The sequence below is a fragment of the Aythya fuligula genome, chromosome 26 (assembly GCF_009819795.1).
Source record: "Aythya fuligula isolate bAytFul2 chromosome 26, bAytFul2.pri, whole genome shotgun sequence".
NCBI classification, from domain to species: Eukaryota; Metazoa; Chordata; class Aves; order Anseriformes; family Anatidae; genus Aythya; species Aythya fuligula.
Genome location: NC_045584.1, coordinates 1,142,439 through 1,367,019, shown reverse-complemented (window position 1 = coordinate 1,367,019; position 224,581 = coordinate 1,142,439). Strand labels below are relative to the sequence as shown.

The 224,581-nt window shown below is 56.5% G+C and overlaps 18 protein-coding genes across 29 annotated transcripts; 10 read left to right on the top strand and 8 right to left on the bottom strand.

The window, feature by feature from the left end:
* Positions 1-4,912: 4,912 nt before the first annotated feature.
* NCAN (neurocan) lies at positions 4,913-18,752 on the top strand. Its single transcript, XM_032203828.1, has 15 exons — positions 4,913-4,970; positions 9,800-9,879; positions 10,791-11,192; positions 11,721-11,895; positions 11,974-12,101; positions 12,210-12,503; positions 12,590-13,489; positions 13,591-14,700; positions 15,257-15,373; positions 15,485-15,598; positions 15,782-15,940; positions 16,320-16,402; positions 16,490-16,634; positions 17,488-17,670; positions 17,786-18,752. Exons 2-15 carry the CDS (start codon positions 9,807-9,809, stop codon positions 18,073-18,075), a joined length of 4,173 nt encoding a protein of 1,390 aa, XP_032059719.1. The 5' UTR covers positions 4,913-4,970; positions 9,800-9,806; the 3' UTR covers positions 18,076-18,752.
* Positions 18,753-19,635: 883 nt separating this feature from the next.
* On the bottom strand, positions 19,636-24,185 carry HAPLN4 (hyaluronan and proteoglycan link protein 4). The gene is made up of 5 exons (XM_032203827.1): positions 24,085-24,185; positions 23,003-23,120; positions 22,338-22,700; positions 21,432-21,734; positions 19,636-20,611 (listed from the first exon to the last, which is right to left on the bottom strand). The coding sequence occupies exons 2-5, from the start codon at positions 23,118-23,120 to the stop codon at positions 20,274-20,276; spliced, it is 1,122 nt and encodes a 373-aa protein (XP_032059718.1). The 5' UTR covers positions 24,085-24,185; the 3' UTR covers positions 19,636-20,273.
* Positions 24,186-25,240: 1,055 nt separating this feature from the next.
* TM6SF2 (transmembrane 6 superfamily member 2) lies at positions 25,241-27,205 on the bottom strand. The gene is made up of 8 exons (XM_032203919.1): positions 27,044-27,205; positions 26,764-26,867; positions 26,546-26,628; positions 26,300-26,424; positions 26,114-26,215; positions 25,915-26,007; positions 25,692-25,811; positions 25,241-25,441 (listed from the first exon to the last, which is right to left on the bottom strand). Exons 1-8 carry the CDS (start codon positions 27,203-27,205, stop codon positions 25,241-25,243), a joined length of 990 nt encoding a protein of 329 aa, XP_032059810.1.
* A 5,135-nt stretch (positions 27,206-32,340) lies between these two features.
* SUGP1 (SURP and G-patch domain containing 1) lies at positions 32,341-50,834 on the bottom strand. The gene is made up of 15 exons (XM_032203800.1): positions 50,796-50,834; positions 50,419-50,590; positions 49,700-49,803; positions 49,044-49,271; positions 47,263-47,386; positions 46,568-46,671; positions 44,774-44,897; positions 42,764-42,983; positions 42,451-42,604; positions 37,519-37,625; positions 36,697-36,874; positions 36,331-36,437; positions 35,355-35,500; positions 33,784-33,913; positions 32,341-33,265 (listed from the first exon to the last, which is right to left on the bottom strand). The coding sequence occupies exons 1-15, from the start codon at positions 50,818-50,820 to the stop codon at positions 33,239-33,241; spliced, it is 1,950 nt and encodes a 649-aa protein (XP_032059691.1). The 5' UTR covers positions 50,821-50,834; the 3' UTR covers positions 32,341-33,238.
* Positions 50,835-50,840: 6 nt separating this feature from the next.
* MAU2 (MAU2 sister chromatid cohesion factor) lies at positions 50,841-65,859 on the top strand. Its single transcript, XM_032203918.1, has 20 exons — positions 50,841-50,895; positions 51,500-51,744; positions 51,827-51,844; positions 52,060-52,125; positions 52,822-52,917; positions 54,582-54,676; positions 55,256-55,283; positions 55,756-55,911; positions 56,317-56,463; positions 56,898-56,988; positions 57,659-57,762; positions 58,782-58,859; positions 59,436-59,501; positions 59,805-59,888; positions 60,893-60,942; positions 61,190-61,267; positions 61,727-61,838; positions 62,455-62,545; positions 64,269-64,396; positions 65,736-65,859. The coding sequence occupies exons 1-20, from the start codon at positions 50,841-50,843 to the stop codon at positions 65,808-65,810; spliced, it is 1,863 nt and encodes a 620-aa protein (XP_032059809.1). The 3' UTR covers positions 65,811-65,859.
* A 6,811-nt stretch (positions 65,860-72,670) lies between these two features.
* On the top strand, positions 72,671-132,373 carry GATAD2A (GATA zinc finger domain containing 2A). 10 transcript variants are annotated; one of them, XM_032203516.1, is made up of 12 exons: positions 72,671-72,729; positions 101,617-101,691; positions 111,230-111,501; positions 122,319-122,448; positions 122,964-123,095; positions 124,561-124,650; positions 126,769-126,900; positions 128,035-128,202; positions 128,742-129,021; positions 129,741-130,030; positions 130,896-131,010; positions 131,991-132,373. In XM_032203516.1, the coding sequence occupies exons 3-12, from the start codon at positions 111,239-111,241 to the stop codon at positions 132,119-132,121; spliced, it is 1,731 nt and encodes a 576-aa protein (XP_032059407.1). In that variant the 5' UTR covers positions 72,671-72,729; positions 101,617-101,691; positions 111,230-111,238; the 3' UTR covers positions 132,122-132,373. The 10 variants fall into 10 exon arrangements, with proteins under 10 accessions (XP_032059407.1, XP_032059399.1, XP_032059408.1 ...); XM_032203508.1 differs by having other exon boundaries at positions 130,896-131,079; XM_032203510.1 differs by lacking the exon at positions 72,671-72,729 and adding an exon at positions 84,886-84,947 and having other exon boundaries at positions 130,896-131,079.
* Positions 132,374-140,621: 8,248 nt separating this feature from the next.
* Positions 140,622-142,194, top strand: NDUFA13 (NADH:ubiquinone oxidoreductase subunit A13). The gene is made up of 5 exons (XM_032203726.1): positions 140,622-140,754; positions 140,825-140,903; positions 141,459-141,530; positions 141,645-141,714; positions 141,956-142,194. Exons 1-5 carry the CDS (start codon positions 140,661-140,663, stop codon positions 142,073-142,075), a joined length of 435 nt encoding a protein of 144 aa, XP_032059617.1. The 5' UTR covers positions 140,622-140,660; the 3' UTR covers positions 142,076-142,194.
* Positions 142,195-145,270: 3,076 nt separating this feature from the next.
* On the top strand, positions 145,271-149,013 carry YJEFN3 (YjeF N-terminal domain containing 3). Its single transcript, XM_032203917.1, has 6 exons — positions 145,271-145,369; positions 145,763-145,891; positions 147,315-147,425; positions 147,507-147,620; positions 148,065-148,215; positions 148,814-149,013. The coding sequence occupies exons 1-6, from the start codon at positions 145,271-145,273 to the stop codon at positions 149,011-149,013; spliced, it is 804 nt and encodes a 267-aa protein (XP_032059808.1).
* A 963-nt stretch (positions 149,014-149,976) lies between these two features.
* CILP2 (cartilage intermediate layer protein 2) lies at positions 149,977-156,585 on the top strand. Its single transcript, XM_032203836.1, has 9 exons — positions 149,977-150,037; positions 151,341-151,439; positions 151,889-152,161; positions 152,350-152,532; positions 153,106-153,264; positions 153,349-153,609; positions 153,730-153,838; positions 153,912-154,069; positions 154,202-156,585. The coding sequence occupies exons 1-9, from the start codon at positions 149,977-149,979 to the stop codon at positions 156,583-156,585; spliced, it is 3,687 nt and encodes a 1,228-aa protein (XP_032059727.1).
* Positions 156,586-164,714: 8,129 nt separating this feature from the next.
* CCDC194 (coiled-coil domain containing 194) lies at positions 164,715-166,280 on the top strand. Its single transcript, XM_032203916.1, has 3 exons — positions 164,715-165,044; positions 165,919-166,015; positions 166,144-166,280. The coding sequence occupies exons 1-3, from the start codon at positions 164,715-164,717 to the stop codon at positions 166,278-166,280; spliced, it is 564 nt and encodes a 187-aa protein (XP_032059807.1).
* Positions 166,281-169,216: 2,936 nt separating this feature from the next.
* On the top strand, positions 169,217-171,849 carry PLVAP (plasmalemma vesicle associated protein). Its single transcript, XM_032203775.1, has 6 exons — positions 169,217-169,594; positions 169,857-169,947; positions 170,165-170,754; positions 171,271-171,403; positions 171,522-171,600; positions 171,686-171,849. Exons 1-6 carry the CDS (start codon positions 169,217-169,219, stop codon positions 171,690-171,692), a joined length of 1,278 nt encoding a protein of 425 aa, XP_032059666.1. The 3' UTR covers positions 171,693-171,849.
* Positions 171,850-173,526: 1,677 nt separating this feature from the next.
* GTPBP3 (GTP binding protein 3, mitochondrial) lies at positions 173,527-177,101 on the bottom strand. Its single transcript, XM_032203914.1, has 9 exons — positions 177,064-177,101; positions 175,935-176,176; positions 175,362-175,448; positions 175,066-175,268; positions 174,863-174,935; positions 174,633-174,776; positions 174,282-174,447; positions 173,896-174,171; positions 173,527-173,783 (listed from the first exon to the last, which is right to left on the bottom strand). Exons 1-9 carry the CDS (start codon positions 177,099-177,101, stop codon positions 173,552-173,554), a joined length of 1,461 nt encoding a protein of 486 aa, XP_032059805.1. The 3' UTR covers positions 173,527-173,551.
* A 2,131-nt stretch (positions 177,102-179,232) lies between these two features.
* On the top strand, positions 179,233-189,037 carry ANO8 (anoctamin 8). Of its 3 annotated transcripts, none has more exons than XM_032203798.1 (18): positions 179,233-179,441; positions 182,252-182,362; positions 182,547-182,679; positions 182,777-182,915; positions 183,264-183,360; positions 183,708-183,824; positions 183,903-184,030; positions 184,311-184,472; positions 184,688-184,840; positions 184,926-185,052; positions 185,151-185,206; positions 185,294-185,368; positions 185,580-185,723; positions 186,004-186,684; positions 186,779-186,970; positions 187,094-187,225; positions 187,363-187,473; positions 187,595-189,037. In XM_032203798.1, the coding sequence occupies exons 1-18, from the start codon at positions 179,336-179,338 to the stop codon at positions 188,267-188,269; spliced, it is 3,339 nt and encodes a 1,112-aa protein (XP_032059689.1). In that variant the 5' UTR covers positions 179,233-179,335; the 3' UTR covers positions 188,270-189,037. The 3 variants fall into 3 exon arrangements, with proteins under 3 accessions (XP_032059689.1, XP_032059688.1, XP_032059690.1); XM_032203797.1 differs by having other exon boundaries at positions 187,592-189,037; XM_032203799.1 differs by lacking the exon at positions 185,580-185,723 and having other exon boundaries at positions 179,234-179,441; positions 187,592-189,037.
* Positions 189,038-197,223: 8,186 nt separating this feature from the next.
* DDA1 (DET1 and DDB1 associated 1) lies at positions 197,224-203,322 on the bottom strand. Its single transcript, XM_032203521.1, has 5 exons — positions 203,284-203,322; positions 199,398-199,478; positions 198,869-198,920; positions 198,493-198,554; positions 197,224-197,510 (listed from the first exon to the last, which is right to left on the bottom strand). The coding sequence occupies exons 1-5, from the start codon at positions 203,284-203,286 to the stop codon at positions 197,400-197,402; spliced, it is 309 nt and encodes a 102-aa protein (XP_032059412.1). The 5' UTR covers positions 203,287-203,322; the 3' UTR covers positions 197,224-197,399.
* A 760-nt stretch (positions 203,323-204,082) lies between these two features.
* MRPL34 (mitochondrial ribosomal protein L34) lies at positions 204,083-204,912 on the bottom strand. Its single transcript, XM_032203714.1, has 2 exons — positions 204,828-204,912; positions 204,083-204,648 (listed from the first exon to the last, which is right to left on the bottom strand). Exons 1-2 carry the CDS (start codon positions 204,872-204,874, stop codon positions 204,375-204,377), a joined length of 321 nt encoding a protein of 106 aa, XP_032059605.1. The 5' UTR covers positions 204,875-204,912; the 3' UTR covers positions 204,083-204,374.
* A 1,500-nt stretch (positions 204,913-206,412) lies between these two features.
* ABHD8 (abhydrolase domain containing 8) lies at positions 206,413-215,936 on the top strand. Its single transcript, XM_032203808.1, has 5 exons — positions 206,413-206,743; positions 212,205-212,979; positions 213,477-213,647; positions 213,816-214,032; positions 214,113-215,936. The coding sequence occupies exons 2-5, from the start codon at positions 212,213-212,215 to the stop codon at positions 214,260-214,262; spliced, it is 1,305 nt and encodes a 434-aa protein (XP_032059699.1). The 5' UTR covers positions 206,413-206,743; positions 212,205-212,212; the 3' UTR covers positions 214,263-215,936.
* A 284-nt stretch (positions 215,937-216,220) lies between these two features.
* ANKLE1 (ankyrin repeat and LEM domain containing 1) lies at positions 216,221-218,418 on the bottom strand. Its single transcript, XM_032203913.1, has 6 exons — positions 218,352-218,418; positions 217,419-217,826; positions 217,166-217,328; positions 216,902-217,070; positions 216,692-216,821; positions 216,221-216,393 (listed from the first exon to the last, which is right to left on the bottom strand). Exons 1-6 carry the CDS (start codon positions 218,416-218,418, stop codon positions 216,221-216,223), a joined length of 1,110 nt encoding a protein of 369 aa, XP_032059804.1.
* A 2,419-nt stretch (positions 218,419-220,837) lies between these two features.
* On the bottom strand, positions 220,838-224,296 carry BABAM1 (BRISC and BRCA1 A complex member 1). Its single transcript, XM_032203667.1, has 9 exons — positions 224,273-224,296; positions 223,181-223,517; positions 223,022-223,080; positions 222,791-222,911; positions 222,461-222,539; positions 222,064-222,088; positions 221,740-221,869; positions 221,200-221,286; positions 220,838-221,082 (listed from the first exon to the last, which is right to left on the bottom strand). The coding sequence occupies exons 2-9, from the start codon at positions 223,475-223,477 to the stop codon at positions 220,882-220,884; spliced, it is 999 nt and encodes a 332-aa protein (XP_032059558.1). The 5' UTR covers positions 223,478-223,517; positions 224,273-224,296; the 3' UTR covers positions 220,838-220,881.
* Between the last annotated feature and the right edge of the window lie 285 nt (positions 224,297-224,581).

The window sequence follows — 224,581 nt, the reverse complement described above, 5'->3', positions numbered from 1 at the left end:
GCCCTCCTCGCTCTCGAGGAACGGCCCGGGCGGGTAGCGCGGATATTTTGCCATAGCCCTGAGCAGCTCAGCTCACCCCAAGGGAGGACTTTGCCTTTTATAAAAGCTCACAGAAAGCTGCTGAGATGAGAAACCAGGCACCGGCACGGAGCCAAGACCCCGCTCCCACCAGGCGAGACCCCCTACCCCCCCCGTGCCGCCCCGTAGGGTGCTGGCCCGGCGCAGGAAGCGGGTGCCGGCGCCTTTTGTGCGGCGGGGTGGCAGCGTGCGAGTTTTTGCTGAGCAACCCCGGCTGGCGCGGGGAGCTGCTTCCGAAGAAGAAGAAGCTGGTTTTGTGCCCTTTGCAGTTAATTACTTGCGGCGATTGATTTCCACTTCCGTGTAAACGCCGGGGATTACCGGTGAATGCGGCACAGGCGCTATTCAGCGCCGCCGCCACCCTGCCCGCCACAGGGCCCTGCCTGTTCTCCCCAAGGGGGATGCGACGCTGCCTTCATCCCCTCTGCCGTGCCCAGGGGGGTGGTGCTGGGGGCCAGGGGGCTGGGAAGGGCAAGATTTGGCACCTCTGACTTCCACCGCATGGCTGCGGGGTCGGTAATTGGTGCTGAGGTGGCATCTGCGCGCCGGGAAGGAGCCGTGCAGGGCAGCGGTGAGAGCACTGCTCCGGGAGGAGGCAGAGGAAGGGATGTAATTAGCGTTATCTCGTTACAACCGGCCACGAACCTCCCGGCGAGCACCCTGCCGGCCGGAGCAAAGGGTGCTGAGCGCCCACGGGAGCCCTCAGCGCCACGGGGCTGCTGCCCGAGAGGTGACATATCAGCCGGGAGCAGGTGTCGGGGACGAGGTGCCACTAACGAGCCCGGTGCCATTAACGAGCCTGGCTCTGCTAATGGGCATGCTGCTCAGCGTAGCCACGTGGGCAGGACCGGGGGGGCAATTACCACCAGGGCTAATAAAGCAGCGCCGCGTCCAGCCCTGCTGCTGGTTGCTGCCGGTGCCAGAAAGGGGCTGAAGAGGGGGGAATGTCCCCTGGACCTGGGGGGGGGACACGTGCCCAGACCTGCTGTCTGCTCCCCCAAATCCCCCCCCTGTGCTGCAGCCGGGGCAGAGGTGCAGGATTTGGCCCCCTCTGTGGATTCTGAGCTGGTGGCGCTGCCACCCCAGGGAGTCCCCAGAGGAGGGGACCAGGCTGGGTCACGGCCCCGATGTCCCTCGAGTCTCCTTTGGGGGCCGGGTGCCGGCCGGGGAAGGCGCAGGAGCGGGTCTGGGCTGCCGGCAGGCCGAAGGGGGAAGGGAAAGAGGCAGTTGCCATGGAAACAGAAAATAAAATCAATTCATCCTGCCGGTGGGTTCGCAGCGAAGTTGTGCCTGGCCAGGGCAGGGTCCCCCATCCCCGGGCACGGCACCCACGGTGGCCCCCAGCCCGCGGTCCCCTCCGTGCCCTTGTCACCCTGCCCGGGTCAGGGCACAGGGCAGTTTGGGCCAAAAGTGGGGACGCTACTGGGAGAAACTGGGGCGAGCCGCAGGGTTTGGGGACAGCATGGAGGTGGCTCCGTGGCACCAGCACTGGGTCTCATCCGGATCAGCCCCTGGATTGAGGCGTCCTGCCCTATTCCAGCCCCAGCACCGACATCACAGCAGCATTTTCACCAAGGCCAGGCACCGGCTGTGGCTCTCCCGGCATCCCAGCCCCACAGAGCCGTCCGTCCATCCGTCCGTCCGTCCGTCCATCCGTCCTGCTGCCTGTCCCCGTGCCAGTGCCCCGAGCGCTGGCCCCAGCTGCGGTGGCAGGGGCCTCATTACGGAGCCGTTCTCCCAGTGAATGTGGCAGCTCTCCTGGAACGGGCTTCATTAGCCGGAGGCGGACCTGAGCGGAATAACAAGCGGCTCGCCGGGGCGCGGGACGGGGTCCCCACGCGCACCCCAAGGGACACGGCCGTGCACTGGCTTGGCCACGTCCCCTCTCCTGTGGTCCTCAGCAGGACGTACACCCGGCTGAGACCTCCCAAACTCGTGCCGTGTGTGGCTCCTGATCCCTTTGCTGTCCTCCGGGGCTGTAGTTGAACGGGAAGCTCTGCCATGGGGTTGCCCCAACGCCGGTGCCGTGCCGGTGTCCCCAGGGGCAGTGCCAGGTCCTGGCCTTTGGTGGCAGGAGCCCCTCGCCCCTGTCACGCACCCGCACGCCCACGGCCACCTCCCCGGCGCCCTCCCCGCATCCCTGTCACAACAAAGGAAAACATCTTTGGATGGAAACTGCGGGAGGGTCGTCACGGCAACACTGCTGCAGGATTTCGCCAGAAACCCATCGTTCCGGCTCAAAAAGGCGCTCCTGGTCCCTGCTCTCTTCGTCGGTGCAAAACCGGACGGGGCTGGGGACGAAGCAGAGCGGGACCGAGGAGCAGAATGACCCAAGTGCCACCATGCTGGGGGGCAACCAGCCTGTCCCTGGTGTGGTTGGGGACATGGGGCGCAGCGGGGACCCCGCTGGGCAGCTGGGAGCAGCTCGGGGCAGAGCTGTCGGTGCCCATCCAGGCTGGATGTGCGGTGTGGGACAGGGCAGAGGATGAGGATGAGTGGGTGCTGCGGCTGGGGAACCCCAAATCCGACCCCAAATCCCTTTCCCCAAAAACGATGGGGAATCGGGGCCATCAAACCGTGCCACGTGGAGCTGCGTCTCAAAACCCATCCTGCCAGGCCGGATGGGAGGAGACGGGCACAAAGCAACATCAGGGCTTGGCCGCAGCCCAGGGGAACCCCACAAATTCACCTCCTGCCCTTGGGGACCGGCTGGAGGGAGCAACCCCGAGCTGGTGGAGCAGCCGGTCCCCGATGCCGTCCCGCCGTGGGCTGCGCTCCCCGGGCACGGAGCAGCTGCCAGCGCGGGGAGGAGCGCGGGGGGAGCGGTGTCTATTAAATCCTCATCCATAAGCCGCGCTGGCTGGTGTCTGTTATGACATTTATCTCCACTTGAGAGGAGAGCTCCGATAACTCACTGCCGGCACCTTCGCTCGGCAAGACAAATGGCCGGCAGCGTTTCGGCCACGGGGCCGGGGCTGCCCACGGGGCTCGGTCCTCGCTGGGCTCCTGCACAGCCATCCTGTGGGGCAGGGGGGGGTTTTGGGGAGAAATCCTCCCCCCCCCCCCAGGGGTGTGCTGCTGCTGTTGGTTCCCAGCTGGGAGAGGGGAAGAAGCGGCGCTGTCCCTGGGGGGGATGTGAAATGTAGAAGGGGGGATGTGGGGCTTGCCATGGGTGCGGGACCGAGGGCATCCTCCCCCCGAACGGTGCTGAGCTGGCGCTGGGTGAGCATTTTGGAGCTGGCCTCGTCCTGCTGAGCGTTGCCAACGGCGTGGCCTTGAGCTTGACCATCTGTGCTCACCCCCATCCCCATGCCGGGCCACCCCGCGTGCCGCCAGCCGCTCTGGGGACACAGAGACGGAGCAAGACGCTGCACCCATGGGTGCCCTTTCCCCCAAGACGATGAATTGGAGACCTGCAGGGTGGCACCACCCGACACCTCGGCAAGCGGGGACAGCACGGTGACAGCACCGGGTCCTTCTCCCCGGTCCCATTTGGCAAACACCACGGGGCCGTTAACCCCTGCCGCCTTCCCCCCTTGCGCCCGGGCACCTTTTGGGGCCGGGGGCCGCCAGCTGCAGAGGCAGAAAGGAGGGGAACAGAAGGGCTCTGTGGCAGGGGCTCACAAAAGGCAGGAAGCGGCACCCGGGGCCTCGAAGTCCCGCACAATGGAGTCGGAAATGAGAACTTTGCTCTCGGGTTTCCGCGGGCCCATCCTATAGATGAGGAAGAGAAAGGGCGCCCATCTCCGCGGCTGCTGCCAAATGGCAGGAGACAGGGCGGCTTTCTCCATTCAGGCCGGCAGGTTTCGGGGGGGAAAAAAAATGGAAAAAAAAAAGGTGCCCCCCCCCCCCCCCCCCATCCAGCTCGGTGACAGTTTTTCCCCTATGTTGGGGGTGACTTCTGGCATCGCAGCTTCCGAGCATCCTTCCCGCTTTATTGGGGTTTTTCCCAGGCTTTGTCCGCCCTCAGCACCTTCCTTCCTGCATCCTCAGCATCCTCCCGCATCCGCAGCATCTCCCACCCGACGCGGGGCCATACAGGGGTGTGTGTGTGTATGGGGGGGGGGGGCTGGATGCAGCCCGCACAGCTTGGCAGGGATTTAGGGGGAAGCAGGGAAAGTGCCCTTCAACTGTACCCCCCCCAAAAAAAATCCCAAGAGACAGTGGGTCCCCGTGCAGGGCTGGGGCGGGGTGCGCAGCACATGGGAGGGGGGGTTCAGGGCCGAGCAGTGATTTTGGGGTGCAGAGGGGCTGGAGGATGCCCCCCCACTTTACCAACACCCTAAAACCCACCGGGTGCCAGCGCAGGGATGCCGGGGGTGCGGTGCCAGCGGGGGGAAAAACCGGAGAAGAGGGGGGGGGGGGCGCAGAGGTCTAGGGGTGCTCCCCACCACCGGGACCCCCCCACACACCAAAAAAAAAAACCCTCTCCATCCTCGGCTGCCGGGGGGCTGCGGCGCGGCGGCGGGGGGGCGTGGGGGCGGCTCCGCTCTCGGGGGAGGGGGCGGCCCCTCCGGGGGGGTGGGGGGGGACGGGGACGGCCCCGGTTTATTGGGGGGGTGGGGGGGGGAGGCGGAGACGCATGCGCGGCCGCCCCTCGCCCTGCGCCCGGCAGCGCGGCGGGGCGCGGAGCGGGCGCGGGGTTCGCCGCCGCTGCGGGCAGGTGCGGGCGGGCGGCACCGGCGGCACCGGCGGGGGGGCCGCGCCTGCCGCCAGCCGCGATTGGCCCGGCCCGGCCCGGCTCGGCCCCCTCCGGGGGACCCCGACCCTCTGCGCCCCCCTCCCTTTCTCCCTCCGCTCCCCGTTTTTAAGCTCCCGGTGCCGGCGGGGAGCTCGGTGCGAGGCTTCTCCGGCGGCGATGAGCCCCTGCGCTCCGTGAGCACGGCCCCCAGGTACGTGCGGCACCGGTACCGGCAGCGGTATCGGTATCGGTATCGGTATCGGTATCGGTATCGGTATCGGTATCGGTATCGGTATCGGTATCCCTACCGGTACCGGCACCGGCACCGCCCGCGCCGCGCCCCCGCTGCGGTGCCCGGTGCCGCGCGGTGGGAGCGCACCGGGATGGGAACGGGGAAAGGGAACGGGAACGGGGACGGGGGCACCGTTTGGGGACGGATCCGAGCAGGGGACACGGTGGGGACAAGGTGGCTGTCACGGCTCCGGGGTGCGGGCACCGGGTTGGGGACAACGGGTTTGGGGCGGGGGACACCGGGGTGGGAAGGGATGAGGGGGGTTGGAGAGGGGGCGCGGTGCGACAGAGGGATGGGGACACTGGGGAGGGGGACACTGGGGATGGGGGGGACACTGGGGATGGGGGGGACACTGGGGATGAGGGGGGCACCGGCCGGGGGGGGCAGCAGGAGTGTGGTTGGGGGACAATAGGGCTGGCACCACTGGGATTGGGGGGACACTGGGGACACCAGGACATGGAGCCCAGGGCTCTGAGGCTGGGGACACCGGTGCTGACAGGGGCTTGGGGACACCAGGGCTGAGGCCAGTAGGACAGGCAGGGCTGGAGCGTGCTGACAGCGAGGTGGTGGCAGGGAGAGGAGACAAGGGACAACGGGGAGGGTGGCAGGTGCTGGGTGTCCCCTCCCTGTGGTGCTGGACCCGGTGGCACCGCGGTCCCATCACCCTGCCCGGTCCCCGTTGGTGCCACCGGGGTTTCCTCATCAGGGAGGGAGCCGGAAAGTTTCCGGACGCGGTGTCCCCAGTGTCCCCCCCCCAGCTGCTGGGGACCAGGCAGGGCTGGTGTCACAGCGGGGGCTCGGCACCGTGGGCAGGATGAGTCTCAGCCTGCATCCCCCCGGCTGCACGGCGAGGCTGGGATGGCCGGCGGGATGCCGGGAAGGATGGATGCGTGTGTGGGGACCAGCGAGGGCTTTGGGGTGCTCGGGGGCTCCCCAGGACCCCGGCACACCCGGTGTTTCGTGGGCAGGAAGGTGCTGGAGGCCCAGCCCTGGGCCAGGCCCGCTGGCCGCATCCTGCACCCTCCAGCCTCCCTGCTTTTGCTTTGGTGCTGGTGCTGCTTTTTGGGGCCGCTTGCTGGCGCGTGGCCGAGCCCGCTATAGGGCTGGGGTTTGCCGTGACTCTGAGTGAGCTTTGGGGCTCCTGCGACGGGCGCTCAGCCTCCCAGGGAGAGACAAAAAGCTTGGGGGGGTGGGGGGGGGAAGGTGGTGGGTGGGAAAAAAATAATAATAAAAATAAGAGCGAAATCTAAAATAAAGGCTGCAGACTGTCTGCCTAATAAAAATCGCACCCAGCAAAGGGCCCATATTGGCCAGGATCACAGTTTGCCGAGGTGCTAATTTATTCTCGCAGGCTTGGGGGGGAGCGGGAGCATCACGTTGCCTGCGAGATGTGACGGCAGCGCGCTTTGCAGAATTCCTTTGTTGTGGGCAGAGAGGAGGGGACGCGGAGCCAGCCCCGCTGCCGGGCTCCTGCCGTGGCCGCGCAGCCCTGCGGGGGCCCTGGGTGCTCGCCCCCTTCCCCGCCAGGAGGGACGTGGGGACATGGGGGGGGGGGTTGCAAGGGGGCAGGATCGGCCCCACGGGGAGGTGACAGCCTGGGTGGCTGGGTGCCGAATGCTCCACGGTGCCCTGATGGTGCTGGGGACCACGGTCACCCGTGGGGACAGCAGAGGTCACAGCGCCAGCACCACGGCTGCAGGTGGCGCGGGGCTGGGGGCACCCCCAAAGCTTGGGGGGTCCCCAAAGCTGGGGGCGCCCCCATCCTGCTGCAGCCCATGGGGGTGGCAGAGCCCCTGAGCACGTGTCCCCCTCAGTGTCCCCTCTGCTCCGCAGGGACCCCGAGGTCCGCAGCCCCCCGGCTGCCCCCTGCCCAGCCCCACGGCTCGGGGCAGGACGAGAAAATGCCCCAAAAAGTGGCAGGGTCAGCCCGGCACCCGGTGGCCTGGGAGGAATTAAGCTAGGTTTCAGCTGAAGCTAATCACCAGCCCCGGCTTTGCATATTCATGAGGCAGATGAATTATTCATGTGGTGACAGCTAGTGACAGATGTGAAAATGTTCGCCCGGCTTGGGGGGGCGGCTTTGCACCGGCGTTATTTTAAATTTCTCTCATCTGCCGTTCCTTTGGCTTTTGCCCGGTTTGCGGCAGGTGCCGGGCCGCGTAGGGCACGGGGACACTTCCCTTGTCCCCGAGAGGGCCCAGCCACGTGGCACCACGGCTATCACCGTGCCACGAGCCCGTGGCATCGCCCCGACTGCGGCCACCCGCAGCGCCTGCACCGCTCAGCCTGCGGGGACGCGGTGGCACGGCCGCCGCCACCTCTCCGTGCCACCCTCTGTGCCTTGGTGTCACCGCCAGCTGTGGCCGAGGACAGCGCGGTGACACCCGGCTGAACCCACGGCCCCCGTGCCAAATCCTCCCCCAGCGGCCGTGCTGGAGCTGACTGGGGGTTAGGGGATCAGGGAGACGGCCCCGTAATTAACGAGGCGCCGAGGATGCGGTCCCCGAGCTGGGGACATCTTAAGAGGGAGAAAATGAATTTGGGGAGGGGGAATGTTGGCTGTGCCCAGGCTCTGCTTTGTCCCCGCTGTCCCTGATGTCCCCTCTCCTGGGGGGTCCCCGCAGGGCGCGTGGTGGGGGCTGCGCACGGAGCTGGCACCGGCAGGGCTGGAGGCTCTGCTGCCGCTTCCCCTGACCTTGGGATCAACTTTTCGGGCCGGTGCTGGCTGAGAGCGGTGTCAGACACAGGGCCTAGGGACACGGGGGGGTCCTCCCTTTGTCTTCCTGCTTGGAGCAGAGTCACAGTGCCAGCGGGACGCAGTCCCCGTGCTCTCAGAGGGTCGGGGTGGCAGCGGCCAGCTGGGGCCGTGCGCCCTCGCCACGGGCTGGGGTCCCCAGGGAGGCAGCGGGTGCTGCCGTCCCCTCCCAGCACCGTGCCGCCACTGCTGCGAAAGCAAAACCTGCAGAAATGCTGATGTCAGGGACTCTGACAGCCAGGCAGCCCCTTCAGCACTGCGTGCACGGGGTCCTGCACCCGTTGCTGCCAGCTTGGGGACGGCCGTGGGACCGCGGTGCCACCCGGCCGCCCGTCCAGGCCCGGCGGGCGGCTGCGCATCCAAAGAGCAACTTCCATGTTTAACATTTAAATAAAATATTGAATGTTTACCCAGCGGCGTGGGCCGCGTTTGCTCAGCGAGGACCCATCTCCAGCACAGCGGCTCTGGGTAAACAGCGCAGAGCTTAGTGGAGTATTTATACGCTGGCACGTGGACGCCGCTCGTCGGGCTCTCCGCCGGGTCCCTTCGGCTCCGGATCCGTGCGGCCACCCCGACGTGGCCTGGAAGTTGCAGGGATGAGTGTTGAGGGAAGAAAAAAGGGAAAACAGGGGTGAAAAGGCCAAAAAAATGGACTGTGGGGTGATGCAAAGCCCAGGGATGTGTGTGAGTGCGGTGCTCAGGTTGGCAGTTCTACCCCAGTGCTGCATCTCCCGGGCACCCCAACCCTGCAGCCAGCACCCAAATCCTGCACCCACTGCTCCATCCCCATCCCGGGGTCCCCCTGTCCTGCACCCGGCACCGAGGGTTTGTGCTGGGAGAGCTGAGGAAGGCAGGATTTGCATTTCAATGGGGAGGAGCTGGAAACCCCAGCGCCTGGGCATGCCAAGTCACTTAGGTATTTATTTTTTTTTTCCTGTAGTGGGAAATCAGGGAAAAGTTGAGCGCTGGTTTCCAGCGGGGCTGGGGAAGCGGCAGCGGGGCTGGGATTTCGCTGGGATTTCCTTCCCAGAGAGCGAACCCCCCCCCCAGGCCTTAAGTCCTGCTGCTCTCCGAGCATCCCAGAGCTGTCCCCGGCTTTGCAGCGAGCCGCAGAGGCCGTCCCCGGCCGCATCCTTCCCTCCTGCAGATACGCTAAGGCACGGTGCGGAGCCACGCTGGGGGCCAGGCGACCCCCTCGGCTTTTATTAGCGGCAGGTTTCGGAGGCAGAAAGCCCCCCTGGAAGGGAAGGGGCAGCTGCCGGGGCTGCAAATGCTTTCTTCTGTAGAACAGGTGAAATAAAACCCAGCTCTGTGCCCCCCCCAAAAGGCCGTTTTCCAGCGCCGAACGCGGGGGGTCTCCTTTTTTTTTTTCTTGCCATTTCGCTCTTGATTTCTATTTTCGTCCCATAAAAGCAGAAGGGACAGGGGGAGGAATCAAGGGCTGGAAAATGGAGCATCGGGGAGCGGGGAAGCCGCGGGCTGAGCTGAAAGCCACAGCTCAAGGGGATTGAGGGGCCGTGTCCCCAAAACCAGGCGGTCCCCATCCCGGCCAGCGATCGGTGTCAGAGCCCGGGGGGGGTGCTGAGCATCCCTCCCAGACCGGGGACCGAATGATTTAGAAAACACCGATCGGTGCTGCAGTGAAGCAGACGGATGGGAGCTTTTTGGGCGAGCGGCGTTGCCGGTTTTATGCTCCACACCGGCTCCGGCAGCCGGAGGCATCCGCTGCATGTTAATGGGGCCGCATCCTGCATGGCCAGGCTGGGGGGGAGCCCGCAGGACCCCCGGGGCTTACCCGTGCCCCCGTAGCGGAGGCGCAGGGATGGCACCGTGATGGCACCGGCAGCGAAACCAAAAACTCTTCCCTGGGTTTGTGCTCTCCTGCTCCTCCCGGGGGGTCGGTGTCACCGTGGCCCTGCGGTGGTTTGGGGCCCGGTGGCGAGCCGCCAGGTAAACGGGGAGAGGTGAGAATCCGACCCTGTTCTCGTTGTAGGTCAAGGATGGTCCAGGTGATGGGGGATGCCGGCTGCTGGATCCTGCTCGGGCTCTCCCTGCTCCCCATCGCCGTGCTGGGTAAGTGGCCCCCAGGGGCCAGATCCTGCCCCCATTCCCCCCTCCCCAGCTGTGAGCAGGGGCAGTGGGCGAAGAGCAAGGAGCCGGCGCCTGCCAGCGGCGCGAAGTAGCTGGGGATAATTAGCCAATAAAAGGAAACAGACACAAATAATGAACTACTAGCGCTAATGAATGGTTAGGGCGAAGAACAACCGGCTCCAGGAGGGGGCTGGGTCTGCAGGCTCCGGCGTGCCCGCGCGATGCCCCGGATTAGTAAGGGAAAAGCCCCCCCCCCAGTAGGCTGTGATCCCCCCCTCGTGCTGGGCGAGACTTTAAACCCTTAATCCTGCTGGCTCGGCACCCCCCTCCACCGAGCTGCCCCCCACGGATCCTTTCTGCCCACCCCGTGTCCTCATCCTACATGGCAGGGGCACGGTGACGTCCAGATCCTGGGGGATTTGGGGACTTCTGGAATCCCGAAGGAGTGAGAGGCTCGGGGTGAAGCTTTGTGGCTGCGACGGGGTGGGAATAGGGTGGGGGATGGCGCCCGGGGGGGTCCTCACTGGGATTAGTGGCAGTCCCCAGCCAGCTTGGCTCTGCGGGGAGCATCCACCACCGTCCCCACAGGGCAGGGAGGGCAGCGCTTGGGGCTTTCTGAGAATTATGGGATTTGTGGGAGAGTGCCCGGGGGGGGCAGGATTACTGCAGGAAAAGGAGGAAGAGGAGGAGGTCTTCATCTCTGCCATGCTTTATCCCAGCTGGGGGGGGGGTGGCTTTCCCCCAGTGGGGTCAGGTGCCACCAAATTGCAGGGCAGGGACGGGACAAGACCCTACAGTGCCCTCCCGTCCCCCCAGCTCCCCCCACGCTATGGACAACCCTTCCAGCAGCCCCAGAGCCCATCCCCGTGGTATCTGGGCCCCTCTCCCCGCAGGCTCCCAGGACGATGGGAAGGTGATCCACATCAACCGGGTGCAGCACCAGGCTGTGCGCGTGGGGCTGGGGGAGCCCGTGGCCCTGCCCTGCCTCTTCCTGCTCCATCCCTCCGCCTCGCTGGGGCCCAACGAGCCCCCCGACCCTCCCCGCGTCAAATGGAGCAAGGTGCGCTCGGCCACCGGCCAGAGGGAGGACGTCCCCATCCTGGTGGCCAAGGACAACGCGGTGAAGGTGGTGAAAGCCTACGAGGGCCGGGTGTCGCTGCCCGGCTACCCCCGCGACCGCTACAACGCCACGCTGCTGCTGCGCGCCGCCCGCGCCAGCGACGCGGGGCTGTACCGCTGCGAGGTGGTGGCCGGCATCGACGATGAGCAGGACCTGCTGCCCCTCGAGGTGACGGGTGAGTCGCGGGGCAGCGCGCTGCGCGCTTGGGGGGGGTGCTCGTGTGAGCCGTGCACACTTTGTGAGCCATGCACGCCACGCGAGCCGTGCGCGCCGTGCGCCCTGGGCGAGCCGTGCACCCTGCGTCCCCTGTGCGAGCCTCGCAAGCCATGCACACCGTGCAAGCTCTGTGCCCCATACACGCCCCATAACCCACAGTTGTACCCTGTATGCTCTGTGCTCCTCGTGTGAGCCATGCGTGCCATGCACCCTATGCAAGCTGTGCGCCCCATGTGCCCTACACAAGCCCTGCTCACCCTACATGCTATGCTCACCCTACAAGCCATGCTCACCTTACAAGCTATGCTCACCCTACAAGCCGTGCACACCCTTCAAGCCGTGCACCCTCTATAAGCCATGCATCCCATCCAAGCCACGCAGCCCACGTGCCCTGCACCCCTTCTGCACGCAGTGCACCTCACGCACCCAGTGCACGCCACGCGCACTGCGCACCCCGTGCGAGCCGTGCCACCCGCTCTCCTTCCAGGCGTCGTCTTCCACTACCGCCCGGCGGGGGAGCGCTACGCGCTGACCTTCGCCGCCGCCCAGCGTGCCTGCCTGGACAACTCGGCCGTCATCGCCTCGCCCCAGCACCTCCAGGCTGCCTTCGAGGACGGCTACGACAACTGCGACGCGGGCTGGCTGGCTGACCAGAGCGTGCGGTAAGCGCACGGTGCGGGCACCCCTTGCCGTGGGCACCCACGGAGCTGAGCACCCCCCTTTGTGCCCCTCTCCCGCAGGTACCCCATCACGCTGTCCCGGCCCGGCTGCTACGGGGACCGCAACAGCCTCCCCGGCGTCCGCAGCTACGGCCAGAGGGAGCCCGGGGAAGTGTACGATGTCTACTGCTACGCACGGGAGCTGCAAGGCAAGCGGCGCCGTGGTGGCGGGCACGTGCCAGGGGACTTCGCTTGGCACGCTCGGTGCCACCCTTGGGGATGGTGACGGCTTTCCAACGAGCTCCACTCTCTTGCAGGGAAGGTGTTTTACGCCACGGCGCCGGGGCGGTTCACCTTGCAGGGGGCCCGGAGGCACTGCCAGGCCCGGGGGGCTTCGTTGGCCACCACCGGGCAGCTCTACCTGGCCTGGCGTGATGGCCTGGACCAGTGCGACCCCGGCTGGCTGGCGGACGGCAGCATCCGCTACCCCATCAGGGTCCCACGCAGGAAATGCGGCGGCGAGGCCTCGGGCGTCAGGACCCTCTACCAGTTCCCCAACCGCACCGGCTTCCCCCAGCCGGCCTCCAAATTTGATGCTTACTGCTACAAAGGTAACGGAGACGGGCTGTGGTGCCACCACCGGGTCCCCGCTTGTGTCCCCAGGCACCCAGCCCACCCCCGGTCCTCCTCCCCACAGCGGACACGCCGGATGCCGGTGATTTCACCGCAGCGCACGCGGGGCAGAAGGAGCAGGAGCTGCCCACTCCCGACCCGCCGGGCAGTGACAACGTGCTGGTGGAGCACGCGGAGGAGCGCGAGGACCCGGCCACCTCTGGGGACACCCCACGCGTCGGCCTCCTGCCGCAACCGGGGGCTGCGGGGCCGGGGGAGGATGAGGATGAGCAGCTGCGGGCGGTGAGCGGCAGCGCGGCAACGTGGCGCGGTGACATCCCCGGGGCCAACGGCACGGCCCTGCCGCCGGCCACCACCTCCTCGCCGGCGTGGCCCCACGAGGACGAAGCCCTCAACGTGGTGGACCAGGCGCCAGAGAGCACCCGGCAGGATCCGGCCGGCAGCAGCCCAGCACCACCACCAGTGCAAGAAGCCCCCGACCCCGAGGAGCCCCCAGTTGCCCTGCTGCCACGGTCCCAAAGCCCAGCCCAGGAGGTCACCAGCTCACCGACGGCATCGCCTGGCTTGGGGACAGTCCCTGGCATGGCAGCAGAGACCCCCAGCACCCCTCTGGGCAGCTCACGTGCCCCCAGACGGAGCAGCTACGCCGGGCTGAACGGGCGCCACTTCCAGCTGCAGCGGCAGAGCCGGGACCCCCCGGTGGCTGAGGACCCCCCAGTGACCGAGGACCCCCCGGTGTCTGGAGATCCCACAGTGTCTGGGGACCCCACAGTGGCTGGGGACCCTACGGGGGCCGGGGACCCAGCGGGGACAGTCACCCACGCCCCCATCCCGGCCCTGGAGGTGAAGGGGGCTGCAGCCAACGCGGTGGAGACGTGGAGCATCGCCCACACCGGTGCTGAGAGCCCCCCTGGGGGGGGTCCCTACCCCCTCTCCAACGAGGTGGAGGATGAGATCGGCCACAGTAAGTGATGCTTGGTGGGAGGGGGTGCAGGGGGAGGGTGGTGGCAGTGGCCTTGGGGTGCTCCAGCCCAGGGGACCCCCACCTTGTGCCATCTCTTGCAGAGCTGCAGGCACCGGCCACTGCCCCGGTGCCCCCGTCACCGAGGGATTCTCCACAGTGGAGCCCCCGCACGGCCCCGCGTGGTCCCGGGGGGGCTGCACGGACGTCCCTGCCACCGTCACCACCCACCCCCGTGGCTCCCCACGGTGCTTCCGACCACCAGGATGTCACCATGGAGGGGTCACCGCCCCACGGCCCCAGTGCCCGCGGTGACTCCCCCTGGCTGCCTGCGGATGCCACCGAGGACTTCTCCGGGGACACCCCTCCCAAGGAGGATGGTGACCCCATCCCACCACGGCCCCCGCTGCCCCCAGCCCCGCTGGTGGCCGATTTCCCCGAAACGTCCCCGCAGCCCGGCGGAGATGGCAGCGGGGCCCTGGGGGACGGCTCACTGGAGAGGCAGAGGAAGGCAGTGACCTTCCTCCACCTGCCCATGGGGCTCCCGGGCACCACGGTGGCGGCTTCTCCCCATCCCCATCCCCATCCCCATCAGGGCGGGCTGAGCCCCACAGCTCCCCAGGGGACACCCGAAATGGGGGCTGAAGCTGGCCACGAGCACCCAGCCGGGTACGGGGATGCGGGGACAGGGACGGCTGAGCCGAGGGACGAAGCAGCCGTCACCCCCGTGGCAGGGGACATCCCCTCGCCTTCACCCACAGCCAGCGAGGTGACCCCGCGGGGTGGCTCCGAGTGGCCGGCGGAGGGCACAGGGGAGGCAGAGGACGGGTCCACGGGTGCCCCCCGACCCTTGAGCCCCACGGCGCCGGAGCTGGAGGGAGCCGAGCATCTCCTGCACCCCCCAGCCCCCCGGCAGCCCCCCAGCCCTAGCGAGGAGGACACCTCGGGGGAGGCAAAGAGGGAAGACCCCCCCACTCTGGAAACCCACCCACCAGCTCCCACCGACACCCCTTGGCCATCATCCCCCACTCCCCACCCATGGGTGCCGGAGGTGCCCGGGTCCCCGAGCGCAGAGCCGCTCTTTGAGCCGTCCACAACTGGGGGGCCCGGGGGGGCCCCGCTGCTGGATGCCGACAGCGGGAGCGGCGAGGAGCCCTTGCTGGAGGAGAGGGAGCTGCTGGCTTGGACGGGCACCGGCAACGCCAGCCGGCACGGTGAGCACGGTGCCACGGGGTGCTGGGGACGCTGGGCACGGTGCGGTGCGGTCCCATGGGGTCGGGTTGAAGGCAGAGGTTTTACCCAAGCCAGAGGGCTCCTCGGGAGACTTCGGTGCTCGTTTTGTGCCTGTGACAGGTTCAGCGCGTAGCCGGGGTTTCTCAAAGCGCGCTGAGCTCTTAACACGAGCCAGGAAAGCGTCCTCCTAAATATTTAATATTTGCAGTCGCTAATAATAATCGCTAGCGAGGCAGCTCCTGGTGAGCATACACAGCCTGGTAGTGTCTGGGAAAAAAATATGTATATATGGAACAAAAATACATGAGATTTAGAGCCACTGAGAGGTGGAAAAGTCGCCGTGGTCCATGCGCCAAGGCTCTGGGGCAGGGCCAGGAATGGGTTTGCGCTGTCCCCATGCTGCCAGCAAGGAGCTGGGGCTGGTGCTGGGGCTGGGTGGGCATCCCGGTGCTTGGTGCAGCACCATGGGGGCAATGGGGTGGAGGGGGGCGAAGCACCGGGGTGCCCCCCGTGACGGCACCCGCTCCTACCCCGCAGCTCCATCCGATCCGTGCCAGAACAACCCGTGCCTGCACGGTGGGACCTGCCGTGCCAACGGCTCCGTCTGCAGCTGCAGCTGTGCCCAGGGCTTCACCGGGGAGAACTGCGAGATCGGTGAGCGTGCCGTGCCCCCTGTGCCGTGCCCGTGCTGCCGGAGGGGTCGGCGTGGGCAGGGGAGGTTGCCGGGGGTCTTGGTGTGCCCAAAGCCCCCCGCTGTCCCATCAGACATCGACGACTGCCTGTCGAGCCCCTGCCAGAACGGCGGCACCTGCATCGACGAGGTCAACTCCTTCGTCTGCCTCTGCCTGCCCAGCTACGGGGGCAGCCGCTGCGAGAAAGGTGGGGAATGAGCGGCACGGGGCAGCCCCCTCGTCCCACCTCCGTGGGCAGCATCGCTGGCCAAATCCAGCCCCTGCCCCTATGGGGACCCAGGAGCCTCTCCCCCTGCGGTGGGGAGCGCCTCCGTGCACCCCGGGGTGCTGGGGGCTGGCCGCAGTCCCCGGTGTCCCCATGTCCCCGCAGACACGGAGGGCTGCGACCACAATTGGCACAAGTTCCAGGGCCACTGCTACCGCTACTTCGCCCGCCGGCGCTCCTGGGAGGACGCGGAGAGGGACTGCCGCCGCCGTGCCGGGCACCTCACCAGCATCCACTCGCAGGAGGAGCACGGCTTCATCAACAGTACGGGGTTTTGGGGGGAGGGCAGGGGACAGGGGGACCCCCCAGGGACGGGGCTGACCCCATCCCAGTGCTCAGCACTCCCTGCGATGCTGGGGTTGCTCCCTGTGTTTCCAGTTTGGGTCATTTTCATGCTACATTGGGGCTGTTGGGGCTCGGGGTCTGGAGGGGGCAGTGGGTGAGGAGAGGGTCCCCTGGGTGCTGGCACAGGTCCCCATGTCCCTCGTGCCCTAGCAGGAGGATCCCATCACTCTCCAGCCACGGACCCTGCAGCCTGGAGAGCTCCTGGAGCTTTCCAGGCACCGGCACCCCTGGGTGCTCCTCACCTCCATGGGTGCGGGTGTGGGTGGTTGGGGACCCCCCCTCACCCCTTTCTCACCAGGTTTTGGGCACGAGAACACCTGGATCGGGCTCAATGACAGAATCGTGGAGCAGGACTTCCAGTGGACGGACAACACCGGCCTGGTGAGACCCATGGAGGTGGCTCCTGCTGGGGCGCAGGGTGTGGGGTGTGGGTGCTCTCATCACCTCCCCCCCCTCGTCTCCCACCAGCAATACGAGAACTGGAGGGAGAACCAACCCGACAATTTCTTCGCGGGCGGCGAGGACTGCGTGGTGCTGGTGTCCCACGAGATCGGCAAGTGGAACGACGTGCCCTGCAACTACAACCTGCCCTACATCTGCAAGAAAGGCACGGGTACGAGACAGGAGGGATAGGGGCGGCCCCAGGGTCCCCATCCTGCAGCCCCAGCCCAATCCCAGCATCCCCATCCTCCATCCTCATCCCATGGCTCCCAGTATCCCCATCCCAGCATCTCCATCCCATGGCCCCCATCATCCCCATCCTTCATCCCCATCCTCCATCCTCATCCTTTATCCTCATCCTCATCCCACATCCCCATCCCATGGCCCCCAACATCCCCATCCCATGACCCCCATCATCCCCATCCTTCATCCCCATCCTCCATCCTCATCCTTTATCCTCATCCCAAATCCCCATCCCATGGCCTCCAACATCCCCATCCCATGGTCCCCACCATCCCCATCCCCATCCCCACCCTTCAGCCTCCAGGCACCTCCTCATCCTCAGGAAACCTCCCAGCCCCTCCCCAAGGAAAACTCGAGCAGCTCCCCTTAATCTCCATTATATATTTTTTTTTCCCCATGGTTAATTCTTCCCTCTCCGCTTTAATTTGCTTAATTTGCCGCCGTTAAAACTATTAAGTCCTCATTCCTTATCTTGAAAGTTATATTAACCTCCAGCTGTTCGCTGTGAGCCGGAGGAGCGCGCCTCCCTCTCCCGCCGGCCCCGCGTAACGATGTGCTCGCCCCGATAAGGCCGTTAATTACCTATGTAAATCCTCGGGAACACCTCGCTGCGAATCTGGCAGAGGAACCCCTCCTCGACGGACGGGCTCTGTCACGAAGCCGTCGCCGCCGCTCGGCCTCGCGGAACCGGCGGCATGTGGGGGGTGTCCCCACGTCCCCCTCCCGGTGGCTGGGATCCGGGTGGTGGCTGACGAGGGGTTTGTGTCCCCCCCTCTCCCCAGTGCTGTGCGGGCCCCCGCCGGAGGTGGAGAACGCCTTCGTCGTGGGGAAGAAGAAGGAGAAGTACAGCATCCACTCGAGCGTGCGCTACCAGTGCGAGGAGGGCTTCACCCAGCGCCACATCCCCACCATCAAGTGCCACAGCAACGGCAAGTGGGACCGGCCCAAAATCCTCTGCACAAAACGTTAGTGGGGGCCTGGGGAGGGGTGGGAGGGGGGTTTGGGAACGGTGCGTGGGTTTGGGGGCTCCCTGACCCCCCCCCTCCCCGGCCCCCTTGCTCTTTGCCCCCCGTTAGCCAGGCGGTCGCACCGGGCGCGGCGGCACCACCGGCACCGCCACAGCCACCCCCACCACCAGCACCACCACCACAAACCCCGCAAGGAGCGGCGAAAACACCGCAAGCACCTCCGGCTGGACTGGATGGAGGAGGGCCACTACTTCTAGAGCCGGGGTTGATGGGGGTTGGGGGGGGGAGCAGCAAGCACAAGGGCCCCCGCGGGCGCCCCGGGACCAGCCGTCTCTGGGATGGGACGTGGTGACGTTTCCCGACCCCCTTCCCTCCCACCCGACCCCCTTCCCTCTTTTATAACCTCCCCCCCCCCCACTTTGCTTTAGCTCCTAGGATGCCCGGCCCCGTAGGGAATAGGATCGGGCGGGGGCGGCAGCGTGTGCGTCCCCAGCCCTCCCCGCATGCCCCACGCTCAGTCCTCGACCCCGCGGGGCCGTGCCCGCACCCCCAAGGTCGAGCCCCCAGCCCCGCACGGGGACCCCCAAATCCCCGTGGAGCCCTGGGGGGGCTGTTCTGCAGCTGGCTGATTGCCCCTGCTGGGGTCTGGTCCCCTCCACCGGGTTTTTTGGGGGGAGGGGGTCATGCAGCAGCCCCCCACCCATCACCCCGACTGCCCTTGGCCATCGCATCCCCTTGGATGGCTCCAGTTTTTTAACAGCCTCCCCGTCTTCCTGCCCGCGGGGCGTCCCCACGCCTGGCAAGGGGTCCCCGTCCCTGTTCCTGCCCCGGCTCGCGGGGCTACCCCGCACCAGGGCCCTCCCGGCTGGTTTTGGGGTTGGATTTTCCCTTTTCCGTTCATTGTCAGTTCCCCGTTGGAGTTGGCGTGTGTGTGTGTACGGCGCTTTCTGATCTCTGCTGTTTGCGACGTGACTGCCGTGTCCCGTTCCCCTTCTCCCCCCCCCTCTCCTCCTCCGTGGCATTTCTGACTCTCTGCGTTTCTGTACTGCTGGACATTTTAATAAATTTTTTTAACAGTTCAGTGGCCCCCACCCTGTGCTTTCCTGGGCTCCTGGAGGAGCGGGGACCCCGGGGACGGTCCCTCCGAAGTGGCTTGACTTGGCCGGGACCCGGCGCGCGGTAACGGCGCTCTCCATCTGCTTCCTTTTGCCACCCCGAAATTAATTTGAAGCAGACACATTCCTTCTCCGCCGGCTCGTTTCGCCAGCCCTGCTCATGAGTCACGCCGGCGGTGAGCCTGATGAATTCATCGGGGCGCTGCCTGCGTTAGCCACGGGTGCAGGGGCTGTGCCACCGCCCCGGCTGCCATCCGTCAGCGGGTGACAGCCATCACCTGGGGCACCGGTGGCCCCCCCATGCCCCGTGCTCCCCTCCTGGGGGTCCCGGTGGCCAGGAGTGTCACCTTCCAGCAGCTATTTATTTTCATCAGTGCTGGGAGGCCGTAAAGGTGATGGATGGGCTGTGCTCAGCTGGGCTTGGCGCAGGGGAAGCCCCACGCGGCTGCTGAGCCCCCTCCGGCATGGGGGACAGCGGGGTCCCCGTCCCCTCTTTGTGCCCTGTTGTCCCCGCGGGGGCTCACGGGTTGCTGCCGGCACCGTGGTGCCTTGGAACTGCTCCCCCTGCTCGCTTGGGGCTGGTCCTGATAAATTTGTAGGGTTGCCACAGCTGGGATGCTCCTGGGGAAGCCTCAAAGCGAGCTCAGCTCCAGCTGGGAGGGGGGAGTGGTGGTGCCGGGGTCAGCGGGGCTTTGAATAAGGGCAGAAATCAGGAGCAGGCAGGTGGGGACGTGGGGTGAGCGCAGTCCCATGGCTCAGAGCACCCCGGGGGTTCCTCCTGCGCCCACGCTGCCCCTCCAGGCCCCTCTCCGGCAGCCACCAGCAGAAGGACACACAGGAGCCTGGCTCAGCTCTCGAAAGCAGCCGAAGCTTTTATTTCACCTAAGTCCAGCTCGCAGCACTGGGGCTGCACGAAACTTGGAGCCGGCGCCCGGCCGGGTCCGGGGCCTGGGCCAGTGCCTGCGGGCATCTGGTGGCCACGGCCGCTTCTGCTCTAAGCCAAGCGCGAAGGCGAGAGGCTGCAGCGCCCAGCCCCGAGCAGGCGCTGCGGGTGCGTGGCTCAGCCTGCACCAGCGACACGATTTTGGGGACATGACCTGTGGCGTCCCCAAGGCTGGGTTTGGCTCTGCGCAGCCCCGGCGGCAGCGCGGAGCTGGCGAACCCGGTCCTGCTTTGCTCCTGCCAGGCTTTTTGCACATGCAATGCACTGATTTCTAAGCGATAACTGCAGGTGGGCTGGGGAGCTGGCACCGGCTCCGAGCGCGGGCCTCCTGCCGGGTGGCTCAGCGCTTTCCCCTCCCGGTGCCTCAGTTTTTTTCCCCCAAGCATCGCTGGGCTTTGGTGACAGCGGAGCAGGCGCTGCCACCGCCCGGGCTCTTCCAGTTCAATGTGCAGAGCCACAACCCCAGGGGGGGAGGGCTCCCAGCAGAGTCCAAGGATGCTCCGCAGCCACGCGGGGCTGGGTGCCCCGTTTGGGGAGCCACATCACACACGGTTAGGGTGCCCCCCGCCCTGCTCCTTCTCGGGGGCAGCCTCTCCAGCTTTCTTGAAGCAGTACACCCCGAAAAGCTTGTACTTTTTGTCCGGGAAGCCCAGGTTACGCACGCCAGGCTCCCGGCCACCGCAGCGAGCCCTCGGGTTGACGATGGGGTAGCGGATGCTGCCGTCCTCCAGCCAGCCGGCCTCGCAGCGGTCCAGCAGCTGGATCTTCCAGGCGGCGTAGAGCTGCCCCACCTTGGCCACGGCCGCCCCGTTGTTCTTGCAGGCTTGCACGGCCTCGGCGTAGCTCAGCTTGCGGTACGTCTTCAGGAAATAAACTTTGCCTACAAGGGGGGGGGGGGGGCGGAATAAAAAAGGGGCTTGTCCGTGGTGGGGACCAGGCTGGGGCGCAGCGTCTGGTACCCGATGGGTGGGAGACGGGGAAGGGAGGCTCAGGGTGGGCTGCTCAGCCCCACGTCCACCTTTATGGGGAGCCAGGACACCCCCTTTATGCCCTCACCCCCCCCCCAGATGAAGGCGATGGAGGAGGAGAGCAGCCGGCCCCTTGGCGGGGGCAGATTTATGGGGGCTGCGTGGCGGCGGCCGGCGCTGGCTCCTGGTGGCGATTACGCCCGCTATTTATCCTGCCTGCCACCATTAAATAAACATCCGCAGAGCCCCCCCTCCGTGCTGCCCTGCCAGCCGGGAGGAATTTACACAGCCCCAGAGCCCTCCTGGCTCCGATCTGTCTTGCATGGCCCCGGCCTCATCCATCACCCGGGCCATTTGCTGCTGCAATTACCTCTGTCCCCTGCTCCTGCCCGGGGAATACAGGAGCCTGCCAGGGACCGGGTACCCCAGCCTGGCCGGTGACAGGGGCACGTGGATGTGTCCTGATCCCTGAGGAGGGTTCCCAGCACTAAAACCTTCTTGATGAGATGGGGAGCCCTGGGCAGGGACGTGCAGCCAGCTCCTGCTCTCAACTGGGGCTGAGATGCTGGGCAGCACCTGGCAGGACCCCAGCACCAGAGTGAAGGGGGAACGGGAGAGGGACATCCCCTTCTCTCCATGGGGAACCACCACCACGGTGCTGGGAAAAGACCCCCCAATCCAGCTAAAAAGCGGAGAAGTGCCTCAGTTTCCCCTGCACCCCCTTGCCTTTACCGTTGAGGTTGGAGGTGAAGCAGAAGGCGTCGTAGTGCTCGCTCTCCTTGTGCCGGTAGCCGTAATTGCGCACCCCCACCGGCGTGTCCTTGCGGCCGCACTCCTCCCGCGGCCGGGAGATGGGGTACTGCACGGAGCCGTCCTCCAGCCAGCCCGCGTTGCACCAGTCCATGCCCTCCAGCCAGGCCTGGTGCAGTTGGTCGTGCGAGGCCAGGATGCCGTCCTGCTGCAGGCACGCCTGCTGCGCCTCGTGGAAGTTCAGAGTGTAGCGGCCCAGGCGCGGGTGGTAGGGGAAGATCACACCTGGGGGGGGGCAGCAAGCAGGGTTGGGGCGTGTGGGAATCACCCTGGGGTCCCCCCCTTGCACCCAACCAAGGGGGCAGCTGCATCAGGGCGGTGCGTTACGGAGCAGCCCGGTGCTGTGGGGCATGGGGCAACGGTGGTGCCCGCATGGGACCGAACCCCGGTGTCCCCGCAGCGAGTGCGCACCAACCCAAGCAGCGTGGCCGTGCCTCCCGAACCCCTAAAAAAAGCTTTAATCCTTTTCTCAGCACCCCCAGAATGTCTCAGCCCATCCCGACAGGCAGCGGGGCCGCCGTTCAGCTCAGAGCCACGTGCGGCACCGACGCTGCCACGCGTCCCGGACCCCCGGTGCTTTACGAGGCCGTGCTGCTATCTGTCTCTGCCATTTACGAGCTGCCAGCGCGTAAACCTGGAGCAACCATAAAAGCCAATAACAGATGCAATAAAACACGGCACACGCTGGGAAAAACAAGCGGCCGTAAAGCTGAGCTCGGGGACAGCACTGGGAACGGTGTCCTGGCCATCCCACGGACGATGCCATGGGGCCACCCGGGGTCCCCCCCTTGTCGCCATGCCCCAAAAGGGCCGGTGCCGTGCAACTACCTTCAAGGTCCAGCTTGACCATGCCGGTGTCGTCCTCGAGCTCGTTGGTGACCTCGCACTCGTAGCGGCCGTAGTCCTGCAGGGTGACGTTGCGGATGATGAGCGAGGCGTCCCCGAAGCCGTCCTCCTGTAGGGCCGTGCGCCCGCGGTAGCTGCCGAACGCCCGCCGCGCCTTCCCCAGGGCCACGAAGACGTCGACGAAGGCCATCGGCTCCGTCACCTTGGTCCACTTGAGGCGGATCTCATCGGGGTCGTGGGCCGAGACGTCGTAGTGGTAGCGGCAGGGCAGGATGATGGTGCCGCCCCGGTGCGTCACCACCTTCCCCGGGGCCGTCTGCACCACCACGGCCCCGCTGTCCCCCTCTGCAAGGGACACCGAGCTCAGCGCCCTCCCCGTCCCCAAACCTGCCCCGGAGGCACAGAGTTTAGCCCTGCACAGTGGGAAGGAGCCACGGGGTGGACAACGGGGTCAGGGGGCACATGGAGATGTGGGGAGCACCTTTTTGGGGTGGAACTCCCCTCTTTTGCGGGGCTTTGCAGACCACGTGGGCAGCTCCGTTGTGCTTTAATGAACGCTAAACCCAACACCCCGAAGGCTGCAGGCTCCCGTGGAGGGGGGGGGGCCACCCTGGCACCCTGCTGCACCCCCCCACGAGGCCACTCACCCATGACGTGGACCACCTTCTTCCGTCCCCGGGGGCTGGGCGGCGTGTCGGAGGCGAGGACGCCCACCAGGAGCAGCAGCACGGCCGGGCCAGCGGCCCAGGACCCTCGGGGGCGCATCTGGGGGGGGGGGGGGGAGAACCCTCAGCACCCCCCAGCACCCCCAGTTTGGGGGGAGAGGCCGGGAGAGCAGCGGATCAGAGCCCCCAGCCCCAACTGGTCCCCACCCCACACCCTGCATAAAACAGCCCCAGGGACCCCCACCCACCCCAAGTGCCCAGACCCTGCGTCGCCCCCACCCCGCCGAGCGTCCCCCACCCCGCGGGGCCCCCCCCAAGGGCTGCGTCGGCGCTGAACTCCGCTTCACCCGCTCAGTTACAGCCGGGATGAATATTTCATGGCACACGCTGCGGGCTGGATCTCTTTAGTTATTTATGGCAGCGCCGGCACATCTGGAAACTGAACTGATGGCGCGGGAGGGGGGCAGCGGCCGCCCGAGCCCCCCCATCCTCCCCACCGCCCACCGAGCCCTGCAGCCCCCCTTTTTTGGGAACAACCCCAAATCCCGCTTGGGGAATGAGGACTTTGTCCCTCCATGGGGTGCCCGGGGGGGGGGGCTGCGATCCCCGCTCCCCGCCGTGCCCCACATTTGCCCCCCACCCGCCTCGCCGAGGGGCTGCGACCCCCGCGCAGGGCGCAGGGGGCTGGGGAGGGTGCGCGGCTGGGGGGCGGTGGCACCGGGCCGTGTGTCCCGGCCCCCCCCAGAGGGTCCCGGGGCCGGGTAGGGGTCGGGCATCCCCTGTCCCCCCCCCCCCCCGTGCCCCCCCCCCCCGGCGGCGGTCCCGGTGCAGTGTTGCAGTGCGGGGCACTGCGGCGACAGCGCCGGGGCTGCGGGACACCGGGAACCGGGGGCGGGCAGCGCAGTGCTGGGGGGGGGGACACCGCTCCGACCCCCCCACACACACCCCCTACACCCCAAATCTCGGTTCCCACCGGCAGAAGGGTCCCGGTACCGGGGGTAGGGGCTTGATAGGGGGGTGGTCCCGGCCCCCCCCCCCCCCCCACCTCCCTCTCCGGCACTCACCGTGGCTCCGCGGCTCCCGTGCCCGGTGCCCGGTGCCGGGGGGGGGCCGGGAGAGCTCCGGTGCTGCCGGTGCTGCCGGTGCGGCTCCGCGCAGGGGGCGGCACCGGGAGCCCGGCCCGGCCCTGCCCCGGCTCCCGGCGCTGCGCAGGGCGCCCGGCTCGCCAAGGTCACCGGTACCGGCACCGGCACCCCGGGACGGCGGCTCCCGGGGCGCTGGGAGGTTTGTGGGGTGACCCCGGCTCTGTCCCCGGTCCCTACAAGGGCAGCACCCGGGGGTGGTATGGGGGGGCGCGGGTGGGGACCCTCGGTTTGGCGAGGGTGTGAGGGGGCACCTCCAAGACACCGCCAGCACCTGCACACGGGTGCATGGACACCCATGTGTGTATGGAGCCCAACCCGTGCACAAAACCCCATAAGTGTGCACAAAACCCCATAAGTCTGTACAAAACCCCATAAGTGTGCACAAAACCCCATAAGTCTGTACAAAACCCCATAAGTCTGTACAAACCCCCCTAAGTGTGCACAGCCCCCCTATGTGTGTGCACGGCCCCCCTGGCATGCACAAAACCCCATGTGTGTGCACAGACCCACACGCGTGTGCACGGACCCCACGTGTGCACAAAACCCCAGAAGTGAGCACAAAAACCCCAGAAGTGAGCACAAAAACCCCATAAGTGTGCACAGACCCCCCCACGCCTCTGCACACACCCGTGCATCCCTTGCACACGCACCGAGCATCCCCGGCCCCATCCCGAGCACCAAGGGCAGGCAAGGGCAGCGCAGGCATTGGGAGCCCCCCCCCTGGCCCCCAGCCCCTGCAGCCAGCACAGGGGGCGCACGGGGGGGGGGGGGACAAAGCCGAGGGCACAGGGTGCAGGCAGCGGGGTTACAAAGCCGGACCCAAACTCCTTTATTTTGTAAACATTTTTTTCCCTGGCGTGGTCCCGTCTTTCCTGGGAGCATCCGGGTGGGCCGGGGGCCTCGCGACACCCCCCAGCCCCCCCCACTTCCCTGCAGGGTGCACCAGGTCCCCCCGCCAGCACCCCACGGGGACATTGGGGTGCGGGGGAACGGGGACCGGAGCATCCCTGGGGATACCTCTGCCAGCTCGGCCCCACTGCAGGTGGTTTTTTTTTTTGGGTGGGCAGCCCCCCCCTCACTGGTACTTCTTGCCCATGCTGGTGGGGGCGCTGGGCAGGAAGAACGCGGGGCGGCGCAGGCAGCGGAGGGCCAGGAGCTGCGGCCCCAAGGCGTAGAGGACGTTGGTGACGAGGAAGCTCCACCAGACGTCTTCGGGAGTCTGGTAGGGGAAGGGCGTGCGGGAGTGCAGCGAGGAGCCCAGGTGGGAGAACTGAGCCTGGGGACACAAGGCAGGGGGTAGCACGGGGTGCCCGGCCCCAAAGCTGCCCCCCCCTGTGCCCCCTATCTCTGCATCCGCCAGCTCGCTCCAGCCTATTTCTGTCGAGTTTACCCACTCCGTTCAGATCCACCGAGGAAAAAGTAATTATCGGGCTCCGGCAGCGGCTCTGGGAGCTGCTCCAGATGTGGGTACGGCCCCAGCCCCCTCCCCTTTTCGCTCCCTCCTGGCTGGGACTGAAGCCCCCCACCTGCGCCACGGCTCCGGCGAACACCAGGCTCCAGTCGGGCATCCAGGAGCAGCCCGGCCGCAGCAGCCCGTAGATGCAGAGGCAGAAGAAGGGGAGGACGTAGAACAAGTAGAGCAGCATCTGGTGGAGCGGGGACACGGAGGGTCACCGAGTCCCCCCACGGCACGGGGGGGTCCCCACGGGATCCACCCCTATCCCCCCACCCCACCCCGGCCACCCTCACCTGCACTTTGGGGTAGGCAACGGGGTCGCGCAGGTAGGGCTCGTGCTGGTAGATGTACTCGAAGCAGGAATCAGCAGGACAGTCCAAAATCACCTGCAGGGGTAAAGGGGGGATGCAAGTGACCGTAGGGTGGATGCGCCCACCCCGTCCTCCCCACGGCACCCATGGAACCCCCCCCCTGCAGGCGCCCAGCGCTCACCATGCCCCTGAAGAAGGTGAAGGCGGCCACCAGGACCAAGAGCAGGACCAGCAGCACGTCCTGGGGCCGCTGGTGGAGCCACTTGCGCTGCTCCTCTGCAACCTGGGGGGGGGTAAAAAAACACCACAGGTTGGGCTCCGCTCCCTGAAGTCTCTGCCCCCCGTTCCCTGCCCCTTTTTGGCTCACCTGCTCCGCCGTGAGACACGGCAAGGCCCGGGGCTGCTGGAAGAGCTTCACCCCAGCCCAGATGGGGATGAGGACGTAGGGCACGTTGAGCAGGAAGGCAGGGCTGATGTCGGAGCTGTATTTGCCTGGGGAGGAGAGCACGGGGTGGCGACGGCGCCCAGCCCCGTGCCAGCACCCACTGCCCCAGGAGCTGGGGGTGCTGGCAGAGCCGAGCGCTGGCAGCAGGCCCCCTCCGTGTCCCCGTACCTATCAGGTTCCCGAGCAGGAAGACCACGATGCTCATCATCAGAGAGCCCAGCCAGAAGAGCCCCAGGCTCCTGTAGCTCTTCCTGCGGAGACAGCGGGGATCAGACCCCTCTGCGAGGCTCAGAGCTGCCCTCCCCCAAAATTCGGCACCCCTCCGGCCCCTCCGAGCCCCGGGAAGGTGCCGCGTGGCAGCGGGACCCCCTCTGCTCCCCGCTCACCGCTGGCTCATGGCCGTGATCATGGCGAGGTAGAGCCCGTAGTGGACGACGCCGTCCCAGTAACAGATCATGATGCCGTGCGCCGTGCGCAGGTACGGCTCGCCCTGCCCGGGGGGAGAGACATCACAAGATTTTGGGGGTTTCCCGCATTTTTCCCGCATTTCCCAGGGGACTTGGCTGCTCTGGGCGCACTCCAGCTCCAAGGATTTGGGGAGCAGGAGCTGCGCCCGTGCGCACGGAGCCGCTCGCCACGAGCCCCCCAGGCAGGACGAGGCGGTACCTCCCTCACGTAGACCTCTGCGAAGCCAGAAACGAAGCCATCCTCCTCCAGGGAGATGATCAGGTCGACGGCAGAGGTGAAGGAGAACGCCACGAACACTGCGGGAGGGCGGCGGGGGGCCGGCTCAGCGCGCAGCCCCCCCCTCCCCACCGCCTGGGCCATGGGTGCCGGGCACCCACCCACCCGAGGGACTCACCGCAGAACAGGGGGTCCTGGAAGTAGCTCCCTGCTCGGAGGAAGTAGATGATGGAGACCAGGCCGGCGAGCACCAGCACAACCGTCAGCACCAGGGGGCTGCTGTGGGACAGGTCGGGGGGTTCAGGCACCCTGCAGGGGGGGTGGCACCCCGTGCACGAGCCTGTGCCCTATTTCTCCTGGTCCCGGTGAACCCCCTTAGCATCTCCTGCTCCTGACAGATCTCCAGGCCCTGAAATAACACTGGGGCAGGTGAAACCCAGGGGAATTTCAGGTCCAGTTCCATGGGAAGGGTTTGCCTGGATGAGGCTGCTGTGGCAGGATGGGCAGGAACCCTACACACACGCACCCCGTTGTGGCCACAAGCTGGGTTTTCACCCAAAATGCGTTTTGAGTTGGAATCACTGAGATTTCCATCTCCCTTCTGAGGAGCAGAGCTGCCAGCCCACTTGAACACCGGTGGCTGCTCGCTGATGGACTGCTGTAAGAGGCCGTGTAAACCGATTATAAAGCAAACCAGCAGTGAGAAGACAAATACTGCAAATTTGTCCTAAGAGTGCAAACAAGTTGTAGGGAAATCTGTCCTGAGCTTGCTGCTTCTCTTCCAAGAAGCAATTGCATTAGCTGGAATAGCTACAGGTCTGGTCCAGCCAATTCTTCGCCTTCTCATGCTATAAAGCTGAAAACATCGTGGCATTTTTCACTCAAGCCTTTAATGCTGTTACCAAAGGGAAGGAAAACGTAAAGCCCTGGCTAACTGTCTGCACAGGCGCTGGTGTCAACAGCTTGCCCTGGAGAAACTCCAATTACCAGCCCCAGCAATCCCAGGCTCGAGTTTGCCTTCTGTGGGCAGAAATGTTCTTCTAGGGGATGGGATGGGATGGGATGTTGGGATGGGATGGGATGGGATGGGATGGGATGGGATGGGATGGGATGGGATGGGATGGGCATCACAAGCAGCTCCGAGTGGGGCTGGGTTGCTCCTCACCCCCCCTGCACGCACTGGGCGCCCAAACCCAACAGCCACTCAACAAAAACAAACACTCCATCAAATAATTGAACCGTCTCCGCCTAAGTGCGTTATTACCAGCGTATAATTAATTACACCATAACTGCTCCCATGGAATGATTAATTCCAAATTCAAACGCGCGCTGTGGCGGAGCAGCACGGCACAGGGCTCTGTTAGATGTCACCCTGCGTGCAATGGGTTTTGGGGCACACCAGGGCCACGTCCCACATCCCGCAGCATTTTGGGGGCTGTGCTTGGGGTGCCCAGGTCCCCCTGCGAGGGCGAGGGGGGCGCTTTGAGGACAGCATCGCTCAGCACCGCAGCCTGATCAAGAAACATAGAGTCATATCCCTGCCCCATCCACGCAATGCGAGGGCAGGAGAATAATATTGTTACGGGCTCCAATTTGGGCAGCACGCTGGAGGTGCTGGTGCTCCTAGCAGTTACTGATGGGTTTCATCTGGTGTCACATTAAGCAGAAGAGCCTGGGAGGCTCAGAGGGATGGATCCGGGTGCCCCAGTGGCAGGGCTGCAAAGCCCCGGTGCTGCGCGGGTGCAAGGGATGAGCTGAGCCCAGGGGGTGGAAGGGAAAGACCAAAAAATGCAAAGGAAAATCTGGAGGTTTTAAAGTGAAGCTTTAGGTTGGGAAATCCTCGGTTCTGCAAGGAGAAGTTTGGCTGAAAGTCCTTGGTGCTCAGCGGGAAAGCCGAAGGAGAAATCAGCTGTGCAAAGGAACGCGTAACAAAAGGGGAGAGGAGGAGGATGGGGTCCTGGTAGGAAGGGGAGGATGGAAAGTACAGAAAATTGAGAAAAAGGATAAGGGGAGAGCCCAGAGCTCCTGAGCGTGGGACTGGAAATAAGAGAGGAGCAAGCAGCCGGGGGTGGCTTTACAAAGGGAAAGAAAACGAGCGAGGGGGGTGGTGGCAGAGCTCCGGGGAGCCACGCAGAGAGCTGACAGCAGCTGGTGGCACAGCCACTCGGTACCAAAACCCCCCAGGGCTGCTAAAAATGCCCAAGGAGAGGGTGATGGAGAGCCGGGGGAGCGCTGACCAGCCAGAACACGGCTCTGTTGGGTTTCCCAGTCCCCGGGGGTTTGGGAAGCGGCGACCCCGGCCACGCTGCGCGTTGTGCAATGAGGCTGAGCAGCCCGGCTGTATGTCTGCTCGCTGATAACAGGATTTATGTCATAAACGCAGCCGTGAACCACGTCGGCACAGTCCCAGCCCGCAGCGGCCTTTCTATGGGTTCGGCTGGGGCAGGAGCACCCCGGACCCGGTGCTGTGCCTTGGGCTCCAGCAGGACCCCAGCTCCATGCCCCAAACGCTGCTCCCCCCTCTCCAGGTCCGGATGGGACCCAAGGGGCTGTCCCAGCTGGGTCTGCTCCCACCGACAGCTCCCTGACCCCACAGCCTTATCCTGGGACAACCCGAGCCCCCCTCACACCCCTCAGCCTGGAGCCAGCGTCCCGCACCAGTTCAGGACCGGACCTCGCCCCAGTTGCCCCCCAGTTGGGATCGCTGCCACCAGCACCCGGCCAGACCCAGCACCCTGCCCCAGAAGCTTTATCCCAGGCTGGTCCCAGACCCGCACTCACTCTGCCAGTGCCACCAAGCTGCTGACACCAAAAGCCAAGGGGAAGGCGAGCAGGGAAGGGGCGAGCGCGCCCGGCACGGCGGGGAGCTGCATCCCCACCGCCACCGCCGCTGGGAGCCCGGACTTCGGCCCCAAGGCTGGGCAAAGAGGCAGCGCCCTTAAAGAGCCAGAGCCGCCCCCAGCAGGAAGGTGAAACCCCCTGGGGGGTCTGAAAAAGGGTGAGGGGGTCCCAGGAGCCCCCCCGGCCTCACTGCAGGACCACAGGGTTGCAGCACTCGAGGGCTGCCTGGAGGCACGGCACGGCCGGCGGTGGGGGATGAATAAATGCGCTCCAGAAGAGGCTTTGAATGTTTGGGGATTGGGCTTTTTTCTTTTTTTTTCTTTCTTTCTTTTTTTTTTTTTCTTTTTTTCTTTTTCAATTCATTCCGGAACCCTTAAGCACTTAAAAGAGCCAAGAGGACGCACCTCTTGAGATCTGTAAGAGGCAAAGAGAAGCGCTTGAAAGGCAGCACTTCATCCACGCCTTCAGTAAGGAATTGAACGGAGCAGAAAGCAGGAGCTTTGAGGTCTCCGCGTCCGGCTGGGAGCCCGGCATTAACCTGACCTCCTCCTCTCCACCTCTCCTCCAGCACAAACCTTCACCTCCGCACCTGCCCGGGGAGAGACAGGTTTACAAAATCCCACGGCATTTAGAGGACCCCGAAGGCGGCCGCTCAACCTTTCACCTTCCCCACAAAGCCTCCACCACCGTGCCACTGTGTCACTCTTTTGCCCTCTTGCTTCAGAGTCCGGGGACTGAATTAACTGCCCTGCACTTTGCCCTGGGCTCGCTCATCACCACCGGGTGCCGGAGGACTCCGAACACACCCGCGTGCCCCGTCAGCGCCGAGGCAGGGCCACGAGGAGCAGCACGACCCGCGGGGAAGGAAGGGCACGAGCCTAACACCAAGGGGTCAGTCTCCGGGGCTCGGTAATGAGGCTTGATTTGGGGCTGAGAAGCCACCCAGCAGCCCCACTTGTCCAAAAAGCAGCACGACAGCCTGTAAAATAATAAAAAGGGTGAAAGCAGGTAATGAGGGGCAGCTCAAGTGATAACCTTCAGATCTTCCAAGCCACCGAAGGCTCCAGAAGTGTCCCAGCAGGTTTCTTGCTCTTGCAAAGACAAACGAGCCCCAGCTCCTTTGCCTCTCCCCAGCCAGGCGATTGCAGCGGGGTCTCCTGTGCTGTGCTGCCACATAAACATGGTCAGCACGGGCACTCGTGCTCGGCCACGAGCACCAGGAATTCGTTCTTTGATCCAAAAGAGCCCAACTTCGGTGACCTTCCGAGCACGCCACCACAAGCGTGTCTGATTAGGTTTCTGAAGATGAAATCCCTGCTTTGTAGGTAATGATGGCAAGGAGGAGGACTGCGCTAAGTGGCTTGCTGAGTTTCTGCAGAATTGACCCCTGCCTGCTGCTCTCAGGGGCACGGGGAATATTGCATTATTTACAATGACACAAGGAAAACAGAGCGCAGAAAAGCAGGTATTGATGAGCGCGGTCTGCACACGTTATCAAAACAGAAGGGGCTCAGGAAAACCAAGGCCGCTGTGTTGAAATAAAAAGAATAAAACAACTTTTGCCAACGTGACGCCAGGCAAGAACACAGCAATCTCTGTAGTATCAGATTAGCTCTAAAGACTCAATCAGGAACAGCAGAAAGCCCGTCCACGAGCGCTCACCCTGCCTTTAAGACCATGCTGTGACCAGGTCATTGTTGGTACTAAAAGGATGCCGTGCTACGTGTGCTTGGAATAAAAAAGAAATTCAGAGAGTCTCCACTCTCTAACAGCCTCCCTGCACGTCCCTACCCGTACAGAAAACCCAGCAGAGTGAGAAATTTGCCCTGTGGTCCTCCAGTCTCTGGAAACCGAGGAAAATCAGCTCAGCAGCCCCAGCTCTCTCCAGCCAAACCCCAGCAAGGTGAGCCAGGAACCAGGGGCTGAGCAGCACCGCTCCAGGGAGGACCCAGAGGGATTGTTTTCCTAACTTCGCAGGAAAGCACAGCTGTCACAGTGACCTTAACCATTTAAAAATGCTGCCAGCTTTCCTATCATTATTTCCCAATCTTCCATGCTTGGTGCCTATGCTGATTAGCCATACCACGTGCAACCTCCCTGTGCACAAGCCGTAGTGAAAGCACGTGGGGCACGCTTCCCAGCAGCCAACCCAGCTCCAAGGTGCTCACAAACTTCCCTTTTCCCAGAATGAACCCCTACCGAATTCATGGTTTCAAATGTTTTTATTGAAAGCCAAGCCCTTGACTCTATGATGTTAAGAAAAGTTAACAAAGAGAGAATCACATGCCAAGTAGCTGGACTGAGGGAAAACAAATGCCCCCCAGCCCCAAATTTAATTTTTTTCTAGGATGTCTGGAAGGAAAGAAATCTAGAATAGGCCCTGAGCCTCTGAAAACTCAAGGCAAGAGTGCTCTTTCCCGTAATTCAGTGATTAAAACTAAGGAACAAGTGAGTTTTATTTTATTTACAGATTGAATGAAGAAAATTTGTACTTGTAGAGGAGTTTCATAGGACAACAAAATGCAAACGACCTTTGATAAGCTGCATTCGAAGGCTTGGTTCTTCGTCACCCACATCCACACACAGTGTTAGCAAGTCTCTCGTTTTGCTAAGAAGCTGTGGGTGAACTTAGTGTTCAAGAAACCAAGAGGCTGTCGCCTCTGAAGTTGAATGAACATCCCCCTGCACTCCTCAACCCTTGCAGCCAATGCTCCAAGCACTGATCCACGCCTCTTCTTCCACGGGACAGAGGTAAAACAACTAGGCACTGGTTTTGCAATGTCAGTTGGAGGTCAGACTGTACTTCAGGCTTCATGACACCATCAGAACCCAGTTTGTCAGGGAATGAAGACCGAGCATTAGCCTCAAGAGTTGGGTTGGTTGTCAGATTTGCAATAAAAAACAAGAAAAATCAACAAAAAAGAGCAGCACAGGCTGCACATCAGAACAACAGAGGACCTGCCATGAGGCAAAAAAAAAAAAAGCATTCCTTGTAAGTAACATGGCACCGAGCTATATACAAATGGAGTCCCTGAACTATTCCTATTGGTATCTTTGGTGCTACCCTTCCACTCAGCAGGGCACCGTGTAAAAATCTCCATTCTCACCTGCTCCCTTACCCTTCCTGAATCCCATCCAGGCCGTGTTACAACACGGTTGTCATGACACTCGAGTGCGCAGTGAGTGGGCTCGCAGGCCGTTCTTCTGGGTGAAAGATGGTATTGTGACTTCAATAAGTTTTACAATATTAGCAAATAAGAGAATGATAACGTAGTTTCATAACATTTCACAGTAAAATTACAATTGTTTTGAAAATACATTGTCCCAAAAACATTCTCAGTAGTAAGGTCGTCGTGGATTGTTCTGTGGGGAATAACAAGAGAAAATTAATCAAAATTGCTGTCTTCACAGAACAATGAGCATTTGAGCTTAATTATCTGAAAAAGCCACTGAAACGTGACATTTCTGACAGTGCAACCTCAGATTTTCCATCGAAAGTTACAAGCGTAGTTTTCTAGGTGTGCTGGCATGCTGAATGTAACAGGCAAATGCAAACCTAAAAGCCTTCTGCAATCAGGAAAACAATTATTCAAAATACGCCACGGATTCGTGGACGACCCATCTGCTTCCTTTGTGTGCAGCATTTATACTTAGTACCAGAGAAAACTAAAACCAGCAACTTTTGTATTAAAAAAAATGTAAGGAAAACTATGCATCCATGTATGCTTTGCTAACGACAAGTTGATTCAGAATGAGAATGAATCAAAGAAACTTTTAGAGCATTTGCTTGCTTGGTTAAGCACTAGAAACACTCCCACCCTTGTAAGATGTGCCCAAATCTTTAATGGATTTGTCACTTTGTCTGGTGTGGGACACCTTACCAATGGATTTGGTCGGAACCGGTAGGCGAGCATCATCCGTTTACGGAATGCCTCGTACTCATCATCCTCCTTGGTTAGCTCTGCGGGACGATCGATGCCAAAACCAGCTCCATCCACAGCTGTAGTCCCCCTGTTCGGAAAAAGGGAAGAAAGCTTCCGAGGTAAGCAAACGTGATCACATCCCACTCCTGCCTTCCTCCTGCTCCTGAAGCTCTGAGAACAAGCGTCAGGGAGCACTGGGCATCATCGCACAGAGCACCGCATCGAGACCGACAGGTAATACTGAGCAGATTATTGTATTTGCCACGTTTCTGCGTTGCCCTTCCAAATCAATGATGCTTGCTGGTGTTAGATGGAAGTAGCAGTGTCAACATGCATTTGCTTAAACTTTGAGAGCTGGAACAGAAATACTGTCTGCGCGTTGGATGCCTCCCTACAGAATGATGCTCTGACTGGCAGCCTAACCTTTGGCAACCGAAAGTGCTTTTGTACCTCAGTGATTGGAGGTAGAGCTGTCAAATAACGTGCCTGCCTCCCATTTCTTCACTCCAGAACAGTCCAAGAGTGGAAACAGCTCATTTCCATCTCCTTTCGAACCTTCTTATCAGTCCCGAGAACATCAGAGATGGTAGAGCCCAAGCAAATCACCACCCTTGTTCAACCACGGGCAGGAGCTGCCCTCCTTCTGTTGTTTTAAAGCCTTGCTGTTTTGATCACAGCAACCTTTTATCACAGGTCCTCTCTGAACGAATAAGCATGCTGCCAGAGAGATCTTCTTGCAAAAGAGGAACAGAATCACTTTGTAGAGTTACTTTATGTTGTGCAGTAAACAAACAACTGTTATTTATAAAAGGATCTAATGCTAAAAAGTAATTCAGAGAATTTCCTGACGCTGGTTTTGAAGTTCAGCACATGCTACCAACAGATGATCCATCTAAAAAGACATTCTATTTTTGGATGGAACTCTCCCAAAGATTTTTATATAAAATGTGATCAAATCAGTAAACTTCTGTGCAAAAAAAAGTGACATCAAGAGAGCTGCATGATCAGACAGAAAGCTCTCTGCTATGGACTATGCCAGCTTTCAAACGCAGGTCTACCCGCAGCATATATTGGTAAACGCCTTCCACCCAGGGTACACCAGGGACTAGCTAGCAGGCATCAAGAGTGCTCAGATGCAAAAGGCATGTTCTTTAATATTTAAATTTCTGACTTTAAAGACGTGCCCTCTGAGAGGTGAGGTACAGACGGGTGTTATCTTCATTTTATAGATGGGGAAACTGAAGAGAAGGCAACTAAGAAAAACACACTATGCAAATTGAGATTTGAAATAAAACACTGGCTCAGATCAGACCTCCTGCCTGAGACACAGTAACAAACCCAGTCCTTGTGGGGAGGGAACCCCAAATAAATCAGAAACAATTTTTCTCCTTTGCTGTGAGGATTCCATATTCTGTTCAAGTGATGAATTGCAGTCACATTCACTGCAGCTGCTTCCAGTAGGCTAGGGTAGGAGCATCAATTATCAGCCTAAGAGGAAAGGACTAAATCAATAGTAGAAGAACTCTTACTTGCTGACTGGGTTTTTAATCCCCTGTCCATCTGAGCCAAGTCCCTCGCCTTCCTTCCAGCCCATCTTCATTAGCATTTGATAACCTATGTTTTCCACAGTCAGTTTGAACTCTTTGTATTCAGAATAATCTGGTTCACGTCCTTCCTGCAGAGAGACAAAACGCAGAGTTGGCTATTTTGTATATGCACGTATATGCCTATCTTTGTGGGTCAAAAGAGGGGAAAAATCAGCTTCAGCTACTGGTGGTTCTGACAGTTAATAACTAGCACTATTTCTTGGGACTCCATTTCTGTTCCACCACAGAGAAGAAAACAGGTAAATAATAAAGCTCTGCACAGCCATGCATGCCCTACAACATAATCTGCAAGAAGCAGGGAATGCTACTGTGAGATTAAGCTGAGACACGTTCAGCTCCTTGAATTTGAAGTTGCTCACTGGATCAAGTTTCAGATACAGTTCTTATATAAAACCAGGATCTCCAGGGAACGTCAGAACCCATGCCGGTTTCAAGAAAACCTTATCACGGATGCCAGCATCAGGAAGTTCTACAGTTTAGGAAGAATTGGCAGGTATGAAGTACTTTACATAAGCTTTTTGTGTGCTTTATGCTTCTGCTTTAGTACAATTGTCCGGATAAAAACTCAAATTTTCCTTGCTTGGTGTCAGCCACTACTCATCTCAAACAGGAACGGCAGAGAAACGGGGGGCAGTCGGAGAGGTTTGTCTCTGATTTCAGCTAACCCTCAAATGCTGTCCCAATAGTCTGTTCTCTACCACAGCTGTTTCTCTGCAAAGAGCAAACAGCTAACCCCTTGTTTCCTACAGAAGTACCAGGGCTCCCAGTGAAGCATTTCAAAGCTGCAAGGCAGCTAACTGCTCTGACAAAGGGCTAAACGTGCTTGAGGTCTTTCTCTCACTGCTGCAGGGCAAATAGGAAGTACCGGCACTGCCCTGTGAAATCTCTGCTATTTCACCTTCAATGCCTTGAACGTCTCCATGAATTTCTCCAGCTCATCCGGTGGAAGAAAGTCCCCGATGAAATGCTTCCCTCTGCCCATCTGGGTCAGCTGCTCAGCCCACTCTGCCCGAGAAACAAAGAGAAAACAGCAGTAACGCGGCGTTCTTTGACTCGAAATTTCAGAGAGTTTGTGAAGCAGAAAGCCTCACAGGAACAGGCTGTTATTATCTCCACTCAACAGGGAGGGAAGCCACGGCATGGAGCAGTGAAAAGTGCCCCCTGTAACTCCCAGGCTAACAACATGATCTCAGACATCTCCCCCTGGAGGCCTCTGTACAACTGCAGAGCAAGCGAGGTGTTTGCCCGGCAGCTCCCCACACACCTCGTGTCTTGTCCATCTCCATGCGTCGAAGCTGATGCTCCCACGTTCCCAGCTCGCTGTCTACCTCCTCGTCGCTGTCGTAGCCGTGCTGGTGCTGCTGAATCGCCTTCTCCCACATCATCTGCATTTCCTGCATGGCTTGCTTGTGCTTCATGATCATGTCGTACATCTGCTGCATCTAGGGGAAGAGAAACAGAGACAAAGCGGTTTACAGGCAGCAAAGCCTGCCACAGAGGCACGCAATTTGGTGGTAGAGCCCACAGCAGCCTCAGCTGCCATTCAGAACACAGGTTATGACAACTACAGATCCCAACGGGCAGCGCTGCTGCTTGATCTGATCCGTTTGCTTCTCAGATCAAACAGGAGCATTACGTGCTGGTTCCTCCGAGAGGCACCTTGATATTAAAGCTGCCATCGTATCACCCCCCCAGCTTAAACACCCCCCTCATGTTCCAGCAAAAGCCAATTCTGCTCCCACTCCGCCCCAGCCTGCATGTATTCCCTTCACCTTCTCCCCACTGCTAAAGCAATACATAACCAGCTGCAGACATGACACACCAGACCTTATAGATTTTGGGTTTTAGGTTGGTAGCACAGCAATTGGCTGGCTTAATTCGTATTCCCCAAAGTCCTTTAAGATATTTCTGCTGACTGCAGCATCACATGATCCTTAGACATTCAGAACAAATCCTAAAGATTTATTTGTGGGCCACGGAAAACTTCCCTTGCTATCTTCTCCTCCATTTTCCCATCTAACTCCGCCACGCTGCAGCACAATGTGCAGGTACACGAACAATTTTGGAAGTATCTTCAGGGCATTACCTCCTGCTGCTCCTTCAGCTGTTTCTTCTGGGCTTCAGAGAGCTCTGTCACACCCACCAAGCCAACTGGTTTCCCTTTTTCATAACCAAGACCCTTGAGGTCCTGAACTGAAATAAGCACATGTAAAAAAAGACTTTCAACAATCTGAGACAGCTGCTGAGGCCAGCAAAACCATGCCTTGAGACCCCCTCCTGAAGTTCCAGACCCATTTCATGGTTCCTGCATTCAGACACTTAGATGTAGAACAATCACCTGGAGGGACTTAAAAGAGGTAGGAAAGCCTCTGGCTTGCACTGCTCTCACCAGCCAGCTCAGAGCAATCCCTTCCCACAGCCCAGGGCTCACACCAGCAGGCTGGCAACCCACATCTCACATCCTCAGAGGTCACGCTGCACGGCAATCTGCTATGACACGCTTTAAAAATTATTGCTCCTTTCATCTTAATTCTCCTCCTAAGGCTTCCTCAGGAACCCAAGCCACTGCAAAGAGCGATTCTTAATTATCCGGAATTGAGGCACGAGGAGATCTGAGCCTGTCACCATATTGTTCAATCTGCGCACGTAAGTGTCTGCTGATTACTATGTAAACAGCAACTTCATTCAAAATGAAAAGCAAATGACCACATTAGAATAAAGACATGAGCATTATGCTGCTTTGGAAGTTACCAATCCCCAAGGAGATTTTAGTTCCTAATCTACAGGCTCAAGAAGAGCATTGCTAGGGATGTCGCCACTGGTTTCAAAGAGGGGACATTTTAAGTCTCTGCTCGACAACCCCACTGATGTGTCCTCCTTTTCCTGCAGCATCCCATTTGGAAGCTCCTCCTTCGGAGTGACTTTTGCTGTTGTATCAGGTAAACCCTGAAATAAGATATTAAGATTACCTGGGCAGGAAACCCACTGATTTAAAATGACCACACGACACCGAGTTTAAAGCACAAGCTAAAGGAAGGAGAGGGGAGGGGAAAAAAAAGAAGGGAAGCCTATTTGTAGTTGCTGTGCCATGAAAAAGAGTAATATAAACATTGCTGGGGCTGCAAAAAAGAGATTTACAGTGGAGATTGCCTTGCAATTGTGGTTCATATACATCTAGCAGAGCTGGCAGCTCCCCTCTAACGCACCTCAGAATTAAGATTCCAACGGTTAAATATTTAAGGGATTAAAAGAAGAGACACAACCACACTTGAAAGCGCGTTGCATTTTTCAACACCAGGAAAAGAATTTCCTCCTAATGACTGCAAAAACCTCAATTTGAATGTAAGTCCAGACTACAGTTAAATGATGCTTCATTAATTATTCATTATCTATTAATTATGAAGCCCAATAATAATAGGATCATTGTTCATGACACCAAATGTCTACACAGCATGCTAATTAGGCCCCAGGGGTCGTCTTCTCCCTTCCTCTTAGTCTCACCCAGGGCAATTGATCTGAGCACTCTCATCCCCCTCCTTTCCCGCATGCTTTTGGCCGAGCGTGCCACAATTGGGAAGTGGCTTCCTTAACTCCAGCCTCCCAAGGAGAACATGAAACAGCACATCCAGCCTCCCTCGCACAGCCAGAGCCTCTGCACATTCGCACCAGCACCGGCAGTCAACTCTGCAGGAAGAGTTATGTAAAACACTGCAAGAGGTTTTCTGAGAGCAGGGAAGCAATAAGTGGTGTTACACCAGGCTCGGTGCTAGGATAAGCACTTTCAGCTCCCAAGAAATAAGAGCAAATAGAAAAATAGACCTAGCTACTTACTGAAAAAGAGCCTGATTTCTGTCTCAGAGAGCAGTGACATTTAGAGACTGTTTTGATGAACACACGACGCTATTCCACGTAAAACCCACTACAAAGAAGAATCCGGCCCCAAACGTTACGTGAGACTGGGGCACTTCAGCATCAGCCCTAGTCAGGGATTCACCTCCTGTCTCAGGGCATGGGAAAGCTTTCTCTGAATGCACTGAGGAAGACTCTGCCCTTCACAGAGGTCAGCAGCTCTTTGGCTTCGTTCTGAATTGCATAAACACTCAGGCTAAGAGCCAGGCATGGCTCTAGAGGCCCTACCAGCTGGTAGCTCGCCAGCATATATAACCACCCTAAAGGAGAGAGGTGAGACTGTAGCATCTTCTTTTACACCCCAGAAAGCATATGCCACTGCTGCTTCCTGTGCTAAAACTACATCTGGTTCGTCTGACTGCTCTGGTACCTTGCAGACTTTGTGCTGAGATGATGCTGAGAGAGTCACTGCAGAAATTGAGCTCTGGGGGATATTTTTGTAGTCTTGGCCCAGAGCATCACAATACAGGAAAAGTTGATGGAAAAAAAGCAAGGCTGTGCCCTAAGTCTACATTTGAAGATAAAAGCAAAAAAAAAAAACCAAAAAACTGTTTATAAATAAGATCAATCAATGTATTTGCATAAAAATAGATAATAAGATTTATAAGATCCTTGCACCAGGCAACAATATGAAGCAAAAGATATGAAGCTGCTTCTCAGCCTCCTGTTCAGCAGGCTTGGGAGAAGTATTTTCCCTTGAATGACATCAGCTTTGCCTACAGGGTTAATGGTGCAGTCTATCTGCAGCATTGGCAGAAGACTACCTGAAGGTTTATGCCTTTCCCACATGCCCAAAGAGGAGCCTGTTACAACTGAAGTGAAGGTCCTTTAAGAACAGCAGCAGAAATCCCAATAAAGAAGTGCCTGAGTTGTTGTCCCACAGCCTGAAGATCTTAATTAAAACTAAACAGACCCAAAACAATCCAATATTAAGTTTCAGAATATTGTAACGACAGCCTATAGTATCCCATTAGTCCACAGAATCCTCTAATCTCAATATCTGTGCTCTGTTCAGCTTTTCAGATGTTAGAGTCCCTGCAGTACATACGCAGTTAAGTGTTTCGGTATCAATAAAAGAGCCTTGTTTCTGTCCAAAAGGACTACATTTTCTCCTCTCCACGATACTGATCTACTACTAAGAGGAGACAAGAGAGGAATCAGAACAGCCCTCCACTAAATCCAGAACAATTGCTAAGGATAAAGGACTAAGATGTAGATATTTAGGTACCAAAAGCATAACGTGGAACTAACCTTCCAGAGGACTAGGGGTGCAATTTGAAATTCTCTTCATCTGTCAGGTTGAAGATGTTAATTCTAGAAAGGGATTAGTCCGTCTCAACCAATAAAAAAAAAAATTCCTTGCCCCTACAGAGCATTAACAGTGCATTAATGGTTGATTTGTTATGCCTGGCAAATTGTTTGCCATCCTCTTCTTCTACTTGACACAAAGCCCTGTAGAAAGTGAGCATGAGCACAGCAAGCATGTCCCTGTCTAATTAAGAGAAGGCTAAAAGAGCCAGGGGAGATTTCAGCAGGAAGCATGCTGGAACGAGCACACGGATACTCTTGCAGGCCCTCACTGCAGCAGGAGGCATTAAGATGGAATCTGATGCTTGTTTTGATAGCGCCTGACCAGCTTCATCATCTAAGCTTCATTACTGTCTGCAAGAAAAAAGAAATTACTCTAGAGGTACGAAATAAGACTTTCATATCTGATTTCTGGATTACTATAAGCAGCGATTCAAGGTCAAATGAACGAGCTATCCGAGTTGGTATCTTGTCCTGTACATACAAGATGCATAGGTAAGAATTCTGTATAGGGCTATGATCAGAACACCAAATCATGTAGGAACTTCTCTTCATCTACACTTGAAGTGCTGATGAGGAGATTGAGCCCTTCCTTCCTGACCTCTCTGCAGAATCTACAGACTCCATGGCATATGCAGCCAACCCTACACCTTACCAAGCCTAACAATCAAAGCTATTAAAGGTTGAGCAACTGTGCCCTCTATAATCCACCCAAAGCAAAGACTTGCTGGAGGAGTGAATTCTACAGACTGACCATGTGCTGAAAATTGTGCGTAGTCTCACCCTGCAGCTCTGGAAATTACACCTTGTTTTCTATTACTTGCCCCACTTCGTCTGTTCTGCGATTGCTCTTTGAGAAAGGTCCTTATTTAGACAGGTACTTATTACTTCTCCTGCGACTCTAATGCCATACTATTAATTCACTCGGTTTGCCGACACCGACTGCCTTATCTCGCATCTTTTCTTTCTCCTTTTCACATCCTTTCCCCATACCACGCTAATTGGGCAAAGGATTCAAAGACGCCGTTTTAAATGTCTGCACTCACCTGTTGTCCTTGGATGACTCAAGTTTTGTATGCATCTCTAACCGTCTGCCTAATTACCTACCCGCACATGCACAGATGGGCCACAAGAGTTCAACCTCTGAGAGCTCTCTGCAAGCGCCTAGACTGGAAGAATTATCTTCCAGCACTCGAACACGGCTGCACCCCCTGGGTGCACTTGGCACGTGAAGCAACGGGGGCATCAGCCTCACCACTGGAAGAGGACTGTGAACCCTGCCTGTAATCAAATGAACTGAAATGGGTATAAATTGGAACGGGGAGTTCGACTCGTGTCTGCCAGCACTCGGGGAGCAGCTATTCCCATTTAGCCTTCTGATCAGTTAGAGCGAGATGGAAGTGCTGCCCAGGGGTTTTATCCTACCATGGGGAATAAGCACAGTTCAGCTTTGATATTTGTTTTCTGACAGACACTCTTCCTGAAGTGAAATAGCCCTAAATAGTGTAGAGGCTGAGGCTCTAATGAGCTATAGCACAGCAGGGTTTTACAGATAGCTGAAGAACGATAAGATCCAATCCCTGGTGTCAGAGAGATAAAGTGGTTTATCTGGGTTTCCACACAGGGAGGGAGTTAGCTGCTGGACCCAACCAAAAGATAGGGGGCTGGCGACCAAGGAGATTACAACAAGAGATACAGACTTGCTGGATTTTCTGTTTACAAAGCCAGATGGGCTAAGGCAGGACAGGATGCACCCCCCAGGAAAAAACAGTTATTTGACCCAATATGCAGAGCCACTAACCTGAAAGGGGGGAGGGAGAATCCAGCTGCTGGATCAGCTGCGGGAGGGGCAACTCAACCTTGTCCTCCTCTGGCCCCCACCTGCTCTTTCGCTTCTTTTTCGTGGTGCCCGTAGCAGCGGCCGTAGCTGGTGGTGCAGCAGTGGTTGTAGCCGTCTCGTTGGGCAGAGGTGAGGAGGAGGATGGTGAAGGTGAGGGCAACGGTGAAGGCATGGGCAAGGGCACGGGCAGCGGTGGGGGCACCGGCAAGGGCACCGGGGACGGCACCGGCAAGGGCACCGGCAGGGGCAGAGGGGAGGGCAAAGGGGAGGGCACGGGCAAGGGTAAGGGCAGAGGTAAAGGCAAAGGGGAGGGCACGGGCAAAGGCAGGGATGATATGGAAAGGGGTGAGGGCGATGCCTCAGGACTGCTCTTCCTTTTCAGGCTGGACTCCGCAGGCACGGGGGCACTCGCAGCGCTGGTTTTGGCCTTACGGAACTCCTCCAGTTTCTGCCGGTAATACTTGTAGCCTTTGCTGTTTGGCTCATATAAAAACCTACAGGGTGGAGAATAAAAAAGGACATTTCGATGTCACGGTCACATCCAGGGGTTGGATGTAGCACAGTAAGGTCAGGGCTTCTCTTTCCTGCAGTGTTCTCGCACAGCCAGCCTTCCCGCACCCTCCCTTGCTCTCCAGCACCATCCTGTGTGTGCGTGCACGTACTGCAGGGTCCCACATGCTTTACAAGGTAGGCTGCAAGCCTTTGGGATCCAGAAGAGTACTTCCCATTCGTGAGCAAACCACAGCTATTTACGGTGCCAAACAAACACATGGTACTGGAAAGGATCTCGGTACGCTTGTGGAAACGCGAGGTCCTCCCCCAGAACACACTGGCCTTCCAGTACACGTCTGGAAAAACTGCAAGGGCACCACAACATCTTGGATCTCAGTTCACAGAAGAAAACAAACATTCATGTCTTGCCAAGAAGAATGCCAAACCACTGCCTAAAGAAACTGCTCCCAGCCCTCTATTCAGGCTAGAGGTGTAGACATTAACAGCCTGCTTAATTATACCATGACTGCTCCTTCTGTTCCCTCATACACAGGGAAAAAAAACACACTGCTGTAGTTGCTACCCCTTCCAGAAATAGGCATCTCTGACCTTTTGGGTAAAATAAAACTCCTTAGTCTCTGTGGGAAGAACATGAACAATCTTCAGTCAAGCAGCGATGTAGAAAAAAATTCAATGCACTCATGTTTATTACAAATATATCTTTTCAGGCTCCCTTCAAATACTTCACCCAGAAACTTTGTCTGTTCCTAACACCTCTGCAGCCTCCTCTTTTTGGAGTGGACCAGTTTAATACGTGATAAAACCTTTCATCAGGACAATGCCTGCTCCTACATGTAGGAGACAACCAGCCTCTCTTATTTATCACTGCACAACAGCTACAGGCAAACACAAGCAGAACTCTGACATTTGGAAATGCACTAAATTTGATCTTGTGTCCCTCCATTTGAATAACAGCATTAGGGACTGATTCAGGACCGAGCAGAGGGCAAGACATGGCCCTCTGCATGACAAAGCTGATGAGATCTTAACAGAGGAGGTGGTGTTTAACTTGACTGTGCTCAGGTGGGATCGTGGTGGTGTTTTTAAAGTAAATAATGGTGCAGCTCAGATATTAGCACATCTGTGGAATGTAAATCACAACACAAGGGGACTACCCGAGGGGGGCAGAAGGCAGCCAATAAAATGCCAAAATATCAGCAACAAAATAAAGCTTCCTGAGCCCCACTTCCCTCCATGAGAACACACCAAATTGTTTGTAAGAGCAGAAAAATGAAACAAGGATGACACCAAAGGGAGCCATTAAACAGCTGCCAGTAAGCCCTGAAGGGAACGATTCACATCTGATGTGGTAAAAACGATATTCCAAAGGGGAACCTGATGGTGAAGGACTACTGCCTGCGCCTTGGTGAGGATGCTGCGTAAAGAGCAACCCAGGAGATTAATTGGGCAACAGCAGTAGGAGTGGTGGATGGGGGAACACAACAGAACCCACTTCTAGGGAACGGTTTAAAGGTTAGAATTCTACCAGTTCGTTGCAACAGCAAGCAGGTGGGGAGGGGTGCAAGTCGTAAATTAGTTGTGGAGAAAGCAAAATGATTCTTTTCTCTCTGCGCCTTGCTTTAAATTGTGAAACTTCAGACTGCAAAAGTACCAAACTGTGTTGTCCTTGTAACTTCAGACTCTCAAGGTTGTCTCTCGTTTCCCCTTTGGAAAATAATAATTAAAAAAAAAAATCCAAGCATCACGCTCAGCAGCGGGCTTCTTCCCTTACCTGAAAGCATGGTTCTCGCGGTTGTTCTGCAAGGCAATAGCTTCCACCTCGGGACCCCCGTCTGCTATGAACCTGGCCAGTTTCTCAGCACAGTTCTTTGTCTCTTCGTCCTCTGGGGGTGAAACTTTAAGCAGGCTGTCAGTACTGGGCCCAACTCACACAAGCAACAGTCAAAGCCTATCTGTTCTAAGAACCCCAAGAGCAGAATAAGGGCAAAAGGTCGAGTTTAATTTTTAAGAAATATTAAACATAAACAGAGTTTATATCACAAAAACATGAGAGCGCATTACGGTTGTACAATAAATCTGTAACCAGAGGAGTGCTCATTCACTCATCACCGTCCTCTGTGCCAGGAGCTAGATGAGAGCAGATTAACAGACAAACCAGCTTTTGTCTCCCAAGATGGACACTCTTTTCTCTCTACTGCAGAGGAAGTCTGTTTCTTCCTCGTGTCACGTACTTTTTCATGCTATTACACCTCACAATTATTTCTCGTTAAAGGCTTTGCCACTGAAGTCCACGGGAGCAAATGGGAAGAGAAAGTGGCAAACTAATAACAAAAGTAATCCCATTTGTACCGACTGTCACTACACATCTGCTGGCCGTTTTAGGGGAGGGCTGTAGGACAGAGCTTTGGGACTTTTTCTCCACGAAAAAGTCCCAATCCTCACCTGGAAGAGGTGACCACTGCAGCCTTAGTCCAAAGGCACAGAGAAGGCTCAGCTCATTAATATTTCAAGCATATTTGACGTTTATAAGGAGCCAGGCAAATATGTTATTTAGCCTTGACAGCCTTATATGACATTTGCTACCTGCACAGTACCAGTGCCAGTACTCCAGCGTGCTGGCACAGGACCAGGAGGCAGAAGACATGATTATAAGCCACGGATAAGTCATAACTTTTCCTTGCTTCAATATTCCACACCTGTAAAGTATGGATAATACTGCTTAGCTTCTAAACTGTGGTATCAGCCAGTTGATATCGGTAACAAGCTCCTTCAGCCTACAGTCTATTAAGCCAAGATTTGTTTGAGCTGTTAACTCATCAGCATGACAGCTAAATTGCATCAATGCTGCCTTCCACAGGAAGGGAAGCTGACACAGAGAAGCCAAGTGATTTGCCCAGGCCGCATGGCAAGCCTCAAACAGAGGCTGGACTGGAGGCAATAAGTGCTCAGCCCGCAGACCACACTTCACCCACAACAATTTTTGTCTTCTAACAGAGTTAACCTGGTTCCATTGCTCACTGTCTGTGGGCAGATCACCCACATCTGCTGTTTTCCCACCTGGAATCACAGTCCCTCGTTTAAGGGTTTATGTCTCAAGCAAAACATAAAAGCTTCAGATAGGGAAACGGCAGCAGAAATGAGGATTATGTTCAAAGAAACCTTTTCATTGATAACAAGTCAAACAACGTACAAGAATAAGCACTTTTCCCTCGCTGCATTTTTAGGACTGAAGGACTTTCCAGATCGCACATAATGGTGAATCATTTTAGCTCGCTTTAAGGATTTTGGAGAAATGCAATGCAAATCTCTTTCAAGAGCCTTTCACACAGAACGTGGTATAGAATGCTGTGGGCTTGGGGAAAAGAAAAACATCTTGGCAACAGTTTGCTGCCATAGGTCACCATCTCCTTCAAATCTGAAATTTTATTTACAGGCAGCCAGCCAGCCAAAAATCCATTCCCACTGTTTCCAGGGCAGAGCTTACACGCAATTACAGAGAGAGCAAAGAAAACAAACACAACTTCTGTAATTCATAGAGTATTCTCCAGATCACAGTCTTAATTACCTTTCTGAGAAGAGGATGCCTGAGAACTTTGATTCTCTTTTCTTATCTCTGCCACTTTCTTTCTGTAGTAAAGGAATTCTCTGCTGTTCTTATCATGTAAAAACCTAAGGTGGAGATGAAGGAAAAACAGCAAAAAAAACATGCATCAGCAATGACTGTAAAAAAACAACACTGATACCCTAGGGATGCAAACACCTCAGAACTAGAGAGAACAAAACAAATTTCTCAGAACACGCTTAAACTGTGGGTTACAAAGTCTTTAGCACGTATAAATATACATAGCTCTAATCTAAGGACTTCTACCCAAATGTTTTGTGTTACTTTGCAAATAAAAATAAGTAAGTCTCTCCTTTTCATGTAAGAGGAAACCCTCTGTCCTCAGCCACACAGCGTATTGATGGCAGAGGAGACAGGATCAGTCCCAAGAAGCAGACCTCTGTCCCCACACTAGGTGCTGTGCAGGCAGCCAGATCTCCCTGGCTATATCCTAATTATCTGATTGTGTCTGCAGCACGGCTTTCTGCCTCAGTTTCCCCATCTATAAACCAAAAGCAATTACTTGGAACAGCGCTCAGACCCACCTAACGATAATTAAACCCGAAAGACTAATGAGAGCTACGTGCACAAGGCTGATGTTCTTCCTCCTACAAAGCGACAGCGTTCTGCTTTGGCAGGCAGGTTAGCACCACACTTACGAAAAAGCTGGGTTATCCTTGTAGTCTTCCATAGCGACCTTCTCTAACTCTGGTCCCCCTTCAGCCACGAACCTAGCCAGCTTTTCCACCACTTGGCGGGTCTCCGCATCCTCTGGGGGTAAAACTTTAAGCAGGCTGTCAGTACTGGGGTTCAACTCACACACCAAACAGGCAACAGGTACATTACTTCTAAGAACCACGGCGACAGACAAAAGTAGAACGGGAACGGGAAGAAAAAGGATGAAATGGGGGATCCGGTCTTACACAGCTGTACAAATCACAATCTTTAGGTTACAGTCACAGCCTCTCCCTCCCCTGCTAGGAAGCTAATATTCTGGCTAAATCCTTCCTACACGGAAAAGCCTAAAAACTGGCTCACCAGAGGTTAAGGTGCAGCTTCAATTGTGGCGTAATTTGCTTCTGACAATTCTATTCCACACAATACACATGGTGGGAAGGAACGGGATTTTTTAGACACAAAACCCCAACCACATTACTAAAGATTGCAAATTCCAGTTCCCCAAGACATCGCTCTGTACCAAGACAGCAGAGACAGCTTGCGTAGCTGGAGCATGTAGCTCTTCCTACTGGCACATGCCCATGTCTCAACCCTCACTTGGAGGCAATCCCGTCAGAGATGAGAGCTCAGTCTCCAAGAAACTGTATTTTGGCTTCTGCGCCAAGAAAGGAACTCACTAGCACTGACAGTTATTGCAGAGCCGACGTGGGACACATTTGATGGAAACCAAACACAGACACTCGTCTAGACAACAATATTTTGGGTAGGCCACTGAACACAGAGCACGCAGGAGCAGAGGTTTCTGCGCTGCTCTAGATTACTTGGAAGCCAGGGTCCGTGTTCTGCCTTCACCCTCTGCAGCCAGCAGCTATTTGTCGTGTTCCTGCAGTGTGTTTTATGCTTGGGCTCAGACTCGCTAAGATTACAACTCTTATAAATCCCACCAGCAATAGCTAGACATGACACGTAAACATGTAATGAAAGGAATTGTGACACAAAGCTCAGTGTGACTTATTAATCAAGTATAAAATTAGATTGGAGTTGCTAAATAAGTCTGCGTGAAATCCAGATTATTAACCAAATCTTCCCTCTGGCTTCCTAGCCTAGGTTATTCACAGGCATTCAGTTATTTAAGTGCTGCAATGTTCAGCATTGATTTTATATCCTGCTTAAGATTCGAGACTTTTGAGGTGAGATTTTCCAGTGAGGCTTTGGAAAAGAGGCAGGAACTTTGATTTTAATCAACTGAACTATTATGCCTTTCATTTAGTATATGTATGAGTATTTAGTATAGGCAGTTTTATTCATTTATACGTGCATTTTTCCCCTTACACAACCACTCCTAAACTCAGGACTTTTCATCTCAAATCATTTAAAAAACTAAGATTTCATATTAAACACAAACGTTTCACTTATATCTTTTTCAAGGTAACTCAGCACTAGCCATGGATGAATTGAACTGTATAAAAGCAGAATTCTTACAATCAGCGAATTATCAAGCTCCATTAAGAGCAGAATATATTCTCTCACCTGATTTTCAAGGAAGGTTACACACTGTTTGACTTGATATCTCAGAGAAAATGATCTCCCTAAGCACAAACCAGACCCGATCTAACTAGGATGAGTGGCCCAACTCCCACACTGAGCTCGGGTTGGATTAAAAAAAAAAGGAAAAACCCAACCCTCTAACACTCAACTCACATCACTGAGATAAGTGAACCCGCACCCCAAAACGAACAATGTAACAGAGGCTGTTATTTACCTTTAATTTCCAACCACTGCTCGTAATCTTCCTCCTCATCTTCATCTGGCGACTGAAACACACTGAGGCGGTTAACGACTGGGGTCTGTTTGGAATGGGAGTAGTTCTTCGCTTGCTGCAGCATGCTGCTCAGGACCTGCCCGGGGCGCTTCCCAAACAGCATAGGTTTCTTCCCAACATTTGGTGCGGAAGCGTTTGACGAGTTATTAGTAGAACTTGGGGGAGGTTCTTAGAAAAGAATGAGGGGGGAAAATAATTCCTGGGCATTCTGACTGTTTTCATCGCAGCAGGTTACAAACAACAACTCAAGCAGTGATACAGCTGCAACAGGCTGTTATTTTCAGAGTAAATTAAAGACATTAACTGGGAAAAGCCGCATAACTAAGTGAAAGCTACAATAATTTCTACAAAGATTCAAGCTAGAAGAAAGATGCTCATCTTTACAGCACCTATACATCGAGAGAAATACAAACGTCCCTACCACATCCTGAAGAAAGGCTTAAATCCAAATTTAAAGGGGTCATTGTTGCTTTAGAACTTACTCATACTGGTAACAGCTCACAGCAGGGTTTTTAAAGCAAACATACATGGAGGCAGCTCACACAAAGCTGGGATCATCACGAGAAGGGAGGCCTGTTGCTCAGAAGTCGACCTACCAGCGCTCGACTTTTCCTTCTGCAGCTTGAGAAACTGCTGGAGGAAACTGCCATCATTAACAAACTTGTTGGAAACAGAGGCTTCGCCGTCAGCACCGTCATCTCTAAATAGGAAAAGAAAAGCAGGTGATGGTAAACCCCAGCCCCCTCATACACATTTATTTCAGACAGAAAACAAGATAAGTGCCAGCAATCACTAATCTCGCTTATTTTGAAAGCACACCTAGCTTTTTAAAAGCACACGAGGTGCTCAGCTTGCTGCTCACAGCCCCTGCTTCCCACCTGGCTCTCTTGCTACCACGCTGGAACAAGATTTCTGCTTGCAGGGTTCTGCTGTTGGGCTCCCAGGAACTTCAGGGAGGCATTTAACCCTGGATTGTGCTAACTCTTGGGGAGTTACAATTGCAAAAAAAAAGTAGCAATTAAGAAGCAGAGGGAAAACATAATAGCACTAGGTTAAAAATGCTTGTTGTAAGGGCTGGTCTGTTAGTATCAGCACCTGAAAAACCTGAGGGGTTTGGTTAGGCTGAAAGAGCCTGGTGTTTAACCCTTCAATTATCAGCAACCCCATGTTTAACCCTTCGATTACCAGCTTCAGCCTCCTCAGTGCTTGGCTCCCAGCACAAGATCTTTGCAGAACCGCACCCCCCCTCTTTTATCCGACACACATTTTGTGCCGTTTTGTGCCACCCCCGGCCAGCCCCGCTCCCCTCACGCACTCCCCGAAGAGGGGCAGCTGCCGGATGCGCAGGGAGTTCTGCCTCTCCTGCTGCTCCAGGCGGGCCTCGATCTCCCTCTTCTTCTGCGCTATCAGCTCCTCCTGCTGCAGGATGTTCGCCGTCGTCTTGGCCGATTTGGACTGCGAGACGCCGAACCAGCGGCTGGCCTTCCCTGGGCGGGGGGGAGAGTGAAAAAAGAGAAGAAAATGGGGCAATTAGCGCTTGGGGGCGGCATAATTAACTCCCGAGGGGGTCGAGCGGGGCCTTGAGGGCAAACCCCAAGCCTGAGGCGCTCCGGGGCTCGGCTCCCTCAGGGGTAGAGCGGGGAGCGGCCCCCTAAGGCCGGGGGGAGCCCTCAGGAGCGGCGCGGGCCCTACCCGGCGCCTCGCGGGGGTTGTCCATTTTGGAGCTGCCGGCCCACCATGCACCGCGGCCGGCAGCCGAGCGCCTCCGCCGCCGCCGCTAAGCCTGCTGGGAGTTGTAGTCCGGCCGAGGCTCCCTCCTCCCTCCCGCCTCAACGCGATGGCCGCGGGGAGAGCCGAACCGCTCCGTTGAGGCAAAAAAACCCCTCCACCCTCCTTCCCCTACCCCTTCAGCACCCCCCTATGACAACACACCGCCAAACTACAACCCCCATGATGCCCCGCGCCGGCCTCCCTCCCCCTTCTCCCTCCCCTCCTTCCCCTCCCTCCCCGCCTCTCCCCATAGCAACGCGCGGCGGACTCCAAATCCCAGAATGCCCCGCGCGCACCGCCCCTTCCCCCTTCCCCCTTCCTCCCCCCCCCTCCCCTCCGCCCCCCCCCACCCACCCGCAGGCCGTGTTGTCGCGGCGGCCCTGAGATGGCGGCGGTGGCGGCGGGCGCGGCGGCCGGGGCGGCCCCTCAGCAGCAGCCGCCTCCTCCTCAACAACAGCCGCAGCCGACGGCGGGAGGCCCCGGAGGCTCCGGGGAAGCAGCAGGAGGAGGAGGAGGAGGAGGAGGCGGTGGGGGGGGAGCTGGCGGTGGAGGAGGAGGAGGAGGAGGAGGTGGAGGAGGTGGTGGAGGGGGGGGTGCAGGGCCCGGCCCTGGGGCTGGAGCGGGAGGTGGAGGAGCCGGGCCCGGTGGTGGGGCCGGGGGGGAGTCGTGGTACCTGGCGTTGTTGGGCCTGGCCGAGCACTTCCGCACGTCCAGCCCGCCCAAGGTGCGGCTCTGCGTGCACTGCCTGCAGGCCGTGCTGCCCCGCAAGCCCCCGGCCCGCATGGAGGCCCGCACCCACCTGCAGCTCGGTTCCGTCCTCTACCACCACACCCGTAACGGCGACCAGGCCCGGGGGCACCTGGAGAAAGCGGTGAGCCCCTGGGGAAGGGGGTTTCTAGGGTTGGGGTCTTGTCAGTCATGCTCGAGGACTAACCCGCTGTCTTTTCTTGCAGTGGTTGATATCGCAGCAAGTATCCTTTTCCCGGCTGGCAACGAGAGGTGTTGGAAGAGAGCCCCGCGGACAGAGCCTGGCCCTGGGGATGGGGATTTTTAGCTGCTTGTAATCTGCTTCTGGGCTCGCGGGCCGCTTTCTTGCCGCTTCTGGTGTGTTGAGGAGTTTTGGACGCTGTAGCGTTGCTGTTTTGCAGCCGGTGTTTTAATGTTCGCTTAACTCTGGTGCTGCTAGATCCCGCAGTTCGAGGACGTTAAATTCGAGGCAGCCAGCCTGCTGTCAGAGCTCTATTGTCAGGAGGTGAGTGTGCTGGGACAGGGTCACTCCTGGATCGTTCTGGGGCTGCAGGGCTGCGTTTAACTTCAGTGTCTTTGTTCCTGGAATACCACATAACTATTAATAAAGGGTTTTATGATGTTTTTAGAGGCCATTTTCAGTATAAATACAAAGTACAATAGCATAAACCTGAAACATTTTGTCTGTCTGATTGTAAAAGTTGGTGCTGGAATTGCAACGTGGGGCTTCTACAGCAAAAGAAGTTTGCTAGGCCAAATTTTTTTCTTTTTGAGACAAAAACAGGGTGGAGGGGTGGAAATAGAAGGCTTTTTTTTAAGGCTTCTGTTGAATTTATAGGCCCACTTTATTCTTTATCTGTGAAAAGCCTTAACTGTTTTTTACTTTCCATGAAGGAAATGTTTGCCTTTTCTTTCGCGTGCAGGAAAAAAAGAAAAAAGGCACATTGGAATAGCAGCCAAAGGAGTTAAACGGCTAATACTTTTGAACAGATTTTTATTCAATTATTGTCAATTACTGTTGCGTGATTCTGAATGCTGAAAACTTGGTTTTGTTGCTTTTCATGTTTTCAGGTTCCTAACCAGCCCGACTTTAATTAGGGCTCAACACAGAATACGTCTTGTTTTGAAGTTACTGTTCCTGGTGATGGAAATTCCCAGCAGCCTGGTCTCTGGTTGACTCGGGTGTGTGTTTCTGTTTCAGAATTCGGTGGACACAGCAAAACCTCTGTTACGCAAGGCCATCCAGATCTCGCAGCAGACCCCATACTGGCACTGTAGGCTGCTTTTCCAACTTGCAGTAAGTGATTTTATGTTGCTCATCGCGTTACTCTGGCACTGTGGCTGGTAAAACGGCTAGGAAACGTATGTATCGTTCCTTAAAAGGTCTCAGACACCTCTTTATTTTTTCTAACCATGTTAGCGGAGGGACAGAAGTTATGCTATGAAGCAGTGATGTGTTTGGAGAGTACTGACTGCATCAAGGCCCACTTTACCTGTTGATGATGTGACAGATGGGAGAAGAAAACTGGAAGGACCATCCTGTGGGCTATATCTAATAGCACAAAACTTTAGAGAGGGAATGAGATAAAACAACACGGCTTGTAGTGAGGGTAAAGGTTCTCACGAAGCTGTTGGAATTGGAGCTTGCCAGCCTGAAGTGTTGGTTTGATTATTTTCGGCCTAATCTAGTACCTGGAGTAGAATTGGGGTGGGAAAAGCAGGTGGTACAAAGGCCTCCCAGCGATGTTCCTCTTCTGAACTACACTCTAAGCGTGGCACGGTGGCACAGCTCAGACCATTGTTGCTTCTAGGAAAAACTGGCCCATTTTGGAGTTCAAAGCATTTAATGTTTGCAGTGATCTTTATTTTAGCTGTATAACTACCCTTTAAAATGCTGCTTCCCCTGAGCGTTTAGATGTGTTAGGACAGGATGCTTATCCAGAAAGTTTCCCCTTTGGTGGGAGGAGCTGATTATTGCTTGAGATTTTTTTTTTTCCCAGGTTGTGCTTTTTCTCAGCTTCTAACGAGCCTCCGGGTGTTTAACACTAGACTTGAGGGAGCTGATTGCTCTTTTACGGGTACTCTGTAGCAGAGATCTGGTTAGCAAGCAATTTTATCTTTGAAGACGGCCTTAATAGTCACCTGTACTTGTCTTTTACCCCTTCCTGATGAGTTTAAACAAGCAGACCAATTTCTTTGAAAAGGAATTGCGAGCTCCTTTGTGTAGTTTAGGAGCACTGAATTGTGCAGAGCCTTACTTTCCTATCGATTAAAGGACAAACGTTTACTTTGCAACGAGTTAATGCCCAAGTACTCACAAGAAGCTTAAGCATTTTTCTTGGTGCCTATGCTGAATAGGATCCTTCCTCGAAGCTTGACATTCTGTGCTGATTTCTTTTCTGCCTGGTATTTCCTTTCCATCTTTTGCTTGACCACAGGGGGCTGTGCGTCTCATTACCTTGGTGTGTGTTTTTCTACAGTTGTCTGGCTTTGCTACCTGAGCCTGGAAAATGTACAAGAACTGGGAGGCTGGAGGGGAGGGAGAGGTGCTCTGGAGGCTCTGCCATCCTTTTCCCATCACCTGCAACACATCTCGCAGACTTCTTCTGCTCCTCATGCTGCAGAACACGCTCTGTTGTGTAACTGTGCAAGTTATCCTTGAGCTTTTCCTGTCTGATCTGCACAAGCTCTCGATAAATTATAACAGCTTTGTATTGTGTGAAACCCGGCTGAGAAATTTTCTTTGAAATGTTACAGGCTTTTTCTGGAGAATGTGAGGTGTTCCTGGAAAACGAATCTAAAATCAGATGATATATTTAATGTGCCAGTTTAGCAGTTGTCACTTGTAAAGCACAGCAGTGCTTTATTTGCAATTTTATTTGGAAAAAAGAAAAAAAAAAAAAACAGCTCATCGGGCTCTCTAAGAAAATGCTGACCTTTTTTGTCCTTTTTTCGTTTCAGCAACTACATACTCTTGAAAAAGACTTGGTATCTGCGTGTGACCTTCTTGGCGTTGGAGCAGAATATGCTCGGGTGGTAGGATCAGAGTATACCAGGTGAGTTCCATTGATGTTGTTGTGTTTTTGTTTTTTTCCCACCAAAAAAAATGGTTTGATCTGCTTTTATTTAGTGGTGTTGTCTGTGATTGCTACATGGGTTTTGCAGACAGTATTTTTGAGTGTTCTCTTAGATCTGAGAGTTTCTCCAGCTCTTTAACTTTTTGGGAAAACAAACAAAACCAATTAAGTCTATTAAGACTCTGCAGTGTGTTTTTGTTTTTTTTTTTTTTTTTCAAACTGAACTGTGTTTGTCTTGATCAGCAAAAGGTTTCCCAGTAGTCTGTCTTTGGCCTTAGCAGCTATTGTAACTGGAACTGTCCAAGGCTTAGAGAAAAACCTGAAGAGGCTGGGATTTTGATTCCTGGTGCTATTCCATCTAGCTTTCAAATATGCTTTCTGTGGCAGGTTCTTTAATACTGCTTTAACTATCTCCCTTGAGAGGGAGAGTGGCAGACTTTTCCTTTCCCCCCAAGGTTTTTATTTACAGTTGTGGTCTGGGTAACTTGTTTTTAGGTTTGATTTTTTTTAATTTTTATTTATTTTTTTGGATTATGACGTTGTTTTGTTTAATTTCAGAGCACTGTTTCTGCTAAGCAAGGGAATGGTAAGTTGGATGTACTTTCAAAATAAACTACTTGTTCAACTTCTGTAATATAAGTTAGAGTGTAACCTGCCTGAACATAGGCTGTTGGTTTTTAAAGAGCAGATAAACATGCAGAATACCTTATATATTCTGTTTTGTTCAGCGAGCAAGTGCAGAATTAAAATATTCCTGAAAAAAGCTTTAAGTCTGCAGGTTTCTTTTGGAATTCTTATGGTTAGTTTCTCCCGCTGCCCTTTATAAACATGACAAATAGATGGGTTATGGAAGGAAAAAAGAATAAGTACAAATTGTTGGAGGCCTTGTGATTAAGGATGAAAATCTGATCATGAAATGGTTGGTGTTCTTGCAAATAGATGTCTTTGCATTATTATTTTTTTTTAAATAGACTCATCAATGTACCTGGGGCTTAACTGCGGTTCTCTAAAGTGTTTAAACTGTTCAGCACAAAAGTTATTTTTATTTTAAATTACAGCTCCTTCTAATGGAACGGAAGCTGCAGGAGGTGCACCCTCTCCTTACCCTGTGTGGACAGATAGTTGAAAATTGGCAAGGAAACCCCATCCAGAAAGAGTCGTTACGCGTGTTCTTCTTAGTCCTGCAGGTCACGCATTACCTGGATGCTGGGCAGGTGCGTGCAGAGGGGGAGGACTGGGCAGAGATGACCTCAGAAGCAGCGATACTTCTGATTCTGGGGGATTTTTGCTGCTACACCTGAGTGGTGAAACGACATCCTTTCCTTCTTACCTGAGGAAAGGCTTGCTTTGGTATGCTTGTAACCACGGTGGCCACTGTTCCTTCTCTGTGACATTAGTGGGGATAACAGGCTTTGTGTACTGTTTTGAAAGACGTTTTGAGCATCTGATTGTTGTTAATGCTGGAACTCACTGTTTTGTCATGCTAGCGTAGCGATTTATGCAATAGCTCTGCTCACAAATGTGGAGGTTATTTATTGCCTGGCAAGTTTTCTCCACTGAGTAAATGTTCGTGCATCTGGGCTGCAGCAGCTCTGTCTGAAGCGAATCATCTTTTGCAGGTGAAAAGTGTGAAACCATGTCTGAAACAGCTCCAGCAGTGCATTCAGACCATATCCACGCTGCACGATGATGAAATTCTGCCCAGCAACTCTGCTGATCTCTTCCACTGGCTACCCAAGGAACACATGTGTGTGCTTGTCTACTTGGTGAGCAGCTCTTTTTTACTTAATGTATTGCTAATTAATGGGAAATTGGTTTAAAATGGCCTAGAGCCAGCAGTGATAGATTCTGCAGACCATATGCTGCTTTACATAACACTGACAGTTTAATTCTGCCACAGCATCTGTGAGAATATTGCTTTCAGCGATGTCAGGGTTTGAAGAGACTGTGCAAGAAGTCTGGAAGCTGGAATATAACTTTATTAATATCCAAGCCAAACAACTCTACTTCGTACGAGTTGATTGGATTCTTGACTTCACATTCCTGAAACTAATTACCTCACTTCTTGAATTTGAATTTATTCCTAATTGATGTCAAAATTCAGTTTAAAAAGACTGGTAGCAGAGGAGTTGTGTGAATGCCCAGACTTTTCCTCACTGCTAAGAAAACTTTTTGTAATCTTTCCCATGCTCTCCGGCAGGTGACAGTGATGCATTCCATGCAAGCAGGGTACCTGGAGAAGGCTCAGAAGTACACAGACAAAGCACTAATGCAGCTAGAGAAGCTAAAAAGTAAGGATGAGGGTTATAATTTAGCTGATGTCTAAGATTCCTTTATTTGTTACTAATTTAAATTTTAGAAAATAAAGATTTGGGAAGCCTATTTAGCTCACTAGGACAGCCGGCTATCAGTCTGTTTGTACTGCATTTAAGACCTTTGTTGTGTTTTATATCTTTATTTATTCATTTTGATTTTTGAATTACTTTGACTGTTGAATACAAAAATAGAATTTTGGGGAGGTTTATTCTTGTAAATTGAGCTGTAAACGCGTGCATTTTCTTGGTGCATTTCTCAGTGTACCCATCTTTGGTTATCCAATTTTTTTCTTCTCTAAACCAAGCACATTTTCCTGATGGCTTTTTCCTCAGCTGGTGTTCAGACTCCCATTCCTGACAGTTCAGGAATTGATTTTGTTGGTGGTGGTGGTGGTTGGTTTGGTTAAACCTGTGCCATCCTTGTAATGGCACGTGGAAGTCGAGATGGGTGGTACGCTGACTCTTCTGACCCTAGAGGGTCCAGCCAAAGGCATTGCTCTAGATTTGCACAAACGAGTCTTTGTGCTGAGGTCCTGCTGAGCCACCTGTGATTCGAGAGGCTGGCAAGGTGCAGTAGAGGCTGTGTGGTGGGGATGTTCCTATTGTCTTGACTTCACTTACTGAATTACCTCTGTTCCCTCTTCAGTGTTGGACTGCAGTCCTATCTTGTCGTCCTTCCAAGTTATTTTGTTGGAACACATTATCATGTGTAGGCTTGTCACAGGACACAAAGCCACAGCGTTGCAGGAGGTAAAAATGGGGTTTGACCATTTTCCTGGTTGTGGATGTGTGCAGTTACAATTTAAAAATTTTGGTTTTGAGGAAGATTCTTGGGTTTAGATGGGGATTTCAGCAGTGCTGAACTACTAACAGATATGGTCAGGCCTGATGGTGCCATGGAATTAGCCTCCTCTTAAATTATTTGGTTTAAGAACATTTTGGAGTTGCTCGTGGAGTCAACAGGAATTGACGAGTGGCTAAAACGGGCACCTTCTTCCTGACTGTGGTTGGCAATCTGACCCTGGTGTCTTTTCCCTTTCCCTCAGGTTCTTCACTGAGAGTGGCTCTGAACTCTTCCCCTTTTATTTCCTCTTTGTGTTCCTGTCTTGTCCAAGTGTTTCTCTGCTTTTAAGGGTCCCTGACTTTCTGTCCTTTTTTCCTCTTGGAGAGTCTGGGGGAAGGAAGGAGGGGTTTGGTGTTCTCTAATGTGAGAACAAATTGCATGCTTTTTTTCCCATTCTCCCAGGCATTTTTAATTCCTGTTTGTCCACCCCTTATTTATAGGATATATGGCTGCATCATCTCAACCTCTTTTGTCAGTCTTCACATGAATGTACTCTGGGGGGTAATTAGGCAGTTAAAGGAGTAGTCATTGGTTCTGGCTCATAAAGCTCATCACAAGCACATAGCCTTCAGAAGATTTGGATTCTGGTTTTTCTATTTCGTGCCAGCTCAGATTCTGAGTGTTTCAGAACAGATCTGCTACTTCGTTTGCAGGTGGTGCCACCATATGGTAGAGCTGCTGCAAAGCAAATAATTCAAAACCAGTTCTAGTGTGCGTCTGTGTGGGAGGAACGTGCATGGAGCAGTGTGTGTTCGTCAGCTTGAAGCATGTCTAGCCTCTGCTTTTACCTAAGAGTGTGACTAATGATTCTGGAACCAATCTCTGAAGCATATTGAATGACATCTATGATGCAGTCAGATGGATAGAGGGCAGAAATCAAAATGGAGAGAAGAAATCTTAAAGACCTATTATTCTTTTCCAACAGATTTCCCAAGTCTGTCAGCTCTGCCAGCAGTCCCCCAGATTGTTCTCTAATCACGCTGCCCAGCTGCACACTCTATTAGTAAGTGTCTACAATTAGTAGTAAACTCTTTGTAGGGCTGTACCCAAGACTCACTGAACAGTCACCAGTAACTGACGAGGTCACAGTGATGCAGACAGCAAAATTTCCTGCTGAGCAGTAGGGTCTGCTGTATTGATTGCCTGTCCTGCTGTAGGGGCTCACTGCCAGCGTTGCTGTCAAAGTCCTAAATCCCCTTTAGAATAGGTGACCCGTGGCATGATAATTAGTACACAGCATAAACACACACGATTTATACTGTGTGTGTTTGAGACTGTGTGTTGGGGTACTGGGTAAGGGGAAGAATTAAGCATTACTGTTTGAGTATTACAAGAAATTAAGAGTTTGGTTTTTTATACAGCAATGGGGCTTTTTTTATTACAGGATTGTACTGTTTGGAAGCAGTTTGTATAGAAATTTGTTTTTTCTCAGAACCAAACAAAACTAAGATTTATTGGTTAACTTTTTCCTGCTAATATCCTAAGATTTCTGTGGTTTTGTGCATGCCTTCCTTCTTAGCATTCCGGGCTTGTTATAATTGTGTTATATATTATCTTAGAAATGTCATGTCTTCTACAGGGGCTCTACTGCATTTCCGTTAACTGCATGGACAATGCAGAAGCACAGTTTACGACAGCACTGAGGGTAAGGTTTTCTTCTCAAAATATTTACTGTGGTGGTTCAGTGTGGAGTCGGGCTTGTTGCAGTTGTGTGGGTCACTGAGTTGAGGTTGGAAGAGAAATCTGGAGACTGTGTTAGTTGCATGAGTTCAGGTTTTTCTTTGCTGGACACAGCTCAGGTCAGGATTCGTTAATAGCCAAATACCAGACACTAATCTGATTATTTTTTTGTCTCTGTGTGTATATTAAAGGAGAAGATGGGGTGAACTAATTCTGGGTTGGATGCTGGAGGATTTTGACTATACTAATAGTGTATTGTTCATTTCAGCTCACTACACACCAAGAGTTGTGGGCATTTATTGTGACAAACTTAGCCAGCGTGTACATCAGGGAAGGCAACCGGCATCAAGAGGTAAGCTGCTTGCTGGGTTCTGGCTGTAGTTTTAAGTCAGAACATTCTCGGAGAGAGAGAGAGAGAGATGCTACTGTGCTTGGGTTATTCTTTTTCTGGGCATTTTTGCAGAATAGTGCCTTGTCTGGCAGTCAAGCAACTCCATAATCAGGTTAGTGTCAAGTAATAGTAGGGAGCTGGTGGTATCAGCTGGCATAGCTGCAAACCACCAAAGCTGCGCATTCTGGATCGTACATGGAATTCTCTACAGCACTGGGAAGGAAAGCTTCCAGTTCCCAATGCAGAGTGTGTGGTTAACGCTGTCATCTTGACTCATTCAACCTCTTTGCTTTGGTTTCCATCTTAAGGGTTTTATTAGATTACATAAAACCAAGTAAGATTTAACTAAACATTTAGCCAGAAATAGGTATATGCATCGTGTGTGTTCCTTTTTATTCAGCAGTGTGCCAGAAGCAATATTAATACAAAAATACAGCTGCCTGCAGTCTTCCAGGGATGTGTTTGATCCCTCTGTAGTAGTTTTCTGGAGACATGTTTGCAAGTCTCTTGTGAAGAAGCTATAAATGAACTTCTTCATCAAGCACACAGTACTTACTATTATTTTTGCCTCCTAAGCTTTTTAACGAAGCTCTTTCGTTTGTTTTTTCCTTAGTTGATTTCTGGTTTTGATTAAATAACTACTCTGTTACAGTATTTGTACCTTGAGTGGCTCAGTTAAATAACCACTAAAAGTTTTCATTACTATTTTATAGCAACTTCTGTGAAGTTTAAGAAAGTATATTTTGCGTAAAACTATTTTGGGGCCAAAATGAATATGATAACCCGTAGTGTTGGAATGTTTGTGCTATGATTTAACCAATACAAAGTAAACTTCAGTGCAGTTGTAGTGACTTGGACCATTTTGATTTGATATGCACTTCTCATAAAGAACACTTGCTGTCGATACCAGAAGCCTGTGTATGTCAGAAGCACTGATTATCTTTCTTTCCTCTCTCATTTTGTAGCTTTACAGCTTATTGGAAAGGATAAATCCAGACCATAATTTTCCTGTGAGGTGAGAGTTCCAGAAACTATTTGCATGCTGATGTCGCATTGGTGATGGCAATACTGGATTTGTCTCAGGCTTTTTTTACAAAGAAAACAAAACAATCAACTTATTTTCAAGGCAGAAGTTCTGACCAGGCATTAAAAGTAATGTTCTGTGTGGAGATTTGATCATTAGGCAAATTCCTAGAAACCTGTCTGTAATGCATTTAATCACTGTACCATGCCTGGATTTCAACGTGTTGCTTTGTTCGTAGCTCTCACTGTCTTCGAGCAGCAGCTTTCTACATCCGAGGTCTGTTCTCCTTCTTTCAAGGACGATACAATGAGGCAAAGTGAGTATGACTCGGTGCACTCGGGAGGTGGGGAAAAAAGGAGAAACTAAATCAAGCTTTTAAAATAAAAAGGAAAACCCAGAGGCCTTGCTTTCAAACCTCCTGGATCTCCCTGTGGATTTAGTCGACCTCCTGTTTCACTTAGGGCAAATACCACAAAACTGTTTGTTTTAGATCTCTTTGCTTCCGAATAGTAATAATAATATTGGTGCGGTGTTCTGCAGTGGCACATCTGAAAGAAAAGCTTTTCAGAGGAGCATCTGTACTGTAGTCATTTTCGTTAAATGAAAGGTGAGGTTTGGGAATGAAGTGCTTTGTTTAAGGTCACCTGCAGCACACATTTATTCCTGAGCGCTAATATTTGCCAACTGGATTAACTTGGTTCTTGATGATGCTTCTTACGCATTGGAGGGAAAGTCGAATTTTTAAAACACTTTATTTCTTCTTCTGTTTTGGTAGACGATTTTTGCGAGAGACACTGAAAATGTCAAATGCAGAAGATTTGAATCGATTAACAGCGTGTTCTCTAGTACTCCTGGGTCATATATTCTATGTGTTAGGGAATCACAGGGTAAGCAAGCCTTCACTGTGTCTGGTATTACTATGTAAGTGTTTGACTTGTGATTCTTTCTCCTGAAAGAAAATCAGGACTCTTCCTGAAATTAATCTTGTTTCAAGAATGCTTGTGTATTGGTATCCCACGGAAAGCTGGCAGCTTATTGACTTACATAATTCTGCAGCTGCAATTTGCACATTTAATAACACTTTTAAACAAAGTAGTACTGTTTGGAGTCTATTGTAGAAGTGTGTGTTTCTATAATGCCTGAAATCACTCGAAAAAAGGAGCAGAATAAAAGACAAATAACATCATTCAACTGGATTGGTTGGAAGGAATTGTGGGTACAGGCTCTTCTGAATTCTCATCATATGCCAGAACGCATGAAATATTTCTATTATCTTGCACAACATCAAGGCCATAATTCCTAGGACAGAGCAAAATTCCAGACAGATTTAGATGATGTATTTGGGTTATTGTCCCATTAAGTGTTTCAACTAGTTTGCTGGAACATAGCAGCAGTTAAATTAGGTAAATTTTCTGTCACAAATTGCACATCTCCTATGTATTATATATTTGTGAGGGGGGAAAAAAAAATACATGTTTTATGTTGATATCTGCTCTTCACCAGGAAAGTAATAATATGGTAGTGCCAGCCATGCAGCTTGCAAGCAAGATACCAGATATGTCTGTGCAGCTGTGGTCTTCAGCTCTGTTGAGAGGTAAGTTGGGAAAAGGTCTTGTACTTAAAATAAGTGGCAAAGAACCCTTTGCTACTAACTGGCAGTTCAGTATGGGGATGTATGCTAACGCCAGCGCTCACTGAGGACACTAAATGGTGCCTGGATTTGCGAAATACCAATAGAAGTGCAAGAAGCTTTTTGCTTTTTTTTGAGTTATTGATTTTCATCCCCATCAACATCCTGTTTGGTGCAGCACTGATGTACTCTGGTCGCTTTTCCCTGTGGGCTGTAAGGCTCCTGGGGGGAAAGAGAGGCCCTGCAAACCTCCTGCGTGGCTGTGAGTGGTGTGGGGCAGCAGGCAGGTTTCCCTGCTGTGGCTGGATGACAGCTTGCAATATCCAGGGCTGAAGTGGTGACTGGAAAGGGTTCCAGCTCACGCCCGTGCAGGGTCCATTCTGCTGCTGCTGCGCTTTGCTTTGAATGCAGTTCCAGCTGTAGTAAACATTTGATTAGGTTTTGCTCCTGTGTGGGGGCTTTAATAAATACAAGAGGCTATTATATCACTTTATATATAAATATTGTTTAAGCTGACTTACATAGGCCCCAGGATGCTTTGTTCAAATATTGACTAGCTTCTTGGCAGACCGTCAACTTTAATGCTGCAATTGATTTGCTTTCGCTAGAAAATAAAGCAGTAACTCTACCCTTTTTCCAAGAACTTACCCTGCAGCTTCAATTTATATTAAATTGTCATGTTTACTATAAGCACGGTGCCGTGCATTGAGTTCTGCTTTGCTGCTGCCTTTGCTGCAAAACTGCTTCTAGGCAATTGAAATAACTTCTCTCATTCATTTCAATGCGGTAGTTCACATACAAAACATGCCAATAATACCATGAAGAACGTGCTCTAGATGAAACACTATCCCTTGTTCAGCTGTTGTTGCCTCCTCTTGGATCCACTAGCCTACAAAGAGTGAGAGGCCTAATTTCCATTCTGCTTTGATTCTTCTAAAGCTTTCTCTATAGAACCAATTACCTTCTTTTTTGAAGAAAAAGTGCTAAATCAGAAATAACAAAATGCCAACACATGTTCTTCGATAGGAGGTGCATTGTCTCAGCCCCTACCACACTATACTACTTATAATTTTTAGCTGAAATTGTGATACTCAGGAGGTTACCAGTCTTAAATCTGATTGGGCTAATACCTCTGAGTCAACCTTAGAAAACAAAAAAAGACACTAGGATCAGCTTTCAGTATATGCAAAGTGGCAAGTTCTGAATTCCCCCAAAAGAAAGGTTTCAGTTTAAAAAAAAAGTTCCTTGACCTCTGAAACCCATGTGGTCGCATCGCAGATCTGCGGTGAGAAACTCGTGAGTCTCTCTTGTTCCCACTAGATGGTGCTAGAAGCTAAAAGATAATGCAAAGGGCTCAGGGGCTTTCATTGGAGTGAGAAGTTTTGTTTTTTTCCTTTTAGAAGTATTATGGTGTTATTTTTAAGGATTGGAAAGTAAAATAACACCAAATCCCGCAGTGTGCACTGCCAGTACTATTGGAATAAGGAAGGTTTCATGTTCTCTGCATGCCCCTGCTTCTCTTAAAAGGGGTTTTTATTCTGAAATTAGATGAGGTTGGTATATTGGCTGTTTAAATTAATTCATTAAATAAATACAGGGAACAGTCTTCTCAGATAAGAGAGCTGATCAGTTGAAAATAGGTATGAACAGTGCTCTCTGGTGAGCAGACGATGCTCTTGTCTTTCAGACCTGAACAAAGCCTGTGGAAATGCAATGGACGCACATGAGGCAGCGCAGATGCATCAAAACTTCTCACAGCAGCTCCTCCAGGACCACATCGAGGCATGCAGTCTTCCAGAACACAATTTAATCTCGGTAAGGGATCTTCATCTTTCAATTAATGAGTGTTCTTGAGGCAAAACACTGTGCTTTGCTTTCCTTTACTATTCCTGTGAGGTCTTGTGTTTCCTAAAACTATTTTATTGGTACTCCAGAATTGTTTATTTACTTTTTATGGCTTTTGTAGCAGGTAGCCACTTCATTTTGGTGACAACTGTCACTTTTGAAAGAAATTTACTACGTAGTCAGGTTTAATTTTATTGTTCAGATCACCCAATCAACCTTGTTATGGGGAATGCTTTATTGTACACTGCCAGAAGTATAGTTTTTATTGATATTTCAGCTTTTATGAGTGCTCTCCTTATCTATAAATCTAAATTTCCAGTTAATACGATATTTGATGTCTGTATAGCAATTAGATTAAGGTGTAACTTTTTGTGGACTTCAAATATCGATGTTCTTCCTGTCAGGAACTTTCAACATTGTTTAAAAAATGCTGAAGGCTTTTCTACACTGGAATCCAGCAAGGGTCTGAGATAACTTACTGTTTTAGAGTGAAATAATGGCCAAATGTGAAGTCAAGGTGCAAGGAAATTTGACGTCTTTTTCCCAACATTTACTTTTGGGGAGAGGAAAGGGGGAAAAGGAGGCCAAGAGGAAGAAGCAAATTGCTGGCTTTGGTCACAAAGGGATCCTGAGACCCATGGGTTTTTGTGGTGTGGCCCGTTTTGGGAAATGCCCACAGCCAGATGCCTGGGGGCCAGGCACAGAGACTGGAGGCTCCAGCCTCGCCGTCTTTGCTTGCCATTGCTGGTAATGCATAACCCACGCTAGATTAAATATGTGGAGGGGAAAGAAGGTTTAAAAAAGAAACATTAAATTTGCCCATTTCAGAAGATTTTGATAAATCTGAGAGGAAAATATTCTAGTGATGAAATAGGTGAGAACCAGAGGCTTTGCTCACTCTGGAAACACTGCGGCTGCAGTGTAGTCCTGGCTCACACAGGCACATCCAAATTTAGGTGCATCCTTTGTGCAAGTCACGGTTTCCCCTGTTGGGACTGTCAGACTTCACCTGTAAGAGCAGGAAATGCTTTCACTTGATTGCCATTCACCCTGGATTCCTCCTGGCAGTCAGCTAGGTTTGGAATGACGGGCATGTGGAGTGGCTGCAGTTCAAAAGAAATACCAGCCCAGGGAACTCCACGTGTGCGAAACAAAGTCAAACCTGACCCTCAACTTCTTGTCCTGAAATCTTTAATTATCTCAAGGTAGTGAACGTCTGTATGGCGAGCTCCTTCCTCTGGCATCGCTGCCATTCCTCTTCTCCCCCGGTAGAGGCTGTAGGATTTTCATGCTGTTTGTTATCTTTCAGTGGACAGATGGACCACCTCCTGTACAGTTCCAGGCACAGAACGGACCCACCACCAGCCTGGCCAGTCTCCTGTGAAACAGAATAACTATCAGGACAGTGTGTTTAAACAGAAACAAGCAAAAAAGCCAAAAAAAAAAAATAGGAGAAAAATTCATTGCAAAATCTTTTCTTCAAAGAAAAGGCAGCAAATTCCTCTTCTAGTGAGGGCCTTGTAGGAAACGGATTGCATAAAGACAACGTACATTTCATAGACTTGCAAAGTGAGAAGGGCATTTTAAGCTGCTTTTACATAATATGTGTGAATATACAGCTAGTGTGTATATATCTACTGGTTGTAATCTGCTTTCCTCTTACTGAGAATTAAGGTTTAGTCCAAAGGACACTTGTTCCTTAAATTGTTAGATACTTGCTTTTTAAAAAATTGTCACAGCAAACGAAGAGGACTTGCACAGTTTGGAATACCAATTGTATTCTAAATACTTAAACCTTCCCTGAAGTATGATGCATGCCAGTTTTAATGTTTTCTGTGCCCTTCCACTCCTGGGAACAATGGGATTAAATCATGATTGATTGTAGGGTGCCCTAAAGTTCTAAATTTAGCTTCTGAGGTAATATTCTTTCCTCTTCATTGTGTGCAAGTCATTGCCAGCGCTGTTTGTAGCCTTGCAGTGAAGGTAACGCTGAGGTCGGTGAGATCTGAGTTCTGACGGACGGGGTGTTTGCAGCCAGGGGTGAGTTACGCTCCTCGGGGTGGCCTCCAGGCTGAGCAGAGCAGGCTTGCACTGTCACCAGAGGAGCCGATTCCATGTCCTGGATTCATGAGTCTGTGACAGTACGTGCCACCACTTGGTCCTCATGAGGGTCTCTTCCTTCTTTCTCCCTGCACTGTTGATGCCCAGACCCCCAGGGTAAGGCAGAACCACAGCTCTTTCCATCTCTGCTACTTCACAGTGATTTGTACTGTAGGAGGAAATTTCTCCTCCTCCTGTCTAGGCCAAGCAACTGGGAAGCAGCATTTTGAATCTCTACTGCAGCCTCACCAAGGCAAGGCAGCATCTGTGCCTTAATGATTTTCACAAACGATTGAAGTGAGTTAAACGAGGTGGTTGAAAGCCAGATCCGATAGAAGCAAGAGGCTTACGAGAAAAATTAAACTCTAGTCTTGCACTTGGCAAAACCGTACATTTCCAAAGCTTTTTTTGTGCTAGTGTTCCTGGTTTAGCTCAGTTTTTTTGAACTCTTCAGCTGGTTAGGCTCCCTGGATTTGCCTGTGCTTCTGCAGCTGTCCTGAAACAGGAGAGGCACGGCCCAAGTTTGTTCTGTAGGAAGCAGTACAGAAATTGTTAATTCCACGAAGCACCGGCAGCCTTATAGCAAGGATCTGTGCCGGTCCGTTGTAGTGTGATGTAAACCTTGCAAGGCTCGTGGGGTCAAATAAAGGTGTTTTGCTCCCTTAATAGCCCTGCATATTGATCTCCCAATTTTAAAAGGGAAGGGAAAAGGAATCTGCTAGACAAGTTCCTTTTGTAGGGCTTTGTGTGATTGCTTTTTTTTTTTTTTTTTTTTTTGAAAGAGAAGGAGAATGTTTTCAATGAAAGATTTGACCCCTCAAACATTTAGAATTTATGGTAAAAACAGTCCTGTGAAACCTGTATTTAATGGTCATTCTTTTTGGTCTTTTTTTTTTTTTTTGCTCATTCATTTTTTTTCTGTCTAGCAACAGCTCACACAGACACCTGCACTTTATAATCTGAACCCCTCAGTTTTAACCACTGACTGATACAAAAGGGACACGTTCTTGTCCAAGTACCAAAACAAGATGTTTTGCTTCCTCTATCAGACGTGATGGTGGTTTAGCTTCTGTTCTCAGTTACTCTCGCAGAAGCTGTGTGTCCTTTAGGCCTTTAGGAAAAACGCAACCTCAATATTCGTGTAGGGAAAGAATATTATTAGGGTTGCAAGAAGAAAGCTCAACGCCATTTGAAAGTCTCACGTATTCCCTAAAAACTGCCCAAAAAAGGGAAGCTGTGAGCTCTGTTACTGTCCAGGGTAGTTGCAGATAGCAGGTACAGGCAGAATCCATGTGGATGGGAGCTATTTTGTGTTGCTTGCTGCAGTGTTTGTCGAGACAGAGCATCCTGTGTCTGCCAGAAAGTTTGAGTACAGGTCCTGTGCCCTCAAACTCTGCTGGTGTGGTGCAGCTTCCAGGTGAGAGGAGGTCGATTTTGGTTGGGAATGGTCAGGTTAATTCCACCTTGGGAATATTGATACCACATGGACTTTAGGTCTTTATTTTATTTATGTATGGGAAGTAGTATCTCTTCTGGGCTGTTCCCTCTACTGAATGCTCTCAGGAAGTCACTTGGGTTGCAAGAAAGTCCGTGCCTGTTTTAAGCACCTAAATGCCATGGGGGTTTTCTCAGCAGTGCTCCTAGCAGCTGAGGAATGACTACTAACTGAAAAAGGTAGTACCCGAGTACTTTAAAATTTGCCAGTCCCATCCAAATAATACAGATTTATTTTCTTCTGTCACCCAATCTGAGGCTGTTTAGCTGATACATATCGATGGCGACTACACTAAATCACTTCAAATGTTGGCCAAAAAAGCGCTGCTCCTATAAGGCAGTACTTAAAATTTTAAAACGTAATTATAACAACTCTGGAGAGCTGTGGTTTGAGCTGAGTTTAAGTAAAGCATTTGCAGCAAGCAGGATATCCAAGTGCCCGTGCAGGCAGCTGCATCTCCCGAGCTTTCCTTCCAGCTCTGGGAGCTGCGTTGCCCAGGTCTGTGTTACAGGAGAGTGTTTGCAGTGGCAATTTTCTGGCTCCTCGTTGCGCAAACTAGGCTGCTTTGTAGTTCAAATCCCTTGCCGGTCTGTTCTCAGGAGGGAAGGAAGTACTTGAGGGAAAGGCTTGCCTGCTCGCTTCTGATGTAAGTACGCTCAGGTTTTCACCAGGAACCACTAGCCAAGTGTGGTAGCTGAACTTGGAATGTCAGGAAGAAGAACCTGGGCTTTCCCGGTGTGTGAGGAGCCAGCTTCACCTGGGCTTTCCTTACGTGCAGAGTGGCGCCTCGGGCTGAGCCGAGGCATTGACCCACAGCCCTGCGGAGCTCAGAACTCAGCTCCACCTCCAAAGTCCTCTTCCCGTCACAGAACTTCAAAAATCATGTAAATTTGAAAATAACTTGGTGATTTTCTATCTCTGAAATTCAATGTACATTTGTTACAATGTACAGTGCTTTTTAACTACACTTGTATATTAAATTATTTAATAGTTTTTGCTTTTCAGTATCTTTTGTATGTAGCAGAGATTTAAACAAGGACCTCATAACTGAAGTTCTTCCTAATTTTTGAATGCGTATGTAAAGTTGAACAGAAAACTAGAAGTTTACAGTTTACAATGTTCTGTTAAGTGCTTGGTCTGTCTAACTTGATTTGAACAACATATTTCTAATCTTTCTTGTCCGATCATTCTCTATGAAAACAAACATGAAGTCTTTTATGAACTTCTAAAAAAAATTATTCTTCTAAAGATGTAATTTAGCAAACTGTACAGTTTTTTCTCTAGTATTTTTAAATGAGTAGCGAGAACTTAAAACAGAAGCATCTAATCACTGTTTTGTAGATAGTGTAAAAACTTATGTATGTATAGAGAATGCAGTCTGAAGAACAGTGTTTGCCTGTTGTGTTTCATTTCCTACAGCATGACCATCAGAAAGGCCCATGTACATAGGAAATTGGATCAGTTTGGGGGTTGGGGGATTTAAAAACGAAAAGGAAAAAAAAAAAAGACTTCATCTCCTGTCATCCCATACGTGCACTCAGTGACACCGTGAGCAGAACTTGACAAAATATTAGGGCCTTAAGTTGTGACGCTGCCTATAGACACATGGGGGTACAACTTATTCCGTGTTGCTCCACCACTTTGATTTTTCTCAGTTTTCCAATTTGCCAGAAAGTCAAATTATGATTGAAAGGGTACTGTGATGTCCCATTTTACTTTACTGACCTCTCCAAATCATGCCGAATGAACCTGTTTCCTTAGTGTACGGCAGTTCTGGCCACAGGGGTGAGAACTGCTGAGCAAGAGGAAGCCCAGCCGGTAGTTTAGGCTGTGCAGAACACTTGGAGAAATCAGGATGAAATAACACCTGTCTGTGCTCTTCTACTGTCTGTCTTAGCAAGTGTATTTAATTGTTTCCTGCAGTGAACTTTTAAATGTTATGTCGGGTTTGTACAATGTATTGTTAAGTGTTTGTAGTTCTCCATAAGTAGCAGGATGTGTACCTTCTGCCAGTGCTCCTTTCCCAAGCTGTAAATACAGTAACTCGTGTAATGGGATGGAACCAGGGGCATTCGTTTTTGCCTTTGTTTCCTCTCGTTTTCTATATTAGAAGAATTTTTAAATAAAGTTTAATTTTACTTCTTCTAGCAGCTTGTAGAACACTAATTCCTTAAGTTAATCAGCCGGCAGCCCTGCCTACGAAGGATGCGTTTTGTGTGGAGGGCAGGAGGCCGTGTGTGCTCGTCGGTGCACGAGGAGCAGGCTACCTGGGGAGGTGGCGGGCAGGGAGCCACGGGGCCCGCAGCTGGCATGCCTGTGCCGTGGGCGAGGGCTCCTGCCCTGGAAGGAGAACCAGAATTTCCTGACTGGGATCGTCCGCCCGACTCCTCGCCTCAGCAGTGCTGGAGAAGGGGCTGAGGGTGGCGAGGAGCGTGCTTTAGGGACTGCTGCTGGAGCCCTGGCACATGTCTAGGGTAAAACAAGGCTGCTCTGGATTCGTTCAATGCCTGGGATTATTTTTTTTTAATTTAGTTGTAGGACAGAAGTATTTCTCACTGCATTCAGGAAGGATACTGGCTATGCTTGATCTTCACAGATAGGATCTGGTTTACAGGAAGATTGGTTTGTCTCTTTTTTCCAAAATTTAAATGTTTCTGGCAGGTACTTTGACATTTAGAACTTAAATTTAAAAGAAAGAAGATGCTGAACTGATTTGTCTGCAAGTGAAGCTTTGAAGAAACTAAAAATTTTAGAACTTACCGTGTACCATCTCCAAAACATTATCTGAGCTGCTAAACTAGTGCCTTAATTTCATCCTAGATGCAAGAGTAGGTTTTGTTCCAACAAGTTACTCTCTTTGTGAAAATTTTAACCCAAGTGACAGCCTTGGGGAAAAAAAAATATTGACAGGTTTCTGCAAATAACTTCACCCAGCTGCTGGGTGATAGAATCTTGTGCTAGACCTGCCCTAAAACTCTGCTGGTGACACAGGGAGGGAAATGGAGATACACATCTGTGTGGTACTGGTGGATTAAAGCATCCCTTCAGAGGGATCCCAGCCTCAGTGCTTCACCACGAAGTTTTGAATGGCCTGAGGTGAAGCCAGGAGCTGTTGGTGCTTTGTAAGTCATCAGCCAGAGCAAGAACTGGTTGTGAGCTCTGCTGTTAACCCTTTCACCGTGTGTAACGAAAGGGGGTGGTAAAGGGTGGGGGAAGGCACTTTCTAACGAAAATTGTAGTCAGGATTTTAGAAAGGATATTGAACACAAAGTTAACACAAATTGTGGATCTCCAGAGTGGAAAACAGCTCGAAAAAGCTGAGTACGTTGGAATTTTCCTACCATGAATACAGGATATGCTCCAGGAGAAGGTACTGGGCGATGAGATGTGGATTCTCGTTCAGGTTCTGCTCTTTTCTTGTAAAAGCCTTGATTGCTCGCCTTCTGCTTTCACTTCCCCGCTTCAGCAAAGGGAAGCACACTGACCTGTGCTTATTAAACGTACAGATTATGAATGAAAATAAATAAGCGTTATTTCTTTTTTTACCCTTTTGAAACCAGCGCCTAAATAACCTCGTGGAAAGACGCATCCCGCCCTGCCAACTGCCTCAGCTGCTTGTGGAAAACACCCGCTGGAAAAACGGTGCTGGAATTACGAAAAACGTGACGGGAACCGTGCTTTATCCCTCCCCCCCCCGTCCCCCTCCCGCTTCTAACCTTGCTTCACCCGAGACTTTATTCTCCCTTTCTCGAAGCGGCAGCACCGAGTAGCAGGTCCCGAGGGGTTAACGGGTGTGTGTGTGTGGGGGGGGGGGGGGGGGGGGGGGGTAATTAACCTAATTAACGCCCCTCTGAGGAGAGCCGCGGGGGTTCCTCAGCTTTCCGCCGGAGGTGCGGCGGCGACGGGGAAACGCCGGAGCACCCCTGCCCTAGATGAGGGGAAGGAAACGGGGCTGAGTCACCGCCGCCCCTATCCGCGGCCCCAGCCCGGCCTGCGCGGGCGGATAAGGGCGGCCGCGGCCCCTCCCCTCCCCGCGGACCGCCCGGCCCTCAGGCGGCCCCGCTCCCCGGGGGCGGTCAGCCCCGCGCCTCACGGCCCGGCCCCGCCCCCTCCGCTCTCATTGGCTCGCCTCACCCCCCCCGCCTCGCGCCGCGTGAAGCCGGTTGGCCCAGCGGCTTGCCCATCAGCGCGCCGCCCCGCCTCTTTTCCTCACAGCTTAGAGCGGGAAGGGGGGCGGGCCTAAAGAGAGCTCTAACTACCGATTGGCCGGCGGGGGCAGGAGGGCGGCTTTTTATTGGGCGAGGAGTGAAGGGGAAAAAAAAAAAAAAAAAAAACACAACAAACCACCGCCCACTCCACGGAGCCGGGGGCGGGGCCAGCGGAGCTTGGCCCAAATCTGCCTAGCAACCGGCGGGTGGGCGGGAAAAGGCGGCCGCCACAGGAGTCCCGCGCTGCCTGAGGGGGGGAGGCGGTGAGGGAGGAGGAGGAGGAGGAGGAGGAGGAAGAGGAGGAGGGAGGGGGGTGAGGGAGGAGGAGGGAGGGAGCGAGGCGGGGTCTCCCTGCGCGCGCAGCCCCCTCCTCCGTCCCTCCCTCCCTCCCTCCTCCTGTCAGTGGCCACCTGAGGGAGCCGCCTCCCCTCCCCCCACGGCCCCAGTCCGGCCCGGGCCCCGCTGAGGAGGAGGAGGCGGCTCCGAGGGGGCTGAGGAGAGTGAGTGACAGCGGGACCCCCCCCCTGCCCCCCTCCCCACACCCCCCCCCCCTTCAACGGCACGGGGACAGCGAGGAAAAGGGGCCCGGGGGGGGGGCGATAAAAGGCGGGGGGGGGCGCCCCGAGGGGACCCCGGGGGCTGAGGGGGGAGGGGAGGGGAGAGGAGGGGGAGGGGAGGGCCCTGAGGGGGTGTGGGGGGGGGAAAGGGGGGAGGGGAAAGGGGGGGGGGAGGTTGAAGGCCCCCCCCCGGGGGTTGAGGGGGGAGGGGAGGGCCCGGAGGCCTCTGGGGGATTGGCCCCGGGGTGGGGGTGGGGGAGGGGAAATTAAAAAAAAATTAATAATAATTAAAGTGTGGAGAGGGGGAGGGGAGGAGAGCGGCTGGGGAGCTGCCCGGTGGTCAGGGGGGGAGGGCAAAAAGGGGAGGGGGGGGGCAGCTCCTGGAACACCCCCACCCCCCCCCCATAGGGGGCAGGAGCGGGGCCACGGGGGGGGGGAGGAGGGGAAGGGCAGGGCCGGCGGGGAGGGGAAGGGACAGCAGGGGAAGGGAGAAGAGGGCGAGGACCTGGAGGGGGGGTGAGGTGCCCCGGAGCCCCCCCCCTCAGGAGCAAAGTGGCACCCCAGGACGGGACAGGACAGAGCTGGGGGGGGGGGGGGGGAGAAACCCCAAAAGGTTGGGTGCCCCCCTGAGGGGGGGAGCGGGGCGAGGAGGTGGCCCCCGGAGGGGACCTGCCGGGGAGGAACAAAAAACAAAAAAAAAAAAAGAAAAAGGAAAAAAAAATCAAACAACAACAACAAAAAAAAAAAAACAGCATTTGCTTGCTGGAGGGTGCCAGATGGGTTGGATTCGCGACAGGACTTAAGATGGAGGTGGTTGGTGGGGCCGGTGCCAAAGCCGAGGACTTCTGCCCGGCTTTGGGGATGCGCGGAGGTTCCGTGTGCTCCTCGCCGCGGCGTCGCGCTCGCCTCGGGAACTCAATTACTTTCTTTTTCTGGCAGCGTTTCATCTCTGTACGACTTCTTTTTTTTTTTTTTTTGGGGGGGGGGGGGGGGATTTAGTTTGTACGCGAGACGAGCTCGATTCAAAATAAAGTTATATCCTGTCTGTGGTCTACCACCTTCTCCTCACCCCCAGCGATCTGCCATGTTTCACAGAAGCTCTATAGGTGGCTTTTTGAAAAAAAAATCTAATCCGTTATTAATTTTCTATCCCTTTCGCCACTTTTTTTCTGTCTTTGTGATAAGCGTGGTGAAAAGCTAGAGAGAGAAGAAGGAGCGTGCATAGGAGCTGCGTGCGCTGGCAGTTGCTGTAGGTAAAAGAATTGTGAGTTTAAGTGCTGAGAAGTGTCTAACTTCACAAATTCTGACTCTTCAGAGCGTTTTAGCAGCATATCCCAAACAAGAAAAAAAGTTTAAGGCATGAAAAAGCTTTTCTCTCTGCTCTAATTTGAGAAGGACCCTGAAACGTAGTGACTAATCAGCTTAGAAATTGGTGCTATTTGTTTGAACTAGTGCAATGTGAAGCACTAGTAAGTGCAAAGAAAATCATGCAGAGTGCTGCAGCGTTTCTCATGGCTGTCCCAAGCACAAAGTTTTAAGGAAGAAAACACGGTTTTGTAGCAGGCAGGCTTCTTGTGGATGGAGCTTCTCCTCTCAGCCTGAGTGGCACAGATGATTTCTTCTTTTCTGAAGACTTTTTCAAGAGTTTAATGACACGTGTTATACAAACCTGAGCGCACACGCTGTTCAAACAGTGGCTAAATCTCCCAGGGAGTAAAACAGATGATGTTACCACGCGAGCAGAACTGAAATTACGTCTGTGTGCCAGTGGTCCCTATGTCCCGCTGTCCAAGGGGCTGCTCTCTGCAGCAAGCGAAATGCCGCAGGCTATTTCATGGCTCCCAGTTGGCTTCGTTTTAAACATCCTAATTTCCTGTTGCCGTGAGCAATTCCAGAGGGTCTTGCAGGAAGAAACTTGTCTATAAGCAATGAGTTGGGGACTACAAAAAACCCCAACTTTTGTTTGAAAAGAAAAGCACACGAACATAGTAACTTCTGAAAGCTACTTCAAGAATGGGAACGCGCTTTCATCCCAAGTTAATTATCCGGTTTCCCTCATAACAGGCTGAGTGCTTCAAGGATTGTGCACGAGAGGCAGCCCCATAGAATGTTAACCTCCTTATTGCAGCAAAAAGAATACAAAGTCATTACTAGATTAAGCTTTAACTGAATGTCTCTCGTCTCAATAGAGTTCAGCTGTTTGGACCAGAGAGAGAGAGATTGCCTGCTTGTGGCCCTAATATCTTCAGCTTGAATTTAAGGAGCCCGCTGAGCCTGGAGAAACTGGCTCGTGCGTTGTCGCAGTTTCCCAAAGGCAGGTAGGGAATTAAAAACAGTGGTGACTTTACTCAGCGGGTCACAGCCACATCTCTGTGAGCACTCCCGAGGGAACAGGAGACAACCCTCACACGTTTCCCTGTAGGAGCCCAGCACTGTGGGAGGAGGATTCGAATCTTTTGTAATGCTGAGGCCCATACAAGCTGGGTTAAAATCATACAAATTGAATTAAAAATGCCCACGTTTCAAAACTCCCGGCCTGCTCACATCCCCTGGCGTGCACATGTCCCCTTGAGGAACTGAGCAGTGTCCGTGGGCTACCACTGTAGTGTGAAATATCTCTGTGGCTCTCTTGCTAAGAGAAAAAGCACTTTGAGAAGATGTATGAAAAATATTTCCCTGGTCCAGCTTGTCGGTCGTGTCCTCCATTCCTCGCAGAACGCCAGGCTTCAATCTCATCTGCGTTTCTGGGCTGACTCAGAGCACCCAATTTCACAACTTTGGTCTGCAACCAAAAATATCAGTGGACGTTGCAGCCAAAGAACAATGAGGGAAGACACCCTAAAGAATACCCCTTTGCTGACTAACTCCCTTTTCTGCAGAGCAAGGTGGTGTGCGTGTTTTTGGAAACCTGACCAGTGCTGTTTCTTGCCCAGGTTTGAAAACTGAAGGCATTTGTACCGTGTGCGCACAGGTAGGCTGGCTGTTGAGCATCTGAGTCTTCAGATGCCAGGGGTCACAGCATAAAGGATGTTGTATTTTTACCTAAGCAACATAAATCACACCAACCAAGGCTGTTGACCCATCTTAAGCCCAGGAGAGCGTACTCCTCTAGGAGTACTCTTCAGCAGGGTTAGAAGAGAGAGCTCCAAAGCTGGCATTCAGAGAAGGACAAGAGTTCCCATTGCAGGACAGAATCCTCCCTGCCTGTTCACTTGAGTCGTTACTTTTAATCAAATAGGTCTCTAGATTTGCAAAATAAGCAAATCATGCTAGCTGTGAAGGGTTCTCACCTGGAAGATGGCATTTCCCTGGAAGCAGATACTCGGACACACTTGCCACGTGCGAGTTGCCCCCTCTTTGCCAGAGTTTCATCGTCCAGCAGTCTACTCACACTAGATCCTGTTGCTTAGCTCAGACCCAGTCCTTGCTAAAGTGAATAATGAGGGTGTTAGTAACAAGCTGGAATATTGGAATACCTGCTGCATTTGCTCTTGGGTTGCCTCCATTGTAAACCAGTGGCTTTATGCTCATGGAGCTACCAGAGCTATTTTCAGGGTTTATCCATCTTTTTACTCTTCTTTCTGCAGCCCGTAGCAACTTTCTCTTTGCCAGAAAACTCTTTATCTTCTAACCCACCAGCCCTTATTAATAGCCTCGTATTAGTTCTTTAATTTTCTGCCACTGAACCCAGCTGACGAGGGAGTTCCAAGGAGGATGGAGAACGTGAGAGGTTGTGGTCAGTGTTTGGTGACAGACCCCAACCCACCATGCTGGGGACGTTTTCTGACAGACTCAGGGCATGACTGCCGGTAGAAAATCAAGTTGCTGCTTTTTTCTAGCTAGTAGCTTTCCCATTTGTTCCCAATGTACTCGCATGTAATTACTGATACATTATAAACATTGTATTCTGAATTTATAGACAGCATCTCCCTGGCCCGTGGGGAGCCCATGTGTAGTTGCCTTGGTTCCCCTGCGCAGAGCAGTTAAACTCTCCCTCAACAACTGATTTATATAACTGAAATAGCTAGGGAAGTGAGAAATTTCCTTCCTCTTAGGATACAATGCCAAGGATGTCAAATCTCTAGAGAGCCTGATGATAAGAACTGGGCTGTCCTTTTCTGCAGTTATTAAACAAGTAAATGACTCGTCAGAGCACTGAAACCATGGGATGCGGCTCAGTGGCAGTCCCTCTCCTCCTCAATTGCAGGCACCCCTGCAGGTCCCAGGCAAGGCTGGGTGAGGAGGTGGTGGAGGAGAAGCTTCCTCCCCACAGGGGAGCAGAGGGAGCTGCAGGTTTGGGTGAAATAGATGCGATTTTTCCCAAGCCACCTCTTGGCAAAGCACTGGGAATGGCACGTAACCAGTAGGATTTTGTGATGGCTGCGAGGGGTCTCCCCCTCGGTCTCTTCTCAGTACCTGGCTTTGTTGTCCAGGACAAATTTCAGCTCGGAAGACAGCTCACCAAAACCCATTGACACAGCCAAGTGTTCTCTGCTTTCTGAACTCCTCCTGTTCCCACTGAGCAGCCTCTCTGCTCTGACACAAAGCTGGGGGAAACTGGGTGGAATTTGTGGCGCGCTCTTACACCGTGAGAGTCCGTTGGAAGAATCCCCTGGTTTTACCCTTCCAACTCAAGCAGCACGTTAGCTTCTGTGAGGGTGGGCACAGCGAGCAGGGCAAAGGAGCACGCTGACATTCCTGGGTGAGGACTTGGTAAACTCTAAGCAAGCCCTGGGAACAGGAGATGCTTTATGAATCCCTTTGCCTTGAAATCTACCTGAAAAAAAAAAAAAAAAAAAAAAGACCAGCAATGGCTGATCCCATCAATCCTAAATTTAGAAATGAATCTAATTTCTAAGCCTTGCTTTTCAGCAGGAAAGCAGGTTATGGAACTGACCTGGTACAGTTCTGTTGGGGGAAGAGAGGGAATTAGCAGGGAGTTAGGGGAGAAGACTGGCATTTTTTACACGCTGATAATAAACATCTTATTAGCAGAAGGAACAATGTTAATAAATGCTTACAGTAAACATGGTGTAAGACTCGGATAATCCTTCTGAAAATAGAGAGGTTTTCCTACTCTGATAACTATCCAGTCACCTTGATGGAGATCAGCAAAACCTCGCGAGGCTTTCTTAGACTTTGGCTTTACATCAGTGTGCCCGTGATTGCCTGTGACATAACTGGATGGTGAGGCTGTGCTGGCACCTTGCAAATACACATCGAGTCCTTGGCAGCAACAGGTAACAAAGGGCTCAGAGCATTCATCTTAAAAAAATTACCACGAGTTCTAGCAAACCAACAGCAGGTTGAACTGTCAAACCTCTGTTCACCTCTGAAAGGTTACAAGAAAGTTGAGAGGCTCAGCCAACTTGCTTGTTTGGCCTTGACGTGCTACAAATTTTAATCAAGTTAATTATAATCAAGGCAGTGATTTTGTAGCGGGATGGCACAGGTGGCTTTGCATGCAGTGCAGGTCTCGGTGCAATGCTGATCCCGGGCTGGGTCCCCTGAGAAGCCAGGAAAAAACGAGCCCTCCCTTTTGCAGCCCTAAAGCAAATGCCTGCTTTATAGAAGGGGCAGTATTCTGAAGATGTTTTGCTCAAAGTTCCTAATTTTTGCTCTTTATCTACCTTTTGTTGCAATCACTGCATACTTGGAAGAAATCTGGAGTAAGAGGACTTTGTATCCCCTTCCATCAGAACTGTATCACTGGAAAAAAGCCTTGCCTAGGCAGGACTTAGAATTAAGAATGCTTTCTGCCAGCTCTTTATTTCTCAGTTGCCCCAACCGTAAGGATCTTTGGGCAGTACTCGTCTGTTAAACCACAGAGAAGTGTCGGTGTCACGGCACCCATGCAGCCAGATACCTGCTCGTGCTGGTGTTAATCTCCGTGAGGAATCTGGTCTGATGCTGGACTGAGAGAATAACTGCTGGGAATTGCTCAAATCCATCTGTGGAATTTAGGTGGAGTTCCTCATGCTGCAACTACAAACCCACTGGCCTTGGGAGAAGCGTTCCCTGTGTGCTCTGAAACCCTTAATTTGTAGGGTCTGCATTGTAAAATCGAATCCGTCCTGAATCGGGTTTTTCTGTGCCCCGTGTACCGAGTGGCCAGCAATGACTGCGGAGTTTGTTCAAATCTGGTTAACAACGAGTGATGCTTTGTTAACAACGACAACCCCAAACCTGCAGCTTCCAAGATGCTTTAGTGGATAAACACAAATCCTGCTGAAAAATCCTTTTGAACCATTTTTTAAGTTGATACCTTGCAAATTTATAGCTCAGCTGAGCAGCACAGGCTGGCTTTCGAGCTCAGATCAGGAGCATCTTTGGTGCAGTTCCTGAAAACTGTCGCAGCCCTGTGCAGGAACGCCTCGAGTGTGTCAGAGGAAGGGTGAGAGCAAAGTTTTGAGCGTGGCATTTACAGTACTGTACAGCTGTAGATCTGTTCCTTATCTTCTCAAGAAATTAACCACTTCAGCACAAGCACTCCAGTCAGCCCGATTGGTCCCCTCAAGGATAAAAGCTGCTTTTCTAGGAAATGGGATAGCTACAAATAGAGCTTCGAGAACACAGTTCTCTACTAGAACTGGTAAAAGCTATTAGTTATCGAGGTCATAGTTATATTTCCTCAATTACCTCTAATTTGGAGGGTGGTAAAGACCAAAATCCGAGAAGGACCAGACTCTCTCCATGCTGGAGGAAAGGTCTTACATGTTTTAATTCTAAGAGCACTTGCCAGTAACAACATATTAATATCAGCTCTCTTCTGCTTTCCCTGTCCAGGGTTTCAGTGTATACAGATATTGATACCAGTGTGAATTAGTAATTTAAATATTTTTGAATAAGGAGTCAACAAAAAAAGTTGTACACAACTGAAAGTGTTCATTATCATGCTCCGAAAGGAGGCAATTCATACCTAAAATTACTTTATAAGTAGCCCAGCGGTCCCGTTGCACTCAGAGAGTGCCCCGGAGAGTCAGAGGAGGCAAAAGCAACGTGTGCAAGAGGAGAGGAAATCAGCAGATGACGATAAAATCACCTGATTGCAGATGTGGACTGTGGCACAGCCCCTGAGTTTCATTTAGCAGGGAAAGCCGGCGAGCAGCAGTCCCGCTGGTGCAGAGCAGGCTGTGGGGTCCTGCTTCCCGTGGGACCGGGGCAGCCGGGATCTGAGCCATATAGGACCTCGTCAGAGTTCTCTCCAACTAGTTAATTCTTCTCCTAATCAGGGTCAAGTTCTGATGAGCCACGTGACGGCGATCAGTAAACAAGCGAGAGGTGCTTGTTTACAGCCATCCCTCGCCAGAATGGCTCTGTGGCTCTGACTCACTGTTTGCCAGCGAAAACGTTTGTGTCCGGAGCTGCAGGTCACGAGCCTAACCGAAGCGATCTGCGCCGGGCTGCGGAGGACCAGTTTGGGGAGCTGGAAGATGGTCTTTTGGCAGATCTTTCAAAAAAAGCAATGCCGGCTGAACTTTGTGCTCTCCCACTTCTGAGCAAAATCGATAGTCCATGAAGCGCTTGCTGAATTGGAGCAGAGCTCCTAATATATCCCCTTCCAGCCATAAAAGTGCTTATTAGGGACAGGGTCAGATCGTATCACGCTGAAAGCACCATCTCTGGCCCGGCAGTATTTGCATATATCTGCTGCTTTCCCCATTTCCTGAATAACTTACTGATCTTTTTTTTTTTTTTTTTTTTTTTTTTTTCAGTTCAGAAAGCTTAATTTTCATTTCTCTTTGGGGTTATTCACCTCAGCGCTTAGATGGTGCAATTTTGGCCCTTTCCAATCTCGCGTCCTGCTTTGCTGCAGAAAACCTTTAAGAAAACTTTTAAGAAAACCCGCGGGTGGGAGATGGGCCGACAGACCCCACGGTACGGCTCATATAGGGACCGAAGGGCAGATTCTTCTTGTCAAAAAACACCCCTTTACTTCCTATCATATTCCTGAACTACTTTCCAGAAATTCTGGCTTGAGCAGCTGGTGGTGGCTGCAACTTGTGCTTGCAGGAACACAGTTTCAGCAGAAAATAAGTAAAGGAAGGTCTCTTGGTCCCAAATCTATGGAATTCCTTTCATTCTTAGCATAAGCCATCTTAAAATTGTATTCCTGTAATTTCTAGCACCGTCGTAGCACGATTACAGGTCTATTCTTTCTTCCCTTTAAATAATTAAATATATAATCTCTTAATTTCAAACTCCTAGCCTGCAAAAAATACATTCTCTACAAGGTCCTGAGGCTGGCTTTTTTTTTAAAAAAAGAAAGATTGCAGTCTGTCATCCTAGGATCAGACACCAGGGCAACACCCCCCCTATACAGCCCCTGGTGTACGATGGAAACCAGGTGAGCCTAACAGATGGAGCTGCTGATATGAAGCGTTGTTCGGAGCTATCTGTGCTCCTGCCTTCGTGATCCTCTGGACCATCCGGTGATGTTCCCTGCCCTAAGTAAAGCACATATCGGCTGCCGAGCTTCAGGACCTGCTCAGCCTGTTCTGTGTGCCAACATTAGCATGTTCCCGTGCCTCTTGCATCTGCTGCTGGTTGCAGGAAGATGACCAAGTCTTCCAAATCTGGCTCGGGTTTTACTTCCTTTTCTTCTTTGACCTGTAATTCCGATGCGCGGTATCTTGAATTTTCTGAGAAAAGGCCTAATCTCAGCCTTCCTTCTGGGATATTTGTGAATTTGGCACAAATTTTACATCTTGCTTTTTTTCTGGTCACATCCCAGTACCAAATTCTGCTCTTGTTGCAACAAAATTAACTTCCTGGTGTATGTTACGTTGGGTGGTATTTTAATGAGGTGTGGCAGTAGAGTGTACAGGAAGGATGAAGTAGGAAGGATGGAATATTTTATCCCTGATAACACCTATGGACTTTGCATCTGGAGTGAGGGAAATACCTTTGCAAGACCAACTTCACGTTGGACTTCATGGCTCCAGCCAAGTTTTGCTCTCTTGATGAGGTGTTCGGAGTTAACGCAGAGTCTGGGCTACGTAACGTCAGTTTTGGCTACCAGAATCGATAGCAGTGCCAGTCCCTGGGCTCATGCCACGTTCCTAAGTGAAAACCAAGTGCTAGCGAGATGCGGCGGGTCCTGCTGGGTTCTCTCCATGCTGAAATTTGGGCAATAACTGTTAGAAAGGATGGAAGTAACCGAGGTGCCCCTAGCCAGGCCCGCAGGCACCGCTCCCACCGCGGGCTGCAGGCCCTGGGGAGAGGCATGGCCGCGGCGCAGCTGCTGCCTCCGCCGGCAGCGTCACCGTAACGACACGCCCAGGGCACGCCGACCGACTTCCCAGCTCTCCTTCTCCCACCTGACCATACCCTCTCTGCCTGACACTTAATTGCCTGCGTGTAATCAAGGCCCAGGCGAGGAGCGCTGAGGTAACGCCGCTGCGGCGCTGCCGGGACCCTGCAGCATCCGACACGGAGCAGCTCGGCCAAAGCGGAGCTGTTGGTTTGCTTAAACGGCTCCTGAACTATTGGATTTTAATTTGAACGCAGCACTTAATTTAGATTAAAATCCAATAATGTTAATAGTCTGATGTTGCCTATTTCAATGAAAGCGTCCCTCGGCGGTGCGTGGCGCCCAGGTATTTCGCTCAGAGCCCCCAAAAGGAGCATGTTTGGCTTAGAGGAGCGCTGACACTGAGTCGTGAAGGTTTTAGGTGCTATTTTAGGTAGGAGGGGGCTGCTCTAATCGTGTTTCACCAACACTCTCTTACTCTACCTGGCAAAGATGTTGAGGTGATCTGTTTAACCCAGAGGCAAAGCACCTTAACGGCCCTTTCAGGTGTCTGCTTTGGGTTGTTTGGACCCAAGCAGCATCAGCTTTATTTTTTTCTAAACCCAAGATACGCATTTACAGAACTTTTGAACTCCAAACTTTTTAAAGTCAAACAGACACAGGTAGATTAATTATTTTTTTCCTTAATTTAAGGTTTCACAGAACTTGCCTCCCCAAAGCACGTTAGGATTAGTCTCACTTCAGCCGCTTACACAAGCGTGTTGCAGTTACTTCACCTGCATGCATTTCTGTTGCAGAGTTGCTTCACCGTACGCAGGCACTTCTAGGAACGCACAGCTCTGTGGCAGCGGCATTTCTCTCGCTGACAGAGCCAGCAAGTTGCTGCACTCGTTTCTCACTGAAAGAGCAGCAGCTCGCGTCTTTGTTAAGTAATTACAACACTGCTGCACCTTCCAGGTGACTTCGTTACGAGTCCCTCGGGATGCTGCAGCGGTGCCGTCCCCCAGCAACGGGGCCCCCCAGGAGAAGGAGGTCTTTACCGAAATGAAAAAAGATCAACAGCTCCTCTTAATCCACTCCTCAAATATTTCCTAAATAATCGCTTGCTTTGATGTTTTAAGTAAGGGGATGAAAGAAAAGCGTAAGGCGAGGTGCTCTTCGGCCTGTGGTGGCGTTTCTGTGCGTCGTGTTTGAAGGACTCGGTGGTTGGGTTGGTTTCCTAGGGTGAGGGTTACCTGACCTGGAGCAGCTAAGGGGTAAGGCCGTGGGGGCCTCACCACTCCGGCATTTTTTATGTAAAACAAAAAGAAGTTGGCCAAATTTCAGGTGATGTGCTGACCGTGAGACCGTCGCTGTCTGAAATCCTCTGTGCTCGGGTGCAGGGTATAAACAAGTGGTTGTAACCCACTGAGCAGGCTCCCCGTCTTTTCACAGGACCTACAAACTAATTTTCAGCCTCAGAATTAAGTCATCACAATTCTAAAGAACTTTACCAATTATTCTGCTTCCAAATCACTTTCAATCAGCATCACACTTGGAAACGCGTTGGCGGGGAGCATCGCACACAAGGTCTGGCAGAAAAGTGCTTATGGGGCAACCTCCTCCCCAGCTCTCTGCGGCATCCCTCCCGTTTCTAAATTCATGCTTCAGCTAGGTTTCAGAAAACGTGGCAGAAACGTGACTGCAGAGCCAGAAGCTTCATCTTTTTAGAGAAAGGAGGACCCCAGAGCACGGGGTATGGCCCTGCTGAGAACGATCAGCCTGAGATTTGGGGGGCATAGGCAACGCGATGCGCTCAGGCTGGTGACAGGAGCCAACAGACCCTGTCCAGGTGATACCCCGTGTCCTGAAACATGGAAAATGGGAGATATTAAGGCTTGGTGGTGTTAGTCTGGTACAGAAACTGTCCGTGGGGAGCTAGGCGAGCTCTGAAAGTTGGGTGCCTTGCTAAGGCTGCCCTGGCCGTACCGATGGCACCCTGAGGGTGACACCGGGTGAGCAAAAGGCAGGGAGGGAGCAGCATGTGGCGAGGACACGAGGAAATTGGTAGCCAGCTGGAGAGCCGGTGGGCCCAAACTGCGTCTCAGGGGGGTCGCCAGCGTCTCGGTGGGGTCAGTTATATGAACTGTTCCGTTTTTCTCCCGTTCATTTGGCCATCGGTTTACGTGCTAGGCTTGAGATCTGCTGAACACAGCTTCAGGACCCCCCCCTCCAAGAAGTTTCCTATGAGCACGGAGCTGCCGGTAGCTCTGCCCTGACCTGGGCACCCCGGGCTTCGCTCCGCATCTCCTACACGCTCTGTTTTGGGGCTGTTTGCGGAAAAAAAAAACACGAGCTTTTGAGTTTCTAAGTTTCTAGATACCGGAGGGGGGAGCAATGCCTGGGGGGGGGTTAGAGCAAAACCCCGGTGGGGGAGACGAAAACCCCGGTGGGGAGCAATGCCCGGGGGGAGAGCAATGCCCTGCTGGTGCCCTATCCCCGGTGGGACCCCGCTGTCCCCAGTGGGATCGCTGCTTAGCGGGGGTGCCCCCTCCGCCCCCCCCCCCGCCCTTGGGGCTCCTCCGCTCCCTCCACGTGGCCCCGGGGGCTCCTCGGCGCGCCCCGCTGCGGCGCCCCCCGCCCGCTCTTCAGCCAATCCCCGGGCGGCTTCCAAAGCGCCGCGACCCCTCCGGCCAATGGTGCCCCGGGTCACAAACCTTGCTCCACCATTGCCCGGAAGCGGCGCCGGGCCCCCGCGCGGCTGCTGCTGCTGCTGCTCCTGCCACTGCTGCCACTGCTCCTACTGCTCCCACTGCTTCTACTGCTCCCACTGCTGCTCCTGCTCCTGCTCCGGCCCCGGCCCGTCCCCACGGCCCAGGACGGGCCCTGCCCCGCGCATGCTCCGCCGGGTGACGCCGCGACTCCATGTGTGAGCAGCGCAGTAGTGGGCAAAGGGGAAAGCCGCTGCCGGGTCGGGGGGGGGGTGGGGGTGTGTGTGTGTGTGTAAGGGGGGGAGACACCGGTCGAAGGGGAGAAAAAATTAATAATAATAATTAATAATAATAATAATAATAAATTCGGGGGCCGGCGAGCAGAGCACGGGGAGGAGGAGGAGGAGGAGGAGCGGGGGCGGCCGGATGCGAGGCGGCGTGAGAGTGAGTTGCCAGCCCCAAACTTTGGTGGCCGGGGGGGGGTGGTGGGGGTGGATTATTTTTTTGGGGGGGGGAGGGAGCTGTGGGGAGAGGGGGGCGGGCACCGGAGTGATTTGGGAACCCCCCCCCCAACCCTCAAACCTCAGGGTGTGAGGGCAGCGCTCGGGGAGTGCAAAGTCCCGAGGGGGAGGGGGTGGGGGGGGAAGGGGGGAAAGGGGGGGTTGGGGAGGGGGGCCCGGTCTCGGTCCCGGTCGTCCCGGGGCTCGGCGCCGGCTTTTGTTCGGCAGCTGCGAGGTTTTCGGTGCGGAAAGTTGCTCCGGGCTTTCCGCCGTGCCTGCTTCCTCTTCCTCCTCCTCCTCCTCCTCCTCCTCCTCCCCCCGTACCCCCGGGGCGGGGTGCTGGCTGCCAGCCCCCCCCCCCCCGCACCCCCTTTTACCCCCCCTCCCCCTATCCCTACCCCACCGCTTTCCCCCCCCCACCCCCCCCTCCCCTTCCTCCTCCTCCTCCTCCTCCTCCTCCTCCCGGCCCCCGGGGGCCCTGCACCAAGCGGCCGCCCCGGGCAGCCCCCCCCCCCCACCCCACCCCCCCCATGGCACCGGCCGTGTCACAATAAGAGTCCGTCCCCGCCTCAAGGTGCACCACACCCGGCCTCCGCCACCGCTCCCCACCCGTGGGGTCACCGCCCGTGGGGCTGGGGGACACGCCGAGCCCCCAGGGACCCTCCACCACCAGCCCCGGTTCACCCCCCCCTCCACGGGACAGGCTGTGCCCCCGGTTGATGAGGGGGTCCCGGGGGTCCCGGCTTGAGTCCCCCCCATGTGTGGAAGCAGCAGGAGGCTCCGGAGATTCGGCATCACCGGTGCCTCCTGAACGGGAGTTGGGATGCGCCGACTCCTGCTGGGGATTTGATTTCAGCCCCTTCGGGTGCTTGGGGTTTTACTTTCGCTTGGCTCCTCGGGCAGCCCCTCGCTCTCCTGGGTTCATTCAGGACCCTCCTTTCCCCTCCAGCACCGAGCCTCCCGGGTGCGACGCCGACCGGTCGGCGGGCAAATGGCCCGAAATTCTCATCCCCGGCTTCCTTCGCAGGTGCCTCTGGCTTTCATGTTTCTCCCTCATCTGGCTGCGAAGGCAGCTGGAAGTGGAGGCAGGCGAGCTGCTAGCAGAGAGTGTTACACAGGAAGTGAAAAACGGAGAGGGGCCGTTGGGAATCACAGACATGCTGGCAGGCTGCAGGCAGCCGCGCGTCGGCAGGAGGAGGCAGGGATCCCGCTGCTCTCCTGGACCGGCTACTGACCGGGTCTGGAGCCAAGGGAGGCCTGGGCAGGACGCGGCAGGACCCTAAAGGATGCTCGGTTAGCAGAGGTAGAGGACCGGAGGCTGGAAACGGGACGAGAAAGTAAGAAACCGGGCGCTGTTGGTTGCCTCGTCTACCTAAATCACGCGGTGGCCTCCTGGGCCTGCCTCTTGGGCTGGTCCCGTAAAAGCCCAAAAGACAGGTAGGGAGCGGTGGGGTGGCAGTGGAGGTGACATCGCAGTGACACCTGCTGGTGCCGCCGGGCCCCGGTGCCACCTCACAGTGCGAGGGGCTGTGACACGCACGGAACGACGCACCCCCTGCGCCACGCTCCGCTGCTCCTCGCTGCCTGTCTGGATTGTGGAGCCCTGGACGAGAAAGGGGGGTGATATCCTGACAGCAACGAGGCTCTGCGGTGAAGTATCTGAGGCAGGATCACAAAATAAGCTAGTTTCAGGGCTGAGGGAGCTGCTCTTATTTTTTCTTCCCCCTCCCTTGCTGCGTGGTCTCGAAAATCGGGAGGGCTGCGCGGCTTGGCACGCGACTTTCTGGCTGTAAGAGCTGACACCTGTATGCACCGGGCTGATGTTCTTCTAACTTTTCTTGGGAAAAAGACCAAATATTACCAATTAGCATGCTCTGGTTCTGTGGTGGTGTGAAAAGGAGACCAAGTTCTGCATTCAAAGGGAAAACCCACCCCGGTGGGTTACGTTGGGAAGGAGGCGTTGGGGATATGCGATGGCTCGGTGACTCGTGGTGGAGCTGGAGCTAGCCGAAAACATTTCCCTTTCCTCGGAGGTGGAAGCAGCGAGGAGTCGCTGACGCCGTCCCCAGCAGCGTTACACAGTCATGAGGTTACGGCAGCGGGCGATGATGCAACAGAGTTGGCGTATGATGCAGTGTCAGTATGCTAATGCTGTAACTTAATATAGCTGTGTTATGACTTTTGGGGTAATTACAGGCTGGCAGTCGTATGCGGAGCTGCTCAGAATTGGTGGTTTGGATTCAGAGGGGGGCTCACGCATTGTGTGGTAGTTTTGAGGGCACGATGAAGGATGTGGGGTCGCTTTCTCAGCTAGGTGGCCACGAGCGTACACACGTACAACGTTTGTCCCCTTTGGGGACCCCTCTGCGTGGTCTAAGGTTTGCCCTGGAATTATCCCCTCGCGGTCAAAGGAACTCCAGCGGAGGGAGGAACTCCGGGCTTACTGTCTTATGGTCTTACACTGCTATTTCTGGGTGTGCTCCTCGTTAGCCCTGCCCGCCTGCCTGGCCTCAGCCCTCTTGGTTCAGTCCCGCAGCGATTGTGCCCTGCTCCTTTTCGGGAGGGAGAGGAGGAGGAGGAGGAGGAGGAGGAAGGATGCTGGGGGGGGGGTAAAAACTAAAAGGCATTGCCTTCTGATAGCCCGTGGATGGGGCTGGAAGGGATTTAAACGCGAAGCTGAAAGCTCCTTCGGGTGCCGGGGGGGGGCCACGTCTGAGATCATCTCGTGCTTTCGGTTGTGCCTCCTGAAATGGTGGCCGTGTTGTAGAGTCCCTGGCCGGCCGCCAGCCAGCCAGAGGTCCCGGCATCTGGCGCAGGCACTCGGGGAGGGCAGAGCCAGCGAGGTGCCGCGGTGCTCGGCGGAGCACGGGGTCCCTCGCCGGGCAGGGAGCGCTCCCTCTGAGCGGAAAACGTGGCTTTGCTGCCTAAATTTAGGTTGTTTTCATGGAGTGTGTTTCGAACCGCAAACTTGTAGATGCGCTGCGTAGATGCTTGGCTCTGATAGCAGATATTGGGTGTTCTTACACATCTAAAAGCCCAAATCTTTGCGCATCACAGCCTGCTCTTTGATATTTTGCACATATGAGCTCTTCCCCGGGCTGAAGTTACCTTTAATAGTTATGTTTCTTACTGCCATGCTCGGGGGGGGGATACCTGTGTGGTTTTTCTGCTCCTGTTTCACAAAGCACCCTATTTTTGGAAGGTTGTGTCTCTGTACAGTGCCCGTGTGAGGTGACAGGGGCTCTTCCTGGCCTGGGGAGGTGCTGCCCAAATAGTTTACAACCAAAAAGTTGGAAACAAAACGTGTGGTGTGTGTGTTCCCCAATGAATTAAAATCCACACGCTGAGCTCTCGGTACAGCATAAAGAGCGGTGCTGCTGAGGAGCCCCCTTACAGGCACTTGTTGGTTGCAAGTTCATTCTTTTTCAATAACAATCTCAGTAACGTAGAACTGTTTTTATTTATTTTTTTTCCCTCCAAATGTTCCTGGAGACTGTGGCATCTGAAAATACGGCAGACTTATTTTTAGACCTGGGGAAGTAGCGTTTGCTTTTGTGCAATGCTGCCCGTGTCTGAGGTGTCGCAGCACAGGCTGTAGACCAGCATGTGAAGTGCAGCGTAGTTTGGTACTATGTTCATCTATTTTATTGGGGGATAAAAGGGTAAAGAACGTGCTCTTGCGGACTAGAGAGCACCAGGACAGCCTCACAGGGGTGTTTTTTGGAAGTGTCTCCTTGTTTCCTCAGGCTGTCCCCGCTCTCCCTGTGCTGCTTGGGTTAGATTCATGCCCTTAAAACTTACAAGAAGTTTGGCACATCAGATACTCTGCTTATTTATGCATCTATATTATAAATAAAAGACTCACTTGGGGTTCTTTGTGAGTTGTCATTACTTTTTTAAGGCTTTTCCACCCTCCTTTCCCCTCCCCTTGTCTCTGCATTTCTGTGGCATCCCTTTACGTGGGGAGCTGGATGTTTGCTGGGCATGCTGTCCCTCATTCACCTGGCAATTCCTGCTTTATTTCGTGTGCACACCTGGAATTCAAGAGGTTAGTAACTTCTTTGTGATGCCTTCTCCCTGCTTAGCACCTCTCAGCCAGAATGCCCTGCGTACGGCAGCGAACTGAGGTCGGGTGAATTGGGCCCATTTTCAGGTGGGGAACCCGGCAGCGAAACGCCCGCAGCAAGCCCTGCAGGAGAGCGACAGAGCAAAGGTTAAGGTTTATTAATACGCAGTTTCCTACGCTGCCTTTTTGTTGTTCAGCACTTTTTCCTCTTCCTTCCCCCACCCTCCTCCAGACCACGCCGGGCGCTGGCGCTGCTTGGCGGCCCGCCGGCGGTGTTTGGCTTTGTGGTGTGCCAGGGCTCGGGAGGTAAGCAGCTGCTGTTTGCCTTCAGATGCTTCTGTCCGTGCCCGTCCTGGTCCAGCATCACCTCGGGAGACTGCGGCCGAGACGGGGCAGGAAGGAATTCTCCCATAGAGCTTTCCTACGTCTTAATTACAGGCTGCCTCCTCGCCGTGCTGGGGCTTTTGAAGCTGTTGTCCGCTACGCTCCCCACGCACGCTCCTCTTGGTTTCTAGAGCAGGCGTGGTTCTCACTTCATGGGCACAGTTCACCCTTTGAGGGTTTTTTTGGGGTAATATAAGTCTGATTAGGCCATTTGGGTTGTATGGGACATAATCAAAGTTCAGCAAGAAAGTTTTGCACATCCCTAGCTTTCGATGTGTTGACTCTTGAGCAAAAATATTGGAATGTGCTGTTGTTTCAACGTACAGAAATAAGCTAGAAAATGCTTATTACCTTAGCTTCTTGCAGCTATGGCATGTCTCTTTCTTTCCTCCTTGCCTTCGTGGTCAGTAGGGTTTGAACACACCTCAGTGGCACGTCTTGAGCACAGGATGGCACCGGCTGGCTGTTGTTTGGTGTCCTGTGGGTGCTGTTTGGAGGCGTGGTGGGCAGATTGCAGGTGGTTCTCCTGGTAATTGTCTTGAAAAGTGCACTGCTCGGGACCAGCTGATGTGAAGTTACATGTTCTTACTGCTGCCTGCGTTTTCCTGTCCTCTCTGGAGGAGAAGTTTTGTATTGCCTTGGGTAAACCACTTAAAGATCTCTGTGCCTCGGCTGTCCCATCTGCTCAATGGGTATAAACGTGTGTTACGAAGGAAGTGTGCCAAATGTGGCTTATAGCAACAATTCCTTCCAGTCTTATTTTAATCTTCATCTTTGGCTTTTATCTCTGAAACAGTTTAACCCTGTGCCATCTCAGTTTCCAGAGGAGAATTACTGGTAGAACTGAAGATTAGAGCAGAAAAAAAGTCCGTGGGTTTGCCCCGCGATCTGTAAAGGCCAGTTGGTTGTATTAGGAAATGCAAACATTTGGAAGATCTAGGAGAGTAAAATTTAACAACCAGCCACACATGCTGAAGGCCAGACAAATACGGGCTGGGATTATCACGTGTCCAACGAGAAGTTGGGTAAATCCCTCGACCGAGGGGAGCGATGAGTTTGCCTCGGTCTCTCATGCTCCTTAATTTAAGTCTCCGTGTTTTTGCAGGTGATGTGCTTGAGGCAGGTGAATTTCTGAGCTCCGTGATGTTTCTTTCTGTAAATCCCATAGAAATGGGGTGTAACGGCTGGTCTCTCAGCAGCAGGGTCAGGTTTGTGAACCTAAAGGGCCTCTTTGACCATGACTTTCAGAAGCTTGTTGTGGTTGGGTGTGGATATTTGGTGTTTGGAGGCGGCTCCGTTTCGGGAGCCTCTTTCTCCCATCACTGTCCTCGTGGATGGAAGGATCTGGGAGGGGGGTTCCCAGGTCATGGTGCTGGCCCCGTCAGGTACTCCCTGCTCCCAGTTTGCATGCAAAACCAGTCCCATACCGAGCTGGACCTGATGGGCACCATTCTCCGTGTAGAGCTCCTCTGCAGCGTGCTCCCTGTCTGGCTCTGTCGTGAAAATAATTCATCTGGAAGAGCTCCAGGACTTCACATGAGCCAGTCTCATTCTGGGAGCGCTGAGCTGCCCTTCTCAGCCTGTACAGTCGATATTCCTTCATACTGACCACCAGTGCTGCAGCTCATCCCTTTGGGGACGCTTGTGAGCTCGATGTCGCAGACGTCGTGGCTCCCAGCGAGGGCTCTGCTCCTGCCGTGTTTGGAAGAAGAGTCTCTCTCCAATTCCTTTAACAATTAGGGGGTGACTAACAACTTGAATGCAGTTTCCCTGCTATTTTACAGTGCCCTGTAGTGAACTCGGTTGTGGAATGAAAGGGATCAGTGTGCGAGTACGTCGTCTGCTGGTTTTGGTGTCGGGTGCGTCACCTTCTGACTTGGGCTTCCTCCTGTATAAACACGAACCGAGGCAATCAGAGCTGGGCGCAGTCTTGCCAGGCCCGATACCTCGAGGCACGGGGGTTGAGAGCTGTCGGGACCCGTGCTGGGACACGGTCGGTGGCACCTTGCAGTGCCACGGGTCACCAGGGCTTGCAGCGACACGCGTGGGGCCGGGGAAATGGGAGCGAATCTCCTCCGCTTCCAGCGAGGTGGTCGGGTACCTGGAGAGGTTTCCAAAACCTCCGTCTTTCAAGAGAGGCTGTGGAATACTTCTGCTCGTTTGCCTGCTGCTGTAGGTAGGAGCAACTTCCTCGCCATGGGCTGTCAGCTGGGCCCGGTGTGTTCATTTGCTGCAGCAGCCATGTGATCGCGGGCTTTGAAATGCTTGCGAGCATTAGGGGGAAGTAAACTGAAGGCATTCATATTTAATAGGATCTTAGAAAATCCCGTCTCCAGCAGAATTAGGTATTGCAATTGTGCGTGTGTTTCTGTTGTGGCAGTGTGTACAAACACACCGAACCACCTATTCAGGTTCAAACACAATACAAGTCTACAATTTTCTGGTTTTCATTGTACAATAGTAAAATTACTTCGGTGCCTGTTGCAGGCACAGTAGTAGCGTGACGCTCTGTAGGAGGATGCTGTTGTGTTTGGACCTGCAATTTGGTTTTCTGCTAGTTTGTTGTGTTTTTTTTTTAAACCTTATTAGCTGTAGTCCTTGAAAGCAATTGTTTCAGAAGGCAGCCTGTTGTAAGTAGTGGAAGAACTTTGATGTTTTAGGTGCTTGATGTAAAGGTTCTTGAATCGTGGCCTATCCAAGTTGGAAGGGACCCACAAGGATCATCAAGTCCAACTCCTCTTGATCTTATTTGCTATCTCTGGAGGGCGTGCAGTGAAGCTTCTCTCCATCGGGGGCTTGGGTGTGCTCATGAAGAGCTGGGCATGGTCCGTGGGCAGAGTTCCCCATTTCTGGGCCATGCGTGCAGTAGGGAGAAGCGTACCATGAATGCCTCAATTAACTCTGAATCACCCAGCCACGACACGGTCACAGTTGGAGGGGACCTCTGGAGGTCATCCTGTCCCACCCCACTGCTCAAGCAGGGCCAGCAGATGTGCCATGAACGCAACTCTTTGCCTTCTCTTCCCCCAGCCACAAAAGTGAATTTGGATTAAAGGAAGATGTCATTCCTAGCAGCTTTTCCATCCCAATTCCTGAGAACAGGTGATGCTGCAAGAAGGCTTTGGCTCGTGGTGTGGCTTCTTCTGAAAGGGAAGGTACCGGTGAGCCAGAGGACGTTCTGGATAAAACTGGACGTGTAATCCTTGCGTAACTTTGAGGCGCTCAGCTCCGGAATAATCCGGGCTGGCTCTGCGTGCCCGTTGCTGCATGCACTGGAGTCGTGCTCGCAGGCAGTAGGAGCGCTTGCAGTCGTGGCTAACATCAGATGCGTGTCCTGCAGTTCGTGAAAGGTTGCTTGTGCATTGGGCTGTTAATGCTCTAGGGGTTACGGCCACGCATGTGCCTAAAAGGGTTGAACAGGAAGATCACCCAGAGGAACTTTTTGACTTGTTGTGTCAATAGGCCTTAAGATATTTTGCAAATACTCCCTGTGGGAAAGCGTACGATTAATCAGTAACGTAGAAAACGAGGTGGAAGGCACCGTGTCCTTAGGGGTGGTCTGGCGTGTGGCACGTGTGAAATAGTTTGTGGCTGGCAAAGCTCTAAAATTCTCTTAAATTCTCTTAAATGATGGTGAATTTCTCTGCGCTGGGGGAGCGCCCTTCCAGGCTCGTTGCCTGCAATCTTTATTCCCTCAGTTTGTGTTGAAGGTATTTAGGATTATTCTGCTTTTTCGGCTTCCTTTAGCAAAGGTGTCCGGAGAGGGATGTATTAATTCCTCTTTGTTGGACCAAAGCTGGTTTTTAAAGCTGGAGACAATGGCTTAACAAGCAGCCAGGAGTTTAACTGATAGAAGTGGTTTGGGGAACAAAAGCACGCGAGTCCTGGCAGCTGAAGAACCGATCGGTGACTTCTAATCCCTGCGTTGCCATGAGGTGCCTGAGAATTACGCCGATGAAGCCTATAGAAGTAATTAAATAAGACTCATTTTAATATTGCGCATGTTATTGATCCCTCAGGACATTTAGATACGCAAACTCGATAAGACTATTTCCTTTTGCAAAAGGCTGTTCGTCGTAGTTGTAACACCTCTGGTCGCTTTCTACCCAAAAAAACCCTCATGTGCAAGTTAAGTGTCGTTTCGCAAAAAGCCATTGAAGTAGCCGAGCACCCAAATTTTGCCTTGCTCATCTTCTGGGTCTGCTTGCTTTGGGCTTGTTTGGGGTCGAGGGACCCTCGGGGGTTTGTTACTAGTGGCTAGGCTTCCTCGGGATCACCCCCCCTCGATCCCAGGGGTGATAAGGGCAACTCGGGTTTCCTTTTGCCCTCTGGCTGCGGGACCAGGGGCTGAACATCTGCCCCACAACCTTGCTTTTAGAAGAGGAGCGGCTGCGTGCGGTGCTCGGCGTGCAGCGCTCCCTTTTGATCTCAGGTGGGGGCTGCACTTTGCATCCAGATCAAGTTGTGTGCGCCGAGGCTTCTGAATTAATTAATGATGGTGGCTGTGCTCGGCTTCCCCTGTAAATAGGTGTGGCCCTGGGTGGCTGCCAAGCTGCCATTTCGTTCCCTTCTTTGGCTTTCTGAGCGGTGTCATTCTCTGCACACACCCTCGGCGAGGTTTTTAAATATCATCGGGGAAAACGAAGATTGCTGCTGCAAAATTATTAGCTTATGGGTTACCGACGTACTCCTACAACTGAGATTGGGAACGCAGCAGTAGTGGAGGGTGGCATCACGAGCTCCGAAAAATAAAAAGTCTTTCTGCTGTGTTTGCTGCTGAAGCCAGGTAGGCGCAGAAGGGATTATGCAGGAGGAATTGAACGCTCCCGCATTCGGTGCAGGAAGGTGACGAGATGCTGCTGTGTCCTGCTCAGTCCCAGGTGGCCCTATTAAAGTCTCTGGCACTCGGTGAGCGCCTGCAGAGCCCAGCACAGCCTCGTGGGAGCACTGAGCATCGCCCAGCAGCCGAGAGAGAGCCCCCAGGTAGGGCAACCCAGGGCAAACGTGGTGAATGCAGAAGGCACGGCTTACTTGCTGAAAGTAGAGCAGATTTTCCCACCAGAGCTAGAAACAACAATTTGCCACCTGCTCTTTTTTTTTTTTTTTTTATCAAATGTTGCCATTCATTTCAGCCTCTGACCCCTAATGGGAGATCCAGGGCTTTCCCTTCTCCTTCCTTGGAGTTGGGCACTTGGAACGAGGCGATAAATTCACGCACGCATCCCTCTTCTCCATCAAACGCTCTGCAAAGGCATTTCATAACGCTGCCTCTCTACACAGAAAAGAGACACCCCCCTTCTCTGTCCAAAGCATTAAATATATTGAAAATAGCAAGTCCAGTTCCTGAAAAACACACAGGTGCATCTATCCATGTAGACCTGTGCCGTTAGGTGATCAGATTGCCCTTTGATTAAAGCCAACTTGCAGCTCGAGTGCTGCTGTGGATGGATGGATGGACGGATGGATGGACATGGGTGTCCTGCATGCATCCAGCATCTCTCAGTCCTGCATGAGGATCGATGAAATCGGCCAGGAATACAGTAACCAAAAAATAGAGCAAACTGTGCTATATATATTTTATTTTTTTAAAAAAGGGGGCAAAGAACCCCAAACCCAAAGACATTTAATCCATTCTTAGCTCTTTTTTGGAGCTCTCTCCCTCTGCTCAGCAGCAAACGTTGCGGTTCCTCTTCTCAAAACGGGCACTGCTTTGTTCACGTCTGCTGCCTGCCCGTTGTCTGACGTGCCGGGTGTTTTTTGTTGTGACTGCAAGTCAGCCTCTTGCAAAGATTTTTGATTTAATGAGTCGGGTCTGCCCATGTCGTAATGACAAAGATCCACTTGGGTAGATGTGAAGCAGATGCAGATCCCTGCTTGGACCTGGCTCTTCCGAAGGTCTGATGTGATTTCTTCACCGGTGGATGAAGTTTCACGGGATAACTATTAACTGCAAAATTAAGGACAAAAATATTTTCTGCCCGTTTCACGGGGAGGTGTATTCTGTGCTCGACGACTCTCCTAATTCCTTATCGTAGCTCTTTGTTCCTTGGAGTGAGAGCTTGAAATTGCTGAGATGTCTGCACAGGGGAAGGCAGCCCAGAACCAGAGCAGATCACAACTGGTTTATCCAAGTTGTTGCTTGAAGGTTGACTTTATTTAGAAATGTCAGCTTGTTGTTGCTTATTTTATGACACATTGTTCTTAATTTTATGAAGCTTAAGTGTCCCAAGAGCATGTCCCCTGTGGACTTTGGGGGAATAATTGCTTTTTCATAGATTTGCAGGGGAAGCTTCCCCCCCGGTCGAGGACATAAATCGCAATATGAGTGAAAAGCGAGCCGCATGCCTGTCTGCTAGAGCCCGTAGTGGTGCAACCCTAGACAATCGGGGGTGTTTCTATTCATGAGTAGCCAACCACGCCGTGATCTGGGTGTTTTGAGCCTGCCCGATCTTCTGCACCAACCTGCGGAGAAACGCGCTCCATTTTGTGCCGACCCGGGGCTCGTTTCATAAAGGTTTCCCGTGTGGCATCTGCAGGGTTTCCATTGGCATTTTCCACGTGGCATCTTCAAACCCCAAACCCCGTGGTGACTGAGCACCCCCAGGCGCTGCTTACTGAATGCCAGATTTTCAAGGTCTGGAGCAGCTGCCTGGAAGGAGAAATACTCCACTTGGTACCGTTTTTTCTTTCTGACCTGCATCATTGGGGTCTCTTTATCTTTGCATCTCCCAGGCACCCACATTTGACTGAATTTTGGCTAATCTCAGGGAAAACACAGGTAGATCGCTCCAAGTGGGGCTTGTTCAGGGAGGGAGGAAGGAGCCTGGAAATGTGATTACCACTGAGATCTTCCAGGCTAGGAACGAGAGGAGTCAAAAAAACGCGTTTGCACTTTGATCTGAAAACACCAAGTTTTGATTGCGAGAGATCAGATTGCACCCGTGGATTTTTTTCAGAAGGCTCAGCTTGGATTTTCTGGGGAAAACTCGCTCCCTGGTTCCCCGTTTTCCTACATACTACTGCGTGCTCGTGGTGGGGCTCAGGGGGCAGAGTGGAGCTGGACACCAGCAGATGAGCAGCGAGATCTGTGCTGCTGTGAGCGGCCCCCCCATCTCACCCAGACCCCATAGGAAAGCCAGGGATGCCCCTTGAAGCCCCACGTGCGCTCCCACGGGATTTGACACCCTTTGGCTTGGCACCCACTAGGAGAACAAATGCTGCAAAATAAAGCCTCCCCCGAAGGACGGACGTGCCGGGGTGACATGTCTGAAGAGCAGCCGTTGCCTGTAAGTAGTTTTCCCGTTCCTGTCTCTGCTGCTCCTACCTCGAGCAGTTCCCTGGCCGCTGGCACAACGCAGTCCCGCTGCGGACCGGCTTCGCCCCCGGGTCACCGCAGCTCCCGGCGCCCCTGCCCCGACAGCGCAGGCATTGATCTGAAGGGGGTAATTAGGAATGCTATTGACGGCCGGGGAGGGGGGAGCCGCCTGCTTTATCCCCGGCGCAGGAATTCAGGAGGGAGCCGGGGAGACTTTTAATTTGTAACCGGTTTTATTTGCCATCTGACTCGTGCACAATAAACTGGTAGCGGTGGTATTAGCGAGCATCTGAAAGGAGCTTTTCTGCCTCCCTGCGAGGTGGCACCTCGCTGCACAGAGGCTGAACCCGGAGGGTGGGCGGCCAGGGGGGGCTTCGGGAGCTTTCGCCGGGGTCTTGGCGCATGCAGGAGAAGTTAGAGAGCAATTCTTGAATGTTTGGTGAAACGCTAACGTGCTCCAGGTACCGAGTGGATTGGCACATTCATAAAAAGCCAGAGAAGTGCTTTCCCACTCCATGATGATGGCTTTTGTATTAACACAAGTGCCGGGACTATTATTTCCATCCAGTGGCTCTTCCTAGAATTCTGTTGAGACGCCTGCAGGCAGGAGGCTGCATTTTTGGAGCGTACAGAAGTGCTTTCAGCTGAAATTTTGGTGCTTAAAACCCCCGCTTGATACTTCTGTACAGCTTCGGGTTCTCTCTTTAGACCAATGCTTGGAAGGCTTCACTCCCGTATTCAAAAATGTTTATGGAAGTAAAGCCTGAGCGCATGAGACAGAAGCTAGCCCCTCGTGTGTCAATATTTAAATTGAAACGTGACTCCTTTTTCTGCTGACCAGTTCGCTCAGCCTTCCAAAAAGTACAGAAGTTTTCTTATCTCGGTTGTTTGAGGAGGCATGTGCAGCAGCAGTGCTGCACGGGGGTACCTGTGTCATAGTTTCCGTGCCTTAATCTTCTTATAGAATCTGGAGCCCGTCTTATTCTGAAAATATTAGATTTTTAAAGCCTTCTTTTGCATGGTAAATCTCTTGAATGTTAGCGGATCGTAATTTTTCCAGATAGTGTTGCAGGAATGCAGCGGCGTTGCTAGAAATGCAATGCCTAGTTTTACCGATCTACAACTTTCAACATCATTTTGTAGAGGAAAAACCTTCACCAAGCGACAAAGTCAACTCTGAACAAGTAGCTGTGATTTCTGCTCTGCTGGTGAAGTACCTCCAGCCCAGTGCCTGGTGGATTTCCTGAGTGTTTCACTTGGTACAGTTTTAAAAGTTGCTGTATCAGAGTGAGAACCGTGATTCTCTTCAAATGTCGCATCCCACCTTTGTAAGCAATGCTGGAGAATTGGGATATTTTTCAGAATACCAAATGCTGCTGGGCTGTGACCGTCCTGCCATGCTCGGAGTTGGAACAGGAAAGTTTTCGGGGGCTGAAACGTGCGGTTTGCCCTGACTCAGAGGGTTTGGGGGATGTGGGCAGGGGTCAGTGGGGTAACACCGTGTCTGTTGGGTGGCTGGCTTTAAACCCAACGTCTTGGCTCGGCCGCACGCTGCCTCCTCCTGCAGAGAGGTTTTCTGATGGAAGCACTGTCAAAACTTGGAGCTGCTGTTTAGACAGAGTTTCACTTCCGAGCCTTAACCGTTTAATCGCCCGCTTCCTACGAGAAGCCCTAAATAGATGCCTTAAAAATAACTCCTTCAACACGCTTTTACAAACATTTTAACCTTGGTTTTCTCGGCGGCCGTGCAAGCCACCTTCCCGTGCCGGAGAACCAGGAGGAGGCTGCGCCACGCAGCGAGCCCGGCGCTTGGCACCCGGGGCCGGCCGGGGAAACTTCCACGGCGTGGGTCAGCGCCGCCAGCGTTTTGTGGCAGTGAAGCAGTTAAAGTGCTCCTCTGGTGTCCTCGCAAGATGAAAACTATTTTAGTCCCATGACAGGAGCACTCTGGGAGCCGAGCGCTCCGCTTCGTTAAAAATGGAGGCCGGCCGCAGGCTCAGGAAGGCGACTCGGCAGCTCAGACTTCCCATGTGCAGAGCGCGTCGGAAGGGAAGAATCCTGTTTGAATCCTGTTTGAATCCTGTTTGCACCAAGCTCCCCCAAAATCCCGTAAAACCCTGCCACCAGCCCATTTGTGTCGCCCCATTCCTATTTCTCGGGGAGGACTTGGAGACGTGCGGGCTGTCCCTGCGGCGTGGGATCCATCCCTCAGCCTCCCCTGCCACCACGACCTTCACCGGTCCCACCAGCACCATCCCCACTGTACAAATAACTCCTTTTTTCCCCCCTTTTTTTTTTCTCCACCCCCCTTTTTCCCAGCAGCGTCACAACTTGTGGCTTCCTTCTTGCTGCAGTAGTGTTGTAGCTGCTGATTAATGCGGCAGCTCCTGCTGCGACCTGGCATAATGTGGGTTGCATTTTGGAGGTTTTGGCGATGGAGGAGCGTTGGTTCACGTCCTGGCCAGGCACACGAGGAGCAGCATGGAAGTACCGCAGTGCCCATCGCTTGTCAGACCCCTGTGAAGGCCCTGAAGTAGCTCTAGCAATGGTTTTCAGTGGGCTACTAATTAGAAAAGCGTTGGACTAATAGGATGAGCTATAATTAGCAAGACCTGCCCTCTAGATGGCTAATCAGGGCCCGCACGCAGTTGTATATCCATTCATTAACTTTCCATATCTGCAATTCCGTAGCGATGCGTTGAACCTATTGGAACCTTTCGGGGTGCTGAAAATAGTAAAGCAAACGAGTTGAACGGGGCGGGATCTCCCAGCTTTTGGGACAAGATGACCTCTGAGCTTTCTGTAGCTCCTTTGGTGGAGGTGACTGACCGCAGGTGGAGCGTGCCGGGGACAGCGACCCTTCGGCATCTCCTCCCCGTCCGGCAGGGAGGAGGAGGAGGAGAAGTCGGTGAGCTGTTGTCCTGCCCGCTGGACAAAAGAAAATAGCTCTGCACAACTTTCTGAGGAGGGAAATGACTCAGAGTTCTTGGTGGCTTAGCTAGAAATAAGAGGCCGAGCTTCCAAGGAGTCGTCTTGGCAGCCGGCGTGCATCAATTACAGTGCTCCACCTCCAGCCCAACGCTGCTGCCCCGTGCCGACACCGGCTTCGTGTCGGTGTGCGTGGTGCAGGGCTCGCTGCTGGCATCGTGGCTCCTGTCGTGGTGTCTGCTCCGTGCTGGGTGCTGATGGACCTCCTGCTGCAGGCACAGGTAGCTGCTGGCCCTGTTTTGTGGTGAAATGAGCTGGTTTTACTGCGCCGGTGTGCGCAGGCTCTGTTTCTTCCCTCCGTTTCCTAGCGAGGGAAGAACAAGGTGCGAATGTCATGTGCTGTATGTGCAGGGTGATAAAAAGGTTTCTGCAGGGCATAAGCAAGTGTGGGCCAGCAGGGCTTGGTCTGGAGTAAAAAAGCAGATGGCATGTGAGCATCATCTGTGTGAGGATGTTTTTTGTATGCTCGCCTGTAGGAGCAAAACTTGGCTAAGAAGTCCTTTCCTCTCTGCTTCCTTGCTTTATGTTGGACTTCATGGCAGCTTCTGCAGGGACCTGGGATGTGTCCTCAGGTCCAACCAGGAACAGGGGACAGCTGACTTGGTCTGCGTTATGGGGGACCCCATAACCCCACCAAAACCTCCTTAGAAATAAATACAAAGGAGCGTTGTCTTCATGTCATATCTTGGCTATTAACTGCGTGATCTCATTGCACAAACCAAAAACCAGCTTTGCTGTTGGGTGCTGGATGGAAGAGGTGAGAGGAAAGATCTCAAGGACAAGGAGGAGGACGTGGAGCTGCCTCGAGCTGGGAGCTCGAGTACAGAGGCTCCTCAAGAAATTCACTCAAGCTACAAAGCTCTTCTGCCATCAGCAGCATCATGGCATTGAGCCACGGTAGCCTAAACCGCTGGACAAACACTGCCTTGTTTGCCGCATCTCGCTGCGTCGCAGCTATTAAAATGCTGGTCCAGGGGCCTGCTGGCGTGTTGGGCAAATGAAAAGCTGAAAGCAGCTGAAAACCTTTATGAAATGAGACGTTTATTTTTGTCAGTGTTTGTCTGTATAGCAGCGTGCCTTCTGAGGTCATGCCACAGTCGGTTTGGGGAAGAGTAAATAAGTTTCCTTCGGGAGATGCGTCTTCAAGTGGTGCTCCCCTGCCTGCGTGCTTGGCCCTGTGCTGGCCTGGGGCTGCCTGGAGGCTCAGCCCATGGGAATGATGTTGGAGCAGTATTTGGGGACAGGGATGTCCTCCCCTAGCCAGGGAAACAGTCGGTTAGAACTGGGGATGTTGGTTCCAGGGGTGTCTGGGGCAAACCAGGGGTACCAAGAAGCGGTTGGCTTCCCCTGGGAAGAAGCAAAGAGTAAAGAAATACAGAGCAAGAAAAGCAGTCATGGAAATATTTCTCTGTGTGCTTTTTGTTTCTAATCCCAAAGCATTGGAACATGAGCCTGACTTGCAATTCCTTTCCAGTTCAAGTAATAGGATGTAAAAGATGTGGTCTCATCACCTTTCACACAGGCAGTGGAGTTTTAGGACTGCTGTCTCATGAGCGGGTGTGCTTCGGATGAAGGCGGTGGGCATGTCACCAGGGAGACTAAAGGAGTACTAAACTACTTGTCTTTTCCCTCAGGACCCTCTGCGCAGTCAATTTCAGCCACTCGGCCTGGACAGGACCCCAGGTGGAACCCATGAACTTCGCTGACGGGTAGGAGTTGTGGGCGGGTGGTGGAACTGTGCTGCCGGGTGTTTTTTTTTTTTTTCTACCTCTGCTCCTGCCTCGTCCAGGATGGCAGAGCTCAGATGCTAAACTTGGACCTGGATTTGGTCCCTGTGCCTTAACCAAACGTTGCCTTTCACTTAGCGTTTAATCAACGCTCCAAAGTACGTAAATCTCCGCAGCTTGCTAATGGGCAAACAAAGAAGTTTCGCTTCCTTTTAGCTGGGCATTCACAGCAGCTGCACGGTATTTTCAGTCTTGAACAAGAAGAGAAGCAAACACAAGCGTACCAAAATTCTTCCCTTGAGACTCCTGTAGATTTTCATCATTTGTGCAACCCCCAGAAGAAAAATGGTGAATGGAAATGAAGTTTCTGCAGCTAGCTTGTAGCTCTGGCAGTGATCTAATGGCGTACTTGAAGTAACGCAGTAGGCAGCTCTCTGGAGCAACTGTCCTGTGATGGTGCTCACCCATCTCACCGTATTGTCAAAGGAAGCATTTTAGAAATAGTAATTTATAGGATTTGTCCAATGGTTGTCTTTGTTTTGTTTTTTCCTCTCTAAAAGACATATTGTCAAGGCTCTTGTGATCAGCATTAAGCATTTCTGGTCCTTGCTTCTGTTTTTTTTTTTGTTTTTTTTTTTTTTTCCTAGTGTAGGTGTTGATGTTTCTGCTGGTAGATTTACTGATTACTTCATTTTCTATTTGTAAATAGTCAGCTTCAGAACTGAGCCAGAGCCCAAACTTGTGCATAGTAGAGCCACCTTTCATGAGACCCAAATGAAATCATAAAAACATCCTCCTTAATGACATCAGTCAGTGGTGAAGGAGTGGGAGTAGCAGTGAGAGTAGTTGTATCACTCTCACACTTTGACGTATTCACCACAGTTGTGGAAATTTCTTAATCTGCACTCTTGATCAGTGACTTAAAGCACCTGAAATGCAGCTCTGTGAAGTTGTAGCCATGTGTGCATAAATACTATCTTATTTTGCCAGTTCAGCTTGTTACCCAAATACTGCTGCTCTGAACCCTTATCGAAACTCGTGCTAACTGCTGTTCTGCACTGAGGAATCTCGGTGATTTCTCTTTTTTTTTTTTTTTTTTTTTTGGTAATACAAAGCCCAGACATAGTCATTAGCAGACTTCCTGCCCGGTAGTTTCTAGACAAAAATAGATCCATAAAACTTGGGGGAGAATTCAGGTCAAACAAATCCCTCAAGTAGTGGCTGCAAGTAGTACCCTCTAACTAAATGCCTTTACACCCAAAGCAGTGGCCCTTAGAATTAATATAACATCCAAAATCTTTTCAGAAGAATTAAGCTAGTGGTTGGAAAAGAATAAAATTCTTTAAGTCGCTCAGATCTTTCTCTTAGTGCCCAGTCCTTTGTATTCATTTATACTAATTCCCTCTATGGCTGGGCTGCGGCTGTGTTAAATAATTAATATTGGGTTGAATGAATCCGGAGTGAGGCCCTGCTCGGGCAGGGTGATGCTGCAGCCCGTTGGGATGGTCTGTGCACACAGAGCCTCTCCTCCTTTAAGTTTTTTAAGACACAGAGGAGCGAGGAATCGCCCGTGTTACAATACGCACAGCATGCGGTGCTGGAAAAGCTGATTGTTGTTGTGACGGGGTATTTAACGATGCTAATTTTGCTGTTCTTGCATAAAATAAATGAACCAACCTAGATCCCTTCTTTAATAAGAAGCATACGTGAAATGGGGGGGGGACTTGATTGCAATCTACGGTGCTGTTACTTAATATTTAAATGAAATTTAAAATCGAATTGTAGTCCTCTAAGCAGTAGGTTTTATTTCTGAGTCAAAATAAACACGGGATAAACAGTTTTTAATTATTAGCTAGTATCTGCGAGGGGCTGACGTGAATGGAGAATCCACACGGCAAAGGGAGGCAGCATCTTTCCTGCCAAGCTGCACCAGGCCACGTGCTGCTGCCTTTTAAACAAAATGATTTTGATTCCGTCCTTTTTCCTTCAGCCGAATTCCCTGGGGGTGACAATGAACCCCCTCGTTGCTGGAAGCCTTGCAGCTCTGAATCGCGATGGCAGAGCGTGAGGAGAGCTGGTACCACCTCACCGTGCTGCCGGGGCGCCCGCATCCCCGCGGCGGGGCCATGAAATGGGGCTTGGAGGGCTGGGTGCTCTCAGGAGAGAAGAGCACCACCAGTAAAAGAGGCTTAGGAGAAACGCCTGTTCGCTTTATGCAAGATTTTTTTCAAAAATTTAAGCATTTTTTTTCCCTAAGATCACTCTGACAGTGCTTCTGTGAGGTTCTCACAGAATTCTAGCAAATTAGATTGACTTTTACGGGCCGTAGCTATTAGATGTTTAATATAATCTATATGGCACATTGAGCTTTCTGTTAGGAATTGTGACCACTTCTCCGATGCACACGGTGCTTAGGTAATGATTAGAGTGCAGGTTTCCTTCACAAACGGAGCCAAACCTTGCATTAATAGCGATTTTCTTTGTAAGGCGAGTTGACACAAAAGCGATGGAAGGCAGACTGGTGACTCCTCGTGCAGTGCGACTCCAGCTTGCAAAGTCTCCTTTCTGGCCAAAACCAGAGCTTAACATTTGTGGTGCTCGGAGCTTCAGCGTGCTCCTACAGATGTTTGTCTGTTAATTTTGGTAAATATTTAGTCAAACGAGGGCTGAGCTGCTTCCTACTGTGCTGCGGGCACAGCGCTGGGGCTGGCTGGCGCCGCTGCTCCTTGGGGTGACAACAAAGCTGCTCCTGCAGGCCCAGGGTGTCGGAGGGACCCTTGGGACCCCCACACCCCGAGTCCCAGCTGTTCTCCCTCAATAATCTGTCAGGCCAGTGCCCCTGAGATGCTTTTCTTCTGGAGCCTGTGGGCAAGCCGCTGCCGTGCCGCCGGCCCCTCGCCAGCCAGAAGTGCTCCCTGCCACGCTGCACGATGCCTCGCACCCTGGCACGCAGGAAACTTTTGTGGGCTCCTTCTCCTTTTAACCACAAGTACTGAGCAGCCCTCAGCAAGGTCACTTATCTTCCCCCGCACGCTCGCAGCGAGGGGAAACGATAATCATGACAGAAAAGGGAGGAGGGGGGAGGGTGTCAGGGCTGCCGTGCCCGGGAGGTGCCGCCGGGCCCCCTGTGCGTGAGCACACGCGGCTCAGCCGGCACGGGAAGGGTTAAGGGCTGCCATTTTGTTATGTAACACCCTTAATGGACATATCGGTGAATGGCACCAAAATGGCAGGGCTTAACCCTTGGTGGGCTGCCGTGCTCGGCCGGCCCCGGGGCTGCCAGCAGGCCCAGGGCGTGCTGTGGGTGCTCTGAGGGCGCTGGGCGCCCTCCTGCCCCTCGCCCTGTTTTGAGGGGACCTGGGCAGCAGCTGCCCTGTTTGTGGGGGACGTGCTGTGGGGAGCATGGTGGGCACAGCCAGGGGATCCACCTGCATCGCCTCAGCTCCCTCAGCAAAGGGACAGGCTCTGAGGTGCCCAGGGGAGCTCAGGTGTGGGCCTTGTGCTGTTATTGCTATTATTTTTTGACCCCTCTCTTATCATCCTTCCCCTATTGCATTAATTCTTTTCTTTTAAAGTCAGTTCTTAATTTGGATATCCCAAGTGTATTTCTCTAAAAATTCATACAACAAGGTCACGAGTTCCTGTGTGTGCACATGTATGCACATTAATACACGTGCAGACATGAACACCTTCACACAGCGGTACACACACAATCATTTTTAACAGCTGTGTCAAAGAGATCTCACTTCTAGCTTCGTTATCAATGAGTATGTAGGGGAAAAAAAAAACATGCTTATGACATAATTAAGCTCAGTTGAAACAACTTCTTACAGGAACTTTGCTGCATGCTGCTAGGAGAAATTAATTGGTGGGCATGGTGGGGAGGGGGTGTGCGGGTGGTCCGGGCGGCCGCGATTGCCAGAGGCAGTGCTGGGTCCAAGCGACTGCTGAGCCAGAAACTTTGTGAAACTTTGTGATCAGCTGCATTTAGGGAATATCCAAAGCCATCTCTGACTTCTTTTCACTCAGGGGCATTGACTTGGATGCGTCTTAACCTCCCCGTTTCCTCTTCTGTAACCTTGCTTCTTTTTTTTTTTTTTTTTCTCCTTTCCTTTCACTGTAAAAGTTTCCAGATCATGCTGGGAAAGAGGGTTGTTGATCTTTGTTTTTGGCTACCGAAAAGGGTGAATATCGCGTAGCCGGACGGGTCCGTGTGCGGCTGCTGTGGGATTCGAGCCCGTCTGCAACTGGTCTGTGCTGAGCCCATATCTGCTGCTGGTGCTCACCAGCAGTGTTGATTCTAGCAAAGCCTCAGGATGTAATTTTAACTCCAGCCCTTTTTATTTCATGCTACCAAGTTGAGCTAAATAGTAGGGGAAGAAAAAAAGTGAGCATAAGTGCTTTCCTGTGAAGGAATTACTTGAAGTTTGTATGAGGAAGTTATAAATCATGAATGGGAGTGGAGAAAGGAGGCGATACGGATAACTGAGTGTGATGCAGGGAAAAGTGGAAGTGTACATTACAAACAGCAAGCAAAGCGTGCTTTTTCTTTCCTTTTTTTTTTTTTTTCCCTTTTAATTGTGGTTTCGTCTCCATGCACGGTGTCAGCGTTCCCTGTGTGTGCTTGTGCTCCAAACCTGTTCCGGCTGCTCCCCGGTTGCCTGGAGGTGCCCTGATGGGGCAGAGCCGGGTGAGCCAGGCACGGCTTCTGCAGCTGTTTGGGTTTATTCCGGGCTGGATTGCACATCTGGAAAAATCAGTACGGAGTAATTAATTTCCCAAGTCCCAAACTGGAACTTTCTGATGTTTTCCCCGTTCTGTAACTTTTCCGGCAGAGGCAAAAACAAGCGAGCAGGTGACGGTGCAGGAGCTCCTAGCCCCTGGCACCGTGTGCGGTGCTCCCCAGGCTGGCAGACCTGTGAACTCCAAGGAGGTTTGGGTTTTTCCTGTTGGCAGAGTGCTCAAAGGGCAGCGGAACAGCACGGAGGACTTAATTTCTTGATGAGACTTTGGGCTGATCAGGTGTAATCGTGTGGCCTGCAGTCCGAGGAGTTTACAGTGTTTTATGTTGCTCACTAAACTGCCTTTTGAATTGATCATAGTGGTTAATCTGTTACAGCGATGGCACTTAAAGCTGAGCATTTGCTGCTTAGGTCCTGAGTGCTCCGCCCCAAGCTATGCTGTTCCTTGTAATAAAAAGCAGAACCATCCATAAAAACTTAAAATTTACTGCATAGCCCTTACTTACTCTTCCTTCTTTAAAATAAAGGTACAGGCGAGTTGAACCAGAGCTGTTTACTCTTCACGTTGGTCCTGTTGCTGTTAGTGGTGGAGGAGGAAGAATGGGGATTTAGAGCATAGCTTCAAAACTGCTGTGTTATCCTTGAAAGAGCCTGGGTATTTTTGAAACATCCAGCTGATTTATTCCCATCTGGTGGAATCAATTGGTGAGATGTGATCTCAATAAATTCAGTGGACTTGCTGGAACATGGCAGAGAATACAGGCTTTGAGTGCACAGATCCATTCCACCTTCTTTTTTTTTTCCCTCTTGGTTAAAGTTGTGAAATCTAAACACAAACTCTGTTGTGCTTCGGGACTTGCCCTTTTTGTCTGTGGGAGTTAGGAGGGGCTCTGTGTCTTCCCCCACCCCAACAGACAGTTTCCGTCTGGGAGTGGAGAGAGGAATTTGTAGGAGCCAAGGTACTGGGGGTACTGGTGAGGTGCTGCTTCGCAGTGGTGGTAAAGGCTCATCTGATGGCTGGCGTGCCATCAAACCTGCTGGGGATGATGCCAGATCTGCCCTCAGGAGGGAATTATCTCCCCACCTCAGCTGGGGTTTCTCTAACCTCCTTGTGTCGTATAAGGAGCAGCTCACGTCCTTTTGGGATGTCCCTGCTGGTGCCGGTGCCCTCTTCCTCCTCCTCTTCTCCCAGGGCAGGCTTCTGGTTTCAGTCTTCTCCTTCAGGTCCTGAGTTTAGGCTGGTTTGGGAAGCGCTTTGTACTTGGCCACTGTGTGAAATCCATCCTGCAGAAGACTTGCTGAACTGACCTACTTCAGTGGTGCAGGAGATGAGGCCCGGTAACACAGGTGCTTCCCATAAAAGCCTCTGACACTACCAGTTTCCCTCTCTTTCCCTGAAAAAGGAGGGAGAACGACCTTTTTAAGAAATCCTCCTCGTTATTTTTGTCGTTCTTCTCCTCTCCTTCTCCCAATGCTACACTTACTTTCCTGTAGGTCTCTCTGCATGTGCATCCATATCAGCAAACTTTTCTAGTACCATTTCCCAAAAGGGTTAAAGCCACTATTTTAGGGCTCATCTACAATAAATACAACTTAATCAGTATTGCAGGGGTAGGGGAACCGTGGAAACAGATCTTTCTGTGACAGTGTGTATAAACCTTGAGCCTGCACCTGCATTCTTCGGGTTTAGCTGTAAAATCTTGGTGTAATCTAGTCCCAAGGTCTCTCTGGTAACGCAGGTCTGCACAACGTGCTGTTTCCCTTGTGCTACAAATACTCTTCTCCCTAGCAATTGCTGTTCCAGTTGCTGCCTTCCAGCCCACGTTGTTGTGACAAAAATGCTGTGCTGTTAACAAAAACTTGGGCTGAGTTTTGGTTTGCAGAAAAGTTACCGTAGCAGCAGCAGCACCGTTGCTCCAAGGAGAACTGACCCTGTGAGCCTCCTGACAGCCAGTACTGAACACACGAGGAGGATGAAACCTTTTCCAGCTCAAAGTTTGGGTTAACTATCTGGTAAGGGAGCGATGATGCTGTTACAAGAACAAGTGGCTGCTTCTCTTTTGGGAAGGAATTGCAGGGTGCCAGGTAGTGCTGCAAAAAGAAATGGGTTTAATTAACTGCTCGCAGGTGATGCAGAATTTCCAATGTCCGGCCTTGTGCTGGCTCTCCTAGAGCTGGAGATGGGGGAGACCTGAGCCAGTGGAAGCTGCAGGGCTTGGCCATCAGCAAGGCTGTCTGCCACCGGGCTGTGTCACGTCGTGGAGAATCTGTAGTAGGAAAGGGTTTGTTGGGAAGGTGCATCCTGCGTTTTCATCAAGGCTGACCTGTGTGAGGAGTTACACACAGAGGGTTTGCACCTAGAAATGCTGAGTGGGTTGCCCAATGTCTGCCTCTCCGTTGCAATTGTTCATTACCTGGTTTTCTGCTGCTGCTATGATTTTGGCTGTGTAATATTTCTTACATAAATTCACTGCAAATGCAAGATTTAGACTGTTCCCATTGCCTATGATGTTAGTGCAGGTAAGAGAGATGGAGGTAGGAGTGTGCAGAGTTCTGCCTGGCAGCTCTGCCTGTGGTCTGGTGCGAAATATCCAACCGTAGCTCAAAGTACTGCTTCTCCCCAACCCAATCAAAAATGGGGATAACGAAGTAGCAGCAATTACATCTTATTAAATGCCTTTAAAACTTGGGGCCTGAGTCCCTGAAGGACAGAGGCACAGGCTGCTGTAGCCATCGGATCAGCTCAGGCTTTGGGAGTGGTGCTGCTCATCCATGCGAGACTGCAAAATATGAAGGTGCTGAAAATGATCCCAGGTCGGGCATCTTTTTATTTTTTATTTTAGAGGAGATTTCCTACTGACTAAGCAGTCGTGCTCCTGGAAAGTCTCTGCGATCGGTGGCAAATCTCAGTATATGTGAGCTGGCTGCTAGCAGGCTGGGCAGCCCGTTGCTTTAGCTCTGGGGTCTGGTGCGTTCGCAGCGAGTTAATGGGAGCAATTTCTGTGATTCCTGGTCGGGTTGTTGGTTTGCTCGTTCAGAGCGAGGAGCAATTGCCTTGCTGCCTTATTGTCAGCAGAGGCACTTAGAGCAAGGGGCTGGCTGCACTTCCAGCTGTGCTCTCGAGGTGCTGAGCCCCGCGTGGGGTTTGGGAGCCCTGGGTGCTGCTGGCTGCGTCTCGTGTGCTGCATTTACCTCTCAAAAACACCAAAATCAGTTCAGCTTCAGCACAGCACACTTTTCCTTTCCCTGCTGTGAGTTCAGGCACGGTCGGGCTGGCACAGCAGATCAGCTGAGCGGAGCTGCTCCGTGCATTGACTGATTGTCATCTTTTCTTTTTTCCTTTAAAAAAAAAAAAAGAAAACAACACTAAAATTCTTTGTACAACACTGCACGGAGAAACTTGCGGTCACTTGCACAGGGCTTACACCACCAAAACTGCGATTTCACCTAACGCTTTATGACATTGTTGAATAACGGGGGGCTGGAAGGAGGGAGGGGGGGGTGAGCAGAGGTTAATTACGTTGCATAATTATGTTAATCTCCCAGCGCTAAAAACATTTCAAAGACTTTGTCCAACTATTGTGCATCGGCCTTGCTCTTGAAATCTAGTTTAAGGGGAGGGGAAGGGGGTGGGGGGGGTGATCTGGGATGGGAGGAATTCCTAAAATTAATTAATTGGGAACGCAAGGGGGAGGAGGGGGGGGGGTGCTCCCCCTTTTTCCCCCATGCTACCTCCTTGGTGCCTTGAGCGGAGGAGCATGGAGGAGGAGGAGGAGGAGGAGGAGGAGGAGCGGGGATGCTGCGGGCGCCGGCGGGTGCCGGCCGGGCGGCGGGGTTAACCCCGCTGCGGGTTGCCTGCCGCCGGCTCAGACTGGTTTCTGGAAAGTGCTTTGTCTCGCAGGCTGCATCCTGGGAAGGGTCATGTGGAGCCCAGTGATGTCATGGGATCAAAGCCTGACTCAGCTCCGCGTCCGAGGGGTGTCCGCAGGTACCGAAGTGCCGGCTGCCATGGCGCAGCCCGCCCGGAGCCGGGCTCCCCGCGCCGCTGGCAGGCGAGGAGTTAAGCGTGGTCCCCCCCAACCCAGCCTTCCTCTCGCCAGGAGGGGAGAAAGTCTTCAACTTGAGCGGTTTTATTACAATGGCAGTGCCGTAGCGCCTGGTGGCAGGCTGTCAAGAAACATGGAAGCCTCTCTCCACGCAGGGTGTGGTGGTCCCGTCTCCCCGTAACGCCCGCTTCCCGAAACTCGCAGCCGGGCTTGGGTCCTAGGAGAGACGTGGCAGCGGTCCCAGGGAGATCCTAATCTCGAATTTTGTAATTACGGTTATTTGCATGTGAGGCAAATACATTCGTTCTTCCTGCTTTTTGGTAGCGGTCCAAACTTTTTTTAACGTGTGTGTAAGGAGGGGGGGGGTAGGGGTTGTGTGTTCTCCCGTGCTCTGGTGCAGGCTTTTTTTTTTATTATTATTATTATTATTCTTCCTGCTTCTGGTTTATACTCGGAGGGGTCTGTGTGTGTTTTCTTGTTTGGCTTTTTTTGTTTGTTTGTTTTTGCTTAACATGAAAAGCTCAAGTACGGTGATGCTGGGTGCTTAATAGCTTCAGCCTGAGATGTATGTTGAAGATAGGGCAAGTGAGCGCACCAGCAGAACTTTTATTGCTCTTTCTGAACTTCTTTTTGCAGTAACCGATGTACTTTGCCCTGTTTTGAAGTTAAGGTGTTTTGTCCCACTTACTTTTTTCCAATGTACTTAACTCGTTGTGTCTCCTCTCTCCCCAGAGCCTCACAATGACAGAGGAAGCATGCAGGACACGAAGTCAGAAACGAGCCTTAGAACGTGAGGTAACGCATAACGATGTGGACAGTAAAAAACTAAAAATGGAGAAAGGACTATTAGGAACTGATATAACTGCGGAAGGCGACATGAAAATAAAAACAGATCCCGGAGCTGGAAAAGTGCAAGGATTATTAAAAAGCGGAGAGGTGAAAGCAACCATTAAAGTGGAGGTTCAGACGGGAGATGAGCCTGTGGACATGAGTACTTCAAAAAGGTGAGTTGTGACCTGCTGCTGCACTTGTGCAGTAGCACTGGGGATACCTGCACAGGAAAACGTGGTCAGATGGCACTGGGAAGAAGTTCCTCGTGTCTTAAAGGTAGCAGGAATCAAAATCTTCAGTCTAAGTCACAGCTCCGGCTCTTGGTGTGACATTCAACAGCTACTTCAGTGTAACTTCCCTCCTGATTTTTCTTACACGAGCTCTGACGGCAGTGGCAGCTGTGGTGAGCAGCTGAGTAAAGAAATGTAGTCTTGAATAGAAAAATGTACAGGTTAGAAAGAGAACGCACTTTCAGCTGCTGATCGAGATTTAGGTGAGGAAGAGGGTTGTGTTTTTTTAATTGAGCCGTGATATAGGGAAAAATAATAGATGGTAATTGCCCAAACAGAGGAGTTTTAATTGCGACTTGATTCTTCCTGACAGAGTGTGTATGGATAAGTCTGACTTTTTCTTTAGAGTAATTGGTGGATTTTGACACTGGAAATACTGTGAAAAGACATCACCCATCTGCAGCAGTTCTTTGTAGGACGGGTTCTTAGCACTTTTTTGAAGGTCCAGCCTCCTTAAGATGTCTGAATTCCGACATCTGAAAGCATGAATTCAAAGTTGCTGATCACTTTGGAGAATCTTATTACAAAAACGTAAGATGTTTCCTTTGACTTGGATTTGAGATATACAAATGAATCGCGTGGTTCTGACACGCAGATGAAAGGGCATCGCTTTAAAGGCAGATTCCAAGTCTTCCGCCGTATTTCTAACCCAGATTCCATCTGTACCAGGATAAAAACTCTGCCACCCTGAAGACCTTACTTTATTTTTAGTGCAGAAAGATCCAGCATGTTGAAGGGGAAGTCAGAAGCCTCGTTTATTCCCCACTCTGCCACTGGCTGATGTCGGAGTGGTAATACCTAAGAACTGAGGCTTGTCTGTGCGAAATGGGTTAAACAGTTCTCAGGGTGATAAATCTGTATCTGCTTGGATGTGAGCTATTACAGCAGTGCAGATTTGAGGTGAGAAGCTGAAAACATGAGATTCTTATCAACTGCACAGGAGTTATTGGGAGGAGGGGTGCTTATGAGTGCTACTGGGAAAATTGGTATCTTTGATGTTTAATGGCAGTTCAGCTGTGAACTTTTCCCGACTTCTGATGCCTGAGAAGTAGCGCAGATCGCAAGAGCCTGGTAGCTTTATTCAAATATTGCTTCGGTATCTGTAAAACAAGACCTTTCCCATCGGCTTAATTGAGGCAAAGTGAGGGTTTTCAGCTTTCTGCAGAAACCTTCTGCAAAAGGGACGATTTCTGCGAGCTGCTGAAGTTGATGGTTAGGAGGTACTCACGTCTTGCCCAGGAAAAGTTGACAGGGATAGTAGATGACTTCCACGTCAAGCAGTTGTGTTGTGCTGGCTAGGAGTAATCTCTTCAGGTATCTTTTGGCTTAATCACTAACTGCTCATTAGCACAAGTATGCATACTGTGATTTCTGAAGAATATCTAAAAAGATTGCTCATACCAAAAAGCTAATAAATTGGAACCAGGTATCCTTACTCTTTTGTTGTACTACTTGCCCCCACACGCATGTGCTTTTTGTGATTTTATGTTTTTGAAATGCGTGCCAGTGTTTATGCTCTGTTTGTGTGCTGCAAGGCGCACAAACAGGATGATGAACAAGGAGCTGTACACTTAACTTCCCAGAGAGCATCTGGAACAATAACACCTATTGAGATGAGATGAGAGAACATCCTCTTTCCGTACAGCCTTCTCGTTTCAGGTGGTAATAGGATATTGTTGTCTTTAGTTTCAGCAAGAAGGGAGAGGAGGCTTCCCCATACAAAAAATATGCTCACGTAAGGAGGCAGTCTGATCCCAAGTCCGCTGAAGTTAATCATAATAAATATAATTAAGAATTTGGTGAGGTTTCAGGTAAGCCCTTTGGATGCTGTTTGTAAGTTGGAGCACCATTCATAACCTCTATTCATACAGTGCTCTTAATAGAGAGGGGTTAAACCCTGCGTCTTCCCATATGGCAAAGAGTGAGCCTGAACGGTTCTGCGAACTTCTGGAAGCAGCACAGCAGCTCCTGAGCCTTTGGGCTCGGCTCCTGCATCCTGGTGATGCCGTGCTCTGCGCCGGGAGCGCTGCCGACCAGCCTCGGGATGCAAACACCACCCCGGGAATGCAATCCGAGTCTGAAGATGCCTTTGATATAGAGGAAACTTGTCTCTGGATGAATCTGATCCCTTGCATGTATAAGAGTACAGTTGGCAATTGTGGGGAAGGGAAAAAAAAAAAAAATCCCTTATGAAATTAAGTGAGGGACTTACCTTCCAGACCTTTGATCTTCAGAGGAATTCAGCTTGCAGCTTTCATAATACCCGTGTTTTTAAAGCAACTGAGCTGATTTTCTGGGGAGATGAATAAAGGCTGTTGCTTAAAATGACTGAACTACTACAGACTTCTTGGTTGGGTAAATTCATGCTTCGTGATGTATGGTGTTTTGGCTTTTAAACTTCCTTAATGCTTTTAGAACTGAAAACATAATATTTTCCTTGGAAAAGGTGGCCCAGCAATAATCACAGTTTAGCTGACGTAAAGCTGATTGAATGGATTATCTTTCTGAAATCAGTTGATTTTACAAAATTTGAAATATAGCCCTGGCAATATCTGCACGTTAAACTTGAAAAATGCATTTCTCTTAATTTTTTTTCCTAAACCTTGAAGTTAAATTTAAAAATAGGAGCTGGTTTGAGCACATTTTCTGATGCCAGAAGAAACAGAAGAAAGTCTGTAGTGGTGGAAGTCTTTGATGAGAGGTCACCCAAGGCCAAACCAAAATCTTGCTCCTCTGCACGGCGTTTTTGCAGCGCTGGGAGCTAGCTATGCTGGCGTGTAATTAAGCTGGACCCACTGCAAAGGAGGAATGGGAGGAAAGAAAGAGTCATCCCCTTTTGATAAGAACACGTACCCTTTGCAGTGGGATGGTAAAATCGTGTCATGTGTGAATCGCTTTGCTTTTGAAATACGCTGATCTGCGTCACTACGGGTGCTAGAGGGAACGTTTGTGTCCAAGCTGGTTGAGTTGTACCCTCTGACTGCTCCTCCAAGCTCTGCTTTCCCTTTCCTCTCTTCATCACTCCGTTCTTTCCTTCCCCCTAAGCACAGAAGTCTCCTACCAACGCTCACCCTGAGTTCAACATCAGTTGTTTCCAGCTGAGGCTGGCACCTTTTCCTGGAGCCTGCCTTGGATCACCCTGCCTGCTGCATCACGTTGCGTTTGTTGTGCTCCAGGTTCAGTTCCCTTCATCTGTGCTGCTTTGTCTGGCACTTGGCTATGGTGGTGTTTTTGGTGGTGGTTTTTTAGTGGTGTTCCCTGAACCAGACAAAACAAACCAGTTGTGCATGCAGGCCTGGTTAAGCTCACGATTTCTGGTCTACTCATAGAAAGCTTGGGTAGAGACCACGAGTTGTCTTCCCGGGCACGATCTTATCACCTGGCCAGGAGCTGCTGTCCTCAGACGTGTCTACGGGGGCAAAGTCTCCTCTGTGCTGGAGGGGAAGCACCAGGATATCCCAAAACACTGAGGTAACATCTGGCAAAACCTTGCTCATGAGCTGGGATGGGAGCACGGACTGATGAGAACACAACTCGGCCCCATGAGCAGCTCTGTTGAGTTTGGTTGTGCTATCTTAAACCGAATCTTCAAAATGACAGTAAGTCTCCAAATAGGTGACCTCAAAATGGGTTTCATTTCAGAATTGTCGAAGCTGAGACTTCTCAGGGGTACAAGAAGAGGGAGGAGGCAGGACGGTGGTGGCGTTACGGCAGCGATGGTGATATTTTTAATAAAATGTAAATAGAAGAGTTGGCTTCTGGTTTGACCACCGTGAGCTGTACTTCTGCTACGGTGGTTGCAAGGCTGTTTATATCGTTAGCTTCTTTCATGGGAGCACCCAAAAACTGCACGGTGTTGTTAAATAGCTATCCCCAATTCTCACTTTTTGTTGGTAATCTCAGGGTAAACACGTCCTGCGTAAAACAAACTGGAAGACTTCTTAGGCTGTGTTCCTCTATTTATTTGCCAAGTGTTGAATTTGACTATTAACTATCTCATCTGCATTAATTGCAGCTTGATCAAAAACAATTTAAAACTGGTTGATAAAAATATATATATATTTTTTTACAGATTCTGTATCAGACGGGGTCTCAGTTGTTTAAAAAATCGTCCACAAATTACTCTATTCGTTGTGTTGTATTACTCACATCAAGCTCGAGTCTGGATTTTCCTTCCAGCAGAAATAGAAGCCTGGCTAAGCCAAAAAGTCTGCATTTGATACGTTTGGTTTATATTCCCCCCAAATTGCTTGCACCCTTCTGTTGTCTCCTGATGTGTGTTACACACAAGTATGAGATACACCCACAGCTCTAAGCTCTCGCCGCTTGAAATTACATGTGAGCTGGCTTGACTTAAGCCACGGCTTGTTTGCTTAAATGAAAACTGCCAGGAGAGATGAGAATGAAGAGTTTGTAGGCATCCCTACAGTTGGTGCTTTCAAGGCAATCTGTCTGAACTCTTTATTTCCTTTAATTTTAGGTCTTGCTGGTTATGATTTGTGTGCTTGGGGAATGCTGCTCTGGAACCTCAGAATAATCACGTTCTGCCTCCGTTGTATGGTATAATTAAAAATAACATCGAAGAGAAATTGTTTTGAGATTGTATGAAAGTTGGCCTAGTTGCTGTGCCCTGAATTTTCGTGTTAGGGTTTGGATGCTAAACGGTGCTGCTTTGAAGGGTTTTGAGTTTGGGATTTGTTATTTGTTTTGTTTTTAAGCTGGCCAAATCACATTTAAAACTTCCTAAATGGATGGATTTGCCTCTGAAATTTTACTATGTGTTTAAGCACATCAGAATGCAGTCTGGGTTGGCTGATCAAACTCCCCACTTTACTGGAATTAACTGGGATCGGTGCTAGTGCAGCACCAGTAATGGGCTCCTCTCTGCCCATTAATGGGACTGGAAATAAGGCATGGCCCTGTCCTTCACATCTCCTTCTCAGCTTATGTATGTTGCATCCAATACCCCTTGGTATGTGTTCTACCAAGGGATGCTGTAAAAAAAAAAAAAATGATGCCAAAGTTTCTTGGGGAACTTTAATGTTTTATTTTAAATGCAAAGATATTTTGATTAAAATTTAATTTATGTTCAGAGGAAGGGCAGATAAGGAGTGAAGTTTGTTTTGCTTCAGTTTCACACCGCAATTGCTAGATCCATCACAACTTCTTTGATTCCTGTAGATATTATATCTCCAGAAAAAAATTCTCTCTTTTCCCTACTGCATCGCTTGTTCTTTCCTTGTTTGTCTTCCCTCCCTGCCAAGTATTTTTGGATGAGTGTATACAAGAGATTGCTGAATGGACTGAGGCAAAACTGCTGCATATTTGCTAACGTAGATTAAACTTCAGACTAAGTACTAGGTGTGATGCTTCCGTCAGTTACCTACAGACAGACAGAGGATGTTGGCATGCCACAGGATGAGGCTTTGTAGGTCTCTTGCTCTGCAGTGGGGAATTTCGTGATTCAGGTCAGTAGTTCTGTAACTTTAACAACTGAGCATCGCATCGATTTTTTTGTTTATTTATTTATTTGTTTGGAAGAGGGATTGAAAGGGCATTTTAGAGCACGGATGAGCTCTGGTCTGTAAAAGGCAGCTTATTTTGGTGTAATACTGCTGGATCGGTGTGAACAAACGCACAGGCTGCTTTTTCTGATACTGGAGTTCTGTCATTAATGTGGCGAAGCTCGCTTCAGTGGGCATCCTCTGAGGTAAAACTTCTGCTGGAGCCTGTAGGCCATGGGCATCTCTTTTTCTCTTCCTGGCATTAAGTTTATAACTTTATTTTCCTTGGTCATGTATCATTGAGGCTTCCATCTCAAGGAAGGGGAATCAGTCAGAGAAGTCGAGTCCATGTCAAGATACCTTAGCCCTCGGGTGTATTCTCCTCAAACAGCAGTTGAATTCATCTTTTTCTGCCCCAGCTACGTGGAATCAGACCTGCGAGGCTGGATTCAGCCACCTGACCCCCTTTCCTTCAGACCACCATCTAAATACACAGCTTCCCTGTGGGAAAGCGGCTTTTTTGTTTGGTTTGGGTTTTGTTTGTTTGTTTTTTTCCTGGAGTAGTTGTGTGCTGAATTGCTAGAGGATGCAACAGGATCGAAAGGAGAACTCTTGAATAGTGTGGTGCATCTGTCCTTGTGCCCTGCGGTTTGAAAAGAGGGCATTAGAGGAAGCGTGGCCTTTTTCCTAGGGCACTTAGTGACTTAGGAGGTCTTTGTTGAATCCTTTACACCAACTTTCTTCAAGGTCTCTGGTAAATTGTGTTTTATGGCTGTGGATGCTTAAATAGATGTATGTAGCTGGGCAGCAGTGCTGTTTTCATCTTCTCGCGTAAAGCCCAAGTGATTGAGACAGCAACACTTATGAAAGCTGAAGTGAGAATAATAGAACTATGCCTTTATTTAGCTGAAGGATATGCCTGATGGCTTCAGAGGATAAAGGTCACAGTATCAGGGCAGCTATCCCAAATTATTAACTGCTGGTGGCAGTATTTTTCCTGAAAGTGGTGATATTTCCATTGTCTTTCTTATTTTGAAACATCTGTTTTAAATTTTTTGCTTTACACACAGGCTAACAAAAGAGTAGAGCAAACTCCTTTATAAAGGAAGATTGTTTTGCAGAGTTCTGGTCTACGTTTCTGGAGTTCAGTCTTGTGCCAGCTCATCCGCTATAAAATCGGTCATGCTGCTGAGGATATAAATCCAGTGATGGTGAATATGAGTAGTCTTGTTGCTGGGGTCAGCGTGTCTCGCCTTTAAAAGGCAGGCGGTGGCTCCCCTCTGCAGAAAGGACTTTTCCTCTGTGAGGTCTCGCATCAACAGGCTCAACTCACCCATGGGTGTAGGTAGGTGGGAGATGCTCCTAAATGTGGCTCTGATGCTGTAAGGATTTTATGGAGGTGTAATAGGCTCTGTACCATGTTCATCTCTGCCAGCGGATGGGTCGGTAGTACTGGTTTCATAGGCTCAATAGCAGAATTGGAGAGTCAAAGTGAACATCCTCTGTTCTTGGCTTCCTTTGCAGAGGATCTCAAGAGTGATAGTCTTGATTTTGTTATATATACTTTTAAACTCCAAATGTTGTTGTTTCTAATCCAGGTTTTGTTAGACCAGCATCTTAGAATGGAGCTGTCAGGAATATCACGATGTGTCTTGCAAAGAGACTTGCAAAGAGAAATCCTATGGCTTCAGGCAAGCCTTTAGATGAGGTCTCATCTCCTTCTGTTCTGCAGCTGGAGAGTAAAGGATGGGTTTTAATGCAGAGCTGTTATAGCTAAGGCGTTATTTCCTAGTTCCAGATTTCATGTCATGGTCCTACAAGATGCATTTTTTTATTATTACATTTTGGTGTGAAGCAGTGGTATCTTGCCATACAGCACTTTCTTTGAGCATTATTTTCTCCTAAATACAAGTAACGGACGGGCACGCAGCCCCATACAGCTCAGAGGGCTGCTTCTCGAGGCTCTGGTTGCTCCTTACATGGAGGTGCCATTGCCCAGTCCCTCCGAGGGACCTGGGGGACAGCTCACGCGGTGTCAGAGTGTCCCAAGAAGCTGTCTCGGCCAGGCAGGTTGCTCTCCATCCCGGTGCAATCGGCTGCTGGGATGTCTTGGAGCTGCTGGGTGGCCCAAGCTCGCCCTGCTTTCCTCCTGCCCGACCTAGGCACCAGTAATTACTTGATATCTTTACTTTTTTCTCAGGCACAGTATGCTAATTGCTGATGAACTCAAACCTGATGACATTCCACTTGAGGTGTTTCATCACCTATCAGCACATGTTGTTTAACCAGTTTGGGATTAAGCGCTTTTTTTTTTTTTTTCTTTATTTTTTTCTTCTCCCATCCTTGTGGTATCTTGAGAAACTGAGGCACGGGGCCAGTGAGCGTCGTCTTTAACCATCGCCTCCCTCGTTGAAAACAAAACGAGGAGGCATCTGTGAGGCAAGAAAGCGACTCCGCCGGGGCTAATTTTGTGGTTTTCTCTCATTTTTTTTCCCCTCAAACACCACCAGGTGACCCTCGGCGTGGTCACCCGCGGCGAGCGGCGAGCCCCCCTGGACGCGGCGTGGCCCTGCGGGCCGGACCCGCTCCATTTTCTCTGCCAGCACCTGAGGCCCGGCCTCACCTCACAAAATGAAGGCCGGGCAGCACCGGCTGGGACCGGCCGTTGCCATGGTTTTTGCCGTGGCGGGTCACGTGCCCGTCGCCTCACGTGACCCAACGGTGGCCCCGCTCCCCGCAGGACCGGAGCTCGCCCGCGGCGCCCGCTGGGGGTCCCGGGGGTGCCGGGTGCCCCCCGGAGCGGGCTCGGACCCCGTGGCGGGGAGCGCAGCGAGGCCGGGGCCTCCCCATGAGCTGGGCTGAGCGCCAGCCCCACGGAGGCAGGGGGTTGTTTGTAAAAATGGGTCCAGAGTTGGCAAAACCGACACCAGAACGGCCACGTTGGCATCCGTGAGGTGTCACCGAGTGGCCCCGTGTGACACGGTGGCGTGGGGAGACCCCTGGCTCTGTCACTGCTGCTTGACCGAGGGTGCAAGGAGCCTCCAAAAAGCATTGCTGAGTGTCACGTCTGCGGCTGAATAAAGTCCTTCAGTGCTGTGTTTGGGTTGTGATCCTGCAGATTCCCTCCACGTGGGCTGGTCAAAGCGGGGAGCAGGCGGAAAGGTCCCTTGGGGTTTGGAAACGGGCATGGTTTGGGGTGCAGAGCCGTCTATCCGCTCAAATCCCACATGTACGGGGGTCTCAGCTTGCTGCCTGACCCCTGCTTCTTGGGAGGGACTGAGCCTGAAGGCTGGAGGAGTGAAGGCGAGCGTCCCTGCTCCATTTCCATCCCAGCCCCTCGCTCACACTGAGCCCCAGCTGTCGTCTGAGAAGGGCTCAGCAGCGAGAGGCTCCCTGTCCCTGTGCCGTCCCTGTCCCCGTGCCGTCCCCGCTCGCCACCGCCGGGAGAAACTTGCAGCGCTGGCTGCAGCTGGGTCTGGGCCAGTTACGGCCCGGCCGAGAGCCACAGGAGCCAGTTTGGTGCCTGGAGATGCAGGAAAAAGCTGGAAATGTTTCACCTGTGCCACTGCTACTTCTGAAACCGCCTCAGAGTTTAAACGATTGGGGTTTCCTGGCTCGCTGTGCCCTCTAGAGGACACTTCTACCTTCTGCTGTGTTCTTTCACTAAGACAGAAATCACATTTTAAAAGCTGCTTTTTATTTTTTTCAGTGTTCTGAACTGTTTTTTTGTATCCAAAGTACTGTTTGATGTGCCATGAGTGTTTACTGGAGGTGTGTTTTACAGGGCTTATGGGGATGCGCAGCTTCTTGGTGATGTTAATGATGCAAAGGGAATTCACACTAAGTTAATCCTTATTATCCTTATTAATTATTTGGTTCTTAAGATATGTGGGGTATCAGTTAAATCTAGGAACTGTTGTTTGATCTGAGGAGTGATCACCTGATGTTTCAAAGTAGAGTGCTTGTATGCCACATCTCTTATTACTGAGCAGTACAAGCCACACTTAAATATTTGCTTAGTCTTGCTTGATACGAGCTCTTTATGCGTTTCTTCTAAAGCATAACTCGCTGCAAGTTGGAAGGTTCTCAGTGTAAACTTTATTGTTCCTACTTCTGGTTTTGGGTTACAAGAAAAACAAAACAATGCCATGTGTTACGTTCTCCTGCTATTCTTGCTGTCAGACCTTTCGCAAGCACTGTCATTGTTTCCTGGGCGGTGCACAGGGCTGTGCTGTCCTGTTTCCGTACCGCTCCTGCCAAACCTCTCAGCTCTCACGTGCCACACAAGGTTTGTGCTTTATGGTTTGAAATCCCAAAACCTGGTACTGAAGGTGTTCTGCTCCTGCCTTCAACTTCCACTTAAAACTTCCTTGGACAAGGACCCTGCTGCGTGTCCAAAGCCAGTACAGCTCTTCTTGCACGATAATCAAACGTGGTGGGGCTGAGAGGTGATGGATTGTCAGGAGTTTGGCTGTGAGGTCCAGACACTAAAGCACTAAAACCAAATAAAAAGCTAAAAACAACATCCATCTGGACATGTTTCAGGAGTTTTTGATAAAGCTTTGCAGGTGTGTGTCTGTGTGTTGAGACTGTTAGAGGTTTCTGCTGTTAATAACAAAAGAGTTCAGTGGTGTTGATGGATGAAGAAAACTCTGCCATGAAGTGCTCAAACTGAGGTAAGTGAACATGTGTGAGCTGAGTCGTGTTTCCTTAGGATTCAGGCAAATATTTTGGGTGGGGAAGGTCATGATGTAAAAACCCTTACGCTAGGACAAGGAAAAAGAGAAGAGGGGCTGGTTTTGCTTTGCAGCACTAAGTGACCTGATGGCTTTGGACCAGGAGAGGCTACATGGTCCTCCTCGTGCAAGCAGAGAGCCTTCACCCTCCACAATTAGCAGGGCTTGCCTCTGGCAGGGAGGGAATGGCTGGTGGAAAAGCTCCTGGTTTGAAGGAATTCTCCTTTCCTCTCTGTTGTGGCCGCGTTTTGCCTCATGAAGCTTAACAGCACAAAAATGTGTCATATCTAGGAGGAGAATAGAAATGGATGGAACTCGTCTGTGCCGGGTTTATGTGGAATGTGAGAGATTTGGGAATAATCTATCAGGGGGTCATAAATAACGCTATGCAGTGTGAAGTAGTCGTTTTTGTTAGTTTGTTTTATTAACTCATTCTCTGTATTTTCCTTCCGATTTGCAGTGAAATAAAGAGAGAAAAGAGAGTCCCCTCACCGGACGTTATAGTGTTATCGGACAATGAACCTTCTAGCCCTAGAATGAATGGTTTAACAAAAATAGCATTAAAAGAGACCAACACGGAGGCACTCATGGTGAGTCTGCTTGTCTTGACACACTTCTGAGTTTTGCCATCTAGAAGTAAGAAAACATTCCTCTTGTTCCTGCAGGGACACCTGTGATCAAAGGGTCAGGTAGATACCTGGTTTCCTGAAGACTGATTTGCAGGCTGGCAGTCTGGGAGCTGTTAAAGGCTGATGTGTCCCTTCTATTATTATTATTATTTATCTTTATTTCTTTAGGCTCTTACCTCATTATTTTTTATATGCTTCTAAAGTATGCTTTTTTAGGAATTGTTTTTTTTTTTACTGAAATTTCTATTTGTGGACACAATATCCCTTATGCAGCATGGCATAACGTAGATTCGTTGTCTGACTTCTATTTTTCCGTGCTCAGTTTGTGTCCTCATATTGCAGACGTGTCAGTGATATTAAGACATACATGACAATTATAATGCAGAAAGTTCTTGTCGTAACTTGTATGGTATCTGTCTTTACCGTCTCCCCCCTCCCTCTTTTCCCATCCTCGATTGCCTTACCTGGCCCTGCAGAAAAGCAGTCCTGAGGAACGTGAGAGAATGATTAAACAGCTAAAAGAAGAGTTACGGTTAGAAGAAGCAAAACTTGTTTTATTGAAAAAGCTACGGCAAAGTCAAATCCAGAAGGAGACCACTACTCAGAAGGTATTTATTTCCTTACAGATACGTGTCTTGTCTTCTAGAGTGGAGGAAAAAAATAAGTAACTGTGGCAGCTGCCATAACCTGTAGGACCCAAGAGAGTTCTCAAATAAAGCATGGCTCACTTCTCATAAAACCTTCCTGAAGTTTGTAGTGCTGTATCCCATTAACCATTCCTTCTTTTTGGTGTTGACAAGACCAAATGACTAGACAGTTTTTCTTATCGACCGTATGCAAAAGCTGAACATCTTTTGAGTAAACTCAGGGGCATTTTTGAGTGGAATGCACTCCAAATTACTAAGCACTGTCCAGTCTTTAAAGCAGCTTAGAGGTAGCTGGCATGAGTGTGCCTTTGGAGGAGATTCTCATGCATAACTTCACCTGTCAGCACCTCTGTTGAAGCATTTCCATCCCCACCACTGGGAGCTGTGACCGAGGGCCGAGCTCTGCTGTGTGGCACAGATCTGGCTTCCAGCTCCCACTGCCTGCAGCCAGCCTGTGGTTATGTCAAGAAACCCAGGCAGCCTAAAAGGAGAGGCTCAGCCCTCCCACCCTGACCCCCTTCCCTTCCTCCCCACCCCTCGTATCACATGTGTGCCTTCCAAACTGCTGGGAGGACTGTTTTCATTGGAAACAAACCCAGAAAAAAGTCTGTTTTTTTGCCAGAGGAGCTGCCTTCTGCTTGTGCTGTTCACGCTGCCACCGAAGGGTAGAGGTGGAGGCAGGCAGAGGGGGCGTGCAAGCACCCCACGCGAGGCTCTGAGTGAATTGAGCACCTGTAACAATGGCAACTGAACTATTTTATGTTCCAGCCCGTGTGATGCTGACTTGGATTTTGTGTTGGGAGGGCGATGTGTAGGTTTTAAGTGTGCTTCACGCTGCAGATGGATATTAACACCTCTCTGTTGGCTGGTTTGGGTTGTTTTATTGGTGTCTGTCTCCTGGATGTCCGAGTGCCTCAGTAGATGGAATTAAACGCAATGCAACAAGTACCCACATGGCACAATTCCCTGCTGAGAGATGAACTCTGGATGTTTGACCTAAGTAGGGAGAAATTCATATTCTGAACTAAATATCTGAAGTCTTTTCCTGTAACTTTTTTCACTTTGTTATGCTTGAACCGAATTTGTTGAGACCAGCAGTAACGGTGAATGAGACTGAAGCAGGCTGCAGGCCGAGACTGCTAAAATAGATTTCTACGTTGCTGTGCTTTTGGTGTGGAGGCTCTTTTCTTTTTTTTTTTTCTGGTATAATCTTTTCTATACTTGCCTAATAACTTCTTCATTTAAATACGCATATTGAGGTGCTCAGAGGAAGAAAGGGCTGGGGGAGGGGGAAAGCCACGAGCCTTGAAGATTCTCTTACTAAGGCGCAAGGAGGTAAAACGCTTTTATTCCCTTAGCTTCTGTGATTCTGCTTTACACCCTTACACTCCTCTGCTTTCTTTCTGGTTTGTTTTTCCTCTTCCAGCCTGCTGGTTCCTCTGGGAGTGCTGTGGCCACCCCTCCGCCCTTGGTGCGGGGCACGCAGAGTGTTCCTGCTGGCAAGCCGTCCCTGCAGGTCAGTGGGAAGGGCCAGGCTGCCAGGTCTAGGGCCCGGAGCGGAGAAGGGTGCGCAGTGCAGGAGAGGCAGCCCCAGCACCTTAACGACTGGCATCCGGGTGGAATTTCTCCCTAAAAAGATCCGGGGCTAACTCCCGCCAACCCCACTCTTAAGTTTTTTTAAAGAATGATTGGGGTGGGAGATAGAGGTAGGATGTCCCACGCAGGTAGCTCTTAAAAGCTCATTTTTCAGTGGCTGAGCATCCTTAAGGGCCTCATCCACCCTGCTGTAACATATACACAGGTTACCGGTGCTAATGACCTCTGGCAAAAGAGGATGCCACGGAGTTCTGTCCTATTTCTACTGGGGTAACCTGTTGTCAAACCCTCCAGGTACCCAGTTGTGTCCTCAGTGTGATAAACTGTAAGAACTGAGCAAATCTAAGGCTTTCTTTTTTGGCTCGGTGGCTGAATGGCACACGATGGTAAGAAAGGTCTTGGTTCAGGCTAAATTAAGTGTAATGCTGGAAAGCCTTGGGGAGGGGAAAAAAAGCAGAGGGGATTGACATCTGTCAGCCTAATCTGCCTCCCGTCTAGTGTCTTGTTTCACTTTTGGATTTGAGACATTTCTGGTTATTTACCATGGGCTGATTTGAAACAAATTTCGGAACTGTTTCAGCACATAATGCTTTAATTTGGAAAACTCCAGCTCGTGTGAAAAACCCCGAGCACGCTCTACCTGAGGGTTGGGGTAAATTTGCTCTCCGTTTAGGAAACGTTCCCAAAACTTACAGCAATCTGCCAGTTTGAGTAATCTCTTCCTTGAGGCGAGTTGCCTTCACTGAAGACAGCACTTTCAGAGGAACTGGACCACGAGTTAAATCTGCAGCGAACAGGCAGTGAAACTCCAGTTGTCTGTGCCGTTTGGCAGAGCAGAGAGCTGGGAGCCAAGAATCCAGAATTCCAGTTATTCTGTCTAATTCGTGGTGTTTGGGCAAATTAACCTAACCTCCGTCTGCTTTGGCTTGACTGTGAAAACTCTATTAATTCCTGCGTGTAGCAGTTGAGGTAACATTTGGTCTTCGGTTGAAAGGCGTAACAGAAGGGGACCAAACTCCCCCCGTGCCTGACTATGCACGTGTGCACGCACATAATTCATGAAAATGGGAGCCTCAGTGTTTTCAGAAGTCTTAATTCGTGGGTGATGGTCAGTTTGGGGCTGGAATTAGGGAAGTGGCGAGCTGTGCAAAGCCACATGAACAGGACGGAGAGGTTCGGGGCTCTTTGAGCAGAGCCTCTCTGGCGAGGCTGCGTAGCCTTAGCGGTCTGCAGGAATGTAAGCGATGCATGGAGCTGTGTCACCTTTTATTGCACTGTGAGAAACTTTCAGGGTTTGATGCAGTCTGCAGCCCCAAAAACAAGGGCGGCAGTGTTTCAAACCTCTTTCGCTTGACTTCTTTTCTTTTTCATTTTTTTTTTTTTTAAAGCTTTTCTCCCTTTCCTGCCTCCTCTTTCCTTCCTGCACACATGCATACGCCCAGTCTGCTCACCTCCCCAGGTTCCTGCATCTCCAGCTTCTGTCTGCCTGTGCTGCTCCTTGAAGCCTGCCGTGTGTATTTCCCTGTTCTCTTCCTCCCCACACACAAAAAAATGAAGTTTTTGTTGGTTGTTTGCTTGGTTTTGTTTGCTTGCCTTGGAACACTAGCTGTGCTGAAGCCAGCCTGGCCATCTCTTGTCCCTACAGTCTTTGCAACCCTGATGCTCCAGACAGATGTTGCATTCATCACATCAGCCAGAGAGGAAAGCTGCTCGTGTTTTTACCCCATGCTTCATACTCCTGTTATGGCATGCCTCTTTTGGTGTCTTTCAGTACAGCAGTGCTGGAGCTATTGAATTTTGTGGGGGTGGCAGAAGAAAATGTTGTTGAGGGCTGCGCTTTACCTTTTGAATTCTGTGCAGGATGTGAGAGAACAATTCCCGAGCACGTAGCCTGACTGCCATCGTGTCCTTACCTATGTCTGTATTGCTGCCTAAGATTTCAGATAGTGCTTTATTGGCACGCTAGGCAACAGAAGAGAGCATGCATATAAATGCACCAGAATGAAAAAATGCAAATAAACTGTCCTCTGTTTTGCAGACCTCTTCTACACGTATACCGGGCACTGTTATTCCTCCTCCGTTGGTCCGTGGTGGGCAGCAGACTTCTTCAAAACTAGGAACTCAGCAAAACACACAGATAGTAATGCCGCCTCTTGTCAGAGGAGCGCAGGTATTTGCTTTGTGGTGGATCTACTCTGTTTTTCTGGAATGTGTCTTACATATTTTCCTTGTTATCCTCCTCGTCTGGAGGGATCTTGTGAACTTCTTGCTGGAATTTCTCGATACGGTTAGAGATCCTGCCACTGAAAGATCCTACATCGTTGTAGCTCATGCTTTTGTGCTGTCCCATAACACTCTCGGTGAACCATGAGAAAATCCCGTGGTGATGCAGGATGCTGCCTTTACCTGCATAGCTTCTGATAGCTTCTTCCCTCGGCTGCACCAGAGAATTGTGTGTGCCTTTATTGTGAAAGCTAACTTAGGGGCTTCCAGCTTCACCTGGCACTTAGGAGAGCAGAGGAAATTAAACACAATCCCTTACTCTTGCTTTTTTTTTTAAACATTATTCTTTCTGTCATATCAATTTCACCTTTTCAAATGCTAAAACTCACTTTTTTCCCTCATTGTGTCAGTCTTCAGATTGAATAAGAGCTGCTGAAATGAGATAGTCAACTGGAAATCTGGAAGTGCCGCTTTGCAGGGACTTTATCACCTGTAACAGAAAACTGCGGTGTCACTAGAGGAGTAGGAAAGCAATGTTCAATTTGATACGGTCTTCTAGAAGTATGGCTTCTGTGGAGGACTGAGAAAAAATATTTCCTTGTTAAATGAGGATTTATTTTGCAGTGAAAGGTCTGCTTTTATCTATTGCATAGCCAGCACTAAAGAGGAAGGTAGAGCATTTGGTATTTCATTTTCTTTCTGTTCTGATTATGGAGAGAACCTCATTCTGAGAAATAGCTTTCCTAATGCCTTTAAAATGAAACAGGCTTAACAACTACACGTTGGAAATGAAAGAAATTTGACTTGGAAACTTGGATTTTTGGCACAGCTCTTTTGGCCCTCACGTACGAGCGTCTCTTTTGATGCTGTGTTCTTCTTGTTTCATTTTGACGGAGGGAAAGGGAAAAACATCGCATTTTGACCCAAATGTTAATCGTCACGCTTTCTTTGCGTTCCCTGCCTTGCCTCATTTCCACTGGGTCACGTCATCCCATTTGATTCCCCCCACTTATTTCCCGCTGTCTAATCCTCCCCATCGTTCATGGCACCATTGCATCAGCCCATTTCTGTGTCTTCCCAGCAAATCCACAACATCCGACAGCACTCCAGCACGGGGCCACCTCCGCTGCTGCTGGCGCCACGGGCATCGGTCCCCAGCGTACAAATTCAGGGGCAGAGAATTATCCAGCAGGGGCTGATCCGTGTCGCCAACGTTCCCAACACCAGCCTGCTTGTCAATATCCCGCAGGTAAGTTTTATGCTGTACTTTGTGCCAAATTGAACTTTAATCCCAGAGGAACAGAGCTTGGACAGTTGTGATTACTGATTGTCCAGTTCCTGCATCTACTTGGCCCAGCCTGCTCTCATCTAACGGGTGCAGGTGCCTATTACTACAGTTGTCTTGCTCCGTTTTCTTCCCATTCTCTGGTCACATTCACCTCCTGTACATAGGAATGAAGAAAACCATTACAGATTATTGGGAAGAAATACATATTTCAGTGAACTGAGTGTCGCACCTCATTTTGCATTTGGTATTTCAACATGAAACTGTCCCTTAGAAGGTTTTTTTTCCCCCCTCTCTAGGAGTGTAAACAGTGTTCTAGTAAACAGAGCTCAAAATGAGGTAGAGATAAAAATTTTAGAGATAATAAAGGCACCCTGCCTCCATCACACACCCCGACAGCCCTAAAGCAACCCCCAGTTACCCTCCTGGGGCCGCAACAGTGGAGCCGGGGAACCCCAAACCATTTGGCCCTTGTCACTAAGCTGTGTCCTGTTTCCTCCCAGGCCTCTCCGACTTCAATCAAAGGTACAACTGTGACATCTGCTCAGGCGAACGCTACTACGACCAGCGCTGCTTCTATCGTCAACTCCAACGACTCGCCAGCCAGCCGGCAAGCCGCCGCCAAGCTCGCCTTGCGGAAGCAGCTGGAGAAAACGCTGCTGGAGATCCCTCCTCCCAAGCCGCCTGCGCCAGAGATGAACTTCCTGCCGAGCGCAGCTAATAACGAATTTATTTACTTAGTTGGGTTGGAAGAAGTTGTGCAGAACTTGCTGGAAACTCAAGGTGAGATGGCGTTAAAAACGTGCCTCAAAGGTGAGGAGAGAACCGTTTCCATCTAGACTTCGTCAAAACAGCAGGCAGCAAAGAGTGTCAGGCTTTCCTGGATTAAATTTCCATAGTCTGTCTAATCTGGGATTAATTTTTGTTAACGGTTGTCGAATTGCTTTATTTAACTGTGAAATTCTAGGGTTTCACAATGATTTCTCACAGGCTATAGGCAGCATTTGTAAAGATTTCTCTAAAATATGTCGAGGACGGGTGATTTCCTATCACTCACTTGTGTGTCCATCACCACAGAATTCTCTCTGAACATTGTTTTCAGCAGTTATCTTTTAAGAATGTTCCTAGGGAGAAATGAGGTTGAGATAGATGGATAACCTGGGGAGACTGCCTCCAAACACATGAAAATCAGCTCTGTTGCCAAGTTCATGTAGAAGGCAAGAGGAGAAATGTAGTTGATTAAAGACTGACTTCTTACCATCTGTATTCCAGACCTCCTCTCTAGTTGATCAGCTATACTGTATCAATGAAGTAAATAATTTAGTAGATTTTGCCTTTACAGGTAGCGTCACATTTTTTATAAATCACCTTTGTGGCAGCACTTGCTTTATAATAACTATTTTATTATTTATTTATTCATGCTGGAATATTCTTGAGGGTTAAACGTAATTCATTTGTCAAAGCCAAAGATGAGCAGGACTAACCTGGCTGTGTTTCTGCAGGTAAAGTTTCAGTTCCTGTATCATCTCGCGAGCCCTACATGTGTGCTCAGTGTAAGACTGACTTCACCTGCCGTTGGAGGGAGGAGAAGAATGGAACCATTATGTGTGAAACCTGTATGACATCAAATCAGAAAAAGGCCTTGAAAGCTGAGCACACTAACCGACTGAAGGCTGCCTTCGTAAAAGCACTGCAGCAAGAGCAGGAGATTGAGCAGAGGATACTGCAACAGACTGCGTCTCCCGTACAGACCAAGTCAGACCCCATAGTGCAGCACCACTCGCTCAAGCAGGTGAGGCTCTGTCTGCAAGCAGCCACATCGTGGTGGTGATGGGGCTGGGCTCCCGTGGCTCCACGTGTGCTGGTGTTCGGTGTGCAGGCAAGGAGCTTGTGCGTGAACCTGTTTTATTTGAGCTTCACAGCGTGTGCTTGGGTGTCAGGTTAAAACTGGGCTGGTTATAGCCCTATTCTGTCATACAGGGACTTGATGTGTCATTCCTCTGTACATGAAGAGCAGAGGTGATGTTTTTCTGAAGAGTCATCGTAATTATCCTGGGGTGTTGAGTTCACATGCTGCAAAGTCTGTTCCTCAACTTTTTTTAGGAGGTACTAAATGAAAAAACTTGCTCCGATGCCAAATACCCAGGAATAAATTTACCTCAGGTAGAAAAAAAAAAAAGTCTGGTTGTGAGCCAGGAGCACGTAATGGTGCTTGTGAAGTTTCAAGGTAATGGGCAACAATCATCTCTGACGGAGACTGGTTCTCATACACCTTGTAAAACCTTTCAGTTGAGAGGAGATGGAAACTGCTTAAGTGCTGCCTGGAGTTGAAATAATCAAGGTACTGATTATTTAGGTCAGGGAAGTGGAGCGTTCCTGGTGTATGGAGGTGCTTACACAGCACGTTTTTGTTGTTGCTTTGCATTTGATTATAATTCCACGTTCTTACAGGTGCTTTCAGAAGCACAGAGCTGATTGTTGTTCTGATCTAGAGATGACTTGTACGTTTGAAGCCCTGCAACTAATAACGCATTCCGGGTTTGGCAGAAGAAGCCAAGAAATGAGAGAGAAAAACAGGCAGTTTGGTCAAAGCTATTGTATTTGAAGGAGAGACACGTGCCGTGCCGTGCCTGTCTTACCATCTGCTCTCTTGCCAGACTTCTAGCCAGATGTCTCGAGGCCCTGGAGCTCCACGGGGAGTGTTGCATGCATTTAGCCAGTCACCCAAGTTGCAGAATGCATCGTCTGCAGCAGCACTTGGGAGTAGGCCAGGTAAGCATGCTGAGAGACCTGTCAGCAAGGGCAGCGCTGCCGCCTGGAAGAAGACTCCCATCAATACAGGTAGATTTTTTTCTAAAGTTTCTTTTCTTTCTACTTACTAGCTGCACTCTGTCCAACAATCATAGTTCTTTGGGTAAGGATGCTTTCTCTTTGACACTTCCTGCATGAAGGCCTGGTGATGCCACAGCTCTGTTCTCCGTGTGGTTGTTGGCACTTGCTTTTGGTATGGTTTGTGCTCCTCGAAAGAGGCAGTCAAGTGCTACCTCATAGAAAGTGCTGCTTTACAGGGTTGTAAATAGGCTAAATAGATGTAATATCAGACTGTTTATCATTGACTCTGTATGCACAGTCAGAACCACGCTGCAGGAGCTGAATTCAGTCGTTTAATTCTGACTGTGTTTATTACTCTTTGCTGAAAGCCACATACAATAAATGAGTATTTAGGTAAGGTTACAGCGCATATTCCCAGCATTCCTCAGGTTTTGAACCAACTAAAGTTGTTGCTTTGAACAAATTGAGGTGTTAAATTCTGATTTAATCTTTCCTATATGTTAGGAATCTGACTTGAGAAGAAGCATTAGTGTTCTTACGTGATCATTAGGATCTCTAGGAAGGAAACTTTATTAGGAACTAGCTCTTCTGTGATCTACTTTCTTGCCCAATATTGAATTGATTTATTTTTTTTTCTCCTGACATTTTAATTTATCACGTAAGCATAATTTCATTGCAGAGAGCCCTAGTCTGCTCAAGTCTTCACTCCTGGTATAAAATCTTGCTCCTGTTTGCTTAGATGATTTGGGAAAATTTCATTTTCTGAAGGTGTCTGACCTTCTGTGTCTGATAGTGACTCACGCTTACCTAGCTAATCTGTTTTCATGTGGGCGAAATGTGAGTAGTGCTTTCTTGTCACTGCTGTGTCACCTGTTTTTGCCATACTGTGACACTCGTTCTTCTCTTTTGTATCTCCTCAGGTGGGGCTTTACCTTTTGTTAATCCTAGTTTAGCTGTGCACAAGTCGTCTTCAGCAGTAGACCGCCAGCGTGAATATCTCCTGGATATGATTCCCCCACGGTCCATCCCACAGTCCGCCACGTGGAAGTAATGCAGAGGAATGCCCAAGAGGAAGACTTTCCTGTTTCTGCCATCCTTTTTATACCACATGACAGTGGAATCTGCTTTAATCCCAGCTGGATATGCCCCAGGCTTTATAGGATGCAAGAAGACCACTCCTCATCCCATCGAGTGCTGCTGTCCCTGCTAAGAGAAAATGACACCACGTGGGTGGGAAAAGACTTGAGCTCATTTGGTTATCAGATTCTTGTGATTGACTGATGATGAAGGCTGTCAGGGAAGGGGAAGAATTCTTTTTTTTTTTTTTTTTTTTTTGGCTTTATGTATTTAGTTTGGATTTTTTTGTCACCAGCACAAAAGGAGGACTAAATGACTCTCTGCCTTTGGTTTCGTTTATTAATAACTACCCAATTCACCACGAACACAGTGTTCGTTCGCCGTCGAGCATGGATGTCAGCTCAAGGAGAGAGGAATTTCAACCCGATCTTGCAGATGCATTTAGCGAGCCGAGTTCATGTTTGCTTTTCTTCCCTGCCCCTCCTCCAGCCAGGAAGGCAGTCTACAGATTATAATGTTTTAATGATGAGCTAATGATAAATAAGTGCAAACTCAAATTCCAGTTGAGTATGTTTTTTCTAAGGGACTGGCTACCACCAAAACTTGTCTGGTGGGAACCAGTGCAGGAGTCTCTCACTTTTGTTGGATTCTGTTTTGAATAGACTTTGAACTGTTGGTAGTCTAAAATCTAATTTACTGAATAGACAAACACCTTTGTTCAGTCTTTCTAATTCAGCGAAGAGCAGTTGGGCCTTTCATACGTTCCCAGAGACTTCAAAGCGAAACTGTTTTTTGATTATTTTCATTTTGGAGAGGTTTATCGTTTTGAGCAATTTTACTCAAAAAAAAAAAAAAAAGAAAAGAAAAAAAATGAAAAAAAAAATGGGAAAAAAAAAAAAAAAAAAGACCAACTAGGAATTCCGGAAGCTGCACGCAATCAGAAGGGGCGAGCGGAGGAGCGGGAGGCCCGCGGTCAGGTAGCGGGCTCCATCCTCCTCCCGTCGCTCCTGGTCGTGCTTGGTGGCCGGGCACGCGCGGGGCAGGACCGCCCGATCCCTCTCGAGTTCCGTTCTTCCAGGCATGCTCTCCTGTCCGTCACCGCAGTATTTCATTTTTGATAGAGCTTTAGGTAACCCTGCTTTAAGGACAGGTTTCTACGTGGTTTTCATAGGTGTCGGGGATTCCACAGGTTTCAGCCCAAATCCATCAGGTCCGGTTGTTTTCTCTTCTCGTCATCCTCTCTCCTTCTTCCCTGTGCTTCTCCCAAATTAAAGTTGAATTCAAGCGGCAGAAATCCATGCCTTACTACTTATGTTGCATATCAGTACTGGAAGTAGTGCTGATGAGAATTATTTGCAAAATTATATATATATCTATATATCTATATATAAAAGAAAAGGGGGGAGGGGGTACTACTCAGTCTCTATGCTGAATCTATTTTCTTAGCAGTCGCCGTTAGATCGAACTAAACCGATAACTGTGTAGGGTTGTCCCTCTTCGGATCTAACTATTGCATAGTGGAAACGAAAACTCATTCATTTTAGCCCCTGTTCTGTTGTGTGAATATCAATATTAGATACTTTGGAAACTGTTCGGTAGTCTAGAAGACCTAGTTTTTGCAAAATGGTATTTGTTGCTGTATAAAGCCCTAGAATTTTCAATTTGACTTCTTTTTTTTTTGTTTGTTTGTTTTACAAATGTATATTAAGAGCTAATTGGGGATGAGAGGAATTGTTTTGGGGTTTTAATTTTTCTTTTCATTCCGAGATATTTTGGACTGGGAGATGTGGAGAGAGAAATTGAGTGCATTTTATTTTTGCACTTTGAAATATTACGAAATTGTTTCAGTTCCTTACGCGTGTGGAGTTTCCTTGTTTGTTTTTTTTTTTTTTTTCCTCTTCTGACAAATGCCTGTGTTATCTCATCACTGCTACAGATGTCCAGTACTGTTCAATGACCTGGGAAGAGTGCATTTGTTTAAAAAGAAAAAGCAAAACTTCTCAAAGTAAAATTCAAATGCCATTTGGGGAAGGCTGGGCAATTTCTTAGTGTGTTTTTTTTTTTTCAGTTTTGGGGTGTAGCTTCAGCATCTGCTGATGCTGGAAGAGGGGGAATGGAAAGAGGTGCGGAAGTATTAAAAGAGCCTCTTTTAAAAGCTATGTCAAAACCTTTTTGGATACTGCCAGTTCAGCACAGCATCTTGTAAATCTGAATTTCAGCATAATGGAGAGGGGAGGCTGGAAATTAGTCTTAAAACGATGAGAGAGACCTAGGGTAAGGTTCAGAACTGAAAACAAAAACGAGCCTGCACATACAGCCTTACAAACGTTGCTCCCTCAGCAGTGCTAGACCGCAATTAGCTTCCACATAACATCCTGCAGAGCCCCCCAGGTCCTATTTTATGCATCGGGGCAGAATTGTTTCAAAGGCTTTCAAAGTGAGCAGAAAACATTACGCGGATATTAGGCCGCTGGGATCCAGACCAGTTTTGACATCGTTTTTAATCTGTGGTTCTTGGAGTGTTGCAGGTAACGTAGAGTAAATATTTATTGCATATGTGTTTCTGCAAAGTTCTAGGTAAATACACCGGGAAGACTTGAGTGCTGTTCATGTGTTAAATGCCAGAAGAGTTGCTTCTTCCTTTATAGTCAGAATTACGTATTCAGTTGGGTAGTGTTTAACCAGGCTAAGTAAAGGTATCATGCTAGGTTTAGGTAGTTGTTGAAACACTTGCTGCAGTCTTTCCAGATCTTCTCCTCTTCCCCATCTGTACGTTACCCTTCCTGAGGGGAAAATTTTAAATTTAAAAAAAAAAAAAAAAAAATAAAAAAAAAAAAAAAAAAGCTCAATTAGCTCGAATATTCAAAATAATGGTGTTATGGCCTAAAGGTTGAGTTGTTTGGGAATGGTGGAGGAGGGGAGTTGAGACACTTTAAAAGAACAAACCCTTGGTTTCTTTGTACTGCTGTCACGTCTGGGATTCCTGCCACCCTAAGGGCTACTCGTTCCTCTGCAGAGCTGCCCGTGCAGCGTGCGGGCTCTCGAAGAAAAGCCGCGTCGCCGGCCCGCTCCTGGAAAAACACCATTTTCCTTCAAGCTCCCTCAGAACAAGAGACCGACCGTGCTGCTCGACGGCCTGCGTGCACGGCGGCGGCGGCGGCGTGCCCCGGCTCCTGCTTCCCCGACCCTCCACTGCTTCGCTGCAAACTGCTGCATGAGCTGGTTTGACATTGCTCAGATGCTGCTTGCTTCCCCCCTCTCCTGGGGAGAGGGTTAGAGCAGCGTTGGTTCTTGCAAGCCATATAACCTTTCTTTGAGACGTTGCGACTACAAGATTTTATAATACAGTAATAATGACAAATGACTATTGTACTTAGATTTTAGCAACTTGTGAAATAAACCCCTGATTTTCATTTGAACCAGTGTTGCGATGTGGGAGCTGTGTGGTTTTTTTTGAATTTTATTTTTTTTTTATATAACCTAATTTATTGTCTGTTGGGTTTCTGAGCGCTGGCTAGGTGGCAGAGCTCCGCTCAGAAACGCGGCGAGTGGCCTGGTTGATTTATTTTTATAGCGCAGCCGACTCGGACAGCTTTTCCAGTTCGTGTAAAGGGTGACTTTGCTAATTTTTGTACTCGGGATTCCTGTAAATGGCATTCCAGCTGTGATACCGAGGAAGATTTTGGTTAATCTTAAATTCCGGATAGGTGGTTGATTTTTTTTTCTATAGGTATTTTTTATCATCGTGTTAGGAACCATTCATCTGAATTGTCAGACCTAGTTATTACATTTTTTGCTTACTAAGAAGAAAAAAAATTACCAAAGTACAGTTAAGGATTGAAAATGGGGGACTTAGGCTGTAGAAGGGAGCAGAAGAGAGAAGGCTTAGGCAGGTCTTACCAGAAACCCTATTTGGCTCATTTGTCACTTTCTCCTTTTGGAAGGAGGGGGCACAGAAGGCATTTTTTTTAATAATAAAATATATAAATATATAAATATATATATATAATGCAAAAAGACCTCAAGGAACCGCAGTAGTGTTTGTCTGCTTAAGGCAGAGTTACGCTGTATATTGCATTTAGGGAAATAACTTGCATTGTGCTTTTTTAAAAAAAAAAATAAGAAAGAATTTATAATCATCTAACAAAGGAGTGTAACAGAGTAACGTTACGCCAGCGCAGGGTATGTTTTTGTCACTCGTATTTATTGTGACTCTAAATCTTTGATAATAAAACGAAAACTTAAAAAAAATAAAAAAAAAAAAATCCCACTAAAACCTGATAGTCAGTCTCAATGGAGGAAGAATCTGAACTCGATAACTGTACATTGTATTGTGAGGGATTTTTAGTATTTGAATGACAATAAACAAATGGACAAACTCTCGCGTCCGCCTCTTCTTTCGGGTGCGTCGCCGGAGCGTGGGTACGCGCCTCGCTCCGTGCACGTCGCCTCCAGGGGATGGTGCCGGGCAGGGGGCTGTAGGTGGCCACCGTGGCTCCTTTGGTCATCGTGTGGTCCCTTACCCCAAAACAAATAAGGATAGGAAAGGAAGGGGACAAGGAGGTGAAGCTGATGCTTTGAAACTGAAAGCTGCAAATGGATCCACGCCTTCTGTGCGATTGCTGCCCTGTGCCTGGTGCCCTCTTCCTCACATCCTATGTGGCTCATGGCAGAGCCTGACCCCAAGTGTTAAGCGTGCAGAAGATGCAGGAAATTCTCCTCCAGTGGTGTGTCCATGCCTTGGAAAAGCAGATGGGAGCTGGAGAGCAGCGGTGGTGGTTTGGTGCTTCCCAACTCCAAGACCCGCGCACGTCTCCTGCGCTGCCTGAACAGATGGATGAGCTTGTCTAAATCCCCACCGTAACTCAGCCGAGGTGTGGAAGACCCCAGCGGATCCCTGCCCTCCTGGTAGCGAGCAGAGGGATGTAGATCATGAATTTAACAGGATCATCGTCATCTGTCCCATCAGCACGTGCCGTGGTGTAAGGAGGAAGGTGCCCTTTGGCTGCGCCCTCGTGAGCCGTCCTGATGGAAATCACCACGGGAGGAAAAGTGGCTTGGTTTGGGTGAAAGCAGGAAGAGTTTTTGGCGCCGTAGAACCTGGTTTTGGAAGGGTGAGAGACAAAGTGATGGGAGCAGCACCCAGGTCCTGCGGGTGCAGGCAGACCCCGTGCATCCATCACAAGGAAGCGGAGCTGCGCTGGGACAGCCCCAGGACACGTCTGCATCGCTCCCAGCTGAGCCCTGGAGACATTTACTGCTCATTTGGGGTGGGAGGTGGTGGTTTGGGTCCTTCACAGGCTGCTTCTGTCCTTCCGGAACTGGAAAACCTCCAGCTCTCCAAAAACACCAGTCCAGGAGCCAGTTGAATTCAAGCTATTTCGTGTTCCTCTGAGCTGTTTAATTGCTGTGCTGCTGGAGGCTCGTCCCAAGTCTTTTTATGCAAAAGTGCTGAAGTGCAGGCTATTGGTGCCGGGCTATTTTGGTACCAGAAGCACAGAGCTGCCGGGGATTAAAGCAGAAGATGATGGCACCAGCTGAGCCTGGCACGCTCGAGGGGGCGGCAGGAGCACGGTGCCATCAGCGAGAACACTGCAGGAAGGTCCTGTGCCCTGGCTTGTCATCTCGTGTGCATTTTGCCTCTGCTAATTTAGGCATTGCTGGCATCCAAGGGGTTAAGCCCACTCCAATCCACCCTGAAAAACTCCCAATTCAGGCTTCTCGTTAGGAAATGCTGCCCCCAGCCCACCCCCACCACCCTCTGGTGCTTTTGGGGGCAGCATCCTGCCCGTGCTGCAGTGCCTGGCGTAAAATCCCCCAGGGAGGGTCGGCGCTGGCCTCTTGTCGGGCACAAAGAGCTGACACTGCTCGCTCCCATCCTACAAGGGCTTGGCCCGGTCCCAAAAGCCCTGGCGCGATGCGGTGGCTGCGTAAGAGCGGGGCAGGATTGCATCAGCTCCCACCGCGCTCCCCGGGGCTGGGGACGGCCACCGGTGTGCGGCTGCCTCCTGCTCTGGGATGCGGTGGCTGCTCCGTGTCCTCCTGCACTGCCCTGGGCCACGGGCAGGATGGTAAAAGCTGGGGCCAGAGCAGGTGAAAGTGGGAAAACCTGGCGCTTCAAACACAGTCCTTGCTTCAAAATACAAGCACTAAGCGAGGGAGCCCCTCTTCTCCATCACTGCAGCCACAATTAGTATAAGGTGTGCCAGTGAATGAATGACAAACGCCCTCTGAAATGCAAATGAAATCTTAAAAGCCTGGTTTTCCTGCTATTTTCTCCCCTTCAGCCCCTGGCCATGATGCTGAACAGCAGCATCGGTGCCTTTGGGGCCGTCTGACATGGGGAAGGGGCGGGTGGCTGGCCCTTGCCGTGCCTTTTCCTTTTCCTTCTCCTTGCTCCCGGGCTCCTTTGGATCCATCTGAGCTGCTCCCTGCAGGCCAGTCGGGTGGGAATGGTGAGCAATTGCTCAGCGAAGGCCTTAATAGGTGCTTGCCTTAATAATTATTTGGATGAGGAATTCCACTCCTAAGGATAAGGGTTGTTTGCGTAAAAAGGGAATTTGTCGTCCAAGACGAGCCGTGCAATAATTACTTCTAAAAAACAAAATTTGTTGGCTTTTTGCAGTAATAATGCCATGCGATGCAGCCACGGCAGGGTGCTCTGCCCGGTGGCTGTCATCTGGCAGAAAAAATCCCAACTCCTTGAAGTCTGGTGCTCGATTTGGAGCAAGGTGAGAGCCTCCTGCTCACCTAAATTCAGGTCTGTGACAGAAACACACGGGCTGCTGCGAGCTGCGTTTGATCCATGCTTTGGCGTGGATGGATGGAGCAAAGGCAACGAGGAGCAGTGGCCCCGGCCGTGTTTTTGGGGCACCCAACCCCAAACACAGCTCCCAGCACGTCCCCGCCTGGGTGCTCTCACCTCTCTCTGTCCTCTTTCTGCTGCCCTGAAGGCTGCTTTTGGGTTGCAGATGGAAAAAGATGCAAGAAAACAGCCGGGCACTGGGAAAACTGAGCACCTTGGTCCCTGCTGCAGGAAACCTGGCGACCACAGGGACTACAAACCCCCGGGGTGACCCAGGACAAGGAGCACGAGGCTGCCCTACACCCGGGGCGCACCCACACACCCTCACCCCTGCCGCCTGGCCACCACCTCTCACACGCTTGCCTTGAGCTCGCCTTGCACGCCCTGGTGACCGCGGCCAAGCCTTCGCCTCCCCCACTTTTCCCAGCACTCCCCGTCCCTGCCCGCGGGCATCGTTTGGCTCCGGCGCCGTGCGCCCCTGCCAAGCGCCTCCGGGGAGGGCGGCTCTGCCCACGCCGCCCGGCTCTGCCCCAGCTGCGGGCAGGGGATGTGGGGGCTCTGGGGGCTCTGGGGGCGGCTCTGGGGGCGGCTCTGGGGGCTCTGCTTGCTGCTGCCTCAGCCCCGGCACGCTGCAGCCTCCCCAGCAGCTCGGAGGCCTGTGCCCGGTGGCCTCGGCCAGGCCAGCTGCAAAGTTATTAAGTCCCTGCAGCCACTGAGGGATTACGGGTGCGATTAGGGCTTAAGACAAGGGTGACCTCGATCTGGAACACGGAGCTGCTGCAGAGCTGGGGGGGGACAAAGCTCTGATGGGAGCAGGGCAGAGCCCAGCGCCCTGCGATGCCGTGGCCAGGGCCGCCGCGGTGGCACGGAGGCGTTGGCACAGCCAAGGTCACGGGGGCTCACCGGGGGTCTCCGAGCTACGAGGGCAGGATGCGGCCCCCCTGAGGCTGTCGGGGCTCAGGCTGGGGGTACTGGGGGGGTCGGAGCACAGCTGGGGCTGCCCACGGGGGGGTGCAGGCTGCGGGCAGAGCTTTTTGGTGCACTCTGCCACCGCGCTGCTGGCGGGCACACGTGTTTTAATGCATGCTTTTCAGAGGGGGGGCACACTTGCTGGTGCACACTTGCTGCTGGTGCACACTTGCCCATTGCTGCTGTATTTTTGCCGGTGGCTGAGTGCTTTTGGTGCATTTTGCCAGCGGGTGCACGCGGGATGCACTGAGCCTGGGTCCTGCTTGCTGGTGGGTGAATGCTTTTGGTGCACACCTGCTTGTGAGTGCACGACTTTGGTGCACAATCGTGGTGCAATTTGCTCGTGGGTGCCCAATTTCGGTGCACAATTTTGGTGCAAGCTTGCTCGTGGGTGCAGATTTTTCGGTGCACGATTTTTGGTGCACGATTTTGGTGCGAGCGTGCTCGTGGGCGCCCAATTTCGGTGCCCAATTTTTCGGTGCCCAATTTTTTGGTGCCCAATTTTCGGTGCCCCCCCCCGTGGATGAGCACCAAGCTGGTGGGCCCCACCCCCCTCTCCCTCCACCTCCATCGCCCCTTTAAGACCCCCGCGCGCGGCAGCAGCGGGGCGGGGCAGGGAGGCGGGGCAAGGGGGGCGGGGCTTCCCCCTCCCTTTGCCGCCTCCGCCACCGCCGCTGCTGCCGCCGGTAGCGGCTTCCGGTGGCGCGCGGCGGAAGTGACGCGCGGCGCGGCGGCCGGGATGGCGGCGCCGAAGGTGAAGCAGGACATGGCGCCGCCCGGCGGCTACGGGCCCGTGGACTACAAACGGCACCTCCCGCGCCGCGGCCTCTCAGGTAGGAGCGGGCCCGGTGCCCCCCGGTACCCCCCGGTGCCCCCCGGTGCCCGCTGACCGCCGCCCCGCAGGTTACAGCCTCTTCGCGCTCGGTATCGGCAGCCTCCTGCTGGGCTACTACACCATCGTCAAGTGGAACCGGGAGCGCAGGTGGCGTGCGGAGAACCCCGGTTGCCCCCCGGTGACCCCCGGTTCCCTCCCAGTGACCCCCGGTTCCCCCCCCGGTCCCCCCCGGTCCCCTCCCGTTGACCCCCGGTTCCCTCCCGGTGCCCCCCCAGTGACCCTCGGTGCCCCCCGGTGACCCCCAGTGACCCCCGGTCCCCTCCCGGTGCCCCACCGGTACCCCCCCCGGTTCCCTCCCCCCCAAGACCCCCGGTGCCCCCCGGTTGCCCCCCGGTGACCCCCAGTGACCCCGGGTCCCCTCCCGGTGACCCCAAGTGCCCCCTCGGTGCCCCCCCAGTGCCCCCCCGGTCCCCTCCCGGTTCCCCTCCCGGTGCCCCCCCCGGTCCCCTCCCCCTCCAAACCCCCCAGTTCCCCCAATTCCACCCCCTGACCCCCCCCTCCAGCCCCCCCCCCGGTTCCCCCGAGCCCCCCCCCCGGTTCCCCCGAGCCCCCCCCCCGGTTCCCCCGAGCCCCCCCCGGTGCCCCGAGCCCCCCCCGGTGCCCCGAGCCCCCCGCCATCCCGTTTTTCCCCCCCCCCCGCAGGCGGCTGCAGATCGAGGACCTGGAGGCGCGCATCGCGCTGATGCCACTGCTGCAAGCTGAGGCCGACCGCAGGTAGGGCAGCACCGGGGGGATGGGGGTGGAAAATCCCGGTGGGGGGGGCTCCGGTGTGACCCCCCCCCCCTCCCGGTACAACCCCCCCCGGGCACGGCTGTTGCTCTCTTGCAGGATCCTGCGGCTGCTGCGGCAGAACCTGGACGAGGAGGCCAAAATCATGAAGGACGTTCCCGGCTGGAAGGTTGGGCACCGGGGGGGGGCTTTTTTTTTTAATTTTTTTTTGGGGGGGGCAGCGCCCCAGGGTCACCCTGCGATGGGCACAGCGATGGTGTAAATTTGGGGGGGGGTTGGGCACCGATTTTCCCCGAGGTGGCTGCTTGGGGGGTGTGGGTACGGGCTCTACCCCCCCACCCAGTGTCCCCTCACCCCCCGGTGTCCCCCCCCCCCCGGTGTTTTCCGTTTTTTTTTCCCCCCCCCCCCAGGTTGGGGAATCCGTGTTCCACACCGACCGCTGGGTGCCGCCGACGCTGGACGAGCTGTACTACCTGCGCCCCCCCGCACAGATGGACGCCGAGAAGTTCGGGCTGCAGTATTACGTCTGAGCCCCCCCCCCCGCCACTTGGGGGGGGTCGTTGTGCCCCCCCCGGGGGTCTCCTGTGCCCCCTGGGGGTGTGTCCCCCCCCCTCGAGCACCCCCCATTAAACCCGTGTGGATACGTGGCCGTTTCTGTGTTGTCCTCAATTTTTTACCCCCCCCCCCCCCCCCCCAAAAATTTGGAAATCCCCCCCCACGTTTATAGGGTGCCCATTTCTCCCCTCCCCCCCCCCTTCGTGCTGCCCCCACAGCACCCAAAGGGGCTGGAGGGGGGGGGGGGGGGTGTCAGGGCGCTGCCCCCCCCCCATATCTCCCATCCTGGGGGGGTCTGGGGGCAGGGCAGGGGCTGCAGCCCCCCCAAAACGTGCAGGGGGGAGGGGGGGGGACTCCCCAAATCCCCCACCTCGGGGACTTCTTGGTGTCACAGTGCAGAATGGGGGGGTCCTGAGGGTCCTGAACCCCCCCCCCCGATTGGGGACCTGAGGGTCCTGAGCTCGCCCCTTTGCGCTCGCTGCTGCAGCGACCACAGGGAGATTGGGGTTAAACCCCCCGTTTTGGGGGTTTTTTGGAGGTTTTTGGGGTGTTTTGGGGGGTTTTGGTGTGTTTTGGAGGTTTTGGGGGCTTTGGAGAGTTTTGGGGGTTTTTGGAGGTGTTTTGGGGTTGTTTGGAGGTTTTGGGGTGGTTTGGAGGTTTTTGGGGTTTTTGTTTTTTTTCCCATCACTGGGAGAGGGACGGGGTGGGGGGGGGCGTGTTAAGGGGGGGGATTTGGGGCGTCCCCATCACCGCCCCTCCCTACAGAGCTCGTGGGGAGGGGGGGGGGGGGTCCCAAAGCACCGCCCGCGGGGGCAGCTCCCGGAGGATGGTGGCGGGGGGGGGGGTCCGGGTGGGGCGGGGGCAACCGGAGCCGCCTCCCCCGGGCGGCACCGCGCAGCTCCGGGGGGGCCGCGCCGCTGCCACCGCTCCCGCAGGGCTCCGCCGGTGCCCCCCAGGTCCCGGTGCGCCCCCCCCCAGGTCCCGGTGCTCTCTGGTCCCGGTGCCCCCCCCCCGTGGTCCCGGTATGAGCTCCGCGCCCGGCCCCTCCCGGGAGCCCCCCCGGTATCTCAGGTGAGTCCCAGCCGGTCCCGCGCACCCCCCCCCACAGCCCCGGGGAGGTTTTTTTTTGGGGGGGGGGGGGTTGTTACCGGAGTCCTGCCCCCCCCGGTGCCCATCTCCGTGCCGCCGGACCCCTCCCGGTGGTGCTGAGCCCCCATCCCCACCGGGACTCGCTGCAGGAGGGGGGGGGGGCTGCAGCCCCCGGGGTGCCCCCCCCACCGTGCGGGAAGCCCCCCCGGAGCAACCGGGACCCCCCCGGGACCCCCCCCAACCCTCCAGGGGATGCGAACAGGACCCCGGGTGGGCTCCGGTGCTCTGCGCCCCCCCCCCCCCCCACAGCCCCGGGATGCTGCAGGTGGCGGTGTGGGGGGGTCGGGACCCCCCCCCGGATGCTCCGAGCCCCCCACCGGGACCCCCCCCGGTCCCCTCCGGTGCTCCCGAACCTCTCCGGATGGGGACGCGGCACCTCGGGGCCCCCCCGCGTGTCCCCTCCGGGGGCACCCAAGGGTGCTGCCGGCTCGACCCCGACCCCCTCACCCTTCCGAGCCCCCCCACCCCCAAAAAAACCCCCCCGAGCCGCGGGGACCGGTACCCAAACGCCTCGGTTGCCAAAGCAACCGCATCCCGGGTCGCCATGGCTGCGGCACGGAGCGGGGGGGGGGCGAACGGGGACCCCCCCCCCCAAAATGGGACAGGGGTTGGGGAATGGGGAGGGGATGCGGATTTGGGGTACGGAGCCCCCCCCCCGCATGGGGTGCCGGGGGGAGCGGGCAGGGAGGTGACACCGGGGGGGGTGCCCTCCGCCATCCTGTGCCCCCCCCCCCCCAGCGAGGTTTTGTCCTCCCCCAGTTCGCGGAGGTTGGGTTCAACTGGGCCGGACTGGGCTGTGCTGGGTGTCTTTGAGCCGGGGGGGGTAGGAACAGAGCTGGGTTTGCCCCCCCCCGGGACATCCCTTTGGGGATCCTACAGGTCCCATGGGGACGGCACAGCGCGGCGCTGGGGGCTGTGCGCTTTTTTGGGGGGGGGGGGCGCAGCTCCCAAACTGGGCACCAGTCCAGGGCCGTGGCAGCCCAGTGATGTGTCCCCCCCCCCCCCCCCCGGGGACAAGGACATCGGGACCGGGCCCAGCTTTTCCCTGCCAGCAGCAATTAGGGGCGATTTTTGGCCCCCCCCCCCCCCCGCATCCCGAGCGCCAACACAGCTGCGGTGGGGCCGGCCCCCAGCGGCTGCTGCCAGCGCGGGGGGGGGACCTCGGGGCTGGACGTGTCCCCGTGTTGTGTCCCCCCACCCCTCCCAGTTTGCCCACAGCACCCCGCTGTGTGGGACTGGGGCCGGGCTGGGACTCACTAGAGGGCACCAAAGGATTGGGAACTGGGATGGGACTGGGACTGGGATTGGGATGGGTTTGGGATTGGGATGGGGATGGGAACTGGGACTGGGATTGGGATGGGGGTGGGATGGGAACTGGGATGGGATGGGATGGGAACTGGGATGGGATGGGATGGGAACTGGGATGGGATGGGAACTGGGATGGGGATGGGGATGGGGTCGGACTGGATGGCCAGCACTTGGGGACCTGTGGGATCTGCCAGGGTATCCAGGGGGTGTATGGGGGGTCTGTGGGGTCAGCCAGCACATCAGGGGTCTATGGGGTCTGTCAGGACAGCCAGGCAATGGGGGCTGTGGGGTCTGTGGGGTCTGCTAGAATGGCCACGGCATGTCACGTCTATAGGGTCTATGGGGTCTTGCAGAGGGTCCAGGGGTGGCGTGGTGCAGGACCTGCTGGGACATGGGGTCTGTGGGGTCAGCGTGGGCTGCGTGAGGCCCCCCCAGCAGCCAGGTACCCCCCAGGACCCCGTCCCCATCCCCTCCACCTCCCGGGGCCGGTAGCACCACACCAGCGTCCCCTCCTACAGCCTGGACCAAGTGAGGTGTGCACCCCAAAATCAGAGCCCCGGATCCCATTGTGTAACGATCCCATTACACCCCCTGCTCACACCTGACACCCTCAGCACCCTGCAGTCCCACAGCACCCATGGGTGCTGCCACCAGCACCGTGCCGGGGCTCCCCGGAGGCTTTAAGTTTTCCTCCCGGCGCTTTGGGGAGCTTGATGCTGGCTTCTCCCCGGGGCTCCGATTTCCCCGTCCCTCCCCTAAAAATCGCGGCAGCCGCCTGGACGCGGCACGCGCTGTTCCCATCCGCGGCGCAGGTGAGCCAACAGATGTCAGCAATTATTGTCCGACCCCAGGCTCCCCCGGCCCTGCCAGCTCCCGGGCTCGGCAGCGGGTGAACAACCGCGGCATTGTTCGGCTTTATGTAACGGCGCGAGAGCCCGGAGAGCCCCGGGGACGCTGCCAGGGCCGTGCCTCGCACGAAAAAACGGCCGCGACCCCGCGCTGCACCGCCGCCAGCCCCCAAGTTGGGCACGTGGCAAGCCCAGGGATCTCTCCACGCTCACCTGGTCCCCGGTTTCTCCCCGAAAATGCGTGTCCCCTGCCCTGACCCGCTGGTGGGTGTCCCCCGGGGGATGCCCGTGGTCCTGGGGTTGGAGCGGGGTCCCCAAGGGGCTCGGTGAGCGCCCCGGGGACGTCCCCGTCCTCAGCGCCGCCCGATTTCCCGCAGCAAGGCGGAGGCGGAGGCCATCGAGAAGGAGCTGCTGGAGGATTACCGCTTCGGGAGGCAGCAGCTGATCGAGATCTGGGGACACGCCTGTGCCATGGCCGTGACCAAGGTGAGGCAGGCAGCAGGGCTGGGGACACCCCGCCAGGGACAGGGGCTTCGCTGCCAGCCCCGTCCCATCCCCATCCCCATCCCCATCCCATCCCATCCCATCCCATCCCATCCCATGGTGCTGACACCTCTGGGCACTGCCTGCCCTCGCTGCGTGCAGGCAGGAGGGTGCCGGGGGGCGTCCCGGGGGTCTCATCGTGAGCTGGCACCGCTCTTGCTGGGAGCCTGGATGCTCGAGCTGGGTGTGAAGAGGAGGAGGAGGAGGAGGAAGCAGAAGCAGCGATGCTCTGGGCAGTGGAGGTGCAGCACCAGGGGCAGCTTCGTGCCTCAGCAGGGCGGCGAGCTCTGCTCCCTTGGCTCAGCTTTTCCATTTGAGGCATCGGGGCCGCTCTCTGCCCTCTGCTTTTTTAAGGGCACAGACTTTGCCCGAGGAGCAGAAATATTTGGGTGTCGGAGCCTCGGCGCAGCCTGTGGTCAGCAGGGCTGGCTCAGCCCCACGCCTCTCCCCCGGGGCACCCACAGGGCGCAGCATCCCCAGCTCCACCACCAGCATCCTCCTCCTCCTCCTCACGGGTACCACGAGCTTGGGCATCCCCAGGGACCCCCAGCATCGTCCCCTTCCCCGGGCTGCCCCCAGCACATCCCCAGGAGCCCCGAGGCAGCTGGAGATGTGTTCGGGGCCGCAGCCAAAGGCAGGGCCAGGGCTGGGTGAACAGGGCTGTGTCCAGCGCAGCAGCGGCTGCGAACTGGCCGTGCTGCCTCTCGGGGCTCCGGTGTTTGGATTGAAGCAGGAGCCAGGCTCGGCGAGCAGGAAAAAATCCGTCAATGGATAAACAGAGCCTCCCTGGGCAGGCTGCTGGTATGTGGAGCGCCGCCGCCTCCCAGCAGGCTGGCGGGGAGCCCCGGCCCGCTGCGGGCACCGTCTTCATCCCATCTTGGGCACCATCCCCACCCCACCATGGGCACCATCCCCGTCCCACAATGGGCACTGTCCTCATCCCACCAAGGGCACCATCCCTGTCCCACGTGGGCACCATCCCCATCCCACCATGGGCACTGTCCCCGTCCTGCTGAGGGCAATGTCCCTCTCCCACCATGGGCACCGTCCCCATCCCGTTGTGGGAATCGTCTCCATCCCACCACGGCACCATCCCCATCCCATCACCTGCACCATCCCATTGTGGGAATCATCTCTCCAGCCACGGCACCATCCCCAATCCACCACGGTCACCATCCCTGTCCCACCACGGTCCCCATCCCCATCCCACCGTGGTCCCCGTCCCCATCCCACCACGTGCCATTTTCCACCCAAGCCCTGCTCCCCCTTTCCCCTGTTCCCTGCCACCTCCCCGGCACCGGGTGCCACCCCAGGGTCCCCCCAGGGGCTGGGTGCCCCGGTGCCACCCCCGTCTCCTCTGTCCCAGGCCTTCCCGCTGCCGTCCCTCCCGCGGAAGCAGCCCACGGTGCTGGTGGTGTGTGGCCCGGCGCAGAACGGTGCCATCGGGCTGGTGTGCGCGCGGCACCTGCGGATCTTTGTAGGTATCTTCCTCCCCTCCTCCTCCTCCTCCTCCTCCCCGAGCACCCATGGGCCCCAATGCTGCTTCTCCACCACACAGGACTACGAACCCACCATCTTCTACCCCAAACGTTCCCCGGACCCCCTGTACCGGGACTTCACCACGCAGTGCGAGAAGATGGACATCCCCTTCCTCTCCTACCTCCCCACCGAGGTGAGCCCAGGCAGGAGCTGCCCCCCCCTCGCTGCCTGACGTGCCTCACCTTATTATCTCATCATTACCGTTGTTATTTCCCCCTCCTGGCTCTGCTGGGAGCCCGGGGATGCCATGAAATCCAGCGGGCGGCCGCCGCGCCCCGCCGCCGGCCCTGCCTCCCCGAGCCCCCGGCTCTGTTGTTGTTGGAAGCGCCGGCCTCCCTCGGAGGAATGTGACCTGAAATCGCTGTCCTGGCTGGCTGCGTGCTGCGTTTCCAGCCCGTTGCATCCCTCTCTCTCTTTAACTAGGGGGGGGAGGATTTATTTTTTTTCACCACTTGCTGCGCGCATCCAGTGATGGAGGGGAAAGGGATGCCCCCGTTGGCACCGTTCCTATGCTCCGGGGGTGGGTGGGGAGGGCTTGGGGACCCCCCCAGCTGCCCACTGTCTGTCCCCCCCCTAGGTGCAGCTGATCAATGATGCCTACAACGCCGTGGTGGACGCGGTGCTGGGCGCCGAGGCGGAGCTGGGCGAGGGGAGGGGGCCCTGCGCCGGCATCCTCGCCACCCTGAAGCACGTCCGCATCCCCATCGTCAGCCTGGACGTGCCCTCAGGTCCGGCCCCGCGCTCGAGATGGGGTTCCCCCCAGCCCGTGTTTGTCACCCTGCCCACCCCCGGTGTCACCCCCAGCGCGGGGACAGCCCCGGGGACCCCCCGCCGCCCCCGTCTTGGCAGCGTCCCCGCGGTTTTGCCAGCAGCGAGGTTCTGGCGGCGGCTCTCTGAGGATGCATTCAGGGCATCTCCAATAAATAACAAACTCCCCGAACTGAGACATGATGTAATTTGAAAACACCCGGGTGTCTGGTGGCCAGGCCTGGAATTGCCATCACCCCCCCCCTTCGTTCTCCCCCCTCCCTCCCCGCCTCTCTCCGCCGCAGCCGCTGCCGGAGGAGCAAACAGAAGCTCTCGACACGGCAGCTGGTGAATCCCCACCAAAAAAAACCCTGCGCCGTGCCAGGGCTGCTCGCAGGGACGGTGCAGAGGCAGGATGAGGCCAGAGCCATGCAGGGCAGCTGTGGTGCTGGGTTCTAGAGGGGGGGCTCCGCATCCCCCAGCCCCACATCTCCACCACCCCGCGGCATCCTCCGCCAGCGCGCAGGCTCGCTGCCCCCTCGGCCACCCCCCGACCCCTTTCCCTGTGTCTCTCCACAGGGTGGGACGTGGAGGCCGGGAGCAGCAGCGGGATCAGCCCCGACGTCCTGGTGTCGCTGATGGCACCCAAGCAGTGCGCCCGCCGCTTCCTGGGCCGCCAGCACTTCGTGGCCGGCCGCTTCGTGCCCTACGACGTGCAGAAGAAGTTCGAGCTCAACCCGCCCGAGTACCCCGGCACGGAGTGCGTGGTGCCCCTGTGAGCCCCGGCAATAAAGGGCTGGCAGCTCCTCGCCGTGCTCAGTGTCTGCCTGGGGACGTGGGACGAGTGTCGGTGGGCTCCCAAGGGTGGCCGGGGGGTCCCTGGCGCAGCCGCGTTGTCCCCATGGTGTGGCACCGTGATGGGGAAGGAGCCGGTCCCCGTCCCCGTCACCCCATGGTGCCGGGCTGAGCGACCCCAGGGGTTAATTAATGGGGAGGGCAGTGACGAGCCAGCACTGGGACTGTCCCCGTGTGTCCTAGCAGCTGGGGGAAAGGGTGTCCTCAGCCCCAAAGTGTCACTGGGGACCTGGATCCCCAACAGTGCAGCTCCCGGTGCCGGGAACCCCGTGCCCTACAGCAACCTGGGTTTTTGGGAGCGCATCTCAGGGATGGGGCCAGCAGGGCTGCGGTGCCCAACCACGTCTAACCACGATTTGGGGCAGCGCTGGGCTCCCCGCTCAGCCCCTCCCTGGGTCCTTCACCCCTTCTATCAAGGGGCCATGGGTGCCACGAGCTCCGCACGGTCTCAGCTCGCTGGCGGGGCGCTCACACGTGGCCCAGGTCACGGCGCGGGCGCCCACCGGCCGTGCCCAGGCGCGGCGGTGCCAGGGGAGGGTTGGCACCCCGGCGCCGACCGCATGAGCTCAGAGGAAGGGCTTTCTCGGCTTTTTCCCTTCCCTCCCAGCCGCATTCCCCAGCGCATCCAATTTTAGCAGCTTTGCAAAAAACAAACCCTCGAGTTTACCGGGCTGGAGCGGCGAGTGGCAGCGCGCGGCCGGCTCGCGGGGAGGGCTCCTTCCCGCTTCCCTCTTGACACCGGGCCAGCCCCGGCGGAGCTGCCGGCCCCGAGTGCCAGGATCCGATTTCTGCTGTCTGCTGGCGCGAGGGGGAAAGCCGTCCTATATAGACCTGCGGGGCGGCCGCGCTCGCAGTCGCGGAGAGGAGCGGCTGCGGCGTGGGCAGCCATGGGGGAGCTGCCGCTGGCTCTCCTGGCTCTCGCTGCCCTTCGCTGCGCCGGGGCGCCAGGTAAGATTTCGGCGTTTTTAACGACGTCTCAGGGACCCCCTCCAGGAAAAATTTCTCATCCCTGTCACGCCGCGGCGTGGGGCTGGGGGCTGCTGGCAGCGCTGTGGGGCAGGACGGCGGCGCCGGGGATCAGCAGATGTTTGCTGGGGACAGATATTTGTGACAGCAGCTGGGGAATTTCCCTCCTGTGTCTGCTTGGAGGATGCTCGGGGCTCTTTTCTGCCCCGCTCGGGAGCTTCACCTTCCCCGGGGCTGTGACACCGGAGGGATGATGGGGACGTGCCCGGTGCAATGTCCCCACCGGTGCTGCCTGATCCGGTGCTGGTGGCTGAACCCGTGTGGGAAACCCCACCTGGAATTGCTGCCAGTCCCCCCCCCAGCTCCTCCGTGGGGCTCCCCAGCCCTGCGTGGGTTCTGCAAGGTGCCCAGGACAGCATTTGTGCGAGGAAGCCAGGAACATCCCCAGTCCTGGGGCAAAATCCATCCACCTTGCAGGGTGCTGCAGGGGTTCCCACTGCCTGGCTGCTCCCTTCCACCCAGCTCTGCCGTGTCCCCCCGGGGATGGGGACAGGGGTGGCATTGCTGCTGGCAGGGGGACGCTGCGTGTCTGTAGGGTGCCCACGGGTACCCACTGCGTGCTCATGGGGTGCTCCGTGCTGCACGGTGGTGTCTGGGGGGGTTCGGACACATCCTGCCCTAAATGATGGACACCCCTGGGACCCATCGGCTGGCCACAAACCTTCCTGGGCTGTTACAGGGACATCGGCTCATCCCGTTTGCTGCACAGCCCCAGGCATCCAGCTCCTCTCCGGGGAGCATCCTTCTGTCCGTCCCAGCTCCATGTGCTCATTGCACGGCCAAAACACCCAGGATTGGGGCAGAGCTGCCCCCAGAAAGCCCCGGTGTCCTGGGGTGAACTCCCTGGGGGAGCTGGGGTGGGCAGCGAGCCCCCCCTGTGCCGGCTGCTTCCGTGCAGCACCTGCGATGCCCGGCTCAGCCTGCCCCGGGGGCTTTGCAGCCCAATTTCCTGCCGTGTCCCAGTTTGGTTGCTGGGGGCCGATCGTGCCGCAGCTCCTCACCCCCCCACCGTGTCTCCCCTGGGGCAGCGGGGAGCTGGCAGGCAGCGTTTTCGGGCAGGCAGCCTCTGCTCCACCACCACCAAACCCTGCCCTGAACCCATGAAGATCCCCGTGCCCGGCCAGGGATGTCACTCGCAGCGTGACATCGGTGTCCAGGGCTTGGAGAGGGTCCTGGGGATGGGGGTGAGCCGGTGCCGGGGGCTCTCACCCTGTGCCTCCCCCAGAGTCCCTGGAGAACGACTCGGAGCCGGGCAAGAGCGGCGCACCGGGGAAGCCCTGGAAAGCAGCCCCCAGCCTGGCAGACCTCGACCTGGACACGGCAGGTACGGCCACTGCGGGGCTGTCCCCGAGCCCCCACGGGATGCCACGCCACTGGGGACCCACGGGACACTGTGCTGCTGGGGACAGAGCTGGAGCTGCTCTGGGACACCTCTCCCTTGCTATCCAAAGGGGCTACGTGGAACCACGTCCCCCCAGTGCCAGCCTGCTAGATGACACCTTCCCCCGGGGACAGCGGGGACACCAGGTTCCCACAGTGGTGTCCCTTGGGGCTCTCGCAGCAGGGATGTGGTGGCCGCCCTGTGCACCCCACGCTTCCCATGCCACAGCACCCGGTGCTCTCAAGCCCGTGTGCTTTGGTCCACTCGTCCTCTGCCCTCACAGCCCCAGGAGCTGTCCCCAGGGTGCCCCTTCCCCAGCCCCGGTGGCACCCGGGGCCACACCGGTGCGTTTAGGGGCAGAGGATGCACCCCAGCCACATACTCTGTCCCAGGTGGAGGGGCTGAGTGGACGTCCTGGTTCAACATCGACCACCCCGGGGGGGACGGGGACTACGAGAGCCTGGAGGCCATTCGCTTCTACTACCGCGGGCGCGTGTGCGAGCGGCCCGTGGCCATCCAGGCCCGCACCACCGAGTGGGAGCTGCCTGAGGACGTGGGTGAAGTCGTGCACTTCAGCCCCAAGAAGGGCTTTCGGTGCGTCAACAAGGAGCAGCCGCAGGGCAAGACCTGCTCCAACTACCACATCCGCTTCCTCTGCCCGCTGGGTGAGTGCTGGTCCCCAAACCCCGCTGGCACCTCTTGGGGGGGGGGGGTCCGTGCCCGCTGTCCCCAGCTGGAGATGGCGAGGGACACCGCCCCGGGGGGCAATAACGATGGAGCTGGGCACGGGTTGGTCCCACGGTGGTGGGTTGCGACGAGCCTCCCCCTTCACCGACCACCTCTGCCCTCCCAGAGCACATCTACTGGTCTCACTGGTCCTCCTGGAGCCCCTGCTCGCGGAGCGCCTGCGGCAGCAGTGGCACCCAGACCCGCCAGCGCCGCTGCGTCAACGCGCAGGTGGTGGCCGCGCTGAAGGAGCTCAAATGCAAGGGCAAGGCGGTGGAGCGGCGGGCGTGCAGCGCCGGCCCCTGCCCAGGTAGGGACCCCCCCGCCCTCCCCGCGCTCCCTCTGGCTCCCACCTGCAGCCTCCCCACCCTGTTCCTAAAGAGACGGAGAGGAGACGGCGGCGGAGCCAAGCGCCGGCCCTTCCCCGGCCACAGGAATGTCGGCGCTGGGCTGCGGTCTCCCGTCCTGGCTTTGCTGGCGAAGGTTTTTTTTGGGCTTCTCTCTGCTCGCCGGCCGGCTCCGGCTCAGCTCCGAGCCCCCGCGCGGGGGCACGGGCTGTCCCATGGGGCCACAGCCGTGCAGCGGCTGCCCCCGCGCCGACGCGGCAGCTCCCCGGGCGATGTGCCCCCGCCTGCACCTCGTCAGCTTAATTGCAATAACAGAGGCTGAGCTTGTAAAAATAGCTTGGCAGGGGCGTGCAGGGCCGAGCCGGGGGCTGAATAGGGCACGGGCAGCTGGATGGAGACCTGTGGGGTGGGGACCCCATGGTGCCTGCGTCCCCTGTCCCGCCTGCTACAGCTCTGCAGCATTATCCCCTGTGCTGTGCTCCCTTCCTGGGTGGGGGGAGTGCGGTGCCCGATGCCCACCCGGCATCTCCCTGCAGAGCCCACGTGGACGGAGTGGGGTGCGTGGGGGCCCTGCTCCCGCAGCTGCGGCAGCGCCGGGACGCGCGTCCGTCGCCGGAGCTGCAAGAACGCCAAGAAGCTGCTGTGCGCCGGGCGCCCCGCCGAGGTGCAGAAGTGTCCCCCCTCGCCCTGCCCAGGTACCTGTCCTTGGGGACACGGGGACGCTGCTGACCCCACTGGTGGCGGTGACCCCGGGGTCTCAGCGCCGTGCCGTCCCGCAGCCTGCCCCGAGCACACCCTGCAGGGCACCGTCGTCTCCGCCACCGGCGCGGCGCTGCCCGGTGCCCGCATCTACCTGGAGGGCCGCCCGCCGGTGCTGGTGGCCCGCAGTGACACCCGTGGCAACTTCCACGTGGCCGGGGTGTGCGAGGGCACCGCCGCCAACGTCAGCGCCCACCGCGATGGCTTCGTCCCGGGACTGGCACCCGTCATCTCCAACGGCTCCGGCGTGTCGGTGGCACGCGTGACGCTGCAGAAGCTGGGTGAGCACCGCGGCACCGGGGGCTGCGCTGTGACCCCCTCGGGGTCATAATGGGGGGGGTTTAAGGAGCGGGGAAGGGATCACCACGGCTGGCTGCACCCTCTGGTCCCTTCTCCCGCAGAGAAGCCCTACATGGTGCTGCACCCCAAGCCGAAGGTGCGGGTGGCCGGGCAGGAGGTGACCTTCTGCTGCAAAGCCTCGGGCACCCCGGTGCCCAAGAAGTACTACTGGTGAGTGGGTGCGGGCAGGGGGGGCAGGGGGTCACCCACCGCGTCCCCGCTCACCGTGTCCCCGTCCCCGCAGGTACCACAACGGGACGCTGCTGGACAGGAAGGTGCACAAGTACGGCAGCCGCCTGGCGCTGCGGGCGCTGGTGCCGGAGCAGGCTGGCACCTACCACTGCAAGGCCAGCACCGAGGCGGGCGCCATCAGATCGGCACCGGCGCAGCTCACCGTGCTGGGTGGGTGGGCACGGGGTCTTTGTGGGGAGGGAAAAGCTTCTAGGGCATTGCAGCATTCCCGGGAGCATGGGATGGGCTTTGTTGGCAGCATCTCCGTGAGATGGGGTCCCTAAATTTCTCTGTCTTCCCCAGCCCAGGGCCAGCAGAGCTGCAACCCGAAGCCGGAGCCCAGCCTCATCGAGCTGCCCGCCGAGTGCCGGCAGGACGCCGAGAGCTCCCGGTACTACGACGTGGGGCACTGCCCGCCGGCACCGTGCGCCGGCAGCCCGGCTGATGGGAAGCGGTGCGGGGCGGGCGCGCGGCGCTGCTGCGGCGTGCGGCGCATGGAGGTGCGGGAGATCCAGTGCGGCGGCGCCGTCCTGCCCGTCAAGGTGGTGGCCGAATGCGGCTGCGGGCCCTGCGCCCGGCCCCGCGTCCTGGTGCAGGGACGGGTGACGGCGGCCGACACCGGGGAGCCCCTGCGTTTCGGGCAGATCTTCCTGGGGAGGAAGAAGATCGGCTTCACCGGCTACCAGGGCTCCTTCACCATCGAGGTGCCGCCGGACACGCAGCGCCTGGTGGCCCGCTTCGTGGACCGGCAGCAGCGCTTCGTGGACGCCGTCAAGGTGCTGCCCTTCAACAGCCGGGGCGGAGCGGTTTACCAGGAGGTGAAGATGATGAGGAAGAAGGAGCCGGTGGAGCTGGACGCCGGCCGGACCAACGCCATCCCGCTGGGCGAGGTGGGCGGCCAGGAGCCCGTCGGGGAGCTCGTCATCCCCGCCGGAGCCTTCCTCCGTCCCTCCGGGGAGGTTTTCAGCGGCACCGTCAAAGCCAGCGTCACCTTCCTGGACCCCAGGGACATCGCCACGGCCGGGGCCGCCTCCAGCGACCTGAGCTTCGCCAACGCCGAGGGGGAGATCGTCCCCCTGCGGACCTACGGCATGTTCGCCGTGGATTTTCGGGAAGGGGATTCGGGCGAGGCGCTGCAGACGGGGCCGGTGGAGGTGCGGATGGACGCGGGGCAGATCCGGATGGCGGAGCACCTGAAGAAGATGAAGCTGTGGTCCTTGAACCCCGAGACCGGCTTGTGGGAGGAGGAGGGCGTCTTCCGCCCGGCCAAGGAGAGGCGGGGGAAGAGGGAGGAGAGAACCTTCCTCATCGGCAACATGGAGATCCGCGAGCGGCGCCTCTTCAACCTGGACGTGCCGGAGGACCGCCGCTGCTTCGTCAAGGTCAGGGCTTACAGCAACGAGAAATTCAACCCCTACGAGCAGCTGGAGGGGGTGGTCATCAGCCTCATCAACCTGGAGCCCCAGCCCGGCTTCCCCGCCAACCCGCGGGCCTGGGGCCGCTTCGACAGCGTGGTCACCGGCCCCAACGGCGCCTGCCTGCCCGCCTTCTGCGACGCCCGGCGCCCCGACGCCTACTCGGCTTATCTCACCGCCACGCTGGGTGGCGAGGAGCTGGAGGCCGTGGCCTCCAGCCCCAAGCTCAACCCCAACGCCGTGGGGGTGTCCCAGCCCTACCTGAACAAGCTGGGCTACCGCCGGCTGGACCACGACGACCCCAGCTTCAAGAAGACGGCCTTCCAGATCAACGTGGCCAAGCCCGACCCCAACAACATCGACGAGACCAACGGCCCCGTCTACCCCTACCGCAGCCTCAAGGAGTGCGAGGAGGCGCCGGTGAGCGCCAACCACTTCCGATTCTACCGGGTGGAGGTGGACAAGTACGAGTACAACGTGGTGCCCTTCAAGGAGAGCGACCTGACCTCCTGGACCGGCGACTACCTGGCGTGGTGGCCCAACCCGCAGGAGTTCAGGGCGTGCTTCATCAAGGTGCGGATCGAGGGCCCGCAGGAGTACATGGTGAGGTCCCGTAACGTGGGGGGCAGCCACCCCCGCACCCGGGGGCAGCTCTACGGGCTCCGGGACACCCGCAGCGTGCGGGACGGGCTGCTGGAGAACAGCTCGGGAGCCTGCGTGGAGTTCAAGTGCAGCGGGATGCTCTACGACCAGAGCCTGGTGGACCGCACCTTGGTCTCCATCATCCCCCAAGGCAGCTGCCGCCGCACGGCCGTCAACGGCCTCCTGAGGGACTACCTGGCCCGGCACCCGCCGGTGGCCGACACCAACAACACGGCCTCCTTCACCATGCTGGCGCCGGTCGACCCGTTGGGGCACAACTACGGCATCTACACGGTGACGGACCAGAACCCGCGCCTGGCCAAGGAGATCGCCATCGGCCGCTGCTTCGACGGCACCTCGGACGGCTTCTCGCGGGAGATGAAGTCGGACGCGGGCACCGCCGTCACCTTCACCTGCCAGGAGAGGCCGGCGGGGCGCGAGAGCTTCTTCCAGCGCCTGCTGACTTCGCCGGCCGAGGCGCTGGAGGAGATCCGGCGCGAGATGGGGGCCGGCGAGCTGCGCCGCGGCGCACCCCCCGAGGTGCTGGACTTCGCCTCCGGCGTGCGAGCCCTGAGCCCCACGCCGACCCGCCGGACCCCCAGCAGCCGGCGGAGGATGGGCCGGACCTAGGCGCAGCAGTGAGCGCCGCGGTGTCCCCGTGCCCCCCCTTTTCGCCCCCCAGCCCTCCACTTTCCCCCTCGCTTTTACCCGCGCTCATTTATACCGACCGATGGGGAGGGGTGGGACAGGGGGGGACGCAGAGGTGCCAAGGGACAAAGGGACACGTCTGGTGGGGGCTGTGTTGTGTCCCCCCCCATGACCAAAGGACACTTTTCCCAAGGGGGAGGTGCCCCCGTGTCTGAGCCTGGATCTCCCCCCCCCTCTCCGGGTGCTGTCCCCTGCCCTCGCCCCCCAGCCCCGTGCGGGGCAGCTCGTGGTGCTCACCCCCCGGCCCCGGCCGCAGGATGTGGCCCCTCGGGGGTTATTTAAAAATAGAAAAAAGAGAAAAAAATGCAGGGGGGGGGGACGTGGGACGCAAATAGGGGAGAGGGCTCGTTGGGGAAGGGGTGCCATGTGCTGGGGATTGGTGGCACCTGGGGGTCCTCCTGGGGGAATCCTTGGTCCTGGCTGGATGCAGCAGCCCTTTGGGGCAGGATAAGGAAATACGGGGTGTCTTTTTGGGGAAAAAAAAGCAAGGGTTTGGATAAAAAGCCCTTTTCTCCCTCCCGCATTGGGTGGTAGAGGCTTGGGTGCAGGCAGCGTGCTGGGGACCCCAGGCTCGGACCCTGCAGCTTCCACCCAAGCTCAGCACTGGGCCTGATCCTGCACCCCCCCCCCCCCCTTGCCCCGGATCCTTTGCCCTCAGGGTGTGCGTTTTGCCCCCAAATCCTTTTCCCCAGGCAAAACCCAAGCCCTTTCTTCCAACCTCCCCTTTTTTCCTCGCCGCCAGCCCCCGCGGGCAGAACTGGGGCAGCTCAGCACACGGTGGAGGTGGGAGGTGGGGGGGGGGAAGGGGAGGGGGGGGGGGGGAGACGACGGCAGGACGCGGCCCCGGGCACGCCACCAATTTGTACATTATTTATTATGAAATATACGGTTTGTGTTTACACCCACGTGGCTGCTGGGTTTCTCTGGGCTGCCCCAAACTTGGCGACAAACCTGGGGGGGGGACCCAGGATCGTTCCCAAACCCCCCCCACTCCTCGACGTACCCAGGATGGGGTGGGGGATTTTTTTTTTATTTTTTTTTTTATTATTTTTTTTGGGGGGGTTGCTCCACGCAGGGCTGGCCCCGTACCCCCCTCCCACCACCCCGCACGGTAGCATCGTCCCAGCAGCTCCTGTTTGCCTTGGGCCCGGTTCAAGCAACTGGCGGCCGTGCAGCGGCACGGGGCGGGGGGGCCCCATCCAACCCCGCAGCCGGGGGACGTGGCAGCCTGGGGGGGGGGGGACGGGACCCAAAAACCTCCCCACGGCTCCCGGCACATGGGGATGAGCCCAGCCCCATTAAGCGAGGCGGGAGCTGGGGGTCTGTCCGTCCATCCAACAAGGTTTGGGGGGGGTCCTGGAGGATGTAGGAACTGGGGGGGGGCTCCTGCACGTGGACCCCGCGTTGGGCTGCGGTCCCGTAAACCCCCCCCCCCCCACCAGCCCCGGAGGATGCCGTAATGGAACAGGCTCCGTGTTTGGGTCCAAAACATCCCCTCCTGCTCTCGGGACAATGTTTCCCTTTTAAAACACGGTTTGGCCAAATCCAGGCATTTTTTCGCCCTTCTACTGGATGCTGCCGCTGGCGAGATCAAAGGGGACGGGGCAGCGGTGGGGAGGGGGGGGGGACAAGGGGAGTTCGCCAAAACCACCCCTGGGTGCTGCGGCAGCCAAAACCTGTCCCTCTCCTCCTCCTGCCTGGAAGGAAAAATGCTGAGGATGGATGCAACGGGTGGGGGGGGTGCCCCCCCACCCCACGTGCCCCCAAAAAGCTGGCAGAGGGTCCCCGCCCCCATTCCTGGGGGGCTCAGGGCCCTGACCCCATCATGGGGGGACATCGGGGGGTGATCCCCCGAGGGCATCGCTGGTGGCAGCGCCCTGGGGGGTGGGATGCTGGGGGGGGGGGGGGCAGGATTTTTTCCACCGTCTGCTCAGCTTGGTCAGAGGCAGCAGATGGAAGCAGCTCCCGATGTTATTTTGGGCACGGGGGGAGAAAATGGGGGGAAAAATGGCAAAAATGAAGACGCACACAAAAAAAAAAGGATGGCTCCCCCCAGCTCCCATTGTCCACCAGCAGCTTTGAAGCCCCCCCAAAAGCCTCAGGGAGATGTGCCCCATCCTGCCCCCCCAAAAAAGGAGCAGGGCTGGAGGGGGGCTCCCAAATTCTCCCATCCCTCCTTCCCCCACGCCCCCTACGCAGCCCCGCTCCCACCCCGGGGTGCTGGGGACCAGGAGATGGCTGCAGGGGGGTGGCCAGGGTGGGACGGGTGCGGGAGGTCCGTGCTGGGTGTCCCAGCCCAACCCCACATTCCCGAGGGTTGGAAAACTGCCTGGGGTCAGGGGCTGGGCTGGGGGCTGCAGCCAAATCCTCCTGCTGCCCCCCCCCCCCACCTCCATGGGGCCGGAGGGTGTGGGACCCTCCGACGCCCCCCAGCCCCGGGGATCTGGCAGCTTCCTGGCCAGATCCACACCCCACCTGAATTGTGCAGCCCTGAGCTCACCCCAAAAAGCATCATCGGGGACCAAAATAACCCCCCTGCCCCTCCCCAGGAGGTGCTGGGCGCTGCCGGGTCCTGGTGCTGGGGAGGGGGTCCCTGGGGACCCCACGCTGCACCCAGAGATGGAGCAGGAGGGGTTCCCACAACGAAGCAGCTTCGGGGTCAAAACCCCAAAGGTCAAACCCCTCAAAGGGCAAAACCCTAAAGGTCAACACCCCAAAAGTCAGACCCCAAAGGGCAAAACCCCAAAGGCCAAAACCCCAAAGGGCAAAACCCCAAAGCTCAACCCCCCAGAGGCGCAGGTGCCCCTCGGTGCGGTCCCCAAGCGTGGGACGCCGGCACAGCGAGCGCCCCAGCCCCCTGCAGGATGCGTCCCCGCGGTGCTCAGCGCGTCTCAGCTGCTTCTCGTTACCTCCCAACCCCGTCCAAGCTGGGGCTGGAGTTCCCAAATTGGGGAAGGGAAAAAAATGGGGAGGGGGAGCAAGCCAGGAGAACGCTGGCTGACCGCTCGTGGGGCGCACGGGCACGTCCTTCGGTGCCACCGGTCCCCGCAACAGGGACGGGGATGCTGTTTGCCCCCCCCCTTGGATGGGTGCAGCCCCCCCAAATCTCCATGGGGGTGCCTCTGCGAGCGCCGCTGCTCCCCGCGAGCACGTCCCGGCGCTGGCCGAGAACAAAGGCTGCTCTGAGCACCAGCCACGAGCTGGAAAGCTACTTGGGAAGCAGCTCTCGTTCGCTTTCCTTTTTTTTTTTTATTCCTTTTAAATAATGGAAAATATAATGACAGTGCCTAAATTAAAATAATAAAAGAAACCAGCCGAAAAGCCAACCCGAAATAGGAGAGAAACCCACGTTTCAGGCTGAAAGGGAACACGCACGGGCAAGGGATGAAAGGGAAAAGCAGACGTGCGCACGCTGTGCTCGGCCCCGCTCCGAAGCCGCCCCTCACTCTTCCCCGAGTGCTGGCAGCCCCCCCCCCGGGGGCCCCCTGATATTTTTGCAGCTGCGTCCCCCCCGTGCACCCCATCCCCACCGGCTCCTCTTTTTGCACCACGCTCAGCACCCTCAGTGGGATGGATGCCCGGGGACAGGGGGGGCTCAGAGGCTTCTCCTGCCCCCGGTGTGTCCCCCGGGGGGGGCAGCGGGGGACACGGGAGGTGCCAGCTCCCCGTCCCTGCTGCCATGGCGGGGTTGGGTCCAGCTGCCGAATTCCTGGCCGTCTGGCCAAGAGGCACTCGCTGCGCTCCTGCCGCTCCCTCCGGACAAGTGCAGGAGGAAAACAAACGGTGCTCGAATTTGGATAGGGGGGGGGGTCCCCGCTCCCCATCCCCAGGTGGGGACACGGAGGGCTCTCGACATCCTACCCCCATGGAAGGGGTCATTCAGAGCCAGGATTTGGGGGAAAATAGTGGGAATTGGTGAGCCAGGTGGAGAGGGGACCCCGGCACCGGTGCGAGGTGAGACCCCAATTTCTGCCTCGGTCCCGAGGTGAACCCGGCACGGCCCCGGGAGGCAGCGCCTCACGCCACGCATTCCTCTCCCAGTTGCTTTTTAGATATATTTGAGGAGTTACATCTCAATATCTCGCTGTTCAAAGCGAGCTGGTTCTGGAAAAAACATCCATTCCCCCTTTTCAAGCTATTTTTGAAACCTTTGGCCTTTGTTCATCCTCAGGATCCAGACCATAAATAATAATAACAACATACTTAAACCCTTTATGATGACAGCTCGCCGAATCTGCCAGAGCATTTTAATTCTCCAGATGTCGAAAATCTGACTCAAAACTGGAAGTTTGGTAAATATTTCGTGTGTTTTTCATTTCACGGCCACTGTTTTTTTTATCACATGAACCAGCGGAAGAAAAACACAAAGTGGAGCGGCTATTTCTGGAGCTGGTTGGAGACAAGGTGAGCTGGGGGGCCGGTGTCTCCCATATCCTGCATCCCCCATTCCCCCATCCTGCGTCCCAGGTCCAATATCCCATACACTGCATCTCGTATCCCATATCCTATGTCCCACACCCCATATCCTATATCGCACATCCCATATCCTGCACCCCTTATCCCATATCCCTTATCCCACATCCCATAGCCACCACCCCATATCTCACATCCCATATCCTGCACCTCTTATCCCATATCCAAAGATCCCATACCCTATATCCACCACTCCACATCCACATCCCATAACCAGCGTCCTGCACCCCTTTTCCCATATCCAAAGATCCCATATCCCCATATTGCACCCCTCCCATCCCAGACCCCGCTTCCTACATCCCATATCCATCTGTTGTGTATCCCATCCCCAAGCACTGCATCCCATACCCCACAACCACCTCCCAGAACCAATATCCTATACCCACATCCCTCATCCCGTGCCCTGTACCCGCTCCCAGCCCCACAAGGCCACGGGGGGGGGGGTCCCATTCCCTCCCCTTCACCCCCACCCACCCCAATTCTTTGGGGGTGCTTCGAGGGAGCGAAACACCGGCCGCTATTGACTTTGGTCAGGGGACGTTCCCCTTCTCTCCACTGCACGCCGAAAAACGTCAGCAGGAAAAAAAAAATAATAATAAAAAGAAGAAGAAGAAAAAAATAAAAATAATAATAATAATAAAAAAAAAAAGCAGGCTTTCAGCACAAGTCCTGGAAAAAGCGAGTTTCGGGTTTCGCCACCGCAGAAGCAAACAGGGCGCGTGGCCGCCCTGCCCGACGGCGAGCCAGCGCATGCGGTGGCTGGATCGCGATGCTCTCCTCCTCCCGGGACGGGGGAGCCTCCTCCTGGCTTCGCCAGCCCCCTCCCCGGCCTCCCCCCCCCCCCCCCGCAGCCCTCCTGACCGGCAGCCCAGATTTTTTTGGATGGGGACGTCCCGTGAAAGGCTGGCGTGGAGCTGCCCTCCGCCCCGCGTGCCGGCGGGGACGTCACGGGTCGGATCCTGGCCCCGATGCGCGCCCCTGTGCTGGGTTATTTGGGGTGGGGAGGGCAGAGGGGGGGCGTTGTGGGGGTACCACACGGGCTGCAGCCCCCTGCGCTGGGACCCCCAGAGCTGGGGACCCTCCCCATGCCCCAGGTACCCCAAAACCTGCCTGTCCCCACACTCCAGCAGCTCACACGGTTATTTTGTGCCCCGGGGTACCCCATATTCTGGGTACCCCATACCCTGGGTACCCCATACCTTGAGTACCCCATATTCTGCATACTCCATACCCTGGGTACCCTATATCAGGGGTACCCCATAACAGAGGTACCCTATACCCCCATTTCCCTATACCCCAGGCACCCTGTACCCCGAGTGCCTCGTACCCCAAGTGCCTCACACCCCAGTTTCCCCACACCCCAGGTGCCCCACAACCCCTTTACCCCGCACCCCTAGTTCTCCTATTTCCACTTGTCCATACCCCATGCACCCCACAGTCAGTGTACCCCACACTTCATTCCCTCCATACACCAGGTACCCCATGTTCCAAGTGCACCACACCCCATTTTCTCCATACCCCCCCCCCACTCTGGGCACCCTGTACCCCAATTACTCCACCCCCATTCACCCCATACCCCGAGTTCCCCACACCCCAGTTTCTCCAGACCCCAGGGACCCCCAACCCAAGCACCCCATGTCCTTTCTCCGTACCCCATCCCCCTCTTTGCCCTGGGGGATTCCCTGCCCCGTGACCCTGGTCCCATGGGGCTCCCCGCACCCCCACAGCCCCCCAGCTCTGCCCCCAACCCTAAGACATAAGACTGGGGCACAGGGGAGTGGTCCCCACAAAACCACCCCAGACACGGGGTGCCGGGACGACCCCGCTGGACCCCCAGCCGCCGTCCCACCCCCTTCCCAAAAGCAACATCCCTTCCATGTGCCCCTCTGCGTGTGCTGCGCTTGCAAAACCCGCAGGATTTCCTGAAAAGTCCCGCTATTGGGGAAATGAAACCAGGGCTCGGAGATCCCTCCCAGCGCACGCGTGCGCTCGGGTGGCCGCTGCATTCGCAGCGCGGCGCGGGCAGGATGGAGAACTGCTGCCTGCGCTGCCGCCTCCTCTACAGGCAATGCTGGGGGATGTGCGTGGGCCTGGCCATCGGGGTGGTCTTGGTGGTCGTGGCCACGGCCCTCGTCTCCTCCCGGGAGTCGTCGCGGGGCTCGGAGAGGCTGGAGGAGCTGGGGACGGCGCAGGAGGTGCTGCAGGAGAAGGTGGCCGCGCTGTGGCAGGCGCTGGCCGCCACCGACAGGTCCCTCGCCGAGGTGCTGGCTGTCACCAACAGGTCCCTCGCCCGGGCGCTGGATGTCACCAACAGGTCCCTCGCCGAGAGGCAGGGGCAGTGGGAGAGCTGCAGAAACGAGCTGGTAGGTGCTGGGGAAATGGGGAGGGGGAGGTCCCTTACTGGGACTCCCACCCCCCCCCAAGGGGAAAGGAGTGCGGGGTTTGCTTCGCGCTGCTCCCAGCCCGGGGAGGGGGAAAAGAGCTGGTGCCTGAGGCCGTGTCCCCTGTCCCTTTCTGTCCCCGCGCTCAGGACACGGTGAAGAGCAGCGTCTCGGAGCTGACACGGAGTTTGGCCCAGCTGCAGAGCCACGGGGATGAGCAGAAGGCCAACGTGGGGCAGCTGCAAGGTGAGCACTGGGGACACCCCGGTCCCTGCCCCCTGGGACACCCCTGTCCCCCTGCTCCCTGACCCTCACCCGCTGTCACCTCCCCCCTTTAGAGGACAACAGGGAGATCAAGGAGAAGCTGGAACAGCAGCAGCAGCAGCTGGAGGAGGCGCAGACGGACAGGTGAGACCCCCGCTCCCCCCTGCTCCCCCCACGGTGGCCCCGGCCCCGTGCGCTGTCCCCTGACTCTCGCTGTCCCCCCCCAGGAGCAATCTCCAGTCGCAGATCAGGGACGCTTTGGCAAGGATCCGGTCCGCACAGAGCTGGCATTCGAGTGGCACCGGCGCGATGCTCCCCGGCGTGGCCATGCCCCTCGTCCTCCTGGCTCTGCTCTTCCTGGGGACGCTGCTGCTTTGAGCACGGAGCCGCGAGAACACGGACCTGGCTTGTACCCCGGCCCCGCGGGGCAAGGGGGTTACGGTTCCCATCCTGCTGGTTTGGAGCTGGTGGTGGCAGTTCCCACCATGGGGACGTCGCGTGGGGACACCCTGGGGAGGCCTTCTGCAAAATGCTGGCCCCTGTGCGATGGGGAGGGGGCAAAGGCAAAGGGACGGAGACCTGGCACTGCCCTGGGGCTGCTTTTAAGCAAGGGGTTCACAGATACTGCGCGGTTAGGTGGGTTTGAGCTATTTTCCAATAAAAACTCATGAAAACCCAAAGTGTTTTGTTGCTCCAGCATCAGGCCAGCCCCTCTCCCGGCACGGCGTGGGTTTGGCCCGGCCGAATTTACCCACGGCCGGGGCCGAGCACCCTCCCACGCGCTGCGCAAACCAAGCCCGTGATGGGCTGTGACCTGCGAGAAACCACAGCCCAAAGCGGCGCTGGGCAGAAAAAAACCCCCCACGGGCAGCACCCGGAGCAACCCGGGCACACCCCGGGCGGCCACGAGCGTCCCCGTTCCCCCTCCCCGGCATGGACCCCGCGGTGCCCAAAGCCACGCTGAAGGTGCTGGGGCTGTGCGCGGGGCTGCTGGTGCTGGTGGCGGCGGTGACGGTCTCGGTGGCCGTGCTGCTGTGGCGTTCGGAGGCTCTGGGGATGCTGCGGGGCTGCCGGGAGCGGGCTGCCAACGAGAGCCGGGTGCTGGAGCTGCGCCTGGCCGAGCTGGAGCAGGATCGTGCCCGGCTGCAGCGCGCCGCGGCCGAGAGCGCGCGGGCAGAGGATGCTCGGCGCCGGGAGCTCGCCCGAGCACGCCAGGAGGGCAAGAAGCTCAATTCCAGCTTGGCGTCCTGCCGGGAGCGGGCGGTAGGTGCTGCGGGGATGGGGACTGGGAGGGTCCCCGGCCCCTCAGACCCTGCTGTGGGGTTGGATGCATGTGGGGAGAGGAACGCTGCCCAGGAAGGTTGGGGAGGCGGCTCCTGGCGCGGCGCAATGGCCAAAACCGTGTCGATGCTCCATCTCCGGGGGGATTTGGGGCATGCTCGTGGAAAATCCCAGTGGCAGTTGGGGTGTGGAAAGCCCCCCTCTGGTTCCTCGCGCCTGGCTGGGGGGCAGCTATTCTTAGCAGCTCCCAAACCGAGGCACTCCACACGTATAATTAACCCATCCCAAAGCAGCCACGGAGGCCGGAGGCCGGTGCGGAGCTGCCTCTCCTCTCCTCTCTTCTCCTCTCTCCTCCGAGGTATTTTTAGCTGTGGACCCAGCTGGGAAAGGGCTTGGCCCCAGCGTTGCGGCCGCGGCCGGAGGAAGAGCGGGGCCCACCTCTCCTCTGCCATCCGGCCAAACAATGGCCTGGAGGGGCTGGAAAATGCTCCGGCGTCCCCGGGGCTGGCGCCGGCCGCGGGGACACGGCTGGAGCGAGCTCACGGAGAGCAGGAGCCCCCGGCCCCCACGAGGCACCCGTAGAGGCTGAGCAGGTCGGGGCTCCCTCTGTGCCCCCCGTGCATCCTCACCAAGGCTGCGCTCAGGCTGTCCAGGCTTTGCTCCAGGGGATGAGTTTTTCCCCCCAAATCCACATCCCCACCTCCTGGAGAAACCTCCCCAGCGTGACGAGGGGGACACAAAGTCACCGGGAGCACGAGGGGTTGCTCTGGGGACACCGGGGAGGGCGGGCAGCAGCTGAGGAGCCGGGACGATGCTGCCCACCCCATTCCCACGCCGCCGTGTCCCCTGTCCCCAGGCCAGGCTGGAGGCCAACGCCACGGCGCTGCGGGACGAGGCGCTGGCGCTGCGGCGCGAGCGGGCTGAGCTGGCCCGCAGGAACGCGGCTCTGCAAGGTGCGTCCGTCTGTCCGTCTGTCCGTCCCCTGGGACCCCAGCCCCGGGTTGCTGACCTGGCCACCCACCCCCTGGGGACGATGCCCAGCCGGGTGGCTCAGGTTTTGGGGTGCCCCTTCGCCCCGCAGAGGAGCTGGCGCAGGGCACGGAGGAGGCGAAGGGGCTGCGGCGGCGGCTGGAGGAGGCGGAGGAGCAGCGGCGAACGCTGCGGGCACGCGGGGAGAAGTGTGAGGCTCGGCAGAAAGAGCTCGAGAAAAACCTGTGAGGGTCCCATCCCTTTGCCGTGCCCCCCCTGGGTGCCCCCCCAGGGCTGCGGTGCCCCCCGACACGGCTCTGCTCTGCCCGCAGGAGGGACTACGCGGCCGAGGCGGAGGCGCAGCGACGGCGGAGAGGGGGGTCCCGCACGGCCAGGCGCAGGTGCCCCCCTTCCCGGTACATTTTGTGGGGGCTGCCCTGCTGCTTTGTGGGGTCAGGGGGCTGGGCACCTTGGGGAGGGGGCTTCTCCAGCACAACCCCTCGCGGGCACAGCTCTGCAGGTGCCATCGCGCCCCTTTTGTCACCGGTGTCCCCGCTCACTCGAGGCTGTCCCCTCTCTTGCAGGAAAGGCTGAAGCCCCGCAGCATCCTTCCTGCCCCCCCCCACCCCCTTTTTTTTACCAGCACACCGACCACGCTTGGCTACGGCACCGCCACCGCGCCGGCACGGCCACGGCCCCCTCCTGCACCCACCCGGGCTGAGCCGAAGCGGGGTGCTGGGGGTGCCGGGGCCGTGCCCATCATTCCCAGTCCCACAGCGCCCCTTAGCACTGGGACCCAGCAGCAGCTCAGCCCCGCTGTGCTGGGCAGCATCAGAGCGGAGCCGTCGCAGCGAGACCACCGGCGCTGCCCTCACCCACGTCCCCCCGCACCGTGGGCACCCAGGGGCAGGGCTGGGGCTTTTTGGGGTGCTGGAAGCTTTTGCTGGCCACCACCTGCTTGTCGCAGCCGATTTATCAGAACAGGATCACGTCCCGAGGTTATCCAAAAGGGTTTATTAATCATTAACTGCGTTTATCCGCGGATTAAACAGACGTGGTGGTCAAGCACCTGCTGTGGTTAACCTGCGGTCAACCCCCCCCACCCCTCCCGGCTACTACTCACCTAAAAATGAAGCCAGTTCACGGATAGAAAATAATGCTTAAGCTTGATGGGTACAAAATATTGCTCAAGTTTGGTCCAGAAACATCCCATACATGCAGAGACGTCGCTTACCTCGCCGCAAGCACCGGTGCCGGGTCAGGGCTCTCGGCCTCGAGGGATTTGGCACGGGGGGGGCTCCACACACCCCAGTGCCTGCAGACACCCCTAGCGCGAAGTCTTTGACCTGCAGCCAAAAGCATGGCACGATTTTGGGGTGTGCACAGCTCAGCCAACTCCAATTAGCCCTGCTAATCAGCAGCACCCCAAGAGCGGGCAGCAGGAGGCAGAGGGAGGGCACTTGGCAACCCCGGGTACCCCCAGGGTGGGGGCTGATAGGGGCTGTGGGGCCGAGCTGGGGAGGGGGGGTGGGAGGGGGTGTGGGGACAGGGACCAGCAGCTGCTGCTGTTTCGCAGCCACTTCCCAGCTCCTTTGATCTCCTCGAAGGACGGTTTCCAGGAAAGGTGCCGATTTTCCTGCCGCTGCCACAGCGATATCCTGTGCAGAGGGCAGGGCGGCTGCGAGAGGCCGAGCGCAGGCATCCGGCCCCCCCCCACCCCCCAACACACCAAACCCTTGAAAATCGCCCCCAGCGACCCCCACGGTGGGCAGCCAGGCGAGGCTGAGACAAAGGGGGGGGGCTGCAATGGGGTCCCAAACCCAACGGTCCCATACCCAACGATTTGGGATGGGCAGGACCCGTTCCCATGGCCCGACCTCGATGCAGCGCCAGCCCTTGGCACAGGAAGGATTAATTATAGATGGGCGGCTAATTGGAAAATGGGACAAAGAGGCAGGGTGGGCACGTGGCAGGGGGACTGAGCCACCAGGGGATGCCCCGTGGGGATGCCCGGGCACCCCAAAGGACGCAGAGAGCCCTCGGGGACCGCGTGGCTGCGCTGAGCATCCCATCGGCGAAGGCAGCGCCGCGCCGGGGTCCGGAGCCAGCAGCGGGGTCAGGGGCCAGCAGAGCCCAGACAGCGTCCCCACGGCGGGGCCGGGGGGGAGCGGAGGGGGTGAGTCACCGTTATTTGCAGCTCAGGAAGGAAACGCGGTAGCTGAGAATGGATTTGGGACCGACACCGTCCCCGGCACCGCAGACACTCGCGGGCCCCAGGGAGCGTGGCACAGCGAGAAGGCAGGAAACGGCGAGCGGCTCGGCTGCAGCAGGGTCAGCGCCAGCACCTCGGCACCCCCCCCGCTGAGCCCCCCCCCCACCGGGGTCCAGGCATCCTTCGGTGCCGGCTGGGGAAGGGCCCCATGGAGCGGGGATGGGGACGCACGCGGTGGTCGGGACCCAAAGGTGGCCCCGTTCAGCACAGAGCCGGGATCCGGGATGGTGGAGATGCTCCGTGTCGCAGCCTGTCCCCAAGCTGGGCGTTGTGTCCCCCCCCTGGGCTCACCGCTCCGCTCTGGGGACCCCAAATCAAGCGGGACGGGTGGCTGCAGCCCCGCACCCCCGTGGCACAGGATGGCAAAGCCCCCGGGGGCTCGTCCTGCACGTGCTTGGCATCCCCCCAGATCGGTGCTGATGCAGGCAATGGGGTCGAGGCCACCTTCAATGGGGTTTGAGGCCAACTTTGATGGGATTTGAGACCACCCCATGGGCCGGGGCACCCCGCCTGGCCTCTGGGCTCCCAGCCCCACGGCTGCACCCACCCTCACCCATTCCCCACCCCGGCACCCTGCGGTGCCCACATCCATCGCCGATTTCCTCGCGTGCGGGGCGAGGCGGGGGAATGGGGTCCCAGGGGAGAGCTGATCCCTCATGGGGGGGGGGGGGAGAGAGGCTGCGCTTGGCCCCCCGTCTGCCAGCAGCCGGGAACAATAGCCCTCCTGCAAACAGAAGCTGCACTGTGATAACCCGGCAGGTCCCGAGGCATCCGGAGAGGCAGGAAGGAGCCCAGCAGAAGGAAATATTAAATAGAGCAATATAAACACGGCTCCGGGGAGCAAGCTCCACCCCGGCGCGGCCCCATTGAAAGGGGCTGCCGTGGGGTGGGGTGAGCAGAGCCGCGGGGGAGCATGGAGAAGAGCGGCTACGCCATGGCCAAGTTCGGGTTGGAGACCAAGGAGGCGATGCCCAGGCGGGACTGCGGCTTCTACATGAAGTACGTCTTCCTCTTCACCTCCCTCATCCAGTTCCTCATCATCCTGGGGCTGGTGCTCTTCATGGTCTACGGCAACGCGCACGCGGGCACCGACACGCACCTCCGGCTGCTGGAGGAGCAGATGCAGGACCGCTACAACAAGATCATCACCCTGAGCGGCAGGAACGCCAACCTGACCCGCACCCTCAACACCACCCTGAAGGAGAAGCAGGGGCTGCAGGGCGCCCTGCAGAAGGTGCAGCGCGAGCTGGACAAGTGCAACAGCAGCCAGCTCCCCAACGCCACCCCTAAGGTGAGAGCTGGGATGGGGAGGGGGGGGGAAAAACCCTATTTAACCCACCCCCAAGGGATGGAGGAAGGGGTTTGGGGTGGGTGGTGATGATGTGCCCCCATCCCCAAGCCCTTGGAGCGCCCATCAGTGGGGTTTCCACCTCCTGGGTGAGCCCCCGGGGCCACCGCTGCCGACTGGGGGGGGGGTGGTGGTGCCAGAGGGAGGTGTTGGGGGGGGGGGCGTCCTACAAACTGTGCTGACCCCCTCCCTTTCCTTCACCCAGATGCAGGAAATGATGAAGGCCATCGTCTTCCAGAAGTTGATGCTGGACGATTACCACTTGACCGTCAACCTCATCAATGCCAACTGCAGCGGTAAGGGGGGCCCCGACCCCAACCCACCATCCTCCCCCCCCCCCAGCCCTCCGGGGACCCCCAGCACCCCCAGGGCACCCCCCGAAGCACACCTCTCCCCCCTGGGGCCGGGCAGGGACATCACCCCGCGATGCCACATGGGGTGGGAGAGGGCGCGGGTGGGCAGGGGGGGGCACACCATGCACCCCAACCCTCTGCCCCCCCTCACCCCGTGCAGCCGAGAAGGCGCAGCTGCGGAGCCAGCTGGACCAGACGGCCCTGGCGAGGAAGGAGCTGGAGAACAACTGCGCCAAGGGGAGCGCGGAGCTGGCCAAGGCCAAGCAGGAGCATGAGGGCTGCCAGCAGGAGCTGCTCAGGACCCAGACCCAGCACACGGCCACCAAATCCCAGCTGGAGCTGCAGAAGCGCGAGTGCAACCTCCTGCGCTCCGAGTTCAGCATCTCCCTGCAGCGCATCAGGGACACGATCAACCCCTACAGCTGCAGCTCCACGCACGAGGACCTGCGGCGGCTGATGCAGCGCGCCGAGGAGTTCTTCCTCCAGCAGAAGAACCACGAGGCCGTGTACCAGGAGAAGGGCGCCTGCGAGCTGAACCTGCTGCAGTGCCACTTCAACGGCACCCGGGTGAGGCAGGAGCTGGAGAAGCGGCTGCAGGAGGCCGACAAGCAGCTGAAGGGCGGCCAGGAGGAGAAGAAGAAGCTGCTGGCGGAGAAGGAGCAGCTCGGCAAGGAGCTGGGGGAGAAGAGCAAAGCCGCCCTGCAAACCAACTACTTGAAGCAGCAGCTCAGCATCTGCGAGGGCTCCAAGGTGAGGGGGCAGCTGGGGCACGGGGACAGCCCCGGGTGACTTCCACGGCCGCTTTGGGAGGGCGCGAGGCTGGGCACACGCAGCCTTCTTTGGCACGGGCACTTTTGCACGAGCACCTTTGCACGAGCACTTTCCAGCCTTGCCTTTTTACCCCTGCGTTTTCGGACCCGCACTTTCTCCCGTGCGCTTTTGCACGGCCACTTCTCCACGTGCCTTTTTTCAGCCTTGCGTTTTTTACCCCTGCATTTTCAGACCTGCACTTCTGCCCATGTACTTTTTCCCATGCGCTTTTTCCCCGTGCGCTTTTCAGCCTTGCATTTTTTTACCCGAATTTTTGGTCCTGCGCTTTTGCCCGGTGCCGCGGCGCACCCCGGGGCAGGGACAAGCAGCGGTGCCACCCTTGGACCCTGCTCCCCAGAGGTGCCGGGAGCCCTCGGTGGCCATGCCGAGCGCGGCACCGGTCCCGTGGTGTGGGACAGGGCCCTGAGAGCCAGCACCGTGCCCCCTGTCCCTTAGCGGATTGACACCTTCGACTTCACCGGCTTGTGGGTGCCGGGGACCCTGGGGGGCAGCGTGCGACCGGGACCCTTCGCCAGCCCCAGCTCCTACACGGATTCTCTGAGGAACCCCAGCATCTTCAGCAGCATCAGTGAGTCCGTCCCCAACCCCAACAGCCCCCCGGTCATCCTAGGGTGGGCACCGACCCCCCCCTGCAACGAGGGTCCCCCTCCAGGCTGGCTCAGCCCCCGCTGCTCTCGCCCCACCAGGCAAAATGAGCATGGAGGAGATGGAGCGGTTGCTGCAGAAGCTGATGGAGCCGCACGTGGCCACGCCGAGGAACCCCAGGTGAGGGGGGGGGGGGGGGGCGGGCGTGGGAGAAGCCCCCAACCCCTGGGTGCAGAGCAGGGGCCTGATCCCGCTCTCCCTGCAGCGGCTAGCGGCCGAGCGGCGCGGGGGGAGCCGCGGCGAGGGGCTGGAGGACAGGAGCAGGACAAGCCTGGAGCGGCGTTTCCCACTGCACCGATGGAAAACTGCAAGCGGGAGCCAGCGGGGAGCGGGGTCGCATCCCCCCCCCCATTTCTCCCCTTCCCCACCCAACCCAAGCCACCCCCTCCCCACACGCTCGGAAATAGAGGCAGCGCTCGGCACCGCCACGGCTCTCGCCATGCGTCTGCTGCGATGCCCAAAGTGTGGGGGGGGGGTGGGAAAAGAGGTGGGAGGAGGGGGCGCAAAGGCCAGGGCTGAAAGGGGAGTGGGGGGGGAAAATGGGAACATCCCGTCCCCGCTGCAGATGGGCAGCCTGGAGGAGGAAACGGCAGCCAGGAAGAGCGCGGTGGGGAGGCGGGGGGGGGCTGTTCCCAGAAGGGGCCGAGCGGCGGCCAAAAGGCTGCCCCGAAATGATGGGGATGGGAGGGGAGGGGAGGGGGGGCGAGGGGAGGGGGCGCAAGGGATGGGGGCACAAGGGGTGAGGACCCCCAGATTTAAAGAGGGGGGGGGGCTGTGGGTTCAGGCATCCCTTTGGGTGGCCGCAATCCTCCCCCACCCCACGAAACCCACCCCCGATGGCAAATCCGGAGCTTTCCCCCCCCCCCCATGGGAACCCCTCGGGCACCAGAACCGTGAGCCCCCAGCCCAGGAGCAAAGCCCAGGCAGCCCCCCCACCCCACCCAACCCACCCCTCCCCAAATCCCTGGGGTCCCCGGGGACCCTGGCGTCCTGGCTTTTGTCACGCAGGGTGGGGGGGGGCCGGGGCGCAGCAGCGCGTGCAGGAGGGGCCGAGCCCGGTGATTAATCACCGCTGCCACGCTCTGATTTATGGCCCCGATTTATGGCCCCGCTTCCCTCGCCTTCCTGTTTAAAGAAGCTTTTCCTGACACCCCTCCTGCCGGGACGCCCCCCTCCTGCGCTGCCCGCACGCCACCAGCACCTTGCCCCCGGCACGTAGCACCCCGGGGCCCACCGGAGGGTCCCCGACCCTAACCAGCACCCTTGGGTGCCATTTGGGACCCCCCCCACGCCACACAAAGCCACGTGATGTGGGTGTCCCGAGGCACGGGGACAGCACCAGGTCACCCTGTTCCCAAAGTGCAGGGACAGGGTGGGATGGGGGGGGGGGGACAGCAGGGCTTGGCCCCTGCCCCCCCCCGTGCAGCCCAGCTGGGGAGCTCAGGGACCCCCTCGCTGCTGGAGGAGCCCCTAGAGCTCCACCACAAATAACCCCAGACCCCAAATGAGGGGGGGAGAAGGACAAGCACCCCCAGGAACCCCCACTTTTAGGGCCTTCCCCAACCCCACCGAGCCCACAAAGCAGCCACAGAGCGGGTGGGGGTGAGAGCTGGGGGGCACCCAGGCACCAAACTGGGGCTGTGGGGCCACGCTGGGGGCTGGGACCCCAAAAACCACTGCCCTGGGGAAGGCGTTTGGGATGTCAGGACGGGCCCCACATCCCCCAGAGCCCCGTGCCGTGCTATGGGAAGGAGATGCCCAGGGGTGAAGCCAAGGTTTTTCCATTCCAGACACTCCAGCTCCTTGTTTATCCTCCTGGCCAGGAAACGCGGCCTTTCCCACTGCTTTTTTTCCATAGCTGGGGCTCAGGACATACTCCCCCCACCCCACAGCCAAGGGAAAAAAAATAAAAAAAAAAAAATCACAGCATCCTGCCACGGGGACCGCAGCAGGGGGCACAGAGGGGGGCAGGAAAAAAGGATGCCAGAAGCAACCCAAGGCACCGCGGTTTAATCCTATTACTGGGGTGAGGTGGGAGGGGGGGGGGGGGCCGTGCCCTGGCTGCTCTCCGTCACTTGCCGACGCAGAAATCCCTGAAGATGATGTCGAGGACGTCCTCGGCCCCCACGTGCCCGGTGATGCGCCCCAGGTGCCGCCGCGCCAGCCTCAGCTGCTCGGCCGCCAGCCCCAGGTCCCGCGCGCGGTGCCGGCCGTAGCGCGCCAGGGCGGCCGCGCAGTCCCCCAGGTGCTGGCTGTGCCGGCGCTGAGTCAGGCTGGGCGAGCCGGCTAGGGGGTCTCCACACCTAGGGAGGGGGCAAAAAAATAAAAAAAAAACCACCCTGCAGCACCCCCCCGTGCCCGTACAGGGATGGGAAAAGCGGTGTCCCCTCCCCAAAACCCGCCCCGTGCGCTTACAGCTGCGCCAGCTGCTGCCCCAGCAGCTCCAGCAGGCGCTCGGTGCCGTCGCCGGTTTTGCAGGAGAGAAGGGTGGCGGGGGGCACGGGGGGGCCCTGGGTGCAAGCGGCACGCAGAGCCCCCGCGTCCCCCCTCAGCAGGTCGGCCTTGTTGAGCACCAGGATGCAGGGGGCGGCGGGGGGCACCAGGGACCCCACGGCAGCCCCCAGCGCCGCCGGCTCGGCGGGCACGGCCGTGGCGTCCAGCACGGCCAGCACCAGGTCTGCCCGCTGCAACCTGCGGGGACAGGGGCACGGGGCCACATCCTGACACCGTAAAATGTGTGGGGGGGTGCCCCCCAATCCTGTCTGTGTCCCCCCCCCCCCCAATCCTGGTCCCCAGCTCACCGGTCCCGTGCGCGGCTGACGCCCTCGCGCTCCACGGGGTCGGTGGTGTCGCGCAGCCCGGCGGTGTCGCTCAGCACCACGGGGTAACCGGTGACATTTAGGGACACCTCCACCACGTCCCGCGTGGTGCCCGCCACTGGTGACACGATGGCTGCCGGGCGCTGGCCTGGGGAGGGGGGAAAACGGGGCGGGGGGGGGGGAGGGAGACGGGGAGCTCAGGGTGGGGGCGACGCCGGGGACCTCCTGGCCGCGCAGCGTCATCGGGGATGGGGAGGTGGCTGCTGTCCCCAAAATGAGGGGATGGGTGGGGGGGTTAAATGTCACCAGCAGCCCCCCCCGCGCCCCACTCACACAGCAGGTTGAGCAGGCTGCTCTTCCCCACGTTGGGGGGGCCGGCGATGACTGCGTGGACCCCCCCGCGGAGCAGCTCCCCCCGGCGCCCGTCCTGCAGGTGGGCTCCGAGCTCCTGCTCCAGCGCCCGCACGGCCGCGTCCACTGCGGGGACACGTCGGTGAGGGCGGGGGGGGGGGGACACGACAGCAGGGACAAGGTGCCGTGCCCCCCCCCCGCCGCCCCCTTACCTCGAGACAACACCTCTTCCTCCACGTTGTCATCCTCGCTGAAGTCGATGTAGGCTTCGAGGTGGGCAAGAGCCTGGGGGGGCAGCGAGGGGGACGAGGCTGCGCGGGGCCGGCCACCGCGTCCCCAACGCACACCATGCGCCGAAGGAGAAAAACCCAAGCACCCGGACACCCCCCCCCACCCCAAAAACACCCCCTTTTACCTGGGTGAGGGTCTCGCTCCAGCGCTGGTAGAGCCTCCCCAGCTCGCCCTCCATCTGCCTCAGCGCCTGGCGCCGCTGCGCCTCCGTCTCGGCGTGGATGAGGTCCCCGAGCCCCTCGGCCGCCGTCAGGTCCAGTTTGCCGCGGTGGAAAGCTCGCCGCGTGAATTCGCCCGGCTCGGCGGGGCGCAGCCCGGGTAGGCGCCCTGCCACGGGGCCGACGGGTGAGCCCCGAGCTTGGGGGAGCACCCCGGGATGCAGGACGCGAGGGGATTGGGGTTGGGGTCGGGGGAACTCACCCAGCGCCCGCAGCACGCCGCTCAGCACCGCCGGCCCGCCGTGCACGTGCAGCTCGGCGCAGTCCTCGCCCGTGAAGCTGTGGGGACCTGTGGGGTGCGGGGAGCCCCGGGCACAGCTCAAATGGGTGGCACCGGGGGTCCCCAAAGGGATTTGGGGAGGGGGAGCAGCAGGGAGCCCCCCACCAGCAGCAGAGTTTAGGGGATGCCAAGAGGGGCTGTGCCGTGCCATGGTGGGCACCCAGACCCCCCCCCCAAAAACCCCTTTCCAGGCGCCCAGACCCACAGCACCAGGGATCCCCATAGGGATTTGGGGAGGGGGAGCAGCAGGGAGCCCCCCACCAGAGGCCAAGCTTAGGGTTGGGGACAATGGGGCAGCGTTGACCCCACACAGCCCCAACCCCACAGTGCCAGGGACACCAAGAGGGGCTGCACCGTGCCATGGGGGGCACCCAGCCCCCCCCGCAAAAAAAACCCTTTCCATGCACCGAGACACCCCCCCAGGCACCCAAAACCCACCGTGAGCACCCAAAACCAGCCAGGCACCCCCCCACACCCCCCCCTTTAACCCCTAACCTGGGAACCAGACGACGAGGCCGCGGTCCAAGGGCTCGGCGGTGGCGGGGTCCCGGATGCGGCGCAGGGCCATGACGCGGGGGGGGGGCAGCTGGGGGCGCCCCGTGAGGCTTTTTAGGGCCCCCCCGCTGCCCGGCCCGCTGGTGCGGATGACGGCCACCCCGCAGCGCCCGTGGCCGGAGGACACGGCGAAGATGGTGTCACCCCCCCGCGCCGTGCAGCACAGCCGCTGCTGCGCCCACCTGCTGGGGGGGCGTAAATATTGGGGGGGGGTCCCCACGCACACCCCAAAATAGAGCAGAGGGGTGTGACACCCCCCCAAGTCTCCTCGCCCTATGTATGGGTGCGCCCCTGCCTCTTGCAAACTGACCCCCCCCCGCCCCACCAGGGGTGCGCCCCCTCCCTGTGCACCCCCCACTAGCCCCTGGGTGCCCCCCCACCTCCATCACCACCCCCAAGGGTGCCCCTCCCATCCCCCCCCCTCCATGCACACCCACCTCTGCGGTCACCCCCTCCCCAAATGCACCCCCCCAAACCGCAGGGCCCCCAGCCCTAAGCGTGCCCCCCCCTTATGTGCAGCCCCCCCCGTGCACCCCCCCTCCCATGTATCCCCCCCAAGCAACCCCCCCGTCCACCCCCTCCCCCTGCAGACCCCCCCCTTCCCCAATGCACCCCCCAGCCCCGTGCAGCCCCCCCCGAAGCCCCCCTTGCCCCATGCAACCCCCCCGTGCACCCCCTTTCTCCCTGCAGACCCCCCCTTCCCAGTGCACCCCCAGCCCCATACAGCCCCCCCCAACTCCCCCCGTCCCCGTGCACCCCCCCGTGCCCCCCCCATGCACCCCCTCCCCATGCACCCCCCCCATGCACCCCCTTTCTCCCTGCAGACCCCCCCTCCCCGTGCACCCCCCTATGCACCCCCCCATGCACCCCCCCCGGACACCCCCTCCCCATACACCCCCTCCCCATGCACCCCCCCCAATGCACCCCCCCCAATATGCACCCCCCCCATATGCACCCCCCCCATATGCACCCCCCCAGCCCCCCCTCCCCACGCACCCCCTCCCCGTGCCCCCCTCCTCCCGGTACCCCCCCCAAAATGCCCCCCACCCCCCCCCCAAGGTGCCCCCACCTCGCCCCCGCCGCGCTCAGCGCCCTGCGCAGCGCCATCACCCCCCGGCCCCCTCCTCCTCTTCCTCCTCCCCTCCCCTCCCGGCGGCCTCGGCGCGGGAGCCCCACCGCGCCCGTGCGCGCCATCCGATTGGCCCGCTCAGGCCGGAGGGCGGGCTTTACGCCGAGATACCGCTTCTGATTGGGCGGCGGCGGGGAATGACGCGGAGCCGCCTGAAGCCGTGCGGGCGCCAGCGCTGCCGCCCGGAGTGGGGCACGGCGCTGCGCGGGGCTGGCCGAGGGGGTCCCCCCCGGTCCCCCTCAGTCCCCCTCGGTCCCCCTCGGTCCCTCCCGGTCCCCAGCGGGCCAGCAGCGCTGCCGGGGCTCAGTCCTGTCCCCCACAGCTCGGGGGTCCCCCTGGTGGTCCCCCCCAGGAGGTGGAGGGGGTGCAGGGGATGGAGGGGGTGCAGGGGGTGCAGGAGGGACAAAGGAGATGCAGGAGGTGAAGGGGATGCAGGGGGGATGCAGGGTGATCAAGGCAGGGGTGCAGGAGGGATGCAGGAGATGCAGAAGGATGGAGGCAAAGGATGCTGGCAGGGTGCAAGAGATGCAGGAGGGATGCAGGAGATGGAGGGGATGCAGGAGGGATGCAGGGGATGAAGGAGATATGAAGGAGATGCAGGCGGTGCAGGAGATGGAGGGGATGCAGGAGGTGCAGGGGGGATTCAGGGTGATAGAGGCAGGGGTGCAGGAGGGACACGGGAGTTGCAGGAGGGATGCGGGATGATCAAGGCGGGGGTGCAGGAGGGGTGCAGGAGGATGGAGGCAGGGTTTAGGGGATGCAGGAGATGCAGAAGAGACACGGGGGGGATGCAGGATGGGGGAGGTGTGGGTGCAGGAGGTGCAGGATGATGGAGACAGGGATGCAGGAGGGACACGGGATGAGGGAGGTGTAGATGCAGGAGGTGCAGGAAGGATGCTGGATGCTGGAGGCAGGGATTCAGGGGACGCAGGAGAGACAGAGGGATGCAGGAGATGCAGGATGATAGAGGCAGGGATGCAGGCTGGATGCAAGAGATGCAGGAAATGCAGGAGGACACAGGAGGGATGCGGGAGGGATGCAGGAGATGCAGGAGCACCGCAGGAGTCCCAGCGATGCTGCAGCCCACCAGCACCACCCCCGTGCTTTACAAACCCCTCTGGATCCCCCCCTGGATCCCCTCCCCGTGCTCCATGGACCACGAACACGGGGCCAGGAGCCCAACGGAGGGGAAGCAGCAGCGAGGAGCGGCTCCAGCTCCAAGGCCACGGGGGGGGGGGGTCTCAAAAATGGGACGGGGACGGGGATGGGGATGGTGGCCAGGCCTGGCTCGGGCAAGGAGCCAGCTCGTGAGCCCCGGCGGCAGCTGGGTACGGTTCCTGGTGGCACCGCGTCACCGCTGGCACCCGGCGCCGGCCCCAAAATAACCGCGGGTGCTCAGAGCTGGGGGGGCAGGGGGGGGCCAGACCTAGCCATGGGGGTCCCCAAACCTTGATGCCCACACTGCCATAGGGATGGGGGGTGCCTGGGGGGGGCTGCAGCGGGATCCCCACCCGGTGACACTCCGGGGGTTTCGGGGGGGGTCATTGGGGTTGGTTTGGGGGGTGGGGGGGGGCAGGGGAGGGCTCCCAAATGTCAGCGGGACAGCACGGCCCAGGTCGGGTTCCCTGCGTGCCTCCACCCGAAATAACCGGGCCTGGGCACTGTGCCGGGGGGGGGCGGGTTAGGTGGGGGGGGGGGGGGGCAGGGATGTGGGGCAGCTTGGGGGGCTGGGGGGGGGGGGGCGAATCGAGGGGCTGGGATGTGGGGCAGGAGGATGGAGGGGGGGGTTACACAGGAGGGGGGGCGATGCGGGGGTGCAGGGGGCATCGTGTGTGGGGGGGGGGCCAAGCGGGGTGGGGGGGTGCTGGGGATGGGTTGGGGGGGGGCAGGGATGCTCCGCACCCTCCTCTCCACCCCGGGGGGGTGATGGAGAGGGAAGGGGGGGGTGATGGAAAAAGGGGGGGGGGTGTGTGAAGGGACTCCTGGGTCCCCCTGCTCTGCGTTGGGGGGGTTGGAGGGGGGGGGGGGGGGGGGCGCTGCGCTCCGCCGCCTTTGTCCCTCCTCCTCCTCCTCCTCCTCCTCCTCCTCCCGGCCGGGCGCGGCGGCGGCGGCGGCGGCGGCTTCGGGAGGCTTCGGGAGGCACCGAAGCCGCTGCGGTCCCCATGCACCGATCCCCGCCGTGCCCCCGCCGCGCCCCCCGGTGCCCCCCACCATGCCCGAGCCGCCGGCGGCAGCTCAAGAGGGCGAACGGCCCCCCCGGAGGCCCCCCCCGGCAGCCGACGAACGAACGGAGCCGCCGGCCCCCGCTGGCGTTTTGGGTAGGTGGCACCGGGGATGGATGCGTAAAAAAAAAGGGGGGGGGGGGGCGCACGGAACCGGGAGGAGTCGGCCCCCCCCTGGGTTTTGGGGGGTGGAAAGGGGCCGCTCCCTGCGGCTCAATGCGGCGGGGCCGCTCGAGGAGGGGGGGGGGAGGTGGTTTTATCCCCCCCCCACCTCTTTTTGTGCCAGCCCGGGGGGGGTCGTGGTGGTCCCAGCACGGCTCCGTGCTGCCCGCACCCCCCCCCCCCCTCCTCGCCTTCTCCTGGCTGTTTGGGGTTTGGGATGGATGCGCGCCCCCCCCCCCCCCCCCCCCAAACCCGGACCGCTCGGTGCGCCCCCCCCCCCCACCAGGACAGGGCGCATTCAGGGGGCTGCGCGCCCGAGGATTTATCAATTGATCAATGCCCCCCCCCAGGGCAGCTGGGTCACCCCCATGCCATGCGTGTCCCCCCCCCCCCCGCCGTGGAGGTCCTTTTGTCCCCCCTTGCCAGTTCCGTGCCCCCCCCCCAGATGGGGTCCGTGCGCCCCAAGGGCAGCGGGTGCAGGACGAGGGCTCTGCCAGCGGGTCCCCAAGGTGGGGAGGGGGCTGCAGGAGAACGCGTGCCCCCCCCTTTGCCCCCCCCAAGCAGGTGACAGCACCGAGGACGTGGCCAGGCTGGGACACGGGGCGGCACGGGGGGGGGAGCGTGACCCACTTTGTGCCCCCCCCCCCTCGCAGCAGGCAGGTCCGGCCTCCAAATGACGCCCGCCTCTGCCCCGAGCGGCCGCAGGTTTCACGGGGGGGGGGGGGTGTAGGGAAGGATTTTGGGGTCCCCAGAGCCCTGCGGCTCCGGTGACCTTACCCCAAGGTGAGCGGGTGGCCGCGGGGACAAGCGGGGAGCGAGGGACAGCGGCGGCCCCGCAGGCTCGGTGGCTCTGCCGGCGGTGGCACCGGTGGCACCGGGAGGGGACGTGGGGCAGGGACGGCCCCGTGCCCAGAGGGGGGGGGTCAATGCGGTGTCCCCCCACCCCCCTCCCCATGGTCAGGGGGACAGGACCCGCGCTCAGGACCCCCCTGCGGCTCCTCCACTTCTCTTCCAGTGACCTTGGGCAGGAGGAGCCCCGCTGCGCCCCGAGCGGCCGAGCCCAGCTTTGGGGTCCCCGCGCCCCCCATCCCGCAGCTCCTCGGGATGCAGGGGGGGGGCTCACACTTTTCTGGGGGCCTCGCGGTGCGAAGCGGGGCGCTGTCGTGGCCTTGCACACGTGGGGGCTCACGCACACACACACGCGTGTATTGGGGTGTCTGTGCGGTGCCCCCTCCCCGGCCGGCCGCTCTCCCAGCTAGGATTTCAGCTCCCCGTGCGGGGCGTAAATAATTCAGCCGGCTGGTGGCCCTCTGGGAGCCTCAGCACCCCCAGCCGAGCAGGATGGGTGCTCGTCACCACCCATGCCGGAGCAGAGCGGGGGTCCCACTCAGGCTGGGGGGGGGGGGTCGCAGTGTGACGGGCAGGGTGCCTGCACGGAGCAGAGCTTGGGGACCCCGCGGGGACACCCCCATCCCCACACCCGAAGCGTCTCCCTCCCGGCACCCTCGCGGCCCTACAGCTGTGCCAGCACCCACAATGCCGGGTTTGTGCTCGGCCAGGCCCTGCCTCGCCGCCGCGAGGGCGTTTTCTGCGTGCGGGGTGGGCGAGGGGTGCCCCCGGGGTGCCCCCGGGGGTGTCGGGCGAGCCGTGCCGAGCCGTGCCGAGCCGTGCCGAGCGGCCCGGAGCCGTCCTGCTCTTTCGCCCACGGTGCGGGCACAGGGCGGCTTTTCAGCTCGGCCCCTGCCCACCCGGAGCCGCCGGCAGCGGGGGAGATGAGTTTGTCGGGTCTCAGCCAGCGCTGGGGCCCTGCTTTGTTTTGGGACGGGGAGCCCGGAGCTGGGGCGCATCCGTTGGGATGGAGCAAGTCCGGAGCAGGTCCGGAGCAGGTCCGGCATTTCCTGTTTTTTGGGGCCGGCGTGCCCGGTGCCAGCAGGATTTCCTGTGCCCCGGGACCTTCCCAGCCCTGGGGCTGGCTGTTGTGACATCCCCTGCGCCCTGGCTCAGCAGGGGGAAACTGAGGCACGGAGGTGGCCGGGTGCTGCTGGCGTGCGGGGGGGGACCTGATGGCACCGTGGGGGCCTCGTCCTGCCCTCCCTGCCGGTTTGGGATGCGCCGGGTCCCAGTCCAGTGTGAGAGAGGCGATGGGGGCACCGGGCATGGGGACAGCGAGCCTCCATGGCACGGCCACCCCAGAGCAGGACGGGGGCTGTGTCCCTACAAAAGCCCCAGCCGGGGGGTGACAAGGGGACCCTGGGGACCGTCCCCATCCCCGCTCTTCGCAGCGGCACGGGGCCTCTCCGGGTTTCCATGGAGACCGGCTGCTTTTTCGCTCTCCCCATTTTTCCTGCCATTTTCCATCTCCCGGCGCCGCGGCCCTGCCGGAGCCCGGCCTCACCGAGGGGCCGCGGGCAGAGGTGAGCACGGGGTGGGGGGTGGGGGGGACACCCAGGGTGGCACCGGGGATCCCGACCCTGCCAGGTTGCGCCACCGCCGCCTCCTCCCCGGCAGCTGTCGGGGCTTTTTCGGGCATTGGGAGCTGCCGGAGGAGAAACCTGAGCCGGGGCCGGCGTCACCTCACTGCGACCCGCTGGCACGGCCACCGCTGGGGACACACCGGGGTCCCTGTCCCCTTGTTTGTGCCAGCAGCTGAATCATTGTTGATTCGGGGTCCGGATCCGGGTCGAGGTGGGGGGGAGGCCTGGGGGTGCCCGCAGCCGTTCACCCCCTTGTCCCCCCCCCGGCAGACAAGCTTTTTGGGAAGCGGCTGCTCCAAGCCGGGCGCTACATCATGTCCCACAAAGCCTGGATGAAGACGGTGCCCACGGAGAACTGCGACGTGCTGATGACCTTCCCGGGTAGGGAGATGCGTGGGGTGCCCGCTGCTGCTTCGGCTTTGGGGAGGGGGGGAGGTGAGGAGGGGTCCGATGGCACCCGGAGCTCCTCACAGCCCCGTACCCGCGGTGGGGACATGGGGAGGGACGGGGATGGGGGACACGGGGACAAGCGTGGGCCGGTGCGAGCGGCGCCGTGCGCCCCCAGACACCACGGACGACCACACGCTGCTCTGGCTGCTCAACCACATCCGCCTGGGCATCCCCGAGCTCATCGTGCAGGTCCGGCACCACAAGCACACCCGCGTCTACGCCTTCTTTGTCACCGCCACCTACGAGAGGTAGGCTCCCGGCCACGTCCCCGGCCCTGGGTGCAACCCCCCAGTCCCCCCTCAGCGCCCTCAGCCACGTCCCCGGCCGTGTCCCCGCTCCCTGCAGCCTCCTGCGTGGGGCCGACGAGATCGGGCTGCGGAAGCCGGTGAAAGCCGAGTTCGGCGGGGGCATGCGGAGCTTCTCCTGCGAGGAGGATTACATCTACGAGAACATCGAGAACGAGCTTTACTTCTTCACCTCTCAGGTGGGGCACTCAGGGGCGAGGGCCGGGGGGCAGGGACTTGGGGACATGGGGCAGGGACATAGGGAATTGGGGCAGGGACACATGGATTTGGGGCAGGGACACGTGGATGTGGGGCAGGGACACGAGTCATCTCCCCATCCCCATGTGAAAAAGGGGATTGGAGACCCCCTGGCCCAGCTGGGGACCAGGTTAAACACCCCCAAGTTGGGGACAAGAGAGGTCCAGAGGGGACAGGAGAGGGCAAGGGGTGGGGAGGGGATGCACAGGGGGACACGGGTGTCACAGGAGGGGCGCTGGGGGCCGGGCAGGGGGGCTCACCCCCGGGCTCACCCCGCTGCGGTGCCGCAGGAACGGCAAAACATCATCAGGTACTGGCTGGAGAACCTGCGCGCCAAGCAGGGCGAGGCGCTGCACAACATCCACTTCCTCGAGGGGCAGCCCATCAGTGAGTACGGCACGGCACGGCCACCCCCCCCTCCCCCCAGCCACCTCCCCACATCCCAGCTGTGCCACATCTCACCCCCAGAGGGTCCCCGGGGTGACAAACAAACAGGGTGACAAACAGGGTGACAAACGGGGTGACAGCGGGCACGCGGTGCGCACGCCGTGCCGTGGCCAGGGTTGGGCACCGAGCCCCAATCTTCCTCCATCACCCCAAGCCCACCCTTCCCGTTATCCCTACCCCAAACCTCGCCGTGCCAGGCCTGGCTGGGGACACATTTTGGGGACCCGGGGTGAGGGGGGGGGGGACAGCAGCGTCCCCACGCCTCACCCCCTGTCCCCGCGGCGCAGTCCCGGAGCTGGCGGCCCGCGGCGTCATCCAGCAGGTCTTCCCGCTGCACGAGCAGAGGATCCTCAAGCGGCTCATGAAGTCCTGGGTGCAGGCGATCTGCGAGGCTCAGCCGCTCGGTGAGGCACCGGCAGAGGGTCCTGGGGTGGGTTATGGGGGTCCCGGCCCCGCTCACCACCCCCCCCCGGCCCCCGTAGATGAGATCTGCGACTACTTCGGCGTGAAGATCGCCATGTACTTCGCCTGGCTCGGCTTCTACACCTCGGCCATGGTGTACCCCGCCGTCTTCGGCTCCATCCTCTACACCTTCACCGAGAGCGACCAGGTGCGAGGAGGCTGGGAAATGGGGCAAATCCCAGCTTTTTTGGGGACGTCTCCCTCCCCGCTCCAGCCTTTCCCTTTGATGCTTTAATGCCCTAATTGCTGCGGAGCTGGGAGGCTCCTAATCCCATCAGCTGCTTAACCGCATCCCGAGCCCTCAGGGCAGTGGGATCGGGGTCTAGGAGGCTCCCCAGGACCACCGGATGGGGTGGGGGCTGAGCTGGGGGGGTTGTGGGGACAGGAGGGGACTGACCCCGGTGCGGTGGGTGCCCTCCGCCCCGCAGACCAGCCAGGACATTTGCTGCGTGGTCTTTGCCATCTTCAACGTCATCTGGGCCACGCTCTTCCTGGAGGAGTGGAAGCGCCGCGGGGCCGAGTTCGCCTACAAGTGGGGGACGCTGGACACCCCCGCCGAGTCCATCGAAGAGCCCCGGCCCCAGTTCAGGGTGAGCACTTTTTGGGGGGTCCTTGGGGAGGGGGTCCCCATGGAGCTGAGCGCCGTCCCTCCGGGTCCTGTGTGCGCAAGGGGGACTCGAGGCACCGGGGCTGGTGCGCAGAATTGGCACCATCGTGATGTCTGTGGTTGTTCCTGGGGGTCTGAGCTAGGTCCCCCCGAGGGCAGCACTGGGGTCACACGCTGCTGTCCCCCCCAAAAAATTAGGGCATTAAGAGGATCAGCCCCGTGACCAGCGCGGAGGAGTTCTACTACCCGCCGTGGAAGCGCCTCCTCTTCCAGTGCCTGGTCAGCCTGCCCGTCTGCCTCGCCTGCCTCTCCTTCGTCTTCCTCGTCATGCTGGGCTGCTTCCAGCTCCAGGTGGGTCCCAGACTGCGTCCCGGCACCTGGGGGGCTTCCACACAACCCCCCCCTTTTCCCCTCTTTGCTGACCCCATCCCCGTAGGAGTTTGTGCTGAGCATCAAGGAGCTGCCCCGCATCATCCGCTTCCTGCCCAAAATCGTCCTGGCCGTCATCGTCACGACCTGCGACGAGGTTTACAAGAAGATCGCCTACTGGCTGAACGACATGGGTGCGTGGGGGCCGGGGGCAATTTGGGGGGGGGGGGCACGGCGGCGGGGTTGGACGCGGGGACCCCCCCCCCAAAAACTCACCCCCTCGGCTCCGCAGAGAACTACCGCCTGCAGAGTGCCTACGAGAAACACCTCATCATCAAAATCGTCCTGGTAAGGGGGTGGATGGGGAGAGGGGGGGGGCACAGACGAGGGTCCCGGCGGCCGCCCCGCGCTCACCCTGCCCTCTCTCCCCCCCAGTTTCAGTTTGTAAATTCATACCTAAGTCTTTTCTACATCGGTTTCTACCTCAAAGACATGGAGCGGCTCAAGGAGGTAAGGAGGCAGCGCACGGGGCCGGCGAGGACCCCCCACCCCCCCAAAAAAAAAAAAAACCTCCCCGATGCCCTCGGATGGACAGACGGACGTCCTCGAGCCAGCAGCACCCGCACCCGTCCCCCCCCTCCTGCTGTCCCCGCATGCTGCGTCACCGCTCACGGGTCTCTCTCTGTCTGTCTGTCTGTCCGTCCTTCTGTCCCTTCCACAGCTCCTGCTCATCTTCTCTCTCTCCCAAAGCCTCATGCGTCAGCTCAAAGAGGCTCTCCTCCCCTTCATCTTCCTCCACCTCCACCTCTCCCTCATCTTCCTTAAGGGCCTCCTGGGCTTTTGCTGGAGACTGGGAGTATCCAAAGTAGGAGCGGGGAGGGCGGGGGGCCGTGCATGCCACCCCCGACCCCCCCCCCACGCACCCCAGCCCCCGGGGGTCCCGTCCCCACCACGGTGGCCCGCACGAGGCCGGCGAGCTCGGTGTTACTGGGGTGAGGGGGGCACCGCTTTAGGTGCCCCCCCCCCTCTCCAGCGGCGTGGCCACGGGGAGGAGCGGGGACCCCGCGGCGATGGGGGCGCGGGAGGGGGACACCCGGGCGCTGGCACCCCGGGGTGACAGCGGGTTGCCCGGTGTCCCCACGCAGATGCTGGCCACGCTGCTCATCACCCGCCAGTTCCTGCAGAACGTCAAGGAGGTGTCGCAGCCCCACCTCTACCGCCGGCTGCGCCGGGGGGACCTCAGCCTCCGCAGCCTCCGCGAGGTCGCCCACGCCGTCCTCCGCCTGCTCGCCCGTCCCCGAGTCCCCCCAGTCCCCGGGGCAGCCCCCGAGGGGTCGCGGGGCGAGAAGAAGTGTCTGAACGGGGGCTGCGGGGTGCCGGAGGAGGAGGAGGAGGAGGAAGAGCGGCGCGAGTCGGATTCGGAGGACGAGAGCGCCCTGGACTGCGGGTTGAAGCTGAAGAAGGTGAGCTTCATCGAGAAGGCCGAGCGGCGCGGCACGGAGCCCGGCGGCCCCGAGGACGAGAGTTTCCTGGAGGAGGGCAGCCCCACCATGGTGGAGAAGGGCATGGACCCCGCCTCCGTCTTCGAGCTGGGCGAGGATGAGGATGAGGCCGAAGGCCCCCCGGGAAGCCCGGTCAAGGCAGCTGAGCCGGTCGCCGTCCTGCGGGGAGGTCGGAGGAGGAGGGCGGCCGAGAGCAGGGAGGAGGAGGAGGGCGAGGAGGAAGGGCGCAAGCGGAACCGAGCCTCCTGGATCGACCCGCCCGAGGAGGATTACTCCACGCAGCTGACGCAGGCGGAGGTGGAGAGCTGCATGAAGAAGTACGAGGTGAGCTCCGGCAGGGCATGGGGGGCATCCTCCCCAAGCCCCGCTGCAATGCCTTCCTCCTCCTCCTCCTCCTCTTCCTCTTCTTCCTCCCCAGGACACCTTCCAGGACTACCAGGAGATGTTCATCCAGTTCGGCTACGTGGTGCTCTTCTCCTCCGCCTTCCCCCTGGCCGCCATGTGCGCCCTGGTGAACAACGTCATCGAGATCCGCAGCGACGCCTTCAAGCTGTGCACGGGGCTCCAGCGCCCCTTCGGCCAGCGGGTCGAGAGCATCGGGCAGTGGCAGGTGGGATGGGGGCCACCGGGGGGAGCCGGGATGGGGGTCTCGGGGTGGATAGGGGACTCGGGGGGATGGGAGCGGGCTGGCCGCAGGCTTCCAGCTCATCCCCCGGTGCCTTCCCTCGTGCAGAAGGTGATGGAGGCCATGGGCGTCCTGGCCATCGTGGTCAACTGCTACCTGATCGCCCAGTGCGGGCAGCTCCAGCGCCTCTTCCCCTGGCTCAGCCCCGAGGGAGCCATCATCTCCGTGGTGGTGCTGGAGGTACGGCGCTCCCTTTGTTATTGTAGGGTCTCCCGCTGCGCTGCCCTCTCCGGTCCCCGTTTCCCCACCCTCCCTCCCCGTGGGGTGCATTTGGGGGAAGGGGACGCTCAGCGTGTCCCCCCCCCGTGCCCCCGCAGCACTTCGCCCTGCTGCTGAAGTACGTGATCCAAGTGGCCATCCCCGACATCCCCGCCTGGGTGGCCGAGGAGATGGCGAAGCTGGAGTACCAGCGCCGCGAGGCCTTCAAGGTAGGCGATGCCGACGGGGTAAAGGGGGTGCGGGGAGGCAACGCGCCCCTCGGGGCCGTGCACGGAGCAGGGCCGTCCCCCGAGGCGCCCCCGTGCCCGACGCGCTCCCCGTCGGCAGAAGCACGAGCGCCAGGCGCAGCACCACTTCCAGCAGCAGCAGCGGCGCAAGCGGGAGGAGGAGGAGCGGCAGCGGCATGCCGAGTACCAGGCCCGCAAGGAGCGCGAGTCCAGCCGCGACGAGGCCAAGCCCGAGGCCGCCGGGCAGGACCCGGCCCACGAGAAGAGCCAGGGCAAGGGGAAAGGCTCCGGGGGCGCCTCGCACGGCTCCGACAAGCCCAAGCGCCCCAGCTCGCTGCTGGCCACCAACAACGTCATGAAGCTGAAGCAAATCATCCCTCTGCAGGGCAAATTCCTCTCCGGGGGGGCCGGGGCCGGCAGCACGGCCGCCGCCAGGTCCCCCCAGTCCCCCACCGGCAGCGATAACAAACTCCCCGGCTTCCTCAGCTTCAAGTTCCTGAAATCCCCCGAGACTAAGAGGGACGCGGGGACCGAGAAGGTCCAGTCGCCCACCAAGCCATTCAACCCCGGCAAGCTCTTCAACTTCGGCAAGTCCGAAGGGGCCAGCGGCAACGGGGCCGCAGCCACCGCCTCCCCCCAGCCCCGACCCGGCCCTTCCACGGATGGGGGCGAGCGGCCGGGCCCCAGCAAGTCCCACCTCAACGGGGTGCCGGAGGACGGGGGCCGCGAGGAGCCGGAGCCGCGGGCAGAGGAGGAGAGCGGGGGCTATAAACTCTAAGGCGACGTTTCGGGAGCGAGCACGGGCGTGCTGGCCCCGCGCCCTGCACCGTCCCCCTCCGTCGCATCCCCTCGCGCCCCTCCAGCCCCCCACAGCTGGGACCCGCAGCCCCCGGGGGGGTCCGGACACCCGAGCGAGGCACCGTCGGTGTGAGCAGCAGCAGGGCCCGGCCGTGTCCACGCGTGGAGCGTCCCCTCCTGTGCCTCCGGCAAATTCGGGACAGGCAGGTGAAATCCCGGTCCTGCTCCACGGCTCCGGCACCCAAAGGGACGAGGGGAAATTCGGCGTCCCCAAACCCACCGGGAGCAACCCGCAGAGCCCCCGTGGGCGAAGGCAACGGGGCTCGGCCCCACGTCTCCGATGGCAGAGGAAGGAGGCGGCGCGAGGAGCCCGATTCACCCGTGCCTACCGCCACCGCCGCTGTCCCGCAGCCTCGGCACGGGTCCGGTCCCGCCGGCACGGGGACGTTCCCCCGGCCCCAGCACCGGCCGGGAGGGAGGGGGGGTGAGCGGCGAGCGCCGGCCACCCGGATTCCCATGCATGGGCAGCATTTCTTGCACTAAAACAAAACAAAACAAAAAAAAAACAAAAACAAAACAAGGCAAGCGGCTCGCTCCCGTTCTTCGTGCGACGGCTGGAGGCGGCGGAGGCGAGAGCTCGGAGCAGCCCGGCCGTGCCCCAGCGACGTTCCCCTTCCCTCTCCGCTTTCTTCTCTCGTGGAATTAACTCGCAATAAGGCGCTCGCACACGTGGACGTCCCGGCGTGGGGTGGGGGGCACGCGATGAGGGGTGTGTGGGGGGGGTGGGAGCAGCTTCGCTTCTGCCGGGGCCGAGATTTTGCCGCCGCCGGGTCCAGGCTTTAGCGCTTTGGGAGGGGGCTTCCCGCGGCTCTGCTTCGCTTTACGGGGTGGTGGGGGCCGGGGTAAGGCCGCTGCTCGCCGTCCCCTCGCCCCCCCAGCTCCGCTCGCTGCCCCCACCCGTTTCCAAAGCAAGCAGGGGGAAGGGAGGGCTGCGGCCGCCCCATCACTGTGCCTGGCCCAAGGCCTGGGCTGTAGAACACATCAGGTTGTTTTTCCCACCCCGTTTCTCCCCAAAATGCGTGTTTTTGTTGTTGTTTTTTTTTTTTTTTGTTCCCCTTTTGTCTTTGAACCAAGCCATTTTATCCAGCAATAAGGCCAGGGGGGCACAAAGGCTCTGCTGCTCCACTCACCTGCGCTGCAGGGGCGATGGTTTGGGGCTGATGGGGGGGCTCCTTGCACCCAGCTTTGGGGTCCCCAGGGGGGCACGGTGGGGCACAGCAGCCCCCTCGGCCTCCCACGGGGCCGGGCACCACGCTCAGTGCCTGCCGGGCACGAAGAGCAGAGGATTTCTGGGGCGAGATGAGGGAAAAGAGAGCAGCGGGCTCCACGGTGCTGAGAAACTGGGGCAAACGGGGCCCAAAAAGGACGGGAGGAGCAGCACGGCCGTGCCCCGGAGCTGCTGCTCGAAGGGGAGCAGGAGCAGCAGTGCCTTGAGCGAGGGGAGCTGTAACCCCAACGCCCTCCCGGGCTCAGCTCCCTGCTGCAGAGCCCCAAATCCTGCTCAGCTGCTGTGCCCACACACCTTGCTGCCATCCCCTCCGTGCCGGGGCCGTGCGGAGCCCCCTCCCGTTCCCCGCTCCCCGTTTTGGTTCTCGGCTTCTCCCCGGGTCTGGCTCACCAGCTCCCAGCTCGGTTCTTGGTTAAAAGGCGCTGGTCCTAAAGGAATTCTGTTTGTCCCATTTCCCTCCTGGGGTAACGGCCCCGGCACGAGCTGTCCCCATGTCACTTACCGGGGGACAGGGCAGGGTCCTGCTGCTGCTGGACCCCACGGTCCTGGGCATTTTTAAACATTTCTCTCCCCAAAATATTTCTAAGAGCGGCCGCCTGTCTGGTGTCTCACTCTTCCGGGCAGTTACTGTACAAAGGAGGGAATTGTTTCCTTTTTTTTTTTTTTTTTTTCCCCTTCTTTTCTCCCTTGCTGTGCGCTCTCTTTCTTCGGAAACTAAAAGAAATGAAGGGGGGGGGGGTATTTATTTCTTTTTAATTTATTTTGTCATATTTTTGTAAAACCTGCAGAAATGCAATAAAAAATATATTTCAACAAGCCTGAGGCGTGCGCTCAGTTATTGCCCCAAGTGGCTTTCGTAGCGTGCTCAGGGAGCAAACCTCAGCACTCCTGGCCCTGGGGAGGGCAGAAGGGGACACTTTGGGGCCACCGTCACCCCTCAGCCCCCCCAGGCTTTGAAACAGAGACACGAGGACGAGCCCTGCAAGCACGGGTGGGTTCAGGGCACACTCAGGCAGCAGCACCCGCAGCCACGTCGCAGCTCTGTCAGCAGCAGGAAAGGGGAGAGGAAGAATGACGAGTGGTAGCCCTCTAAATTCTGCAAATTTATTGTACACAGTATCAAACATGGAAGAGTTTAAAAATAAATGCAAAATTCCAACGGCCGTGACATTTGACTAGCAGTGTATTTACAGGCACTCCACGACGGCAGCCCTTCTGCCAACACGCAGCTGTCAGAAAAAAAAAAGAAAAAAACAACAAAAAAACAACAAAACCCGCGTTCTCCCAGCCCCCCAAGACAGGATTTTTTTTTTTTGCAAAAAGAGGGAAAACGAACTCGCGGAGACAGGTGGGAAGTTAACACACACTCACAAGCTCGACGCCGCGCTGCGAAAACCAGACTGGGATGGCGCGTGCTGAACGGAGCGAGGAGCCACAGCAGGCACGGGGGGACAGAAAGCTGAGAGCTGCTCTGAGCCGCTCGGTCGGGGTGCGGGACGGGCCAGGGCCGGGTGGTTTCACTAAAAATACCCAGCACGGCCCGCTAATGGCACGCTGCGCGCTGATTAATGAGAAACGAATGCATCTGGAAGGCAGCACGAGCGCGGTGCAGGGGCCGTGACTCAGCTCGGCACAGCCAGCCCGACCTCACGCTGTTTCTTGCGGTATCTCGTGGGGCATCTCGCGTCCCTGCACCCCAAAACCACGGCTAAGGAATGAACTGAACGGCCCGTCCTGCCCGCAGCCACGCCAGCTGCCCCAGCCCTACCCACGCTCGGCCTCCGTGCTGCTTATCAAAGCGGGGAAGAGCTTTTTGATAAGCTCTTTGACCTGTTCAGGTGTCTGCAGGAAAAGCACCGCGTGTGGGTGTAGCAGAGGCAGTTTGGGTTGGAGCTGGCTGGGACAAGTTGTCCCGGTGATGGGTGTGGAGCTGGGAGCAACGAGAGGCGTCGCTGCCGGCTCGCTAGCCGAACGAAGCTTGCTTTGGTCAGGAACAGGAGGAAATTGAAAGCAGAGTTGTAGCTAGGAGAGGATAAATCCCTGTCCTCGTGGGGCACGAGGCAGCTTTAAGGCAGCTTCGCTTTCCTAGAGGGGTGGTGAGCTGAGGACTGGGCTGCCCCTCGCCTCCGAGGGCTGGCAGAAGGGGCAAGAACGCAGCCCACGAGCTGGGGAAAGCCCTGCCTGCATCCTGCAGCATGCGGGGTAGCAAAAACTGGCCCACCTTACATCACCCAAAACTCCTGGCCAGCCAGCTCCTGCGCGAGGAAAATCCCAGTTGGGAACAGGGTCGAGGTTTCGCAGTGCTGCCCTTCCATCCTGCCAGCCCAATGCCCACTTTTGGGTTTGTATGGGTAAAACCTGGCCCTCCACCACAAAACGTTAACCCAGCCAGCTCCTCAGAAGGCATTAAGGCTTCAAATCAGACTTCTTAAATGTGTTCCTAGAAAAAGCTAACTCTAAAATCACACCCAGGGGGAGACTTGGCTTCTCACACCTGGGGACATACTGGCAAAGTTTCGCCTTTAAAAACAGTCCCAGCATTAGAAAACTTCAAAGCTGGCGTTTCGTTCCCTTGCTTCAGTCACAAAACGTTCCTCTCTGCAGCCTTTCCAATACACAGAAGTTATTTTTTTTTTCCAGTAATTGAAAAAGGAAAGGTTCCAGAAGTCCTCCCTGACATTAAACTCTGGAGATGACAAGCATTTCACACAAAAGACAGCTCAGCACACGGCTCAGGATGGGCACGGCGGGCTGGATGCGACCACTAGCCCCAGCTGCCAGCCCACGCAGCCAGCCCACCTGGCCAGCCTGCTGGCTCAGCCTTTCGGGTGATTTCTGGCACCAAAACCTCCCGGATCAGCTGTCAGATGAGACCCCTGGGCCGCACGCTCGCCGTCAGGCCGCAGACATTTGTGAGGCAGCAGAAGAGAAACCCAAAAGCGCAGTCAGCACAGCGTGAAGGTCAGCCTGTGCCTCACCAAGCCCGTGATGCAACACCCCTCCTGGGCACCGCGACCAGCACAGCCTCCGCATCTCGCTCCCAAAAATACCCTGTGCTGCTCTCCCAGGTAGATTCAGCCCTCTCTTCTGTGAAGAAAAGGATTTCCCACTCCTTGTTAGACAGCAAAAAAAAATGTAAGATAAAACCTGACACGGAGAGACGTCAAGTGGAAGCCCTCTGGTCGCGGTCGGCACATCGCTCAATTCCCCTGCTGCCAGGCTGACGTCATTAATGCAGGAAAACTATTTTCCTATTGTAGATATGCGGGGCTTTTTGAAAAACCTTTACAAGAAAAAAATGAAGCTAGTGGTAAATAAACAAGCCAGGAAACAGTAAGTGGTAACAGAGCCGACAGCCACAGAATTTAAGAACAAAATAAAAAAGGATAAAATCCAAGATTCCTGCTTAGCCTTTGCCATTAAGGCCAGAGACAAAGAGCTCGCCAGAAAATAAAGCTCTGAAGTTCGACCTGTTCTATCTAGTGCAGAGTGAGAACGCTGAGGTTAATGTTCATCACGTTCAGAAGTTGTCTCAGAGGAAGCAGTCCGAGCACCCACGACTAACTGCTGCGTAAGGCACACGCTGGAGGGAAGGAAACCCATCTGCCACCTGATCCTACTCGGGAGCACACCGCACGGCCTTGCCCACACGGGGCCTTCAGCAAAACCCCAAACAACTGCCTGCACGTGGAGCTCACCAGCCACCAGCTTGGCTTACCCCGTTCTCACCAGGATTATGATGGCAGAAAGGAGTGCCCAGGTTGCATGCATCCTTGGGATTCATCCCCAGGCTCAGAAGCCAGCTCTGAACACGGCCACTTGGGACAGAAATCCCAGGCTTTAAGACTGCTGCTGCCTCTTTTCTTAGCCTAGGACAGACGCAAAGTATTATTTTTTTTCTTTAAATCAGATCTGACTTATCTAAATGACTCTAAAAGCCTGTTCCCTTACTGTGAAAGGCATCCTGTCCACCTTAAACACTCCTCTGGCAAAGACTTTGAACACTTTGCAGCCCAGGTGCAGCTCAGCAGCCTCAGGCAGGAGCTGAGCAGCTCCTTCCTGCCCTCCCAGCCTGGATTTCCATCCCGCTGCTGGTCACCAGTCTTCACAGCTCAACGCAGTTTCAGGGCTCATCAAAGACTTCTGCACGTGCTTGCCAGCTCCGTAAGCTTCGTAGCAGTCCTTCACTTGCCAGTTTGGTACAAAAGCCAACCTTCCAGCCACGGGTTCTGCTGCGTTTTGCATTTCCCTGGGTTTATACTGTCACCTCCAGGCTCCTGCTCGAAGCGCGGGCGATACCGAACGCACAGCGGGTTCAGGGCCTCGTCCGTTAGGGCCTTGAAAAACTTCCAAGGACAGAAAGAGGAAGCAGCCTGAAAGCCACCCGTGCAGATGTTCCCTAACCGAGCATCCTCAGACAAAACAAACTAATCCGGCAAACGTCAGGAATCAGCCATAAATGCAAACAAACACTTTGCTGCTCTGATGCAGTTCCCTGTGAATTCACAGCTGGGCAGAACATGTTAAAATCTGCCCTTCTTTCCAACATTCCCCCCCCTCCTCCAACTCTTACGTGTGAGGAGTAGGTTGGTGTTTTTTTTTTTTTTGACTATTTCTCCCCTAAAAAATAAAATAAAATTATATGATACCAAGAATTAACCTAGACAAAACGTTAGTTTCCCTGCACATCAGTCACTAGTGTATTTTTACGTTAGAAAAAGGCAGTGCCTAACTTCTTAATATTCTAAACTTACCCAACATACATCTCAACTGCTGTTTAGTGCAGGAGCGCCCTGCCTGGCAGCACAGATGCCCCCAAACAGGACAGTCTGCTCCTGGACGGACTCATCGTCCCCTGGTAGAAAGAAACGTGCTCCTGCTGCTTTGACTACTGAGCAAAGATTCCCTATTCAGCTACAAAAAATCCTGATCTCTGACAAGTATCTCAAGTTCTCATTAAAAAACCCAAACCTTTAGTGTACATTGGTAACAGAAACAATACAAATTCCACTAGGCAGACAGGTACAAAAGAACCCCTGAGGGTCACTAAATTTCAGTCACTTTGTAACAAGAGAGGCTGAAGTGCCAAGAGCCAGGCATTGTACAAACAGTGTGGTCAGCAAGAAATCCAGGGTTTGGGTTTTTTTTTTTTTTCTTATTTTTGTCGTTTTCAATGCACTAAGGCACCAGGAAGTCACAGTTAGGCAAGTAAGATCTTCCATGCAACACTCAAACCTGATACACTTACCATGGATTAAACAGATAGGATCAAAGTGCAATAGCTTGAGGACAGCACTCTGGAGCCAGGAGCAGCAGGAAAAGTGGGCTGGAGAAGGAAGGAGAGGAGGGAGCTCTCGCTGCAGATCAGGTGGGATGTAGAAAGACCCACTGGGGGTATTAGAAATCCACACTGCTTGTGCTCAACCATGAATGCAAAAAAAACAAACAAACAAACAAAAAGACAAGTTTGATACTTAAGGTCACATCTCTTTGAAGATTAGTTTCTCCATCACTTCAGAACTACTTTTAAAAAAATAAAAAATAAAAAGGCAACCTTCTCTTACCTCCTAAAAATCTCTGAAACATCTCAAAGGCTCCCAGAACCAACAAGAGAATTTTTAACGACACGGAGGGAACAAAGACGGGGGTTTACGACAGGAAGGAACTGCCAACTCTCTTTAATAGTACATCACTCTGTCTAGCAGAGAAGTCAGCAAAGCCCAAACCTTGCCATGTCAATCAAGTATACAGCATTTTACAACTTCAACGCACTGTACAAACATTAGTCTGCAAGGCTGCAGCTCCCAAGCTTTGCTAAAACACACAAATTGGTCACACTTTACCACCAGCTGCATGTCCGTTTCCTCTTTTGGTATCTCACAGCTCTTCACAGGATTCTTCAGCTTCAGCTTCAGGTGATCCCTGCGAGACCAGATGCTAACACAGCATCTTCAGTTAACATCCTGCACTTTGCACAGAAGTACTTGTTGGTAGCGGCACGCTGGGAGAAGTCCTCTTGCAATTGCCAGTAAATCCGACGGAATTGTAAGTAGTTTTTATCTTCACCAACACGGTTGGCATTTCCAACAACATTCCAGTAATTTGGAGGTTACTGCCACGGCAAAAAGGTAACGTTTTCTGAGGCAGGTACAAAGTTCTAAGCTACTCGGTGTTAACTTTGAGTTAAATTCACTCGCTGCATCAGGAACTCGGTGCCTAACACACATTTGAGAACGCCGAGTGAGCTGTGCCCTGCTCTTCCCAAGGTTCTGCCTCATAACACGAAGTCATAAGCAATGGTCTATCTCCCTTCGGGTCCCCTTTGCCCCCACACCTGATCTTGTGGTGTCCGCTGGTAGGAAGGGGCTGCTGTGGAGAAGGGGATAGCAGAAACCCTGGCCTCAAGGCTCGTGGCCACTGCAGTCGCACAGAACTGGGCTCATCCCGGATCTCTAGAACAACGTTCGCGTGAGATTTCTTGAACTGGTGTTTCAGATTGGTGAACGAGGAAAAAACACAGTTATAACTTCATCAATTTAAACTAACACAGTGTGAAGTCAGCTTCTTACATTAAAGCAGACAAGACATCATTACTAAACTACACCTTCCCTGTCCCCTTCAGCGACGATGGTCATTTCCTTTGAAGTCTCTGAACCTCCGACTCCACCTGGACGACTTACGGGTCTCCACTTCTGCTCCTCCTGAAGAGTCAGTGAAGGGTTACAGGCAACAGGCACTGAGCTGTCCCAGTCCAAAAGAGATGGGTTGGTCTTTAACGGAGACCACGGAAGCTCACATTTGGATCAACTCAAAGTCCCAGACTCCACTCCAGACATGCCGATATCGCAGGAAATTCAACGTACCATTAGTCAGAGCCGGCAGTCGACACAGAGAACTAGATCTAGTTGCCAAGGTGCTCCTAGACTCATCCGGCCAAGCGCTGCCTGCAGGGCGCCTACCCAACTCCACTCCATCAGCTGCTGCTTAAATACACTGTTGATCAAATACTCAGAATAGGATAAAAGCATCCTTTTATTCCAACGGAGAAGTTGCACATATCAGTCTGTTCAAGACCAAGAGACTGTTAGAATTAAAAGAGCAACACAAGCAACACACCTTTCACTTGAATTCTCCATGACCACTGACGCATGAGATAATGTACGCTGCCAAACGACCGTGGCCCTCACAGAACAGACCAAAAGAATACAACTGATATATCAAGTTGACAACACGTTTTGCTAAGATCAACATAATCCTAAATGACACCCATGATTTTTCTTTTTTTTTTTCTTTTTTTCTTTCTTTTTTTTTTTTTTTTTTTTTTTTTTTTAAGTGCAGTGCCAATTTCAGAGTATTTGAGAAAAAAAATAGTGAGGCCCCACACTTATGGCTGGACTGGGCACAAAGAAGAACGAACCACTCGTAACGTGTCAATGGGTACATGGATCAAAAAGCCTGCACCACGCCAGGGGTCTGTAACAACCCGTCTCCTGCTCAGGCTTCCGTAGCTAGACCCGGTTGGTTAGGTAACAGATTTAACAAAACCTGTAAAAGTGACAGTGTATGCTTTTGAGAAAGGAGGAACTAAGGTTATACTACGTGTTTTACTGGATTGTTCCACCATTGCTCCGTAAGTTTTACGGCATAAATAAAAAAAAAAAAAAAAAAACGGAGAAAAAATAAATACATTGGCTCCTATGAAGTCAGAAGTGGTTTGGGCTGCATAGTGGATGGGTGAGAGATGGGGGCAAGGGGCGAAATTTACACACTTTGAGACAAAACAGGAAGCGCCTGCAAAGTAGTAGAGGAGAAAGCCAAGAGTTTAAGTGTCCTCGTTCATATCCTGGCTGTCTGTCCGAGCGATTTTCCGTGGTGGCGCCGAATTCTCACCTTCTATTTCCACTTGCTCTTGATCTCTCTTCTTTGCTGCATTCTGTTTGGACAAAGAAAGTCACAGTGAAACTCTCCAAAGCCTTCTGAGGCTGGCGGGAGCTAATGCCAGTAGAAAAAAAATGTTGTTTGTAAAAATTTCAGGATGGAACACAGCAATGCGATGACCTAACAGACATATTGAAACAAACCACGAGGATTTTGCCCAAAGCCAAGGGGTGCTTCTTCATATTTGAGGGTGGGGCAACGACACCAATCATTGCTCTCAGCATCTTTTATTTATAGACCTCAAATATTTCATACACATGAGTAAGATTCTTTTTTCCTGCTTCTCTGAGTCAGTCCCTAAACTTATCAAAATCACCAAAAGACTTCCGTCATACACAAATATTTTCTTTTCAGCTTCAAGGCTCCTTATAATTTTGCCTCTCTCTGTGTTCTGCATCCTCTCATAATTAAGATCCCTGCTTTATTATCTCCACTCCCAAGTCCTTGCCTCGTGTCTGAGCCCTTCCAACCCAGGCAGCATCAGTCTCAGACGCCAGCTAGAGCCTCCTAATTTGTGCATTCCTGATACGGGAACTCGGATTTCGTAACCAAGGTACTTACACGGCCTCATTAATGCATTCATGTTCTGCATAAGCTCATCCATCTTTTGCTAACAGTCTTGGGAGGTAGGAGCTCTCCTCTAGCTGTAAAGCAGACAGCTGAGGCACAGGGAGACCAATTTGCAAAGGTCACAAAGGAAAATTGTGCTAAGTGGGAAACAGAACTGAAGCCTCCCAAGTTCTAGACTAAACACTGAGTTACTGTCCTCTGAAACAGAACAAAAAGCTTTAAAAAAAAATAAAATGTTGTGAGGAGACAGAGCTGTGCAGAGACACAGCCTCCTTTTGCTGAAGTGCATTTCACAAGGACTGAATCACTCTTAATTAATCATCAATATCTTGATTGTGATCGATACCCAGCTCTATCAGCCAGAGTCAGCAAATCGAGACGCTTATATTAAGGAAACACAACCATACCTTTTTGTCCCACTGCTGATGTAAGTAACGCAAAAGTATATTTGTCTTTTCTGTTACTATAACTGCCAAAGAAAGAGAGAAACAAGCTGAGGTCGTTTTAAAGACAACCTTTAAAACTGTGCAGCAATCATGACATTATTTCACGTACTAAGCATGGTCCTTTAGATTAAAGGGCAGGACGCAGGAACAGCAATCACTTCGTTAGGACAGAGGAAAAGCACAAAAAAATCAGTAACTAGACATACACTGCTTGTAACTGCGGTGACAGTTCAAGAGTATCAGCTGATCTGAAGTTCAAAATCAGTGAATTTACGTGTATGCCAGATTTTTAAAATCCAAAAACAGGAAAAACCCCACGTCAGTGGAGCAGACTTACTTTGTTCAGACGGGTATTCTCTCGTGGGAAGGTATACCGATGGTCTTCTGTTCTGTAGAGGAATTGCACAGTTACAGAACAGCGACAGCTACCAGGTGATTTTTAACTCCAGCACAGCTAAACCAACCCAAAAGCCACCAGAAACCCAGGCTACAAATGCATTCGGATATTCTGCCCCGTTATATGACACTGTGCTGCTGCTTTTTTCCTCTATTTTTTAAGAAATTCGAAGCAGGTCCATTTTTCTGGTGTTTTTCAGGGCCTAAGACCATTGCTAAAGAATGTGAGCATACAGAGAGCACCACTGATGTGGCTTGGCTGCCGTGAGGACGCATGCCTCACCAAAACAAGCAGGAGGTTTTCCTCGCCAATCTCAGCTCATGAACTACAAGCACACATGGCTGGGTTTGTTTGTTTTCTTAAAAACAAACAAACACTCGTTTCGAGTTTATTTCCCTCTCATATCCTTTGAGCCCTGCAAGAAAACCTCCCAGAGCACCGGGATTTCTGGCCGACACGCAATACTTACTGATGCTTTACATACGGAGTCCGCATGGAATCTGCTGAAGTTGCTTTTGTTGTAGACCGGTAATCCTTTCAAAAAATCGGCCTGAAAAGACAAAGAACACAAACAAAGAAGTAGGTGAAGAAAGGAAGAGTGATATTGCAGTTGTTGTTTGCTTTGGGCTGATTCTCCAAGGAGCAGCTCGGGTCGTTAGGATAAATAACTGCAGGGCTGGGAAGGATGTTGCCAGGTCCCAGCTAGTGAGAGCGGTTGGAAACCGAAACAAAAAAAAAAAAAAAAAGAAAAAAACAACACAAAAGTGGTTTTGTAAACCAAGCGAATCCCCAGCTTTTGCGTTTGGCTCGCTGTTCTCCCAAAGTTCTGGAATGCAGCTGGAAGGCTGCTCGAGAAAGCTCTCCTAGCATCCAGGTGACGCGGGTGAGCTCAGGAAGGAAGCTCTGCACCACGCAGACCCCAGCGGGATCCACAGACCAGCACAAACCACACCACCACCCGAGGGAACTGCCGCAGCCACCCCGATGACTCAAATCCTCGAACACGTCCCCGTTTCAAACCAGTTGCTCTTTCGCTTTCGCAGTCACCATTCTTTGTCGATTCCCGAAAGCGACGAAAGCCTCCGAGGCCCCAAAAGCCCAATCCTTATCAGCGAGGCCCGACTTTTTTTCTTTTGGTGAAGGATCACGCCCCTGCCTGCGTCAGCGCTGCCAGTCCTTCAAAAAATAACCCCCCCCCAGTTCAGAAAAGAGCCGAACACGCGGGGCAGCGAAGCTATTTGCTAAACAGCGGCGGGAACCCCGCGGAGCCCTCGCTGTTTAATTAAGCCGCACCAGCGTGAAACAGGAATTTCCTTCTCCAAAGTGAAAAAAAGGGGGGCGGGAGGGGAGCGTTACGGGGTCACGAGAACAGCCAGCTTGAAAGCCTGCCGGAGCCTCTTCGCTCACAGCACAGAGGGACAAAGGGAGATGCTCGGGGAGGTGTTGAAAGCAGCCAGGAGACGGGGAAGAAACGCACGAGGTGCCTGGGCGATAGGCAGGAGGGGCCCTGAGCCTCCCGAAGCCATCAGATCAGCTACCTGCGCCGCAGTGATCCTCCCTCAAAGCCTCAAAGCCTATTATAGTGCACACCAAAGGCTGCTAATCCTCCACACGCAGCAGCCTGCTTAGGAGCAATTTAAACAGGAGGGGGAAGCAGCAGAGGAGCCGTTTGATTTCGGCCTTCGAAGCGATAAATGAACGGCCGCGGCTGCTCCACAACCGCCGGGCTCAAAGGCGTTGTTTCCACCCAAAATAGGGGCCGTTATTTTCATTAAGGCCGCATCTTTACTTCAAAACAAAGAGCTGCAATTAGCCAAACCAGAAATTATTATTCACGCTCTTGTTTTTGAGCCGACGTTCTCGTTTCCACATTCAGCCCTTCCTGGGTGCCAGGTTTTAGCTGAAAGGAGAGACTTGGAAAAAGAGGTTTGAAGCAGCCAACAGCAAATTTCTCCCTGTCTCGTCCCCCTCAGGGGCGAGGGTCCCAGGCTGAAAAGGGTGGGGAATCCTCTAAGGACTTCCACAGGCACTTTCCTCCTCACAGCCCAGGTTTAAGACCCTCTGATTGTTTGGAAGGGCTGAGGATCTTTAGAAACACCCCCGATTTCGAAGCAAACCTTTAACGGCACGGTGCTACAGGAGCCCGCTCCAGGCAGGGCCAGGCACGCCCCTGGTTCCTTTAACTGCTTGCTTTCGGTTTCTGTTCTTGTAAGTGCAAATAACTGTTCCTGCCGAGCAGCACACAGCTTCGGGTCTGCCCCACCTCAGTTCCCTCACCCCAGGCTATTCCCCACTGCCCCATGGAGGGGTTCGGGCTGGCAGAGCCCGCGTTTGCCCTGAGAGGGGGCGCAGCTCTCCCCAGGCACGCTGAAGTCTTTTTTTTAACAGATTTCTACAGCAGTCATGCCCAGTAAGTTGTTAAAATACCATTAAAATCATCAGTCCAAATGCAATTTAAATAAGGAACGTGTTTGAAACGTGGGTGCACCCCCTCCTCTAGGATATAAGCGACTGAAGGGGGATGTGCAGCAGCTCAGAGGAGGCTACAGAGACCTCAGCTCCTGCAGGACAGCCTCGAGCACACCGAGCTCAGCCTCCGCCTCACCCTTGGGTGCAGCCACACCTGCTAGGGCAGGAAAACGGCAGGAAAATTGGAATTTGAGCAAGGGGAGAGCCATTTCTCTAGTTTAAGCGCCGGGAAGTACAACGGAAAAGCCGCGTTGTTAGCACCCAGGTGATCCTGCTGCTAATCCTGCCCCGTTTCAACAGGCACCTGCCCTGATGCAACCTCCTGAAAAGTTCCCCTGGGGGAAGCGCCCCGAGGCACGTTCCTGGATATCCGGCACGAAATTGGGAGCGCAGCGCCCCTTATCTGCTCCAAAGGGCACCAGATAAGGCAGGTCACCGCCGCACCCCCCCCCCACCGCGGTGCCACACGAGGAAATGTTCCTCCTGCAGCCCCTTCTGGCGCTCTTTAAGCGAGCAGAGCGTGCCCAAACGCCCAAGCAAGCGACCTCAGGAGGCAACAGCGGCTCCTTCTGCGCTTTGGGAGGTGAGGGAGAGATAAGAGGCCGTTCCTGGGGCAACAGGGCGCTGGGCTTCCTAGGAAGTCCTCGTCTAAAAGCAGAAAGGTGAAAATAAAGACCAAAAAAAAAGCAACGTATGCATGCCCTGGTTTGGAAAGGAACCGCAGCAACCACACTGAGGAGCGGGAGGCCCAAAGCACGGGGGCTGGGAGCAGGGCTGTGTCCCCACACCACGCACACGCGGACGTGGGGTGGGGGAGAAGCACCAACAGGGGGCCCGGCCACCAAAGCTCCCAGCTTTGGGACATGGAGACCCCAGGGGACACCCCCCAGGGGACACCGCTGACCCCTCTTTGTCACAGGGCTCGCTGAGGGGCAGGAAAAAGCCTTTCTTGCCCCAAAAACAACCCCCCCAATGCAGGGGAAGGGGATGGGATCTCTCCTGGCCGCGACCACCACCACCAAACCCCCAGGCAGCCGCTTGCTACGTGGGGACACCCCAATAAACCCCAACAACCCCCCCACACCCAGACCCTCTGAGCACACAGCACTGGGGGGGGGGGGAACACCCCACATCCCGGGGTACCCCCAAATTTCCCCCATTTCCCCCTCCGCCCTCCAGCACCCCCCACCTCAGCAGCCGACCCCAGGGGCAAGGCAGAGGGGGACCAAATGCCCCCCCCACAAGGGGGACCACAGCCCCCTGCACCCCCTGTTCCCCTCAGGAAAACGGGGCACCCCCAGAAAAAAGGGACACCCCCCTCAAAAGAGCAGCTCCCCCCCTCGAAAAATGCCTCCCAGGACAGCAGCCCCCCCGAAAAACGGGGTATCCCTAGAAGAACAGCCCCCCGAGGAAAAAGGGGCACCCCCAGAATCACAAAACCCCCCCAAAAAATTAAAAGGTGAACCCCCCCCCCCTCGAAAAGCCGGGTGCCCCCCCCCCAGGAGAACACCCATACCGAGAAAAAAAAAAAAGACACCCCAAAAATAAACGGGGCAGCACCCCAAAACACCAACAACCCCCTCCGAAAAACGGGGACCCCCCCCCAAAAAAAAAAAAAGAGACCCCCTCCCACAACTGAGCCCCCCCCCCCATGAACCCCGCCGCCATTTTGGGGGCCCACACCCGCCCCAGGAGGGGGGGGGGGAGGGGGGGCGCACCCCCCCCTCAAGCTCCCTCAGCCCGCAGCGAGGGGGGCCCGGCCTCGCCCCCCCCCAAAGCCTCAGGGAGGGCTCCGGGGGCTGAAGGCCGGAGGAGGCCGCGCTCCCCTCAGCGCAGGGGGCCCGGGGGCGCCGCCATTTCGGGCGGGGGCCCGGCCCAGCGCCTACCATCTTCGCCGCCGCCAGCCGGGAGGAGCCGCCCCGCCTCCGCCGCCTCAGCCGCTTCCCCGCCCCCTCCGCCTCCTCCGCGCGTTCCCATTGGTCCGCGCCGAGCCCGGCTCCGCGCTCATTGGGCCAGGCGGCCGTCAGTCAGCGCGGCGCTGAGGCGCTTGGGGTGAGGGAGGGGCAGGAAATGCCCCGCTCGGGAGGGGTTGGGAGGAAGGAGGGGGGGGAGAGGACCCGGATGTGGAGGCGGCCGCGGGGCGTGATGGGAAATGTAGTCCGAGCGGGGATCCCCTGTCCCTGTGGCTCTCGTTAATTGCGTGGTAGGGGTGAGGCTGTTAATTAGCGGCGCTGGACGGCCAGCAGTCTTGAGGAGGAGTTGGCGTGCAGTCACCGTGTGTAATCAGAGCGACCCCAAGCCCTGCTGCAGCCCTGGGAAACTGGCCAACAACCACTTGGGTCAGGCAGCGCTCCCCAAACAGCTCTAGCCACAAAAAGTCACCCCCGGGACAGAAAAACCCCCAAAATCCCCTTCAGACCAGCACAGGAACGGGTGTCCCAGCCCAGAGCTGCCACCAAGGAACAGGACAGCGTCCCTGACGATTCCCCACTAACATGTACCTCACAGGGATAGAGAAGCAGAGCAGGGACACTGAAGATTTGGCCGTTGTAAAATACAAACTAAGCTCTCCCTGGTGTCAGCCCTTATTCCACGCTGCTGCCGTCCTTTCGAGGCTCCCAGGCACTTGTGAACCTCAGATCAACCTGTCTTTCCTCTCCCTGTTAACTTCACATCGACAATTAGTACAGGAAGCGCAATAAAAGCTGCTAGGCTTTAATTACAGCTTGTGTTTTCCACAGGTTTATCTTACAATCACGCGTAGACATGGCAGTGACCTGACAATTAAAAAAGCAGCCAATAAACCAAGCCCTCGCAGACCGCTCTCCAACCAGGGTGATTCCTCTCGTGCTGCAGAAGGGGCAGCCGGGTGCTGTCCTCAGTAAAAGCCCTCAGGCTGCGTCACTCCAAATCCAAGGCACTTTTCGGGCTCGGTTCCAGCTCACCCCACCCCAAACCGACCCCACAGGCCGAGGCCTCAGTGGCTCAGGGACTTCCTGCCCTTGAGCATGCGCCGCAGGATAACCTCGATGCCTCCTGGTGTGCTGATGCGCTTGATCCAGCCGTGGGTCCGTTTGCGCTTGCGGTTGTTGGGCTGGTACTCGTTGCCCCGCGCCTTGAGGCGAACCTGCTGCAGGCTCCACGAGGACACCGGGCCGCCGAGGCCGAGGGGCAGCTCCCGGGACCTTGACAGGACGGACGCCGCCCGGAGCTGGAAGGGAGAGGCCGCGACGTGCCGCAGGAGGAGAAAACTTGGCAGGGAAAGAGAAAAAAAGGAAATAAATCAGCGGGGAGAGGCCGCGGCGCTGCCCCCAAGGCCCTGAGGAGGCAGCGGCGCCTTCAGCACAGCCACGCCGAGGAGGAACGGGGGGAATCTCCGCGGCAGCGGGGGTCAGGCCCGGCCCCGTTACGGTTACCGCGGTCCCGTTACCTGCCGCCGGCGGCCCGCGGCCACAGCAGGCCCAGGCCCGCCGCCATCACCTCAGCCCTCCCTAGCAACGCCGCCCTCCCAACAACACCGCCCCCTATTGGCTCCTCGCCGCCGAGGGGGGAAAGCGCGCATGCGCCCTGGAGAGCCCAACCCCTCCGTGCCGCCGCGGGGGGTGATGGGATTTGTAGTCCTGGAGACGGCCGAGCCCGCCGCGTTGTTACCATGGCGACGGGCTCGGGGTTTGGCCTGGTCCCCCCCAGGCCGTGTCCCAGCGGGCCGCCCGCGGCTCCAAATAGTGGAATAATGGAAAATTTATGGAAAAAAGGACCCCCTGTCCCCCCGGGCTTTGCTGGGAGCTTGTGAGGTGCAAAGCCCGCCTGGGCAGGGTGTCCCCTCGTCATCAAAAGTCACCGACAAAACATAACATTTAGAGGCATGAACATAAAAACATAGTCCTAACATAAAACATAGCATCTAGAGGCAGCTCTAAATGCAGAGTTATTGCTTGTCAAAACACTGTAGCCATCACCAGCCCCTGCGTTTCCATCCCTTTGCCATGGCAGGAACACGAGTGACCCCATGGAGGCCCCATCCCCGTCCTCCCCCACCACCACCCCGTGTCACCGCGGCGTTCCCCATTCACCGATTTACCCCCAAATCTGCACGACATCAGCCTGGCCCACCAGCACCCGGCTCCGGCCGCCTTCCTCCTGTAACACACATACCCTTTTCAGGACAGAGCAGCATCGTGCACAGTGAGGATGATGAGGGTTCATCCTGCTCCCGCTGCTGGGCTGAAAAATGTGGTTTGCAGCCTTTTACGGGGCTGGGTGGTGAGTCACCGATCGTCGGGGCAGATCTCTGCCACCCTTGCTGTCTGCTCTGATCATTAAAAATTGTTTTGCTGGAGGCAAGCTTGGCTGTATCACCAAGAACAGGCACCAGCTCTGGCTTTTTTCTGTTTTTTGTTTTTTGTTTTTTGTTTTTTTTTGACTGTTTTGTTGTGTTCCCTCCAGAAGTCCACACCGACAGCATCACGTGTTCAGGAGATGTGAATCCAGCCCTCCCTAAAACATGGATGTGAAAAAAAAAAAAAAAAAAAAGAGATACATTCATGATTTTCTATCTGTCGTGTCACAGCTCCTGCGTGCTGCGAGCTCGTGCTTTCTGTGCACACTCACAGGTGCTGAGCTCTGACACACTCGTGGCGTCTGGGAAGCCACAGATACCAAAACAGCGAGAAAACGGTAAAAGATTTCTCCTCCCTGACAAGAGCAGGGATTAACGATGAGTCCTGCTCACAACACATTTCACAGGCACCGCTCTGCTCAAACCCCGCTTGCTGTGGGGCGGCCACACTGGGAGATGGGAGAACTCCCCATTTGGGTTGGGATGCCAAGGCCAGCACCGGGCGGGGAGCTCGATAACCCAAATCCTTGGAGGGGGCAAAACCCAACACCCATCCTCCTGCCCCCCCCTGCTCCTGGCAGGCCTCCATGGGCGGGCGCTTGGTTCGGCTTTGACTGGCAAGTCCCCGTGTCTGTCATGCCGAAAGCCCTCCTCCTTAGGAGGGATTTAAGGGGCTTTCTATGGCTAGAGACTACAAGGACAAATAGCACCCCCAAACCCCAGAGCTCGGGTATGAGGCTCCTCTCTCCGCCGGGGCTCATGGGGAGAGGATGGAAGGAGAGATTCCAGTCTAAAGCGGATGAGCTGAGCTGAAGGCACTGCTCCATCCTTCCCCCCACACCGGCGAAAAAATGTGATCAGAGGAGCCGAAAAGCTGAGCAGGCTGCCAGCGCTCGCGTCCTGCTCCCGCTGCCTCGGGCATCTCTCCCTCTCCCCCCTTTGCCTCCTGCAGGAATAAGCCTTTCGTTTGCAGCCTCGACTCCTGACAATCCTTGTCACTAAATGAGGTGAGCAGAGCGATCCGTCTCTCTTTGTGCAGGGGACCTGGAGCCCAAGCCCGCGATGTAGGGCATGCGCTGCAGCAGAGGGGAGGAAGGTGCTCGGCACGGGGAGCAAAAAAATGGCCAAAGGAGCAAAAAATGCCTCGAAGCTGGCGGCCGAAAGGGATTTGCGAGGCGTTTAAATGGGATTGCGGGGGGGAAGCAGCAGCTGGGGAGCAGCTCGGCGTTGTTTGCACTTAAATAGCCCCGTTCCATGAGCATGAGCGCGGGGTTAAAAAGCTGCCCGGCCATAAAACTTAGGAACGGCTGCCGTTGTGATGCAATTGCAGTAAATTATTGCTGGCTCCGGAGGAAGAAGACCTGCTGTTGCTATGTGCGTGTCAAATCTGCTTGGGTTTTTTGGTTGGAGAGCGAGGGGGCACCTGCATGCATCGCTGCCCGGCGGAGGGGGCAGGGTTTTCATCTTCCTTCCTCCTCGCAATGGTTTCTTCCAGGCTGCTCCTGGAGCCTGTAGGACATTTGCTGCCGGAGGAATCGGGCTGGCTTTCCTGCGGCTATGCGGTGGGACCACAGGCGAGCGTGTGCCGGCTCAGGCATCCCCCTGGAAATCCAGGAGGGTTTGGGAAAGCGGTGGGGTGAAGCAGCATGTCAGCCCTGGAGGTCAGGCGCAGGTTACTCCGCTGTGCATTGCATAATCTTTTGTTTCTCAAGGTCTTCTTCCTTCCTAAAGAGAGACGTGTGGCAGGCAGCCAGCCCTGGCTCCAGGCTGCCGTGTGTGCTACGGGCGGTCTGCTCTCCCTGCGATGCTGTTTCTCCACTCAATGCAATTTGTGTCCTGCAGGGCCCTCGGCAGAGCCCTGCCTGCGCCTGGGGACCCTGCACCCAGGGAAAGCGCAGGTTTTGGTTGCATCCCTGAGTACGCTGAGGATTTTGGGGCTGTCTCGGTGGTTTTCTGTTCATGCAGCCGACGAAACCTTCCTGACTGCTTACTCCTGAGTGTCCTGATAAAGCTGCTGTAATTGTATCAGGACGAGGAGGCTGGGTGTACCAGAATAAATCCAGGTGCTTGCCACCAGCTAGCGTGGCCGTTTCACATTCCCCCAGAGGGAAGTTTACTTCGCAGGACCGAGGCCGAGCGGCATAAACATTTTCTTGCGCCTATCTGTGACGAGTGCTTAAACAGCTGTTGTCTTTACGTGTTTCTCGATGCCATGGCTTCCCCACTTTGCACTGAGTGAATGAATGGGAGAGGCTGGAAAGAGCATAATGACATTTGCCCATTCCTCAGGAGTGTCGTGTGTCATCATTAATACTCGCGAGCCCCGGAGGGAAGGGATTAGAGCTGAACAAATTATTATGGCAGGTCGGATTCTGGCTGCAGCACATCTCACACTCCTCTCCATGTCCCTGGCATCTCTCCTCTTGAGGATTTGCGAGGAATTAGCAGATATGAAATCCCTGCTACTCCCTGCGGGGGGTCCACGGCTGCGTGCAGGGAAGGGACGGAGGTGCTGAGCAGTGGGGCTGTGGGGGTATTTCTGGCACGGGGGGAGCAGAAGCTGTTTGCAGCCATCAGCTCCTGCAGTAAACGATGCTTTGGGCTCGCTAATTGGGGCCAAATATTTACCAGGACTTCTGGCAGGGCCGGGCTCGGTGCTGCTTATGGGGCCGTAACGGGGAAACGCACCATCCTTTCCTTTCCCCTGCCCATAATTTCAAGGTTCCCCAGCAGGGAGAGGACAGGAGGAGGAGGTTTTTGTCATTTCCATCCCATCCTGGCACAGCCGAGGGGCACTGCGTGACCGTGCCCGCAGTGCTGCCATGCCTTGGGGGAAGAGATGGTGTGAGCACTGCCCCACGGGCTTTATATCAGCCCCACGGGCTTTATATCAGCCCCACAGGCTGCATGTCAGCCCCACAGGCTTTATATCAGCCCCACAGGCTATATATCAACTCCACAGGCTGCATGTCAGCCCCACAGGCTTTATATCAGCCCCACGGGCTCTACGGCAGCGTATCAGCCCCGCGTGGCTGCCTGTCACGTTACCGCGCCGGGCTTTCTGCCCTCCACCCCGCCACGTCGGCTCTTGTCCCATTTTTCTCCAGCTGTGACATGGTGCCGTCAAGTTGTGTAAAATCAGAGGCGCTGCAGCCCAAAGTAGGTCAGTAAGTTGTTTTTCCCAGCTGGGTTGCTCGTGGTGGCAGCAGGGAGGAGGCAGGGAGGATGAAGCCGGAGGACCCGGCGGTGGCATCGGTGCCCGGCGGGACGAGGTCCGGACCTGGGAGCTCGGTCGGCCTCCCCAAATCAATCCTCAGCATCCCTTGAGCTGTCAGCTTCGGAGCTGGGAGCGTTTTCCTGAGGGAAGCGGTGATTTTGGGGAGGGATCCGGACGCGGGTACCGGCTCGTGGCGATGCTCTTCGCTTCCCCAAACCCGCAGCCTGGCGGGCTGGCGCCGTGCTCGCGCCGCGCCTGACTCATTGTTGTGCCTGGCCTTATGTAACTGGTGCCGAAATCTCTGCTGGGGGCGGTGGTGGAAGGTAGCCGGGATGGAGGGGGAAGGGGGGGGAGAAAAAAAGCAGCTCATTGCCATGGTTACCAGCGGCTTCGCAAAGTTCTTCCCATCCGTCTGGTTCCGTTCTCAGCCCTTGCATCTGGCGGAGGGAACGTCCCTCGGCGTTTCTGCCCGCGGCAGACGCTGGGAGGCGGCGGGTGGGAGGTGGGAGACGGGCACGCCGAGCCTCCAGCCCCGGGGATGGAGTCTGAGATCGGGGTGCTCCGCTTAACCTCCTGCCCCCTCCGTTTCCAGCTCAGCCATTGAACGGTTTGGCCGGGATTTGGAGCCTGTTAGAAGGGCTGCCACGTCTTGGACCGTGAGTTCCAGGGTGGGCAGAGCCAAACGTGGGTATCTTGGGTCTGGGCAGCCCCCTCCTTGCAGAGGGAGCCACGTTCGTGCCCAAAAGCAGACCCCCAGCCCCAGGATCGGGGCAGAGCTGGGCTCCTGGATCTGCCTGCAGAGCTCCCGAGCGCGAGAGCCTTCCAGCAAATCAATTCTGGAAATGAACAGGGTGGACTAATTGAGTTAATCCTGGGAAGTTAATCAATGTCGGGTCGGTTTGGCCAGAAGTCCTGTTTATAATCCACGCAGAGATCATTAATGCCTTGTGAAATGGAGGCGCGCTGTGAGTCCAAGCTGTGTGGAAAGAAATCGGAGGGAGAAGCCACGCCGGGATGTCCAAATGAGCACTGTCAGGATCATCCCTGGGCTGCGACCACCTCCTGCCTTCCCCTGCCTCGATTCCCCTGCTGGCAGCACCGGGGCAGCCGCAGCAAATCCACAGGGACGTGGGAGAACCAGGGAGCTGCACAGCCCTTGGCCAGCCGGGGCAGAGCTCGTGGGCCTCGTGGGGACTGCAGTGCTCGGGTCTGGCTGTTCTCCTCCCCGGTTTCCACCTGCCCTGCCTCTCTTAAAAGCACGGTGAGAGCGGAGGCGTTCTCCATCCCAGCACAGAAGCAGCTGGGGATCTTCCAGCCAGCAGCTCCAGCCAGCCTGGTGCCCAGCTCCGCGGGCTCCTCGCCGGTTTGGAAGCTCGGCTCAACAAAACGCACCGGCCCCTTGCCCAGGACGTGCTCAGCTGCACCTTCCCAACGCACCGAGAGCTCCTGCTCCTGCTCCATCCCACAGGATGAGCTCCGGATGAGCAAGGAGAGGCTCCGTGGGCTCCCGGGGAGGTCGCTTTGGTGCTGCAGAGCTCCTGGTGCCGCAGGACCTGAGCTGCATCCTGCACGGACGCGCCTGTGTCCGCAGGGATCGCCGACACGAGCCTGGGGACAAAACCTCAAAGCTCTGGGACGGACACGGCGCGGCCTCAGCCCAGCCCCATGCCCCACGTCCCCACTGCGAGCCGGAGCAGCTTTCCTAACGCTGCAGCTCTCTCCCCCACGGGGGCAAAAACCGTGGCACCTCGTGCTCGCTCCTCCCCGCCGCGAGCGGCACGAAGCAGGGAAGTCCCTGGCAGAGCTGGGGCGAGCACCAAACGCTGGCCTCTGTCCCGAGAGGAAAAAGGGAGCTGGCACAAATCCCTCCGCCTCTGCCAAGGGAGCTGTTCCCCAGCAGGAGCCGGGCTGCTTTCTTCCAGGGGGAACCCACCAGCCGTGCGCGGGGCTGGCGACGGAGCAGGTGCGGGTGCCTTGGGTCTGTGCCGGTGGGGGCCAGGCTGGGGGTGCTGGGGGGCTCCGAGCAGGGTGCAGCATCGCCCTCTTCGCCCCCAAACGCACCGAATTATCAAAGCTGCGAATTATCAGAGCCCTGAGCCCTGCCTGCCTCCGTTCCCTGGGTTGTTTCGCTCGTGCCCTGCCAGCAGCGTGGCTCCGAGGCTGCCGGCTGCATTTCGGGGGCTTGCTCGGGGAGTTCAGGGGCTGCTCCCCAGCACAACCCGGATGGTGATGTTTAATTCCCCGCTGGGAACGCACTCCTCCTTCCCTTCCACGGGGGGCCACGCTCAGTAACTTGCAGCTGAAGGGGGGGGCCGCCCGTGTCCCCCCAGCCCCCGCCGCGGCTCGCTTTGCTCAGCAGCCCTTCGGCATCAATAATTCACCGTGTTTGGCTTCGTCAATAATAAATGTGCATCAGCCTGGTGGAGAGGGGCGGCAGGAACAGCCCCAGCCCGGGCCATGCGCCCTCGGTGCCAGCCCCAGCTCGGTGCCCCCAGCCCCTGCTGCACCCACCCCGGTGGTCCCATCACCCCCAGCCCTCTCCAAAAGCCCCCCCCCAAGCTCAAAAACATCCCGAGCACCCCAGGAAGAGCAAGCATCAAACACTGGGCTTGCCTCGGGGCCAGGGAGGATGGTGCCGAGCTCCCCCAGCCTCTCCCAACCCTGCTGTGGGGCTGGAAATATGGGGAGGGGGCTCCCCCCCGCTCCGGGCTGGGTAACTGCCTCTCCCTCCGGTTCTTGCGCTCAGCCTCAATTTGCGGAGTGACTCTAATTAAAACCTCCAGCCCCGCTCCACTGCAATTTGCTAATCGCATCGGTGGTTTGGAGCGCAGCTACGCGCACATATATATTTCATCAGGATAAATAATGCATCCCCATCGCCGAACCTCTCCCCCCAGCCCCATATTTGGTGCCAGAAATAGCTTTTTCGGTTCAGACGGGCTTTTCCTTGGGTGTTCCTCCCTTGGCCAGGGCAGAGCCATCCTTAGGGGCCCATCACCTGGGGACCGCGGCGCTTTGCAGCCACAGCACCACGCCAGGCTGGTGATGGGGACGTGGCTCCAGACAAAGCTGGACGAGGGCGCGGGGGTTCCACCTCCGACCAGAAGCAAAACCGAGGTGGCTCAGCGGGGTCGTGCGTTTGGGGAAGCACCAAATTCAGCCCCCAGGAGCGTGCTCTGCCCTCGCTCACGCTGCCCTGGCTCTCCCCGCTCGGACTAACACCCTTCTCCTTCCCCTCTCGCCCCGTGCAGGGAGCATAATGCTGAACAGCATCACCGATGGGCTCCTCTGCTGCCTGATGGGCAAAACGACCAACGCCGTGGGGCCGCTGGACAGCGTTGAGGCCGGCAACGGCTACAGCTTCATGGAGGTGAAGCCGGGGAGGATCCTGCGGGTCCGGCACAGCACGCCGAGCCGCCCGGCCGCCGAGCAGCCCGAGGAACCGCAGGCTGGGGGCGCGGAGCGGGGCACGGTGCACTGCAAGCGCAAAATCACCCTGTACCGCAACGGGCAGCTGGTGATCGAGAACCTGGGGGACGCCGTCCGCTCCGAGATCCTGCACTGCCACAACGGCTCGGCGGAGCCCAACAGCACCGTGGAGCTGGAGCTCTCCGAGCTGGCAAACCAAGCCCCCGCCGGCACGCCGGGAGCTGGCACGCCGGGAGCCGGAACGCCGGGAGCTGGCGCCCGCGACGCGGCCCCCGCCAAGCGTCGGAAGCGCAAGCCGAAGAAAGTCATCAACATCGACTGCAAGAAGCAGATCACGAGCTGCAAAGGCACGCACAGCGACGTCGTCCTCTTCTTCATCCACGGCGTGGGCGGCTCGCTGGACATCTGGAAGGAGCAGCTGGACTTCTTCACCAAGCTGGGCTACGAGGTGGTGGCTCCCGACCTGGCCGGCCACGGCTGCAGCTCGGCTCCCCAAATCGCCGCCGCCTACACCTTCTACGCGCTGGCCGAGGACATGAGGGCCGTCTTCAAGCGCTACGCCAAGAAGAGGAACATCCTCATAGGGCACTCCTACGGGTAAGGGACACGGGGACACGTAGATGCCTTCATCCTGCTTGCCTTGGCAGCAAACGCTGGAGGAATGCCGGACAAAATGCCAGCGAATGCTGCACGAATCCTGCCCCGCCGGGGCCGAGGAGCAGAGCAGGGGTGCAGGGTTTCCAGCCCTAGGTTTATCCTCAGCTCTGACCTCCTCCATCCTCTCGGTGCATGTTTCTGGGTCCGGCTAATCCCTGCGCCCGCCCTCCCGAGCGCGTGGGCCAGCAAGGAAGCCAGTGGCACTCAGTCTATAAATAGAGTAAGCCCGAGAAAGTCAATTAGAAGGGGACTAAGCACTCCAGAGCAGGCCTGGGAGGAGAGGGAGTGGAGCTGGGCAGGATTAGATGGGAGGAACGAGTGGGACGCAGCCTCCGGCATGGCTGAGCTGATCTCAGGGCGCTGGCGACGTCCCCGCTGTGCCGGTGGCTGCTTCGTGCAGGAATGAGCTCGGTGCACGGCGCTGTGTCTCCCCGCAGGGTCTCCTTCTGCACCTTCCTAGCCCACGAGTACCCAGACCTGGTCCATAAAGTGATCATGATCAACGGAGGGGGCCCGACGGCGCTGGAGCCCAGCCTCTGCTCCATCTTCAACATGCCCACCTGCGTGCTGCACTGCCTGTCCCCGTGCCTGGCCTGGAGCTTCCTCAAGTGAGTCCCCAGCCCCGCGCCACCGCTGTCCCCAACCAGCCCAGCCCTGTGCAGGCTCCCAGTTTGGGGACCCCCAGCACGGGCAGGGACACCAGCGTGTCCCCAACCCGTGTGATAGCGGCACTGTGCCATGCTGACCCCCCTGCCCGTGCTGGCTCTGTCCCCTAGGGCTGGCTTCGCTCGCCAGGGTGCCAAAGAGAAGCAGCTGCTGAAGGAAGGCAACGCCTTCAACGTGTCCTCCTTCGTGCTGCGCGCCATGATGAGCGGGCAGTACTGGCCCGAGGGCGACGAGGTTTACCACGCGGAGCTGGCCGTGCCCGTGCTGCTGGTGCACGGCATGCACGACAAGTTCGTGCCGGTGGAGGAGGACCAGCGCATGGCCGAGGTACGGGATGGAGTGGAGCTGAGGGAGGTGAGGGTCGGGGGCTTGTCCCGGCGCTGACGCCCGTCCCCGTGTCCCTCCAGATCCTGCTGATCGCCTTCCTGAAGGTGATCGACGAGGGCAGCCACATGGTGATGATGGAGTGCCCGGAGACGGTCAACACCCTGCTCCACGAGTTCGTCCTGTGGGAGCCCGAGACGCCAGCCGGGGACGGGCAAGGAGAGAAAAAATAAGGTGGCGGGGACGCGGTGACCGGGCTGCTCCGATGGGAGAGACGTTTCGGAGCGCAGAGGGCTTTACGAGCGCAGAGGGGCAGGGTGCAGCCTGCCCCCGCCGGGAGCGGAGCTGATTTTCTTCCCCGGGTCGCAGGCTGGCGGCGGCGGAGCGCGGGGGGCTCCCCCCGGGCACGGGTGCGCGGGGCCGGCAGCGGGACCACGGCAGACCCGGTCGCCGTTCCCCTCGGGGACGGCATGGCAGCCGCTGGAGCGTCTTCATCCTGTTTCGTTGTAGTGTTCTTTTCCTCACGCAGCGACCCCCCCGGGGGGGGGCAGAGATAGAGAGAGAGAGAGAGAGGATGCTGCGGGGGGGCTGCTCCCACCTGCAGCAGTGCGGGACGAAGGCAGACGGGGTCCCTGCGGGGAGAGCGCGGTGCCCCCCCCCCGGCCTTTTCCTCGCCAGGGCTGGAGGAGCCGACGTGGGATTGCTCGAAGGGGAAGCCAAAAGTGGGATTTGCCTCTCTAACCCTCGGTGGCGGGGGTGGCGACGAGGCTGAGCTCTCCCCCCCAGTGCCACCGTTCGTGCAGTTGTGTCCCCAAACCACCGCCGCTTTAGGATACCGCAGCGCTGGCTTCTGCACAGCTCCCCCCCTGCTGCTGCCGCCGCCGCCACCGCCGGGGCTCCTCGAGGTGCTCGGAGCCGCCACCACCACCGCGCCGTGCCACCCACCCGCCCTCCCCGGCACCCGCAGCAAACCCCGAGCAACGCGGGGCGGGCGATGCAAACCGGGGCCGAGCGCTCGTTACCAGCACCGGCTCCGTGCACAACCCCACGGATCCCGGGGCCGCTCCTCTCCTCCACCACTTGTGCCCCATAGCCAGGATCCGGGCAGGACCATGAAGGTATATGGGATGTGCCGGGCATCGTTGTGGGGTCTCCGTGCTCCCGGCAAGGCTGGGGGGCTCCGTGGGACCCCCGAGCGAGCTGGGGCTGTGCTCGGCACGGCTGCTCCCCGGCCCCAAGCCCACGCGCTGGGGATGGCCGCAGCCTCCCCGTTACCCCAAAGAGCAGAGCCGCTCCCCTCGTTGTTTTCTCCTCTTTTTCTCCCCCCCCATCTAAACCAAAGAAACAGCCAGGCCTGTTCGTCCCGTGGGAACCTTGCCCTCTGGGTGGGTGCAAGAGCCCCTCTTCATCCTCACCACCCCAGGTCAGCTCCGGGGGCTCCCGGCCGTGCGGGGCTGCCCTATAATCAGAGCTGGCACCCCAAAACCAAGCGATGGGGAAGAGGAAGGGCCCTTGGGAGCTGGCGCCGGCGCGGCAGGGACCGCGTGTGACGAGTGCCACCGCACGAGCCACGCTCCGTCCCCTCCGCCACCGCCCGCCCGCGCCCACCACTGCAGCCTCCTGTCTCATAATGAGAATTTTAACGCCCTAAACCCAGGTGCGGACGCGTTTCCGCACCCCTACCCCGAATCACGGCTCTGCCCCCCCCGTACTGCACCCCCCCAAAACGGGCCAGAGGCCACCGTCAGCGCCACGGCCCTACACCCTCTGTCGCCACGGAGTCTGTGCCGCTCGTACCGCCATCGCTTGCGCTAAGGCAAAGGCAAAACGCCCCCCGCTGCCCCCCGCCGCTGAGCCCTGCGCCGTGTTCGTGCCATTTCATACAGTAAAGCCGTGTTATATTCTCAGCCGCGTCCGACTCGGTCACAGGGGGGACAGGGTTTGGGAGCGGGGCAGCGAGGGGAAGCGAAGCCCGAAGCCACGGGGAGAGCTTCGAGTCGTCGTCACGCCCACAGCCCTGCCGGGATTTATTCCTCACCGTTTAGGGGACGGGTAAAAATAAATAGGAAAAAACTCTCACCGTCGCTCCCGAGATAAAAACACGCCGCCACGCCGCCCTCGCCTCCTGGGGAGGCGCAAGGGGGTGAAGGCGAGGGGTGTCCCCAGCCCCCCCGGTGTCTCCCCAGGGTGCTCAGCGCCCACCCTGGATGTCCGCTGGCCGGAGCTGCCGCTCGCCCTCGGCCAGGAAGATGCGCATGGCCCTGTGCAGCATGTGCACACCCAGGCGCCGGCGCCTCTCGGGTGGCCAGCTCGCCGCCGCGCCGTAGCAGTTCCCCTTCCGCTGGTTGGTGATGCTCTGCAGCCCTGCGGGGATGGGGTCAGCACCCTCAGCCCCCCCAGGATGGGCTCAGCACCCTCGTTCCTCCCCGTTAGCACCCGCAGCCCCAAAGGGTCCCCGTTAGCACCCGCTCCCAGGCATCTTTCCCCTGCTGGAGATGAAGAATGGGGGGCTTGTGCCCAAACCCCGCGCTGCCGACCACGCACCCCAAACCCCCCGTGCACCCCAGGACAGGCTGCAGCCCCCTGCTCTGCACGCAGGGGGGTCGGAGAGGTGGCAGAGCCGATCCCGGGACCTTTTCCCCCAGGCCACAACCCCACTCACCCAGAGCCTCCACCACGCAGCTCTCCCTCGTGTACGCCTCGGCCGGCACGCTGCTCTGGAAGCAGTGCACGGAGATGACGCCCTGCCCGCTCCCCCAGATCTCCAGGATGCGCCGCACCTTGGGGCAGCCCTGCGGGACGGCGGCACCGTCACCACGACCCCGTGCCCACCACCGTGGCCTCGAGCACCCCCCCCGGGACAATCCTCAGCGCGTCCCACCTTCCTCGTGCCTGCCCGATACTGGCTCAGAGCCTCGGAGAGGTGGCAGTAGGGCCGGGCGCGCGTCCCCTTGCCCACGTAGAAGACGGCTTTGACGAAGGTCCTGAAGCACTCCGCTGGGCTCAGGCGGTGGCAGCGCAGCGGCAGGTCCTGGGTGACCCTGGGGGTGCAAACCCCAACCCTCGAGGCTTGTGGGGTCTCCATGGGGGGGGCACCAGCCCCAGAACCCCCAGGGGGCATGCAGCCCAGCCCTACCTGGGGTCGAGGAGGAGGTAGTTGAAGCTGGCTTTCCGCAGCCCCTCGCGCCAGTGCCGGCTCCGGTCGGGGCGGTCGAATTGCTGCGCCAACACCCGCTCATCCTGGGCGCAGTCGGGGACGTGGCCGGTCTGCAGCGCGGCCGCCAGCTCGGGGCTGTGCCCTGGGGTGGCCACGGGGGGGTTGGGGAACACCCCGAGACCCCCCCATCAGGTTTAGAGAGACGGGGGGGGGGGGGGGTCCCAGGACTCACCCTCCGGGCTGCGGCTCAGCTTCTCCAGGCGCCGCAGGTAGATGCGCCGGGTGAATTCCGTGATGGGTCCGGGGTCCTCCCCCAGCACCCGCAGCCGCCGGCGGAGCGCCTCGTCGGAGAGCACCCGTGGGACCCGTGCTGGCCCCTTGGGGACCGCGGTGTCCCCAGGGCTGGTGGCTTCTGCACCAGGGCTGTGCCGCTCGCTGGGCACCCGTCCCTCGTGCTCCACGGCGCGATGGGGGACGCAGACGGTGGGTGAGGGTGGCACCGGTGGGCTCCCCGGGTCCAGCACCCTGAGGTTGGTGGTGTGGGGGGAGCCCTGGGGGTCTGATGGGGAGTCCTGGAAGGGGTCACGGTCCCCAGGACCCAGCAGCACCGTGGAGATGGAGCTGGAGGAGCCCTGAGGGTCTGACGGGGAGTTCCGGGTGGGGTCGCGGTCCCCAGGACCCAGCAGCACCGTGGGGCTGGAGCTGCTGCCCCCCAGGGGGGAGCTGGGCTGGCTGGGGGTCCTGGGGAGGATCTGGGTGTCATCCAGGGAAGCCGTGCCTTCTCCGTCCCCGCTGGACACATCCGCACCCCCAAGGGCGACGCGGTGCCCCAGGGTGGGGGCGGTGTCCCTGGGGACACCCCTGGGTGCTCTGACCCTGGGGGGCCTCCGGGGCATCTCCAGGGTGGTGTCAAAGAGGGAGGAAGAGGAAGAGGAGGCACCGAGCCGCTCCGCTGATGCCTGGAGGCGCCTCTTGGTGCGGGGGGTGACGTGGCAGAACTGGGGGGGCTGCAAGGTGCCACCCCCTGCAGCGAGGCTGGGTGGACTGCGAGGGGTCCTTGGGGTGCCAGGAGGGGAGCCCCCGAGGGTGCAGCCTCGGAGCAGCGCAGGCAGCTCCCCCACAACTGGGGGGCTCCGGGGGGGCAGCTCCTGGGGTCCTGCTTCACCCTGGCACCCCCCGGCCTCGCTGGGCTCCAGCGTCTCCACAGCGGTGACGAAGCACTCGCTGGCCATGCTGCTGTCCTCCTCCCCGGGGCTGCTGTAGTCACTGCCCCCAGCCCCTCTGCAACCCAGGGGCCGGGGGGGACTCCTGGCCCCAGTTCTGGGCTTGGGGCCCCCCCTCGTCCCCGTCCTTCTTGGGGTTCCCTGCCCAGGCTCGTCCCCAGCACACAGCAGGGTGCTGGAGGCGAGGGGCTGCGGGGGGAAAGCCGAGCCTCTGGGGGGGCACGGGGGGAAGGAGGGGACGGAGGCGGGTAGGGGACAGCCCAGCCACGCTGGGGGCTCCCCAGACCCGTGGCTGTTCCCCGGTTCCAGCTCACCCAGCTGGGACAGGCGGGTGCTGCTCAGGGGCCCCGCGTCGGAGCAATCCTCGGTCAGGAAGGACAGCGAGCGCCTGGGCCCCCACGGGGCTTCGGGGTCGGGATGGGGCTCAGCACCCGGCCCCCCAAGAGGAGGAGCAGCAACAGCAGCGCCCCGAAACCAGCCGCAGCAGCACCCCGAGGGGGGGTTATCCCCTGCAGGGGGGCAGCCCTGGACGTGCAGGGGGTCGCGCAGGAGCGGCGCGCGCAGCCGGCAGCCTCGCGGCAGCGCCAGGTCGACGGCTCGCTTCCCATCCTGCGGGGAGGGGCCGCTGCTGTGACACCCCCAGCAAGGACGGGGACCCCGCCAGCAGCTCGGTGCTGTCCCCAAAGCCCCCCCCCCCCAGCTAACCTGGTCGCGGAGCTCCGGGTACCCCCCTGTCTTCAGCCGGTGGCACCCCCGGGATGCGGCGATGCGCAGCGGTGGGAGCTCCTGGGGGGACCTGGCACAAGATTGGGGTCACTGCTGTCCCCTCGGTGCCTCCGGTGACCCCCCCCAGCCACAGTTCGTCACCCCCCCGTTCCTCCCACCAGTAGCCAAGTGGTTGGGGGTGACCCCCCCACGAGGCGGGAGCAGTTTGGGGTCAGCCCCCAGCTGCAGCAGGGCCTCCAGCACCCTGCGGCATGGCCAGCGGGGGGGGGGGGTCACCGGCCTGCACCCCCCCGGGTCACCCCCCACCCCCTGGGTCACCCCAAACTGTGCACGGCCCCTGCCTGCACCTGCCCCAACGCCCCCCCGTGGGGCTGAGCCCCCCGATCCGCGGCCATACAAGGAAGGGGGGGGCCAACAGAGCAACAACCCCCCCCAAGGCACCCAACACCCCCTTCCCTAGACCCCCCCACCCTTAAAGCAGTGCACGCAGCACCCCCCCGCAACACCACCCACACCAGACCCCCCCCATACAACGCGAAGAAGCCCCCCCCAGCGCAACACCCCCCCCCCCAATGCACTGAGGGGTGCCCTAAGCGAGCCCCCCCGGGCCCCCCCCCCGTTAATGCAACGGCCCCGGGTGCAGGGCGTGCAATGGCCTCCGGTGCAAGCCCCCCCCCACCCCCAAAAAACGCGTCCCGCCCCCCCCTTACGGCGCTCGGCGCCCCCCCCTCCGTCTCGCGCCGCCCCGCTCCATTCATGCCGCCCCCCGCGCGCGCGCGCGCCCCCGCCCATTCAAACCCCCCCGCGCGCCGCCGCTCATTGGTCGCCTCGCCGGCCAATAGGAGGCGGCCGCGGGATGCCCCGCCCACAACTCGAAGGGGCGGGGCCGTAGCGCCCAGTGCCTCCCAGTAACCCTGACCCGGCATTGCCCAGTTCCTCCCAGTAACCTGGCACCTACACATCCCAGTGCCTCCCAGTAACCCTGACCCGGCATTGCCCAGTTCCTCCCAGTAACCTGGCACCTGCGCTCCCCAGTGCCTCCCAGTAACCCAGCCCCTGCAGCTCCCAGTTCCTCCCAGTGCCCTGCCCCAGCATGGTCCAGTGCCACCCAGTGCCCTGCACCAGTATCGCCCAGTAACCCTGACCCCCTACACCATCCAGTTCCTCCCAGTGCCCTGCCCCTGAATAACCCAGTTCCTCCCAGTAACCCTGCCCCAGCATCGCCCAGTTCCTCCCAGTAACCCTGCCCCAGCATCACCCAGTTCCTCCCAGTAACCCTGCCCCAGCATCACCCAGTTCCTCCCAGTAACCCTGCCCCAGCGTCTCCCAGTTCCTCCCAGTAACCCCGCCCCAGCATCACCCAGTTCCTCCCAGTAACCCCACCCAGACCCCCAGTCCCCCCCCACAACCAAAACCCACCCCACCCCATGCCCCCCACCCCTCCCGGCGCCCCCACCCCACGCAGCGAGGGCCGAGCAGACCCCACACCCCCCTCAGCACCCCCAACACCCCCAACAACACCACACCACACACCGACCAGTCCTAAAAACACCTTTTTTTCCCCCAAACCCCACCACGGACCAAAAGGGGCGCACGGGGACGCTCCGGGGGCACGCGGCGGCTCCAGGACGCGGTGGCCACCGGCGGGGGGCTCGGAGGCTGGCCGTGACCTCGGGGGGGGGGTCAGACGGTGGCGGTGACCTCGGGGGGGGGGTCACAGGGTGGCGGTGACCTCGGGGGGGGGGGTCAGACGGTGGCCTCGGCCTCGGGGGGCTCGTCGCCCTCCAGCAGGCTGTAGGCGGCGTGGGTCTGGAAGGGGCGCTGCAGGGGGTGCGCCAGCAGCTTGGCCATGCAGTTGTGCAGCTCCACCGCCGGCCCCGTCAGCGCCACCTCGTACTTGTAGTTGGTGCCCTTGGCGTCCAGGCTGCTGAAGAAGGCGTAGAGCTCCTGGGGAGGGACACGGGGACACCCCCCAACACACAGCTTCGGGTAGCTGGGGGGGGGACACAGCACGAACCATCAATGTTCCCCCTCCATCCCTCCCCGACCTCGTCCTGCGCTCACCTTCCAGCTCGTCTCGTCCTCCTTCTCCTCCGCCCCGTTGTGGATGTAAACCACGTCGAAGAAGAAGTAGGGGCACTGCAGCATCTTCTGCGGGTTGGGGGCGGGGGGGGGGGGGGACCGGGCACGGTTTTTGGGTGTGCTGGGCACCACCCGAGCTCACCCCCCCAGGGGTCTGGGCGCAGCTCTTGGACACGCCAGGCACCATCGGAGCCCACCCGTGGCACCCCGGGGGGCTGGGAACAGCTCCTGGATGCACCGGACACCCCCCGAGCCCACCCCCACAGGGTCCCTGGGGGTCCGGGCACGGCTTTTGGACACGTCAGACACACCCCGAGCCCACCCACATGGGGTCCCTGGGGGTCTGGGCACGGCTTTTGGACACCCCAGACACCCCCCGAGCTCGCCCATGGCACCCCAGGCTCTTGGACGCACCGGACACCCCCTGAACCCACCCACATGGGGTCCCAGGGGGTCCGGGCACGGTTTTTGGACGCACCGGACACCCCCCCGAGCCCACCCGTGGCACCCCGGGGTCCTTACCTTCATCTGCTCCGAGGCAGAGAACTGGGGCTGGCAGCCCGGGCGGCCGAGCACCAGGATGGTGCGCACCACGTAGGGCGGCGGGATGGTCTGCACGTTCTCCGTCACCGGCAGCTCGATCTTCTGCTGGCTGCACCGGGATGGGGGGGGGACACCACGGGGGGGCTGAGACCTCCCCCACCTCCCTCTGAGCAAACCCAGCACCCCTAAAACCCGCCGGGGGGGGCGGCGCCGCAGGCACCCCGCTCGTTTGGTTTTTAGGGTGATGCCCCTATGTTTTTTAGGGCCCCCAGCCCCCCGTGTGCCCCCCCCGGCTGTACTCACATGAGGTTGAAGAGCCCCTCGAGATCTGCAGCCCGAGGTAAGGACAGATCCCAAAAAACAGACCCCTCCCTGCCCCCCAGACCATTGTGTCCCCCCCCGGTGGGGGTCCTGAGCTCAGACCCGGTGCCCGGGGATGCCCCAGGGTGGGGAGAAAAATCCCAAGAAATGGATTTTGGGGCCGGAGGGGAAGGAGCCCGGCCTCACAGCCCCGGTGTGGCCACTGTGGGGACAGCAGCGAGGCCGCGGATCTGCTGCCATCTGCAGGCAAAGGGCCTGGAAGGGCCCTGCTGGAACCCAAGGGACCCCAATGGCACCCAAAGGGACCCCGACGGCACCCAAAGGGGACCCCACATGCTCCGAGCCCCCAGCCCCGTGGGCTCGCTGCCGGCACGGATACTGAAGGACTTGCAGACGACGGTCTCCAGGTCGTAGAGGCAGCTGCAGACCTCGCGGGGGTCCGAGGTGAACCCTGAGAGCTGAGGGGAGACGGGGTGAGGGGGGCACGGAGCTGTCGCCATCCCCATCCTATCCCCGTTCCCATCCCATCCCGTCCCTGTCCCCATCCCCATCTTCATCCTGTCCCCATCCCATCCATCCCCATGCCATCCCCATCCTCATCCCATCCCATCCTCATCCCCATATTTATCCCATCCTGCCCCCATCCCCATCCCATCCCCATCCTGTCCCCATCCTGTCCCTGTCCCCGTCCCGTCCCCGTCCCGCTCACCCACGTGGCGTCGTTGTTCACCACCACCAGCGCGAACTCGTGGCTCTTGTCGATCTTGTGCTTCGTCCTCACGAACATCTCGATCATCTTCTGCGAGATGTTCAGCGCGTTGGTCTTGGACCTGCGGGACGGAACAGAACAGGACGGGACGGGGACACTGCGCTCAGCGCCACCACCCCCAAAACCCCACCACCAGTCAAACCAGTCCCCTCTCCAAACCCCGACACTCACCCATTAAACGACTCCAGCTTGGGCAGAGCCATCTCCTCCGCCAGGTCCAGGCAGATGATCTGGGGGGGGGGGCGAGAAGGGGATGATGCTGAACACCCCCAGCCCCACTGGGACCCCCCGGGACCCCCCCAAACCCCCGGTACCCGACACCTCACTCACCACCTTCTCGGGGCAATTCACCCGGGGCGTCTTCACCTGCACCTCTGCGGGGTGCGCGGGGCCGGGCCAGGCGGTGCCGTCGGGGGCGGCGGTGCTTTGGGGGCTGTCGTCGGCGCTGGCGGCTTCGCCCTCGCCCTCGCTGCGGTTTCCCACGCTGGTTTGGGCGCTCAGCGCCCGGTCCTCGGCGCCCTCAGGGTTGGAGCGGGTGCGGGGTCGCTGCTCCCCCAGCGCCTTCTCCTCCTCTTCCTCGGCGGCGCTGCCCGGCTCCGACGTGTCCATGCCGCAGCCGCGCTCCATGGTGGGGTGATGGTGGGGTGCTGGGGGGGTGCTGGGGGGGCTGCGGGGGTGTTATTGGGGTTGGGTGCCCACCCCTTGTGCCTCCTGATCCTGTGACACTGTGGTGTCCCCCTCCCGCTGCCCAGGGTAGCCCTGACCCCATAAAATTCCCCTCGCTCCCTGTGCCTCCTCTGTGCACCCCCCTGACCCCATGCACCCCCCTAACCCCATGCACCCCCCTGACCCTGCGTCCCCCCCCTTGACCCCATGCACCCCCCGACCCTGTGCACCCCCCACTGACCTTGTGTCTCCCCTTGACCCCGTGCAACCCCCCGACCCCATGCAACCCCCCCCTTGGCCCCATGCACCCCCCCCGACCCTGTGTCCCCCCTCTGATCCCATGCACCCCCCCGACCCCATGCACCCCCCCGACCCCATACACTCCCCGTTCACCCCATACACCCCCACGCTCCCCCCACCCCATGCACCCCCCTCACCCCCTGTGGACCCCCCGACCCCGTGCACTCCCCCTCGCCCCATGCACCCCCCTGTGCCCCCCTCACCCCCTCTGTGCCCCCCCCCCGACCCCGTGCATCCCCCCCTCGACCCCATGCAACCCCCCCAGCCCCTGTGGACCCCCCCCCCGACCCCTGTGGACCCCCCCCAGCCCCTGTGGACCCCCCCCAGCCCCTTGTGGACCCCCCCCGGACCCTGTGGACCCCTGCCCCCATGCACTCCCCATGCACCCCCTTTACGCACCCCCTTTGTGCCCCCCCCCGCCCCGTGCCCCCCCCTCGCCCCCCGGCGCGCGCTCACCCGCTCTCGGCCGCCCGAGCCCCGCCCGCTGCTGCCCGGAAGTGGCGGCGCGCGGGGGTTGCTGGGAGTTGTAGTTCTCTGGGGGGGCCCCCGGCGGGCACGTGGGGGGGGGACAGGAACCGCCCCCGGCACCCCAAAAACCCATGCACGACCCCCTGCACCCATGCAACGCCCCCTACACCCATGCAATGTTCTCTGCACCCCAAACACCCATGCACATCCTCCTGCACCCATGCAACGCCCCCTGCACCCCAAAAAAAACCATGCACGACCCCCTGCATGCATGCAACCTCCCCCTGCACCTATGCA

Coding starts and splice junctions, on each gene's coding strand:
- PLVAP (XM_032203775.1), top strand. CDS start 169,217: ATGGAGAAGAGCGGCTACGCCATGGCCAAGTTCGGGTTGGAGACCAAG. Junction 169,595..169,856: donor TCCCCAACGCCACCCCTAAG/GTGAGAGCTGGG, acceptor TCCTTCACCCAG/ATGCAGGAAATGATGAAGGC. Junction 169,948..170,164: donor CATCAATGCCAACTGCAGCG/GTAAGGGGGGCC, acceptor CACCCCGTGCAG/CCGAGAAGGCGCAGCTGCGG.
- ANKLE1 (XM_032203913.1), bottom strand. CDS start 218,418: ATGGCCAGCGAGTGCTTCGTCACCGCTGTGGAGACGCTGGAGCCCAGC. Junction 216,822..216,901: donor GCACGAGGAAGGTGGGACGC/GCTGAGGATTGT, acceptor GCCGTCCCGCAG/GGCTGCCCCAAGGTGCGGCG. Junction 216,394..216,691: donor CTGCGTGGTGGAGGCTCTGG/GTGAGTGGGGTT, acceptor CCATCCCCGCAG/GGCTGCAGAGCATCACCAAC.
- NCAN (XM_032203828.1), top strand. CDS start 9,807: ATGGTCCAGGTGATGGGGGATGCCGGCTGCTGGATCCTGCTCGGGCTC. Junction 11,193..11,720: donor GCTGCCCCTCGAGGTGACGG/GTGAGTCGCGGG, acceptor CTCTCCTTCCAG/GCGTCGTCTTCCACTACCGC. Junction 16,403..16,489: donor GGACGGACAACACCGGCCTG/GTGAGACCCATG, acceptor GTCTCCCACCAG/CAATACGAGAACTGGAGGGA.
- MAU2 (XM_032203918.1), top strand. CDS start 50,841: ATGCACCGCGGCCGGCAGCCGAGCGCCTCCGCCGCCGCCGCTAAGCCT. Junction 58,860..59,435: donor CCCAGCTGCACACTCTATTA/GTAAGTGTCTAC, acceptor TGTCTTCTACAG/GGGCTCTACTGCATTTCCGT. Junction 59,889..60,892: donor AAGGCAACCGGCATCAAGAG/GTAAGCTGCTTG, acceptor CTCATTTTGTAG/CTTTACAGCTTATTGGAAAG.
- NDUFA13 (XM_032203726.1), top strand. CDS start 140,661: ATGGCGGCGCCGAAGGTGAAGCAGGACATGGCGCCGCCCGGCGGCTAC. Junction 140,755..140,824: donor CCCGCGCCGCGGCCTCTCAG/GTAGGAGCGGGC, acceptor GCCGCCCCGCAG/GTTACAGCCTCTTCGCGCTC. Junction 141,531..141,644: donor CAAGCTGAGGCCGACCGCAG/GTAGGGCAGCAC, acceptor GCTCTCTTGCAG/GATCCTGCGGCTGCTGCGGC.
- CILP2 (XM_032203836.1), top strand. CDS start 149,977: ATGGGGGAGCTGCCGCTGGCTCTCCTGGCTCTCGCTGCCCTTCGCTGC. Junction 150,038..151,340: donor TCGCTGCGCCGGGGCGCCAG/GTAAGATTTCGG, acceptor TGCCTCCCCCAG/AGTCCCTGGAGAACGACTCG. Junction 151,440..151,888: donor CCTCGACCTGGACACGGCAG/GTACGGCCACTG, acceptor ACTCTGTCCCAG/GTGGAGGGGCTGAGTGGACG.
- DDA1 (XM_032203521.1), bottom strand. Junction 198,921..199,397: donor ACTCCGTATGTAAAGCATCA/GTAAGTATTGCG, acceptor ATTCCTCTACAG/AACAGAAGACCATCGGTATA. Junction 198,555..198,868: donor AGAATACCCGTCTGAACAAA/GTAAGTCTGCTC, acceptor TTTCTTTGGCAG/TTATAGTAACAGAAAAGACA.
- ABHD8 (XM_032203808.1), top strand. CDS start 212,213: ATGCTGAACAGCATCACCGATGGGCTCCTCTGCTGCCTGATGGGCAAA. Junction 213,648..213,815: donor CTGGCCTGGAGCTTCCTCAA/GTGAGTCCCCAG, acceptor TCTGTCCCCTAG/GGCTGGCTTCGCTCGCCAGG. Junction 214,033..214,112: donor AGGACCAGCGCATGGCCGAG/GTACGGGATGGA, acceptor GTGTCCCTCCAG/ATCCTGCTGATCGCCTTCCT.
- ANO8 (XM_032203797.1), top strand. CDS start 179,336: ATGCCCGAGCCGCCGGCGGCAGCTCAAGAGGGCGAACGGCCCCCCCGG. Junction 182,680..182,776: donor GTCACCGCCACCTACGAGAG/GTAGGCTCCCGG, acceptor CGCTCCCTGCAG/CCTCCTGCGTGGGGCCGACG. Junction 185,207..185,293: donor TCATCATCAAAATCGTCCTG/GTAAGGGGGTGG, acceptor TCTCCCCCCCAG/TTTCAGTTTGTAAATTCATA.
- TM6SF2 (XM_032203919.1), bottom strand. CDS start 27,205: ATGGCCCAGGCGGTGGGGAGGGGGGGGCTGCGCGCTGAGCCGGCCCCC. Junction 26,629..26,763: donor ATCACGGCCATGAGCCAGCG/GTGAGCGGGGAG, acceptor CTGTCTCCGCAG/GAAGAGCTACAGGAGCCTGG. Junction 26,216..26,299: donor CGTGTCTCACGGCGGAGCAG/GTGAGCCAAAAA, acceptor ACCCCCCCCCAG/GTTGCAGAGGAGCAGCGCAA.
- CCDC194 (XM_032203916.1), top strand. CDS start 164,715: ATGGACCCCGCGGTGCCCAAAGCCACGCTGAAGGTGCTGGGGCTGTGC. Junction 165,045..165,918: donor CGTCCTGCCGGGAGCGGGCG/GTAGGTGCTGCG, acceptor CCCTGTCCCCAG/GCCAGGCTGGAGGCCAACGC. Junction 166,016..166,143: donor CAGGAACGCGGCTCTGCAAG/GTGCGTCCGTCT, acceptor TTCGCCCCGCAG/AGGAGCTGGCGCAGGGCACG.
- HAPLN4 (XM_032203827.1), bottom strand. CDS start 23,120: ATGCGCCCCCGAGGGTCCTGGGCCGCTGGCCCGGCCGTGCTGCTGCTC. Junction 22,701..23,002: donor GAAGGTGGTCCACGTCATGG/GTGAGTGGCCTC, acceptor TGTCCCTTGCAG/AGGGGGACAGCGGGGCCGTG. Junction 21,735..22,337: donor GGTCAAGCTGGACCTTGAAG/GTAGTTGCACGG, acceptor GCCCCCCCCCAG/GTGTGATCTTCCCCTACCAC.
- BABAM1 (XM_032203667.1), bottom strand. CDS start 223,477: ATGGAGCGCGGCTGCGGCATGGACACGTCGGAGCCGGGCAGCGCCGCC. Junction 223,081..223,180: donor TGAATTGCCCCGAGAAGGTG/GTGAGTGAGGTG, acceptor CCCCCCCCCCAG/ATCATCTGCCTGGACCTGGC. Junction 222,089..222,460: donor CGTCGTCTGCAAGTCCTTCA/GTATCCGTGCCG, acceptor CTCGGGCTGCAG/ATCTCGAGGGGCTCTTCAAC.
- SUGP1 (XM_032203800.1), bottom strand. CDS start 50,820: ATGGACAACCCCCGCGAGGCGCCGG. Junction 37,626..42,450: donor TTCTCCCTCCCCCCTTTCAG/GTTAGTGGCTCT, acceptor TGCTTATTTCAG/TTCAGGACCTCAAGGGTCTT. Junction 33,914..35,354: donor ATTAAAAACCCAGTCAGCAA/GTAAGAGTTCTT, acceptor TTTTCCGAACAG/GGGGACTACAGCTGTGGATG.
- GTPBP3 (XM_032203914.1), bottom strand. CDS start 177,101: ATGGCGCTGCGCAGGGCGCTGAGCGCGGCGGGGGCGAG. Junction 176,177..177,063: donor CTGAGCGCGGCGGGGGCGAG/GTGGGGGCACCT, acceptor CCCCCCCAGCAG/GTGGGCGCAGCAGCGGCTGT. Junction 175,449..175,934: donor CCTCGTCGTCTGGTTCCCAG/GTTAGGGGTTAA, acceptor CGCACCCCACAG/GTCCCCACAGCTTCACGGGC.
- MRPL34 (XM_032203714.1), bottom strand. CDS start 204,874: ATGGCGGCGGGCCTGGGCCTGCTGTGGCCGCGGGCCGCCGGCGGCAG. Junction 204,649..204,827: donor CCGCGGGCCGCCGGCGGCAG/GTAACGGGACCG, acceptor TTCCCTGCCAAG/TTTTCTCCTCCTGCGGCACG.
- GATAD2A (XM_032203508.1), top strand. CDS start 111,239: ATGACAGAGGAAGCATGCAGGACACGAAGTCAGAAACGAGCCTTAGAA. Junction 111,502..122,318: donor GACATGAGTACTTCAAAAAG/GTGAGTTGTGAC, acceptor TCCGATTTGCAG/TGAAATAAAGAGAGAAAAGA. Junction 130,031..130,895: donor AGCACCACTCGCTCAAGCAG/GTGAGGCTCTGT, acceptor CTCTCTTGCCAG/ACTTCTAGCCAGATGTCTCG.
- YJEFN3 (XM_032203917.1), top strand. CDS start 145,271: ATGCTGGCTTCTCCCCGGGGCTCCGATTTCCCCGTCCCTCCCCTAAAA. Junction 145,892..147,314: donor GTGCCATGGCCGTGACCAAG/GTGAGGCAGGCA, acceptor CCTCTGTCCCAG/GCCTTCCCGCTGCCGTCCCT. Junction 147,426..147,506: donor CGCGGCACCTGCGGATCTTT/GTAGGTATCTTC, acceptor TCCACCACACAG/GACTACGAACCCACCATCTT.